This window comes from Dermacentor albipictus, chromosome 4 (assembly GCF_038994185.2).
Source record: "Dermacentor albipictus isolate Rhodes 1998 colony chromosome 4, USDA_Dalb.pri_finalv2, whole genome shotgun sequence".
Lineage (NCBI taxonomy): Eukaryota > Metazoa > Arthropoda > Arachnida > Ixodida > Ixodidae > Dermacentor > Dermacentor albipictus.
The window spans coordinates 136,211,095-136,497,443 of record NC_091824.1 but is presented as its reverse complement, the minus strand read 5'-3'; the positions used below and the strand labels follow the sequence as shown (position 1 = coordinate 136,497,443).

The following is a 286,349-nucleotide window of genomic DNA, read 5'->3' as shown; positions in this document are numbered from 1 at the left end:
ACGCCTATCAGCAGGTCCACCGGAGGCGCACTGCCGTTGGCCATGGTGACCAGCGGGTCCTTGGGCAGAAGGTCGTCCCCGGATATAGGTATAAAGGATGACGCCTTGAGTCCCAGCACCATCCTGACGGCGCCCAGGAGCTTCTGGGTCGTCTGGTTCCGCAGGCAGTCGACCACGTGTGCCATGGGCCTCCGCAGGAGGTGCGGCCCGCAGAGCCTAGCTGCCATCCGCCGCGCTTTCTCTGGTCCAGTAATCTGGTTCTCTTCCACCTTGTAGAAAGGCGTACCGCTCTGCATGATGGCCCGCCGAAAGAGGTGACGCGTGAGCGGAGATAGGACGTGATAACCGACCGAGATCGATCCGGCGCTCTGGCCCATCAACGTTACGCGCTTCGGGTCCCCGCCGAAGGCGCGCACATTGTCCCGCACCCAGAGCAGCGCGAGCCGTTGGTCCCACAGGCCTTGGTTTCCAGGGGCGTCGGGCGTGCCGACGTACAAGAAGCCGAACACGTTCACCCTGTAGTTGGGCACCACGACCACGACGTCGCCCAGCGCGGAGAAGTGTCTGCCGTCGTAGATGTGCAGATTGTTGCCGCCGTTCTGGAAACCCCCGCCGTGGAGGTACACGACGACCGGACGCAGCACGTCGTTGGCGCGGACGCTCGGCGTCCATAGGTTCAGGTGGAGGCAGTCTTCGTCGAAACTCGAGGAGTTGACGTACTCCGTGTTGAACCAGTAGGAATCCTGCGGGCAGGCAGGCCTCAACTCGGTCGCCATGGTGACAGTCTTGGAAGGGGTCCTTCGCACAGGGTGCAGAAACCGGCGCTCTCCTACGGGAGGGTCGGCGTATGGCAAGCCGTAAAAGGCGTGCAGAGTCCTGCCATGCGCCGTGATCTCGACGCCCTGGACGGGGCCTGCGGTCGTCAGCACGACCAGGCTTCCATTGCCTTCTGCTGCCAAGGGCTGCTCCTTGTGTTGCTTTTTGCCATCGGCCGTCAGTAGGACAATTCCCACGATGCCAAGCAGTAGGAATGCGTTTATCGCGAGCACTGCAAAACGAATGTCGAACGCGCATTTCGGTGCTATAAGTACATGATGCAGTTCTTGTTTCTCAAAGCACAAATTCAGACAATATTGGAAAGAAACAACGTTCATGTACCCTGAAATGTTATTTATCAGTTGCACATAGTTATGATTCGTTCAAGTCCAAGATAACCAGCAATTAAACAGCTTTACCCTCTAACAAACGCAAAATCTATGCTATTATTCACCATACTCATCATCATACTCATCATACCGCGTACGTGCGCTCAGTTAGGGCTTGGACAGCACCTAACCAAAATTCGTTTGCACGCTTTAAATAATCACAAATCAGTTCGAAGGGCATATGGCATCGGCCGTGTTACGTTTTTACTGTGGCGACCGGCATACAAATTTTAGTGTACTGTTATGATTACTGGCAAACATACAATATTGCTGTACTCCAAGGTATACACCATACAGGGCCTTCAAAAATGCACCAAGTACCCTTAAAGCCCTGGACCAACAGCTTTATAAAGGTTTAATTGGCCCCGCAGCCAAGCAGAGACATACGATATTAAAGGTATACAAGCCCGAGTTTCAGAGTAGGCCGTGCCCTGTTTATTTAAAAGTGTTTCTCGGACACCTTTTGCACCCCCTCTGCACACCGTTTCTCCTTCGGGTGATGGTGGCTTGCTCATGTGCACTCTAAAAAAAAGATGTTGACCTTTGGACAATAGCCCACAAGGATGTAGACGAGTTCACCTTGAAGATCTGCAAGGTTCATTATTCGCATCTACTGGCCGTTAGCGATCCAGCTAACTCCACAAGAAACACACGTAACGCGAGCGTGCCACAGAACGGCGTTCTCACCTTTGAGAGCACGACAGAAGCATCTCACTCTAAGCTCCATCGTTATGCAGCTGAGTAAGTACCGAGACTCAACGATGTGCAGGTGCGACGCGTCCAGACAGCAAGCGTTTTTCAACTGACAACCCAACATCGGCAGTCCCTGCACGCACACAAAAATTTTGCCGATAACGGCATGACCTAATGGTCGCACCCAAATAAACTCCTGACACGCAGCCGTAGCAATATCGCTGGGACTGCGCCACTGCCTTCCATATGCTAAGACGTATTGGAGTTTAAACTGATTTTGCTTCCGCATTACATGTTAGCATAGCTGCAGAAGTATTGCGCTTGGTGGTACATTTGGTTAAATATGGGCAGGTCAGAAGGTTGGAATCAATTTTTTTTTATAGTGGCAAACGTAGCATGCCACCACGACGGGTAGCCAGAAGAAAGACGACGGCAAGCAGCCTATGAAACCATTATAACAAAGAAGACGAAGAAGATCGCGCGCTACACAGAGAGAAGTAAGTCTAACGGAAGGGGAAATGCGGAGTAGTTGGCAGGGGCAGCGCGCGTATGGCTCGCTATACTCCTTGCAGGGGTAAAGGTATGTGTACTAGTAGACTATAGTGAAGGGTAACGCGAAAAGAGGATGAGGAATCATGATGAGAATAACATAATGAGCTAAACACCTGATCTCCAATGCCGTACATCATCGGTGTCCCTCACACATTCATTCATTCATTCATTCATTCATTCATTCATTCATTCATTCATTCATTCATTCATTCAATTTATGTATTTATTTGAAGATACCTTACAGGCCCCATGAGGAGCATTGAGTAGGGGGAGGGAGGGGTCATCACTGCAAGAAAGTTGTACCGCAAGGATGAGTAGAAATAATCGCTGCAAAACAGGGTTACAAATGGAGAGATGCGGTAGCAAGCAAACATCGGATAAATTTTATCCCGCGCCTAGCCAGCATATCATCACAAAACATCTGATAAATTTTATTACGCCCGTTACTCGCGCACATAATAAAAAAGTGTAGTTTAAAGCATGAAAGAGGGGAAAAAAATCTGTGTGACTTTTCATAGGTATACAGAACATGGCATACAGTATTACACGTTTTTACGACAGAAACTGCATGTGAGTTGCCTAGATTTATCTCTATTCGTTTGTATGACAGTGCTCTCAGGAAGGGAATTCTACAAACGGATGACTTGTGGCAGAGCCGACAGAATGAATGCATCCTTGTTTTCGTAGATGCGATTGAAACTTAACTCATTATTCAGTCATCGTGATATGCAACTTGCACGTTCCAGCAGCAAGGACGATGACTTCATTTGGTGAACATATTTATGTAGCAAGGACAGCAATGCTACGTCACGACGACTACTTGGTGAATAGAACGAAAGATCAACTTTGATTTGAGTTTTGCTTGACTGCTGTTGGATCTGGAGGACGATCCCAATTGCTGTCCCCCAGATCTTGGACCTTGCCGTTGGGTGCGGGAGTTGGCCGAGGTTGAGGAGGACTTTGAGATGAATAACTGGAGGTTCATTTACCTTACAGTGAGAGTGCAAAGAAATTAACGGTCATAAAGTCATTACGGGCCGGCAGCAACTCGGATGCTGCGGCCCGTGGCAAGAAGCTCGAAAGAGATGAATGAAGGAATGCCCCCTTGCTGCTCCCGGTCTCTGGCTTTTAACCCCTTCGGTGTCTCGAAGTCACTTCACGTTCGGCCAATCGGCGAGCCCGCTCAGGTGGCGTCATTTTCGGCCAATGGTAGGCGCCCGTGCGAATGCAAGTCACACCCGGCGCAGAGGGTCGCGCCATTGTCTCCACCTGTCCGAGGGAGTACTTCTCTGCTGTGTTGCCTTCCTGGTCTGCAACTGCCGTCACAAAGGCGGATGGGGGGGGGAGTTGCTGCCAGGAATTCATGGTGCATTACAGCCGTCTTGCTTCGCGGCTTGCAAGCGCACAGCGGCGGCAGGCGGTTTGTTCTCGAGCGACCTTTCAGAGCTGCAAAGCAGCTTTGCTCGGGACCCACGTTACCTGGAACAGTGCCAATCTCCCGCTACACTTTCGGGAAGAGTCAAGCAGTGGGACAACAGCTCCACATGCGGCGCACGAGGTGGGGCACGCCAACTTGTTGGCGTGAGTTGGCGTGGGTGGGTGACGAGGTGGGGCACGCCAATTGCGGGAAATGAATCGACTAGCTCGGTTTTGGATCGCTTCTAACGTGCAGATTAAATATTCGTGATGAGGAGCCCATATCAGGAATGCGAGCAGGAGCTACGGACGGACACAAGCCAGGAAGGCTAAATTGCGATGTTAGACGGGGATTTACGTAGGTTGCGATTAATGTATCCTAGTGTTTTTGAAGCATTAGCGTATGTGGTTGTTGTATGAGAGGCCCAGGAAAGATATGGTGCGATATTAACGCCTAGATATTTGTACATTGAAGCTTACAATACTGGATCAGTATTTATATAACAAGAAAAACTTTATTTAAAGTGTTTGTTTGTGAAAGAGTAAACTGATCACGAATACCAGGTTTTGTCAACTTTTAAATCAGAAATACGCAGAGGAAGTACCCTCTTACGTACATTGGCCAATTTGCAACCATATCCGGCCAGTCGCCTCACTCGACATACAAAGAATTGGTATGTACCATGTCCTCGTACGAAATATGTACTGCAAACATTACATTTCTGTCTTCCGAGTTTACTGAACAAATGGAAATTAACAATTGAAAGTTTAGGTATCATGTCCAAAACTGATATACTACATAGGATGTCCTGAATGTGCTATTCATGTAACATTAGGACATTGTTGCGATGGTTAATGTCATGCAATTATATATTGCTTTGTTGTCTAATGCTTTCTTTTTATATATTTCAGAGTTTTATTTTACGCTTTGCTGTGACGGGCCACATGCGTGTTCCTTTTGTATTGTCGCTCTCCGCTGCTTGTAATTTTGAAGTTTTGTTTTCCGGCTGATGGGGCCAGTCAAGCTGTGAAATGCAGCTTTTTTTTTCCTATCACACCTAACCACGTCCATGTGCACTCTTATATACCTGCCATGTGGTTGAATAAAATCAAACTCAAAGTCATTACTTTGCATTTACATCAATTAAGTGTCATTTGTCATGTGTTGCACCAGTCGATAATGCGTTGAAAGTCACCTTGAAGAATAAGGTAGTCTTCAACGCTGTTAATTGGTCGCTATATTATACAATCATCGGCAAAAATTGGCGTGCAAGAGGAGATGTTATTATGCAGGTCGTTGACATAAATTAGAAAAAGCAATGGTCCTGATACACTGCCCTGCCGTATACACTGGAAGTTATATGAGTGAGGGGTGATGTAAAATTTTTCACAGCGATAAATTGTTGACGATTAGTTAGGAAGTTACGGATCCAAGGTAGCGTTAACTAGTTTAATTTGAGTGCAGTTTATTTATAAATTAAACGGCAGTTTAAATTAAATTAAAATTAAACACGGTCGAAAACTTTAGAAAAGTCGAGAAAGATGCAATTTCTTTTGAAGGTTATGGTCCCTGTGAGAACGTATATCAGTAGTGAACTTTATACTCTGTCTCGCATGATAAGCCTTTCCTGAAGCCGTGTTTGTTAGTAAAGAAATATTTATTCGATTCTAGATGTTCATTTATATGAGATGCTATAATATGCTCGAGCATTTTGCAACATATGCTGGTTAATGACGGTAGTTTTCAGGGGAATTTTTGTTGCTGCTTTTGTACACACGCACCACTTTAGCAATTTACAGATCAGAGTGGAGCTGGCTGGATGATAATGACTGGCGGAAAATATGGTAAAAAATTTTGCTAGATATCGAAGTTGTATTTTTTAAAACCTTAGAGTTAGTATTATCGACGCCTGAAGAGCTAGATGTTTTAAGGTTATTAATGAGACATGCGATACCATCTTCAGTAATATCGATGGGTTCGATGTACTGGCAGTCGAAATCAGTGACTTCATGAATGAGTGAAAGGTCTTCATTTGTGAATTTGGATGAAAAAAAAGAACTTGATAAAGACCGCGAGGCATTTGCTATCAGTAAGCGGAACTTCATTTTCACCATATAACGAAATATGGCGCGAACCGTGATCAGGTAATATTGCCAAAACTATTGGCCCTTGGACTTGAGAAGGGAGGGCAGATCGTGAGAATAGTATCTATCTTTAGCCTGACTTACAGCTGAGCAGTAAGCTTTCAACGTAGGTTAGATATTTCCCAAGCCGTGGGCGAGCCAGTCTGCTTTGCGTTCATGTATAACCGTTTCTTCTTATTTCTAAGCCTTCGAAGGTTCTGGGTGAACCATGGGATCGTTTTATCACCTGATACTGAAGTACTAAAGCGCCAAACAGACGACACAAGAAGAGACACGGATAACATGCACCAACTAGCCCAACAAAAAGTTCTGCTGGATTATCACCTGATATTTTGCTTAGTGGGATGTACACGCGCGGCAACTGCTAGCGGGAACACGGGAGCCCGTGGCATGCTTCGCAGACTGTGCCACAACCGGCGCCTCATAAAGTCTTGCGATCTAGCCGCGACCAAATTGATTGGCGAAAAGTCCAGCGAGTCGTCTGCCGAGACTTCATGAGGCTGCCGCATCTCGTAGCGCTGCCACGCGTTCCCATGTTCTCGCTAGCAGTGGCCGCACCTGTACTTTTCTACTAATGCGTAGAGCTTTTCCATGAAAACAAAGAAAGCCAGTTTTCGTTAATTGATCGAACTTTTCAGAAAACAAAAGTAATAAAGTGTGAGAAAGAAATGTCTCAAGTTCCTCGTTTATTTTGTTGTAGTGACCTTTGTTATAGTCACAGATATCTTTCTTAGTGACGCTTGTAGACTGCAAGGGGACATAAAGAGTAAGTTGAAGCAACTTATGGTCACTAAAGCCTTCTAAATCACTTCACCGAATGTTTCATGGGCGCTAGCAAGTTATAAGATGGCATTGGCGCGGGTGGACTGGGTAACCATATGGAATAAATTATAATCTAACGTTAAAGAAACAAATTCAGTTGACGATCGACAGGATGATGATAGTTCATTCCAATCCATCAGTGGAAAATTGAGGCCTCCAAGGAGATAAAGTGATATTAGGCTGACAGAGGTTAATTGCTTTCGTGATGCTACTGCGCAGTTCAACGAGAAAGCACCGATTCGAATCGGGAGGGCGACGGCAGCCTCCAATTAACACTTTGTGGTTACAGGCTTGGCATTCTACCAATAAGATCTCAATACACGAATTGGTGTTAATAACATGGGATATAGTTGTTCTTTTGACGCCCAAGAATACGCCACCACCTCTTTTTCCGACGCGGTCACACCTGTATAGATTAAAAAAATTATCGCGGGTGAAAATTTCATTATAGGTTATTCCGGGATGTAACGACGTTTCAATGAGAACAACAATGACATAATTGCAATCGTCAAGAAACGTGGCAACATGGTCGCGCTTGGGTAGCAGGCTTCTAATATTTGTGAATGATAGTGATAATGATGGCGTGATTGTAGGTGACTCAGACATTCGGCAGTTGGAATTGCGCGATGTGGTTTGTAGATATATATCTGCTACAAAGAACTACAGCTTTACTGGTGTTGTCAAAAACGTAATTTGCATCCTCAATGCTCGTTCGCTCAATAATAAAGCTAAAACACCTTGCTTTTCCCTTAGCAAATGCAATCAAGTGCCTACTTGCATCTCGAGTAATTGTTGAAAAATTTTCGTGGATAGAGAAGCTAGACCCTTTAAGTTTTCGTGCAGAAGACAGAATGCCATCTGCTCCGACCCGCGGACGTTCCCCTCGCGTCATCAGGCCCGAAACTCTCTGGCTTGCCGCCAGGCAGACAAGACGCCGACTGCATGGGTACATCCAGGTTGTGAATGCGCACTCCTTACATGCGGGGCTACCCAGAGTTGCTCATTCGGGAAACTCGCAAAATGGAGGATGAACATCAGACCAAAGCTGCACCGAGGACGATGATGAGTCTTTCTCACCTATATGTTCCCCCAGTGACAACAATGACATCCACAGGATGTCCTTGGGAAATCTTGAAAGGATATGCGGATATCCCTAGGACGTGCTAAGAAACTCCCGCGGACATCCCTCGCATATCTTTTTGGCCGCAGTTTCTGTATCCCACGGAGGTCCGCAGGAAATCCCTGTGGATTTTCATTGGCCTTGATGAGGACATTGGTCAAATATGAAATGTCCTATAGGATATTTACAGGACTTGAAGAGAACATATTCATCCTTTTTGTCGAGTGGTATGGGATGTCCATGGGAATTTTTACAGGACTCGACAAGGACATAGTTGTAAATGATTCTTGTAGACAAACAGGTATTCTTGCAGGCAGCTTGGATGCATTAAAGGCACCCAAAGCTACCCAGGAAGACCAAGCAGTGTGAGCAGTTAAAAGGAAATAGAAATATTGTTGCCTTGCCTGCACAACTCTAACAATGGGTACAAATATGCCATGTCGGAAGGTTGCTTCAGTCACTAGAAATGCAAGAAAGTTGCATGCAAAACGTGGCAAACATGAGTACATAATTTTTGTAGCAGTCATAATTCTATTCATACGAGTGTAGTGTTGATAGAGTTCCAGTAAATTTCGAGGTATATATACCTCGCTGAACAGAGCTTCAACATCAAATATAATTTTATTTTAGGAATTACAAAATTCTCAGTCAATATGACAGACACGCACACTAATCAAAAGCTCTGCACATAACTTGTGCATACCATGTGCACTTTCATTACGAGTAACTAGTCATTTTGTAAACTGCACAATGATATTTCCACACAAACACATTTCAAAACAGCATATTTATAACAATATTGTGAACAAAACTACCATCTCAAAAACTTACAGAAATAAAATTTTAAGAAAATATGTAAAGCTTTGGCATTCAAAAGGGGTACAAAGGTTGTGCATACATCAGAAAGGCCATTTTTTTATTGGCAGTGATTGACACGCTTGTGATGTAAATAAATGCAATAACAGTTCACAAGAAGCGGAAAGGACTAGTTTCACACATTGCATAGACACTGTTTTCATGTCAAAAGCATCAGGCTAGCTGCTACAAAAAATTTATCTGACTAGGAGTGGGGCGCACACAGTAAAGAGAGGGTCGAAAGACAGGAATTTCTTTCTGGCTAGCAAAAGCAGACCAAAATCTGTGCACACCTTGTAACAGAAGGAAATTTCACGGCATTCGTAATATCAAAATGCGGCAGCTATATTGGTGCTTGTAATATGCCAAGATATAACATTCCTGACGTATTGCAAAAGCCTACCAGGAAATGTGCAAGAAAAGGACAACATCGAAAATACAATGCTAAAAACACGCCAACTGAATAAAAACTGAATTGAATGATCTGAATGAAAAACAATAATAGATACAATTACGAACTTAGCGACAAAGGACTTTCAAATGAGGCCTTTCAGCCAATGGCATCGACCAGTTCCGACAATGTCGCGATTAATCCGCTCGCATGAAATCGCAGGTGACTGCAAGTAGCTTGGTGGCGGTAAATGGGAATAATGCAAAATCTGGTCGACACCATTGATTGGAGGGTCTCCATAGAAGGGTATTTACCACTGCATTCCTGATCAGCATCCTGCATAAAAATAAACAAGGCTTCACAGAAACACTTGCAAGAGCTGGTAGGCTTTTAGTATTCAGGTGAGGTACATTTGCTAGTTTGGGACTGCCATAAAACTTGAGAAACAAGCCGTAACCTGATCCGCTAATAGGAGAACAGGCTAAGGTGAAGTACAAGGGGATGGACACACATTATGCAGTAAAAAATAGTTTTACACTGCCAGTGCTCTTGGTAGTCTGTAAGGAACCACAAGACACCGCTGCAACACAAGGAAACAATTATGCAAAAAAATCAAAAGAAGCAGTTTACCCCATTTTAAAAGTAAACAATAATTACAAAATAATCAGTACAATGTGGGGCACCCAAGAAAATATGCAAAGCAAGATTGTTTGCAAGATACTGTCCACGACTAGTGGCATACAACATGGAAAATAGAGCTAAATTTACAGGTCAGAATCGTCATTGTCCGCTTCTATGTCCAGCAGCCTGTGGGACGTTTCCTCCATGATGCTTGCTTCTCCCAGGTCAGTTGGAAGTGCTGCTTCGTCATTGGTTCTGCAAGTTAACATCAACATCTCCATGAGGCTAGTGCTACAAGTATGTAGTTGTGATTTCCGCAAAGTAAATTTAAAATACAACCTTCGACTTCACATAATAATTATGTCATCCTGTTTTAAATCAGAGAATTTTTGCATTGTTTTCATTCCAATAACAATCCTGAAAGCGGCAAGACTCGCATTTGGCACAAGTCTTCACCATGAGTATACATGCCTGTGAACAATCATTGGCCAATGACATGCTGCCAATGATTTAAACCCTACCGGACATTTTTTTTTACATTTGCACCAAATTAGTCATTCTATACCTGTGCCACTATTTGTCAGGTGAAGAATAGATGGTATAGTGTATCAACTGTCACCTGTTCTGCTAATGGCTTGCGCCGACACTACTCTGTGCCTGAAGACAACGCAGTTGCCCCGCTCTCTTGGTGCTCGTTACACCTGAGCACTATGCAAGATTCCACACCGCGCCTCCGAAGACACATAATAAACGCACCCCCTACAACTGCAATGAATGAGCCTTACTAGCTGTAAACTGGACACATCATCATCACCATCAGCCTGACTATACCCACTGCCGGGCAAAGGCCTCTCCCATGTCTCTCCATTAACCCTGTCTTTTGCCAGCTGCACCCACCCTATGCCTGCGAACTTCTTAATTTCATCCGCTCATCTAACCTTCTGCCGCCTCCTGCTACGCTTGCTTTCTCTTGGGCACAGAGTCCCACAAAACAGAGGATAACACCTGACTCTCCGTTGTTTGTTAAAGCATTAATGGACTGGCAATGAAGAAAAGCAGGCAGTGATACTGGCACCTACAAGCTTTGGTGCCGGCTCACTAGATTTGTATCCATACCTGCCATTATCTGGGTGTTTAACAGCCTTGCGCTCCATTCTTTCTTTTGCGTGTCGCAACCATGACTTTGTCACTTTCTCTATTTCAGCCACTGTTCCATCACAAGTAGTTCTGCTTGTTAGGACATCTGAAAAAATAAATACGCGCTTCAATTTACTGTTACATGACACCCTTCCTGCACAATGATAGCGAATGGCTTGAGAGCACCAGCTTGTTGTGGATATTACCTAAATCATACATAATTTCCACGTCATCCAATTTGTAGCATCAGGACAGAAAATACATTTTTGAAATTAGTACTAGCCTCATTTAACAATGATACATGGAAAAATAAGGCAGAAAAATCTTGTTTAAACTATGTGCATGAAATTCCCGCACTACTATACAAGATTTATTTAGACACTGAGTGAAACAATCATATGATAGTCTGCACAGTTATTTGATACCTCAGGCGTCAGGGAAGACGAGCTAACAGATCACAGTGGTTTACCAAATAGCTGGCTACCTGGTAATAGCGAATAAACAAAGAATGCAATTTTGACCTTTGCACTGTCTTGTGAACCGCCACCAACATTCAGTCCTCCTTTTATCCGTCATGGTATGCGGGCAGAGGCAACTTATTCCTTCTTTTTGGCCCGCTTAAAGCTTTCATATTTTGTTTGCTATGCATTTGCTAAATGTTAAATAAGGTTATCTTTAATAATGCATGTCCTGTAAACTTAAGGCGCCCGTTTCTCACAAATAGAACTAGCAGTTTTCTATCAACCAGTAGTGTGTATAAAAACAGTGGTGCTGTACAGTCATTCTGAATTTATGACACCTTAGTAGTGACAAATTCTTTTACAAATCAACAAATTTATTACATGTATATGGTCATACCTAGCATCACTTCGCAGCATGCTGTCTCCCTGAAGTGGCGCTTGCCTTTTCCTCCCTGCCAACTGTAGTGCATAGCCACGTGATCAGAAAGCAGGTCCTTCAGGACCCTCCTTGTAGCATCTACGATGTCAGTTCCCCCAAGTTTCTTCCATCGTGTCTTCTGCAAAAAAAGTGCATCATAGTGAGTTAACGGAGTTAACAGACAATAAAAAGCCTGTCCAAGAAAAACACTACCAAGCACCCACTGACAAATCTATGTGCCAAGCCTTCCTTTAGTAAATTTCGATTACCCAAGTATTTCTATTATATAATATCTTGCCACACAAGCAGTTTCATTTCTCTAGTCAGATATGAAGTGGTTTTGGCTCGTGCTTACATAATGGCCAGAGCTTGATGCTTTGCCATGCTAGCCACAGCTTTCTAGAGAAATACATTTCCTAAAATAGGAATGATGTCCAAGAGAACATATTCATGTCATCCAGTCATTCGTTTTTAATTTACAACTACTTCCTTCAGGAAAATTAAAACTGCAGATGATAGGATGGAAAATAAAAATAAAAATTGGGAGTCGGGAGTGAATCACACTAATCAGCAAGAGCTGCATTACTGTAATAAGCAGCAAAGCTTGACTAAGTACCTGCACAAGCTGCAACAATGGTGCCGATGTTCTCTGTACTGACGTTCATATCTTGGAGGTAATGGGATTTGGTGCAATGGTTAACTGATGACTGTGACCAGTTTTGTGTTTCTGCAATTAACAACTGCACATTTATGTGACAGCATTTGAAAGTTGGCACAAAAGTGCTAATGAAATGCATTGATGAGACAACCTTGGCAATGCATTCTCTGCACCTTGCCTTTGATTTGGCAGCTTGCACAAGGTTTTGCCTCCAGGCTTGGCAAAATTCCTTTTTCCAGCTTCAGTCATCGCTTTCTTCAGAGTACTATGCAGGTGTTTACCAAATGCATAGCTGTTACTATGCTTTTTTAGTACTTGAAAATCATGCATGTGCACAAAGCATCTCAAGAGCAACTTGGCAGCATATATGATGGCGTTCCCTACCTAACAACGTTTGCATGATACACAAGGTACAGCCTGCATACATGGTGTGGTCACCCAATCAAAGAAATCAGCTGTGCATGGTCATGTAAGAAGTCAAAGCCAACAAAGGTAGTGCAAAATACAAGCGCTCTATATGCCCGTCTCATAATCTTTTTGTGCCACTTCCAGCCACAGACGCAATGCAGCAAGTGCTACAAGTAGCGCTGAGGACGAAGCCAAGTATAGCTTCCCCAAGCAGCTTTCGAAGTAATATTTTTCAACTAGTTAGAAGCTCTCCTCACACTCCCTCAACAGACAGTAGCATGAAGAGTTGTACAGATGTGACCTCGCATGAACACCTTTTGAAAGCAAGCACCACGCAAACATAAATGCTCAGCACTGCCTTTTGCACATGGCATGCAGAATCATGTTATGTAACTAGGAAAGTGTAGTTACCAGTTGCTTTTTCATGGATGCCGAACCTTTCAGCGAATCATCAAATTCCAAAAATGCGTCCAAGTTTTGCGGCACTTCTATGTCATCCACATCATCGTCCAGATTATTCATCCGTGATCTCACCCAGGATGTCAGGAAGTTCAATTGTGACGAATGTTCAAGCTGCCGGTACCGAATGCCATGAAGCAGTCTTAGAAGCTCTGGCTGTAGTGCACCTAGACATTGCAACAACACATTAATATCAGAAAGAAAAAGCTTCAAAATAACAGTTCAATTATCCTGAATATGTGTGCACACTTCTTGCAATGCCTGTCAAGCCCTTGTGATGCACTCTGCATTGATATCCATAGAATACCACCTCTGGACATGCAATAAGTCCAAAACTAATATGCTAGCATTCAAATCAAATGAGCTTGCAATACTAACTTTGGTCACATTTTGGTGCTGGTGTCATGTCCTTCCTTCGCGTAGATTCTTTAGCAACCTACAAACAGAGGAAAACAATACCACTCTTCTGCACAGTCACCTCAACATACATGTAAAGATCATTACAAGCAATTTTAGTAATGTTTATGGCTTTGCAGAGCAAAAAAAAAATTGGGGATCAAAAGCAAAGCAAGCTTAACAGCCGCAGAGACTAGGAATGTTTCCCCATATGTTAGTAGTAGTGAGCCGGTTACTTTTTGAGAGAAAGGCATTAGGAGACAGCTCGTGCAATTAAGATAAGCCCACCTATGAAAATCAGTGAAAAAAGCAACTTTCTTTTTATAGCTACACAGAACTGATGGCAATAACGCATTAAAAAAAATCAGTTCTAAAAATTTCAGCACACTACACAGCAAATTTCACTTGCACAGAAAACGCATGCAATAAAAACTAGGGTAATATGTCATGTTTGAAATGGAAGGTTTGTCTGCAGTACTATTTGCACATGCACTTGAAGACAGAGGTTAATGAAACTACAAAAAGATGACACAGTTCCTAAAGAGTAACACATGCAGTCTATTGAATGCTTACATGCATTCAGTGTGTTAATTCTTAAACACTCCTATATTCATCAAAAGTACTTCATTGCACACTATAGTAGCCCACTGATTTATGCCTCTGGCTTTGCAACTGCCAAATATGGCACTACGTTGTAATTAGCAGTACAAACCTCGTTACTCTGGCTGCTGTGGCGCGATGTCCCAGCAGGAGCAGTGCAGTGACGAGGAGAGGCCTTGCTGCCTGCAGATTGTTGCATAAGAAATGTGTTCATGTTGACCTAAGAAGGTGCACTTAGGATGGCTTACCCTCCCAACCAAAGCACAGTGTTTTAATGGCATTTAGGCTTCGAACACAGTGCAGCCAAGGTTCACTAAATGAAAATTAAATGTTATTACCGGTAGCTGCTGAAATCTGGGTGAGTGGGCCCTTTCTTCTTTTCACTAAAGGTTGCTTCTTTGGCTGCTTTACCTGCAAGCAGACGGCTGTCAGATCATTTGCCCTATGTTGGTCAACTTGGTATACTTAACGAAAGTGAGACTAGGCTGCAGTTTTCATTTATGCAAAATCAAGCACCTAGCTTGGCTCAGTGCAGCAGGCGAAAAAAAGAAGGGGGAATGAATAGTTGTATCAGAGGATGCATTATAGTGAATATAACACAGTAATATACACACCACAAACACGATCTGGTATGTCAGAGATCATGTAGCAACAATGTGAGAAAATACATTTAATGGCTGCGAGCAAATTATGGCAAGAATAAATGTGCATGGTTAACTGTTTTAAGGCTCAATGCAAGCAAATTCTGGTTGGTTTATGTTTTGGTTTATGGCGTTTAACGTCCCAAAGCAACTCAGGCTACGAGAGACGCCGTAGTGGAGGGTTCCGGAAATTTCGACCACCTGGAGTTCTTTAACGTGCACTGACATCGCACAGTACACGTGCACCTTGCGTTTCGCCTCTATCAAAACACGGCCTCCATGGTCGGGATCGAACCCGGCTACTCCGACTCAGTAGTCGAGTGCCGTAACCACTGAGCCACCGCAGCGGGGCTGCAAGCAAATTCTGGTCAATCCTATGCAGGTTATTGTAAACTGTGATTGAGAATGAAATGCCAGAAACAAGATAGTCATAAACTCAGATGACCTAAGTATTACACTGCTGCTGCCTTAATGACTGATGCGATGGTGCTCCTAAACAAGTTGCATTTAAAGACAAAGGTGAAAGATGAAAAGTTGCTAGCATATCAACGATGCATGAAACTTGTTTTGTCTGCTTTCAATAAGCCTGACGTCATGCAAGTAATGGTTCAAGACTGCCAAAGTATTATATATTGGTTGCATTAAGGACTGGCCTTATAATAACGTAAGATTTGCATTATTGAAGCTCACATACTCTTTAGGGAAAAAACATTTTTCCGCAAATACCCAGGTTTTTCTTGTAGTGGCTTTGGTTGCAACAAAGTACTACGCTTTTGAACATGACTTGTTAACAGTGAGTATATTACCAAAATAGTTTATTCAAAACCCTTGCTCAGTGTTGAGTGGTTAAAAGTATTAGGCCATGAAGTACAACTTCTAATGAACGACATTACAGCATTTCAGTACAATTTGCATTTGAATGACCCCAGATGCAAATCAAAGCGAATGAAGTGTTTAGCTAGAGTGGTACCAAGGTAATGTAATATTATATAGTAGAGTTGTTCGCATACAGGTGAATTTGCAGGCCTCAGTGTATCTAGCCAAGCATCCTTTAAATCAGATATACTGAGCACACAGTTGCCCACAGGTGAATATGAAATGAAAAGACAGAGTGGAAAAAGAACACACCCACATAGCTGTCGAGGCACCGGCACTGCAAGGAAGAGACTCCTCTTGTGAATCTGCGCAAATAAATATTGCATAAATTAAAACAGGAGTTCAAATTTGGACCCTGAATTTATTATCCATGAAATGAAACAAACTTTGCCTGCTGCAGTGGCTCATGGATCTGGCTCTCAGCTACCCGTCCCTGTGTACTGTGCATTGTCAGTGCACATTAAACAACCCCAGACGGTTGAAACTTCACGGCAGCCATCCACTAGGGTGCCCATTTATCTCCTCTTTCTTTCACCCCCTTCTTCACAATTTCCCCATGACACAGTCTACATGCTTATGGTTTAGAATGCTAAGGCTTTAGACGGAATGTCCTAGGCAACAACCCAACTCAGCAATGTTGAGTAGTGACCTTGTCTACAATATTTCCAGTTTTGAAAAAGTGGTTGATTAAAAAATTAACTTTAATTACAGGGTTCAGGAATAAAAAGTCAGGAAAATGTAGATCACACTGAGAAACAGCAATCTAAGCTGTTTCCAACCCAATACCATTGAGGCATGTCTTTTCTGACCTGAAAAAAATGTCCGCAAAATGCACTGCAGCTGCCAATGCCACTGTCAAGCGGCTGTTTTTGTATGCTGCAAACAGATGAGTAATGGGAACAATGTTAAAAATATTTTAACGCAACGCTTTTAATGTGATCCCCAACTTTGTATTCATGAAACCAAAGATGGGAAATTTAATTCATCCCGATTAATTTACTTTGCAATACATCTCCCTCTCAACAATTTTCAGTAGGTTGCCGTCACCTAGAACACGTCCTTTCTAAAACCTTGGTTCAGCTTAGTTGAACAGCTAGTGTGCAAAGGTTCACGCAATAATATATTGTGTGTACAAATCTATTACTACATTTTTACATTCTTTTAATTGCCTTAGCTGCACTGAAATTGCAGATCCTTACCACTTAGCAGTTCACAGGCTGCAAAAGGCATTCTGGGAGGTGTTGGTGGAGTTGGAAGACTGTATGGCTCAACAGACTCATCTGAGCTGCTATCGAACTGTCGCTTTTTCTTCCTCCTCCTTGGCTCGTCAGGGTCTGTATCCAAGTTTGACGTGAGCTCTGCTTTGGAGAGCTTATTTCTTGCTTCTTTATAATTATCTAGAAAAAAAAACAGATATCATTATTTATAAAAAAAAGCAAACCTTAAAGTGCTGAACAAACTGGTACAAATTTCCTTAATAAAAATGCACAACTTACCATACATACCAAGAACCACACATGTGGTTTGAATCCATCCTGAACCTGGCTCAGTGCAGCTTCTCACCATCTCTTGCACATTTTTAGCCTTTTGTGGCCACATACACATTCCACCACGTATCCAGCTGCGTCGTACCACAGCAACAGCATCTCCTTCGTCAGGAAACTTGACAATGGCAAAATCTCCATCTTTGAAGAAAACAATAAACATTCTTTACAAATGATATGCGCTCAGTGGCAAGCGAAAGAAATTACACTGATAATTAAAGATGCATAGTAGTCTGATAGCAGTCATTCACATGAAAAGACCTTTCTGAACCAATGAAATGAATGCAATATGGAACAGGGTGTGAAAATTCAACATACAAGCAACTGCAAAAAAAATATAGATTGTGCGGTGGTATATTTAACTAGAACAAGAAACAGAGCCTCGCTTAGGCAAAAGGGGAGAACTACTGGTTATGGTTGCCACATGACACTACAAACATTCACATAGCCTTTGCTGATTTCACACATCATTCCCTGCCCACTTGCTCAAGTCCGTGCAACCAAACTCATAATACAACCACTGTATTCTTAAACTACTTTAATTGCAGTCCAGCAACCCAATCATTTAGTTTCTGTTCGCTTCTTTTTTAATGAAAATAGCTAATCCTTTTACAAGCATAGTTTAGAGTAAGACAACCATATGTACATTATTTATTGGTATAGCAACTGTACAGGCTCACATATATGCCGGGAAAAAAAAACAGCAAGGCATCCCTAGAAAATAATATTTGCCGATAAAAAAAAAACAAGGTGTTGTGGAATAAAAACCAAAATTATCATAGAAAGAGGAAAGCCTAAACCCTATTTATAAGCTTCACTGCCAGGAGAGATTTGCGAGTATTACTGAACATGACTTCGCTGACTTATCTCCCAAAAAGAGGCATATCCAGAAAAGCAAACAATTCTAAGTGAAACACCAAGGCAACATTATTGAACATGTAAAAGAGGAAAAATGGCAAAACCATTGCCAAATGGAAGCTTCACACACTTGCACAATACTTCAGAAAATGGCCACACATGAAGAGGAGAGGGGTTAGAGACAAAGAACACACTGAGAAGTGATGACAAGCAAGGGTAGTCATAAAGGTCACGTTTAACAGAAAACTTATGACCAACAAGAAGCACATCTCTAGAGTGATATTCCACCACAATGTTCACAACATCAATCACTGTTCCATCCAAAAGGAGGCACGTGTTGTTAGGGCATGCCACAGTCAAAGTGAAACATTGGTGTGTTACAAGCTTACGGTACTGTTGGCCCTCCAAATGATCTGTTAAAGGACCGTCATCATGAGGGAAAAGCAATGTTGGCTCTGCCTGCTTCCTTCTTGCCTGTGCACTGCTAGATGCAGCCCTCTCCTCACTAACTCTCCTGCAGAGCTGCTCTAGTGCCTTACCGGGCTTACGGTGAAGCCTCTTTAATCTCTGCATGAAATTCTCAAACGGGAAGGCACTCCAACTGTCTAGATGCCCCAAGTTTCTAACATCTTCTGCGAGGTGTATAAGACCGTGGACATTATGAGACACAAAGTCTATCCCGTATATGCCCTTAAAGGTGGTCACAAAGTGCTGAAGCAACTGTTCACCATAGTCTACAAACTGTACACACAATCTAGGGGAAGCTAGGATTGTAATTGCACAATGTAAAACCATGAAGTTCCCATGCAAATCACTTCGTACAAGGTGATAAAAAGTTACAGGCCCCAGGTAAAGCAAAAGGAGTCGAAACTCTGTTGCCTTCCACCTGTCTAGCTCACTCAGTGGCCTTGGTCTGCGGTTAAACTCACATGGGATACAAGCTGCAAGCTTTTCAATTCTTTTAGAAATCTCATCTTTTACTTGAGCGGCCATTCTGAATGAATGTTGACCTTGAAACCAAAGCCGCAGCAGCTTATGCATAACTCCTATGCACACCAAGTGCATGTAGTCAAGAGGAACCTGTTTAACTAAGTCAAATGAGAGGTTCTCAAGAATTGATGTGCCAATATGGTGGTCCTCATCAGTGTGCTCCCTAAAGCTGACATCTGTTCTAGGGGCCGCATTCAGTTCTGGGAAGCACATTCGGCCATTAACAAACCTGCCCTCTGTTACACACTTTGTACAGCTGCTGTATCCACTGTGTCCTTTTACTGACAGCACAAATGCACGGGCAGGGGCATCACAAACTACAGCAAGGATTTGTACTTCGATGACTCTTCCCCTAAAAAATACCCCTCCTTCTTGTGCTTCACTGAGTTCTGAAACAAACTCCTTCAAGAACTCATTGCTATTTGCAGGTTTGCTGTGCCCAAAGTACACACCAATGGGAAAAGGCTCACTACTTTCAACGTTCTTCAATTGACACAGTATGGGCCAAAACTGCGCCTTGGTGCTCTTAGTGAGAGGCAAGCCATCTATGTTAACAATGAGTTCTAGAAGTTGAGGTATGGTGCACGTTTCCCTCAAAGCATGTTGTATGCCAGCCACGAGACCAAAATGGTAGTACTGTCCGTTTCCGATAGTGACTATTCCTTCAATTCGCCTGGGCGTTCCTAGCAACGACACAGCAGACCTTGGCAGTTCAGTAAATACAGCTGGAGATGAATTTCGGAGGTCTTTCAGAAGCGCTGTGAGGCAGCGGTGTGAAACATTGAATTTAACTGCCCAAGACTTCAAACGGTCTTTAAGGCACTCTGTTTTCCTGTCGCTTACACTACACTCAACCATCACCGGCGGCAGCACACGAGAGCGTTGAAGAGCACCAGGCGATAAACATGCATCGAGTTCATGCTGGGGCGTGCACGCCACTGAAACATGCGCCGAGGACGGCAAAAGGTCTGAGAAAGAATCACGTAACTCAGGTTCTCCGTCTGAGTAGTCTGAATCAATTTCTGCTTCGCACGGCGCCTGCAAGCTCGTGCACAACAGCTGCGATGACGCAGCTTCGAGGCTGGCATCTACAGCGCCTCTAACGCGACGCCGAAATGAACGTCCAGATTGACCCGTGTCGTGTCCTGCGTATCAATCAAGGATGCTCTTGAAAAAGAAGTGGCTTTCAAACCAGAAATAATGTATTAAAAAATCGGTTTTCAAAAAGTGAAAGCTTTCTCTGTCCGATTTGGTATGCCATGCAAGCCGAGATTCACCAGGAAGTGTTTGCAAAAAAAGTCATCTGTAGTGGTCCAGTTTATTTTGGGCGCTCGAAAACTTGGCAAATTGTACACAATTTTGCAGCGCAGCAAGCGAGAGGCATTTATCCTAATTGTGCTCCGCACAAAGTTTACGATTCTACACTTTCATACCTGGCGCCACAGTTCCATGCAACCGTACGGACATAACAGAAATTCAAGCACTTGCCGCGCGTCAATATAATTGGCTATTGGCTTCCGCCCAGCGTTCTCTGCCGCAGTTGAGTTTGCGCGGGAACTCTACAAAGAAACGCCATGCATAGCGAGTCGCGGTGCCGCGGTGATCTTATGCAGCTAAACAACAAATGCATACATGTCATGCTCCTTTGGGACGAATACAACACGCCATACAGGACTAAGACTAAATAACGGCTCCATGGCCACCTTAGGTCCTGCGTGCAAAGGAGGCGTATGAACAAGATGCGAAAAATTACTTGCCTTTGGACGTGCTCATGGCCACGCCACCGCCGTTCGCTTCAAAGCGTCTTGCAATTGCGGCGCGCGTAGACAACGCAGACAAACTAAAAGCCCGCCAAAAGCCGGACACGCCTAAACACACGCAGCCCGCGCTGCCGAAAGGAACAAAGCGGCACACGGCAGGACCGCAGCACGTCAAATGCTTCATATATGCATCAGTTATAATTTGTTTTAACGTAGACATAAATGAAAAAACGCATTTGTTTTTAAATTTGTGTCCAAGTATTTTTTAGTTTGGTATTTATTTTTATTTATTATCCACTGCCGACATCTGAGCGCGGCAAACTTCAAACTTCGAGGAAAAACCTATAAATAGAATGCGTTGCACACGTGCTGAACATGAGGTCGTGTTTAGATGCCAGATTGATCGAAAAGCAAAGAGACGACTCGAACACTCCCCTCAAGGCCGCAGTGTTTATTACATATCTGATGCGGCGAAAATATATTGGGCAGGTTATTTGAGAGACATGCATCCATGTAAAAGGCACCTGATATTAAAAGTGAACATATATCCAGGTAAAGGAAGCTACTGCGAGAGCAGGTCTTACAAAACTTTGCACAAAATTGCGCTAAGAATGCATATCAAGTAAGTGTTCGCATTATAACCCGAGCGGGATATCCAGGGGATATCGTGTCAGGACATCTAAAAGGAGGACTTCCCACGGACATCCTGCGGAAGTACGCAAATGAGCTGGGATATGCGGATACGATTCGGATATCCCTGGGAGCTGGTGTTGTCACTGGGCCACCTACAGCACCAGCCCGACGGTTCATCCCCTATTGTGGGAGTGCGTCGGCTGCCACCAACTCTGCAGCTTTTCTCGCCCCAAAGGTCGAATGCTTGAGAAATTCGGCAGTACCTCGCAAATTCGCCCGCGCCCAAGGCCACCCTGCCATCTCTACGGTTTTTCGCGCGCACCACCGGCGTCGACCACCGAATGTGGTTCTTTTTCTCCCCCTCCTCGCCTTCTTTCGAACAACTTGACCTCCGAGCAATCTTCATCGCAATAAAAGGGACTCAATCAATCAATAACTATTCACATACGCTAAACGCATTCTCATATAACTATATACAAGCTGCATATACAGTCTGCCGAGAGAGTCCTTGCAGAATTTTTGGCAGCAGTTCGAGCCCTCCGCGAATTAAACCCATCTGTAGATTCTGCACTGGTCGTCATTTTAATCTGCTTCGTGTATACCTCCTTCACTGCTTCTGGTGAATCGACGGTTTTGCGAGCGTTCAACTCACTAGTATTTATCACGACTTGTCTGATGTCTGATTGGTTTCGATGCCTAAGCATAACGGCTTTCCAAAATTTGGAGGCCGCTTAAGCTTCGCCTTTAAGAGTGGAACGCGATAGCATTCACAGATCCCCTACTGCTCCTCACGCTTCCCAGCAACTGCAGCTTATGTAACCGTAATGTACGCTGACGGCGAACGCTATGCATGGAGGCAAGCTTTGTGGTAGAAACGCGGCCTCTTGCGTTGGCCGATACTGGAGACAGTGCACATCCATACGTCCGTTATCGGTTCTGGACGTTCGGTTCTTCCCCGGACGTACTGCGGATATTGCTGGCTGACATGCCAGAAAACAGGGGGGGGGGAGGGGGGGGAGGAAAAAAAAGTTAGCAGGCTTTCCTTGGATAATTATTTCAATATGTCAGCAAGGTAATTTAACGGAAAGCCAAAAATAGGTCATTGTCTCTTTGGTTTTGTTTATTACGCTTGCTATGTGGTGACTCGGAAAGTAAAGTTAAAATCGCTGAAACCTGATAGACAGGTTTGGCAGTAAACGCAGCCTGAACGAAGTCACGGTGGGCGTGGACACAAACCGGCTTTTTTTCGTATTATTGGAGGCGCGGGATACTCAGCCGTTGGAATTTCGAATTCTATACCGGAGATAACGCTTATATAAAGGAAAGGTGCTGAAAATGAGTACATTCAACACTTCGGTTGAAACAACCGCTGGTCGAAAACAAAACCGAAACAAGTATATTGTACTACGAGTTAATTATTGCTAAATCTGTGTAAAGCTAAAAAAATTCTGCCATGAAATGGTATCTATTCGTAGCTAAACGTTTTGATAGCTCATTGTGTAGAAATTGAGAACAAACACTACATTCGAACAGTAAGTCGCATTTGCATCGACACATTTCGCGCGCTTTTCTTGGTCCATGTGCCGCAACCGTGCCGCAATATCTGTCATGATATTCCAATGAAACGAAAGATTTGAATTGCAGTCGCAGGGAAGATTACATGACCCGAGACAAGGAACCATGTAAGTCGCTCTTTTTTAAACTTGATCGTAAAGATAAGATTTACTGTTGTGCCTAACTGTGACTGCGCGCCGATATCGAGCTACGCTTGCGCCCGTTGCCGTTGTCTCGAAATGTCGATGGCTAGTGCTCGCTGGTAGGCAGCGTTGTTAGGTTCATTGGCCCATTTTTGACCTGTTCCGCGTTGCTTGTCTTGAGCCAATAGCGTTACACATTTAGGGATTGAGGTGATGCTTGTCAGTTATCTTTTAAAAGTGAACAGCGGCTCATTTGGGCTCACTGTCAGAAGCGGCAAATCACGTCCAGACAAGTTTTAAGGCCTATGTCCGAGCAAACATAGCCTTGCACTGGTCTTGACAGGGGCCTTACTCCCGGTACGCGGTCCATGGCATCATGTCCTGCGTCCACTGCCTCAAGGTGGGCTTGACACTTTCGTTTTTATAGCACTGCTTTTACTTAGCCTTAATGTTTACTCGTTGAAACTTCTGTTTCTCATGCTTTTGTACTTTTTCCCCGCTCCCGTTACTTGTTCCTGTGTCATCGGTTGTCACAGGCAAGTTTTGTGGCATGCATTCAGAGGCTTTGGCGAGGAGTAACGTTCTCCGTACTTATTTGCTTTCACTGGAGTGCGTTTTGTACTTCCGAACGGTAGTTTCGTCCATTATGCGAAGAGTAAGCACTGCCAGCGCGTATGGCAGCGTAATACCGTTGGGGTCGTTTTCTGGCAATTGTCTTTATGGCCAGTGACGCGCATTGATGACATTGCGACTATATTTCAGCACCATGAAGCACGAGTTTGTGGAAGGCTGGGATTTGACGCAAGTGCTGGGTGAAGGAGCGTATGGGGAGTAAGTGTCAACAGTATATGCACTTTCTTCCCATCCAATAGTATACATTGTGCAAGTACTATAACAGCTGTTTGCGCCTGGTTTCAGAGTCAAGCTTCTGGTTAACAGGGCAACACAAGAAGCAGTCGCAGTCAAAGTGTTGAATAACAGTGACCACGCTGAAGCAGCTGAGAACTTTAGAAAAGAGGTAAGAGGGCCACCGGGGGTGGGACTAGTAGGGTTTGTAAGCTTTCAACTCTTGTTATAAACTTGTATATTGTTTGCAGATATGTGTTCATCGAATGCTTAACCATGATAACATTATTAAATATTATGGTCACAGGAAGGATGGGAATCAGCAATATATTTTTCTTGAGTATGCGTCTGGCGGTGAGCTGTTCGATAGAATAGGTGAGTGCATTGAAATTGCAACGAACTTCTTAAGACACGAGTTTGCTTACGTGTGCTACGTACACACAAACATTACTTCCAAAATTCTTTAGTTGAGTCCCTTGTTGCTCCTTATCAATGACCATTGCTGACTATTTTGTTGTTGCATGCAGAGCCGGATTGTGGCATGGACCAAGGAGTTGCTCAAAGATATTTCAAGCAAATAATGTCTGGAGTGGTAAGATGCCTTGCTAGTACATTATCCTAAACATTTTTGATACTGTAACATTCTAATGGGCAGTGTAGAGGTGGATAAAGGCCAATGGTTAGGCAGCTGTTGCGTGCGCTTTGACTTGGTGCATTGCATTTCGATAAAAAAAATTTAATTATGGGGTTTTACGTGCCAAAACCACTTTCCGATCATGAGGCACGCCGTAGTGGAGGACTCCGGAAGTTTCGACCACCTGGGGTTCATTAAAGTGCACCTAAATCTAAGTACACGGGTGTTTTCGCATTTCGCCCCCATCGATATGCGGCCGTCGTGCCTAGGATTAGATACCGCGACCTTGTGCTCAGCAGCCCAACACCATAGCCACTGAGCAACCACGGCGGGTACATTTCGATTTTTATGTACTTAATGTGGGAGATATTCTGTTCGAATCCGGGTGCCACTGGGAACGCGACAGTTTTTCTCATGGGTAAGTGATGTCCCCTGGCCCAAAGTTTGGCTACTTACAGATGTTCTCATTCTGAAAGGAGGCACTCTACAGATTTTGGAGCTTGTTCCAGTATTGCAGCTGGGAGAACATGTTGAGGTAGCTACTTTTCCATGCTCACAAACAAAGGTTAAATCTAATTGCAATACCATGCAAGAGAGTATCGCATTTAGTACCCTGCCTTTGAACCTGGCATGAGACCCCCCCCTTCCCCCCTCTTTTTTTTTAAAGGAGTACTGACACAAAAAAATCCATGTGGTTTTTTTCTGCTTTAATAAGTAGTTAATGACCCAGTAATCACGGCATGAGACCTCATTTACTTCAGAGCGCAACAGGTAATTATCTGCAGTCTTTTTTGTAGCGACCAGTCCAAGTTTCGGTTTCAGAGAGCAACGAACCAGTCCACCGGGAGTGTAAACAAAGTGGTCATGTGTTCGCAAAAAGCCATGACGTATGCTCTGCCGCGCAGCCAGCGTGCGGCGCGCTGGCACGCGAGCTTCGTGTTGCTAGTCGTCTGTTACGCCTGCACGTGGTTTGCCATGTCCTCGCCACCATCATCGTCGTCGTCCTCGTTTTCGTCGTCCAGCGGCGACGATTTCCTGCATGTGGGAGTCGCCGCCGTATTAGACGTGGCCAATCACTTTCAATTTGACCCACTGGAGAGCAGCGACTCGGATATTGCGGCCGGTGATGGCGAGCACGTGTAAAGAGCACGTGTAAAGCCGCATGGCAGCCAACGAAAATTCATGACGTAGCCACATGACGTAGCGTTTTCTTGGCTATTTACAGACCCGGGAGATGTCAATGTCGCAAGGTGCTCTGTTTTACGGTTGGCTGCGCGCACGTACTTTAAAATTGATTTTAAATATGTTCTAAGCGATATTCGCCGCTGATATTTTACACACGATGTGTGTGTGACCCACTAAATCGATCTCACAAGTTATCTCGACTTCAAATTTTTGTGTCAGTACTCCTTTAAAGGGGACACTACAGGATGCACACGATTATGTTTTGCTTCTCTTTGAAATGCTAGTACCACATAGCTGTGCCCCCCACAAGTGCCAATTTCTTTGCAATTTAAGTGCTTCAGTAATAAGTATTAATTTGTCCTTGATCAATAGGTCACACTTATGGAATTTTGAATAGGCTTTTCATGAGTATGCTTGGCCACCCAGAAAAGGCGCCAAGTTTCCACCAGCAACCCATAATATCATATATATTGGTAGCATGTGATCAGTGCTAACTTGTTCTTTGCCATTCAAAAAGGATTTCATTTGAAGGCATCCAAAGGTTCAACATCACTTTTTTTAAACACTTCTGCATTAAAAAGGCCCAAACACTGCAGAATATCGTGAAATCTATTCGCAAGTTCTGTAGACTTGCGCCAACCCAGGGCCACTGGCAAACTGTTTTGAAAGAGTATCTGTGGAACTGCAGCCGCCCGCGGGCAGTGGTAGCACATTTGCTTGCTTTCTTCGTGGTGGCCAGTAGGCTTGATTATCTGTTTTTATACATTGTTTGAGCAAGATGAAATTCAAAAACAATCGCATGAGCTGCATGCCGCAATCCCCCCTACAGAGCTGTGGCAAATGAAGTGAGCCTCCACTCGTTCCCCATAGATGCGACTAAGAAACCTGTGCCAGAAGAAAAAATGGGTGTCAAGTTGCAAATTGACAAGCCGGTCGCAATAACAATGAAAATGTGCAGTGCATATTTCGTCGGCAGTGACTTCTTCTTGAGCCACGTAGTTAAGAAAATGAAAGTTATTTGCCGATGTGCATTCTTTTTTCTATGGAAAAGCAATGTCTTAATTAAAAAAATAGAGCTTGTGGCAGTACATTGCAGCAGCGCGAACGGCGATGTGGCTTTCATCCAGGGTATACGCTGTACGTAGGTGAGCGTCGGAAGTAATTACTAAGGTTTCGCCAGCATCAACTTGTAGTGTGTGGCTGCCACAGTGTCTCGTTTTGCCAGAAATGCATGTTTTCATTCTCGCCTCACCTCGTGCTCCGCAGCGCGGCCAAGCTCGAGCTGTGCACTTCTGGCCAGCGCAACGAGAACACATGAGTATTTAAGATAAAAACTGACATTTTTGTAGCACTTCGTTGCATCTCTAGAGAAATGCCATAGTGGATCTACGTGGGCGGGCATAGCAAGTATTTTACAGTGTTTCACCGGCCGCAGCCCGCAGTGTGGTCACCGTTGTCTTGTTCCGCCAGAAACTTGCGCGTTTGCATTCTGGGCTGCACCCCCTGTGTCAATGCGTGGCCAAGCTTTGCAGCTACAGTGGTCCTGAAAACAAGATTTGTAGAACATAAGACACAGACACTGAATTCGCTACGGGAGTGCAAAAGGTTTCTGTCACGATTCCTCGTGACTAGAACGGTAATAAAACTGCACCAGCGAACAATAAAACAAGCGGCATGGCTTTGGGTACATCTGCATGCGATGTACAAAGAAGACGTCTGAGAAATAACAATTGTGATAACCTTAGTGATATTTTCCCTTTAATTGTCAAATATCAATATCTGCTCAAAACAACTCGATAACTGAAAAGAGCTCGAGAACATCACAGAGCAGTAAAATTTCTCTTTGGTGCGAAGCGGCAGTACGTGAAAGTTAAGCTTTGCGGGTTGTCGCGATTAGCACGAAGAAAAGGAGAAAAGACAAGCTAATGTACCTTGATAAAACCTTCCCAATCATAAATTCCAGCCTGTCCGGCTTCTGCCGGACATGTGACATCTGCAGGCAGAGCCCTTTCACAGTGATAGACGATGAGGTGCAGGCCTTCAGACCGCAACATTTGTATTACACAGTCATCAATGCTTGGTGTTCATGACTTCATTGCCTTCAATGAGACACCGTATCCATGTGTCTGAGGAGACTATGTTGCGCATAATGTCGTTAGCGGCAGTGATTGCGACACGCTCCTCATAGGGATGTTCTTCGGGTGCACGAACTATTCGTGTTTGCGCCATCGATAACGCAGCTGTTTTTAGCGCCGATACCTTTCCTGCTTACATGCTGTGATAACCTTGACGTCACGCTATTTTTCACGGCGAGCATTTTAATCTGTTCCACATTTTGACATCTGCACCGCTGCACTGAACACGTACGTGATCACACACAAAGCAAACAATGGAACGCCCTCTGTATGGGTCTGTCCGAAATCCCCAAGTCCGTTTATGTGTCCGGACGCCGAAAAAACTACTGAAGGTTAGTCATATACAGCTTTCGCTGTAAAAAGATGGACCATTAATTTTGAGCAACCATTAGTAATTTGCTTGGGGAAATTTATTTTCTCAGATTGCACCGGTGACAATCGGTAGTATTAGGAACACCATTGGGACGTGATGTTTAAAAATTTGCACTTTATCAATCGAGAGTTTATCAGCGCTTGTCTCCCTAATCTAAAACTCTCTAATAAAAAGTTGGCATCCTAATGGGCATGTATTGTAGCTGCTGCTTCTATGTTGGCTGAGTACACTCTGGACAGGTCAGCCTTACGTTCAGTGTTGAAAGTCAGAACAGCAAAAAATAAAAATGGCTTGGCACACTAAAATGCAGTTGTATGATTGTGTGCGACATTCGTAAAACCTTAAAGGGGACACTAAAGGCAAATATTCAGTCAAGCTAGAGTGATAGACTAGTGCTCGAGATTCTCAAAGCCGTCAATATTACGAACAGAGCCTTCGCATTAGCAATCGAAAAATGGAGGTAAATGCAGGACATTAGAGACACCCCCAGGGCATTCAAGTACTTGCCCTATGACGAAGGCACTCATTTTAGAAACATCATTGTATTGCATTATAAGATGAAAGAAAATGCTACTTGTCCTGTTTTATTTCATTTTTGGAAGAACTCATTGGCTTTACCCTTGACAACAACGCGGGCGGTCAAAAGGTTTCGTTTTCTCTTGGCTCTGCGCCGCCCGCACGTTTGCGTTTTGATAGATTTGTTATCAAGTAGTGGTGCGTTGGTTTTGCTGCCTCACAACACACTTGCGAACTACAAGTAACAAAGAATTTCACTTTCATGTGATGTGATATCGCGGAATGCCTGAATGGTCCATGCCACTTGACCATAGGCAGCTGCAGCAGCAAATCTACCGTTTGTCTTGGCTCGGATTCTCGATGGTCGCGCATTTGCGTTTTGTGTGAAAAACCATAACACCGTCTGTCGGGCCCCGTTTTACTCACCAATGGCAGCAAAGGGTGGTGATGGTGTATGCAACATCGCCACTGCCCGGTTGGGTGGTGGATGATTTGCATTGCGGTAAAAGTATTCGAACCCTTCAGATGCAATTTTCTTGTACACTATTTTCTTGGCACAAAATAAGCGTTGCGAGGTTCCTGGAATGGTATTTAAACAGTCCACATAGACTTAGTATTTGCCTTTAGCGTGCCTTTAAAGGGACCCTGAAACGATTTTGACGATTTTCTACAAGCGTACTGAGTCGTTAGAGTAGGTCCTTCTGATCATTAGTTGACACATCTAAGTGCTCCGCGTAAAGCCTGTAATTTATTATAAGGTTTCAAAAATGCACATCGCTGCCGATCGCAGCACGCTGCTCAGTGGAATTTTAAGCCGCCCTTACCCATATGACAAAAATCATCCATATGACGTCAGTGGGGCGAGCTATCCGATTGGCTGACCAGGGCGCATGATCAATAAGTTTCCCAACTTTATGGTAAACAAGTGATCTTCGTAATAGTTGGAATGTTAGCTCATTTGTTTTTATAAACAGAAAGTAACATAAAGAGAATACACTAGAACAATTTTTCAGTACAGTTAAGCACTTCCGGCACACAGCAAGTGTCGTCTGCTTGTGTTACAACGTACTCCATTTTGACGAGAGCTCCGCGGTCAAAGTCTGTCTCAGTCTTTTCGCGAGCACTATGATTCGGCTTTGTTGCTTTGTGTTGCTTTGTGCCAAACGTAGCGACTGGCAATATGTCAAGCTGCGGCATCGTGTTCCTCTGCAAGGCAGCATACGAGCGAACTGGCTGCTGCGCATCGGACTGCCGCTATCTGATCGGCACCAGGGTTTGCGCGTTTGTGGCCGTCACTTTACATCGGAAGGTTACTAACGCAATAGCGTTTCGCGAGTCCGGTATTAGGGCAAATGCAAGCGCAAGGGGACAAGCTCTGGCCGTTTGACTGTGCTGTAACGGGATGAGCCATGGGGTGAGCAGAATCGCAAATGTGAATGGTCTGCACGGTGCAGCCACCTGGTGGCACAGAGCTCAACCATACACAGTATCACTAACGAAGTGTATTCTTCTTTGCCGCTGGTGTGTATTTTTCGCAGGAGTGTAATCATCAACACTTTGTTTTTATAAATGTTTAAAATGTTTTACACTTGGTTAGAGCAATATTAGCGCTTTGTTTGGCTGGTTAAGCGCTGCGCCAATAAGTGGCTGGACCGTGCAGACCGATCATGCCGCTCACGTACGTCTACCTTGAAGTTCCTTCATCAGCTTGAGTTTACGCCTCTAGTCATTTGCCAAAATGACCAGCTTGCCTGTGGTTACCGGAATACCAGACACGTTCGGCGCCACCACAGAATGCTCACAACGCACACTGCTTCGATAGCTCTCACTTGGGGTCGACGGCCAAGCGGCTAGCGGAGAGGTTTCACGCAGGCGGGGGCGGGCTCCAAAACAACCGGAAGTGGATGATGTGACGTTGCATCGTGACGCGAAACCAGTGAAGGCGGAGCTTAGCCCCGATCGCTCGGCAAACGAGTTGAGGAGGAAAAGCATGACTAGGGAGGAGGGTAACTTCTAATCGCGTGTAGCTCCATTAATACGTAACGCTTCACTTAAGTTGTGGTGTGAATGTTCTACTTAAGCTGTACCCTACGCATCTACAAAATTTGTCCGAACCATTTCAGGGGCCCTTTAAGATCCAACTCTATTCATAAAGCATTAGATGTAGTCTTGTGGAAAAGCTTTTATCTTGTGTCAAGATATTGACCACGTTGCTTGGTTTCAGGAGTACCTGCATTCAAAAGGCGTTGCACATAGGGATTTGAAGCCTGAGAACATCCTATTAGATGCCAATGGTGAATATTCCTATTGTTTGCCCTTGCTTTTGAAAAATTTTATCAAATTTAGCAGAAAGTATCAAAATTGTTGCACAGTTCGTAGAGTGATAAAGGATAACTTAAGGATTATGCAACCACCGCACCCAAAGGTTGCGTTGAAAACTCTGATAAAAAGGTGTCCCAGTTTTATCCACATGATAAAATGAAGTGAGGGAGCAGTGCCAACAGGTGGCTTTATTAATGTTTATTAATTTCATTGTAGTTTCATTAATTCAATAAATTTGGGTATGAAACTCTGCAATGCAGTTTCAGTGTTGGTAAATTTTTCACATTGTGCTAAAATATTTAATCTTTGTTCACCATTTGTGTGAAGGTTACAGAAGGATAATTTTAAAGCTGTTGTCATGCACATTCAGCGAACTTGCTGAATAATAAGGGGGAGGAAGAGGGTACTTCAGTGATCACTTGGTTGAGTATGTAGGTAATTCAAAACATTGCTTGTTCAAACACTGCATGTACAGACATTTCACTGTTCATAAGGGCTAGGCACCACTCATTTTTACTTCTCAATATAGTAAAAAGAAAGGTTACTTTAAATTCGCTGTTATCAGTGCTCCATGTTTTACAGTGGTGCAGGTTCAGCTAAAAAGAAAAAAAAAAGTTACGCTGTTAGTGCACCATCACTTCCCTACTGGAAACTTTTGGTCTCAGATTGTACTGGAGACAACTAATCTGGAAAATTACCCTATTTCTTGCAGACAACATCAAGATCTCTGACTTTGGCATGGCCACAGTGTTTAGGTTTCGGGGAGAAGAAAGATTACTTGTGAAGAGGTGCGGTACGCTGCCGTACATTGCACCTGAAGTGCTTGTCAAGCAGTACCGTGCAGAGCCTGCCGACATCTGGAGCTGTGGGGTCATCCTAGTCGCACTGCTTGGTGGGGGTGAGTGCCTCGCCCTGCTATATGCTCGTCAACGCTACGCCAAGAGCGCTGATAAAGGGACCCAAAGGCATGCATTGAATCAATCTAGGATGTTGTAGTACCCACTTACAGAAGACCTGAAATATTTGTCATATGCTGTCATACCTAGAGATAACTTAGTTGCTGAGAAAAATTATGACAGAAGGCGGCACCACCATGGCGGGCAATTTAAATTTCCAGCAAAAAGTAGAATTTTTTGCATAGCTGTGCCAGTCAACATTTAGAGATCCTTTTTTAGTTTCGCAACTCCCCTCTCGAGCTGGGCGCGGTCTGTTCCTATGGAGTGAGGGCACTGCAGTCGAGCTTTTCGCCCAGTGGGCGGCGCTGCTCTGCTGACATGTGCAAGCTGGTTGCGGCTATTTGCACTGCGTCTTGTGCTGGTAGCAGATTTTATTTTCTCGCTTTGTGCCTCGTCGCTGACTGCCGAGGTCTTTTGTATCTGGTACAAGTTCTGCGCTCATGGAGATGCGTGCCTGCAATGTGCGGGTCACCAAGTGTTGCTATTCTCTGCATGCTTCGGTCTCTGGGCTCGCTTTTTTTCGCCTCCCGAGATAAACCTTGCTCCTGGTGCCATATTCTATGTCCTGTTATAGAACTTCACGACAACATGCAGACATGTTTCGTGTCTGCTTCCTCCAGCAAGTACACGAAAGGTCCTACAAATGGCGCATAATTCCCCCTGCCGTCAGACCCACATAGTCACTTGAGAAGTGTCAAAGAGCCATTTCCTGGTGGAAAAATGTTTTGGGGGAAATCAAGCAAGCTTTTCGATGTATTGTGCCAGGAAGGTGACACAGTGAAGTCGTATGCCATAAGCGGTGAGGTTGTCGAAAGTGAGCACGGTGCGTGGGCATTCATAAAGTGCAGTTACTTACTTCCAATGGTTCCAGTATGCTTTTGTTTCCACCGAAAAAATCCAAGGTCGTCGAGGTAAAGGGAGCTGGTGCAAAGCCAGAAGTAGTCACATTGCAGCCTGCCTGGAAAATATTGGAAGTATCCTCTTCCTTCTAATGTATGCCTTCAGCTTTAAAAAACACGAAAATAAATAAATAAAAAAAAACTGGTCAAGCTGAGTGTCGCACTCTCACTTCCCTGAAATTCAAAGTCGGCACATTCGAATCTTTTTCATTTTTTAAAGCGCATGCACTTTTCACATGACTGAAATACCAATAAAAGATGACTGTGCACTTAAAGCACAGTGGGAGTGCGAAAAGGCCAAACTTTAATGATATACTTGGGGAGGACCACTGATTGTTGTGTGCTTGTGACGAGTGTTTTTTTTTTATAAAGGTGACAGTTTCCATTCTAAGTACTCTATAACTTGTATGCAAATTGTAAAGGTGGAATGCATTTTCTTTTTCAGTGAACTTTGGAATACTGTTGGTCTATGAGCTAGCTATATGTTTGTAGTTGGATTAAAAATGGTATCTACAAGACATATAAAAAACTTGAAGCGCATTTGGATCATGGGGTTAGGTTTTACGGTATTTTATGATAGTTGAGTGCACCAAGGAGATTTGGCACATGTACCAGTCTTTGAATTTCAACAAAAGCAGAACTCCAGTGCTTGGATATAGTTAGCTGACGTCTGAAATGGGCAATACTGTGTTGCGAGGGGCTATTTTTCTTTTTAACTGAATGTCGCATTTTGAACAGAAAATGGCTGCTTATAAGTGTGCATGTAAGCTGCCAAAATGCTGCATTTGTCAAGGAAATTTGTAAACAGAAGTTCATGAAAAATGTGTGAGCTTGAATCTTTCGAACTGCACTCAAGCTGTTCTGCCCGTGGATAGCGATGATGTAACACTTCTGGTGCACGGCCGATTATGCGCCAATTGATTATAGTTGTATGTAACCTCATGAGTACAAAGGCCCAATTTCAACTGCCTTATGTCAGGGCAAGATGTGTTTATCCACATCACACGGTTCATGCATGGAGCGTCGGAAGATCCCTCCAGGATACTGCTTTCATTTTAGTTAACAGAAGGGGTCTTACAAGGCTCCCTGCTTTTATTCAGACTTAAATGACACACAGCTCGTGTACCTATTCTCCTGCTTAGGTTCTTCGGATATAAGAGAACTAAATGTTGTGGAGCAAGATGGCTCCTTTAGTAGGTGAGCCCCGTGCAAATGCCGAGTGCCACTCAGTGCTGCAGGGGTGAGAATGGCAGCGGGCCACCTGTTGTCCATAGGTGAGATGAGGACTTTGGAAACTAAAAAAAAAATATATGTAAATGTTGGTGCCAGTAATCTCTCGAGGTGATGGATTGCTTTGGGTCAAGGCCCACAGATAGGGATCCACACTTGCCCTGATAGCATTTAAAAAGTGGTGTGAACAAGTAGGACAATAAATCCAGTGTGAAATTTAAACGAAATTGGCAAATTGGATTTTTTGTCATGCAGAAATGACATGCAATTGTTCATTTTTGGTGGTGAATTAAATTATAAACAGTGTCTTATCATCGAAGCTGGCGTTGCATTTTCAAAGTGGCAGTGCCTACCCAGGTCTTTTTTCATATTATAATTCGACTGTGTCTGATTTGCACTTCAGCAGCTGTGCTTTATCTGTACTGGTCACTGATTTACTATACTACTACTAGGATGAACAGAGTTCTAGTAACTTGACTGCATTTATTGCTTACTAATGTGTTATGACATCATGGTCCATGCTTAGTGTTCCAGACAGTTATTGACATTGCTTTACTGTGGAGTGAACACTCTTACTTGTCACCTACTTGCTAAGACTGTTTGATGTTTTATCGTGTTCTTATTATAGAACTGCCTTGGGACAAGCCTTCTGCATGTTGCCCAGAGTATAAAGATTGGAAGGACTGCAAGATTACTGTGCCACCATGGTCAAAACTGGACAATGCAGTTCTTTGTGAGTGATTTGTATAATAAGTCAGCATGACTGCCTTTGCTATTGGCAGCTAATGGCTTTCAGCTCCTTTAAAGTGTTACAGGTCTATTGCATGTTATTACTTTATCAATGCCAATGGTATGTTATGAATATGAGAAACCCATTTATTGTTTCAATACCACGGTTGTGTGCAGAAGACAAGTCCACATACCTGGAGAAAGTCTCATGTTCCTCCCTGTGAAAACCACTTCTTTTTTGTAGCTTAAGAACAGATGTGAACATGTAACACCCCAGTCAGATGGGCAAATTTAGTGTCACTTGCAGGCTGTCAGATGCAAAGGTCTAGTGACACTTGCTGTGAAGTGCACTTGCTAGCGAGTGTGTTCCACGAACCCGCCTCGCTGTGCTGAAGTGCGTAACCTCGATAGCAGTGCTTCAAGAATATATAAGTGCTCGCAGCACAGTCGGCACTAATTCTAAGATAACTCTTTCTTGATTTGAGATGTTAAGAGCGCCTTCACGACATTGGTGAAGCCAAAATAAGTTTGAAACGCTCATTTTCTGTGGAACCCGTCATTTTGGCTCTTTGGATTTTGGTTATGTTCCGTGCTTGTGTTCACTCAATGCAAATAAATCTGTTAATGAGATTATGATTTTTAATTTTTTTATTGCAGGACTTCTTCTAAATAAGGTGTTCATCTTGTAATAAATGAGTAACCGTTCCTAAGACTTGGAATGCTAAGAATCGTATCAAGCTCTACAATTCTAAACTGTCATTGTCATCAATCCCAAAGACAGCTCGTCTATCACCATGCTGCCGAGATGACTCAGCGAAGCAAAATGCACTCGCTCCAAGTGTCACTAAATTTGCCTGTCTGACTTCGGTATAACATTGTGTAGTATCATGTTGACATTGCATCCTGAATTTTCATGTGAACTCGTGGTATTCAAAATGTGGGTGCTTTCAGAGCGCAGCTCTTTGGCACCCGTTCCCGCGTTTCGCGTCGTCGTTGTGCCTCGTCGTAACCAAGCTCATCATCCGCGTGCAGCTAGAGCAGCGCGTGCTCCTTCTGCCATCTCTTCTGCACGACGAGTCTTGTTATCCCCTTGCCCTCCCAAGCTGGGTCACATGTTCTTGCGGTGTGTGCTGCCCAATCTGAAACGCAGAACTGCCTCCGTTCGGCACTGCATGTTCTGCAGTTACCAGGTAACTGCAGTTACCTGAAAGCCAACAGGTAATCCAACAGCCATCAGTTGCCTGAAAGCCAACAGGTAACTGCAGTTACCTGCAGTTACCTTTTGTTCAAACAAGGCAGCAGCTGTGCTCAAAGATCGCATTACCAAGAAGCGTAATTGTCGACCAGTTGTTTTGTCTGTGGCAACGCAGAGTTGTAGCTCAACATTTTCACAAGAGCAAACGACCAGAATATGCTTAACCTTCTGCAGTCCTTAACTTGCACCCACTTTACCACCAGTATGGTCGGCAGACACTATCAGATCCTGACTGGAAGCTTACCACTATCATTGAAAAGAAAGGTGTAGAATCAATGCATTCTACCAGTGGTAACATAGGGAGCAGAAACTTGGAGATTGACAAAGAAGCTAGAGAACAAGTTAGGACCACACAAAGAGCGATGTAATGAATGTTAGGCGTAACGTTGAGACAGGATGAAAGCGGGGTAGATCAGAGAGCAAACAGAGATAGCTGATATACTAATTGACATTAAGAGAAAAAAAAAATGGAGCTGAGCAGGCCACGTAACATGTAGGTAAAATAACCGGTGGACCATTAGGGTTACAGCATGGGTGCCAAGAGAAGAGAAGCACAGCCGAGGATGGCGGAAGACTAGGTGGGGTGATGAAATTAGGAAATTCGCAGGCAAAAGTTAGAATCAGTTGGCGCAGGACAGAGGTAATTGTACGTTGCAGGGAGAGGCCTTCGTCCTGCAGTGGACATAAAATAGGCTGATGATGATGATGATGGTCAGGAGCTATTTCACTAGGTTTAAGCGCAGAGAAAAAGTTGCATGTTCAAACACGTTGTACAATATTTTTCTGTTGTCTGTGGAACTTCGTACTGTGTTCCGAGGTCCTTTCGTGGTACATCGACGCAGTATGGTACCATGCATCCTTTGCTCACTCACTACACTTGTGGATATACTTCTTTATTATGGGTTCAGGGTGTCTACCAACCGGGAAAACCGGGAAAACCGGGAATTCTCAGGGAATTTGAACAGTCTGGAAAAACTCAGGGAAAACTCAGGGAATTCGTGCTTCTGTCAGGGAAAATTAGCTGTAACTTTATTGAAAGGGAACGAAAGTCGTGTTAATGCTGGCTCCAGTAACAGAGGAATCGCAATGAATCGTCATTGACGCCGTGTCATCGGCACGATGTATTGCCCAACGTTACTAGACTAGCTTCAGTTGTAAAACTCCCCGCCCGCGCGCTTACAGCTGCTGTCGCCACTTCTGTGACAGCCGCCAGAGGGCAACGCTGTTCCATCGGGCTCCACTGCAGACGCCTCGTCACAGCCGTGAGCGCGTGCGGACGGGTAGTTTGCGCGTGTTTCACGCTCGCTGGCGTTCTCCCTTGTCCGAATTAGTGATACCACGAGAAAGCGGTATCCACCTACAGAAATAAGATTTATCGCGCCAGTTCGTTAATACTGAATGAAGGGTAAACTGCACGAAAGGAAGAAACGCACACAGCGAAACGCAGAAGCTGCGTTTCTAAATGTGGTGTGTTTCTTCCTGTCGTCTTAACGTTTCGCGTAGTTTAGGCTCACGAGCCTAAATATCTGACCAAAGTGCGTGATTTCTTTTTGTAGCGCTTCTTTGGCGTGGTGAGAAGCTTCGGTGGGGATGGTCATCCTACAATCACGCACTTTGGCCAGATGACCATCCCCACCGAAGCTTCTCACCACGCCAAAGAAGCGCTACAAAAAGAAAGATGAAGTCGGTCTGTGTGCGCACAATCCACACACACAAAAGTCGGATTTTTCATTCCGTGAAGATGCCTAATCAGCGAAGCTGAACCGTGCGGCCCCTGTGTTTATCACTGGGTTAATCCCGAGGGTTCATTAAATTATTACTCAGTTATGAGGTTACACACACAATCGGCTGCGACGGAGAGAACGACGTCACTGACGGTATGCCCGCAGTCCGCAGTTGTCGCTTGCGTTCGATGTCTCGAGTTTGCTAGGCGGCGTAGCTGGCAGCCTTCGCCAGCGATTTGCCGCTTGCGATTCTTCGAAATTAAATTTCTTCAAAAATTAAATATTTCCGTTACGTAAGACTATGAGTGGCTTATACTCCCTTAAGCAATGGCTCATACCCCCGTAAACGCGGTCTCCCCATTACGACGACAGAAGTGAAGTGAAATTCTACGCTGGAAAGATGAACGGCCACGCAGCCAGCTGTGGAAGACGACGACGAACGCGGGAGCAGTGGCACGAGCGCGTGCCGTTGATTTCGCAGAGAGTTCCCGATCGGCACAAAGAATCGCTCCGTTTCACGCCGAGCGAAGCGTCGCATTGCTGGGAGCACAGAGAAAAAAAAAATTGGTGCGCCGAACTGTTGACATCGTTCCGATAGCGGCCTATGCAGCCAGGTACGCAGCACGCCGGCATCGTCTGCTGATATTAAGAAACTCGGCGAAGGCTACAGTTCCACGGATGACATGCTTGCTGAAATTCGCTGTCAACAACGAACCACAGAATACACCAACGCTGCACACCGCGTGCTTAGTCCGGCCCGCCCGCGTAGCCGGGCGCGACTGCAGCGCCACGAAGGCGCGGGCGGGTGGCGGTTCCGCGCAACGGCGCCGAGTTTTAAAACTGAAGCTAGTCTAGTAACGTTGGTATTGTCAGAGTAGTTAACGACCGATTTTTCCAGACGCTTTTTCGGACATGCCCGATAATTTGCACGGCTTTGCGGCACCACCACGTACTCCATATAGTAAATGTACATTGCCCTGACTGCAGGTCTGAAATGGCATTAATCAAAGCCGCCACCGCCACCATTTTGATTATCTCGCCGCCCCGAACTGGCACTATCGCACGCAAATCCGCCGGCAGCCGTGGCCACCACCACGCAACGTTAGGCCTAGCTGCTTCTACGTTCGCTGTTAAGCTTCTTGCCGTGCGGTGCCGTGTTTTTCATTGAAAGAATTCGCCGCTGTCAGCAATGGCACCAACACCGCGTTTGTAATCTTCGCCATTGGCTTCGAAGTTCGCAGATCACACACAGCGCGTTTTGCAATGACAGTTTCCGAAAGTTAGCTTCGCCTCATTACAGCAATGTTAGGCGGTGAAGCTTACAAGCGTGGGAAGGGGCAATTGTCACGGGACACATTATGTATTCCTTAAATATACGCGCGTGCACCCTCATCTCCTGTCACAGTACGAGCACTGATATGCCTAATAAGTGTACTGGCAGGCCTTAAGAACTTTTACGGACGTGCCTGTTCCAATTTTAGCCCTCATAGGCAGTTAGAGACATGCATTCATTTTTTTCGGACTGCCCGATTTTCGGATGTTTTTGCGGCCCCTAGGGAGTCCGAAAAATTGGACGTTGACTGTACAACTGACCAAGAGGATGCTTCAAATGATCCATGGGGTGAACGTGTGGCAGAAGGAGGATGAGAACAGGAAGGACCGACGTCCTGAGGAATTAACGGGAAATGAAGCGTCCCACCACCTCTTTGAAGGAGCTTGAGCTCAAAAAACAAAGCGTTGGCTGATGCCGAGATGCAGGTGTCCTTCATTCAAACCAAAATAAGCTATTTAAAGCAGTGAAACCCTACACTGAGATGTTTTGTACGGGCAGAGAGTATGTCATTGTCAGGACAGTTGAGATTGACTTCCCAGCTGCTGAGAGAGAATCTTAGTTGTGACAAAGTTCAGGCCTCATACCGATGAGCTCGCTATCAGTTGATAGAAATAGCTCATATTCAAAAAATATTTACTTATGTATGCATCTCCTTACACTCGTATTTGAATATGTTCGACCCAATTTGCAATGGGTTTTATCATTTTTTTCACTGTGCATTTTACTAACACCTTCCTTCTGTTTTCTTTTTAAATAAAATAGATATTACTCCTTACTATTCAAACTGGATTAAGTCATTTTTTTTTTTGTTTCAACATGCTTACTAGAGAGTGACAGCATCGGGCAACATGGTGTCAGCCTGTCTTGACATAAAACAAAGTTCTGGCTCATTCAGGGAATTTAGCAAAAGTGCTCAGGGAAAACCTGGAAAACTCAGGGAATTTGGAAATGTCAGCTTGGTAGACACCCTGGGGTTGAGCCCCTACATCACCCAGCCCTTACATTGGCATGTCAGGTGTTGTGCCTTGAGTCCGTTTCATCAGCTTATTTGCATAAGCAGAAAGCTGTGTACGGAAAATTCAAGCCAGAAAAAGATGCTTTCACCACCATTTCACCGATTTTTCACGAAAGCGCGTAGCTTGCACTGTACTGGTCAGTTCTGCCGGCAGCACCCACATTGTTTGCGCTATCTTTCTGATCACTGTCATCAGTGCACTCATCCTTCGAGCTTTCTTTATTGGATGGAGGAGCATCCCGATTTCCCTCTCTGCTGAAATTGTTGCTTTCGATAAAACCAAGAGAAACATTCCCATAAAATGTACTTCTAAAAAATGCCACCTTGCTCCAGCACAAGAAAAACGTCAACAAGCGAATGACACTTTTTCGCCTTTCGTTCACTGTGTATAGGGCTGGCACCTCTAGGGAACATGGTAAAATAAATGTTCTGCATACTTGTGTGCAACTTTTTAAGATTCCACCACATATATCTGAGAAAAAATAATGCATGCAGTCTCACTTTGTAGGCAAATAGGCAGTATTTAGGTAGTCTAGTAAACAATTGTTTTCACTGCTGCAGCAAATGCTTGATATTAGAATTTATGGTATCAATTTGTGGGAGAAGGAATGTGCCTTCTAATGGTATTATTTTCAAGCGTACATCTATTAACAATTCCTTGAAAAAAATTTTCATAACAAAAATTTTCTTACAAAAACGAGAAAACTCTGTAAAAACTTCAATGCTGCTTTGCAACAAGAGAACATAAAGAAATTTCAAAATATACATTTTGGATAAAAAGGCTATGTAGTACAACATTCCTGCAATTGTAAACTTTCTATCTGTAGAAGTTCATTATATACAAAGAAAAATGTTAGCCCTATTGAATATTGTGCTTGTGGGGCAGCCCTTGCAAATTGCCGCACCCTGCAGATAAAAGCTGTGACCTTTAGAATGCACCGGATATCTTTGAATCTGAGCGTAGCAGTGACGAAACGGTTTGGAGTAGGAAACGAAACCTGCCAGCAGATATGTGTTGACGTTCCGGGGCTATTTGACGCGCTTTTGCCGTCCGTGCTGAAGTCTGATGAATCAAAATTATCTTGCAAGTCTGTGCTGCTACCACCATCAAACGATTTTGACGCAGACTTATCGGAATCGGTCAAAATTTGCTGTTTCCGAAGGGCATCTCCGTGCGACTTCGACATCGTTCGAAGGTACGAGAAAATCCCTTCGCAGTGAAAAAACAACACGGAAGCAAAACTAAAAAAAATAGTTCCTCTTTTATGCGCTGGATGGTGCTAGCTGTCTGAAAGCGGCCCGAGCACGGCAAAATTTCACGTTGAAACCATCTATAACAGGCTATCAATGGGCATAGACACCAACAGGAAAGTGTTGAAATGCTTTGGTGGGCACCTCCTGGTACAGCCATTCCCTGACTGTGGGTGGCTCCTGACAACGGACTGCAAAGGGTTAAGCCACTTGTATACAATTCCATGTGCATCCAACTTTATATCGGATAAATATTTTGCGTAATATCTCCCGAGTTGATTTTTAAAGAGATTGGAGGCAGTGTGCATTATAATGCATGATGGGTTGCATGAGGATAAAAGGTTTGAAAGATGTATTACTTCTGTATGGCGTTAGTGAGTACACAAGCTTAGAACTTTTATTTAGCAATTAAAGGTGGCATGTAATGTGTTACATTCTCCAAAGAAAGTACCTGTTTCCTTACATTATCAGAGGAATCTAGTTTTCGTAGTCCATCAATTGCCTAATTTGCTGCCTCACAGGGTGCAACGTTGATGTATTGGCTGGTGAATACAGCTTGATGATTGTTACTCGATGAATGCTGACGGTGTCTTCTGAGACACTGACATGCCCTAGATACAAGGAACACTCATTTGTGTGGGATGGCTGCCTCGAATAGATTCTGGTGTCTAGAAATGCCACCCTTCTTATGATGATAATCATATGTCCTTTATTTCATAACGTTTGAACCTTGTCCACATGTAAAAAAATGCAAGATAAAACATGCGAACTGGAAAAACATACGATATGAATAAGAAGAATCTGTGTAATAGGAGGCGTCGCGCGAATCATTGCAGCACAAGGCACTGATGCATGTGAAGCTGTGATGTTCTGGATTAATAAGGGGAGCTGCAATAACTTAAAGAGGTATTGCTCTCAATTTCTTGTACGGCATCAGAACACAAAACCTTTCATGTCTTGCAGCATGTTCTCCCTTGCAGCATGTTCCCACTTTGTAGTGTGCACAAATTGTTTGAAAGTATTGCTGAGTTTTCTAGCATTCCTGGGTAACAGTATGTGGTTTGCCTTGGTCACAATATCTTGCAGCACTACTTCGAAAAATACTGATGCCAAACCCAGCGAAAAGGTACACAATAGAGCAAATCAAAAACCATCAGTGGATGAAGAAACTTCTCAAGTCGAAAAGTGAGTATTCTTGTGAGCAAATTTTGCCATGCTTAACATGTTTCTGAATAACATCATTTTGTGCCTTTCAGATGCCAATACCAAGTGGCTGGGCAGCAATGTGGATTCATTCACACGCAAGAATAGCTGCTTTGACATTGGCCAGGCAGCTGATGCAAGCAGGTAATTGCCATTTTATATCCTTTACTTTGTGCTGGTTCTGTTCTTGAGGCATTTTTAATTTTACAACTTCAACTTGGTGGGTTTTGCACCCACTCCATAAAGCAACACTCTTTCCCTGGTAGAAGCACGACTTTTCAACTACCTAAGTTGTGATAGCACAGCTTATAGCTCAGATACTTAATGTCTTGTTCAGACGTGCCTTGACTTGAGGCCTTTTCTCTGCTCCAATGAGCAAATAGAAGCGTCACTTGTCAAACGAAGTAGTTGCTGCCGTCTGTTTAGGGGGGACACGGGCTTTGGAGACCAAAAAATCGAAGAGAAAATCAATATTTCCAAAATGGTATTTCCAGAATTTCCAACTATTATTCTATCACTTCGCCAAATTCTGCGCATTCTCAAATAGATATTTTAACCGTAATATAAATTTTTGGCACCAGTATGGGCTAAATATAAGCTAAATTTTCCATAAAAAGTGGTTTTTCCACCGCATGTGACGGGCCCCCGCAGTCGTGTGGTCCCACAGACCCATATATCGTTTGAAAGAGCAGTCTCTCGTCTTCATTTTCCCGCCATCACCCGCTCCATCTGCACATTGGCAGCGAAGAAATTCAGTGACATCTGTGTTACAATTTCATCACTGAACAAGACAAATGACCACAGGAAGATGGAGACTATATACAGTGGTTGAACAAAGGATGTTGCTGGAACCAACATTTCGACAAGTGGACTTGTCCTTGCCAGGAGGACAATGGCACAAAGACAGAAGTCCACTTGTTGAAATGTTAGCTTTAGTGAGACCCCTTGTTCGACCACTACTGATGATTTCATAACCAGGCATCTTGAGCATTTGTAAGTCTTTGAAGTGGAGGGGTGTTTCTCAAGAAACTCCTTAGTGCAAGAACTGCTGAGCAGCACTATTGAAATACAGGGTCATCCGTTGTATTGTGCACCTTATTCTATTTAAGCTAGTGTACTTGCAGCAGTTCTTTGGTTTCATGGAGTAAATATGCCTTATACCATGCCTAATGCAGATATTTATTATGAGATTAGAATTTAAGCTTAGAAGGTGTGTATTCTGTAAAAGTGCATTAGCCTGTACATTGAATAGTTAGGTTGAGAAATGGCCCTCCTTTCCACTCAATCAAGCGGGAGAAGGGCTGCAAGTTGGAAGTGTGTTCGTGAACGTGGTGGTCAGTCTTGCACATAGTATTATGTCTAAACTTTGTAATATCCTTGTGGCCTTCAATACTTAAAACACTGACTTGCAACATCCGCTGCCAAGTTGTGGCAAAAGCTGTTTACTGCTAGCTTAACAGGTATCTCCTAGTGGGCTTGCCTATAATGAAACATATCTGTTATTGCACATTATTACTCCGGTGGCATTAGGTGCAGACATACTAACAGTCGAGAACACAATACAGTAGAACCTCGTTGATATGTTCCCATTGCGAAAGTTCTACCGGTGCCAACGTTCGCAATCAAGAACATAAAGTATGACCCAATAGAGTTACACTCATTCTTAACCGGTTCATATGTTCCCAGAAAAGATTAGTTTTCGGCACCAGTGTTCCGTATGTTGCCAAACTGGGGTCGTATGATACATTTTCCGGCCACTAGATCCCATGTAAACAAGAAAATGCGTGAGGTGTGCGCAATCGAGAGCAGTACATAGCTTCACCGCAATACTTGCCCGCCTGTCTCGTGTGAAAATTCCAGTGCGCACTCTGTTTCTCATTTTGGTACCAGCAAATCTGCGGGGTCCTTGCGCGCGGCATTCACAGCTATCATCACCAATCCTATTGTGTTCACAGCGCGTGGTTCCGTCAAGAGCGTAGCGCACACTGTTAAAGGCGATAACCGAAACACGCCTCCATTCCCTGCTGCAGAGTGCTATCGTATGTTTTCCGTCTGCTAGATCCCGTGTGAACAAAAAAAGGCATGAGGCACGTGTAATTGAGAACAGTATATAGCCGCAAAAGGGTACGCATTTGGGCTGGTTGGTTCATGATTCCGAGCAATAAAAACAGCGCTAAACGCTGTTTTTAGTGAAGGGACACAGACAGCGCCGTTGTCTGTGTCCCTTCACTCGTCCTGTCGTTTAGCGCTGTTTTTATTGCTCGGAGTATATAGCCGCCAGTCTAATGTGAAAGCGACGACGGCTTGCACACTTTCTTATTCCGGTACCAGAAAATCTCCGCATTCACAACAATCAGCGCCGAACCTATTGCGATAAGCATCCTCACTCATCTGTTTTACAGCGCATGGTGTATAGTGCCATTGATAGCATACCGCATGTATTTTGTAAGGGATAGCCCACGTGCGCCACTGTTCCCTGCTGCAGGTGACGCGATGTGGCCATGACGTGTCGCTTCGGCAGAGTATCGCTCACCAGCTATATTTCATTTGTTTCCCCTATCTTAACCCTTTGAGGGTCGATGTTTATTGCCATGTGCGACTGCCCAGAGTCGATTTTTTTTTAATTGGAGATTCCAATTCTGAGGGACGTATTCCAAAAAAAAAATTTACCGTAGTTTTTCTAGGGTGACCGTAAAGTGAGAAAAAAATATTTTGCATTCGTATAGTATATGTACTGTTTATTCATGAATAACAACAATAAAAAAGAAAATAAACTTGTAAGAATTAAAATTTTGATGCATTTTTATACACATAAAGCTTAGAAAATGTGCACACGAGAATATTTCGTGTCAAACATTCTTGCTCATACAATATTTACGTCCATAGCGTAATCGAACTGAGTACAGGTGAGCGCACTCAAGAAAACTGTGGTTGTGTGCCCAACAAAAAAAGAAAAACGTGTGACAAACTTCCGCTAACCTTCATCTTATCGCCAATGAGAGACAATTAGTTTTCGCGAGTCTCCTAAAAAAAGAAAAGGAATGCATGCATGAAGGCATCTTTCCTATGCATACTACTGTGAGCACTAAACGAGCGAGAAACAGTCGGTCGCCCTTTGAGTGATTAGTAACGAGATGGCCATCAGTTTTGCGAACGCAAGAAGCCAAAACCGCCCGCAGAACAAAACCCAAACCACCGCCCGCCTGTACGCCAATGCGTGAGCGGTAGTAATATAGATGCGCCGAAGCAAACTAGCTCTAAAACAAGCCGTGCAACGAAAACACGAGAGGGAGGCACGAGGAAAAAAATTCCCTGTATTCCCACATAGTGGCAACACATGCCAGAAAAGAAAAAGTTAGGAAATTGGGGTGCATTTTAAACGTACAGACAGCTCCGTAAATATATGGCATCGACCATTTTGGACTTGTTCGCGGCGCCGTATATTTATGTCATTGATCCTCAAAGGAACACGCAATAGGAACGCAACAAAACTTGTCTCGGGCCGCCAGAGCACCACCAGTTCGACTGCCAGAACGATCCATGTGAAGCTTTGCATTACATAGATATCAACAATACTTGAGTCTGTCAATTTGTGGGTTAATTCGCATCACATGTTTTCCCTGGTAGTACATTTTTCCCCAAATGTATGAACGAGGTTATACTCTACTTTGGCTCACATCTTTGCAGATTTTCTCTGCATCGCTTTTCTAGTTATGGAGTTCATTTTAGGTACATTTGATTTACCTGTGCCACCTGAACTAGCTCATGAGGTGCTGCACTCTGCCATTCGTTACTCAGTGCAGTAGCTTGGCGGCTATAGTGTTCACTACTAAGCACAAAGTCGCGGGGTTAAGTCCTGGCCGCCGCGGCCACATTTTGGTGGGGGAGAAATGCAAAAACAGCCATGTCCTGTGAATTTGGGGTACGTTAAAGATCCTCTGGTGGTCAGAATTAATCTGGAGTCCCTCACTACAGTGTGCCGTTTAAATCATAGTTTTGGCACCTGAAAGCCCAGACTTCACTTCAATTCTGCCCTTTGTTTCAGTGGTGCAGCAGTGGCACCCTATGACCACGCCATTCGTTTCAAAAGGTTCAGGAAGGGTGCAGGGCCGGTTCACGATTTCGCTACACCCTCTGTACTGTTTGTGCCGACGTGGTGCAGATGTACAGGTCTGCAGCACTGCAGCAGACGACACAGCACACATGCGCAAGCACCGTTAAAACCCTGCTTGTATGCATTTTCTGTCTATGCTAGTGCGGATGTATTTACGCCTCAGAAGCTGATTGGACCAGCAGTTCAGGACCTCTCAAACTTGTGCAATTTGTGCACATTGGTCGGACAAAACACAATGCCTGTACTGCGTCTGTACGTTGGTACTTCTTTCAAGTGTCTAGCTGTGCCTGCACTGCAGAAATTGGAACTGCACAATTTGTAAACTTCTTGCAAACTAGTTCACAGTAATGTGGGCAAATTGAACAAACCTTTTATCTCCTGTGCAATTAATTCCTCTATTAGTCTTGACTTAGTCTACTCTGCAACAATAGTGTAGCTGGTGTCTTCTTCAAAATGCCAACCTCCCCATATCTTTTTTTGTTTCGTTTTACGTAAACTCCTTTCTCTCTGGGTATTCAATACTACAGTCCACTGTTAATTCCACGCTGACCAGACTGATGAAATTGACTGAACTCAACAAGATACAGAAAAAAAATTACAAAACATTGCTGATTCATTTGGCAGTTGGCCCAAATGTAACGCACCCCCGATTCAAATGTGCACCCAATTTCTGTGTCTCCAGAGTAGAAAACTAACATAGAAAGCGCACAAAGGCTTCAAAAAAAAAAAAAAAACACTCATTTGTTTTAGCACGAAAAACAGGCACAGTTTTAATGTATAACACAATGGCTGTCAGTTTCGTAAAGTGAGCTTCGCTGTAGTACTTCTGTGTACTATACTTCTGTAGTACTACGAACGTATTACTACTGTAATACTTCTGTAGTACTACGAACGCCGCAAAGGTGATTTTGGTTTTCAATTTGAGTTTCTGCGTTGACTGTCCCCTAAGCTTCACTGAAATGGATGTTGCCACTAAACGGGTTGCTGTTGGAGTCACCATAGGGGTCGGGCATGTGCATGCTGACTGGTCAAGTTTGAATTATCCGGCGAGTGAAGTTTTAATTATGCGGCAGAGACCACTTTTAGGGGGGATCGAAACAAGTTTGGGCGCATAGAAATGCATATGCACCGCGGGCACCTTCGGTCAAGATCGAAATAAGGAATTCTACAGTATTACACCGAAGAGATTGCTTGTGAACATATGCTGCTGGTAATGCTCGTACAAATTTTCTGGTTTCTGTACTTATCCATGTCCGATGCCTTGCTCATTCTTGCCCTTTTCATGGTTCTCTGCCAGGGATGATGACACCATCACCAGGCTCTCAAGTTCGCAGCCAGATCCATTGCGCAGGGGTGTTGAGCCAAGTCTGGAGTTGGCCTCTGATACGGATGTTGTTGTGCAGCGTGTCAGCTTTTCTCAGCCAGCACACCTTGATGACATGCTACTGAGCACACAGACCCAGGGTACTCAGAGCTCTTCACAGGTGAGCTGGACAATAAATGTGCACCTCAATATATGGTATAGGGCACTAATGAGAAACACTAAAACAGTTTACACTGGTAAATAATTTATTTGAACCTGTTTGATCATTTTTGCATTAAATACCTCAATTAATTAAAAGGGAAAATGAAAGCCAAAGGTCAACATTTGAATTTCACACTGAACTTCCAGTGCAAGCACATTAGTCTGACGTGACAGATTTCCAAGTATTTTGTTGCCCCCATAATTGGGCCATCTTGGTGCAGTAAATGTTCTTGACACTTTCTAAACTCGCTCCTTGGCTCTTTTAGAGTGCAACGCAGCCAACATCTATGAGTTAAAAAAAAAAAAGTTATTATTTCGAGAAAATGGCATCGAAATTTGTTGACATGGCTAGCTGATGCTCGAACTTCAACACGCCATCGCCACCCATCTTTTGTTTTTGTCTTTTGTGGCTTGTCAAGTTTCTTTTCACTGTAAGAGTGGTTTTTTAATTAATTTATTTTTTCCCCTTTAGTGTCCCTTAGTTAAGACAACATTAAAAGTTTTCTATTTGAATCTAATTCTGGTCAACTGCAGTGGGACTTTTCAATTTGGCTGTGTTGGCTATAGATTAGGTAGCGTATACTATTCGAACAATCCTGGCGAATCTACAGGACTGGTAATTGTTCAGACTAGTGCAGTTAATTTTTTTTCTTCTTCTTTCAGACACCTCTTCAGAGGCTAGTGAAGCGAATGACAAGGTTCTTTGTCACCACTGATGCCCAGCAAACCGTTGAGGAGCTAAAATCCCTCTTTGAGCGTCTGGGTTATTCATGGAAGACAAACTCTCCAGGACAGGTGAGCACAATTTTTCTTTTACAGTGACTGGCTGCTTAATGGCATGTTCGAATGTCATGCTAGCCATCGTGTTAGCCCCATTTTTTAGTACAATTAAAGTGGCGTAAGTATTGTGCACAACAATGGCACAATTCATGCTGCAGTTTACCATTTCTGCTGAAATTGTTAAAGTGCCACCTCGATTATACTACTTTGAGGGGATAATATAATAATATAGTTGTATAATCCGGGCGTAGTATAATAACATAAACTAAGAATATAGGCAGTGACGTTCAGTCTTACCTTAAAAAACGGGTACGGACTGCCTGAATAAGCATGCGGCACGACCTTGCACTGTTCCAAGGAAGGCAGATTTAATTTTTAAAAATGACAACAAAGCAGTTAATTAAAGGATTGAGTGAATCTATTCTCACCTCTAAAAAAATCGGTGATCGTATTCTGCACATTTGCCCTGCCGCGACACATCAGCTTCCTCTTCAGAGCTGCGACATCTGGCAGCAAGTCTCTGCGTGTGTAACTCAAACTGCCGACTGTTGCTGTTCTACTCTGCCAGCTGCCTGCTACGTATGGCGTGGCTGCACAGGCCCTATGTATCTTGAAAGTAATCTGTAATGGAGACAGTCCGCTGTGCGCTGTGTTTTCGCTGCTTAGTTTGCGTTGAAGTGAGAGGCACCACAAGGTTAGTTCTCGCAGCTGCTGCTGTGGTTCCCCCCTTCAGCATTTGGCAGTGAATTTTCGCAGTGATTGAGTGAGGTGTGTACAAGTTTGATTCTACCTGTGTGACACCATATTTGTTAATTTAGTAAGTGAATGTTTACAAGTTTATACGGATGATAAAACTACTATCCTTACTTCATATAGCCGTCTAATAATTTATCACAATGATGCTTTGCTTTTACGGTGATACTGCTACTTTTTTCAAGGTGAAAGCCTTGGACTTTATGTTTCAAGGTTGCGTTGTGAGGGACAGAAAATCAGTACTTGTTGCAGTGCTCACGCTTTCGTCGTTGTCTTCCACATCACTGCCACTAATCATGCCAGAAAAGAAAGGCACAGTTAATCGGAGCGCTCGTGCTAGTGCTCGCGCGTTCTTTTCTTCTTCCACATTGCTGCCACATTGATGCCGCTAACAGTGCCAATAAAAAGGCAGTTAATTAAGGTAGCTTTAATTAAGTCACTCGAACCCACAACCTTTAGTGTGAGAAAACAAGTAGCATGAAATAACGCATTTCACTGGGAATCTTAAGTAATTTAATGGAGGTCTCTTGAGTGCGTAGGCCTTCACACTTCTTGGCGCATGCTAAAGTGACTTACTTTTTGTGAGACGGTGCCAGAGAGTCGTCATACGAGGCGGGGTCGGCGTAAAATTGTGTCATGTAATGGAGGTTTTTAATACATTTCCTATGGAGTTTTTGCCGGAACCGAACAAATTCATTTTAGAATGCAGATTGTCACATGTCCGGGGGGATGTGTAATTAAAGTGCCACTGTACCTATCTAGCTGTGACATTGCCTGTGGCAAGATTTTATGCTTTTTGTTCTTTTGTGTTTCAGATCACTGTTACAACGCTAGATAAACGCAAAGCACAGCTAGTGTTTAAAGCAAGCCTGATTGAGATGAGTGCTAAGATCCTTGTGGACTTCAGGCTGTCTCGTGTAAGTACAGCAGCGTGCGCTGTTTGAAGGCACTGTCATATGTTGACACTTTTTCTCTGTTGCTGACCTCGCATCTTTGTGTGCATTGGGTGTGTAATAGCTGTTAAGAGCACAGAAACCTTACTCTGTTCACAACTTTAATACTTCCATCCTAAGTTCTTTCGTTCCTGCGATTTTGTGTACTCAGAAAGAGAAAATGTAATTCACTACAAAACAGGGAAAATGTGTCACCTCTTGGTGTAAACTGTTTTTGACTGTCCATGATTTCAGTAACTTTTTAATACTTCTGCACTTCCACTTGTACATGTGATTGCCAAATTTTTTTACTTCATTGTGCTAAAATTTGTGCTGCTAGCTGTGGGGTTCTTGTTCCCATGTTCCCCCATGCTGTTAAGTTTTTCGAAGGTAAGCATATATTTTCTTGCTGTTAGAATAATTTTTACCTAATTAAAATCTTGATCTTTATAAAGTAGGTCCGGCAGTTGATATGGGAATTGAACCAGATGCCTTCAAAATGTTCTTTTGATGGCAGTATGCCAAAAAGTACACAGTTGAACATGTTTATATTTAACGTAGACATCTTGATTGACTGCCTGTATCGAGCAGCAGTGGTATTCCTTTGAAACTCGTATCAAGCTTTATCACATTCAATGCGTGGAACTATACATGCAGCACCATATCTAGTGCACTGAATTAACAAAGATGCATGCATGTCTTTCAGGGTGATGGCTTGGAGTTCAAGAAGCACTTCGTGATCATCAGGAACCACCTGTCTGAACACATTGCCAAAGGCCCTGTCAGCTGGCCTATAGCAGTGGCCACTAACAGCATTCCCTGACCTAAGTCTTAGTCTAAAGTCATGTTCATGACACTGACCAGCAGAATCTCTTGTGCCAATCATGTTTGCCCAACAATTCCTACGTTCTTACCTGATAGTGTGTACATTTGTAGTGTAAATAGTGCTATGTTAAGGAGCCTTGTATAGTGCCATGCTAATGAACCTTGGCTTTGACATGTCACTAGAAGTTAGGCATGCTACAGACAATAAAAGTGCCTTTTTATCACTAGCAGACTGTTCCAAATTTGCTTTGCTAAGTCATGTGCAGACTGTCCATGATTTTGTATTGTACAGTCTACCCCTGTTTATTCAATCCTGACCGAGCTGACGAAATTGTTTCAATTATCCAGCAGGTCGAATTAAACAAAAGAAAACCTCCAGAACATGCCATTTAGTCACAAGTTAGCTTCACTGCAATACAACTATGTTAATGTTATGCAGTGAAGCATACCAAGCGCGGGGATGGGGGCATGTCATTGTTACGGGATATTAGCACGTGTTTAATTTACACACGCATCTGCGCAATCTCTAGTCACAGTACCAGGGTGTCTACCAACTGGGAATTCTCAGGGATTTTGGATAGTCTGGAAATGGGGAAAACTCAGAATTTGTGCATGTATCAGGGAAAATTAGCTGTAATTTTATTGAAAGGGAACGAAAGTCGCGGTAATGCTGGCTCGAGTAACAGAGGAATCGCAATGAAGTCTTTGACGCCGTATCGTTGGCTGGAGGCGTTGCCAGTGCACAGTCAATGACCAATTTTCCAGATGTCCGATAATTCAAACAACTTCTCGTTACCACCTGACAGTCATTGCATCAGAAGGTCTGAAATTTTCAACGCAAAAACCCTCTGCCGCCCGATTTTCCTGACTTGCCATGACCGCAGGTTCGAAACAGCATTAATCAAAGCCACCACTGCCGCCATTTTGATTACCTCGCCACCTCAAACTGGCACTCTCACACACAGATCCGCTGGCACCCGTAGCCACCACAGCGGCAACGGTATAATTGATGATTGCGTACCATGCTCCGCCACAGTGGCGCCTTTTAATTCTTGGTCGAAATAACAAAAGTTTGGGCCCGTAGACATGTATTGGGCGCCGGCTGGCACATTCGTTGGGTAGAATTCGCTGGAGCCGAATTAACAGAAATCTACTATACTTCGAGAAATTTCACCCACAGTTGTGATGCTATGAGTTCATGTAGTTTTGCATTTAGGTACAAGTAACTGTCATTTTGTGTAATTGCAAGTTTATGCAGAGTGCCTTTTATTTGGCCCTGTCCTGCACCACCTTTCTTTTAATTAAATGGATTGAATTTAGAAGCACTGTGACCATCACATTGCAGTAGCTGCACTGCAAAAATTATGCATTGGAACCTTGAAAAAAGAAAAGTACTAACTGTCCAAACTTACAATCCGAAGGTACTGAAAAATTTGGCATACTGAGCTGTAGCTGGCATCTACATAATCTGAACCATTGCTTGAATCATTGCTGCACGAAATGCCGACACATGCCACGCTGCTAAGGCTCGAGTGGCCTGAGACATGCTTTTCTTATTGTATAATGTTTAACGGGAAACTGAAACAAAACTAAGGCAAGGCCAGAATGTGGTGCTGCCAGAGCGAACCACGAAGCCCACTTCACACTTCCAGCAGCAGGGACCAGCGGCGCATTTGGGTTATCACCTATTAAAAACGTGCAGTAAGCTTCCAACAGCACCATGCCATATGCACCTGCTCTGAAACAAATAGTTGATGGTTATCACAATAGGGTTGGCAACGATGGCTGTGAATGGTGACACGTGACGAGCTGAGAGCTTTGCTCGTACCAGAAGAGGAATTTATGCAACACGGTTGGGCGAGTATTGCGGGGAGCTGCCCTGGTGGGTGCTTACAGCTCTGAAGCGTGTGCCTCGCCCCTATCTTGGTTCACACGCGGTCTAGCGGTCGGAAAATGTATAATGCAATTGCAGTTTGGTGATTTACTGAACGTTAGAGTTGAAAGATAGCGTTTCCTGAGAATGCATAAACTGGTTAAAAAGGAAATACAACTGTATTGGGCAGTTTTTGTTTTCTTAATTGCGAACGTTGGTGCTAGGAAGTCGTGAAATAGGATCAATCGTATCAATGAGGTTCTACTGTACTTAGGTGGCAGTGATATTAGGTCTTTTAATTTATATGCAGTGCTTTGCTGGATTAAACATGCACATTAGCCACACACATAACCAGGCGTTTCCAAACTTTGTTTTCATGGATGTGTACCCGTCTTTGTGTCTCTCAGTGCACATTTATATTGAATCAACACAACTGCTGCACATGATGTATTGCACACAAATAAGAAAAAAGAAACCAGTGCCTATACTACAGAACCTACTTCCTTTCCCTTGAACATTGCCAAACAGGAAGTCTGACTTAGTGCCACTTAAGTCAGTCTCAAGTTGCCTTTTGTGCAGTCAAACGTTAAAACAATGTTGCACAAGTGAAAACTTGCTAAAACTGAGGTTTCTCCGTCTTAACATGGAAAGTGCTAATTTCACATGTTCTGGTAACAGCCGCTGACTAAGGTGTCACTGAACATATGTAAATAAAGATTATGGCAATAATCATGCAAATATAATGCTCAGGCTATTGGTGTATGTAACTAGTACTTAACCAAAGCAATGCCTGCAATGAATGTGGTCTCTGAAGCTTGTGGTGCTGTGTATTATTAAAGGCCAACTGCAATGAAATTTTGGACCATGCAAAAAGCCTAGTTTAAGATAGTGTAGATATAGAGGATCCTCCATGCAAAACTTGCAACTAGCAAGAATAGCAGTCTTTGATACCAAAACTGAAAACAAATGGCGCCATTAATGTGTGCCAAAAGTGATGCATGACCTAAAGTGGCTGGCTTCTTGGCATAAGCTCGGAGATGAGGCAGAGTCCGAAGGCGGTTTGCTGGGACTTGCGTCAAGCAACAACCAGCAGTGACACAAGTCTGCTTAGGTGCTTTTTCAAGGCTGCCAACCAGAAAGTTGTGCAATTGCCAACCCTGCGGCTTTGCCGAAATTGCTTCGGTCGTATACGTATGCTACTAATTTATTTAGAAATTTAGCCAAAGAGAAATTTCGCTGCAGTTGGTTAATGTTAAAGTCCATTGGTTCAAAGACACAAAAAACTGCTATACACTTTCTGAATCAGAATTCAATTTCTGTTAAAGTATTGTGAAGGAGAATTTTATACCTGCATTGTGCACATATTTTGTTATAAGGAATTTTGCAACCTCAACAGGCAAACTTGTTGGTAGCAATGTCAACATACCTGTTGCAACTTTCAAGAAAGGTTTTTACTTTTGGGCATTGACTCAGCAGTACCACAAAGCCCCGCATATAATAGGAGAGATTTGGGTATAGCGAATAGCAAAAAAAAGTTTCATTGAGTATAATACAAGTACGGCCAACTCAGCGAAAACATTTACAATAGACTTTGCGCTTCAATCATCATCTTGCTGGGTTGCGCTGTCTTTCGACAGTTCTTTGAGAACTTTTCCCAGAGGTAGTTCTTGAAAGCACAACACTCGCTTGCTATATCGATGCATCATTGCGGCCAAGCCTGTCTCTAGTTGGCATCTCTTGTATACCGTACTAGCTAGAGGACAATTAAGATGAAGTTAGTCATGCAGAAATAAGGAAACCAAAACTTCAAGCTGGATTAAATTTTGATTTGGACCCACATATTCTATGCTGCGAAAACTTGAGATGCTAATAATAGAAAAAAAATTATCATATTATATGTGGTTCTTACAGTAGCAATATCCGTGCAACAAATCGGAACAGAATTTATGTATGAGGATGAGTCAAACGAAAACTTTAGATTAAAAAGAAAATCTTTCCTTAACCACATTGCCTTAATTGTAGGCCTGTACCTTGTCTCTAATGGTCATCTTTTGCATCTTGTGCTGCCTACATGAGACAAGATAGGCAGTGCAGACCTATTAAGGACCAAATTTTGCACTGAACACTTTCAACACTGAAAAATTTCGTACTGAGCATGGGAACAAAAAGCTAAGAAACATTGCATTCATCACTTGTCTACAACAGCCCATTGAACATCACAAAAAGATTGCTTCCGAATTTTCTTTCAAAGCTAAATCTGAAGCTAAACATTTCGACAGAATTGCCTGTCTGGTTGGGAAATTGATTAGAACTTGAGACTGACTCCAACCAAATAACTGAATTTTATTAGCCCGACGTTTCGGAGCCCATTCGGCTCCTTCTTCAGGGGGTTGTTCTTCGGGGGGTGGCGGTGTGCCGCTTTTAAAGCGTCTTTTTTGAAGAAAGGAGGGGGGGGGAACACGGGAGGTGGGGAGACACTCCACAGACGGAAAGGTGGGGGGGAACAAAAGGAAAGGGGGGGTTTGTGTTGTTGACCGCTTCCAAGGAGCTGCGATGACCGGTGCTGGGTGGAGTGCTCACGAGGGTGCCCTTGATGGGCCGCGGGGGGGGGGGGGGGAGGAGGTTACAGGGTCGCGCCGACGTTCTGTGTTGGTGAAACGAGCGGGAGTCTATCTGGCTGTGCGTCCTTTTCTTCTTTTCGTCATGTCGCCAAGGCCATGGACATAGACCGAGGGTAGGTTGCCCTTCACACGGTTTATGTTATTCTCCGTATTCTGAATGTGCCATGACTCCAGTAGTAGTCTCTTTCGCCAGTTCGTTTCTGTTTGAAGGATTTCAGTTTCCTTGAAAGCAATTTTGTGGTCGGCGACTTCAGAGTGTTCAGCGACGGCGCTGCGAATACGGTTGAATGTCCTTACGTCGTTCTCGTGTTGTCTGATCCTTTCTTTTAGATTTTTGGTTTCCCCGATGTACGACGCCGGACAGTCAGCACAACTGATTTTGTAGACGACGCCTTGAGCTTTTTCTTTTGGTGGACGATCTTTTGGTTTAGGGAGGAGGATATTGAAAGTGTTTATTGGTTTGTGCGCCACTTTGAGGCCTTCTTTTTTTAATATTCGGCTGAGCGCTTCGCTGGTACCTCTGATGTACGGGATGGACACTCGCTTCTGGGGTTGGGGAGAAGTAAACGGCTGAAGGTCCCGCATTTTGTTTCTTCTTTTTTGTTGTCTGGTTGTCTTTCGACACCCCCCCCCCCCCCCTTTGAGTGTAGACGAGATCTGCCGCCTTCTCGAACTGTGCCTGTCCAATACCTATTTCACCTTCCGAGGCAGCTACTACAAACAGGTTAAAGGAACTCCTATGGGGGCCTCAATTTCCGTTGCCATGGCTAACTTGACCATGGAGAGCATCGAGGAGAGAGCTTTAAATACTTTTTTCCCGAAACCAAAAGTCTTCCTCAGGTACGTGGATGATTGTTTTTGCATCGTGAAGACGAGCCAAGTCGAAAACTTGCAGAAACACTTAAACTCCATAGACCCGGATATACAGTTCACATATGAGCGCGAACAGAACGGATCACTCCCATTCTTAGATGTACAAGTTACACGAAAAGACGGCATTCTAAAATTTTCAGTTTACCGAAAACCAACCCACACAGGCCGCTATCTTCATTTCCAATCCGACCATCCGGCAAACCACAAGGCGTCTGTTGTAAATTCTTTATTCAAACGAGCCGAAACTCATTCCTCATCGGAATCGGATCTAAAGAAAGAAAAGAGAACGGTCCTCAACGAACTTAAGAGGAATGGCTACACAGATGACTTCATTCGAAAGACAACCAGACAACAAAAAAGAAGAAACAAAATGCGGGACCTTCAGCCGTTTACTTCTCCCCAACCCCAGAAGCGAGTGTCCATCCCGTACATCAGAGGTACCAGCGAAGCGCTCAGCCGAATATTAAAAAAAGAAGGCCTCAAAGTGGCGCACAAACCAATAAACACTTTCAATATTCTCCTCCCTAAACCAAAAGATCGTCCACCAAAAGAAAAAGCTCAAGGCGTCGTCTACAAAATCAGTTGTGCTGACTGTCCGGCGTCGTACATCGGGAAACCAAAAATCTAAAAGAAAGGATCAGACAACACGAGAACGACGTCAGGACATTCAACCGTATTCGCAGCGCCGTCGCTGAACACTCTGAAGTCGCCGACCACAAAATTGCTTTCAAGGAAACTGAAATCCTTCAAACAGAAACGAACTGGCGAAAGAGACTACTACTGGAGTCATGGCACATTCAGAATACGGAGAATAACATAAACCGTGTGAAGGGCAACCTACCCTCGGAGCCACTGTACCTCGGTCTATGTCCATGGCCTTGGCGACATGACGAAAAGAAGAAAAGGACGCACAGCCAGATAGACTCCCGCTCGTTTCACCAACACAGAACGTCGGCGCGACCCTGTAACCTCCTCCCCCCCCCCCCCCCCCCCGCGGCCCATCAAGGGCACCCTCGTGAGCACTCCACCCAGCACCGGTCATCGCAGCTCCTTGGAAGCGGTCAACAACACAAACCCCCCCTTTCCTTTTGTTCCCCCCCACCTTTCCGTCTGTGGAGTGTCTCCCCACCTCCCGTGTTCCCCCCCCCTCCTTTCTTCAAAAAAGACGCTTTAAAAGCGGCACACCGCCACCCCCCCCCCGAAGAACAACCCCCTGAAGAAGGAGCCGAATGGGCTCCGAAACGTCGGGCTAATAAAATTCAGTTATTTGGTTGGAGTCAGTCTCAAGTTCTAAAGCTAAATCTGCCTTCTGTTTTTTAAAGATACGCACCCATTGTTAAAGGCATACAGTATTTGCAGTTGCCAGTGCCGAAACAAGTCTATCTTTGCACCACTACCTCTTGCGGTACCTGTGGAAGCATGAAAGGGCTCATTTCCACTGGTAGCTGCAGATCTGAGGCTCTGCTATAGAACCACAAAACCCACTCTAACAGCAGACACAACACTGCTACCTTATTTTTTAAATTACTGTGCATGAAAACGACAATTGCACAGGAGAATGAGGGTGTTGTTGGCTGCAAGCAGACCTACAGCCTTGCAAGACATGCCAGCAATTGCCCCGCCCAGGTACCTCTTTCAGGGAAAAAAACTTTTCAATATATATCTCCCAGACGCTCAATGCAAGTTTGACAATGCTTATAAAGTGCCTGAATTCCCATAGAAAATTCATTTGGAAGCATGCGTAACCACTTGTGCAATGCACAGCATATCTCTTCAGCTGCCAGGGCACCCATCTTGCAGACACCGAAATCCAAGCATACCATGCACAATGTGGTATGCTAAAGCATGACTCATGTTTACAGTTGCAATGTCACACAGTGTCACTTGCTTGTCCATCCCAATGTATTTAACGGCTGCAATGGTTTATAATGTCGCAACACAGAGTGACCGACCCGGATGAGCCTCCGCTACTGACCTCCCACCATTTGCAAACTTGTGACTGTGTTCGTAGACTTGCTGTTGCGACCCACATGCATTGCCATACAGGACTATCTTTAGTGGTGAATTTTGAAAGGTTTCACACCTTCATTATGCCTCGTCCGAATAGCAGAACCCTATTCCTCCCTGGTGCAAGTTGTTTAGTGGGGCAGCCATCTCCACACTGTTCTCATGTGTTTGCATCTAAGGTCTCTTTAGAAAAAAAAAAAAAAAAAACTTTGTAATTTTATCTAGGGAACTTATCTGCATATGCAAAATGCTGCAACCTATAACCTTAGTGAAAATCCAGCACACTGTTATGAACATGTTTGCCAACTTACAGGCTACTGGTGCCATCTTTCGCTCTTCTTGTTACAAATTTACTGGTCTTATTTGACTCACCATTGCAGATAGCAACGAAATATAAACTTCGGCCTAGGCATCTTTGCAGGAACACCAACGCAGCAGCAGGCAATGTAAAAATATGTTTTATTTTAAGCATTACTTCAGGACAGGTGTACAATTTGTTGACTACTTTGCTCCCGCCAACAACTTGGAGGACTTCTGCAGCTGCGCAAAGTTGAGCCAGACATCTGCAAAGGAGCATAGCACCAACCAGTGCATTTTTATTAGAAAAGTGTGAACGAAAAAGTTATGGCAGCTGTATACTACAGATCTTCATGAAACACTGAACACTTTGACAAGCATTTCACAGCTGCAGCATTTTGAAGACATCATATTGCAGCTCCAACGTCCACAGTATTGGTTTGAAACTGTTTATCACTCCTAATTCCAATTCCATAGCAGTGCAATGTAACTTTTGGTTGTGCATTGTTTCGCCTAGATCAATGCAAGGCCAATTCAGTGAGAGCCTGTATACTAGTTCAACCTTAACAGGAAGGCCTACCTCTAGATACGCCCCAAGGCCTTCAGCTTCTCTAGTAGCTCATCCACAGTCTCGACCTTGGTACCTGCTTCCCTGGTTGGTGGGTCTTCTACGCTCACAATATCAATACGAGCACCTACGTCCACACCCAGGTCCTTGGGTGTCTTCTTCTCCAAAGGCTTCTTCTTGGCTTTCTGCAGCAGTCAGTCAGAAACCATCGAAACTTGGCATAGAAAAGAATGGTGCACCACTTTAGCTAGTGGATATTTTGACATCCTACACTCCACCAAGGCGTTTATCCAGGATTCTAATTTTGGGGGCTGCTACCAAAATGTAGGGGGGGGGGGTGTATTACATATTACAGGAGACAATAGGCTGCATTCTTTCTTCTTGCTTTTAGTATTTTGTCTGCACTGCCCTTTTAAAAATGCATTTTTATAATTTTTTTTAATGAATACAGATGTTTTAGGCCTTGAGTTGACAAATGGTGACACTGCGTAAGCCTCTCATTGCATTATGTGGCTGTGTAGTCTTACGAACTAATTCACAGGGTGTCTACCATCAGGAAAAACCTGGAATATTCAGGGAATTTGCAAGTTCCAAACAATTCGTGGAAACATTTGCATTTTGACCTCAGTTCCCTAGAATGGGGGAAATTGGTACCTAGAGTAATTATTACGAGAATAGTGATATGGCAGAAGGAAGCTATGCTTTCAACCAAACCTACAGAATTTGCAAATCATAGTGTTCTTGGCTGGTTTTGAGAGTGTGAGCCTGGGCATACTGGTACATAGTTCAGTTGAATCTGATAGTGCATTCCAAATGACTGATGCTCTAATCCAAATTATGGGCTCGCAGTAATGTGGCACACTATAAACAATTCTTTTTATTGCACCCAAACTGCTAGTGTCATAGACGGCCAAGGAATTTCATAAATACAGTCGGGGAAAGCCTGGCAAAATAGGAAAATTTGAAAATGCTAACATAGTACCCAAACGGCTGGAGTAAAAGTCGCAGAGTGAAACGGAAACCTTTTATTTGCTGCAAACTTGGACAATTAAATTTTAATTTGTTTTGCATTCTACAACTGCGAGCAAGAGCATAGTAATGAACACCATAACATACCAGCAACCTACAGGGAATGAAATGACCCAAGCTGGATTTTTATTGTGCTAAAACTGTGTTTCAAGCCAGCCACCAGCACACTCCCAGCAAACAGAAAATTAGCAAGCATGGTATGCTCAGTAACACTAACCATGATGTTGGGGAGGGTGGCATATCGGGGCTCGTTCAGTCGGAGATCTGCGCTGATGACCGCGGGCAGCTTCACCTTGATGTGCTCGAGGCCACCATCAATCTCTCGCGTCACCTTCAGGCTGTCTCCATCTTTCTCTATCTTTGAAGCAAAAGTAGCCTAGATGCACCCATGAGGGAAGAAGTGATGTAGGTCAGGAAGCAACACAGAGCAACAGAAGAAAAAAAGCAATCACCCTCAACTCACACATGTACAATAGGACCTTGTCGATATATTCATGAGAAAATCAAGGAAATAACGTTAGCATATATAAAATGTTTAATTAAAACTGAAGATCTATACACTGAGCATGTCGGCAGGGAAACTGCATACTGGGAATGCATTGACGAAGTTCTGCCATACAGGCAACTTTTCTTTATTCGGCGGTGAGAAGCTAGCAGCAGGGCTACTGAAAATGTCACTCCACAGACCATGACACATTGCACCAGTCTACTCGCAGCATACCCCTTCAAGACAATCCCGAGGGGACTTTTTGGAAGTTATGTGTTCAGTAAATTTGACTTCACGGAAGTACAAATTTATGGAAGACTAAATGAAGGTTGTGAGCCTGTTAAGCCTATCAGAGAATTTGGCCTTAACAAAATTCTATCTTAAAGACAGTCTCCTGTTGTCTTGCCAGATGAAGAATAGAAAAGTCCTAAGTGAAATAGAACATAAATTATATAAAAGTTCTTGGCATACAAGACAGAATGTGTTGCAGTTGTAAAACACAAACTTGCTTTTCTGTAAAGTCAATGCAATTAGCAGTGCTGAGTATATGTCATGAAACTAGCCCTGTCAAGCAAAGCTAAAATTAGCAGAGGGCATTGCAGCAGGAAATTTTATATTTGATTGAAATCCATGTAATGGCCACAATGATAGCATACTGTGTGCTGTACCAGTCTGTCACCCATTAAGCAGCTTGTTATTAGCATCGTTGGATGAGTGGATTTCCACATGACATTCACTATTCGCCTTTTAACCGGAAAAGTGCATCACACATAGTCTCAAATGTGCAGCATATATCAGCATATTAACAGTGGCATCAGTGGATACTGTTTGGTGATTGCACTAGCCTGAAACTAGACAGTGTCTGGTCAAATGTGATGTGAACAATGCAGCCCTCTTGATAATGGTAACACTGGATGGTAGTAGATCACAGATTGTGAGATTTGTTAAAAATTATAGGGTTTTTGTGCCAAAACCATGATTCAATTATGAGGCATGCTGTAGTTGGGGGGGGGGGGGGGGGGGGCTCCGGAATAATTTGGACCACCTGGGGTTCTATAAAGAGACACTAAAGGGTAAATGCTAACTCGATATGGAATGTTTAAATACCATTCCAGAAACATCACAGTGCCTGTTTCATGCCAATACTTAGATTATGAGAAAATTGCATCTGAAGGATCCGAATACCTCTATCGCAATTAAAATCTCGGTAAGTGGTGTCGTTGCATACGCCATCACCACCCTTTGCTCCTGTCAGTGAGAAAAATGGTACCCGACAGACGGTGGTACGATGTTTTGCACAAAACGCCAACGCCTGGACACGCAGAAACCGAGCCTCGACAGAGTGGTGGATTCACTGCTGCAGCTGCTTTTGGTCAAGTGGCGTGAACTGTTTGGGCATCCCGTGACATTACAAAGAAGTGGACTTCCCTGCTACTTGCAGTTTACACAAGTTTCGTGAGCCAGCAAAACCAGTGTGGCACTACATGATAATGAAACTACTGAAATGTGAAAGTGCGCGCTGCGAAAATGAAACTTCTTGACCGCCTGCATCGTTGTCAAGGGTAATGTCAATCAGTTCTTTTTTCTAAACATGAAAGAGAACTGGACAATGAGCATATTATTTCGTCCTATAATGCAATACAATGATGTTTTCATAGCTGGTAGTCAAGTACTAATTACAGAATATAAATGAGGAGTCACTGTGGTCAGACAACTACTTGAATGTCCCGGCGGAGTCTCTAATCGTGTCCTGCATTTACCTCAATTTCTTGGTTTCTAAAGCTCTGTTTGTGGTAATATTCACACTTTAGAGATTCTCGCAGACTAATCTATCACTTTAGCTTGACTTAATATTCGCCTTTAGTGTCCCTCTAACGTGCACCTATATCTAAGTACACAGGTGTTTTTGCATTTCTCCCCAATCGAAATATGGTCGCTGTGGCTGGGATTCGATTCTTCGACCTCGTGCTTAGCAACCTAACACCATAGCCACTAAGCAACCACAGCTGATTGTGATATTTGTCCTTAAAGGCTGCATTTCCTCTGTACCTAACTACTTTCCCATGTCCATCTTGCGACAAACAACCTCACCTGTGGCCAGTCTAAAATTCCAGCTGTCATCTGGGCTGTCTGATTGCTGTCATCATCAATAGCCTGTGAAAAAAAGAACAGCAACATGTACTAAATGTTCTTTTTTCAAGAAAACACTCTAAACTGTTCAGATTGCAACTGTAACAATGACAAAGAGACTTGAAAATTTGACATAATGGCCAATTGGTGGCCGACTACACTAGCTTCAACTGTCACTGTTTCATGTTTGGCAGCGTCACAAGACTGCTAGTGCCAAATAATTTCTACTGCATTGCCAGTGTGCACCAAGCATGACAAATGCACTGGGCTTTAATGATGTACTTATTGCCAGTTGATTGCTTCTGTGGTTTCACAGTATCAGATATGAGGTACAGTGCATACAGACTTCAAATTTTCCAATTTTTTCAAGTATGGCCAATGGAGTTTATCCGACTAGCAGTGTCAGTGCAAAGCATGTTGAACACATTGGAGCAGAAACGAGCCTTCCAGTGGACCTGTGTGTGTGTGTTTTTGCCAGATTTTTTTATTTTCTTGCTTTGTCAAAGATAAGTAGTTATGTTAGCTGGACTTCATTCTGGCAATTCTGGGCTCCAGTTCATCTGCTGCCTCTTGCATACTGTCACTTCTCTAATCCCACAGCTCTCTGAGAGTACATGCAGTACTATCTATTTCAGACATCTGTTGCCAAGTCACTACAATTGGACACAGTAATTGCTGTAACTGTTTTAATATGAAGCCTTAAAACAAAAAGAGCAGTGGTGGTTGAGCAGAAAAGCTTTCGAACTATGATTAATCTTGTATGTTCAGAGAAAACTGGCTTTGAATGTTGTATCATATACAAAATATTTCCTTATAAAATAAGAGAGAAAAACGTCAGTTCCACAGAAAGACCACATAGTCTACACCCCACAAAAGAAAAGTGTTTTGAATAAATCAAGTTAAGAAATCTGCATGCAGCCTTAGAATGAAAAGATAAGGATGCACATACACACATGTATGCACGCACAAGCACAAAAGGCAAGGGAGGACTTCATGCATTACTTCCGGAACTCTTGCCTCTCAGTATTGGTTCAGTGCTTTTGGTTGAGACAAGAGACACTTGATTAAAGTGCCCCTCACCAGAATTGGCCATCTTAAGTGTACACAATGCACACTGACGATTGTGTCTGCAAAGTATTACACCACAGAGCGCTGCTAAAATAGCTGAAATTTCAAACCAAACACCACGTGCCCTTCTTCTCAAGGGAGCCTTGCTCCCAGCTGGAAAGTCGAGATCAGAAGCACAAGTGTACCTATGTAAATCTCATTGCTGAAACTTCACTTGCCATGACACGTGACTTCAAAAACTATTCCAAGGTTACAGGAGTTATTTGTCTGATCTGTTGCTCCGCTAGATGATGTAAAGTTTAGAGAAATAATAAAACCTACGAACTGAATGTCTCTGCAAGTCTGTTTTACTCCGTGCCTTAGAAAGAGGGATGTACTTCTGTCTCATCTGCTTGTTCCCACTTCGTGCAGTCGTGCGCACAGGGAATGAAATTATCTGACATTTTCTATCAGGTTCCAGTGCACAGTTCTGCTCTTTGAACCCCTTGCGTCAGCCTCAGTGCTCACGTGGCACTGACTTATAGAGCTAGTCAGGTGTTGTGGTGCACAGTACACAATACCGTGCACTGCGTGAAGCGGGAGAAACGCAATAGCTCGCATATGAAACCATGGTCGGAAGCGCTGCGCCGCGCTGCAAAAAAGCAAGAGGGAAATGTGTGTGTGTGTGAGTGTGTGTGTGAGTGTGTATGTATGTATGTATGTATGTATGTATGTATGTATGTATGTATGTATGTATGTATGTATGTATGTATGTATGTATGTATGTATATATATATATATATATATATATATATATATATATATATATATATATATATATATATATATATATATATATATATATATATATATATATATATATATATATATATATATACACATACATACATACATACATACATACATACATACATACATACATACATACATACATACATACATACATACATACATATATATATATATAATATGAAGGCAGGGCCCATGATGTATACGTCACACAATCCTTCAGCTCTGGTATAGGAGAAGGCAGGGCAGGAATTTCGCTTACGGAGGCTATATAGGGAAGTAGAGACTGTCTACGTTGGCAGTGACGCTCGCCTCCTAAAATCGTAGGTTTGCAACACTTCAAATACTTTTATCTCTGCTATTAATGCACCAATTTGAAAAACTCTTGCACTAGAACACTTTCCAGTGGACACGTACATATAACCAAGATCTGCTGTGTAGCCTTGTGAAAGATCCTTCACAAGAGACACTTAAAGTGGCCTTGCAGAGTTGTTTCTCCCTATAGCTGCTATTAACTGGCCTTCTGCAAAAGTTCATGGAGCAGACAGCACAAGCAGCACCAAGGGTGGCAATGCTCACCTGCTTCCCCACAATAATGACATCCACCTTGTTGTCAGTAGCCAGCTTGGCCAAGATTTTGGAAACGTGTAGAGGCTGCAGTGTCTCGTACTCTTTGCCTTCTACTTCCACATGGATGGCCTTGTCTGCACCCATGGCCAATGCTGTCCTCAATGTTTCCTGGCAAACAATGTCGACAAAACATATTCGTAATGATGGACAAGAGGAATTTAGAAAAAAAAGATGTAAACTTTCTGGTAGTCACGAGACCAAACAAAAATGTGGTGTGGAAAGACACGATTGAGATCAACATGCCATCTACTCAAGGCTGGAAGTAACTATCTCCGTTTCTATGCCTTCAAGCATATGCAAAACCATTGTGTATGCTACATTAAGGTCCAAAATGAATGTGCACAGAATGTTATGAGGAACTTTGATGGTTACTTATGCACAATAACTTTTGGATTAGTGTTGTGGGCTTAGCGTGACTAGCATAAAAACAATGTGGTTCTGAAGTCACCTGCTTTGATCTAAATTGAGCCTTATTAGCTGCCCTTCATCGCAGCAGCAAAACATAAACGGTGAAATAATTTTTCAATTCGTGAAATAATTTTTCAATTAGTCTTGCCTATTTTCAAGGACCAAGTACAGTACTGGTGATGTTCTGCAAAAGGATAGAAAGTCTCTGTCCGTGTCACTTCGCTTTACAATCCATGATGTTCTGCAATTACTGAGATCAGCCACCTGGCCTGATACTGCCAGACATAGCTAAATACACTGCTGGTGCCATGAACATGCTTTCATTTCTATATACCAATGGTGCTGCAGCATTTGGCACTAGCCATTCAGTAGCCGAGTGGAACTCTACTAAAAGTCTAATTGAGGACATGCACATACCGTGGCTGTAGCTGTTCTGCATGCATCTACGTAAACAGACATAACACTAAACTAAAACTGGCTATTAGTAAACTGCATCTTTGGAAGATCTGATACATGCTTGGAAAGGGGAAGAAAAAAAGAAAACACAAAACAGGGGGGGGGGGGGGGGGGTGACGAGAAAAAACCCAGCATGGTTGCTTTGGATGAAAGGTACCATAAACAGATTATTAAATAGACCCTATTTTTTGTAGTGTCGGGCTATCAGTGTGCAATATGTTACATGCAGCCCAAATAGAACAAAAGAAAACTAGTGGCACATCCATGATGCTTGGCAAGTGCACAGAAAAATATGGGAATCTGTTATGCTGAAATGAAGCCTACACACAAGGAAACAATCCATCTGCAAGATGTATCTACCTTCTCGCATTCACCAGCATGCATGGCAGTGGTGTAATTAATTTCACAGATGCTTAGTTTTGGGGGCCAGAGGACATTTACTGCCTCCTTAAAACGTTATCACACATGGCAATTTTAAGTACTTAAGCCTCAGAGGAGTTCCATTTTGTTCCTTGCCACCTGCGTTTAATTTTGGTGTGAGCGTAACAGAACGCAACAAAACTAATAATGCAACAACATGCTAACTGTACTTCTGCTCTGTCACTCAAACATTGTGGCATTAGTATGTGAACAGAGTTCTAAGTCATGGTAGCTACAGAACCGAATTCAACTAGATTCCAAGGAAGAAAAAGAAGAAACATACCTGACATGCAGCAGGCCCACATGACACAGCGATTATCTCGCTTGCAACTTTCTTCTCCTTCAATCGTACTGCCTCTTCCACAGCAATCTCATCGAAAGGGTTTAGGCTGTGCTTAACACCATCAGTCACAACTCCTGTTTTGTCAGGCTTGACACGTATCTGTACAAAGATGCAGAAAAGAGTCACCACCGCTATCAGCCAATTTAAGCTTACTTTTGAAAGAAGGCCTTTACCAGAGATTGCCCATTACTGCTACTCTGCATCGTCTGACCCCATACTATGCCTGCAAATGTCCTATCATATTGCTTTATCCAATCATCTGCCACAATCGAGCGCATTTCCCTTTCTTTGTCACCCACTGTCATTTTAATGGACCACTGGTAATTGCTTCCATTCAGTGTATGACCTCCCCAACTCCAATCCTTCCTCTTAAATCTCAACCGGAATGTTAGCTACCCATCTGTTCTTCTATCGACACTGCGGTGTCCCGGTCACTTATTTATATGCCCAAGATTTTTGTCACTCACTCACTCACTGAACAGTACTTAGCTTCATTTTAAATTATGGCTGGGTGACTGATTGTTTAATGCTTTAACTGCAATTAATTTTATTGGTCAAAATTATTCTGTTGAGGTCACATGAGCAAAACCAGGGAAATGTCACCACCGACATCTCCACTTCGCTTGCTCTACAGTAAGGAATGGAACCACAGACTGTGTGTTCCAATTTATATGGAACATGTGCGTGTCTCAGGGGTCAGGTCAAAAGTCACCCATGCACGCTGTACTTTAAGCTAGCAAGACAGGTGGTGGATCCAGACTGGGGTTTGCTTTAAATAAAGTTGTTCTCTTTCTCTCTGGTAAAGTGTATACTCTCACTGTAGCTGAACTTAATGATTGTGCCCAAGTGAGTTCAGCATGCTCGAATGCCCACTCAAGCAAGGTATCACCGCCGTGATATAACAGGCAAATGTTGGTTCAAATAGCACTGTTTTTTTTTTCTAAGTAAATGTAAAAAACTTTTCTTGGCTCTAAATGGTTCTATTAAATGGGTTGAAATTTTTAACCAAACACCTGCCATAAATCAAAGTTGAAGGAATACAGGAAATGTATGCCCACTGCAATTAACACTGGCGAACGGAAATAATTGTCCCCTATTGAACCTTAAAAAAAACTTCACCACCAATTGTGTGAGCGACTTAGCAGATTTCAATTACTGCATCCTAAGGAAGATCACATCCATTTAAAGGTAATTTGGAACTTCAACATGTTGTCCAACAACAAAATTAAGTGTGTGGAGGGCTGTTTCATTATATAGTTTTTGACACAAGGTACTTTCCAAAACACTCAACTTAAAATATTTCTTAATATATTTCCAGGTTTCAACATCATTCTGACAGAAGTGTTTTTCTGGAACATTCAACTTTGATTTCTTTATTATATTCACAAGTGTTACCACCCGCCTTTTGCATTAATAGTTGCTTGGTGAGAAACCACTAGGATGAATCAGCTTTTTTTAAACAATATTCGTACTGCAGCAATAGCAATGTCTGTCCTCAGCAGTCGATAGGGCATTTTCGTTTGCTTTTATTTTATGACGAATCCGTGTAAGATGAATTCTGGATTCATACTGAACAAAAATTTGTCACGCGTGGATTCAGATACATCGATATTGTGGATATACCGAACAACCTTCATGCGTACTGCGGATACTGTATACATACGTGTTTGCCGTTTCCAATATGCTACCTATACACAGTTTTTATGAAGCTCTTTTTTGTCGGCAAATGTCTCCGTTTTTTATTCGTCGCCAACTGTAATTTGCTAAGGTCTAGGCGTGGAAAAACATAAAGTATCCTTTACAAATATGACAACTGCATTTGTATTCACGAAGATGCAAATATTCTTTTTTGTCTGCTGCATTGCTGTCGCTCTCGAGTTTTAGAAAGATTAACAGGACCTTTCAAATGACACTACATGCGTTATAATATCGCGGAACGGGTGTCACTTTTATGCTAGGGCCAATGTTACCATAAAGACGCTGTGAAATCTGCAACCGGAAAAAGTCAAATCTGAAGGACATTACAGCTACAAGCCGCGAGGCATATCGGTTGGCGATTATGTATGCCGTACGTATAGGCTGCTTCGTGGATGTTATCGTCAGGACCGTGTGGTCCACATCTATACAGGCAAGCACACGTGGCAAGTACAGCTACATGCGTAAGTTTTATTTCATTGGCGCTTAGCCAAACATCTATAGAATGATTAGTAATCATTCTGAAACTTCATTAAGTGCGCTTGCAAAGTGCAGGCATTACACAAACAGTCTGAATAACGCACAAGAACGCCTAATAATAACAGTGGCTGACTCAACACTAGTGGGAGCTTTAACGCATGGATGCTAACGGAAACGGTGTATACATAAACACGGATACATACTTTAACCGCATAATCAATCACACGCTTGCAGCCGACGAGCACCCTGAGCGCCATGATTTGCAGCAGCCTAAAATCTGAAACCGCAGGTTGCGCCCTCTATCGCTTTAAAATTTCTCAATGCATACGATAATGTGCAAGACGGTTTCGACTGGTTTCGATGTTTCGACCGCTTATATCGCTACCCCCTTCTCAAAAATAATAATAATAAACACAGACGCACGCATATTTCCTCAGCAGTTAAAAAAAAAGCTCGAAAGGCTGTAGAGTATCAAATAAACAGTGCAACATATGAAGAAATGTGCGCGTGTGTACCCTTGTTAGAGCCTAACATGAAATCGGTACTTTGATTAAGTAATTAACATTAATTAATGAATATTTTGCATAAAAGCACTTTATGAAACAAACAGTAGACAACGTGGCTACTTCGCAAACCGTAAACACTTCATCCGTTGCTTCATCACTCAAAGTCAGTGTCTTTGGTGAAAATTTCACAAAGTACGCAGCTCAGTGAAGTAAGAGTGAACGGCACGAAGCCAAATAATAGCGCTAGCGGAAGAAGCGAATCTTAAAAGCATGCTTAAAGAAACAAGCAATCCGCATCGGCGCGGCAGTGTGGTCACGTGGCGAGTTTCCCACCATCCTTTTCGCGCAGACGAAGCCCTAAAGCAGACTACACGGAAAGATTTTGCTTTTGTGCGCTGGGTAATAGCCAGTGCACCGTTTGGTACTTGTATGAAATTTCACGGAATGTTTTCGAGGGTTACTTTTTATCCCTCGTTAATATATAATGTCGTCATGGAGCGTGTGTCAACGAGGCGGTGGTACGACCGCATTGATGATACCGTTATCCTCGGAGCACTGCCTTTCCGGAGCATCACGCCAAAGGTACGGGTTGTCGTTCTCGCCTCGTCGTGTCTGCTTTGCAAAACCTAGACCTACTCCGCAACTGCTGCGTATCAAAGCCAATTGATTAATTTAATTACTTCTTAAGTTAATACCGCAGAGCTGAGTGAATTGGCGCGCCCGCGTGCACTTGTTTCGGAAAGTTCAAAGCTCTGGTTCGGCCGGCAATTCAATACTCTCGTGTTGCCTGCTAACGCGAAACCTTACTATGGTTAGCAGCCTAATTACTCTGCATAATCTTAGGCATGTATGTTCTTTCTTTCTCGTACAGTTACTCGAAGAAGAAAACGTGCGAGGGGTCGTGTCAATGAACGAAGACTTCGAGCTACGATATTGGGTCACGAGCAAGGAAGTAAGTGCGACGTTCTATTGGCGGTCGCTTCAGGCGCAGCGCTGAAGTGGGAGTCTGGCGAAAGCTCTAAAGACTTATTTCGGGTATTTTTATTGTTCAGAGTTCAGAGAGGGAGAGAGCGAAAGCAGAGATGGGAACTATAGGCAAGAGCAGTCACCCGTTCTGGAAAAGAAAACGTCCGCTCGTTGCATATTGTGCAAACTACGAATTTGGCATACTTTAACGCGTTAGTTGTTACCATGTTTGTCACCCGTTCTGGAAAAGAAAACGTCTGCTCGTTGCATATTGTGCAAACTACGAATTTGGCATACTTTAACGCGTTAGTTGTTACCATGTTTGATGTACGTGCTTCATCTAAATAAGCATCCAAATATATAGCATGTTTAGTCTGACTGGGATAAGATGGTGCGACATTTGCTACACAGTATACCGCCAACCAGGAACACTTCATATAAGCAGGACATCCATTTCCAAATAGTGGAGATAGATGATGAAAAGCAAAGAGAAAATATCCAAACTAAAGCACGATTTATTTACTACTACTCAATAAATTATCCAAGTACCATTTGTTTACTCACATATCTTATTTAATTCATTTAGCACTTGCATGTATTTGTTCTGATATAGCTTAATGTTATTATACATCAGATGAACCTGATATGGGAAAGCTTGCCCTGTCCTTTATTCTTCATCTTCTGTCTTTAGTTTTAATAATGTTGCATCATTGAATACCTCCATTTGTGCTTATCTTGAGTGCATAAGACTGTGTTTACGTCAACTAACAACACTCTTGTAGTTAACTAGAAGGGAAACTGAGGGGCTCGATCATTTGTTAGGCACAACCACATGAGGCTAACAGATAATTAAGCCGGCGAAAGCACTGAGGAAATTACCTGTGGTTTTAATTGAAGTGATAAGGTAAACGGAAATTAATATTGATGAAAACACAACTTGCCGCCCCTGGTAGCTCAACCCACACCTTCCACTATGGGTATGAATGCTCTACCACTCGAGCTATGGGGACAGCCATTCTCCCATCTACATTTTGGGGTATTTGTGTATGTGTACAAGGTCTGACCTTAATACTGTCATAAGTTGTTGCTTTTAGCCATGGCATCTGGGTAGAGCATGCTCTGGTGATGCATTTTAAAACAGTTTAGATTAGGGGCAACTCTAAGTTCAGAGCACAAATGTTGAATGCAGAACTTTTTCATTACACTGCCATGGAACTTACATAAATGAAATTGGTAATTGAAATAAGCAATGATTCAATTTGTTTTTGAGAGCATTTAAAATTCTTTCTAATGGACTGAGTTTCCCAGCTCATAAGTTCTGTTTACGGTAATACACCTGACCGCAGGTCAGGTGGTCAGTGACCACCTGACCAAAACACTGTAGTCTTTTGTACCTTGAAATGTAAGCAGTATTGCCGAATGATACCTTGAAGCGATTGAATGACATACAAGACGACGTGAGGCTGTAGTGAATTGCACGTACGACCTGTCCAACTGCTGCTTCAGGAGTGGGAGAAATGTGGCGTCAAGTTCCTCCAGTTGAGCACTACGGACATCTTTGAGACACCCTGTCAAGAAAAGCTCCAACGCGGTGTGCAGTTCATCCAAAGTTTTGAAGGCACGGGCCACTCCGTCTACGTTCATTGCAAGGCTGGCAGGACACGCAGTGCGACACTTGTTGGCTGCTACCTGATGCAGGTTTGTTGTGCACTTATCTTGTTCACCTTGAGAGTGCTTATGGAGTGGAATGACCTGGTATACTCAGACAACTTTCTGTGCCGATAAAGGGATAGCTACGGAGGCAGAGCACATACATGTAAGGGTGCTGCTCAAAAAGACCCACATTCTCATCCATGTTAGTTTAGGCTGAAGAAAGGAAAACATTTACACCTTACTTATTAAAGCAAAATAAGACAAAGTAGACCATGAAGTGTAAAATCTGACTTCTTTTTCTATTTTGCTCTTCAATATTCGGGCAAATGCAAAATCATTGCAGAAGGAAGCTACGCTGATTCAGTATCCATTCCATGGAACCAGAAGTGCTGTAAACGCTGCTGGAATACTTGACACAGTAACACACCTCCAAAAGTTCCTTCGTTGTATGTTCCCCTTCATTGCAATGAAAGTCTCTGTGTAGAGTGAAAACTGCAGAAAACCTACATGGGCTGCATTCTGCTGCCATCCATTGTTTAAATCCTTAGGAAAATGCTGGCTTAGCTCTGCAATCTTAGGTTGATAAATCCTACTTTTTACCTGAAGACATTAACTTTACAGATTGTTCATTAGTTCATTGAGGCAGGCAATTCTGTCAAAATGATTTGCTTCCAGCACTCATTAGGCTTTGAACTGTATGTTTTGTCCTACCTTGTGTGACTATTTTTTTCGGTTGCACACCTGTCCCACCGGGAAGGTGAAATAACTGCTGCCAAGTTGCACCCTTTGATAGACCATGCAGAGTACATGGAGTGCAGTTTCTCTGATGGCACACCTGTGCTCAGTGCATTTGTGTCAGGGCAATAACCAGCTTATGTCCATTGTCAATGCCAGCACTGAAAAAAAAAAAATTATAATATTTGATTTCCATGAAACTGTCGATCTGAAAGTTGCACAACATGTTGTATATTGCAGATTAACCATCACTATATAGCTACCTCTCTACAGGTTGTAAAAATGTTCATACTCTGTTGAAATACAAGTGGGCATTCTATTTACTCTTTATCTAATTGCCTATTTTAACAGTGTACTATGTTGTGCTAGTTGCTGCATAATTTAAGAAAGATGTATGGTGCAAGGTTAAAATTACAGGAGTTTCCTCCCATTTTGTTAATCATAACCTTGCACCACACATCCTTCGTAAGCCTATTTTAAGACATGGTAGGCAATGCATTCAATATTTTATCACCAGCAGTGCGGCTGTATGGCTTTCTGCAGCATTAATTAAATCTTTTTTGACAGTAAATGGCTGTTAAAGTACAGGTTTATTGCAAGATTTTCAGGTTCTCGGTGCATGTTAACCAGTGTTGCATAACCAACATAGTTGTGCTTTGGCCAAAAATCAATGAATCTCTTTGTGGGAGACCCTTACTGTCACTTGTGTTAAAAACTGGAGCAAATTTACAATATGCCTTTATTTGCTTAGCCTGTCTAAGCAAGGTGCCCATATATTAAATGTTTTGTTGACTTAATTCCGATAGCTTAAGTTCAAGCTGTTGCAGTTTCGTGTCGCTGGTGCATATTGCATGCATGCTTAGGTTTGTTCTTAATAAAGAAGTCTTGGCAGCCCAAGCTGATTGCACTTACTGTGGTATTTGCCCTAGCCTGTGCAATTTAACCCTTTCCCTACCATTGACGAGTGTAGCTGGCACATAAATTAGTACCAATATAGCCGATGGGAAGCATATCATTATGAAGCCATGTTTCTGGAAACGTCTGGGAAATTTGGTACATCTTTTGTCATTTCCGGCTGTACGAAGAGGGTGAATGACAGAAACATCACGTAAATGATTGTTAACAGATATTACACTCTTCATGAAACTTTGCTTTGATAAGACAATTCTTGTAGTGAAGGTCATCTGGAAAAAGAGAAAAAGGGGTGAAAAAAAACTTCATTGGGTGAACAGATCATCTGGGTTTGGCGTGCTGCTCTGACTTCAATTGATGACGAGAAAGTAGTGCTTCTAGTGCATGGTGTAACATTAAATTACTAGACTATAGTTGTACATTCTGTAGAAAGGGTAACAGCTTGTCTTTGCATAGAAGTCGTCTACTTTTTATGCTGGATTTCTGACATGCTCTATATGCCATGTGAATGTAATACTCTCGTACATACTGATGCGTTCATTGGACTTCCTTTTTTGTTTGCAGTGTAGAATGATTTGCATTTGATTGTTTATGACCCCTTAAGCTGTGCTGTTACTGAAGAGGAGATGCCTTTTCACTGAATGTGCAAGAGCTAGTTGTCAGTAGTTTTGTCGTTCCCTGTACGAATATGTGTTCAGGAAAAGTAGCCGTGGCTCACCACTTCCTTCTTGACAGCCATGAGGAAATGTGCATATTATGCATGCCGTTTTCCTCCAACAAGCATTGGTGATTTTCTTGCACTATTCCCAGCCTTTCTCATCTGTCATTCTTGTCAGCCGTCTTTGAAACTCTTTTTCTACTTGTTTCTTCCTTTTTTCTTGTTGCTTGTTAAACACACTATTTTGCTGTCTCCTTCAATAGTGCTCTTGTTTCAATATTTCACTTTAATACTGTGATTTTCAGGCACAACAGGCAGTGGATGGAATGCAGGAATGTGCATGGCATAGTGGAAATTGGGACCCATTATGTGTCCAATGAGGCAATGAAAGAAAGAGGTTATATCCACCTTATTGCCATTCTACTTATTGATCAGTCATATATGACTATATGATATGGATGTTTCATATTGCGTGAACACACCAGTTTTCATTATTTTCCATGTGACACTGGCCTTGGTGGCCCAGGCGTCATGATGCTCTGCTGCTATGCATAAGGTTGCAGATTTTATTCCAAACTGTAGCAGGCACATTACAATAGGGGTGGGATAGAAAAATGCCCATCTATTCAAGTACATCAATGAATTCCAAGGAATCAAAATTAATCTGGCGCTCTCAATTATGACATCCCTTGCAGTCCTTCTGTAGATATGGGACGTAAAACAAACAAGGAAAGTGAGAGTGATGTTTGCATGGTTTCCAGTCATTTGTCTGCTCACCCAGTGAAAGCTAAAAAGCTTATGTTCTGCATTTTGGTACATTCGACATTGGTGCACTAGTGTGGGGGTGGGGAGAGGGGAGCTCTTGCAGAAAGTCTAGTGCCATCACGATAAACGAAAATTGGAGAAGTCGTAGTACTACACCATTAATGTTATTTCTAAAATTGCTTTTGTCCTCTCAGAGGTACCAGTGGACGCCACAAAAGACCGTGGATCTCCTGCGTCAGAAACGACCCCACATACTGCTGCACTATGCCCAGTGGGAGGCGCTGCACACTTACTTCAACAAGAATGTTGCTGCCACTCTGGAATCAGGTGACCCTCCAGTCATCGGCAGCAGCCCCGGCTAATGACAAGTTTCACTCGCCGTTGCCACTTGTTGTATCTTTGTGTTTTACAATGTGCCTCTGGGAAACTGTAGGTAGGGCTGGGAGTGTTGCAACGCTGGGGCCAGCTCTGGCAATTCTTGCAGCCCTTGTATTAATATTTCTTTTGCCCAAACGAGGAAGGTGAAGCTCTGGCTTCCGGTGTGCTAGACAATGCTGTTAAAGCCCTCCTCTTCTCTCTAAGGTACCGACTTCCAGTGACAGCTGCAGATATGTGTGGAGCACCTGCAGACATTGCGTTGCTTAATCGGTGTTGGGTGATTGAAGTAATTGCTGTGCTGCCAAGAATCACTTGTTCAACTTGTGAAACCAGCATAAGAAAGATGAGGGCAGCAGTAAAAAATGGCGACAGGACTCGCCGCATTGGCTCAGTGGCTATGGCGCTCTGCTGCTGAGTGCGAGGTTGTGGGTTCAATCCCCAGCTGCGTGCGATTGCATTCCCATGGGGATGAAATTAAAAAGAGAGAAGAAAATCGCTAATATGTTTAGATTTATGTGCATGTTAAAGAACCCCAGGTGACCAAAAGTAATCTGTAGCCCTCCACTATGGCATCCTTCTTAACCTGCAATGCATATTTGGGACGTTAAATCCCAATTTATATTGAGAAAGTGACGGGGAAAATGCTGAACTTGCAACTGTTAGTTTATTCAAAGGAAGCCGCAAGCATAACACTTTATGCATGCATCAGACCACTGCAACCGCATTTGACTTAAAAGTTCAGGTGTTGCTTTAGATACTTGTATTCTTTATCACTAAGAGTAGCAGGTGGAACACTGAAACATTGTCCGCAGCCATAGTTTTTAATAAGGTATGCTTCCAAAAGCTCTTCTTTCACTGCTGTCCTTTCCCTTGTCTCTTTTGTGCTGGTGTCATATCTTCGATAACATGGCCCTTACCAACTGGCTGAGAAACACACTATACTAAGTTGAGAGACATTGTCATTTGAAAGTAGAAGTGAGAGATAAACTATGGAATTGTCAATAAAGCAATCATTGTAAAGTTGGCATGTGGCAAGAGGGAACATCTGTGCTTTCACTGAAACCTTTTGGGAACTTGTACAATTAGTTGTGCAATAGTGATGTGGAACACCATTTGTTGGAGGGTCCTTCATTACAGAATGCAGTCTTTGTTTCCATGAGGAAACTGGACAATCAAGATGGAGTTGTCCACCTCCTCTTGACGTTTTTAACCCTTTGAGGGTCACATGTTCTTGTTGAAAAAGCATCCTCTCAGGTTCACATTTTCTTATTGCATATTTAAATTCTTCAGAGTGACTTAATTTGAGAAGAGAGGGCAGCTTGGTGCAGCATTGTGCACAAGATGGCTAACAGGCTTCAGACTTGTGTCCTGTTTCGTCTCGCTGTTTGCCTCATCTTGTTGACCCGTTCTGCACTGCACTTCTGAACGTGAATGAACTTACCTGAAAGAAGGTACCTGGGCAGAGCAATTGCTGGCATGTCTTGCAAGGCTGTAGATCTGCCTGCAGCCAACAAAATCCTCATTCTCCTGTGCAATTGTTGTTCTCATGCACAATAATTAAAAAAAAAAGGTAGCAGTGCTGTGTCTGCTGTTAGAGTGGGTTTTGTGGTTCTACAGCAGAGCTTCACATCTGCACATACCAGTGGGAATGAGCCCTTTCATGCTTCCACGGGTACCGCACGAGGTAGTGGTGCAAAGATCGACCTGTTTCGGCACTGGCGACTGCAAATATTGTATGGCTTTAACAATGGGTGTATATCTTTAAAAAACAGAAGGCAGATTTAGCTTTGAAAGAAAATTCGGAAGCAAATTTTTTTTGTGTGTGTGATGCTCAATGGGATGTTGTAAACAAGTGATGAATGCAATGTTTCTTGGCTTTCTTTGTTTCCATGCCCAATACAAGATTTTTCCAAGTTGAAAGAAAGTGTGCAGTGCAAAATTCGGACCTTAATAGGTCTGCACTGCCTATCTTGTCTCATGCAGGCAGCACAAGATCCAAGAAATGACCATCAGAGACAAGGTACAGGCCTACAATTAAGGCAATGTGGTTAAGGAACACCATCTGCATTTCTTAATTTAACTGTGTGAGGTCTTGTTTCGCTATAGTGTGACCAGGCAGTCTCATGGATGGTGAAGCTTAGTGAAAGTTGTGTGCAGTATGTGTGTAGTACACATTGCTTTCAACAAAGTGTTTGCTTAACACTGCCAATGCCAGTGCCGCGAGTAGCTCTTGGAAATAGTTTTTTAGGCTGTAGTCTGATGCATTGATATTTGTCCAATTGGTGAGGAAGGCATCAAAGTCTGGCAGAGTTAGTGTATCTCAGGGCCTTCTTTCCGTTGTCCACTTTGTCCCCATTCATGTGACGTCATTTTGTTAAAACAAGCTAGTTTTGTATCTGTAGGGCAGCAGAGCTGCGCTGTGGTTTTTCTTTGTTTTTGCCTGCAGGTGGTTTCATACTTTCTAACATGCAGTGTCCCCCACATGTGTGCTATGTTTTATTTAGTGTGGCACTGCAACTTTTTCTGGTCATTCCTCGAGGGCGAACTGCAATGAAATTTCATTTTGGCTAATATGGCTGTATATAAGTAGTATGTACTACTGATGCAATCTTGGCAAATTTGGAAGGCTGGTGATTGTCTAATTTTGTTAACTGCCTTACCTGTGCTGACAATGCCAGTACCGAATGCTTAGTACTTGACATATTCCAGGAAGTCGCCTCCAAGATTTACAGTGTGCCGCAGGCACCACCCAAGTCTTGGAGGTCATACCAGGGTGTTGCGCTGGTTCTCAACACTCCAGATTCTCTGTCACTTCCAGTAAGCAGTAATTGCGGCATTTTCGTAAGTTTCAGTATCAAAAATGTCTGTTCCTGTAAGCTTTTCGTAGTGTGTCCAATAGTATTCCAAATGCAAATCTCTGTGTGGGGGCTGCTCTATATCTATGCTATCTCAAACTAGGCTCTTTACATGGTCTGATATTTCGTTGCAGTTGGCTTTTAAGATGTGATGTCTAAGAGGTCCTCCGTACAAGAGCCCATTCAAAGTAACGGACAACACCATTGTTTGGTGCTGTTGAGACTTTTCTAATGTGACCAATCTGATGTCATGACACTTGGCCTGCGACGGGGCCAGAAGATATGCCCACTTCATCACTGGCTCTGATATTGTGTGGTACATAGACATGCAGGAAAAGCAGTGAAAGTGAATGATAAGGCCAAGGAATGGGGCTGAATACATGCTGGTTAGGCACTTATTAGTCCAAAAGTTGTTTGTTGTGCTTTTTTTTTTTTCCTTGTTCTCGAAATAGCAGGCAGAACTAGAAGTTAAAGAACAGCTACAGGAGGTCCCGTGCACCTTACACCTGACAGTACAGCATTGTAAGTAGTACAATTAGTGAGGCGAAAATGTCTGGGGAAAAAAAAAATCTGTAAACAATAAAAGGGATCGTATTATGCATGTCTTACACATAGTATGCAACACAGGTGTTCCATGGCACTGTGGTGAGAAAGATGTTGACCACACTTTATTAATGTAAAATGATATGGCCTGAATAACTGTGCTGTAGTTTTTATTTATTTATTTATTTTCATAAAGTGCATGATGTGGAAGCATTTTGAGACAGTGTTACAGATTTTGATGTGTGTCACCTAGCATCTGCAGTGTGAGACAAGTAGCCTTATGAAAGTAACTTATAGTATTAAACATCAGGTGACCTGTTCTGTTGGCATAGATGTGACAAAGGCGACTCAGACTGAAACAAGAAACCTATATTGTCAGAATAGGCAATATGGTGGTGCCATCTGTTTCCATGAGAATCAAATACCCACTGCAAAGGCTATTGGACACCATGGGCTGGTTACGCAGGTTCTCGTCAAATCCGCCTTTCTCATGGCACGACGGCACATGCGTCCTGCACTAGCGGATTAGTCGCGAAACGTTTTGGAAGGGCCGCGTGCATTGCCGCATGCTGGGAAGTCCCCCCCCCCTCCCCTTAAAGAAAAAAAAAAAAAAAAACTCGAATGTGCGTTGCTGCAAACACTTGTGCCATCTACCGCGTTGAACCTCCACTGGTAGCTGAACATCGTTACGGTGCCGAAAATGTGCGTATAGTAAGACTGCAACTCAACTTTAAAACAGAAAGTGGCCAGGGCTTCATTTCAGTGGTTTGGACTGCACTGTGAGCCAGGTAGTTGCTGTCTTTCATTGATGGCTAGCAAATTTAACAAAAACCTGTGTGTTACACTTGGACGGCACTTAAAAACATCACGCTGCTGATGAAGTACTTTTGCAGCATCGGTCCTCACTTGCTGGTCGTGGAAGCGCATGCCTGGCTTCACATATTAAGGCGTGGTAACACTGGGTCGATGCGAGACTGACAAGATACTCACATCAACGTATGACCGACTATTCAGTACAATACGCCGCTGAAAGCATGTTATCATACCGGGCCAACAACAATGCAACTGACGAGCGTGAGTCTTCACACAGCAACGGGCTTTCTTGTCGATGGCACCAACAAAATCAGCAAGCCGACCATCGTTCAACCGTGCCCTGCGCAATAGGCCATCGAACTGACAACGCGACAGCGCCTTCGCTTGTACATATAATTAAGCGCTCTCAAAGTAAGTCGGAACATGCCCTACGAAGTTGAAATGCACAAGCTTGAACTCTCTCAAGCCGTGCACATGAAGTTTCAGCCAATGTCGATCCTATTCAGCCAAGGTTAAGCCTGGCACCGTCATGTTCATGCACCCGCTGCTGGCGGACCTGAACTGAAATGTAAGCAGCTAGGACTGAGGAAATTTCTTTTATAGTTCAGTACTGTCCTTAGCGATTTGAAGTCAACTACACTTCACTTCGAAGGGCATGTACACAATAAGCGGCAACACAGTGCTGTGCCAACACCTGTATGTCACTGTACCATACGGTAGGCTGCCGGTTGCATTCGGTGGGTCTGTATGCATTGTTATGCTGACACATTTGTCACTTTCAGAGATGTAGTTTACCTCTGCGCCAAACAGGAAACAAGAGCTGGTGCATTCGGTATACAGCAGCATAAACAAGCGTCTTGCTCAGTTATACCAACGGTATCAGTGATGGCATCCGTGTTTTCGTGAAAGAACAACAGAGCACTTAATTTATTCAAGCACAGTTTCCTCTAATAATGTTCTATGGCAAGCGCAAACCGTAAGTATGATGGAGTTAGAGAAAAGCGAGCATCAGAAATAAATAAACAACCCGTAACATGTTATCTGGATCACAGCTGCCGTTGTTTAAGTGGTTCGGCCGTACATGTTGACTCGTCTCAGGGTGGAACAACACATAGGCGCTTATATGTATGTTTTGCTACATTTTGACATATCATATCAGCTATGCACCTTTTTCACAATATTTGACGCTAAGAAAGATCTGGGTCTGTAGATGTCGATGTAAACAAGTGCACCACTTTGATAAATCCAGCGCGGAAGGCTGCGCTTGAAGACTTCTTGATTATGCGAAATGTCTAAATAATCTTTAAAAGAATATAAAAAACGAGCTCCAAGTGCAGAAATCAGCGACAACAAACTTTCCAAGGCAGCAGTGTCGGCAAAGGGAATTCGGCATGCCTTTATCGGCTGCACTGTTTGCACAACAGCACACTCAGGCCTGCTCACCCAACAGTCGGTCAGTGCATTATGGCATCCACGAACTACGTTCTGTCCCGCAGAAGCCATTAATAATGATTCACGACTCACGAAATGCACAACTGACGCATACTCAACGTGGGCACATGCACACAAATCAATTAGCAAAAGCCCTTTCACCCTTCCAAAACGTTTCTAGCGACGCGCGGCAGAGGTCAGCACATGAAAATGAAAAAGGTGGATTGGGCACAGACAGTGCTTAGGAGGGAGATAGCCTGAGTGCCAATGGCCTCCCTCCTGCCACACAACAGTTCAGGTGTCCACTTTGAGCAAGACAGTTATTGTGTCTATGCATAGCTGTCACGCCAATGTAGAAACAATGGAAGACTGAGCTCATGACTGAGCTATCTATGTCGTCAGGTGGTGCTAGCATTGGAGCGATTGTACCATCACTTGTTGCTTTGTAACTACAACATGGAGTCCCACCGTCAAGTGTGCTTTGCAGGGAAGACGGAATGTCATGCGACACAAGATAGCCTGGCCTTCCCACATGTCGAACCGACTTGTCCAATTACACACATCCTGACGTAATTCCATTTTATCTAGTTTTCTTAATTGTTTTTAGCTGATGGTGACATTGTATTGAAATAACAATTCAGGATCTAGCGAGTTAGTGCATAGTACGAGGGGTGGGGGGGGGGGGTTGTATTCTGTCCCAGTGGACTTTCCATTTCAGTTGCTGCTGAAGTGCTGATTGGCTAGGATGGGGTGCAAGCGAGAATGAGGCAGCTGCTCCCGTCCTGCTTCCTTTTCGCTTGTACTGCTCCAGCCAGTCAGCAGCAGCCAAAACGGACAGTTCACTAGTTGGGCACTTACAGAACACCCTCCAGGAGTGCTAATTGGTATGATTGTGTATTATGGATTGTGGTGAAATAAGTGAAAGGCTGGACCACCCATGGCAGGATTGCCTATTTCCAATTCGAGACATGGTGCATATACAAACTTCTGCTTGTGATTTTTGAAGCAGAGGTTCTTTACTGTCCATTCAATAGTAGAACTAGTTGTAGCTCCAAGTCTTTCACTCAGGTGCAAGTGGGTGGATACAGTGTACTTCTGTGGTTTATACTCTGTTAGGATTGGTCGCCTGTCAATTGCACTCGGATAACTGGCTCCTCCAATCCTTTCTGTTACAGCTGGCTTGTAAACATTAGTATGTATATGCTGTCATGCTGGAGTGAAACACTAATAGGAAAAAAGTCTGTAAAACACCTGTTACACTTAATTTTGATTGGGAACTGTGATCATGGTGTAAGCAGCCACTTGGTGCACTCTAAGCTGAAAACTTGTCACCTATGTGAATGAATTGCGCCAGTGATTTACTCTAATGCAGAAAAGCTAATGCATCCTGTAGTTTAATATCGGACGTTCATGTTCCATTCTGGTGCAGTAGTAGACCTTTATATCAAAACCGGGTATGGCATGCTGCATGTGACCATTGCTTAGTCCAGCCTCTGTAGTGCGCCTTTGCCTCAGTGCTCAAATTCTGCAACAATACTCACTCTCTCCTTCTCAAGCTTTGAAGTGATGATAGCGCGACATGAACTTGACCAAATAACCTGACAAAATCTCCGGTCCAGTGTTCACTGGCCTGCATGCGTTTTACGAAGAGTCCACAGTGTCCTCATGCTGGTCCGTTTTCCATACCCTTCAGTGACTGCTGAATTATGCACACTTCAGTGTATGTTAAGATAGAGAGTGGTTGATCGTTTATGTGCATTATGCTGTTGACTTATCCATGTCCGCTGACTTCGATGCTGGGCTCTCAAAGCGGAGGCCCACTTCATGTTTTTTCTGTCTGGTAATTTCATGATGCTGGTTCCACTGTACACTTCGTCTGGGACATGTGCAGTTCTCATGTTTGCTAGGCACAGCGTGAACTCGGTGCTCTGCATCGTAGAGACATTCATGCATGATGGTAAATGTGGCTGCAAGTTGCAGTTGCTGTGCTAACAGGTTTGAGTGGTGCTGTGGGATTAACTTGACATGTGCAGGTGTTGCATCATTCTCAGTGTACGCAGTGCATGTGTTGGAATTACTGGCAGCCTTACAAGCATTACAAGCATAGCCTCTGCAAGTCATAAACTCCCCTGTTTGGGTTGTGTGGAGCTATTTATGCTTTACAGCTACCACAAATAGTGACAGCTAAAGAGGACTAAAGGAGCCTGAAGCTGAAACTGTATGCAAATCATAGTCTTCCATTAGCATGTTTTGCACTGACGTTGAGTGTTCGTGTGTGGTGGTTTAGTGATAGGGTACCCTTAGGGGACTTCAAGAGCTAGGTACAAGAGTGTTCGGCATGATTTGCAATGACCAATCTTGATATGTCAGGAAGGTACAAATGGGCGAGTGCAAAACCACAGGAATGCTGCTTTTTTCCCCCCTGTTGTTCTCTGGTCTCCAGCATTCTGTTGCTGGAGCTGCTGTCCGGTTCCATGCCCAACCAAGTGGCAGGCCTTAATCAACTGAAACAGTGGGAATGGCAGGATTGATACAATTATGATGGAACGTTTGGGCACACCATAATGTTGTGGGTGTTGACTGTATAACCTTAAATCTGCTGGGTGGTTGTGTAAGTCGCCACTTTGCATTAAGCCTGTGAAACACTTCAGTGCTGCATAAGGCATCTTATCATAGTTTTACAACCTTGAAAGGCTCACATGCAACCAGAACTATTCTATTATCACTTTATATAGATAGCTCCTCACAGCTGTGGCGATTTCTTGCAGAATGTCATACTGAAGTCTGGGCCCTAGACCTCACCCGTATACACCATCTAAAAGGCTGGCTTGGAAATTTGTTGCTGTCGGCCTGTGCGCCTATCCCTGTCATTGAATTTAACTAGCTCACGTGCACCTGCTGCTTCAGTTGACTAAAGTGTGCTTCTCGGGAACATTTTCTATGGGGATAGGAACCAGAATATGGCCCTTGTATTTTAGCAGTCATTTGAAACGCAGGTCTGCCTAGCTTGAAGTGAACAAGGCTGTGGTGTCTCAAGGTCATGTTGAAGGCCGCACTGTCTTAAACTATTACTGCCACTGAATCTGCTTTCTCCTCACTACATGTCAAACCAATGCTGCAACAGATGTCAACTCGAACCGCTATCGATTTGTGTTAATTCAGACTTCTCACATTTGTGCATTTATTGTTTGAATGATTTGGAGTTCAACAGAGCGTGGTCCAGGTCAGAATTTCTATTGTGTGGATGCATATGCAGGAAAGTGTTTGGCGTTTTATTCTGCAGAACCACTAACATATTTTGTAAACACTTGTGAATCAAGGAAAAACTGCCTGAAACGTCATTGTTATTCGGCAGTCACAGGCTGCTAGCTCTCTGTAGGGCTTCGTCAGCACACAAGAATATATAGGGGCCACTGCATGTTTGATGTGGAAGATGTGGCTTTGGCTCTGTGACTCTTTTTTTCATCTAAGGTTTGTAGCAAGCTGTCTTTTCATCCTTTTCAATTTTCTTTTTCTTAGTATTTCTACATTTCTGAATTAGTATGAATAGTGAACTTCCTTTATGCTTTGTGTGGCATTATTATCTGATGGCTTTTATGTGGTTGGAACTAAAAAAGATATGGACTCTTGGTTTTCCCCTCCATCTTCTTACCCAAGATAGGTCGGGCTTTTTTTTTTGTGTGTGTGTGTGGCAGCTTAGTAACTATGGTGTTGTGTTGCTGAGATTGGAGGTCATGGGTTTGATTTCAGCTGCAGCGGCCACATATCGATGAGGGCAAAATGCAAAAATGCTTGTGTACTTAGATTTAGGTTAATGTTAAGCAACTGCAGGTGGTCAAAATGAATCTGGAGCACCTGCTGCAGAGTTCCTCATAATCAGATCGTGGTTTTGGCACTTAAAAGTACAGAATTATAACTTTTAAATTGAACTACAATATTACGGAGAAAAATAAGAAGTATTTATCTAGGGTTTTATGTCTTGCATGCGGGGAGGGGGCAAAAGATGCAATGTTATGTTGGTCGAGGTATTGCTTTGGAAAGAAACTCGAAGCTCCGTTTAAATTACTGATATAATTTTAAGGTGCATTAAAAACACTATGAACAAGCCATAACTTTGAAGTTGGCAATATTGTGAGTCAACATTGTGAGTCAACATTTAGTGTCTACACAGTAGAAACAGGAAATTCCTTCGGCTGTGCTGAACATTGAGGTGAATGATTTTTTTTCTTCGGTGAGATAGTCACCGATTTCACAGATTCTACTGTGGTAGACCAAAGCAATCTTTTCCAGTAGTTGTGAAGAGTGCTGCATCCAGAGTAGTACTAGTGATGCAACTTCTTTTTCATGCTTCGTTTGCCAAAGGTGAACAAATGTTTGGTAACTTCTTTTTTTTTTTTTTTTTTGTGGCACTTCTTAGCGGGTGGACAGAAGCACACACAACTGCCTGAAATGAGCCCTTGTGGGAGCTTGCGTCACCTTTGGTGGAGCTCCCAAGGCAGAAAGAGAACTTTATTTAATGTGAAATCCCACTCGGGCCCACTGAGTAAAGGGAGGCGTAGTCGTCGGCCAGGCCTGCAAGCTTATAGTACGACTTCTTAATGTCTGGGGTTACGTTTGCTGCAGCAAAGAAAGTGCTCACGGCATGTCAAACCTTCAAACCTTGTTGTTTTCTGTTCTGATGACTGCTCTAATGGTCCCTGTCACGAAAGCCGCTGTGGAGCACTGGTGCAGTTCATGCCCGAGACCACATATTTTTTTTGAGATATTAGAATTGTCAAAGAATTTTATTGTATTCACTACTGCTATCGTCATCACTTATTTTGATCTCATTAAAAGTGCACATATCAGCAACTTTAGATGTAATGGCATTAAGAAATTAAGGTCCTGGACACTTAATGGCATTAAACTTGCACATGTGCTCTGGGTGTAAGTATTGTTTGGTGCGTGCAAATGGGGATTCAGCCTGCCAGAAGTTGCATAACTTATGTGAAGAAACAGATAAGGTTAATCCAAACAGCAGATGTAAAGGTAGGCATGCAGTAAATTCATTAGCAATCACTTGATTTGAGTTTCTAAGTTCTGGGAAATGTCTGAAAAACTTCTAAAGTAGAATGTGTTGCACGTGGCAATATTCTGTTGGGACACCCGTGCTAGTGGAGCGAACTTCGGCTGGATTACCACAATGAGAGAATAGTCTGTCTGCTACATACAGTTGAATAGTGAAAGCTTGAAGTCTTACTGTGTAAACTATTCTCTCGCCAAACTGCGGGGCCTAAACTGTTTGCTCAAAGCTGGGGTAACTTATCCATTATGCACAATTTACCTGTTACATTTTACTGCACCACTTATATGCCTGACCTGTATTGATTGGTTCCTAGCTGGAAAAACTCCATACTGCTTTGTGCATTAACACAAATAGCAGTGTTTGTTTTATGAAAGATGCTTACAATGTGAGGTGTGCATGGCTTAGTTCCTTCCATCTGTCAAAAAGTTGAGACATACAAAAGACTTTTTTTTTTTCATGGGTGTCTTGGTATAGAACAAATCGGGGGATTTATTTTGTTTGTTTGTTTGTTAGATTTTGTTTTACAAATGTGTGTAGCAGCAGTAACTGCAATGATCAACCAGGGTATGCAAGTAAGGCCTTTAACTATCATGTTAAAAAAAAACACTATATGGTCAACTTCCTTCAGCACTTTCCTTGGCAAGATACTGCTGCCATGAGTTTCTGTATGCTGAAGCTTCAGTTTATCTTAAGTATACTAAAAATGCGATAAGCCTTTGTGAGGTGATAGTGTTAATTCCTCACCTGTGCTAGTGACAGCACTAACCTGATGCATGTATGTTAATCCAGTGGTATTAAGAGGTACTGTTGATTTACATGTTATGTCAGTTTTATGTCTAGCTGCTGATAATAAAGGGTGCATGCTGCAAAAGTGACACATTCAAGAGAAGTAAGCAGGTTACTTAGAGGCTAACTGCAATGAAATTTCACTTTGGCTAAATTGGTTATAAAAGAAAAGTTAGAGCAATCTTGGCAGAGTTGCAAGGCTTGTAATTGTCCAATTATTCTTTAACAATGTTTAAATAGCAGTTAAACAAATGAACAAACGACGTGCACACTTTGTTTGCAGATATGACACAAATCCTGGACCTTCAGCAGACTGTGGGTGCCGCCTAATCTCTGTGGTCATGCAGAGGAACTGTACAGATTCTCAATGTTTTTAGTTTTGCATCATTTCTGATAAGCAGTAATGGCACGTTTTCGTTTTCTAGTTTCGATTTAAAATATGTCAATTTTCTGAAGCTTTTCATCATCATCAGCCTATTTTGTGTCCGCTGCAGGACAAAGGCCTCTCCCTACGATTTCCAATTACCCCTGTCCTGCGCCAACTGATTCTAGCTTATGTCTGTGAATTTCCTAATTTCATCACCCCACCTAGGTTTCTGCCGTACTCAAGTGTGCGCACTTCCCTTCTCCTGGCACCCATTCTGTAACTCTAATGGTCCACCGGTAATCCATCCTACGCATTACATGGCCTGCCCAGCTCCATTTTTTTCTCTTAATGTCAATTCGAATATCGGCCTCTATACAGCCTTTATTTTAGGTCATAGTCTAAACTCACAATTTCGCTTAACCAAAACACATGTCCTGGCACTCTTTGGTCTTAAATACCCTTGCACCAATAAACTTCAATCATCATCATCATATCGGCTATCAGCATTTGCTCTCCGATCCACACTGCTCTCTTCCCATCTTCTAGCGTTATGCCTAGCATTTTTCCTTCCACTGCTTTTTGCACGGTCCTCACTTGTTCTCGAGCTTCTTTGTCAACCTCCAAGTTTCTGCCCCATATGTGAGTACCAATAGAATTCATTAATTATATGACAATGATGAATTTTCCTTCTCACCCCTGTGAGTAATTGACATTAGTAAACGCATTTATTCACAGACTCTAGAGGCTGACTGGCGATCTTAAACTCTTGTTCCCTTGCCAGGCTAGTGGACATTCTTTTTGTTCTGCATATTAGTCTTCAACCCCACTCTTACTTTCGCTATTAAGGGCCTCAATCATTTGTTGTAATTTGCCCCCAGTGTTGCTGAACAGGACAATGTCATCTGCAAACCAAAGGCTGCTAGCTTTTCGCTAGCTTTTCGTGACATATCAACCTGTATTTTAAAGATAAAATCTTGCGCAATGGCTGCTCTGTACCTAAACTATATCTGAAACTAGGATTTTTGTGCAATCTAAAATTTCATTGCAGCTGGACTTTAACCATAGAAAACCCAAGTACCATTCCACATAAAGGAAAGCTAGAACAACTTGTTTACCACTATTTCTGGCCATGGAGAGTACATACATTGAAGAAAGAGAGAAAAAGCTACAAAACATTTTGAGTACAAACTTTATTAATAGTAATTAGTCTGAAGTACCACCCACAAGTTAAGTCTCACCCCAGAATATCAAAAATGATACATTTGGCTTTGTGGGTTTAAGGGATACAGGAGTGAAACTTCTGGAAGTTTGACTCATCTGATGTCGAGATCATGTAGGCAGTCCTTCTCAGCCGAAGTACTGATTGGCCAAACCATAGGCTAACTTACCCCGAATGTGTTATTTCAGAGTCGACACCTCCTACCATTCCACTCGGCCTCCCAAGCTCTTGCGAGTTGGTTTCTGCCTTGTGTACTTCAGAAAAGCAGGCATTTAGGCAGCTGTCTTTTTGGGGACGCTCGTTCCAGCATTGCTTGCATTTAGGTATTTGTGGGCTCTATTTCACATGATACGGTATCTAAGGCTTGAAATAAACTCTGGCAGAATTTTTCAAGGTGGCCTGTACAGCTGCAAAGGGCTGCTGATATTAATGGAGCAAGGAGCACATGCATTGTGGAACCAATGCTGTTTTCCTGCAAAAACCTAGCAGGAAACATTGCCAGCCATCACTCCATCTCTATGGATTGCCATAGTCTTTCGAGGTATTTGTGGCACGTCTGACTCCGGTGTCTAGGGACGCATAGTAAGATTTCAATGAATGTAATAGTAGTGCAGATGCTGTTCTTGCCTCTTATCCACCAACTACCACAAACCTGTACGTACAGAACATGTAAAGCACTTCTTTTTCTGTGATACAATGGATAGCAATTCTATTTTAACCACAAAGATGTTCCCAGCCCTGTTAACCCTCTGACGAACTGTGTACAAGCACCAAGTCTTTCTCTTTTTTGCACAAAGAATGGACACAGTTGCCCTGTTGATGTAACTTCTGGAATGAATAAACTTCTTGTGACACTAACCAAATTCTTCTCTTCTTGTCTTTTATAACACTGTGTTTGCATAATATCTGTGCTGAACTTTGTTTGCTGCCATTTCTTTTCCTTTTTTTTATAGATGAATTCAAATGTATCGCATGAATGTGGTCCGACAAGAGCCTGCATGCAAAACTGCAAGCATTGTTGCTTTAGGAACATATTAATATGTGAATGAATACATGCCTTTGTTGCTAAACACACTGTAATTGCCTCTTGGCCTATTTCTGTGGTAATTAAAAACTGTTGGCACCTTGGGAAAAATATTTCTAGTTTTCCAGGACCATTTCAATGTGTTGACAGCTGCCCATTAATGCTTGTTACATGGAATGGTTATCACAGCTAGCACTTTTCTGCTTCCATTTCTCTGTCCCTGTGTTTTCGTGCTCACTATCCATATTCAAAAATGGGATATGGACAAGCCGCACTTTTACTTTGGACCAAGATAAATTTCATGTTGGATATGAGTAATTCAATGCTGAAGCATATTTTCTCAGGAGAAAAAATTCCCGATTAGCTTTTTAGTAAAAATTCAGATGCCTCTCTCCAACTTTGGTCATCATAAGCACGATAAAAAAAACTTGCTGGAGGGGGTCGTGCTTGGACTCGAGAAAACAAGCAGTACTAGCAAGTACTTCCAGCTGGCAATAGACTGCAAAGGCTGTCATGCCAGTTAGGAGTGTGCTAAATTAAAACTTCCATCTGGATGCCAATCGAAAAAAACAAAACAAACTAGTTAGTAGGTTGCACTAAAGCCCCTGCATCCACGCGCCACCGTGTATGGAGGGGCTTTAGGTTGCACCAGCTGGCAGACAACCAATTTTCTTTTAGAGAAAACTTTCTCGCAAGCTGGGAGGCGCCATTTCTAGCTCGACTTCGAAATACATTTTGGAAGCTGGGCTCTGCAAGTATGTTATTTTGCATTTAATAAAAGCAAATGGTAAGGCAATGTTTATAGAAGAAACATGTTAATGCCGTTAAATAGAGGCTTCACCTGTTTTCTTTTAACATGCTTTTAAATGTATGCTTAGACTTGGTACAGAATGTATCAAAGGCCACATGCTCGCACTTTAGGATAGGCGGTGTCCACAGTGCATTCATGATGTCACTAAGACACCAATGGCCCGATGACATGTTGCCTTTGCCCAAATTCTACTGTGTGTTTTGGGTCCGCTTGCACCCAGCCACAACTCTTATGCAAATAATTTAATGTAGCAGAACAAACTCTGCTTTTGTGTGTTGGTTAGAAAGATGGCGAGTGGACGACGATACCGTATGCCAAAACCAAGCCCTCGGAGATTGCACTGCCTCATGCGCTCTGTAGACAACGGCATTCTGCTATCTTCGGGTCTATGAAAACCACTTCCACTAGCAGTGCCAAGTTGGAAAGTGGCTAGTATATTGGAATGCCTTTCTATCGCTTCTGGCCACATTGTAACACCATGCCCACACCAGGCCGGAGCTCACGGTCACCCCAACATTTTTTCCCCCCCCAGTTGTTTTTACTTTATCAGCCCTAAGCCCGAATTGCACGAAGGAGCTGAAAGTGCTTTGGTGTGGTTTGCATAGACTGTAGTGAGGAAAGAACATATGAATAGTCACACTAGCTACTTCTGAAAGGGTTCAAGTTTACTTCTGTGACAAAACTGTACAGTTGGCAGCAATATGTAACAAAATTCCCACTAAAATAGCTCGCAGGTGTAACATTAGTGTGACCATCAATGCCCAAGCCAAAATGTTGCTCATCATCCTGATTGCCTTTATTTGTTGAAGAAAGCTTGACTACTGTTCCTGCCTAGTTGGTCACATGGTCCAGAGTATCTTCTGTGGTGAAACAGTACAGCTGGCAGCCATATGTACCAAAATTCCTACCACAGTAGCTGGCAGGCGTAACATTGGTGTAACCATGAATGCACAAGCCAAAACGTTGCTTAACATCCCGACTGCCTTTATTTGTCGAAGAAGACTTAACTGCTGTTCCTGCCTAGTTGATCACACGGTCCAGAGCATCTGAATGGCTTTGACAATACCCACGTCTGTGAAGTTGAAGTAAAAAAGGCCCGTGAGTGCAGCGATGCTGAGAGCATAAACAGCTCCAACTGCAACTTTGGGGATGAAGTTGCCAAACAGAGCAGGTCGAATATAGTCCACCGCGATTGTTTCAACGCCCCTGCAAAGCATAACGCCACTTGCTTAGATGCTGCAAAGAAGATGACCTCAATAAATTAGCCTTAGCCTTGAAAGTAGCTGCAATATCTAGAAGTACGTAAAAAAGATTTTAAAAGCTGCAGTATACCGTTACCTGAGCCAGAGTAGGCGGAATCGGATCTGTACAAATGTGTAGCACTCCATAAGACTACTGATGAACAGAAAAAAAGTTATACACATCGGCAAGCCGTTGTAAGCTCGTCGCTATATCTCTGAGAAACTTGCCGATGAAGGCTTCGGTGTCTGGCACCGCAATTAAGCGCCAGTACAAACCGTCAATCTACGGCGCATGTGATATACCGAATTGGTACATACCAGTGCATGTGCACGGTGGCGGATATTGCAAGGAGGCAATCCATCACTGGATTGGGGAACATGAAAGCCCCAGGAACGATAGCGAGCATTGACACGGCGAGAATACGCTCCGCCTTCCAGATGTTCACATAGTTCGCTGCGTGGTAGAATGAGGCAATTAATGCACACGAAGAGGCCACAATTGTCGGTAGTGCTTACCGTCTGCGGAAGCCAGCCGTACCGCTGTAACCCGAGGATTATATGGAGCAAGTTTATGAGACACTGACGAAACCACGGGCAGCTGCTTCTTGGCCACGGTTGAAAAGAAGGCTCGTGCTTGAAAAGTACCGAAAGATGTTCCTGGAATATAGTGAGAATGTATCCGGGGATGCCGGTGAGCAGTCGCAAAGTGAAATGATTGCTTTCTGGACCACCACTGAAGACAGCGTAGATGCGTACTTCCCTGCGGAACTTAAGAAATTTAGTTTAGGCGTTTCTTACCTCGGCACATAGTGAGGCGCAGCATGTTTGCAGCCATGTTCAGCTACACAGTTGTCACTGATCGGTCTGTGCTACGAGTCGTTCCCGGATGGATTTGATCGTAGAGGTCGGACAGACTGGGACAGACCCGACATGCATACGGATTGAAGTGTGACCTGGATTGGCCGGATATTTAATAAAATAGTTGCTTTGAGCAATAACAAGTATAATGTCAGTTGTTGTCAATATTAAACAAATACACGTATAAGCAATTAACGTAATTTAAGTACAAAAACGTGCATTGTAATTAACATTTCTATCTGTCAACCGCCCATTTTATTATCATCATCATCATAAACAAGATGTCATGTTGACGCGTTCGTGTCTCGTCGCGGTAGGCTCTCTCGGTTCAAAAATACTGTATTACTCTGCGATTACTGCTTTTCTGCTGTACGGTGGTGCATCTGCATGGACCCAGGAGGACCTTGAGCTGTTTGACGTTGTGGAAGAGGTCAACGAAAACTTCTACACTTTCCTCGGGCTATCCCCAGATGTCGACACGGCGGCAATCAAGAAAGCGTACAGGAAACTGTCTCTTCAGTACCATCCTGACAAAAACAAGGAGCCGGGCTCGGAAGAGAAGTTCCGTAAGATCGTCGCCGTCGTAGAGATACTAAAGGATGAAGAGAAGAGGAAAAAATACGATGGGGTACTCGAACATGGCCTGCCCGACTGGAGGCAGCCCGTGTACTACTACAGGCGAGTGCGCAAGATGGGTGTCGCTGAGCTGTCATTCTTCCTCGTTGTGCTTCTCACTCTGGGCCAGCACGTTTTGGCGTGGGCGGCCTACTGGGAGCGCAAGTACGAGCTGGAGGAGACCGTGCTGGCCAAGTTCAAGCGAAAAGAACGCAAGTCGAAGAAGCTGACGCCTGTCGAGGACGAGATTCGCGCGTCGTACCTCGATAGTCTTGGCAAGCCGCGCTACCACGACCTTCTGATTGTACGTTTCGTGGTGTTTCTCGGCTGGGCCGTGTGGAATTCGCCGACACTTGTGCGCGAGTGTCTTGGAAAGATCCAAGAGCACCGCAGCCGAGCCGCGCTCGAGGAAGAGAAAACGAGCGACGACGAGTCGTGCGACGAGACATCCGAGCGTGAGCGCAAGCCTCGGAGGCGAGCGCGAGTCATCCCCGAGGCCGGAGAGATGCCTGTCGCGGCTGGCTCTGCGATTCCCGTGCTCGACACCTTCGCGCCACTTCCCAAGGACGGCGGCAGTGACCGGGGCGCCGTACGGAAGACGCCCTGGGGCGAGGAAGACACCGTAGCTCTCATCAGGGCTATGAAAAAGTACCCGACGGGAACCGTAGACCGGTGGCTGAAGATTGCAGACCTGTTGAATCGCAGCCAGGATGAAGTCATGTCGGTAATGAAGCAGCTTCGAAACTCACCTGCCGCCAACGCGTTGCCACACTCTCAAGGTGTGACAGGAGAAGACTACCACTGTTTGGACGAAAACACGACCCGGACGGACGGCGAGCTTAGTCTACCGCCGCCTACGCGTGCAGAGAAGCAGCCCAGGATAGCGCTACCGGTTGCACAAAGGGTAGCTGACTGGAGCCAGGAACAGCAGAAGTGCATGGAGGCCGCGCTGCAGATGTACCCAAAAGGAACGGAAGACCGTTGGGAAAGAATAGCCGAAGCTGTGCCCGGCAAGTCAAAGGAGGAGTGCATGCTCAGGTTCAAGTTTCTGGTTGAACAACTGAAGCGAAGAAAGGTTGAGGAGAAGTCAAAAATGAGTTGACAGAGACAGTGCACTTGCTTGTTTAATGTTGATGATGAAATATATTTATTTTGAAATAGTTTGCTCCCAGTGTGAAAAAATAATTTGCACTGTTATGTGCATTATCATGATGTAGTCTTGCGTGGCTTGTAAGTTGGTTGTGTTTATGTGGAGTTTCAGGTTGGCTGCACTAGCATCATTTCTGTAGTAATTCTTCTGCACTGCCTAGGAGTTGCTGTGAAAATGCTAGGAGACAGTGCCTTACATCTCCACATTGTTTGCATGATCACTAATACTTTATATCCGCTTGCTTTGCCAGCACAGAAACCAAGCAACTGCTTTTAAAAGTGCAGATCTGAAATATGTGTTACTTTAGGTTGTGCTGTGGTATGGTTACCAGCAAATTTTAGGTTAGAAAACACTTCTGCTGCACCTTATACACTTCACAAGGGAAGGAAAAAGGCAGTAGCAGTCACATAAAGTTTACTGGCTGAAAATTTAATGGCTTGTTACCTATTGGCAAGGAGCATCTATTGGTTTACTATACTTGCAATTTCTCCTGCTGCCACTCCATGTTCTTTAGCCAAGAACTACGATAGTCAGTGCAACCATGGTGACAACATCCGAGACACGATTTCCTGCTCCGCGTAACTTGAACAAAGAATATTTTCAGCGATCTTGAACAGTTGCACTGCTTAGTCCCAAAACAATGGCGCTTGTTTAGGATGGAGGAGTGGGATATCTGCTGAGGACATTGTAACTGTCAAAAACAATATGTACACCTGAACTATTTCATGGCAGAGGGGAAGTCATTGGCACTTTGAATTCTCAAGTGGTCTTCTTCCCCAGCACTCACTGAACGCAATGGTTTGTCCACTTAGGTGATCAAATGAGAACTGGCATATATAGCATGACAAAGCCAATGCAAGGTTAGACCAAGGCTCGGTTCACAGAGTGTCCCTATGTTTTCGGACAAAGTCCCGGAGGATTCTCTGGGACTGTGAGGAGGACACCCCGATCTCCTGGCTTCTCTCTCACCTTCATCATGGCAAGAAGTACTGCTTAGCTCCAGCCTGGACGTGCAACTCCGAGCCGTGGAGCGAGCCGAAGAGGTTGCCATCACGCATTGCCTGGCGGCCATCTGGCCCTCCTGAAAAGCCCATGAATCGGCTCCCCACTCTGACAGATAAAGTTGTCTCTCTCTATGTCTTTGGCAGTGATGGAGGACAAGTGTGTCAAATGAACAGGCCGTAAAGCCTAAGGACAGTCATAATACTACCAGTTACTATTATGGCTGGGATGAAGTGGTACTGCCTAGCCAAATTCGTTTCACGCCAGGCACTGCCACACAGCATTCAAGGCTTCGGAGTAGCAGAGGTCCATGAGCATAAAATGACATAACACGATCACTTAATCCAGAGGCATTGTTGCAAAACCACCTTGGGAAATAACAGATTTATTCTCTCTGCTAAATATGTACAGGACATGGATAACAAAACCAAGGGATGATAGACGCTTTCAAAAACTTAACAGAACATAACATGAGCTAGCATCACTGGATTCTTTTTGCTCTCCATTCTAGGATTTTCTTCTTGAGGCTTTCATTAGGTGTCACCATCTCCATTGTCAGAGGGGATCGGTTGAACGGATCAGTCTGATCACTGAAAGAAAAACAAAAGTGGAGGGGATATAGTCATGTAGCACACAGCCCCAACCACATGCATGCAATTTTTGAGCGACAGCGATGAGTGACGGGTTTTGCAGTTGTGGAGGGTGATCCGTCACTGTCACTTGTTTTGTTGCCATTATTTTGCCAGACAGAAAATTCTGCTGGGGACAGTACGATTGCGCAACAACACTGCAGCAACCAGTTCACCTGCAATTCACTGTGATAGTAAAATTGGCCATTGCTTCATCTCATCTCAAGCTGAGGTCAAGGAATTGGTGTTGTCATTATTGAAATCAGCTGTCTGTTTTGACACTGTTTGGCCTTGAATGCCACTGAGAACTGTGAAAGCGTATTAAAGGTAGCTTTTAAAGGGCCCCTCACCAGGTCTGGCCATTTGAGCTGACAAGCGCAGAGCATACATTGCGCGATAACGATCGTGTTTGCAAAGTATTGCATCGCTGCGTGCTGCAGAAAGGTCTAAAAATTCAATCTGAAAACAGTTTTTTCTTTCCCTCGCGGCGATCGCGCTCCAAGCCGGACGACGACGTACACGTGTCCCTGCACCTACGTATTCGTGTTCACAGTGTGATGTCAATCATCGAGGCATGTGACTTTGAGAATTATTCAAGGCAACATCTGTTATTTGTGTGATCTGTTGCTTGAATTGACGAATTGAAGTTCAGATAAATAATAAAACACACAAACGGAATGTCTGCGTGTTTTTTGTTTTACTTCGCACCGAAGCAAGAGAGATGTACTTCCGCTTAGTCTGCTTGTTCCCACCGTAGCGCAGTCGCGTGCGCAGGTACCGAAACTATGCCATTTTCTACCATGTTCAAGTGCGCGATCATGCTCTGCAATCTGCTTGTGTCTGCCTCAGTATTCGTGTAGCTCTGAATTATACCACTAGACATGTGTTCTCATGCGCAGCGCGCAACATAGTGCGTGGCACGAAATGAGACAATCGCAGGAGCTCGTGCGTGATGCTGTCAGCAAAAGTGCGCAGCGCCACCCACACACACACAAAAAAAAAGAAGGCGAGGCGCGTGACGTATGCGTCACGCGGTCCTCAAGGTCCGGTATTAGAGAACGGAGGGAAGAAATTTCGCTTATGGAGGCTTGCGGGGCCTGGTGAGGGGCCCTTTAATACAGTTTGGTTAAAACATTAGCCTCAAGGTACATTTGCAATTTCTTTATGTGCACACGAATGTATTTATTAGTTTACAATGTAAATTTGTCGCTACTTTTTTTTTTTGTTTTTTTCCAGTGTTGAGTCCGTGTTTGCTCTGTGCTGCGACGCAACAATCCCCCTGTCGTGTTGCTTGAATGTTGCGTGCATGTGGTTGCAACTTAAGGGCACTGAAAAATGAGTTCTTTTTCTTTCTTTTTTCTTTCTTGGTTGTATTCCAAACTGATCCCTATTGTTACAATGTCTGAATTCATTGTTGCATTGTCTTGTCATGCAAGTGATGTGTGTCCATATCAAAACAAAGGAGATGAAGGAAACGAATACAGTGGCATCCATTTGTCTGCTCACTTTTGTGCACCTCTTTGGCAACATAAAATATTTAGTATATATGCGATGTATGGAAGTTACGTCTACACAGGAGAATTGTGTAGCAAAGCCCTATTTTGCATTCACATTGGTGCACTGTCGGTCGGCAGAGGCAGTGTGCACAGATCCGCGATGTCAAAATGAGAGGGATGCTATTCACCTGAGGAGGTGCCTTGCTATGGTGGAACGGTCAATTGTAATGCCCGAGCTTGGCAGCACCACTGGGTCGGTCATGATTGTGCTCATGATGGGGTCCAGGAACTCCTCGGGAGCATCTCCAGTGGCTTCATCTTCCTGCTTCTGTTGGGAGGCCGCCTTCTGCAAGTTTGCACACACATGGCACAGCCATGTCGTTAAATTACGCTTCAGCAAAAATAATGAGCATGAATTTATCACATTTCAGAGATAATAGCAAAAGCTCTTGCATGGGAACAAATGAATTGCTTGCTGCCGTCTAACAAAAGCACGACTAAGCATTTGAGGAGCAGAACTTGTCAATGGTCATTTTTACGAGAAACGGGTGGACAAACCGAGCTTGTCCAATACACTGAAGGAATTCATCGCAGTACGCTTGATTTTCTATTTCGATAGCACTCGGACAAATATGCAAACAACCATATTTATGTTTGTGAACAGAGACCTCTGACGTGCAGGATGAAAGGTGCAAGCACCTTTGATATGTTGTGTTGTCCTGTGATATTATCCCCTGCTCAAGAAAGCAAGAAAAGAAAAAGCAAACAAACACATGCTGCTTTGTGGTTTTGTGAGTTTTTGAAGTGAAGAAGAAGGAGCCTTTTATGAATCCTTGAAAGACATGCCCAAAATATTTGTAGAATAGAACTCAGTTATACATCAAAAGCTTGTTGATTCACAAATCGTTAATTTGAAATTTCTGATAATTCAGAGTAGCCACTGCAGTCCTTCCAACAATGCATTGAAAGTAATATGTAACGCATCTCACTAATTCACACTGAAATCCACACCACCACTGATAATTTGAACTCCATGCCATCGTGGCTGGGACACTGGCATCACTGTGCAGCTTGGCTCTTTCTATCTGTGGCCCTTTCTTTAGGCCTGACTGGAGAGACGTGTTTCGCGTGGCCAGGCGTTATTGCAGGTCGGCTCTTTTCATCTCTTAAGCCTTTCAAGATGCAAAAGTGGATGCAGTGCCGCGTGTCGTCTTCTTTTTTTTTTCCATGTTGTATCTTGGAGGCTACGTCTTTCTTTACAAGGTGTTCTTCCGTGAAGCGGCACCAGGTAGTGCTGTAACGTTTATCGGTGCTCGCAGTATTAAAAAGCATAGCCTTTGAGATTCGTGGCTATTACTCAAAGGAAAGCATCGCTGGGACGTGTGTTTGGATGCCACCGATACGTATAGTGGAACTCGGTAGGGTGCAGCCACTGCAGCTACGAAAGTACAACGGAGACCAGCATTGCAGCAGGTTATGGCATGTTTCGTTCGTGAGTGCAGCTCTTGTTCCTGCTGCGAATGCTGGTGGCGCAAGGGCGCATTTATAGTCCGATGTTTTCGGCATGCATAGCTTGCGTCCAATCATGCTATGTCGCTAGCGCTGCGCCAGCCAAAAAACCGTCCCCTCTAGACTTCGACGCACGTGCCGTCGGCTGCTGTCTTAGGAGCATGTGCAGAACGATCCCCAACCCGCGCGCCGCTTTTAACAACTGTTTGCATATGTCGACGAAGCGGCGTGGGTGACCTTTTTCTCTGCGCCTTGCATTGTGGGTCGGCGCAGTTGGAGCGACGAACGCGCAGATGGAGCAAGAGCCATCTTGACGTTGGGCACATCAGTCCATATTGGCCGCGCTAGTGCTTTGAATTATAGACGTTCTCGCCGTGACATTGTGTGTGCGTGTGTGCGCTCAGCTACATCTGACTTACATACATGCCTTAACCGAGCGATTTTTTTTTGTGACTTCTTTCATTAGTTCAAATTTTCTATAATTTGAATTTTCGTAGCATCCCCGCGGAATTCGAACTAACCAGCTTTTACTGTAACTAGGTCAGACCAGACATGAAAATGACGCCATTATATGCAATATTCGTTATAAGCATATTTGTTGCACGCTGATGTTAAGAAACACTGTAGATTTCCTTCGTTATATTTGTGTCTATTCTTTCGAGGTCTGACTGTGCATGTTCTCATGAGTGCAAAATGATAAGCAATGCATGCAGAGTGCTTGTGTGCACACACCTTGATCTTCTCGGCCAGCTCTCCCACAGCCACAGAGAGGGCTCCTTGCCTGATTTTCATGAGAACCTTCTGTGCCTGTGGAAACAAGTCGGGACTGGGGAGGGCAAATGCAAGGGGAAAAAAAAAAAATACTTGTTTCACTCCTCCCATTTGCCACACTTATTCACAATAATTAATAAAATTAGGAAACACCATGCATAAATTTATCCAAGATCTCAAGGCAGCCCCAAGAGAGAAAAAAAAGAACTTGATAGAAAGGCAGAGGTGACGACGTAACGAAAGAAGAAAAAAATCTGTTGTTCTACGAGCCAAACCACAATTTTATTATGAGGCATGCCACAGAGGGGGACTCTGGATTAGTTTTAGCCACTTGTGGCTCTTTGACGTGCACCTAAATTGAAGTACAAGCATTTTTCCATCCGGCCCCCATTGAAATTTAGCCACCGCAATCGGGATTTAACCTGTGACTAATGCAGTGCCGTAGCCACAGGGCTACCGTGTCTTCTCTTAGGTAAGGCTACAGCTTAGCGCTTGAGTGATGTTCAAAGGCATGAGTCGAAGATATGCCGCGTGATTATCCAAGTAGGGCATAAGTAGAAGGGGAATGTGAGCGAATGTCTGCCCACAAGCCAGACTTGGCATATTTGTCTCTTGATCAAATTTTCAAGATGAGCAAAGTAGCTGCTATGTATGCACTTGCTGAGGACATGCCATGCGCTGTTTCAATATTAGATGGCAGATATCGCACTCCAGGCAATCCATATGCTGAACTAAGTGCATACAACCAGCTCCTTAAACAATTTTTTATATTTTTTTCATAGTCGAGAAAAGCAATAACCTTTGCAGCACTACTATTCACCATGTTTTTCCTAAAGTGGTACAACATCTGGCTTTGATGACACAGTGCCACATGATGTTGAAAATGTACGTAGAATGTTCTGCATCAGCCTTGTCCTTTGTCTTTTTTTTTTCCACATTGTTTTGCAGTAAAATGCAGTCTAGCAGCTGGAATGTGGCAGAATGAAGGAGATTGCTTTCGATGCATATCACCATGTAGCTGGAATTGTTCGGTGACTTCGCTGTGTAGCTGCAGTTTTCATGTTTTTGCCAATCCGGAGAAACACTGCAACTTCTGCGCAATCATTCATGACAATTTTTTGGCAGCGCTCAGACAACTTTTATGTTCAGGTGCATAGGAAGCCTTGCGGCTGTTTTTAAGCAAGCAAAAATAGCCTTTTACACTGGGCATCACAGCAGAGCTAGAATGTTACTGATGTTCGAAATTTGGAAAAATAAGATAGAAAGAACTAATGACAAGAAAAACTGCCATGCACCAATCAAATAAAAAAGAAAGTGAAATGGAGGCTATCTGTTTTGAACTATTGAAAACTATTCTAATTAATTTTGGAATAATTGGTTGATTATTAAAAGCTAAAATGAAGGTCAAATTTCCATTTCTTCAATTTTCACACCAAAACTCAAATGCCAGTACGTCAGGTGATGTCACGGATCTCAAATATTGTTTAGTTCTTTTTTCCCACATTTGGGCGGCATTGGCTCGGTAATGTTCCCGAAACTTCCAACGATGAATTCTTGGTTCATTTATAATCCTATGTAATGCATTTTTTGACGATTTGTAATGATTTTTTGCGTTAGCAGACGGCCTCACCAAGGCAAGCTGGAGTGGGAATTTCAAGGTGGCATCGTCATTCCTCTTTGCAACTTTTCTGGCTTACCAAGCATCTTCTCGTAGCAAGAGTGGTGCTTTTGGTATTTTAGAAGGGCAATTTAAAAATACAGAAGAAAATGATTCTTTTTAGTGTCCCTTTAACAATCACACTTCCAGAGGGTCAGAGGGACACTGAACAGAAAAAATAAGTCAAGCTGTATTCATAAATTACCATTCCACAATACAGTACTAACAAAGCTATTTTATCATGAGAGAAGGCGTGATAGGCCAAGAAAAACTGATAAACAAAAGAGAGATGGTGCTGCTGCATTGAAATTACCACACCAGCTTGCAGCGATTTCTTGGGTTTTGATGGCATCTGCTTAGGCCTAGTTTGAACGATGCTGTATTCTAAAGGAGACAAAAGGAGAACTGGAATGAATTTCGAGAACTTCCACTTCGCCACTATGGCCCAAATACAAAAGAATACTTCGAAAATACATGCCATCACACTGATAATCAGGCGACGAAGTCTCAGCGCAGAATTGAAAAAAATGGAAGCTTGGCATCAGTTTTTTCTTCTAGTAATCAACCACTTACTGCAAAACTAACAAAAATTGAGTTTTTATAGAATGTCAGTTTTAACTGATTTAGTGTTTACTCTGGCATTGCAATGACTCCATACATAATTATTTTTTTTGGCTGTGCAGATAGACCAAGCATAACTAAAAAGCTTCGAGGTGCCTAAATTTAACCAGAACTAGCCCTCTGGCTGCTGGGTGTCTTGCCCACCTGTATGACCGGCCATCCCTGGACACTGCAACGCAAAATGCCTGAGCCGTTTGGGAATCCGCCGAGCCTAGATTTGTGTAGATTTTGCAGATGTTTTGGACCAGCTCCTGCGGTTTGAACTCGTACTCGCTGAAGTCCTTCACTTTGAGGTTCTTCTTTTGTGGCCCAACCTGCAATATTAAAAGGTGCAAGCAACGTTTTTACATTCTTTCCTTGTGCATGGACTATATACAGTGACCACGGGCTATTCCAAGAAAATTTTTATGGTAATGGCCATAATTGGCCGTTAACCCAATGCGGACTGAGGTCAACAAAATGTGGCAATTCCAGCATTCTGTACAGGGTCCTGAATATTTCACTGGGCGTGTTCGAAAAAAGATTTTGCACTCACCGCTGCACTGTTCTTGCTCAAAATTTTCAGAACGATCACATTTTGCCGTTGAGTTCGTTTAGTATAACACTTGGCACAGTTACTTGCCTGGTTTTCAAGGAAAAAATTCAAATTTGCCTGCGCTTGTGGGGATGCGAGCTGCAGCTGCGACGGCGCAAGCATAAACTTGTGTCGCCACCTCCCGTCAGCTGCAGAACGCAGCGTTTCAGGGTGGGCGGCGGTGTGTTGCCCGCTCCTGGAACAGGCGGCAGCCCTCCCTGAAACACTGCTTTCTGCAGGTGATGGCACGCAGATGTAGGATTGGACAGAGGGTGAGCGATTCTCTAGAACATAACTAAACTTTTTGTGGCAAAAAATTTCGCTTTAGAATATGACTTTATGGTAGTGCGGGCCTCGCTGCCACGGAGCCACACCTCGAGGCAAAATAAACACACAACTTGCACCCAGACTTGAATGTTAAATTAAAGAAAAAATTCTTGGTGCAGGTTATATGTGCAAAAATATGGTATCCACGACAGCTCAGCTAAATCATAATTTAGCCATCATGAGAAAGATGGGTAGTACATATATTTGCCTACTGAACTTCATCCTGCTAGCTTCAAGTGACTTTCTGACATTGCGAATTCAAGCTTTTCAACAAAATACTACTGTGTTAGAAATGCAACAGTTTGTAATGATTATGTATGCGCAGACTTATTGCCTTCATGCGTTTAGAAAATATATAATTGCCTGGAACGTACAGCACCACCACTAGTCCCTCAGAGGTAATGTACTAGGATGACCGCAATTGGAGACACCTTACAGTGAGCGTGTGCAATGATTCAGACTCTGACCGCACGACTGTGTGCTAATATGAGTACCGAGTGAAGCAGAAATAGCGATATTTTGGTTTGGGATGACGCTGGCATGGTCATCGGCCATGTCACTGTTGCTCCACGAAACCGGAACTAGCAAAGCCTAGTCGATCTGGTAGTCGCTGATGAGAATTTGGCGCATGCATTAACTGCACTTTCGTCTGCCTGTAGCAACAGCATGAGAATGGTCAAGATATGGGCCACTATTTTGTATGAACGTCTTCCGCTCGATTCTATGCCACTCTAAACGTCCATTGTTCATGGCCACTGATCCTGTCGATAATGCATGCGGAGCATCGCTTCGACCACTGACTAAGAACGAAATGTGTGAAGAGGAATAGCACGGAAGGCATTGCTAGAAAATCGTGGCCATGGAATGTTTAGGCCAGAGGCAAGTGTATGTGCGTGCAGCAACTTGAGCAGTCTTCTTTTACGAGCACTTTACAAAGATACTTTCGTTTGAGATATTTCGCGTGACCAGCTGCAGACACATCAACCGGCAGCACCATTTCCACACAGTGATAAGATATCATGCCTGCTACTGTTCCATAAATGAAAACGCTCGTAGACAATAACGAATCTTGAACTAGTCACGTGAAAAATAGCGTGCTTGACATTATGCCAAGAATGCCATCATTCCTCGAAAGTGACAATCCGAGTATACTGCACACCTTTGTCACTTGTGGTTAATAAAGTCACTTATTTTTTGCTGATTCCGGTATTTTGGACTTTCGATATCAGTTGGTGACTGTAGGGGGCATAGAAATTGCGACTCCCAGTGATGGGTCCCTCGGAGTAACATTTGTGAATCTCAAAGGCCATGCTTTTGTCAAGCAAACATGCAAGAACTACAAACATGTTGTGGCCAACATGTTTTTGACACTGCATATAAATAAATCCAAATGAATACTCGAAGTTACAAGCATGAATATAGGACAAATCCACATACTACCCATCATTTCCATGGTAGCTGAATGCTTGCAGTGCGAGGACTTACTCTAGTAAATTTAGTGGGAAACAGTCGTGACTTCTGCAGTGGGTGACACTTACGAGGTGCAGGAGGAAGTAGTTGAGCATGGTCGCAATGCGGTCTACCATGGTGGGATGGCAGAAGATGGACGTCACCTCGGCTGTGAGCCTTGCCAATGTGCGGATGGTCTCAGTGCCCATGACATTGTGGAAGTGGGCCAGCATGCCAAGGTGCTGCAGGTTGGCCTCCGCTGCTTGTCCAGGCTGCTGCAGCTCCCGCAGCCGGCTCATGTACTGCAGCAACGTGTTCAACAAATTGCTCATCCAAAGTAAATAGTAACACAACAGCAGTGCTGGAAAATTAATGAGAAAGCCACTAAATATAGAGAGCTTTTAGTTACCTTAGTGACAACTTTGCCTTTTTGGGGTCCTAGCGAATTTCTTAGTGACTCCTTTCATGACGTAAACAGCCATTAAATAGCCCTGGTAAAACTGCTCAAAAGTATTTGGCTAAGTTTAATGCCTTGCTCCCATTTATTTTATCCCTCATGGGAAATACTATACATCTCTATTTACTGCAACTACTGCTAAAGACATGCCAAAAAGCTTATTAGTGAGCCATCTAGGTACTACATAAAAGCTGCTTTTCCAGGAAAACCACCTTCTTGAGATCTGATAGTGTTTTGGAAAATAGGGGGTCATTTGTTTTCCCTTCTTGTGCTTCGACCTGCCACCGTAAACATAAGGCTACAGTTATAAAAAAATAAGACGCCCAGGAACAACTGAAATAAGCAAAATTCCAAACAAGTCATCATCACCATTGAGAGACTTTTTCGCTAGTATGTTTTTGGACCCTAACCTGGTGACTCTGTCTGAAAAAGAAATAGTTACCAACACTTCAAAACAGGTTCTACCATAAGCTTGACTGATCGATAGATAGACAAATCAGGTTTATTATCTCAAAGCAACACCTGAGTTTTGAGAGATACAAATTTTTACTGCTCGGGGTTCTTTAAGACGCACCAAAATTTTCTGCAGGCAATGAAACATTTACATTACACATCTATTCAAGCACAGTGGTGCAGAACCACACAATACAAATGGAAACTCAGAATGCCGGCAATACAGCTGGGTAATAGCACTAATGGCATCAAGTGGAGTTATCCTGGCACACATGGTGCCCCAACATTTTACAGCTTGAAAAATATGGCATTCCAAAAGTGACATTAGGATAACAGCTCATTCGTAGAACCCATGCAAGATGCATAGAAAAACATGTTATTCAGTACTTTTTTCATGCTTGTTAGCTTACATGCTCTTTTTATTCTCACTATACAGGAAATGAAAAATAAGACATCAAATATAAGCTGTCCATATATCTTAAGCAAATCTACAATTAAGTTACCTTCCTGTTTAACTAAATAGTACAAGGAGGCAGTTATCTCGCAGAACATTTAGGCAATGGTCACTACATGTTCCTCTGTACACAGCTCTGTAGGAAATAGCTTATACCCACACTTCATTGTACTATGTTATACGTAAGAGGTGCAGATGTAAATTACTCACTGAAAGGGCTTCATCTAAAAGGAAGATAGCGTCGTTGATGAGCAAGTTGATGAATCTCAGAAAAAGGGGAGGCGTGGAGCACTCAATGTTTGCTTCTGCTTCAGCAGCCAGACTCTGTAGATTTAGACAAATAACAAGATAAAATAGAACAACCACACACAACATTAGAGATGCATGTTCAAGAACTATATATAGTTGCCTGTTCAACAGATGGGTTTTAAGAATGGCACATGGGTGATGGCTTCCTAAGAGCGATATTGTTATCAAAATGGGTAACTGACACCTACATTCAACAAGCACGGGGATTTCATAACCGAGTTTACATGAAGCGAAAATAGAGGAAACATGAAATTACTTTGTGATGTAACTCTCAAGTGAGAAATGTTTTGGTAACTTCGTAACAAAGACAATGTTTCGTGGTGCATTTTCATTTGTTATTGGAAGCTTTCTCACTAAATCCTTCATCTGGTATCTGATGTATAATTGCAGCTGAAATAAGCCACCAATCCATCAGCACAATGAGCACACAAGCAATCCACTATAGTAGTAAAATTCGAATGTTTGATTAATAGGACACGTTATCATTCAACCTAAACTGATCTTAGAACTGCTGTCCATGATATTTATCCACTTGCACAAGGGTAGCAATATCTCCTGCCATTCTGCATCCAGTTGCTTTACATTCGCTGATAGAAGTCTTTTGAATTGCATGAAATTGCTTGAATAACAGTGCAGCAAACTTAAATGATCATCCACAATGACTCCATCTAAAATCATCATTATTTGTTTAGTTTAATTTCATTGATTCATTTCCACAGACAAAACACGCGACTATTGCATCTGATAGGTGACGGTAATTTCCTTCTCGCATGCAGTTTATTTCTACACACAGCCAATGAAAAAGTTGACAATGCTCAGCATGACTATCTTTTATGGGTAATATATACTCAGTTACATGTAGCATCATTATAAGTGGTTTGCACTGCTGCACCAAGTCACCACTAAAAACACATTTTGCTGACTTGTTGTTCAACATGTAAGAGGTGATGGAGAGATAAAAGCCTTGCATGATGTTGGACGAGGTTACAATTTAGAAGTACAGGCCACAGAGGAAGACAGGCTGCAACACTGACTTCGTTACCTCACAATGCATGTAGCATGTCCAACACCTGTCTTAACGTCATGATGTATCTACTTTTTGCTTTGCCCTTCAGCGTCACTCCAGTGTACCGTTGTAATGCTCTCTCTCCTCTTTCTTGACTAGCTGTTCGCAAAAAATTTTCTTTCCACCGCAAAGACAAGGCAGGAAGTAAAAGTGGCAAGAGCATGTGAAGGAAAATGCAGTTGCCTTTGCAAGACACACTATGTAATTGAAGTGCATTAATAGTGTCGTATGCTCATTCGTACATTTGACAGGACATAGCATTGGCATAGTTGCAGAAGCAAACATCTGCTAGACATGGCGCTAAATTTCGATGCCACCCAAGTACTGTATTGGGCTACAAAGCTCGACTCAGCAGGGCATTAGCTGGTGCATCAATCAGGAACTTCCCACCTTATGCTGCTCCATAACACATGCCTTGTTACAAAAGACATCCAGAAAATAAGGAGCTGCAGCAACAGAAAGGCAGAAGCCAACTGACCTTCATTTTGTTTCTGTGACCGGGTATGTTCCAAAGATGCTCCAAAATGGTGTACATTGGACGCCGGTAGTGAAATTTCTGTTCAAATGTCACACTCTGTCCAGTCATCTCAATGCTCACAAAAACATGAAGGAGTGTTGGCGACAGTTCCATTGCAAAACGATGCTGCAAGAAGAGCCGTTTCCTGTTGCTCCTGAGTGAATAAGAGAAAACAACATTTCATGCACCGAGTTGACTCAACTCGTAAAGAGTTTGCCATAATGAAACCAAGTGCTTTGAACACACTTTTTCCTAGTAAGGAAACTCAAAGCTTCATAGAGAAATTGAGGGTGTGTGGCCTACAGCATCCAAAAGGCAGTAATTGGAAGATGTGATGGACTAAAATGGCAGCGAATTTGTCAAAAGATGAATCGAACAAATATATTACGGCACTTGAAATTTCAGTTTTGGTTATATGCTTGCTCTACAAAGTAGCACTGTGAATAAGTCTTAATAATACAGAATGTCTGAAGAAATATAATTGGAATATGCAAAGCGCTGTTTCCATACAATGAGCACACTGACATGGTAGTGCCAACCCAACGTTCATTTGCATAACGGTATCCATACCCAGATGGTAATGGTTTACCCCTGGCTTGCTGCTTTCTCAAAATTTATGAGTTGGCCCTTACACAAGAACACATGGTAGCACTGGCCATTCAGATTATAAAAACAGGAAAGACAAACATAAGAAAACAATAGCTTTAGTACAAAACCGAATGAGATGTATTATATACCCTGCTTTTAACCCAGACAAGGTCACTGCAGGCTCATTATACATACTACTACTACTGCCAATGAACTGGCTCTGTGCAAAGAATGTATCACAATGCCAAACAACCTTGCTATTGTAAGGACTGCTTCAGCAGGTTATTATCAGCCAAGTGCAGGTCCATTATGGGATCAATGGGATATCTGACTATACCTGTACCCCGTGTAAACTGAACCTGCTTTTTGCCAGCAAGATTCCTTATCACTGCACTTAATCTTCTGCTACCCTCAAGTGTGTTTCTTCCATTGGCATCTATTTCAGCACTTCAATAGGCCGCCTGTTATCTGTTCTATTATATCACCTGCCCGATTCCACTTTTTCCTCTCTGTAGTATCACTTACCCATTCGTGATCTTTAATTTTTACTGCTACTTCTTGCTAATTTGGCATTACGCCTAACGCTTTCTCTGACACTGTTCAGTGCATGGTCCCTAACGTCCACTACTTAACATGCACTTACAAGGGCACAATGCCAGTGAAGGAGTCATCTTCGGAGGAGGTCATGAGCACCTCGAGCATCTCGGCTAGCCGTGCTCGCAGGTGAGGGTTGTTCATGCGCTGTGGGCTGCCCATGAACACCAGCACCAGTGTCATAAGGTGTTCCAAGTCCTTCCCTACAAACTGAGAGACAATCACGGCAGGGCTGAGATTGTGCAATTAGGCAAGGGCAAGCTGAACATTCCTACTGATGTCAATGGGACTACTACATGCTCACTTATGTGCAGGTTGAGGTCCAACCCAACGTATTAGTGAACTGCCGCATGTGTCAAAGCAAGCATTTTGATGCCTGCAAAACAGGCTGCAATACCGATGCATAGGTGTTCACAGTTAACGAATGTAAGGGGTCTTTAGGCACAAAAAGAAAGCAGAAAAGATTAGCACTGAGCATGGAAAAGACTGCTGTTTACAGTAAAATCTGATGGAAAACACAGGTCCACTATGCTGCCTGATATAACATAGTGCCACAAGAATCTTTCAGTCTCAATCATTCACTTTTGCTGTGTACCATTTGCTAAAAATCGAAAATGCGAAAACAATGACGTTAGATTAACCAACCGCTGACCTTGTTCGTTGCTATCGCTGTGGCTCAGTTTTCTTTTCTTTACTTTCTTTGAGGGTGAGGGCACCTGTTCACCCAATAAGCTGCTTGCAATTTATTTTCCGCTTGCCTTTTTCACTGCCTACAAGTGAACCATCCCAGCTATGTGACAATAGACCGTTGTAGAACCAACCTCTAGACTGCGTTCGCTGAACCTCTTGACAAATACGATGCAGTCACAAATGTTCTCCACCACAAACTCGGGCACGAGAGCCAGGCGGCCGCTACCATGCTCGGGAAAGGGCAACACCAGCGGTTGGTATGAGTTCAAGTCCGGATCAGTGGCTACATGACAGAGCCAGGTTGCTGATGCCACATGGAACCGCAGCATCTGCTCGAGGGAGGCTGGTTCCAGCAGAGCCGCCTTCAGCGACAGGAAACGTGTCATGCCTGAACAAAGAGAAGGCCGAGCTGCATTTTTTTCAACAACTATGGGTGTATTTGAGTTGGCTTCAGCACGTAAGGCTTTCTAGCTCTACGTCTAAAAAAAAAACAACTTTCTGTAGGCACACACACACTCGAGAGTGTGCCATTTGGGGTGCAATTCTGTAGAAAAACTATTATAATGAGTTATTTAGGGCGTGAGGCCTGACAATATCTTTTGTTGGGTTTAGAGGTACTGGACTTTCATATAACAGAAAAAAAAAATGAATAGTCAAAAATATTATGTCAGTACACCTTTAAGGTTTTGCACCTCAGTGTCTTTTGGCATAAGTATCAGTGTATCAGTGCACTTTCGAGTTCCCACCTTGAGACAGCTGGAGCTGAAGATTGAAAGAATACTCTATCAGCTGAAGAGTACTTCAAACAGCTAAAGTGTTGAAAGAAAACTATTGGTCCAAACTGTTTTACTTTTTCTCTTAAGCATCCCTTTAAATAAAAGTGGAAGGGCAGTTAGGCAGAAGAGTCACTTGAGCAATTTCAAAAGAAGACATCTGCAAGCACCTTTTTCCATGTTTTCCTGCAGCCTACGGCCCACCTCTGAAGACTCGCCCCCTTGTGCACGCGTCTCCTCATACACCCTGTAAGGAGTGGTAACAAAAAACAAAGCAAGACATTATCCATCATAGCGTATGAAAATGGCTTGAATTCAAGTAACTCGCATATTACCAAACATCCATCAAGCCAGAAAATGCAATGAAGGGGCACTTATTATATGTAGCATCGCTGCACAGATCAGAACATATGTCTGGAACCCAGAAGCTGTGAAGAAACAGGCTTTCTTGCTGCCTAAGCATGCAGAAAGCTGTTCTGATGGAAGCAGGTCAGCATTTCAAGAACATGCTAAGGAAATGCTGTACATCATAAAATGTATAGGAGCATGGCCCCTCAATGTCAATCAATCAATCAATCAATCAATCAATCAATCAATCAATCAATCAATCAATCAATCAATCAATGTCTACAGAAGTTTCTTATGCTTAAATAATGAAAGCAGCATGCATATTAGTATGGGTGCGTCTGCTTCCGCCACTTCAAGGCAACTGAATGGCACTTTTTGACAAGGTAACGACTCAGGATCTATGCTAGCAAGTGAACACTCCAGCAAAAGAGAAAGCAGCAAGCCCCCTGCTCTATCAAACAGGTGCTAAAGCAGAAGCAAAGGCATGCGCATACATCTATTTCTGACCACTTTTTGTTGACCACACCACCTGTACGGGGCTGCTGTTTCTGGTGACTAGATTAGGTACGTTCTTCCTTGACCTCACCTTACCACCTATTCTCGAGCTGATCTCATTTCTTCTTGGTGCTAGAGCACTCCCCCCCCCCCTTATTGTCAGTGCATTCTTTCCTTACTGTTCCCGTATATTCTCATTATGTGTATAAGCCATTTCAATTTTTTTCCTCCTGAACATTTGCAGCAATAGTGACCGACTGTTCCTCGAATGCAGTGCTAGCCCTGAACTTACCTTTTCTTGGCACTACAGCCACCCATCTTGACATTCAAATTTCAGCCCATAAAGCCCCCAAAACCTCACGAAGAAATCCACTTTTCGAACCCTCAGTACACAGAGTTGGACAAAATAAGTCAGGTTGCAAAAACTGCATCAAGCAATAAAACATTAACCTGCTAGTCATGTTACTATTTTATTCTGCTACTGGGCAAAAGGTCATAGGCTCAATTCCTGGTAGCTGTGGTCATATTCCATTGGGGATTTTAATTCAAAAGCACTCATGTACAGTGCTCACGGAATGAAATAGGACACAGAGCATTTAGTAGAACCCTACATATGTGCAAAGTACATGAAAGCACCATGTCATGTCGCTAAGAATTTGGTCACCAAAGGTGACGAGAACTCCGATGCAGGTGTACGCGCCAGAATTGCGTCTATGTGACACGAACTGCAGCCGGTGGAAACGAAAGTATGCGAATTACCTAGCCCTAAATTGACCCGTTTCATTCCGTGAGCACTGTACATTAGCTTCAAGGTCACAGGTTCAATAGCTGGTAGCTGCAGTCATATTCCATTGGAAGTTTTAATTAGAAAGTACCCATGTGTATTTAGCTTCGAGCGCACATTAATTAAAAACAGATGGTCAATGTTAGCCCCAGGCCTTCCAATGACAAATCTCATGGTGTTCTTTTGGGACATGGAACCCCATCAATTAGTCATGTTTTCAAACTGGACCACCAATGTACCAAATAAAACAAAATAAGTAAAGTGAGTTTTGTGCACAGTACCTGCGAACGCGGTTGAGGTCCTGGCTCAGCCTGGCAAGCCGTTCATGCACCACACGAAAGCCGAGACTAAGCACCCGATGGCAGGCGAAGAAACACTCAGTCGGGAAGTTGAAGCTGGTAACAGGGGGCTGGGCAGGGTCACCTTCTTCCCGAGGCACAAGGCATGTTTCTTTGGTAAGCCCTGCATCATCCAGGCTGCTGTTATAACACTGCAAGCTTCTGTAAAAGTTCTTCGGCATATAACAATTTAATCATCATTTGCAAGACAAGAGATATGGTGTACAGTTGGCATCAAAATTTTATGGACTGCAGGACCTTATGAAATGTTGACTTTCCAAGCAGCCTGGTAGTAGTTACATAGCCAGTAAAGCTGTACAACAGTGTGTTGCTTGCATACACTATATTTGCGAGCAACATTCTTGAGCCAATAAAAGGAAAGCTATGGAGACAAAGAACAGACAAGTAAGAAGGCTCCTGAACATAGTCCAACATTTTCATGCACATTAGTTTAAGTGGGGAAGAGGAAAAAAATTAAAAAATCTTTTACAACAGAAAAAAAAAGAATAGACCACAGGGTATTAAATTTAACTTGCTCTTTTGCTTTTCTCTTCTAGGTTTAGGCAAATAGGAGGTTCCTTCACGTGGAAGCTAAGCTGATTGAGTTCTTTTAAGAAACCAGAAGCTCAGTAAAATATAAACCCCATGTAAGTGATTTTGCACACGACAGTAACAAGCGACGCAATGGATGACTTTGAGTGACAGCTCTCCATAGTTGCTGGAATCGGGGCAGCAAATAGGCACCGAAAGTGGCGTGATGCTTGATCTCATAATTTCAGTTGATTTCGTTTGCTGTGCAGTGCAGCATAAAATATTTCTGAAGGTCTTGCAGCAGGTTCTTTATCTTTTCACATAAAAGAATTCGGTTGCTTACTCATTCTGTATGACAACTGGTATAGTACTTGACTGATGTACATTCTATTCCGGCCTTGCGCTATTGGCTAGTCACACATAGCACTTCCAGACGACAAGCAAAAATTCTGTATTTCCATAACCGAGTGACAAGAACGAAACATCTGCTTGTGCAATGGTCTGTTTCATCGCTCAAAGGCATTGCTCTAGTACAGGCTGGAAATCCATTTACCGGGCCCCATGTACAGACTGTGAAAATGTTCAGCTTTCTTGCAGATCTCAGTCTGTAAACTTTCGATGCCAACTGTACTTACCGGCTCAGTGAAACCAACACACAGCTGAGTTTATGGAATAAGTCACAATCAGCAGAGCAGGAGCTTCCTAAGTGGAACAAAAGGAAACATATGCTGTCCTGTTCTTGCAGCAATCACCTGCACACATTACATTAAGGCAGCAATTTCTGGCATGTTGGAAATGTGGCAAAGACATCGGCAACATGATTATTGTAACAGGAATGTGTAACAGTTTAGTGTTTGACAAATACTTGCATGAATGCTTCATACTGTCACACTACTGAACTGTCGTTTGAAGTACTTAGTAGGTTTTTGCAGTTATGACGCTGACATTCTGAAATATTAAGGTAGTCAATGTCAATTAATGGCCCTTACTACTTTATACTGGATAAATACTTGTTAGAATACCAAACAAAAGAGAACATGGAAAGTACATCAACAGCAACGGTATCATAAGCACTACAAAGGAAGCACATTTGAGAATGACATTGTGTATTTGCTAATACGTACTACAGTGAAACCTCGTTAAACCGTAGTCGGCCGGAGCTCGGGAAAAGTACGTACTAAACGGTAGTACTGTTTAAGCGAAATAGCATGAGATCGCCCACTTACCTGTCGAAAACGGCACTCAGAGAGAGTGCGATGAAAGGGGAAAAAACATGCAGTATTTATTCACTTCGCGGGACGTAAGTGTTATTTTCGTTTGATGTCGCGGCGGCCTAGCACGACGACAGCGGCCTCAAACTTACTCAAGCTGCGTGCCAGCTTCTCAGCCAGCCCTCCTTCTCTCGGCAAACACTCGCACGATAGATTCCTAGTTGGCGTTAAGTATTCTCCGTGCACGCGCGCAGTAGTGCTGCATACGTCCCGGGGCGCCTTTTTCATTGCCGGGTGCCGGAGTTCGGAAAACTTTTCGTTTGGAATAGTTACGTTATCGCGCCCCTGTTCTCCTTGCGACGATCGCATTCACGAGGCTGACGTAACGCGCAGCTTCTGCCACTGTCGGGCCTGAATAGCCCGTGCTGTCGCTTTCCGTGTCGTCCTCATCACTGTCGCTAGTTGACACTTCGGCAACAACAGCGGCAACGATGGTGAAAAGTCGAACCTCGTAGCCGACATCTCTTCGCGGTCGCAGCAGCGCTGCCGAGCAACTTCGCATTCTAAATGCCACACACTGTAGTCAACAGCAGATCCATGTCGCGGGCCAGCGCCGACTTCTTCGTGTCACGTTCGGTAGCACGGACGGTGTCTAATTTTTCTTCTATGCTGAGCACCCGGCGTCTTTTTTATCCTAGCTTCGGCATGACGCGAGTCGTCGCTCGCACGACGCCACAACGCTCTCTGGCACGGCGTCCATGCGGCGTCGAAATGATGTTGATGTTGATGCGACTTCACGTGCAAACGCACAGGGCGCTTGGAGGCCGTTGTACCGATCTCCGAGGCTTGTTGTTCTGCCGAGCCGCCCGATGGAGACGACGCACCGCCGTGTTTGCGCGACGAAAAGTGGAAATGCTACGTTTTAACCGATGCGTACGCAATAAGCTGGTACGGTTTATGCGGATACAAAATACATTATGTTCAATGGCCGCCGAGCCGGGGAATTGACTTTACTACTTTTAAACCGAAACTACTGTTTAAGCGGGTACGGTTTAACGAGGTTTTACTGTACCAGCCATTTTAGCCCTTTAACCACCAAGCCCGCACTATTCCAGTCAGGATTCTAGTATGTGGAGGTCCCAGTTCATGCTTTTGAAGTGCAAGAGCTTACCACGAAGGTGTAGGCTAAGGCTTGAAGCTTGTTCCTCTGACTGCGGTTCGACAGAGCAGTACCGGTAATCGACCTTGAGAAGCTTGGGCGAGCAAGGCTCGGAAAAAGGCCGCGCTAGCCTCAGCAGCACAGCGCCCAGGTTCAGGGCAAAGCCGTCACCTCTCTGCATCGTCAGGAACAGTTCCGACACCTGACTGTTCCACAGCTTGCCTCGGTCTGTGTGCAGGAGGTAGTTGGGATCAAAATGTCAGATGGCAGACATACGTGGCAACACACTTAGGCACAAGTCTGCCACCTTTGAACATGATCGATTGATTAATTGGTTCATGAGGTTTAACATCTGAAAACGACACTACGGCCATGAGAGACGCCATTGCAGATGGCTCCAGATTAATTTTGACACCTAGGTTTTCCTAATGTGAACCTAACTATAACTACATGAGCATTTTTGCCTTTCAATCCCATTGAAGTGCAGCCACTATGGCCAGGAATCGAACATGCGACCCCAAGGTCAGCAGCAGGCTGTCATAGCTACTGCACCACCACTGCGGGTTGAACATAAAAGCTTCATACTAAGACTACTATAGGGAAATATGGCACTAGCCGTTGCATGCAGTTGTAAGAATGGGTTTGCAAGTTTCGCAATGCATGGGAAGATGTGCCAGTGCATGGTTAAAAAAAATGGTGGGGTTTTACGTGCCAAAACTACTTTCTGATTATGAGGCACGCTGTAGTGGAGGACTCCGGAAATTTCGGCCACCTGGGGATCTTTAACGTGCACCTAAATCTAAGTACACGAGTGTTTTCGCATTTCGCCCCCATCGAAATGCAGCTGCCATGGCCAGGATTCGATCCTGCGACCTCTTGCTCAGCAGCCCAACACCATAGCCACTGAGCAACCACGGCGAGTGCCAGTGCATGGTGTTGCTAAGCGTCATCCATCTGGATTTCAACAACCTTGTGCATATTTGTGAACTTTCTTGAAGCTCATTTTTTATTGCAAAAGCATTGTGCGGCAATCATTAGTCTCATTTAGGCTGTAATTATGATTCAGTGCTTCTAAGACATAACAAAGAAGAGTAACTGCTTAGAATATCAAATAAATCAGTATGCATGGTGAGCATTACTAACCAAATATCAGCTAGATTTAGCGACACATATAGCTCAAACTGTGTAATTTATGCACCAGAAATTATATAATGAAGCAAGCAAAATTTAAAGCACTTAACTGCTAGCATTTAGCACAAGTGAACTACAAAGGCAAATAAAAGATGTTGCAAAGTACAATGGATCCATGACAAGTAGGCAAAACTCTGTATTACTAGTACTAAGTAGGACGCCCATGATGGATGAATGATTATAGTGCCAGAGCTCCCTTCTTTCAACAATTGTAGTATAAAGCGTTATGCTTCTAAAAACTAACAAATTGACATTCAGTTTTATGTCACAAATATAACTTCGTGGTACATCAGGAAAAATGACACTTCTTACTCCCTCAAACTTGCACATTCATCCACCTTTGATAAAACAGATGATAAGTCAGACCTTCCCCTTTTTGTTTCAAACTGAAAGAGAATTTCTATTTAAATAAAGAATAGCCATCCACAGTTCTAGACCCCTTTGATACACCTAGTAATTTGCTGCGTCAGGCTTTGTTAACTATAGGTTAAACTTCAGGTATGGTGACAAAGTGATTACTACGGCCTATACGGTACACAGGCTTCCAGCAAAAGCAAGCATGCTAAGCAGGAATGTATGTCTAGATATAAAATGGTGAGCTGGGCCATCTGGGAAGCAATGATAATTCAAAGTGTGGAAAAGATGAGGGTAGAGACAAAACAACACACTAACAAGCACTGAAAAGTATGTGTCTTTCTAATGCTGTTATTTTATTCCTTCTTCACGCTGCAAATATACAGCATGTGCCATGACTCAACACAAGGTGGACTTTTCCTGGAAAAATTCACTAAGTTAAGGCATACCCACTAGAATCGAGTACAAAACCAAAACTGCAATAGGTGGAGTTGAAATATCACCTTCCAATCTTGAAGGCCATACTGCAAGGTCTATAAGGAGTTCAATAAATGCATACTATTCCACAAACGGAACCAAACGTGATGTCTTCTGGGCAGTTGATAGTGAAAAGGAGGCCTTGAATAGTGACAAGTACTGCACGGTCTAATGTGGCTCGGATGGAAAACATCTTTTTCCAAGTGCCAACAAACTGCTAGTTCTCTCTCTTACCATGAATATCTGGAAGGGAATAACCAACAGCTCCGCATTCTTTTAAATATAAAAATTAACATAAAAAATATAGAAATATAAATATACTGAATAATAAAGAAACAATAATTAATTCTGCATTTTATCAAATATAAGTACTGGGGTATGCATTTAAATCATGGGAATCGCATTTTCCCTCTCTAGCCATCAAAAATTGGCTGCATATTACAACAGAGGGTGTGTTAGAATAGAGTAAATGTGGTGTGCGTCATATGTTTCTATGTGTTAACCTGGATCAAAAAATTTAGTGCAAGTACAGCACTCAAGGAATGAAATGAGTCAAACAGCCACGACAGTTGGGTCTGTGGTGAACTATATACCCGCTTGCCAGCAAATGGAAGCAGTAATTCTGTTCCGCAAATGCTCTTGCTCTAGCAATGTACCACAACAAAACATCCTCCTTCCAGAGGCATCAATGGGCAGCACTGCATATGATGGAGGCCACATGCTCCACCTGTAGTGTTTTATTGTGCAAGTCATTAGCAAATTTTACCCTTAAATGTAATTTTGCAGCAATGCACTTCAAGACGAAGCAACAGCAAAAGTGGGGATGGCTGGACATATGAAAAGCAATTGTTTCTACCTTTTACCTTGCACTAAAAATTGTCTCAAGTAGCTTTAATTGTGAATTTTAATTGCCTGGGTTTTTTTACATACTCTTCAAGCTAAGTACATGGGCATTTTTGCAGTTTGTCCACACCCAAGTGCGGTCGCTGTGTCCGGGAATCAAGCCTGCAGCCTTGTGATCAGCACCATAGCCACTGCACCATCGTGGCAGGTGGTTTCCATGCCTCGAGCAATGACCATTAAAGGTATGGGTTAAATACGGGGGCAGGCTACATGTGCAGAAATATGGTACTACGAGCACCAGTTTGGAGAACTGAACAGAAACTTGTGAAGCATTTATAAAATACTGGCCCATACTGTATATTCTTTAGTGTAGCAGAAAGCATGATCAAAGAGCATGGGTATGGCCTTTGCAAATTGTGCGTTTCAATAAGTAGATAGTAAACTGTTGGTATTCACCTGCACAGGACTCGATGCAATGACCAAGCCACGTCAGCGTCTTGTTGCGGGTCTCTGCAGACAGTCTCAATAGGGTGTAGAAGATGTTGTGCATATCCGCAGCGAGCCCTTTCAGTGGCTGCAAGCATAAAATTTGTTGCCATAGCCTCTTTGACACCTCTTGATGACAGAGACACAAAAACACAAAAAAATACAAGATTTGTCGTAACTGCTATTTCTCTAAGTACTGTACAAAAAAAAAATGTGGCTTTGCTCAGTTGCATGTCAAAACAACACTAGTTTTTTTGCAGGCTCTTACGAGTGATTGACACACCGTAAGGCATCCTAGAAATCTCACTGGGAAAAAAAATAGTTGCTTAGGAAGATCAGAAGGTATTACCTGAGAACTTTAGGGTACAAGTCAAACACTCTACTTCGGAGATGTGAGTTACCATAGAGCATCGCATGAAACTACTTGCAGTTTGTGCAACAGAATTTTACCCCCATGAAGCTTGGTGCCACCACGTGATAGGATAACAACTCTGTTGCTGACGCACATGTTGCGAGTGCTGCTGTAGTCTCCAACAAATGCAAATGTATAAAAACGATGCTCTTTCTACAAGGGGTTGTTAGCATGGTCTCCAGTACAAATTCTTTTCGTGTCTAAAATGGTACGGTCATGGAGTTTACGAACTGTGAAAAAAGACATGGAGCACAAACAAAAGGGAAGAATCGCAAGATGGTGGTTCTCCAGAGTGGTTAGCAACTATGTCACTTCTTCGCATTTGGGGTGAAACTGCTGACATTTTGTTTCTAGCATGAAGGCAGCCACGAAGCCTTGCTCAGGCTCGATATTCTAGTTTGATATTCATTTTTCTCTTGTACGGAGTCATTGCCAAACAACAGAATGATCAAGACAGGTGTGTGCAGGCAAAAGTTAAAATGCTGTTTCCCACCTCAGAAAAGATTCAAGCATCTCTGCACAATGCCATAAAAAGTGCAGTGGACCATTCAGGCATGCATAGTGGTGCCTGAAGAAATTACTTCTTTTGGCTCTTTTTTGTTTGTTTAAGCTATAATTTTTTTAGTCGAGCCTATTCTAAGGTTTCAATTTTCCCGCAAAAGCATTATTCTATGCACAAAACACTTGACACCAAGAACGTCCCAACTATGCCATATAAAAAGGACTATTTACCAGCCAGAGGTTACTTTCTGTGATGGAATGCTCCTGCATGGTGGACTGAGAAGGTGTCTCAAAGAATTCAAAGGGGTCTGTTTCCCTGCGTGGCAGGCACGACACGCAGAGCGGTGAGCCCAGCAAGCTTTCTTGGAAGCTCCGAAGGTCGCCTGTGCCCGACGGGGTACTGAAGTCCAGCATTGCCTGTGAAATGTTGAGTAGAGCCCACTTCAAAGGAATGCACCAAGCCAACAAAGAATTCGGTACTGGGAAGGATGAGAATGCACTTGTAACGCTTATGATCATTATTATAATTAGTAGAAAGGCCTTTCTTATTGCTATCCAACAATTACACCAGCGGTCTGAAGTCTAAAGCTAAACCTCCTAAACCAAAAAGCAAACATTTTAGTTCGGCAATAGCTATCTCGTACAACCTTAAAACGCTGCAAACCAGTTACTGAAACCAAAAAATTAGGAAACTATAAGCAACATGCCAAATTCAGCTTCTGATTTCTATCATTTGAATATTCACAATAAAATGAAAAAAGAAAGAAACCCACAACCAAGGAACTGAAGCAATCACTACAGTGCAATAACATTGACTAAGACAATAAATGCTGCTTTTTCATAAACCACAATTTTTATTTCTGCTAGATTAATGCTGTTTAAAACAGTTCAACCGTTATTTCCAAGGTAGCTATTTTTGTTTTTTGTTATTCAATTACAATTTAATACACAGCCTTGTAAAGTTCATCAAACATAATCAACAATACCCAACCAGAAGTGCGTCTGGCACACATGACTAACGGCATACCTCTATATTTACAAACAGTGACCATGTCAATTCAGTGGACAGCCAACGTGCTAAGCGGGAAAGAGTTACGTGCACTGACTGCCACATCGTCTTATTAAAACTCAATGAACCCTCTAGAGCGTGTTTTTTCCTCCTCCCGTTATCTTTAAAGGCAAGCGGCAGTGCTGGACACATGCCAGTTCTGATCAGTGACCTTCAAGGCCATTGACACTCAGCGAGCTGCAGAAGTGAGCCGAATAAGAATGTTAACAATCTAAGGCAAAGAGCTGATCTAAATCACTCATATTTTTGCTGATAGTGCTGGCATATAGGGAAAAACGAGAGGCCAGACGTTTTACTGATAAGGCCCAGCATGGCGACGACAATATCAGATGACCAAACAAGTGAGATCAAAACTGTGAGAGCAAAACTGTGAGAGCAAAACAAGTGAGAGCAAAACAAGTGAGAGCAAAATCCATGCAACAAGCTTGCTTTACTGTTGTAAAATGGACTGCTAACAAGACACGGTTTGATCATGCTGAAGCAGCTAAACACTCACCAGTCATTAGGCACTACGGCATTTCAGTAATACACCGATTTAATTTAGAACATACCTGCTAGACCTAAAGGAATAAAGCACTGTTCTGTAAACTGCATGAGGTAACACTGAATGACAACATGTAACAAGTCATCAATGGCAGAAAATGAAAATAGCTTATTACTTTGTTACACAGATGCTACTGCTGTACATGACTGCACATTCAAAAAGGCCGCAGTTAAACAAAATACATTTTCTCTTAAGAACTAGCATTTTTGATTCAAGGCCTCCATCTCACTGTTGTTGATTTGCTCAGTATTCCACAGAGTGTTGCAAAGGAAAGGTGAGTTGGCTTGGATGCCTGACTGAAGCACACAACATTAAACATGGACACCAGAATGAACAAAAGATGTGACAGGACATGCACGGTACTCTCAAATGAACCTCTCACCCTAGGCAATGGTTTAAGCATGTAGATTAGAAGAGGAAAAGTAACAAATTCATATAAACTAATAGTTAAAAAAGCCAATCAGCTACCATCATCTTCAACGTAAGGTTTAGTGGAGAGCACAGCATATGCTTTGGCAGTTTTCATTCTTTATGGTATATGTCGTTAGGTATATTTTAATTGCACATCCTACACTTTTACTACAGTAGCGTAATAGTCCTAGAAAAAATAGTCCTTTAGCTGTGGATCAGGAGCCTCAGCACACGTGTAGAAAAAGCAAATGAGTTCTATCTTCAGGCAGCTCTGACTAACTATATATATATATATAGTGCATTAAAAGCTAGATATGCCCCAGTAACAAAGATTGCTGAATAGCTGCAGCAAAACTCACTGTTGCCATGGACGTGGACTGGGTGAAGTACTTGAGTATGTTGAGCAGCACAAAGAGATCACGACTGGCGATGGACACCCTTGCAAAGCGTGCCCGGAGGATGTCGAATGAGTGCGACAGCACCTCCAGGAGAGACACCTGTTCCTCCCCGGCGTCAAAGCGCTGCTTTATGCAGTCGGCACACTTCCGCAGAAAGCTCTCCAGATGTTCCTGGTGCCCTGAAAAATTAGAGCCGCATTTGTGTTTGTTAAATTTTAGTAATGAAAGTCCATGAAAAAGAAAGCACTCTTGTATTTTAAATCAGTTCACACTTAACCAGTCCTAAAGGGAGCTATTGGATGCACCTTTTGTTTTTATTCAAAAACCTTTACAGTTTACTGTATGTTGCTATGATGACATCGCATCAGATATATAGAGAGCCCCACATAACCTTAGCCACACATTAAAAATATGCAAATGTGACGTAGCTGGACAGAGCCAAGGTAGTGTTGTTTGCCATCGCCTAGAGATACTCAGATTACTTTTTGCATATATACTGATTACATAATTAGTCTTAACTAATGAATAAACTTTTCGAATATTATAATTAGATGAAAAGTGTCAATGAGAAAATTGTAGAGCAGCATAAAAAATTCTCGATACAGCTTTCTGTTACATGCAGCATAAAAATGTTTTTCTGAGCATGAGAGAAGCCTGTGAATGCAGGGCTTGCAAGCGGTCAGTCGTGTAGAAACCTGTCATACAACTTCTCCTTTTGCTCAGAATATGCATGGGGGGTCTGACCTTGGAGTCATTCCTTCATATCTACAATGAAGCACTTGGCAACTGGCTGCCTCCTACCAGTGGCAAGTGGCCTCTTCGGCCACGTTCATATCCCATTTTCTTGTTATTTCTACATTTTAAGTATAAGGAGAGTTAATTTTCCCCATGATTTCCTGGGCTTAATAGTCTGTTTGCTTCATGCAGTTGTAAGTAACGAGTCCCTCGATTCTGCTTATCTTTTGTGCTCAGAGTTCTGTAAGGATGCCACATTTACCTCTGCTAGAAAAATACAAAATGTGCTATAAGTGTGCCTGGCAGGGCTTTGGCTGCTCTTTACTTAAAAGAAAATAAACAATATAGATAACACACATTTAAAAAGCTTTTCAACTTAAAAAAGTTATGCACAAGAATGATAGGTGCATAAGTGCTCGTGAGGCACCATTAGAAGTAGATCTGCCTTTTTCTTCCGATGTCAGATGACAAGGTGTCCGTGACCAGCTTCTCTACCTTGATCTATCGTGGACAGATATAGTGGTCCGCGACCAACTTCTTTACCTTGATCTATCTTGGACAGAGATAGAGGTCCGCGACCAGCTTCACTACCTTGATCTATCGTGGACAGAGATAGTGGTCCGTGACCAGCTTCTTTACCTTGATCTATCGTGGACAGAGATAGAGGTCCGCGACCAGCTTCCTTACCTTGATACTAGTGACCACAAAGGTTTAAGTCTTTGTTAGCCACATTAGTTTTAGCTCACTTGTATTTTATGCTATAAGGACAACTACTGATCATGAAGGGTGAAGTCTTCAATTAGTATGGCACATTTGAGCTGCGCCATAAAAGTACAAGCTAGCCACCTAGTCAGCCTGCATTTTCTTAACCCCAAATACTGCAGCATATCCATTCTTGTAGAAGGCAATTATGACTAGCTGGCAACACATTTTCCCAAAGTTATTGTACTCGTGTATTGTATGTGACGTGAAGGTGTAATGACAGCTTTTGCTCTCACATTATTATGTGTAAACCAATTCACATACAAACTAAAGGAAACCTTTCAACCTACATTTAGTTAAAAAAGAAAAAAATCATCCAGCTACTTGCCTGAGCTATCATGGTACTCTTCCAAAAGGTAGAACACTTGCTCTTGTATCTTTTTGCCAGGGTAAATGTCACAGTGGCAAAGGCATGTTGAAGCTTGGCATACAATTGTTTTCTCGATGGTTCTGAAATCTTCATTCTGTAAGCAAATATTAAAAACTAGGTTGGCCAAATGATTTGGAACTATAATGAGCAATGTGTCACTTTAAATGCATCATAAGCCGCTCTTGTGAGAAAGACTGAAACAACAAACATTAGACAAAGTGCAAATAATACCGCAAAAATTAGATCTGCTCAATAAGAAACAAAATGAAAAAAATGTTCTTGGCTAACAGGCATGTATCCAAAATAAAAAAGCATTTAAACTGGAAGTTGGTTATGACGGCAGCTAAAGCCATGCTGAAATGAATACGCTGCTGCAAAAGACAAAGAAGTGGACCTGGAAGACAAACACATTGGTACTAGCACTTTTTGCCATTCATTATATTGTGCCTATCGTTGCATTTTCATTTTTATCACATTCAAACAAGCCTAAGTTATTACATTTAGCACCAGTGTAACATGTTCACACAGTGGTCATAGAAGGCCGTTGAAATTGCCGAGCTTGTTCACGGAGATCTAAAAAAAAATAAGTAACCAGCGTACAAGCGAGCAAATTACTTGTTCTACAAAGTCCTCATTGACATTATTTCACACCTGTGTATGACTGTGAGTGCTAGTCAAATGGTACAACCCTGAGTATTTCAACATAATGTGTTTGCATAAGCTGTATCCTACAGGTATAGTATTTACAAACAGCATTAACAAAGAATTGTACATAGTATTCAGATCCACCATGACATGCATGTGCAGCACAGTTGCTATTAAACAAAAACAGAACAAAAAACACACACCTTGAGTTTGGACACTGCTTTTTGTAGCCTGAAATAGCATTGGTACAGGTAGAAGAAAACCCTGTGCTCTGATGCATCAGCAGTTTCACTCGCAATTGTGCTTTTGCGTACGATGTGGTGCTGGGGATCGTCTAGGACAAGCCTCTCGAACACCACCTGGAAAAGGTCAGTTCATAGCACATAAACCTCCTGTCATACGAAACTTTGTTAGAAATTTTACTCATGAAACCATGGCATGACCACCACGCAGGAAAAGAATGCAAGGACTTCTTCTTTTGGCAGATTTATTAGCAAAACGAAACTATTGTGGGGAGTCATATAGGACGACACTGTCACTATACCGGCTAGTACAAAACATACCGACACACTACTGTGGGCAGAGTTGCACGAGTAAAATGATGGGCTTGTCATATTTGTGCAAGGATGATTGCTCTTTTCACTTGCCAAGGTTAGGGTTGGTGCAGATGGTGAAGAAGTAAAATTTTAATATAATTTCCTGACATTTTCAATGTTAGACTTCAATGGGGCTGTTGTAAGGTTACGGCCATTACACAAGCATATACAGGAGCACTATATTGCCAGGGGAGTGCCACAGAGCTCAAACAAGGCTCTGGTCACACATAGTAGCCCGTATGCTTTTGATAGACAATGCATTTGTAAGAAGTGCAGTAGTTGTACAAGAGCTGTTGATTGATAACCATTGCCACAAGTTTTACCAACATTGTAGTGAGCAGGAGGAATGAAATTATGAATGCAGTATTAAAGAAAAAACTTGAATGGTTGGCAAGTAAACAACTTGCTGATAGTACTAGGAGAACAAAAATTAACTGCTACTTTTTGTTCTCAGTTTGTGCATGTTTTATTGGTCACAATGTGCCATATATTAAAAAAAAAATTCAAGGGGCACTTAGTTATCACTGGATGAATGCGAAAGCATTGCGGCCATGTCAGCAGAAGCACGGCGACATCCGGTGGTGCCACTGGCAAAGTCACGTGACTCGAGTGGCCATGTCAACAGAAGTGCGGCGACATGCGGTGGCGCCACTGACGGTTTCATGTGACTCAAGTGGCCATGCCAGTGAAAGCACCATGACGTGACCAACAGTGTTCATCACAACGTGTGCACAACGCAAGGTCGTAAAATGGACTCCCAACAAATGTTGTGGGCTCATATTCCTTAATTACCTTGGCCTTCATTAACACTGAAGGTCATGGGTTCGACTCCCACCAAAGGTTGTGGGTTCGTATTCCTTCATTAACACTAAAGGTCGTGGACATGACTCCCACCAAAGGTCGTGGCTATGAGTGCCTTAATAACTCTGTCTTAATTACATGTGCACTAATTAACTCTGTCGTCATTTACACCAAAGGCCATGAGTTTGACTCCCACCTAAGGTCATGGGTTCGAGTGCCTTAATTAACGCTATCTTAACCGTGCCTTAATTAACATCACCTTAAATGACACCAAAGGTCGTGGGATCTATTCCCATCAAAATTGAAGGGTTCACAGCATATTTGTACCATCATGTGATCATGCCAACAATGCCAGGTTTTCTACCTCATGAGCCATTTAATGCTATCGCATTAATAACCTTACTGCCATATGCACTAGCTTCATTATTATAATGATTAAAGGAGCATTGCAACACTTTTTAGAACATATAAGGAACTGTTTGCAATACGTAGACAATACAGCAATGAACACGCGAGCCAAATATTATTCCACTGTGTGTAGCAAGGAGGCCACAATCTCTTATAAAAGATGTCTGGCTCACTTCTGTGGCTTTCAAAGCACCCTTTATTATGCCCCATTTATGATGTCATAGACACATGCGACAGCACACAGCCATTGAGTGATTGCTCATGAGTCACTTCTGAGAGAAAATGTGCACATGCATGCGCACCCTTCCAATCTTCTAGCAAACAGGAAAGCAGCGGCTGTTAATGCATCCCGTTTGTCCTGTCAATGCTCCTCCGTTGCCCCAGGGCACTCTCACAGACGCCAACATTGAAAGGTTATCATTAGTGCATTGCAGAGAGAAGAAAAAGTAAGGAAGGAGCAACAGGCAGAGCACTGCTATCAGCACTGCCCCAGCTGAGAAGAAACACCATGCTGAAAAGAAATGAGGAATGTAAACACTGCACCCTTTATATTTGCGTTATGATTGGGTCCTTTTAAAAAAATTTTAAGATGTTATATACATAATATATTAATAGAAAGGCATCACACTCAATTCAATGCATTCTCATTTTTGAGAGAAAGGAGTTGCAGGGCAAACTCCCATGTGCACCTGGAACATCTACCTAAGCGCCTACAGTGGCAGCAACACAAATACACATGACTGGTACAAATCACCAATTCTTACCTCGTCAAGAATATCAAGTTCAAGGCACTTCTTGGAATCCCTAAATGTCTCTAGGAGAACGCAGCAGAGACCCTTGCTAGGCCTGGAACCGATGTCACCTGAAATAAGTTTGTGTGAATATGCTAAGCAAAGCACAATCTTTATAGTTTACAAGCATAACCATAATTGTAATTATTTGCAATTGTAAATGCAACTGTAATATCTAATTAGTGGGTTTCGTTTTTGCTTGGTACATGACATGCAAGGACCTTGGCCCATGCATGTTGCATGCTGCAAATTCAGCAACCACTCAGCAGACATCGCAGTGCAAGTGGACACGTCTTAAGAGGCATTGAGCCTTCCTATTTGCCAAGGAGTCCTGCAGCTTCCACAGTGCTGCGAATGACTTGTGACATGGAATGCAGGTGTATAGTGTGGCAACATCAAATAAAAAAAAATTGACTCGCTATTCCAGCCTTGCAAAAGTGGATGTCCAGCGAAGCTGTTCAAATCCACCACTGCAACTGCTGAGGGAGGTATGCAATGCTTTATTGCTTTAGAGCAATAGGACTAATGGTAATTTTTACAGCACACTGCCACTGCTCGTATTGCCGTTTCTTTTCCCTTTGCCTCTCCTCGGGAGTCTTAACTATGCGTCGCCTACCTATAGCAGCGCTGCAACAACAATGAAATCAGTTGCTAGGCTGGGTCTTTCATATATGAAAGGCTGGCGATGTCACTCCTCACATGACAAGCTGCCGTTGCCGTGGCAGGTTGCACAACAGTAATCTTTACCGAGAAATGTATGCAGGACACACTACATGCTTCACATTAACAGGTGCACCTTATCATCAAAGACGTGTTTTGGATGCTTGTTTTGTGCTTGTACTTCACTGGAATGAATGCAGTGTTGTATGCTGTATGCATGATGCTAAATAATGTATGCACTTATTGCTTCAATTGCTGAAGGTATTTTTTTTCTACGAGCATGCGCCGAGAAAAATTCCGACCAACTAGAGGCTAAAAGCTTCACTGTAAAGTGTATTTCTCATTTCGCACACAAGTGGCTTTTCACTTTTGCTAATCATATTGTTTTTTTTTTCTTTCATAACCATGCTTGCTAAGCTGCTGGCAGGTGTATGATTAAATAAACAGCTTTCATGTAGATTTTGGTTACTGTGGAAATCCATGGTTAACTGTAAGCAACATGGTATGTGTCAAGTGAGACAATAACAAATGCAATCTGGCACCGTGAGCAGCCTAAAGACATGTACAAAACTTTGCCTAAGTGGCCACAAGCAAGTTTTGACTTTTGTACTCAGATAAGGACCTAATAAAGATCGTCAATGAAGACTAGGCAGCTCATCACAGACATACAAAAGAGGGTATGTACAAGCTCTGACTTGGGAAATATCATGTTTCGAAAAAGTGCCATACCTTCAACAGCTTAAATTGTTCAACATCAAAACATTTGATGGAGTGAATATCCTAGCCATATCTAGGCTGAGAGAATAAATGAGTGCATTGGGAATATGTCACAAAAAAAAAAAAGTTCCTTACCTTTTGTGGGTCACAAACATGGCGCAAGTAGAAGCTAGCCTCATATAAAGTGGAAGTGGTGTGTGTATACACGTGTCAAACAAGACTTGATAGGTCGCCAAATTCATGAGCAGCTTTAGGGCAGGCTTATTTATTGATAAATACAGAGTGATAAATGATAGTTGTGCTCACGGGTTGGTCACGATTAAACGCGTGATAATCCCATTTATATTCGCACCAAACGTAAACTCTGGTTTATGAAGCTGGAATGGAGAAAACCGCGCTGTTATATGACAAAATATGAATTACAACACTTGCGTCATAAAAACGCTTTGTAGTTGCTGTGCAAGCGGCGCACAGCAAAACAAACTGCGCAGCAAATCTCGTTTTTCATGTTACTCGCCATATCGTAATGCGTCACAAACGCGAGGAGTATCCTGAACTGAAACGCCTTCCGGGCCGCGCTGTTTTGCAACTTGACTGAATAATGTTAAATGAATCGTGCGTTACACAATTTATTCTGCCCGCCATAGCTTTCTTCGCAGGTGTTATTGGTCAATGCTCAGCACGCGTCGCAAGCATTCTGCCACGCGTCGCAAGCATTCTGCCGTCGAGGGTTGTTTAAAGCACAGCATCTCATTTAGCCATATCCACTGGCGTGCTTTCGCGATTAAAATCTGGTTCCGTTTCGCAATGGACCTGCTGACGCTGAAGGCAAGCGACAACCGCGCAGTCTGACGCCTGCACCGCGGCTAGTTCCGATACGATCGCGCACTTCCGCAACGCTCCCGTACAAGAAAAAAAGAAAGGAGAAGGGCAAATACAATGTTGAGCTTAAATACGTGGGCTCCATACCTGACACGACGACCCTGAATATATCCTCGAGTGCGGCCGACAACAATTGCTGTTCGTCGGGCACGATGCCGCTGGTTACGTGGCTTCCCGAAGTGATAATTTCAGGTGGCGAGCTCTCGCTGGACTCCATCCGACGAGTAGCGAGGTCCTTCTCGGTGACTGCAAGTGGGAAATCCCGGGAAGACACCTCGGCGGAGTTCTGGACAAAGGCCTGCACGTCCACCATGGACGGGAAGAGGGCCGCGAACGGGTTCCGAGCCATGTCCGAGTCCGACATGGTGCTGCGGGAACGCAGGAACGGTCAAGGAAGGCGGCTCGACGGCAATTCCGTACAACCAGCGCGGCTACTTTCACTCCTACACTTTCTCCCAACGAGGCCACTGAACTCAATGACCTAGAAGCAACTGGGAAATCCTGCGCGCACAGGTGTTGTTTTGAGAGGAGTCTAGCGACCGCCGGCGTATTGTAGGACACTGGGGCCAAGGTAGGAAGTGAATGAGCGAATATGGGTCAGGCACTGCCGCCTTGCGTCGGCGGCAGATTTGGTCTTCCGTGCCTCGGTAGCTGATCTCGCACAGTGAAATTCGTGTGCGCACTACTCGCGATATCTGCAAACAGCAGCTCAAGCTGCGTTCTACATATTCGTGGTAGTTCTAAAGAAACAGACGATGCGTTAAGCGGCGATCGGTGCCTCTCTCGCTGACGTGTACTTACTTAGTTTGTCAGTAGAGGTTACAGAAACTCCCGCTAAAGTCTCCCAAGGACAGACGATGAAACAGGTGTTTACGCACCAGCTCAACTGCCAAATCCTACCCCACTGCCATTCCTGTGAATCCGCGAACTGGTGGCGAGGAGAAGCAACAGAGTGAAAGTATAGTGCCTAGAATATACTGGCTAGTGTGCCGTCCACCAGCTCTTTTAAATGGGCGAGCGTGGCGCCGCCTGCAATGAATGCCCACGATGGCCGGCAGAGGTCGCTGCCACACGGGTGGGTGCAGACTGCGTGTGTCGTCTGCTTCGCATATCAGTTTCGCAGCTGTTGCGTCGGTTTCCGTGTTTGCGTTTTCAGTGTTATAGCAGCGTTGCGTGTTTGTCCTTGGTGTTGTCAAAGAGTGAGTGCGTGGCTGTTATGTTCGTGTGCCTGTCATTGCGAGATCTATGCGGCGGTGGTGAAAAAATGCCGAAGCTATAGAAACAGTGCGAGGAGAGGACCTGCTTTGTGCCGTTGTGTAGAAGCAGTTACCGCTCGAACAAAGGGCGTGTATCCTTGTTCACTCTACCATCTGATACGAAGCGGCAGCAGAATGGGCAAGAATGATCAGGAGAACGGACAGAAGGCCGGCACCAACTGCTGCGGTTTGTGAAAAACATTTCGAAAACAGCATAGCCGAGCGCGCGTTCTCTATCACCGTGAATGATGTTGTCCACGAGATTCCCCGCGATAACACACGCCCACGGTGGAAGTATTCTTCCATCGTATGCTAAGCATTATGCTAAGCATTCAGCTTACTTTTCCTGAGTACCAGAAAAAAAAACAAGAAAAAATGAGCAGTAGTGCTTTGATCTACTATACTGCAGGTTATGTTGCACGAAAGATCACTGCCCAAAATTCTTGACCACATCGTGCAGGCTTCTTTTACGTAAGTAAAGCTGAAGCTATAACGACGCTGCTTCATTATTGTACTTCCCATTAATTTTGACAATGGAGGCCTTTGCTTGTCTATCTTAGCCAGACGTTGTCAACCGCTGTGAAGGCCGTGGAAGATGCTTTTACTGTGTTCTTCAGCAGAAACAAGGTACCAGTAGCGAGTCTAGCTGATTTTTCAGGTCAGCTGCAGACAGCTGGCATTTTCCCAACTAGGGTGACCAGAGCGTGAAAAACCAGCTTTGAAAGCACTTGCAAAGTTCTTTATTTTCTTGAGGTTTTGGTTTTTTTTTTTTGTAAAAGGCATCAACAAAGAGAGGGAAGCGCAAAGGCAACGGCAGAATAAGCTCCTTAAACTACGTCACTGCGCGATCTATTATCTTCATGTATGTGTACATTATTTCATCTAGGGCTGTCTTATATGCCTCCGTTTGACTGTTCTTACGCATGACTAAAATCTTTGTTACGCTTAAATGAAAGATCTGTTTCCTATTTTTGTTCACGTATATCAAACATAAAAATAAATCTGCACGTATTTACCAGGTATTAAAAAATGTATAGTACACAGAACACCACGTGCAATCCATTTTACAGGCATTTTTTTTTTTGCTTGTTATACCCGTGCCACACGGGCACATAAAATGGCATTCAGGAGTTAAGGCCTTAAGTTCCCGAATGACATTTTTTTCGGCAGAGCTGCCACACGACCAAATTTAATGACATTTGACCCGATGATGTCGATGACAGCGTCTTCTGAAGTGCGCAATATTAGGGTATAAATTTATAAAATAGATATGCATTTACAAGGTTAAACTGCCGTAATAAACAGTGAAATATAAAACTAAGCATACTATGGCACAGTTAGTTTGAGTTTCTTGCTTTTTTTTTAGAATCGGCCATAGCAACTGTGGCCAATGTATGTCAAATCCGAAGCCCAGAGACAAAATGGCGCCTGCCGCAGCGAGACCGATGCAACGCCGACCTGAGGAAGTTCGTCGAGCAAAACTTCTGACAGCTGCGTTGATATGCCTCCGCGCGAAAGATCGCGCACAACATCGCAGGCTGCAAGAGCAAAGAGAAGCTCTAAGACGTCAGATCCGCGACGTAGAGCTTCAGATGTTTTCGAACACCTTCAACGTGGTTGCCGTCGCTACCATTTTGAGCGCAACAGCCAGAGCTCGATGGCGCTTTCCTCGCAGCCAGCGGTGGTTTGAGGACACCTTGCCTAATTTGGGAGAAGCGCACTTCAAGAAGTGTTTCCGCGTTTCTCCAGCCACGTTCAGGTACATCGTGGAGTCTTGTCGCAGTGACCTGCAACGTGTAGATACAGTAATGACCGAGGCCATTTCTGTAGAGAAGAGAGTCGCCGTCGCGCTCTACCGCTTGTGTTCAACTGCGGAAGACAGAACGATTTCAGAGTTATTTTCTCTTGGCCGTTCTACAGTGAACAAAATATACAAGGAGTTTTGTGAAGCTGTTCTGCGAAACCTCGAGGAAGCCTGGATCAAGATGCCTGCACCCGCAGATATTGAGGACCACATGAGGGAGTTCTTTGCTATGACCGAGTTCCCACAAGGCGTTGGTGCGCTTGACGGATGTCATTTTCCGGTGTCACCACCGAAAGAACATGCTTCAGATTACCACAACTACAAGGGGTGGTGAGTTGAGATTTTTTAGACTATGCCCTCATACTTTCAAAGCAATAACTTCTCTCAGCGGTTGTTTACTATTGCATAGTTTCTTGACTATGTAGAATTTGGTTTCTTTGAAGTGCGAACATATTTTCGAATGCTTGGATTTTTTTTGCATTTGATCGCTGTTTGAACATTCATTTTGTTCTTCCTGCAGGTACAGTATGATCCTGCTGGCAGTGGTCGACCACCGGTACCGGTTTTGCTATACCAATGTCGGCTCTCCTGGGCGGTGCCATGACGCATTTGTTTACGGCAGGTCGGCGCTTCGGAAGCTAGTTGAAAGTGATGCATTTCAACATCCAACAGCTGCCATCGAAGGTGTTCATGTACCTCCTATTATTTTATGCGATCAAGCGTTTTCCCTGACCTGTAACCTTCAGAAGCCGTACGCAAATGCATTGCCCAACACGCCTGAATATGCATTTAATTACAACTTGTCAAAATCAAGAAGAATTGTAGAAAATGCTTTCGGCCGAATGAAAGCCAGATTTCGCTTTGTAATGAAGCGCATGGAGTGCAGTCTTGATACTGCCAGATTGGTAATAAGGGCGTGTTGTGTTTTGCACAATGTATGCGAGAGTTTTAAAGAAAGAGTAGAACAGCAGTGGGAGCAAGAAGTAGCTATGTGGGATGCCACCCATGAACAGCCTTCTCACAGCTCGGAATCATGTGCCAGTAATGGCCAAGCTGTAAGGGTGGCACTCGCACAGCACTTTTTTTCAAAAAGCCAGCAGCCCGCCCATCTAGGCTAGACCGGCTTTTAGGACACTTGACTTGTATCTGCATAGGCAGCCATTTATAGCACATCTTTATTGCTTTTTCTTAAATTTCCTTAGATGTACAAACACAGATTTGAAACAGAACTGCTTGTTAGCCTAGTTGGTGCTTGCTAAAAGACTGTTTTTGCCGCAATTGAACACACACGCATTGGTTCGTGTATTGCGCCGCTGCGGTGCAACATATTCTTATCTAGTGTTGGCCGCCTGCTCCAAGAGGCTTTGAAACGGGACAGCACTTTAAACATCTTAAAAGTTTTTAGATACATGGACGACTTTTTAATCCTTTTTAACAGACAAGGCTCATTGAAGCGCTGCGATGATATTTTAAACATGTTTATGGACAATGGTAAAAGGCTTTCGTTTACGCATGAAGTACCACAGCGTAACACCCTGCAATATTTAGATTTAAATCCTTTCATGACGGACAAGCTTGCTGGCAATATTTCCCACGTGCCAAGGAAGGGTTGCTGCTGTATAATTCATGCCATTCCAAAATTGTCAAGCGTGGAATTGCTATGCTCTGCCTAGAGTCTGCCCTCGAAAAATCGTGTACACACACGATGCAGGCCTCGTTCAATAATCAGATTAAGCGACTCGTTGGTGACCTCAGTCACCGAAAGTCTTTTACGGAAGGTTTAAGGTACCAGCGCCACAAGGGAGAAAGAAAGAGCCAGAGCCGCGAGACCTGCAGTGATTCCTTACGTTCCTCAGTTATGTTATGTTCCTTAGATTCCTTAGTTATGTTATGTTGATGTTATAACCTCAAGAAGGTGGCAAGCAGGTATGGTGTACCCATTGCCTTTTCTGCCCCCGTCAAACTGGGTCGACTCTGTTCGAAAAACACACACGAGGAGACCGGTTTGCAAGGCTGTGGCAAGAAGCATAGCACGTCCTACGAGAGATGCGCTACAGGCGGAGTGTATGAAATTCCCCTTCAGTGCGGCTAGTCCTATATAGGACAGACTGGACGCTGCACAAATGAACGAGCCAGGGAACACGAACTAAATCTAATGAAAGATGGCGTGGCACATTTGCCATCCGCTCACATGCTGTTTGAAATCTACTTCTGCCAAGACCCTAATCTCAGAAAACCATGGTTTGCACATTTGCCTGCGCACTGCAAGGCCTGCATGTGCAAACCACGGTTTCCTGAGATAATGATTCCTGGCAGAAGCAGAGTTCAAACAGCATGTGAGCTGATGGAAGCTTACTATATAAAAGAGAAAGGTGCAAATTGCATTAGCGATGCATCTATTGTGCTCTATAAATCGGAAACTAGATTGTTTGACCACTGTTAAAAGTGCCGCCCGTGTTGTCTTTATCCGTCTTCCTTTTATGCCTGTTCAATTGCTGCAAAAAACATGTCTTTTAACAGATTTAAAAGTCTGTACATGACTGGTTCTATTTTAACGAAGTGGTCAGGTCATACCATTGCTTCCGCTACGTTGTACATGAACACAGTATGTTGTTTTGGCCTCCTTTGTTGTAAAAGCAAATAAAGGATTTCCCGTTTTGTGCAGAATACTTTGGCAAGGCTGTCGGGCAAACTTCCATTCCTTTTTGGCTGTAATTTGATTTCAGCCACCACTGTGCATACCTCGCAATTGCAGAACTTGTATGCACAAGAGCTTGTTGTAGGCAATTATGAAACCACATATTCTTATAGGAACGTGTGAACTCCTGTACTGATGTTTTATTTTTGAACATGTCAATTTCATTGCATGTAACATTTGCATTGTCTTTCATTCTGGGTCATGCGACTATTGAATGTACTGCTTCATTGTGAGAGGTCATGACTGACAAGTGAAATAAACAAAATTCAGTGGCTTTAACTATGCACTTTATTGACCTAATAAACATTTTCTGCAACACCTTCGGGCCGCGGAGGTATTAAAATACAAAGGTGGAGGTATAAAAAACAAAGCACACACACAGAATATTTCAATGGGAAAAAAAATCTTTCAACACATCAATTAGTTGTGTGTCCCGCTTTGCTGCTTCTTCTTGCAACTTGAGCTGCTTTTTATAGAGTTCAAGCTCCTGCATTTTTAAGTCGTACCAGCTTGTTCGAAACTTCTTTTGTTCCTGGACGACTTCCCCCAGCACGCCGTCCCTACATCTTTTTTTTTGGCCTGCAGCAGATCTGGGAGGGGTACAGCGGCTGGGGGTGGGCTGGTTGGAGCATGTCTGCTCTGTGGACAGCTGGCCAACCCTATCATCCATCTCTGTTGGCACTGCCTCATAGAGAATGCATGATGGTGGGGTGTTTTCATCATTCCCTGGCGGTTCTAGGCTGTCTGATGGAGTGCTATATGTCCATATCTCGCATGGCTCCTCACATGGCTCCCCTGTTTCCATGCTTCGAACAATCTGTAAAAAGGTTGCAAAAGCATTGCTGACATGAAGAGATCCAATCACAGATACTGAATGTATACTTTATGGTCGTAAGAACCCAGCTGCCACTTTGAACAGTTCGATTCAATTCAACCTAGGGTGTTGAAAGATCCGTGCATGCTTACCTCGGAGACTGTGGGCTCTCCACAGCTGCTTTCCACCGCGAGACTGGCATCATTAGCAGGCAATGTTCCTAAGAACTTGTGAATTTTCCAGTAAAATTTCCACGGAACGCCTCCGGAACCTGTTGTGCGGTTCTTCGTGTGCCATCTAGTATGTAAAAAAATGAAAAAAACATTCATAAAAAATGACAGAAGCCGTAAAACATGCATGTGCACACTGACATTGCAAAATTTTAGCTATCATAGGGCATTATATGGGCGCTGACGCTTTCGAACTATTCATTGAAAACAGCGGACGCACACGACAAAAGTTTCGTGACTAGGTCGCTTGCATTACATGCGCATTACCGAAACCCATTGCGCTGACGGGAACATAACTGCACTACTGTTGCCCACATAATAGACGAGCACTGTTTTCATTTCGCTGCTTCAGAACACTCCGAACACAAGTCCGAATTCGTTGCTGCTCTAAGAACATATTTGGTAGTATTTCATATCCGCCGTGTAGACGTGTACGGGCTTTCCGAAATATTTACTGTTTCCCTGAATGCACCACATTTCAGCGAACATCCCCTGAACAGGCTACATCCTCCTCGCATAGACGCACACACACCTGTGCCTCGTGCATTACGCAACTCCCATTGCTACATAAGCGTGGAAGAACAAGACACATACCTGTATTTGTTCCGCAGGTTTTCCATTTTAGAATGCACTTGCGCTCGCGTCTTCACAATGCCGCAGCTCGCCAACGCGGTCGTAATCGCTTGGTATATTTTTCCATTTCTCTTCTGGCCGCGAAGACCGCCCAGGTTCTCCTCCCACAGCCTTATCAGCACATCTGTCTCCTCGTCAGTCCAAGCGGCGCGGGAAACGGGACGTTCCATTTTAATTTGTCACGTGGAGTCCGTAAACACAGAGTTCACAGAGGACTGCACGTGAACGGCGTGCGAATGACGAAAGGCCCCCGTGCGCCCGTGCCACAACAAAAACAACCCATCCTCACGTGACTCGTTTGCTTCACAGGTTGCCAACCCTTTATGCAGCTTCGCTAGCTGCAACGATCCTTGCGTTCTCAAAGATTGCTTACAATAAATCAAAAGGTTTCTTCTCGTAAAAGTGCTGATTGTACTTGAAAGCTATGTATAAATATTGTATTACAGGTTTGAACGTTTCAAATACGTTACTTACACTAAGAAATGCGTACTCTCGACGCCGTGGCTTGCGAAGCTATGGCGTGGAGAGTACGCATTTTTCAGTCGAATGAGTTCTGGCGAACGCATTAAATAACAAATGGCATTAAGGCGAATGACATTTGATTTGCTCGTGTGGCACCACGCAAATGACATTAAACATTAAGGCATTAGGAAGTTAATGTCATTTTCTGTGCGGGTCCAATGGGAATTATGAGGAGATGGGTACATGGTTTACAAACAATCAAAAAACATTCAAACCTATGAGGACAACAATAATAGGCAGAAATAGCAGCAAATAAAATAAAAAGAAAGAACAGACAAATTCAAGTCATTTCAAAAGATGATCGGTTACAGCGGTTTTGAATGGTTATGCATTATTATAACATCAATAGAACAGTAACGTAACCTTAGAATTCCTTTACTTTATTAGAATGAAAAATGTTACCTAAAACTTACCCTTAAAAATTACGCTGCCATCATCGCTAGAATAAAAAAACAAGTGTCCTTAGCTATCGCCGAAGAGACACGTACGAAGGCGATCGCTTTGTAAAGCCTACTCTCACCCTAATCCTCCTTCATCCACCCTAATCCTCCGTAATTAATACAGCTTGATCCCTCTAATTCAGCCTAATCCCTCTTAATCCCATCACAATTATCAATAATTAAATTTGCGAATCATTTAGCATCTCTTATATACGGCTGGACATGCTTTGGTTCGTTTCTGGCCTTCCTTGGATCGTGTGATATGTTCTGTACCTCGCAACATGGCCTTAGAAAATGGAGATCAATGCATTTGCCTTAAAAATTACGTTTTCCAGCATAGAAACACATCAGGTTCCCACCTCGAAACCCAGCTGAGCACACGCTTTTCATGCAAGCGACAAGCACTAGAGAAGCCTGTTGTAATCAAAACAAACCCTGATTTATAAATCAGCTGCCCACATTTGAAATGTGCTGCTGCTACAGCTTAATAAAAACAAAAAGCGCAGCAGCCCGCTTGCCGATGCTGCGGAAACACGGCGGGCTACGAAGATCGGATTGTGCCGCGGCACCCACCTGCACTGCAGCGCCCCTAGCGGCAGCCGCCGGCATTCATTGCATTTGGTGCCACCCGGGAGGCCGCGGACGGCACACTAGCCAGTATATTCTAGGCACTATAGTGAAAGCTAGTGAAAGAGAGAGTTGGATGAATCAGCCGCCACTCGTGTAAATGCGTGTGAAACGGTTTCGTATTTCGTACTCTCAGGTCGGTCTCTCTTTCTCTGCGCATTTGTACACCTTGCACTTCCAAAAACAATAACGCAACAATTAATATATTTATGTTTAGTAATTAACTTTTTTATTGGATTTTATTTATCTAGACTCATTTTGTTGTTCGTCATGCAAGGTGATTTTTGCGTCTTTGCTAAGATGTTATAATTCTATAATGCAATGTCAGTTTGTAATTTAATATTTAAAGGCGGTTGTTGCGTCTTACTAAACACAAAAACAAAAATGTTCTTGCTCAATCTTTTATTTATTTTTAAATAACATCCAATTTGTGGCGTTCTCTATAAATCAGTGTAAATGCAATATGACCGGTAGGAGCCCTCCTGAGTGAAGAGAATTGCGAGTTCAAGATGGCGGAGTATCTGGCTTCGATTTTCGGCACTGAAAAAGATAAGTAAGTTACTAATTTTATGCCCTTGCTTGCCTGCTTTGCAAGCACAGCTCGCCTTTTTTAACCAAGCAACACGCCAGTGTCCATGCTTAGTGATACTGTTGTTATTTATTGGAGAACATAGGCAAACAAACTGTCTACGTTTCAGCAATGCCTCTGTTCATGGCTTCATCTAGCACTTTCATTTTTCTTGACGGTAATGCTCGCAAATCTGCACAGCATTATGAATATTTACTTTTTTTGCATTTGTTAAAAAGCACAATGGGTCGCGCTCTAGTTTGCTTACCGCATTGTTTGCTCATGACAGTATATCGCCTACTGTGTATATGCTCGTTGCGTGAATAAACCTACTTGTCGCTTTCGTTAACTTGTTCGACGCTTTCTTTTTGTAGAGTCAACTGCTCCTTCTACTTCAAGATTGGAGCCTGTCGTCATGGCGACAGATGTTCGAGGATTCACAACAAACCTACATTTAGTCAGGTAAGTTTCCTACACTGTCGCGGATGCCGGTGACGCACCGCCTTTGCGAATCAAGCGCGGAGGCACTCGGTTTATCGACGGCTAATCTTCTCCTTTGTCGCAGACTGTTCTGCTGCAAAACCTGTACCACAATCCTCAGAACTCGGCGCAGACAGCTGATGGATCTCATTGTAAGTGTCATTTACTCTACAAATACATCGCAAGGCGCTTTGCGTATTTAACTAAACAGCCTGGGCCAGTCGGCACGCACCCGCCATAAATGCAGGCGCCTCGGTGACGTCAGTGCAGTCGTTGTGCACTTCGATACCGTTTCACTATCGCTTACTGAAATGGGATGTGGTAGTGTATGCATCTTTCATAAAATGTAAATTCTAATGATTCTTGCACTTTCCAACGCATGTTGTATGTCTTGCTTCCGTGGGTTTTGAAAATGAGAATATGCTGGCTGTGTAACACAGTTGCAGCCAGCCTTACACCCTTGCAATATCTTAATAGTGAGCGAGTGTCGACCGCATGGCATGCAAGCACCTTATAATGGTGAGATTGGCGGCGGTATGCACAAGTGTGCAAATGCACAGCTCGAATGCTGTCTGCTACGCACGTGCCTTGCCTTTTGTTATATGCGAGGCCCCATTGCACACCACCACAAATAGCCAGGCCACGTAGCTACAGGTATTTGCAGTCACCGCTTCTTCCTCTTTATTTATTAAGACAATATGTCACACGTGCTCATGAACTTCCTTTTTCTATCTTGATATCCTGGCATATACATGGGTTCCAGTAATACAAAGAAGAAAAAAATAACAGCATTGTACAGATAATCCTAGCAGGGCTTGTGTCCTCCCGATGTGAACACTGTAACAGATAATGCTCACACTGGAGTGTGCTTTCTGTGCTTGTGCTTGCTGTTGCAACTGTAAGGTGACATGCTGCACAATTGACGCTATAAATGTGCCTAGCTGTTTGCGTTCACATATTCAGAAAGAGTGGTTTGGATCGGAGACAAACGGGTATAGCTGATATTCTAACTGACGTTAAGAGGAAAAAATAGAGCTGGGGAGGTCACGTAATGTGGAGGTTATATAATTGGTAAACCATTAGGGTTATAGTATAGGTGCTAAGAGGAAGGAAGTGCAGTCTAGCAGAGGACTAGGTGAGGCAATGAAATTGGGAAATTCCACTCTTCCTCGATTGCTTGCCCGGCCTCCTGGTTACATGTGTAAAACACAGTGGCATAGTGCTGCACTGGCCGCCGTGGCAGCATCATATTAAAGCCACATGGGCTGCAGCAGTACCCTATGGCGGGAAGTGACTGCACTAGGTGGGAACTGGAAAAAGGAAGCGATGAGCAATAGAAACCTGTCTCGAACCCGGTGGCATGTTCTGGACAAGGCTGCTCACCTTTGTACATGAATACAATATACAGGAGGGATCATCTGTAATTTTCAAGGTATTAATACAAAGCATGTTGACATTACACCATGTTAAGTTGGAATTTACGTCGCATCCAAAAAAATGTGAAGTGGTCAGTGTTAAAAAAAAAGCAGTTTAGTATGCATGTATGGTAATGTAGCGCTTTGAAACACAGTGATGTTAGCACTCATGGCTGAGAGTAGACATTCAAAGTAGGAGCAACCCAAACTTGGGTTTCTAGTAGCAAATGCATTTTACTGTACATGTTAATTCATTGCCTCAAGTTCACCAAAAGAGATGCTCCAAATTAATAAACTCAAAGGACTTTATTACATCAATGAAAATTGGTACATAAAATGGTGCAGCAAGTTTGTAAGTGCGAGCTGTGTGCAGTACTCTTAATGAAATTCAAGTTGGCATGGCGAAAGGATCTTAAATTTCAAGGTGTGTACTGTTAAGTAAGCTTCATTTAGTTTCCAGTAAACATGCGGGATTGAGGCAGTATACGTGTGAGCAAATAAGCGCCCACTCATGGTAGAACATTTCCCGACTTGCAATTCTGAGTATTAGAAAAAAAAACGTGATCCCTTCTTGCTTCTTAGTCTATATTAGGTTGAAGATTGTTTCGCGTCAAATTTTCTGCAAATAGTGTTTCACGCCAACACGTTTGTTTCATTCCAGTGGCCAACATGACTGAAGAAGAAATGCAAGAGCACTTTGACAACTTTTTTGAAGATGTCTTTGTTGAGCTGGAAGACAAGGTATGCCATATTCTGTGGCGTGCATTTCCATTCATTTTTGGTGGTTGTGTTGCTTTTGTAAATTTGAACTGAAAAGTGCTCGTGCTCAAACTGTGAGCCTATGCTTGGACTAGCTGTCGAAGGTTCCTTCAATATATGATCTGCTGCCTAGTCATAATTTAAAGAATAGAAAAACAAGGGAAGCTCAGAAAGAAGACTATTTACAACTATGATCAGTAGTGCTCACATATACATGATACAAAAGCAAAGAACTGTCCATATTAAAGTTCTTGCTCTGTGTATACATAAGTGCGTTCTGCCGATTACTGGTGCTGCTTGTTTTTTACTATTTGGTGCTCTGGCCTTCATTTTATTTATTTGTTTGTCGTTACAGTATGGAGAGATTGAAGAGATGAATGTGTGTGATAACCTTGGTGACCATCTTGTGGGCAACGTTTATGTCAAGGTGAGTGAAGTCTGTTTATTGTGTCTGTGTAGTCCAATCAAACCTATTTACAACAAATCGCAGAATGCACAAAAGTTAGTCATGAAATATCCCTTATCTCAATATACAGTTAAACCTCAATTTAACAAAGTATATTCAACTTTTTATCACTTCTTGTCCATAGAACACTATGTATTTTGAACTTCAATATAATGTTCATTTATGCACTAGTTCAGTATAACGACATTCACTGTTGCTGCGGTGGTATGCTGAGGCAATAAATGGAAATTGCCACAGACGCAGATGATCACTATGAGCCACTGTCAAAGAACGCCATCAGCCGTGCCAGCTGAGTGGACACAAAAGTGTCGCAGGCTTTGCTTCACACCGCCGACGCGATAATATTGTCGACACAGCATGAGACCATATCTCTGGTCGCCAACTCTCAAGTTCAAGAAAATGAAATTCTTTTTTTTTTTCCATTTTCCAGATAATCAGAAAATGTGAATGCCCCTTCCATGCAAGGTGATTGTGGTTACAGCTTAAAAATCCAAATTTATATAAAGTCGCTGACCGATTTTCCGGACCTGGCAGGGCCTGAAAAATATTTGGAAAGATAGAACAGTCCTAAAAACTCGCTCAGCCAAAAATATAAAATTTATTAGGTTTAGAGCGGCTTAAAAAACTCTAATGACGCCGTGCCTCATACTATGTTTCGAGGTGATCAGATCCCGCATTAAGTGATTATGACGATAGGGCTGACCGAAAAAAGGAAACAAAAAAAAGTGCCGTCCCCTAGAGCATTTCTTCAGCAAAGGAGCAGCGGGCATGGCCTCCGTTACTGGAGGATGTCGTGTGTTCTCTATTGAAAGCACGCACGTCCCAATCTGGGAGGCTAGAGAGTGGGCCACTAGAAGCCAAGCCAGCAGAAAATCCAACATGGTGGCTTGTTACGAGCGATTTAGTATGGTGCCTAGAATATACTGGCTAATGTGCCGAAAACATGTACTCACATGGTCACCACGGTGATGCCTTCTCCCAGCCACCGCGCGGCGGTGCTGCCAATCCCTAAGGTGTAAAGCCTGTGAACTAAGGTGCAGCTGCGTGCATTTGCAGCATAGGCCTATACGGTAGCACAGGTGCACTGCGTGTTTCACCGCAAAAACTGTCTTTCTGCTTGCCTTGGCAGCCCTTTGTCTAAATGCTTTACTGGTGGGAGACATAAACTTACCGGCCTAGCCCTATGAAAAAAATACTGAACCCAACAGCACTACAAAGCCCGCGAAACTTGAACACCTACTACCACTAGGCTACTACCACCGGGCTGTCGTTAAATAAGATTACATTTGGAGCATTCACCGAAAGACACAACTTGAAACAAACACTGAAGGTTTGTTTACATGTTGATCACAATAAGTCATTGTGGATGAACGTGCCTTAGGGCAATTTGGATTGCGGTCCAGTCACTGCAATCATGCTTGTCAATCACGGGTGTAGCGCACACAGTCCTTGCTGATTGAACTCAATCACTTGTATCCTGGCTACCGTTGTTAATGGCCAGTGGCATTTAATTCTTAATGGCATGAGTGACGCTGGTATTATAAAAGCATTTTTTTTTCTTTTAGGACATTATGCGTTTTGTTCGCTTTCTTGTTAAATACCAAGGGATCTCAGTGCTGCAGTCCAGTGATGAAGATAGCAATATGGGTCTCATATTCTGGATAGGTATATCGACGTGTTGATCGATGTAACACTGCGCTTGCCAATTCAAAATGTTAATATATCAGTAAGTAGATACTAAATAGTGTAGCATACTATACGCAAAAAGAAAGCAAGGACATCTTTGCTCTTTCCCAACGTGTCACTGTCTTCGATGACCGTATCTGGTAATTAACACAAGTCAGAATAAGACTCATTATTCATGCATTTTATTTAGAAGGCACAACCTGCGTTACGTAGAAATATTGCTTGTGCGTCTACCTCAACTTGCATTTCCTTTTGTGAGACTGAAGCAAACGAAAACACCAATTATATATATACACGGCAATTTTTTACTTACAAAGTCTGCAATATAGAACAAAAACTGTCCAAGATGCCAAAGTAATAATAATAAACATACCCTCTCAGCGAGCATATTGATGATGCCATTCACCATAATTCTGTAAGTTCTTTCTATGCAAATCTCCTAAAAGTGCTTCTCACAGACAACACGTTGGAGTCAACTTGCATTCCCGCTTTTGATTATCTGCTACAATTCTGCAAGCTGTGCTGGGTCCGACGGCACGCTGAACATAGGTACCTTGTCCGGGTTCCACCGGTAGCCACTGCGACTCTGAAACCTGGTTCCTTATTCTATGCCCTGGCACAGGGGCACGAAAGATGTTTTCTCCGTGCCCTGATGCTTCGCATAACTTGAAGTTCAGCGCAAGCGACCACATACAACAGCAGAAGGGGACAAAAAGACAGCGCTGTCTCTTCAACCCCTTCTGTTGTTCTATGTGCTCTCTTGTGCCCAACCTCACATTATGCAGTGCCAACTAAACTAGCCCATCAGTCTGTTCTTTTGATGCTTTGCGTTTAGCATGATTAATAGAAGCAACTTCCACTCACGTGAGCCCAAGTTGCACCACATAATACTGGAGAATACTGCACACTTGAATGGAACGCTTCGCACGGGGCAAATGGCAATGCACGGCTAACTGCAGTGCCCCTGGCAGTCAAAGTTGGAAAGCAGCCCTCCTGAAAGCAGTTGAAAGCAGCAGTTGAAAGCAGCACCTCCTCCCATTGGGAGAGCCCTCCGGTCGCCACACTAGCGAGTATATTCTTGGCACTGTAGATTTAGTTTGGAAAATCTAACTTTGGAGCCTAAATTCATCCGAAAAACCGGTCGTAAAAAGGCATTAGCTCTGTGGGAACCTTGACGGTCATTTATGAAGTCTGGAATATCCATCAAGACTAAATTTTTGGAGTCTGAAAAATCTGTTGGCGATTGTATACAGTGCCAGTTTTACCTACTTTGTTATACCAAGGTATAATTGTATTTGACACAGTGCATTATGGATTTTCGTTCATATGTTGTGTGCTCATTATCTGTGGGCTCATCAGAATAGAAAATCCAGGGAAAAGTGCCCAAGTAATTACTCAAAATAAACCCGCATGTTTATCGTGCAATGATTGCTGTTAAGTGCACCCACTATAGTGGCAACGATATCATGCTACTAACCTTTCGAGGGTCAGACGTAAATATAAGGCACCATCTGTATGGTTGAGAAACGGCAATTTTTCGTATCTGTTGCCCAGCAAGTGCTGCCACTCTGTGGGGATACAACAAATATATGTATATATATATTTTTTTCGCTCCGTAGTCTCTTCGTTAATTCAAAGCCATCCTTATGCTGGCGTTTCAGCAACCACTTTCATGGGCGTGCGGTGGTTAGTGTTGGTTTCATCTTGCAGGCTGTTTCCGTTCTTTGCGCTCACGCAAACTGATGTCTGTCTCGTTTCTAATCTCTGAAAGGGTCAGTGCTAGATGCTTGCTCGTTTATAGCTAACGATTTCACTGTATACTTATGATGCTGCCATGCTTATGTTTCTTTTCTCAAGGCTCGCGAAACTGATTGCCTCTTGTTGGCATTGCGATGAAAGATTATTACGACTTTCCAACCCTTTTGGTTTTTCTGACGGGCGCACAACCATAGTTTTCTTGCATGCGCTCACGTACACAGTTCGACTATGCTGTGAATGTGCGTGCTAGTTTTTCTTCTGCAATTGCGTCAAGTGGTGATTCCTCCGATGCGGTCTGCTGCCCAAGTGCCTAATCAGACTATATCTATTTAAGCATGTCTATCTTTTTATTCTTATTATAAATATTTATGCAAGCCAATCTGTATTCATAAATACACAATGCATGTTTATCTACAGAAAATATTTTTTGTCACAATAATGCCTACTCTAAAAAAATTGTAGTAAAATGTGTGTGAAGATCTTAAATCTGCAATAAAAAATATTGAACCCGATGTGTTGCATTTGGCAAAGAGAAATTGACCCTCAAAGGGCTAAGCTCTTCAGTGAAACCACTCTGGCAACTTCAAAAATAGGTTATTGTTGCACTAGTCAAAGCTTCTGCTTTCCCTATTTGCCTAGTTTCGCAGGGAAGAAGATGCTGAGAAGGCTGTGGCAGACCTGAACAATCGGTGGTTTGCTGGTCACCCAATCTATTCAGAGCTGTCACCAGTCACTGACTTTCGTGAGGCCTGCTGTCGCCAGTATGAGATGGGGTAAGTGACCTGTTACATGCTGAGCTCGCTTACAACAAACTGTAAAATGTGCAGTGTTTTTACATACTCAGGGCTCCTTATAGCTGAGCTCGTACATAATGACCTTAGTAATTGTTTGTTGTATGCTTGTTTGTCTATAAGAATGTCAAAATGAGAAATCAGAATGCGCACACTTGCAGGTTTTCCCCTGTTCTCACATCTCATAATATTGAAAGATTGATGGCGCTATACTTTTGGCTGCAGTTAAGAGGTGTCGTGAAAATTTTAAAGTTGGTACTGTAATCTCATCTTAGCAAATAAACTTGCAGAAACATCTAGTGCTGCCAAAAATAGAGATAGCTCACTGCACCTTGCACTTCCTTGCTTTCGTTTAACTCTTTCGTGGATTACTATTTTTTAGAAAAACTGTAACATAGCAGCGGCAGCGTAGCTGCCGTCATGTAAGAAAGGAGACGTTGACGACCCAGTGGTTAGCCGAGAACAACGCACAGGTGTTTAATGCACGTATATATAAAGCAAAAGGGGAAAGGGAAAAGGAGGAGCTAACATAGAAAAAGAACTTGGCGCCTGCGCATTGACAGCGCGCACATGACGCGGCGGTTTGCTACCATATTTTACAACATTTCTTCCCTCTTAAAAACGCTGCACTGGTTTGCGGGATCTTGTGGAGCGTCGAACAGGTTGCATGGGTACTTGGTCTGCCCCGGATGCCACGAGTGGTGGAACAGGTATCTGGTGGTCCAGGTCTCGAAACGCTTCTTGGGGTGAAGATTCTCCCGCGTCTTCGGGGCTCGCGGATGGCTCTTGGCAGAGTGGCGGTGCGCTCTGAGTACGGTCTCTGCTGATCAAGCCTGGGTCGGTTCCTGGTGGTTCATCTGGAGACGATTCAGTGCGGGTGCGCACTTGGTCGATGTGACGCCGCACGATTGCTTGAGGAGTCTCCACTGTGATCATCCGTCCTCCCGATGTCTCTGTTACCCGTCCTGGTATCCATTTACCATTTGACCCGTAGTTGCGGACATGTACACTACAGTCCGTTGGAGGCAACCACTCGTCGTTTTCCTTTTTAGAATTAGACACAGTCGCCGCAGGGAAGCAGGTGTCCAGGCGCGATCGTATCTGGTACCCCAGCAGCATTTCCAATGGCGACTTTCCGGTTTTCTGGGGAGTCCTTCTGTAATTAAGCAAAAAACGTGTAAGGTTATGCTCCAGCTTTCCGCGTCGCATCTTCCGGAGACCATCCTTGATTGTCCGTACTGCCCTCTCCGCCACTCCGTTTGATTGCGGGTGATAGGGTGCGGTTCTTAGGTGTGTAACGTTGTTCCTGTCAGCAAACGTTGCAAATTCCTGGCTGGTGAACTGAGTTCCATTGTCGGATACGAGGGTTCTTGGTACCCCGAAATGGCTAAATATATCCCGTAGGCAGTCAATGGTGGTTGTCGAAGTAGCCTGGTTCAGCGGCACTGCTTCTATCCACTTAGTGTGGGAATATACTACCACGAGAACCATTTTACCTTCTATTGGTCCTGCAAAGTCGACGTGAACCCGCGACCATCTCTCCTGCGTTTGAGGCCAACTTAACGGCGGGGCCGCTGGTGGCATAGGCAAATTGGCAATGCAGTTCTCGCATTGAGCTGCCGTGCGCTCTACTTCGCGGTCTATTCCTGGCCACCAAAACAAGGACCGCGCAACTGTTTTCATTGCCGAGGACCCCTGATGCGTTTCATGCAATAATTGTAGCAAGCGCTTACGCGCTGCGACAGGTATGACGACACGGTGTCCCCAATAGACGAGATCGTGTGCCAGAGATAGCTCTAACTTGCGATCAGCAAAGGGAGCCAAGGAAGGGTCAAGTCGTTCTGCGCCTTTCGGCCACCCGTGTAACACGTTTTGCTTTACGCGAGCTAAGGTTGAGTCATTGGCGGTCAGCTCCTTCAGCTCACGTGTTGTGACTATCCCTTCATCCAGACTTTTCAAACAAAATACGTACTCTTCATGGTCAGGTTCCGTGACGAGATCGGAGCCCTGCAGAGGCAGTCTGCTCAGTGCATCCGCATTCAGTAGCAGCCTTCCCGGAGCATATTCGAGCTTGTAACGGTAGCCTCCCAGGTAGAGGGCCCAGCGTTGGATGCGAGCTGCAGCCATGGCAGGCGTCTGGCGGTCGGGCCTCAGCAGTCCTAGAAGTGGCTGGTGGTCGCTAACGAGAATGAACTCTCGACCTAAAAGGTAATCCCGGAACTTAGTCACCCCAAAAACAAGTGCCAGTGCTTCACGTTCTAATTAAGAATAATTTCTTTCGGCTTTTGTCAGGGTTCGGGAACGGAACCCGACTGGTCTGTTGGTGCTTCCAATTGTGTGAAAAAGAACAGCGCCTATACCACGAGCGGATGCGTCACATTCCAACTTCAGTTTCCTCGATGGATCAAAATGCACAAGTACCTCGGCGTCCTTAAGATGCTGCTTTGCCTTCCGAAATGCAGATTCCTGTGATAACTTCCACTGCCAGCGTGCGTTTTTTTCTAGCAACTGGTACAATGGGAACAGTGTATCGGACATATTCGGCAAAAACTTTGAATAGAACGAGATCATACCAAGGAACGAACGCAGCTCACTTAGGTTTTGGGGACTAGGGGCATTCATGATAGCATCTACATTTTTCTCAGTTGGGTGAAGGCCGGTACGATCAATACGATGCCCAAGATAAGAGACAGATGGCTGGCTAAATTTACACTTATCGTATCTGAGCTTCACACCGTGTTCTCTGAACCGTTCTAACACCATTTGCAATCGAGCTCCGCAGTCTTCAACCCTTTCCGCGACTAGAACGTCATCCAAGTAAGCCTGAACGCCAGGTAACCCAGATAGTATGGTATCAAGTTTTCTTTGGAAAATTGCGGGAGCCGAGGAAATGCCGAACGGTAGCCTATTGTAACAAAACAGGCCTTTGTGAGTGTTGATAACGCAAAGCTTCCGAGAGTCCTCGTCCAAAAGCACCTGGTTATAAGCATCCCGCAAGTCGAGCGTACTGAACAACTGGCCTCCTCCTAATGACGCAAAGATATCTTGAATTACCGGAAGTGGGTACTGCTCCGTGGCGCAAGCAGGATTTAGAGTAGCTTTAAAATCACCGCAAATTCTGACCGACCCATCTTTCTTCAGAACGGATACAATGGGCGTTGCCCAATTCGAATGCTTGACTGGCGATATTACACCCAGCGACACTAACCGGTCAAGTTCTTGCGATACCTTGTCACGTAGAGCATATGGAATAGGTCTCGCCTTACAGAATTTGGGAACAGCGTCGCCCTTCAGCAGGAGGCTGGCTGGTGGTCCCTTGATCAACCCCAAGGTTTCTGAGAAAACGTCCTGGTATGTGTCGCAGATGGCATGGATCCTGTGACAGTCCACTTGATCCGCCGTGGCCTCGCCTTCACCCGTCACTTGTAGTACCGGAACGCCCGCTTGTTCCAGGAGCATTAGCAGATCTCGGCCGCACAGGCTTGGTCCGGGGCAGTCTAGCACTACAAGGGCACAGTTAACGGAAATATCGCGGTATTTCACACAAAGTTGAAGCTCGCCCACCACCGGTAATCTTTCATTGTAGCAGGATAGCTTCACGTGTGAAGGTTTCAAGCTTGGCCAGCATTTGTGATGTTTATCAAAAAGCTGTCGCGATATTACGCACACCGGGGAACCAGTATCTACTTCCATGGATAAATCCACGCCTCCCCAACTAAACGTACGCCTAATTGGTGGCTGAAGAGCATTCTTTCGTGCTGACGCCAACGTCCAGATATGCGCACTATCGCTGTTGTCCTCTTCTGAAACGGCCTCTTCCACCGCCAAGGCTTTCGCGTGATGGACTCTCCGATTGCTGGGAACACCGTTACCATTGCGGCTGCGACACATTTTTGCCAAGTGACCCCTCTGACCACAAGAGTAACATAGGGCTTTAGCCCATCGACAGCTGTTGCTGTCGTGTCTAAAACTGCCACACCTTCCGCACTCCAGTCGCCCTGCGCTTTCCGTGCTTGATCTCGATTGTAGCTTGCGATGCGCTTCCACTTTAAGCACAGGCGGTACGTCTACGGACATTGTCCTGGCGTCTTTTTCGGCAGTTTCAGCGGCTATTGCTATCGACTCTGCTTCCTCCAGCGTTAATTCCTTCTTTGACAGAAGTTGCTTTTGCACGGCCTTTGAACGCATGCCACAGACAATTCTGTCACGAAGTAGCCTGCTCAGCGAGTCGCCAAAATTACAATTGTCTGCTATGCGCCGAATTGCAACGAAAAAATCATGAATGGATTCATTCTCCTGCTGACAGCGGTTGAAAAACTGGAAACTTTCAGCGATTTCGTTGCGTTTTGGGTCATAGTGGTCATTTAACACCCTGACTACTTCGTCATAGCATAGGGCATTGGGCTTTGCCGGTGCTATCCTTCCCATTAGGATTTGGATCGTCGACGTGCTAAGTGCAGCCACTAGAAGTGCCCTCTTCTTAGTAGAATCCGAAATGGCATTAGCTTCAAAATACGCTTCCACTTTGATGAGGTAAGGCTTCCACTTATCTGCGACGTCGTCGAAGTTCGGAAGCATGTGGGAGGCCATCGTGGTCAGCGGTACGGCTGTCTGCGGGTACTTAGCGTCGGGTTCTACCTTGACTGCGTGGGTGTCTTCCTGGCTCGTCGCCACTGTAACATAGCAGCGGCAGCGTAGCTGCCGTCATGTAAGAAAGGAGACGTTGACGACCCAGTGGTTAGCCGAGAACAACGCACAGGTGTTTAATGCACGTATATATAAAGCAAAAGGGGAAAGGGAAAAGGAGGAGCAACATAGAAAAAGAACTTGGCGCCTGCGCATTGACAGCGCGCACATGACGCGGCGGTTTGCTACCATATTTTACAACAAAAACAATATTGTTGCCACATACCATGCTTTAGCATAAAGTTTGCATTAATTATTTGTCAAAATATAATTGGTGTTTCTAAAGACCTAAGTTGCAAGGCAGAAAGCTTTAACAGATAATAGACAAAACTTTGTGAAACCTTTACTGTAATGTTCCAAGAACACTTTTCTATTAAAAAGACTAGCACTCATTTATTTCGATACAATTGCAAAAAGGTTTTAAAAATTGTGAAGATGCCCAGTTCCTTATATAGGCCAAGTGGAAGACGTTTTTGAATGCGCTTCAGAGGAATAAAGCTGCTCAGGGTTGGAACTTAAGCTTACCAGCGGACAGCCGCCGATTTCTTCTTCCAGTCATCACTATGCAGCACTGCAAGATTGTGAATCCAGCAACGTAATGTTGGTCTTTTGACTTACTGCTGGAGCTCTGATCACAAAGTTTCTGTGTTGATGTGCCGTAATCATGAGCGGTGTGCTTTCTTTCGAATACAATGAAGGCAAAGGCCATGCAAACTGTCGCCACACTGCACACGCTTCAGTTTACCACAAGTTGCGCCTAAAATCACAATTCTGCCACAGAAACAAAATTAAAACTGATTCTGAAAGCCCTTTTCCTGGACTACCAGCTGGGTAGTGATATGTATCAGAGCGCAGCTCTTAGGCGCTTGTTCCTGCCGCAAGCATCAGCGTCACCAGCACAGCAAAGAATGAAAGTGAACGCAGAACGCAGCAGGAAATGAAAGATGCCGACAGCAAATAGTGAGGAGGGAAGCGGAGGAGGGCATGGCAATAGTGGGAGAAGAAAAGTGTAGTGCCACGCAAGAAGGGTATTTGCAGCAACAATGGCTACGAGATGCACCAGAGTAGCGCACGCCGTCTGTGTGGAAACAAAGTGCTGCATGAGCAGATGTCTGTCTGCAGCAGCTGCTGTTAACCTCACCCACGCGCCACCTCTCGCGATCTCCCAATTAGCGAGGCAGTCACGCCACACGTTGATCCATTTACAACGTGGCGCATGAGACAGATTGTCCGCACCAACCAATATGTTGCGAAATGAAAACACCTATACAGCTGCGCTCAAATTTCGCATTAGGGAGTATTGTAAATGTTTGTGAATTTTTTTTAAGACAGCTTGAACATGCTGAAATCGGCACTTAAAATCATAGATCACTGGTGATCAATTTGAATATGCATGGCAATGGAAGAGTTAATCACTGCACATGCTTGGTTGAAGGTAGACGCAGGTAGCTTTCATAAAACAATGTCACACATGAAACAAGGGACACTGCATATTGTACTAGGGCAAATGGCATGATGTGACATCGCAACTGCAGCCCTCTAACAGGCATAGTGCAAGACTCGTGAACACGGCTCTGCTCAACACATGCAGTTCATTTTGTGGGGCATCGAAGCAGCTGGCACAGTTCTGTGTTACACTCTTAAAGACTCTACTCTCTTCGAGGTGCAATTTTGTCACAGAAAAATCAGTATCAGTAATGTGCACCTTTCTTTCCTTTTGACAATCAATATTTACTATTTTCTGGTCAGGAACAAACACCTTGCGCCTCTCATCATTTGTTTGCATTCCTGACAGCAAAGTAGCATGCATGCAGCATCGGGAAAGAAGGCATGATTGATAATGATTTAATGTGTGGCAAATTGCACCTTAAACAGTGTATGATTTTTAAAAGTGCAGCATGGCCACTTCATTACTGCACCTTGTGTTGAATCCTGAGAAAACTCAGGTTCTTTGGATTTTCTTTCTCAAGCATTCAGCAGTATTGATGACAACTGCTGACAACATAATTTCAAGTCATGGGAAGAACCCTCAACAGTTGTCACTTTGAAAGTCGGTATGTAATGTAAGCCACAGCCATCTTCAGCCCTCAGCCACAAGGTTGGTGCGGCCCATTTGTTGAGCTTATGTATCAGTGAAAGTGCACCTATGCATATAAGCCGTATGAGAACTGGAGCCAGTCTCTGGCATTCCCCTGGTTAGATCGAGATCACAAATGCCATTGCGGCCATGGTGACTACATTTCAATAGAGGTGAAATGCGAAAATGCTTGTGTACTTAGATTTAAGCACACATTAAAGAACCCTAAGTGGTCAAAATTAATCTGGAGTCTCCCATTACTGGGTGCCTTGTAATAACATTGTGCTTCTGTCGCATAAAACCCCAGAACTTGTTATTATTATTGCTATTATTATAGTCAGTGGCAAGTCAAGAATGCAGGAGAGGCTCCTTTCAGGCAAGTGTGCAGCACACGCCATTTATCCCTCAACACTTCGAGAAATAGTTCCGTTGCAAATACCGTCAGCACAAAGAGGAGGAGCTGTAGCTGTTCAGCAGCAGTGGGCACACCAGGTCATGTACCACATTTACAAGGAGACCAAATCACTCAGTGGTGGAACAGCTGCGCCAGTTGCGCCAAACTACGCCGAGCAAACCTTTGGGCCATCCTGGACCAAAACGACAGTTTAGTGGAAAATTTCACTGAGCCTGCACCAAAGCATGCATAAAAGCGAAACCCTCCTTTCATCGATGCTTCGCAGCTAGCAAAGCCAGCAGCATGCTATCATCAATATATAAGGAAGCAGACCGGTATCCGTCCAAGGAGTTTTTCACTCTATATTGAGAAACTATGGGCTCATCAGAGTTGTCTGGTTAGTCATTCGTGCATTTTTCTGACGGATGTACAATGTAGTGCCGCTGTACCATCTTGCTGGCACTTTATTTCGGTCTTCATCGTACCTGTGTGGCACCGCGGAGTTTGCCGAAGGAGGATGTCATATTCTAGGATTAACAGTAAACTTTCTCAATGTTAATGGGTGATAGCGGAGCTTTGCAAAAGAGCCACTGAGATCATAATCGTCCATGGTGCATAATTAAAGGGCACTAAAGGCAAATATTAAGTCAAGCTAAAGTGATATATTAGTGCTCGAGAATCTCTAAGACATCAATATTATTGTGAACAGAGCCTTAATAGTCGAGGAATTGAAGTAAATACAGGACATTAGAGACACTCCCGGGACATTCATGTGCTTACCTAATGATGAAAGCACTCAGTTGAATTCTGTCACTAGTACTCAACCACTCATTGCACAAAACATCCTTGTATTATATTATAATACGAAATAATATGCTACTTGTCCAGTTCTATTTCATTTTTAGAAAGAACTCATTGAAATTACCCTTGATAATGACGTGGGCTGTCGGGAGGTTTCGTTTTTACTCGACTCCGCACCGCCCACGCTTTCGCGTTTCAGTAGTTTCGTAACCGTGTAGCGCTGCGTTGTGCTGGTTTTTCTGGCTTGCGAAACTCGCACAAATTTGAAGTAGCAGAGAATTCAACTTCCATGTGATGTTGCGGGATGCCCGAAGGGTCTGCGCCGCTTGACCAAAAAGCAGCTGCAGCGGCGAATCCACCGCTCCGTCTTGGCTTGGTACCGCCGCCTGTTGGGCGCTGTTTTACTCACCGACGGCAGCAAAGGGTGCTGATGGCGTATGCAACGTCACCACTCCCCCGTTTGGGTGGCAGGAGACTTGAATTTCAAAAAAGGTATTCGGACGCTTCAGATGCAATTTTCTCATAAACTAAGTCTTTTATTGGCACGAAACAAGCGTTGCAAGGTTTCTGGGATGGTATTTAAACAGTCCACATCGACTTAGTATTTGCGCTTAGTGTCCCTTTAAGAATGGCATTAGCAAATGTGGTACATGGTGAGAGCCGCCACTTCGATGGGTGCCACCATGTACGTTGGTGCAATGCTTTTGCATCGAGTTTGTGTTGCTGTTCTATTTCAGTGAAATAGCGTCGCTGACGCACACACAAAACTATTTGCATCTCACCCAGTGTGCAGTGGCGCTGACTCTATATTTTGCGGCCGCTTTTTGAAAATTCCCTAATGTGCATAGCATGACATGAGTATATTGCATGATGTCATGTTCAGTGTAGGCGCGTGCACTCAATCAGTCTTGTGGTGAGCCTTTGCCCACAAGCCATGACTTTCGCACTGTTTTGCATCCTAAATAATAAACACGCATTTGTTGATGATCTGTCTGTGGTGCTTTCTCTGCACCATATCAACGAACCCGGCAGTAGCACCCTTTGTGCATTGCGATGTGGAGTAGCGTCGAGTCCTTTCCTGACCACGCTTGTAGGGTAAGCCTCGCACAAACCCATCTCCACAACATATTGACTCTATCAATGAATATTTCCACGGTATTTGGTAAGCACACGTGCATTGGACTGTGTGCCAAAAGTCCTCGCTACTGCACCAAACCAGCTTTTTGCCTGCACCAGGACCAGCGCCGAAAGGTGAACTGGCTGTTCCACCACTGAATCGCCAAGTTTAGGGTCAAATAAGAGAGGACAAACAGGTTGCTTGTACTGTTCATTTGTTATATGTTTGAAAAGGGAGTAAGAAGAAGGATTACATTTACCTCGGGTGCAACTACTTCCTCGCTGACAACTCTTCCTTCCACCCCATTAGCTTTGTGTGGGTGCAAGCACCACTGCCAAGATTTACCAGGAAGTGCTGGATCGACCGGTTGATCCATTCCCTTCATAGATTTGCTACTCACTTCTGACACAAAATAAGCTCTGCAGCAGAGCTAGAACTTGTTCCGTGCTACAAGGAAGCACCCAAGACAGTGAAGACGGGGAGATGTATGCATGTACTATAAGGAAGGAGCAGAAAACCTGGACAACAGATTTACTGGCACATGTTCCCTTTTGAGGGTTGCTTGCCGCTACATTCTTAGCCTGCCACTGACTGTAGCTCAGTGTCAAGCCAAAGACAAGGAGGGCTCATCACTTGCTGAGGCAGCCAGTTTCTGGCAGGAATTGAAAGCAGGCAGGTTTCAGAGGTTGCAATACGCATTCCAAACATATTGTTATAAACTTTGTTATAGGTAGGTTTCACTGCACATGCTTAGGTGGCTGACACGGTCAAGCTGATAGAATAGGCTGGTTTGGCCCTGTTTTCTGCAGTTATGCCTTGTCTGTTTTCCATATAAAGCTGTCGTCCCAAGCCCCTTGTCTTCATTGTGCCTAGCAGTGAAGTGACAGATGAATCACTGCAAATTTTCAGCTGTAGCTTTTATTGTATGCTTTTTATTGCAAGCTGGTAGCCTCTGGGGACAGAACTTGAGGCTGGTTGAATGTAGTCTGCTGTGTCATCTTGTACGTCAGCATGTGTGAAGCGCAGTGGCTGTTCGTGTTGCATTGTGTATACTTTCTTTTTGTGTATAGCTGCTTTGCACAGAAAACATAACCAAGGTCACATTTAATGACTCTGGCAAAGGCTGTATTGGCTAGTAGTGTATTGTCTAGGATCGGGGCTGTGTCGGAAGATTGTCTTGAGCGTATACAGGGTGTTTCACTTAACTTTAGCCAGAGTTCAAAAATATGCCAATGCACTGTAAGACCACGCAAACAAATGCATGTTGCTCACTTTTGTATGTAGTGGTCACACTGTATGTTGTATTTTGCTGAATTGGATAATTAGTCAAGATTAGTTGACCAACTTCACAAGCATCGAAGCTATGAAAAAAATTCCAATTAGAAAGTTACAGATCGGTTTGCAAAACGTCCAAATAAACAGTTTCTGTTTTTCAGCTTACTGCAGATGTCTGCGAAATACAAAAAGACCATGTGACATACCCGCTTGCACGTCGTGATTCCACTGCTCCCAAGCGTTCCGCACGCAAACGAACATAGCATTTAGCCGGATGTGCGTCTGCTATGTCTGCTTATTGCTGTCATGCACCGCCACGAGGCAAGCACTCGGCTGGCGTAAATCGCACAGTCAACGCCTTCGTCACTGCCCTGTTGCCTTTTAAGCGGCGGCATGCCCTGCTAGATGCTATGTTCGTTTGTACGCGGACAGTTTGGGAGCACTGAAATCATGGCACGCAAGCGGGTATGTCACATATCTTTTGGTATCGTATTTACTCGCATAATGATCGTACTCGCGTAATGATCGCATCCCTGAATTTTCTCGTCAAAATAAACATTTTTTTCCTTTCTCGTATAATGATCGCACCCCGAACTTGTTGCAACAATATGTCGTGTGCAAAGTCTAGCTAATGATGATCGCATTTACCATCTGTCGAATGCTGTCAAATGCTACGCGAACGACTCTTGAAGACATACCAAGTGGTCTGCACGCACCAAACATTCTTACGCAGATGCCCAATTTAATTCCTTTCATCGTTTTCCGCACTCCCATGAAAAAAAAAAAAGCTACAACCAAACTTTCCTTGATTTTATTACTTGTAGGCTTCATAATGGTTTAGGCCAACAACAACAAAAAATTCAGCTTTCGTTTCTTCTTGTCTGCACTCGTGAGCACGCAACAAATCGCAAGTGGCAACTATAGTGGCCACGTTTACACTAATACGCTAGAAGTGGACCCTATTCATATGCTGACGCTTGTAACACAGCTAAGATATTCGCGCACCCTTAGTGGAAATATGCCGTATTAGGATAGTAGTGAATACAGATGCCGCAGTTTTTTGCAACATGCCGGCCATGTGTTTCAATGTCACTGGCAGCTACACGTGCCCATCTCTGTTTCTGTCCCCTCAAAGTGAACATGGCTACGGTATTTTCACAAACTTGCCGATATTAACGGTATTATTCATTACTGATACGGAATAAATTATTTCAATGCGCGTAATGTACTCACGCCGACAAAAATCACGTTCGGCTTGCTTCGCCGGCCGCCATATTTGTTTTGTTGTCCCGCACTGTTACAGCAGCAACCGCCTGCTTGTAGACCTGTTGTCGTCCCGCAGCAAACGCGGGATGGAAAAAAATATTTTCGCGGGAAATTTAACCCGCGTAATGATCTCACCCTTGAATTTGCGTCAATTATTTTTTGACAAAAAAGTGTGATCATTATGCGAGTAAATACGGTATGTCGCGGGCATCCACAGTAAGCTGAAGAACACTAATACCGAATAGATAGAAAGTTGGAAATTGTCTAATCGGACGTTTGGAATTTTTCGCCTAACTTTGTTGCTTGAGAAGTTGGTTAATTAATCTTGATTAATTATCTATTCAAGCAAAATACAAAAGATAGTGTAACACTACATACAAAAGTGAGCAACATCCATTTGGTAACATCATCTTAGAGTGCATCAGCATATTTTTAAACTCTGGCTAAAGTTAGCTGAAACACCCTGTATATTCATTGCCCAGCTGTGTCCTTGTGCAGCTGAAGAAAGCGGCACATTCAGCATTGATAAAGAACGTTTTATGAGAGATACTGATTCAAAATTTACGGGTAAGCACATTTCAGACTCCTTTACTCAGGTTTTTACAGCTTTTGCTACAAGACGTGTGCTCAGCCCTGCAAATTAGTACACCGAATTTCAGTGACACCTAATCTACCTAGCTGCCCAACTTGGCCTCATTGCTTTCTTGTCATTGCCAGCCTTGGTCATTAACTAATTAGTGGCTGCAGTTGTTTCTATGAGAATTCATTAACATAAGATAAATGCCTTTGGGGATTAGCAGTTGAGTGTTTTTCAGGTAAGTAGCCACAGTCCTAGCATATGTATTGCACAGGACAGCACAAAAATACTTTGTGATCATGCGTTTCTAATGCATGGAACTTCTTACTTTTAAATGCAGTGTTACATAGCATGATACATGGCATATGTTGCCATGTGTCGTTCACCTTGTGCAGCGGAGATAAAAATCTGTGAGGTTTAAGTGTTTCATTGAGGAGTCTCCAGTTTGTTCATCTCTGATGTGCAGTCCAAGACATCCTCACAAATTCTGAGGTTTATTTCCAGTTGAGGAAACGGTTCTAGCTTTGCTTTCTTTAGCTTGGTCTTTACACTAACATAACATGTTTTATTCTCATAAAATACCAAGCACTAGAAAAATTGCCACAAAACCAGCTTGTCTTTAGAATGTGAGCTGAAAGTGTGGTCTATAATTTGCCAAGTGTTTTTCTGTTTTTCAAGAAGTCCAGCTACCTTCTGTTGCTGTCAGGCTTGTGAATCGTCCACTTCCAATCGACAGAGAAGTATTCATTCAAGCTCAAAACACAATATGAGTAGTGTAACAACTGAACCTGTGACTCTTACACACCTTCATATTAGCGATAACTGCAGCTGTTCCTATCCATACATCATTTTGTATTGTTATCCTGCTTGATATGTCCTGGTGGTCTCATGCTTTCAAAGGTTTTATTCAAAGGATTTTTGTGTTTCCTGATACGTGGCATGTTGACGTATAGATGTGATGCCACTGGTCGAGCTGAGATGTAATGCAAATAGCAGGATTGGGGAATTGGTGGATTGGTCTTCTGTCAGGTTTCTTTCACGCATCGTTCGCTGATAGTAGGGTCTATCAATGAACTTTCATGCCATTTTCTGTAGCATGCCTGGCTAAGGCAACCCTTTTCGGTTATTTCCTGCGTGCACACCCTAACCCCTTACCTACCTTAAACCTTAGTATTTCTCCACTTTTTTTTTGTGACTGCTACTGAACACAAGTGTCATTGTGAAGAATTATGCTCATTTGTAGATGGTTCCGAAAGCAATAAAACTTGTGCTAGGAATTAATTCTGAGACAGGGGGAAATCACATCGTTGTTAGCTGCTTCCCATACTGTAAATTTTGTACAAAAATGGTCTGAAATATAGACTGTGAGGACTTTCTTCACAGTCTGAGCAGGTATTAGAGTACAATTTGATTGATGTTGTATGACAATTGGGAATAGCCTCATGAGCATGCTGGCAATTGCTTCACCTGACCGATGTATTCAGGATTGAGCATACTTCACCAATATGGTTTGAGTGTCCTGGAGGAGACGAAGTAGCCAACTAAACATCACTTGTTGCAGGCAGTAATATCTTTGAAAAGAAGAGCAGATTAGAGCTCTTTACACATGACATTGACTGCTTTACTGAATCGGTTCAGTATGTGCTTCAGAAACCACTACAGCAGATGGTGTATAACTCTCATGAGCAGGGAACAGAGATAAGCATCTTGACCAGTCCTGAAGAGCCTTGCTGGGGCTATTGTGGTATCCCTATGATAGAGCTGCCATAGTAGTTTTCAGTTATAGAGCTGTTTGATTGTGTGATGGACTGTCACTGTGTGTCATTCTGGGTCATTTTAAAAATATTTGGGCTTCCAACATAAGTGGCTCTATCCAATATGGCAATTGGTTTACTACATCATGTGCACTGAAGTCTGTTTTTTAGTGTTCTAGTGTGCACTTATTAAAAGTAAGCTTGCTTCAAAGAAAGTTGAAGTACACGACTAGTTTTGAAGCAAAGCCAGGTGGTTGTTGCCAAAACTTTTCACAGTGTGTTATAATGAGAGAGGCATTTAAAAAGAATAATTTCTAGGAATTTTATGTTTGTTGCATCTGTCAACCTGATAGCAAAAAGATAGTAGTTTGAGAATGCTTTTCTGAAGCCAACATAGTAGGTGAAGGGTTAAAAAATCGCTCGTAGCATTTTCTGATCAGCTGCAGTAGCAGCTTTCATCATTTACGACCGTTTCCCCCCTTTTCTCAGACAATGCTAGTTTCAGTCAGCCGCACATTCCCTGGCATTATTAGCCGTATGTTTAGATTCCTTGCCGCTCGTGCATTGGCAGTGAAAGTTTCTGCTAGAATCAAGTCATATCTGGAATGATGTGCAGATAATTTTTTATTTACAATAAATTCGAGAACATGGAAGCCATTAAAAAAAGCTCGCTGCCCCGTTTCAAAGCTCTGAGGAGTAACCCTGTGCTCTGTCTTTTTAGCTTGAAAGCAAAGACTTGGCGTTCCACGGCAGCTACTGAGTAAGTGGCATTTCCTTGGGTGGGTGCGTCAGGTTGTTGCGGCAGTTGTAGCCGTGGTCAGCTTCAGCTCTTCACATGTGGGGTCACCAAGAAAAACTCTCAGCAATTGCAGCATTGCACCTTTGCCTGCTAGGTTTTGCCAGAAACTCCTTGCGGTTGCTAAGAAAAGCTGGCTTTAATTAATGAAGTTATGGCTGCCCTGGCTTGTCTTTTTCCTGCAGCATTTTGTTCCAGCTTTCTTTTTCCTAGGTGAAAGAGCACTGGGATCCCTCTAGGTGCCTGCTAGTGAAAACCGTCAGTTTCATTTCAGCTTGCGAGTGCCGCATGCGACTAATTTCTTTTTTTTTTTCCCCCTTTGCTGCACTGTATAGCACAGTCATCAGTTGGCGCGGAAAGCACCAAAACATACCACCATCTCTGACGTCGTCTTTTCCATTTCAGTCTTCGTCTTGAGGTCATCTCTAAATTTAGTTGGTCAACGTTTTAGCTCTCCCCCGATACATTCCCTCCCCTCCTGTATCCAGCTTTGTTTTTCAGCTCCAGCTGCAACATGAAAGTTGTTGGCTTTGCTTTTCAGCTCTGGGACCTTCTTTTTCAGCTCTCTCATTTTTATTTCCTTGCGGTCAAGATTTCTTTATTCAGGGGTAGCCACAGAGCAAAGGCGATTTCGCTACCTGTCATCCGTCCATTGTTGAGCCGATAATGACATTTGTTTCGTCTTTTATGTATAGTAGTGTCTCTTGACAGCATAAAACCATTTGACATGACAAAATTTTTAAGGTAATCTATGTAATGTTGGCTGTAGGGGTACCTGGCAATGCAGTGTGGGCTCTGGAAGCCCAACGCCCGTGCTATTATGCAGTTATGAAGTGCCCGTATATACTTAACAACTTTTTAGACGTGCTTAGTCTGCTTGCAGAGAAATGCAATTCATAGTGTCCTTACATTGTAAACAAACGGAAGTGTTATTTAAAGTGTTTTACTATTTCCTGAAGTGTGCAAGCAGTACAAAGTGTGCTTTCCGTCATGTAGTATAAAAATGAAATCAGTATCAAATAATGGCTCGTAACATGCTTTATTACATGACATAACATAAAGGCATAACAAGCAGGAAAGCTACCCAACATACGGGCTTTGCTGTAGCAATTGATACATTTTCACAGGGATTCTTGTAAGGAAGGGCTTCTAAGGCCTAGTGCTTTATTTTGGGGGTGGTGTTGCCGGATTTGCTTGTTTAAGGCACCAGCTGCATTGCACATTACACTCAAGCACTTCTTAGTTTTGAATTGAAACTTTTATAGCGCGGTCCAATGTTTTTGTGACGAGGGTGATATATCTAAAGCAATCAGTGCAAGTTCACTGCTCCAGACTTCTTACAAAACTTACCTTAATAGTTAGCCACCAAGGTATAACTGTTAGAAGAGGTCCTGCAACACTTTCTTTAACATTGTAAATAAGCTTGTCTAGTAGGTTTACAATGCTCTTAGGGAGCAAATATTACTCTACGCAACAAGGAGCATAAAACATCACCAAAAAGACTGCCTGCCTTTTCCTCTTACTTCTTAAAATCGTTGCCATTTTTTTTTTTGTCTACTGTGGTACACAAATACACGTAGTGGATATTATCTCTACTATACCCGCCATGGTTGCTTAGTGGCTATGGTGTTGGGCTGCTAAGCACAAGGCCGCGAGATCGAATCCTGGCCACGGCGGCTGCATTTTCAAGGGGGTCGAAGTTTGAAAACACCCGTGTACTTAGATTGAGGTGCACTTTAAAGAATTCCAGGTGGTCCAAATGTCTGGGTCTCCCCACTGTGGCGTGCCTCGTAATCAGATCGTGATTTTGGCATGTAAAACCCTATAATTTAATTTTTAATTTTAGGGTATGTTTATACCATAAAATTTGTGAACATGTCTGAGCAGCATGTCTATACTTAATAGCACCCACTAGAAATGCCCATGTGTGTGCAATTTCCTCTGTATTTCTTTGCTACACTCTTCATGCTGTGTTGTTCCAAATGTGCTTTTCTAAGCAACTGCAAGGGTGTTTCATCTATTATATTGATGCCACTCAGGTTTTTGCTGACTGGCTCATTGCTTCAAATATTAGATTGTTTTAGAAGTAACAGTTTTAACAAGAACAGTGTGTGCATATACATTAGCCTGCTCCAGCATATTGAAACTAACTCATTTTTCTTCTTCTGAAGAAGAAATTTTGTGAGTAGTGCTGTTATGTTGTCCTAATATAGCAGCTTTGAGATTGTTTATGAATGTTGTCCGCTGTTATGGCTGAAAACCGTAGCTGTTTGAGTGTCCAGAGATTTTACCACAATGCACAAGTGCAACTGTTGATTGTATCCCTGTGTCTTACTATCTCCACATTGATGTAAGCTAATTGCATAGGTACTGTAAAAAGACGCATGTGATTATTGACAATTATTTTAATAACTAAGGGGGAAGGCTAATGTTCAAAGTGATACTTGGGCTGCCACCCTGACTGAGCTGAAGGTTCTTCATTTGTGCGTAATGTTTGCATTAGGTAGTACACGTAATACCACATCAGCAGGAACCACAAGTTTCTTAACAAAATTTGCTGTAGCTTCATTTCACTGCAAGCTCATATAGTAATATTACACCCTAATTCTTTCAGTTGTAGAAAACAATGGTTATGTGTCCATAAAACCTCCACAACATAACATTGGTGTCAGTCAGGAAGACGTTTACAACCTGTTACTAAGAAGGTGAGGCTTGAATGCAGTTTCGATATACTACCTAAAGGAGTAGAAACAAACATTTTTATTGCGTCTTCCACCTTGACGTAGCCCACATTCACAGGACACGATTCATAACTCACTCGTAAATGGAGGTTCCATAGTCTGACTATGGGGCCTCCTTATGTATACTATGCACATGTAATTATCTGTATTTTTACTAATAAATAAATTATAAAAATAAACTGTCAGCAGTGTGGCATTGCAAAGTGTGTGCTAGCACACTGTGCGAGGAATGCACAGTTTGCTTTTGTCACCTGCCCTGCACATCAAGTGCGCACGTTGTTGCTTGCAGTGAATGTGGATTACATGTTGAAACATCTGCTTAACACCATGTAATTGACACTAGGCCTTCTACCATTCTCAGACATACTTTATGAGCTTGGCACCACAGTTTCTGGAAACAGCATACTGTAAGAAATGTTCAGTATCCTGAATGTCTGACTCATTGTCTTATTTAGTCATGGTGCTCCACGTCCTGCAGTTAGCTAAATTTTATTTACCTTTCCAAAGAGAAAAGTTATAAAATGCTTGAAGCTGTGCAGTCCCTACTTGAGCATTAAGTGCTTTCTTTTGCCTGTAAGAAAGCCACTTTTGTTGGAGGTGGATCCCACTAGACTGTCTGGAATCCTGTGTTTCGGCTTAAACGCTTACTTACATTTTGCCGAAGTGCATTTCTACAGTGGTGGCCCGAGTACTTCAATAGTGGCATGCGTAGCTATTGGTGTGTCGAGCATTGCCTGGCCTTGTGTCTGGGGCTGGGGGGGGGACGTGCATTTTCATCCGGGACTGCCTTCTTTTCCATGTTGTATCTAGGGAGTGCACTCGCAGTGGCTTTTGCAACTTCATGCACCTCAAGCCCATCTCGAGAGAGCTGCGTAGGGAACTGTACGGCCGCAAGCGCCGCAGGAGGTGAGCCATGTCCTTTGTGTGCAGCTGGAAAGCATGGATCAGTTGCTCGATTCGTTAGTGAGAGAATGCATTTCTTTTTTGAGTTTTGCACAACTAAGCAATTAGCAACAGCAATCATTTTTTTATTCATTGCAAAATTTAGGGTGGGGAGGCATATAAGGCAAAAACATCAAAGCAGACTTGCAAGGTCTCTATGTTTCGTTGCTTACACTTACATGCCAAACAAGCACAGGGTTTTACTTGAATATACATGATGTTTCTAGATTTTTGGCTGCAAAATAGTGTTCTGATAATGTTACAGTGTGCTACGCCCTATCCAGTTATTATTTTCTTTATTATTATGATTGAAGAGGTTGTAATATCTGCAAAATGTACAAAAACCTTTTCGACATGTAAAACACAAATTGCAATCAGTGCTACGAAGGCCAATGCATGAAAAAAAGAAAAGAATGTCTACACAAAAAGCATGAAGCTTTTCTTTTTTCTTTCTTCAATGTAAAGTGAGGCTGCCTGTGATTCATCAAACTAATAATGTTTTTAAAAAAAGCTAGTGCTCCAAGAACCTTGGTTATATATACTTGCTTAGAAATTACTTGCTTGCTTAGACATTACTTGCTTGAGAAATCGAAACACATATTCAAGAAGTTAAAGAAAGTAAAATCACGAATTTACTTTTTTACAGCGCATATTGCAATTTACTAATTGTAGCCACTGAGTTTGCAAGGTGTGTCCACTTGGAATGAATTTCCAGGTTGGCACCAGTTTGGAGATCTACACCATCAAACTCGCCATAAGAATGCACTGTTGTTCCACTTAATGTTTTTAACAAAGCTGTTTCTTATGCATTGAAGCACAAAAGTAACTGGAACACCCATGTATTTCGTCCTACACGTTAAGAAATATGTTGAAACTGGTATCATCCTGGAGATTCATTTCATGTATCTATCTCTTGCAAACTCACTGGCTGTATAAAAGGAAAAAATTGTCATCCACCTGAATGTAGCACAAAGTTATAAAGAAAACCCATATAGGTTTCCTTTGTAGCTTAAGAGGGGACGTGGCAATGAAAACTTTTTTATTTATTTACGGGGATAAATTGATAAAATTTGGCATGCAGGTATGATTTATTATGCTGTCATAACTGAAATCAGTTTTGTACTATCTCTTATAGTTTTCGAGTTACAACACTTGACAGCCTCTAATGGTCATCCCCAAATTACACATAAGTTCACCGAGATTTTCACATGAGCATGTTCACAAAGGCCCATTCTGTGCATTAAAACTATTGGTTTATTTTTTAAATGCTAAAATGAGCAAAAAGAAAAGAAATTTTAGCTTTCTTTTGCATATTTATTGTCTTATTAATGACTTTTGCAAAAACCCCACTATAAGTATTTTTATGAAGTGCAGATAAAAATGGACAGCTTTGTTGCACTCATCATTGTTTCGATATTTTGTGCTCATTCATTGTGAAATGGCACTGGGATGACTAGAAGCAACTGCATAAAAAATGAAAGCTGAGAAAACGAAGCTCAAAGTTTCATTTGTTGTAAACATTAAAATTTTTTACCTTGAACACCTAAAGCCCGCTTGGGATGTAGTGCTTTGCCTGTGAGGACACATATTCTGTACGTTTCATGTAGTAGTTTTTCACTTCCTTGCAGCAGTTTCGTGCGCCTTAGTAGCCTTTTTGATGCATTGTGCATTCATGCGTCGTACAGATGTGGATGATAGCGCTTTCAAAACGTCCGCTCTTGTCTCCTCTCCATGCGCAACTTGTTCATTAGTGAGAGTTGGAGCTGAAATCCGCAGCTAAACATTCTATGCGAAAACTTCTGCTCTCGCTGATGTCATGTTGCCATCACGACCACATGCGGATGCACCGTCACCATGACCCACAGTCGCATTGTCAGCACTACACGTGGACTTGTTTCTAAGCAGCTATGAGGAACATTCTACATTTACAGTCTGTGCCAATGAAGGAAACACGCAGTCAGAACGCATGTGACAGCATCCTGAAGATAATCCCACAGTCTCATTCGCCTTTGTTTAGGCTGGGCAGCAAGAACACAGCAATTTTATTTACTGCAGTACTTGTAATGAGGCATAAGATATACCGCACAATGTTAAATCAACGTTTTGACAAACGCAGTCATTGCAAGTATATTGAACCTTGGCATAACAAACAGATATAACGAGTTATCGGATGCAACGAAGTAAATTTAAGAATTTGGTTGAATGTGCTTTATTTCAATGGGTTAACCTATGGCTATAATGAAATAGAAAGTACAAGGTCCAATGCAATATAGAATATAGCGAAGTGAATATTTGCTCACTTGCAGTTCAAAACATGTTTCTTGGTAGGCAGGCATTCTGGAGCAGCATTCTCGATCGGTCATTTTTGTGGATATGATCAGGGTGTCGAACCAAACCAACTGAACACCGTACCCAAACTACAATTTTCGGTGGAACCCAAACCCAAATCGATATTTTTGGAATGTGCCTGAACCGAAACCCAAGCCATAAATAACAGCAGTTACTGGTTCGGCACAAAACAGTTCAAGTAATAAGCCGACAACAGGTGCTCAATAGTTTGCATGATTCTTTGAATAACTACTTCTTCAATTTGCACACCCTACTAGCAGATTGTTACAACTCAAGAGTTGCCTTGTGTGCTAGAATCACGATAGACAATGGGTATGTGGTGGTTACTACGGCCACCTCAGCAGGGGCGCTTGCACTCCTGAAATTGGCTGTGCCAGTTGTGTTCTGTTGGCAAGAGGTTGTTTCAGGACTCTGTGAAATAAGCATCTTTCATGGCGCTCCCAATTCAGCCAAACCGGTTCGCAAACCATTATAAATTTTGATTTCTTCAAACCAGAACTAAAATGGAGCGCATTGAGCCTGAACCCAAACTGCGAATTTTCTTTTTCACTTCGACACCCTGGATACAATCACTTTCACCTTATTGGGCAAGAAGCGCTATCCACCCATCGACACTGACACTTCCGGTGCCAAGTCCCGAAATCTGTTGCAAGTAGTCATATCACCGACCGACATGCGCTGCATATTATTGCTTGTGTCGTGCGAAGCAGAGCTCCAGCCACGACCAGTCTGGAGCGAGTGCCTGGCATCTGACCAGACGTATGCTGTGGACTGGACATGTGACCATGGCGGTGTTCGTGCGCAATTGATCAGTGTCAGTTTTGCTGGGCTCAGCTGCGCAGCAACAAGTAGCAAATAACTGTGGTGCAGCGACTTGTCAGTCATGTCGGACAGCACGCGTCGCACAGTGCGAGGAAAATTCTGTCCCCTGTCCACGCCGATGAGTCAGTTGCTAGCCGCATGAAATGTTGTGAAAGTGATTTTATCTCCGAAAGTGAATGGCCGACAGTATTGCCCTTGATGGGTGGCTTGCAATTCTGACACATGGTGTCATGAATGCATTTCTCTAACATTGTGCTTTTATAATGAATGTTGCATACAACAAAGTAATTGTAGCGGTTGCTGGAACTTCATTATAACAAAGTTCAGCTATAGTAAATTACGGTGATAAACCAATTGGTGCAGTAACCCATGCAGAAGCCCTGCCTGTATATCTTTCCTTCATTGCCACAGAAAATTGTGGATGTAGCATTAACTTCAAAGTTGGTTTGGCCACTTTTCATGAAAGCGATTGTGTTGGGCAGGTCTCGGTCCGGATCACGAAGTCCCAAGGGACCCCGGCGCCGCAGTCGAAGCCGTGAACGCAGGCGTCGCAGCCGCAGCCGTGAGCGCAGGTCCCGATCCCGAGACAAGAAGGACCGAGAGGAGCGTGCTGGTCGCTTCTGAACCTCCATACATTTCTCTGAAAGGGCATCTGTGTGCCCCTCTTTTCTCTCAAGTTCATTTCCTTTTCCTGCTTTTTCATTCACTGTCCGCATTTGATTTCTGACCCCCTTTTATTTCTCTCCCTTCATCTCACTTAGCAGCCTGGTAAACATTGATGTACTTTTTCCCTCCCCTATCCACCTCTGGCAGAGAGAGCTTGAATAAAACATGCTGTCAAGGTCGTACCTCTTAGCCTTGGTGTTTGCACTTTCGCAAAATTGACATCAGCCTACACATATTCAGTCTACTGCAGGACAGAGGCCTCTCCTCTTCAAGCTTCAGTTGCCCCATCTGTCAGTTTCTACTCTTAGCAGCCCTTTGTCACCCTCGACTATGTTTCACTTCCCATGGCACCTGTATTGTTACACTATATATAGACCATCTGCTATCTCTTTCATGCATTACAGGACGTGCTTAACTCCACCTCCTATTCTCAGTTGTAATATTAGCTGCCCAGCAACCTGTGTTAACTTAAATAACTCAAGAAAGCAGTTGCTGAGGAATACTATATTGAGTCTGACAGCCACTTCAGGGAAAGCAAATTTGTTTTCGCTATCAGCAGTATTGTGCACTGGCAGAATTTTTTATATTATGCATAGTTTCTTAAATGAAGCACTTCAGTACAGTAATACAGTATAAAGCCTCAATTTTTCGAGATTTCAACAAATGATTGATTATGTCACCTGTCAATGTGACCAGTTCGAAATGCATGTTGTGAGGTGAAGCTCTGCTTCAGAAGAGTTAGATGCACTACATAAAACAGAAGTCACATGGTGCTTTACACTGCCACTTATGCATGCCATGACTCTGCTGCCAAAAGCAGGGTCCATTGAGCATCGGAACATGTGTGCCTTATTTTTAAACGTAACTTCAATGAAATATAAACAATTCTCGCAAACTTCTTTACGTGGCTACGTTTCCGTGCTTCATAAGAATAAGCAACTCTTAGTCCACTTTCATGTTCAGTTATTATAGGGAACACTTCCCCCAATTGCTTACTTTTTCTGTGTTCAGCTACATTCTGCTGTCTGCGCAAATAGTATTTAAAGCTACCACAGAAATAGGGTCTCACTTGAATAAATTTCCTCCTTTTGCAGCACAAAAATGACAGTCATCAGTGAATTTATAAAATCTGACTAATTTTGAAGGGGCATCCGCTGCTACAGATCCTGCTCTTTAAAAAATTGTGCAGTAGCATCTGGTGCTGTTTTACTCTCCAATCCTGTATAATCCATGTTGGAAGCTAAATGTACTATGTTCTAGCATGCTACCATTTGTGGCAGATGTGGCGAGAGGTTAACTGTACTCCATGTCTTGGAGTATCGGAAAGCGAAGCTGAATTAAAAGCACTTTTCTGTAGCTTACTATAAGCATATTCCTCTCCATCCAACCATGTTTCTTAATTTGGAACCATTTCACGAAACCAATGCTGTTCTAAATTTTTTAAGTAATATTGTGCTACATGTAGTTATACCTTAAAGGGCCCCTGAAACGGTTCGAACAAATTTTGTAGACTCATAGGGTAGAGCTAAAGTTAATCATTCGCACCACAATTTGTGTGAAACGTCTTATACTAAAAGAGCTACGGACGATTACAAGTTACCCTCCTCCATAGTCGTGCATTTTCACCTTAACTGCTTCGCCCAGCGACCGGGGCTAAGCTCCGCCTTCACTTGCTCTGCGTCATCATGGCACGTGTCGTCAACTTTCGGTTCTCTAGGAGCGCATGCGCGAAACCTTTCCAAACTCTCCGCCAGCTGCTTGGTAGTCAACCCCAAGCGGGAGCAATCGAAGCAGCATGCTTTAGGAGCATTCTGTTGCAGGGATCGCAGGCGAACTGTGCATTTCGACGAATTCCTGAAGACACAAACTCAAGCTGATGAAGGAACTTTAACGTAGACATACGTGAGCGTCCTGATCAGTCTGCACGGTCCAGCCGACCGTTGGCGCAGAGCTTAACCATCCAAACAAAGCGCTAATATTGCTCTAACCAAGTGTAAAACATCTTAAACATTTACAAAAACGTGTTTACGATGACACTCCTGCAAAAAATTCACGCCAGCAGCAAAGAAGAATACTTTTCGTTACTGCTACTGTGTGTGGTTGAGCTCTGTGTCACCAGGAGGCTGCACCATGCAGACCATTCACATTTGCGCTTCTGTTCATCCCTTGTAACGACACAGTCGAAAGGCCAGGCCCTGTCCCCTTGCGCTTGCGTTTACACTAATACCAGACTCGCAAAACGCTATTGCATTAGTAATATTCCGGTGTAAAGTGACTGCCTCAAACGCGCAAATCCTGGCGCCGTAGGATAGCAGCAGTCCGTTGCACTGCAGCCAGTCCGCTCGTCTTCTGCCTTGCAGAGAAACACGATGTCGCAGCTTGACATATTGCCAATCGCTGTCTTTGCTGTCCACAACACAACAAAGTCGAATCATAGTGCTCATGAAAAGACTGAGACCGACTGACCGCGGAGCTCTCGTCAAAATGGAGCACGTTGTAACACAAGCAGACGACGCTTTCTGTGTGCCGGAAGTGCTTAATTGTAGTGAGAAATTGTTCTTGTGCGTTCTCTTTCTGTTAATTTCTTTTTATAGAAACAAATTAACATTCCAACTATTATGAACATCATTCGTTCACCATAAAGGTGGAAAAATTTAGGATGATGCGCCCTGGGCATCCAATCAGATAGCTCGCCATAGTGACGTCAATTGGGTGATTTATGTCATGTGGGTAGGGGCAGCTGAAAATTCTGCTGAGCAGTGTGCTGGGATCGGCAGCGATGTAAATTTTTAAAACCTTATAGTAAATTATACGCTTTACGCGGAACACTTCGATGTGTCAATGATCAAAAGGACCTAGCCTAATGACTCAGTGCGTTTGTACAAAATCGTCAAAATCGTTTCAGGGTCCCTTTAAGATTTGTAGAAAATGCTTCCAGGCCTTTGCGTTTAACTCGGCATCTAGGAACCTGGAAAAGTCTGGGAAATCGAGCACCTGGACCTTCAACTTCCACGTTATGTCGCGGAATGCTGCGCTGGTTTTGATGGATCACGAAACTCGCACAAACTGCAAGTAGCAGAGAATTCGACTTCCATATTATGTCGTGGGATGCCCGAACGGCCTACGCATGGGCCTACCTCTTGACCAAAAAGTGGCTGGTAATTAAACAGTCCATGGCGATTTATTATATGCCTTTAGTGTCCCTTTAACAGTTAGAGCTATTGTCACTGGTTGCCAAATTTATTGAGGAAGCCCCGTTGTGCAACTTGAAGTGATATTTTGCTTGATGAGTGGTCTTTGTTTACAGTTGAACCATTCTTTGGATTTTATCACAAGATTATGCTAGAGCCCAACCATAACGAGGGTCGAAATTCCACATGGCCTGCAATGTTTCACTTGATCTCGTTGGATGCCATCTGCTCGTTTGGCATTGCAAGTGAGTCTAGCCACATAATGTTAGGTGCATTTGCCCACAGAAATTTCAGATTTTAGAAGCAAAAAGCTTGTGTTGTAGTCTTGGTGCCCAGCTCAGGTATACAGGCCGGGAATAGACATTTTTGGCAGGTGGTGAGGTGTCTTGGATGCATTCACTGTACCCTAAGCACTGCGTAGACAGATGGTGCTGTTTGTGGAGTCGCCACAGGGTTCACCATTGGGGTTAGGTGCATGCATGCTGACCAACCAAAGTTGGAATTGCCCGGCAAAAGCCAATTTCAGGATCAAAGTGACTAAAGTTTGGGCCCATAGAGATATATCGGTGCCGGCCAGGACCTTCGGTTGGGATCTGATATTAAAAAAAAAAATTTTTCAAATTAATGGAAGTATGCTTAGATTTTTTCTCCTGCCAGTGTAAGCCTAAAATTTTCCCTGGAGTTTTATTTCTTTCATACTGCCCAATTTTCCAGATGTGAGAATTCTGTTAAGAAAACTATTGCTGTCTTATGTTTTTTTTTTAGTCATGGAATTTAAACTTCAAAAGTCACGAAAAACCTGAGAAAGTCAGGAAACATTGAAGTAGAAAATTGCTGAATAGTAGGCAGTAGTGCTAAACAGGCATGTAACTTTTTTAGTATGTAATTCTAAAGAATGTTTTATGTTCATAGCATGCCTCACTAGTTAGCATTATTTCAATATCTATGTATTTTCCACACTTTACAGTCACTGTTTTTAGGTCTCTGTACAGCCACGTTACATCTGCCATTTGCTGTTGACCGTATCACTGACTACATTATACCATTGCTTGGCGCTCTGGCCATCATTGGCCCTCACACCGTAAAACCCCCATCTATCATCATAAATACCATGTTTTCAAGTGGTTTGCACATTTAGAGCAGTTGAAATAATGGAACACACAGGCAATTCTTATACTGAGTTCTCAACAAAATACTTTTATTGCAATTTCAATAAATCTGGGTGCCACAGTGCTTGCATGCTACATGTGTCTGAAGCGAGATGTGGGAAAGATTTAACCTGCATACTATGGAATGCTGTCAGACGACGACAGTTAACAAAGCAACTGTGGCTAAAATGTTGTGCGCTATTTTATCATGTGTATAATATATAATTACAGACACCCTGAAAGCTGTTTCTTGTAGGTATCAGTAACGTGTGTATTGCTGTGCTCTTGCAACTGGGTTCATGACGTCTCAGCAAAATCGTGAAGCCCACACACCATGTTGGCGGGAACGGCCTTGTCTGGAAAACAATATATATGTAACCTATTAGAAAACATCACATTTTAAGTGCAAACTCCCTTAAGATATTGTACTAGTTATGTTGGTAGAGGATAATGCCTCTGTCAAGAGTTTGTCAATGTCTTTGCTCAGAGTTGTTATGCTATATGAGCAGCTACACTAAAGCACTGGTGATCAAAATCGATAGATTTCAATTGCTAGTGCTACGACAACTTTATTCATGGCCATGAAGGCAGAGTTATGTAATTGGGCGCGCATGTTTTATGAGCCCTGCTAGAGAAGCCTGCAAATTTATGAAAATGCGGAGAATAGGCAACAATTGTTTTATTTCTTAGCAAGTTGTAGAGAGATGTAAATTTTGTTTATTGGACATACAATGGAGCTGCACATTTATGTAGCTAAAAAAATGGTATTTTATGTGCTATTCGGTTTTTCAGTTCAAATCAGAAATTCGACAACCTTCAAAAAGAAATGACTGTCAAAGAGATCAAGCAAATGCCATGAGGCATATATACCAGGTTAATTGTGGCTGTTTTTGTAGAAGTGAATAAGTTGCATTAAAAATAAAAGTCCTTTTTGCAAGGACAGTGTCTTGTAGACTATCAAAGCTAAAAAAAACTGTGACCAAGAAATGATGCACGTGATCATTATGAGAATAGTTCGGCACAAGCATGCGGCTTATGGGAGAGACTGACTTTTTTTGTTCTGCACTTATGAAAGTACATATAAAGGGTTGTGTAAAGACATGAGCACATGGTAGGTACAAAACGAGTTCGCAGTGGTCTTTCATACCTATCATCTTGGGATAGCTGAGGTTGAGATTGTTCATAATATCAACAAACTCTTCCTTAGATTTTGTCAGTCGAGGGTTGTACTTGAGCTCTTCTCCAACTGTAGTGGCAGTCTGACCTGGAATTGAAGTCAAAATGTACACTACAGCACTGGCATGGAGGGAGAATTGCCCCCTTGTGCACATGCCTACAATGTCAAGGGAGATTCAAACATAACCCAAGAACATTGGAAGGTATCTTGGCTGATACTTTCATTATAAATACTTTAGATTAATCAGGTGCAGAGTTTAAGGATTAACTGCCACAAGGCCGAAACACATGCTGTTGTTTGTCTACAAGTGTTTACATGGCCCCGTTGACTCGCGGATGGTGCCTGCACAACCGCTATGATAACACAAATTGTGCAATGTTGAGAAGCTGTGTCTCAAAGACTTGTGAGGTGAGTGGGAATTGTTGGTGAGGTCAACAGCTTTAGATCCTGTAGCACTGTTGGCAGACTTGTCTCTGTTAATTTAGGTAAGTGCTTATTCACCAAGTGAATTTAGATTATTGTTGAAAGACTAGCCCATTGTTCAATGGTGTATTATTACCTAGGCATGAATGGACACAATAAATAATAAAAGAAAGGGTGGGTAACTGAATGACAGGGTCAAGCGAAGGGAACTGGCCAAGGCAGTGACTATGCATAGAGATGTAATGCACCTGGCAAAGGAAAGCAATGCTTCAGCAATTTTGCACATGACACGATGACTATATGCAAGTATCCTCATGGTTTTGATATCCTGCAGTGACACCTAGCTTGCATTCAACACAATGGAGACAGTATGAGCACTTACCTTTGTAGTCATGGGCAGGGTACAAGTTGTAGTCTATAGGCAAGCTGAGTATCTGTGAATGTACCGAGTCATAAAGGCGCTCTGGGTTTCCTGTGAAATAAGGTTTAGTTTTTACTAAGCAAGTAGTGTCATGGCACAGGCAATATGTTTGCATGCAACAACTTGCGCAGTAGCAGACAATACAGTGACCAATAACAACCAAAGAAAGCATGAAGTGCGAAGGCCGCTCTAATATATCACGTAATCGTAAGACAATCACAACACTAACATATAGACTTCTGACCTTCATGCATGCCAACATAAGAGATGCAGTACAGTCAACTCCTTGCAACTATCTTAGACATGCTGCACACTTTCCTCACAACCTATCAAAGGGCTCCTCAGTCTTGCTGATCGTGGCATGGCATGCATCCTGTTCTGTGTGTTTTTACATCTTACGTTCATCATCAGCCTATTTATGTCCACTGCAGCACAAAGGCCTCCCCCATCAATCTCCAATTACCTTCGTCTTGTGCCAGCTGGCTCCATTCCTAATTTCATTACACCATCTAGTTTTCTGCCGTCCTTGTCTGTGCTTCCTTTCCCTCAACAACTGCTCTGTAACTACAAGGGCGAATCAAAGTCTGCCCCTATTTTTTTAGCCAAATTATGGCTGTAAATGTGAAGTCAACATGTCCATTTCCAGCAGTGTTGAAGATGCGGTTGTGCTTCACATGTCCATGACGCATGAGCAACAAAGTGTGATTCGTTTTCTATGGAGCAAGAGACGAACACCCATCGAAATCCACAGAGAAATGCAGCCCACGTACGGGGGGAGGTGTCTCGCTTTGAGAAGTTCGAGGTGGTGGTGGCACGAGTTCACAAAAGGCCGTGAAGTCTTGCATGACAATGAGCATTTGGGGAGAGCGCTTGCGTCGCTGGCTGACGATAACATGGCACAGGGGCACCTCAAATTTAGAGCTGCAATGGGACAAATGTCTGAAACGGTGTGGGGACTATGTAGGAACATAGCGTAAGGTACACAGAATAGTATGTATATTTGTAATTACCTGTATGTACCTTATTTTACTTAATTAAAAATTGGGGCAAAGACTTTCTATTCTAATTCACCATTGTGTAATAAACAATCATTTACCTGCGCTGTGCATTAGTGCATGGCTTGCTGAACTCCATTTGTTCCTGTTAACGCCAACTTGAATGTTAGCTACCCCCATTTGCTCTCCAATCCACACGGCTGTCTTCCTGTATCAACGTTATGCCATCATCTCTTGTTCCAACATTCGTTGTGCAGTCCTTAGCTTCTTCTCAAGTTTCTGCCCCATATTTTAGTACAGGTAGAATGCTATGATTGAACAATTGAATGTATAGTTAAGAAAAGCAAATTAGGCATATAGTTAAGGCCTTAACTACTGAATGCCATTATCTGTGCCCATGTGACACGGGTATAAGTTTCACTTTTTTCTTTGTTATATCAGAGCCAGGTGGAAAACTAGGGGCCATGTAAAAAGTTGAGCGTCTTCTGCAAGCTGTTAATTTTTTTTTTTGTTACACATAATAATACATTCCTGAAATAAAGGCATAATTTTCTTACGTCCTTGCTACTCAAGACACAATACTTTAGATTTTCTTACTCAATCAGTTTGGTAAGTACAAAGTTGCCTCAGTATGATTTCAATATATTTGGGCGTATTTATGTGTCATGTAAAATGATAAAATTAAGTCGGCACACACACCTTCTTGAAAGTCTGTTCTTCCACAACCACGAATGAGCAGTGCATCACCTGTGAAGGCTTTTCTTTGGTCGTGCCACACATAGGTCATGCAGCCTGAAAACAACCATCCGATATGAGAAAATAAGCCTCATGTGCCTTCATGCTGTCTGCTAGAACTTGACAGAAAAATTTGTTCTCATTTGAAGCATTTGGCGAGCTTTCTTGCACAGCGAAGGTCACGCTAAGGTATTACAGGCATGAATTATTTATACGTAGGCTTCCAAACCAATTGAAAGTATGTATGCATTGTGCGTCTCAAAGGCACGAGAGGGGTCGTAGCTGAGATGCCATACATTTTTCTGGCTGTCGCATCAATTTACACTTTATATTCTTCAGCCATGTTCCTCTTGCTTACACACACACACACACACTTTTCAGAGTTCATTTCACCCACAGGGGTGGCCTGGTGGCTTTAGCACTGTGCTGCTAAGCCCAAAGGCGCAGGATTGAATCCCAGCCACATTGGCCACATTTCGATGGGGGCGAAATGCAAAAACGCCCGTGTACTGTGCATTTGGTGCATGTTAAAGAACCCCAGGTGGTCAAAATTATTCCGCAGCCCCCCACTAGCTACAGCATGCCTTATAACAATATCGTGGTTTTGACACGTAAAACACAAGAATTTAATTCAGGGTCCATTTTCTTAAAAAGAACTGTTCTCTGTGCTGTGGTGCGACAAAGTAAAGCAATTATACATGAGAAAAATTTTCAAAGAGTATGCGCTGAATGAAGGACAGAGGGGGGGATATTGTGTAAGATTGTGCACGTTCATGTGAATATCTTTCAATGACATGTTCATAGTTGCTTATAGTAAATGCACTGACAAGTTGAACTCTGTCATCAAGCGCTCATGCAACATGTTCGTTCCCTCGGTAAGACGTGTACAAATGCAGAGTTTAAGCACTTTTGCTTCGTCTTGGTTAAGCTTTCATCTTTTCACATGTGAAAAGACAAATTTTAAGCCTCTGCAGAGAATGCCCATTATAACGAAGTCATTTTGATGACAAAAGTTTAATTGCCATGTTGCATCAAGGGGTGGGTCATTATAAGGAAGTCATTTTGATGACAAAAGTTTAATGGCCATGTTGCATCAAGGGGTGGGTCAAACTTGAGCACACTTATTGTTACCGCTTGTTCATGTAGAAGTGATAATTTTTTTTACTTTACTCTTGGTATTTCAATGTTATAAAATCAGTCATTAAAATGACTGAGAATTTAACATTTACATGAATTATACCTTATATGGACTACTGACATGTGCAAGGCAATACATACCATTTGTATGGCCAGGAGTGGCCCTCGCTTCCAGCTTAACGCAGCCAACTCCAAACATATCTCCTGGATTGAGGTAATCGTCGGCTTTTGCGTTGGATGCAGCAGAGATGATGCTGCGGCAGTTATCCAGAATATCTTTCAGTTTCCCAGAGCCAGTTATGTGGTCAGCATGAACATGAGTATTCACTGCAAGGAAAGGTTACAATATAAGCTCATGTAGGCAGCTAATAACCAGCAACGATGAGTATCTTAAGTGCTCTGAAAGGTATCCTATGCTTGTATGTAATATTTCTCCCTAACATTTTTTGAAGGAACACTGTATAATCTACATTCCATGAAGTGGCTGATAATTGATTAAATTACTATGATACTGGTGCAGACTGCACTATAGTATATCGGAATTGGTACCTGAAAATAATGTTTCGTCTTCTCCTTCCTGTGAAAAAGTATCATTTTTATTAATGTGCTCCATTTGTCTGTGTACAGTGCACTCTTAGCGGTACAGAAGCACCACATAGTATCGCAAGTTGAGTGCATCATGTTAATCATTTTCATTAGACACATATACAGCTATACATGCTAAAAAGCTTTCCCCGCCCACCGTCACTTACTTCAAACACAGAGGATGAACAGTGGTGTAACTGTAGAGTATGTCTAAAGTGTAGACATATAGTGGATTAGTTTTATATTGATTTATATTTATTTTAAACCTCGCACTGTCGGTGAGCCCGCACCTGCATATGCTAAGCGAAGACCGAGTTCGTTGATCAGCTTGGCATCTCTCTCCACCTGCTCGAGTACCGGGTCGATCAGGAGGGCTTCCTTCGTGTTCAGGTCGGCCAAAAGGTAGCTGTAGGTGCAGCTCTTCTGGTCGAAGAGCTACAAGGACACACGAAACCATTAGCATTTGTGCCAAGGCGAAACGACGCGCAATGCGATAGCGGCGCTGCTTGTGCAACTCTGCCTAATATAGCGGACCAGAACTTAGAACAAGAAAAGGGATGTACCAAACGGAGAACTTTGAAGCAATTAGAAAGTTTGTTGTTCTAACGTACGCAGGGTCAGTAGCGCGACATCAGGCTTTTCGCGTATGATGCCTTCAAACAGCACCGCTTTTCTTTTCCTTTGTTTTCGTATGAGTCAGTGCAAGTAGAGAAGGAAAAAAATTCCAACTATTCGGCCACTGCGAAGCCAACTTTAGAGGGCACACGTGAGAGTTATGTTACTTTTATCGTAAACTAATGTGCCGTTATCATAAAACAACGCTAACATCCGTTAGACAGAGTGGCCGAAAAGAAACCGAAATGAAGGTCGTCACGCTTGCGCAATGTGGCAATATGCACTCTCGCATTCAAACGTGGCGACGATGCGCATGATCGCGAGCAAGGTTTTGACTAGTGTTGTAGAAGTCGCGGGCGCTTTTTTGGTTGCTGAGTGCACGTCGAACAAACTTTCTGGCACCTACGGCGCTCTAACTTCAATATAACATCACTGATTTCCCCGGGGGAGCGGTACAGTCCGTAGTAGAGACCGCGCCTGCTTTCCTGGAGAGGTATCTTCACATCGTGCCAGGCTTTTCGTATGCTGCTCTCTGCGACCTTTAGAAAGCATTTTTAATGATCCACTTTGAGTTAAATAAACGTCCTTCTGCAAAACATATGGAAGAACCACTAGGCGTGAGCCACCGAGTTAGCGAAACGGAAGCAAAGCACCTATCTTTAGCGACATACCTTTAGACACAGCGTTATCATAATCTCAGGTGTTTTCCTGAGGCCTCCGTTTGTCGTTTACATGTGCCCTCCTGGAGAATCGTAGCGACGAGAAAAGCACCTCGCAAAGAAAAAAGTGCCCTGCGACTTCTACAACACCACTCAGAACCTTGCACCGAAAGCAACAACAGCTGACCGTAAATGCGGCGCACATGCCGCGCATGTCGGAATCCAGGAAAACTATGTAAGCTCAACAATCTTGTTTCGTCCGAACAACTACTGAAAGCTTATCCAACTGATAAACACGCAAAAGCAGCAATGTACCGAACTTTCACACGATGTTCTGCTAAATAAACACAAACTTACCTGCCTGAACAGGACGTTGCTTTTCATGCTCGCGCTAGCTGAGAGCAGTCGCACGAATCGATGCACCACGTTAGCCACCGTAACCACGTTCACGGTAAGAACCTTCGCGCACCGGTCTCGCGAGTGTCCAGGTAAAGACGGTCGAAGAGTGGGCGAGTGTGCTACTACCTGTCGAAGTTTCTCCACAAGTAAAGTCCGGCACCTCAATGACATCGCAGACTTTCTTGGTTTTTACTCTTAAACGCCGACGCGCTTGTGTAAATGCTTACAAGATGGAGCCACCAGTTCCAAAAAAAAAAGGAGAGGGGGTTGCTAGACGAGGCGTTTATTTGAGGAATCGCCAGCCGTTTGTGCGCAGGCGCGAGCACAAGCGGATGCGAGAGAGAAAATCTGGGGGCTTTTGCGCCTTGAATTCCTCACATGGCGTCCTTCCTTTCTTTAGATCACTATTATCATCATCACTTTGCCTAGATAGCACGGAGAAGTTACTTCGCTCGTCTTGCACACGTTTCTCCCTAGCCGTGCCGGCACTGCAGGTGCGAGGGAGAAAATCTGGGGTCTTTTGCTCCTTGATTTCTGACTTTGCCTAGGCACTGCGAAGGAGGCTCTTTATGCTCGCGCGGTGAGGCAGTGGTCCCAGATGCCCCATTTGGTGATCGCTGTGTCTGGAGGTACGTCGGACAGACTTTCTCGCGCTTGCGGCGCTGGTGCTGAGTCAGTCATGCCGGATTAAACCGTTCTTGCCCCTTACGACGCTATATATTTAAAAAATGGCTGTGGCTTAGGTAAGGTTAAGCCCAGGATGCGAAGCATACTAGCCTTTATTTTAGTTGTTGAACCACTGTTTAGCTTGGTGAACTGCTGTTGCTTGGCTATATTTGGTTCGGCTAGACGAAGGAACAACTCATGCGTTACTCTGCTTCGCCTTGGACGCCCCGCATTGGACGCGGTGAGCGTCGAGCAACGCAGCGTTCGGCGCGGCAACGAAATGTGCGCCTGAGCAAGCGACGCACGCCTGAGCCTTAGAAACAGCTCGTTTCTAAGGCAACACCGCATTCACTAGAGGCGCTTTTGTACCGCTTTGAAGCATCGTACTCGTGGCTCAGTGGTAGCGTCTCCGTCTCACACTCCGGAGACCCTGGTTCGATTCCCACCCAGCCCATCCAACGCCTCCTATAGCTATATGCCTGGAACGTCGCTCTCTTTTCCATTCCTGCATCTACGCGCCACCGCCAGCCAAGCTAAGTACCGCCAACCTAACCTCCTCCTCCACGCTTCTCTCCTCTCACCCCCTTAGCTTCCGGCGTGAAGCGGAACTTACGTAGCTTCAACTTCCTGTTCCGAGTGGAAGTGACGCTATGTTTTTAGCGTTGTTTACTTTCGAGTCGATAGAGAGGCTTTAATTGCACCAGCTGCGGTTGAAACTGTGAATGCGATTCCATCCAAGAACCACCGCCTATTGTAATCGGCGATCTGGTCGTGTTCGCTGCTTCGCGTCAACCTGCGACGGGTTATGCCACGAGAGACAACGTACAGTGGAATGTAGTGCCTGGGCGCTTGGAGACCGCTCCCGTTTTTCGTGCATTTGGAAAACAGCGGCCGCAAACTACTACTTCAGCGGAATACGACAGCTTGTCCCCTTTTAATTCTTGTTGTTTTGAAGCATACATCCCCTCCAGCCAGCACGTATGGAGGGACTTTAGTGAAGGAGTTCGCGACGCCAATTTGTACGGCAGACGCATAGAGTTTATGCTGTTGATTCTGAGGTTGAACTTGTCTCGTACGATCGAAGGTATAGCGAACGTCCCAAGTGCGTGCACTACGTGAAGGACTGCAATGACGTGAAGCTATGAAATATAACAAGTCCAAATTTGCGTGGAGGGCATTCAGTGACATGGTGAAAACAAGTGTGCTTTTCTTGTGCGATATGAGCGGAGGTGTGCAGTGAATTGGTGCGTGTGCGCGTGTTGTAACGCGTGCAAAGGTGGACGGCGAATTGTGTGGACGACGCGAGCAGATGCGCACTGCGAATTGTGTGTTGTGACGCGAGCATCTGCTCGCGTGTACGGCGAATTATGTTCGTGTGTTGTGGCGTGAGCAAAGGTGTACGGCGAATTGTGTGTTGCAACGTGAAATTACGATGGCTATTTTTTTTTTATTGCGAGTGTTCAGGAGGTGAACGCGGCAGTATTTCGGGCGGTAGGTGTGTCATACTTCTGTTGTCGCGCTTGTATCCGTCCCTGGCCTAAGCGCTAAAGCACTTCCATCTACGCGCCACCGAAGTTTTATGCCGGCAGAAGCGAGGATGGAGGGGCTTTGTTTAGCCTTACTTACTCAACTTTACTCAAAGCGTCCAAATTTTGATGTACGTCAGTTTAGTTATTGGTCAAAAAGACACCTACTTGTTTGGTGAAGTGGAGCAGCGTTGATTTGCTGAATGCTTTCAGAGTTATTCAAGCTTTGTGAAGTAAATGTGAAATTGGCTTACACCTACTGCTATTGTATGAACAAATACTGTGCGTTGCATGTACCACTCTGTCAACACTTCATATGCCTACATTTTGTATATATTCTGTTCGTAAAGGCCAACTGTCCTCCACCTTGCAGTAAAAAGAAAGTTCATACAGGTCGTTATCGCCGAGAGGCGCCGGGGCGGGTGATTTCCAACGTGCCGGACACATGCAGCAGCCGATGATGCAGCCACAGTCCATGGCTCTCCGCACTTTGTCAGCGAAAGAGGACGACAGGCAAAGCGTGTGGGCGCAGCGTACGCAAACAAGCGCGTAGATGCACGCGAATGACGCTTGGTGGAATGGCTAGCGCGAGCAACTCAGATTCGCACCGGTTGCTTAGCACGGGCGCCTCACCATCGTCTGCAATGGGAGCGAAAATTCTCGCAGCGCAACTCCAGGAAGCGGAAACGCCGGAACCGGAAATACCGGAAGCGGAAATGCCGGAACCGGATTTGGTGTGAGGGGAAAAGGCGGCGCACACAAAGGTTGGCGCTACTTAAGAGAGCGGCGGTGGCGCGTAGATGGAGGGGCTTTATTTTCCATAGGGAGCTCTCTGCCGAGTTTTGCGACCATGCGCCGCAGGACGGCGCGCGCCACCGTACCGGTCCCCATGGCAACCACTGCCGCCGCCGCCGAAAGCTCACGACGCGCCAGCCACTTGGCTGCCGACGTCGCTCCCGGCTGGCTCCCGGTAGCCGCGCCACCGGCGTGTTTACAAGGGCTGGCCGCAAGAGGCGCTCGCCACCGTACCAAAAGGAGGAGAGTACAGGCGAGGGAAGGGCAGCGCGTTTGCGGCTCACGTTCCAGGCATTGTATATTATAGGAGGCGTTGGCCCATCTTGCAAGAGTTGAGCCAAAGCCACTTCTCCTCTGTAGTGACGTCACGGTGTCACGTGGTATTCAAGGCGACACCGCCGCGCCTGAGGAGCTGGGTTGAGCTCTCGTAATATGCTTATGCTTCGCATAAAAAAAAAAGAAAGAAATCACTGATTTTTCCGGGGGTGCAGTATGGGCCGAAGTAGATCTAGGCCCGGCCTGCTCTCCCGGTGCAGTATCTTCGCTCTCAACCCGCCGTGGTTGCTCAGTGGCTATGGTGTTGGGCTGCTGAGCACGAGGTCGCGGGATCGAATGGCGGCCGCATTTCCATGGGGGCGAAATGCGAAAACACCCGTGTACTTAGATTTAGGTGCACGTTAAAGAACCCCAGGTGGTCGAAATTTCCGGAGTCCCCCACTACGGCGTGCCTCATAATTAGAAAGTGGTTTTGGCACGTAAAGCCCCATACTTTATTTTTTTATCTTCGCTCTTGGCAGGCTTTTCGTATGCTGCTGTCCGCGACTGTTCAGAATTTTTAGTCCTCTTTGTGTGAAATAAACGCACAGCGCCTCATCAACCGCGGTTGAACGCCAGCGCCTGGTGTCACGCCGTGAGAATTATTGGCTTTGCGTCTCGCCCACGTTGTTAGGTAAGATTAGCTTAGGTTCTTAGGTTAGGTTAGCGTAAATTTAAGGCGTTACGGTGGCGCTGCGTATTCTCACAGCGGTTACGCCGCGCAGATTTTTGTCTTTGCGTCCCGGCGAGCGACGTTAGCTTAGGTTAACGTTAGATTACGTTTCTTTAGGTTAGGTAAAAGGCGTCAGTGTGGCGCGGCGTATTCACACCATTTACGCCGTGACGATTATTCTCTTTTCGTCTCGGCCACGTTTGGTTACGTTACCGTTAGGTTATGTTTGGTTAGGTTAGCGTATGAGGCGTTAGGGTAGCGCGACGTATTCTCGTAGCGGTTGCAGGGGCGTCGAGCGTCACCGGCGACCTTTCAGCCGCTTGCGTTCAACCGCGGTTGCTTAGGCGCGCCTTCTAGATTTTCAATATATGCAGCCCGGGCTTACGGTCCCCACTGCTCCCACGGAAACATCTGTGGTGTTATTTTCATGGTACATCGTCGTAAGGCGCGAGAAAGGTATGATCCGGCACGACTGACTTTGCACGAGCACCGCAGGTGCGAGACAGTCTGTCCGACACAGCGGTCGCCGAATGGGGCGTCAGTACCGGCTGCTTCACCTATATATTTTACCGCGCCGGCAGCCAGCGTACGAGCGTAAACAAACTCGACCCCACTCAGCAATGTCGGCACTCCTAGAGACAAACGCATACAACACGCGCTAAGAAACCTCCTCCGTAGTGCCTCGGGAGAGTCAAATATTGAAGAAGCAAGAGCCCCCACATTTTCTCTCTTGCGCCCACTCTTACTCGCGCCTGCGCACAAACATCTGGCGATCCCTCAAATGACCGTCTCGTGGGTGCTAATTGGAGGTTTTAAAAAATGTCTCCACCGAGTTGGAGTACACTTAATAAAAATGGTAGGTGACCCTAATCATTGACTTAGGTGTCTCTTTGTGGCACTGGCAGTTCGGCGTTGGTGTTCTTTAGTTAACTTTAGGCAAACGCAACGCACGAACCGCACTCAGTAGCAATCGTTTTCTATTAATTATCCGGTTTAATAGGCCACCACCTTAAGTGTGACGTCATTAGTGACGTCACTACATCCGCTTTCTGCTTCCTTGTTTCTAGGAATTTCGAAAAAGTCGTGCTCACGTGGCGGGTGTTACGTCTCAACACCACAAGGGTGTTAATTGAACGTTTGCCACGTGTCAAACCACCGCACCTCCTATTCAGACGATAACGCAGCGTGGATATTGACAGTAGCGCTCACCCCACTATTACCTAGAAACCTGAGCAAAGGATGAAAAGGAGGGAACCACGACAACGAAATGAGAGACGCAGTTAAATAGACGAGTCAACCCACTACTCATCCCTCGGCCCTTAGCCAGTGTGTAAACGCAGCGTGTAAACCGACTGTTGCAGGTTTCCACGAAAGGCCCTCACCTCGCCCTTTACCTGGCAGCCTGAGCGAAGAAGAAAGGGGGGTGGACAACGACGAACGAACTAGGTGTCGCCAGTTGATTTCTTTCCACAGATTCCAAACCAGTTCCGGAGGCGGAGTTACTGCGGGTTATTGCGAGCATGGGTGTGGTATCGCAACGGAGTCGACGATGGTGATTTGCTGCTGGATAGTCTTCAGATTCCCTAGTAGACTCGCGTAGTGAAAACGACGGGATTAGAAGCAGAGACTTTTCGAGAGTGAGGACATAGGGTCCTGATGAACTGAGATGTTAACTGCTCCTGCATGGAGCGGGCTTCCTCACTGGAGCCGTGTAACTAGGCTAAATAAACCCTTTTGCGTTCATTTTCAACTTGACGTAATAGTCGATGGGCTTGGTGGATTCCATGCCCTGAACGCCATCCTAGCCGCAATAAACTGATTGTCAGTAGTGAGATCAAGAAGAAAGTCCTTACGATCTGGAATCGGCGGACCTGTGTACGTGGCTCCGGGCGACAAGAACTTCGCAAGATCGAGGGAAACTAGGGACGGAAGGGCGACTTCTGCGGATCCGGGATCAGCAGACCTCTTCGTGGCTCAGAGAGGCACAACCGTCGCAGTTACGGCGTGGAGTTTTGAACGACTCGAGGAATTTGGAAGGAAGAGATCAAGAAGGCAGTCCTCACGATCTGGGATCCGCGGACCTGTGCACATGGCCCCGGGAGACACGAAGTTCAAAGATCGAAGGAAACCACGACGGAAGAGCGACTTCTGCGGATCCGGGATCAGCAGACCCCCTCTTCGTCACTCAGGGAGACACAACCGTCGCAGTAACTGCGTGGAGTCTTGGACGACTCGAGGAAACTGGAACGAAGAGCAGCTGAAGGCAGCTCCACCATCTGGGATCAGCGACCTGCGAACATGGCTCCGGGAGACACGACCTTCGCAAGCTCGACGTTGGTGAGTGCTTGAGCGATTCGTTTTGCCGGACAATAAGGACAGGTTTCTATCGGGCAATTAGCTGTGGATGATCGCCACCGGGTGTGCGGGCAATGCAGGGGAAGTTGCAGTCAGCTCTCGAAAAGCAGCAGAGCTCGGTATGGAGGTTAACCATAGGTTGAGAAGCCCGAAATTCGTACGGCGATTGACAAAGTGCGTTTGGATGAGGGCGAGCTTAGAGAGGCCTGGGAAAAGATATGGCTAGAAAAGGAAGAAAATGAGAGCGAGGGGAGAGAAAGGGAGGAAGAGAAGGAGCGCGAGAGGAAACGAAGACAGGAAGAAACTGAGCTTGAGAGGGAACGAAGGCATCATAAAAATGAGCTCACGGAAATCAGACTAGGCATTGCGAGGTTATGGCGCAGGGCGCCGTCGCAAACAGAAAGCTTGAAAATGACGAGTTTGCTTCAGTAAACTCGTCATACAGAACAGGCGCACAAAATAGGCGTACGAAACAGGCGATGACATCGGTCTCGACCAGATTAATTTCGAGTGGATTTGCGAGAGGCGATCATTTCACCAGGAAACGTGGCCGGAGCGGTTGTTTGAGTTGATGGCGGGAGAATTCGCGCTGCAGGTCGCATTCCGACTGAGTGAGGCCAAAGCAGGCAAGTACAGTCTAGTGAAGGCGGGTTTTCTCCCCAGATACGAGCTCTCCGCAGAGGAATTTCGGGAGAAACCGATTTCCTCGATCAAAATTCAGAAAGAGGAGCAGGTGCTGTGTTGCGACGTGGAACACAGGGCAGAGAAGGAGGTTGAAGTAACTAGCTCGGGAGACGTGATTCAGCCGTATGAGGAAATCTTTCCGATTTCCCCTTCAGGAAGAGAGTCAGGCGCTGAACTGCGATGAAGAACTCAGTACGAAGGAGGAAGATGAAACAGCTAGCTAGCTCTGAAGACATAGTCAAGTCGGAGGAAGACATCTTTCTGAATTCCCCGACTGAAATTTAAGAAGTTGGTCAGGCCGAGGAGCCGCCAACGGAAAGAAAAGAAAGGCACTCGGAATGGCGCATCGGAAACAGTGCCAAGAGAAATAGGCGTCGCAAATTCAGAATAGCTGTAAAGAAGACAACGCGGCCGAGTAAAACCAAAGCCACTAAACCCTCTGGCGATCGCAGAGAAAGGTTAAGAAAGGCGCATTTGTCAGTTGCAATGTTCCGAGTCAGAGCGGGTCCGAGTCGTCAGACGAGGTTGAAAAGAAAGCGACGTTCGTAGCGGAGGAGGAGAAAAAGCCAGGACGCAATTGTGTTTCGCTCGCTTAGCTCTTTTTGAGGTGTAGCCTGTGATACGATCTCGACCGGGTGAAGTGGGTCTTCAGCGCAAGAATCAGGAAACGGCGACGAATGTGATGATGAAAAAAAAGTAGAAAATATTTTATTCACTTCATTGGCACATGGATGCGACTCTCATCTGAGTCTCGAGCAGTTCTGATAAACACGGGTGCTGGGACGGCCTTAAATAACTTTTGGCGCAGGAATGCGCCAGAGGTTATCGACGTCTTCGTGGGGAGCCTGTGGAAGTCGGTTCTACCGTCGACCGTGCCCTTCGGGTTTTCTTTCCTTAGTCGGTCTGTTTGTGTCAGCTCGGGCAAAAAAGGATTGACGCTGTTTCGGAGAAGAGGGCAATTATGTCGACATGGTGACGCCTGCTTGAACGCTTCTCACATTTTACAGGTCAATCATACGGGGGCTAAGACGGCCTTAATTACCCCTTTCGGTCTCGTGGTTGTGGGCCGATCCCGGCGATAGTACAATGCCAGACCGACCCGCGGCGGAGGTGAAGCAGGCGTTAAACACTCCCCATACGTGGGCCGATCCCGAAGACAGCGCATTGCCGGGCCGACCCGCGGCGGAGGTGAAGCAGGCGTTACGCTCTACCCATACCTGGGCCGATCCCGAATATATCGCAATGCCTGGCAGATCCGCGGCGGAGGTGAAGCAGGGGAGACACACGGTCCGATTTGGTGTCCGATCCGGCGTCCGACGCGCCGCAACGGCAGCCGGAATCGAGGTGTTTTGCCGTGCCGGAGCGCCGGATCGGACGTCCGGCGTGCGACAAACCGGGCAGATTTTCATCGTCCGACGCGTCCGACAACCGCACCGTCGTCTGGCCGCAGCCAATGACAGCGCGGCTGGCATGTGACGTTCCCTCCACGGAGGCGGCGCTGGCTGGCCGGTTTCTCGCAGTGTTTTTTTTTTTTCCTTGCCTGCTGCAGTTTGTTTCCGACACGAAATAGTTACCAGTTCAGTAAAATTATCTCGACGTGTGCCTGTTATTCAAAGCAACGCCTAGTACACTAGGACTAGGCTACTGGCGAGATCAGGAGACGCGACGCGAGGGCATTTCACGGGCAGACAGCACACACCGACCGTCTGAGCGAGGCTGCTCGCTTTGCTTGCACGTTTGCCCTTCGCAACGACTGCGTCGAGTAAACCAATTGTATTTAATTACGGGCGACCTACGTGTACAGTGTTAATTGTTTTGGCAAACATAAGCGCTCTTCGACGAGCTCGGGTTGGATCGTAAGCGCCGTCGACCGCGGCGTCTGCCTAGCTAGGCCTACCGGTCCTATCGCTGGCTGTTAGCGGAGTCGTCAGTGGACGACGGGCCGTCGTGAAGTGTTCTGTCACTCGCAGGGGCATAACGTTATTGGAAGTGTTCTTGTAAAGCGACGCAGTGTTGTGCAGAGTTGTTTATATTGCGTTTCTCGACGTGGATATGAACTCAAGCTGGGGAGCTGGATGTGGGCGGAGCTTACGCGCCGCTCAATCTTTCGGATGCACGCACCGTGCACTCTAAAAATTTTCACACCCTTATGGGTGTAATGCGGGTGTATTCCATCTTTTCACCCTTGTAAACACCCTTGAAACACCCTTTTTTAACGAAAAAGGGTGTTCAACAAGAAAACACCCTTGGAACACCCCAGTCTTTCTAATTTACACCCTAATTATAAGGGAGTAAGTGAACAAGCTTACAGTATATGATGAATGAACATTGCCAGTTAAGGCGTTGATATTGGCTGTACATGAAACGCGCGCTACCTGCGCTTGAATCAGGTAGCTGGAATGATTAGATCGGGGCACCTAGGCAGCAGCGCACTGGCTCCGAACAGTGGTCAAAAATGAAGTTTCCCACGAATGTTGATATTGAACGGATGACACTAACGCGCAGACTTTGCATAGCCAGATATCTGCAAAAGGCTTCATATGATCAATAGCAAAATATTTACAATGCTATCACTGAATACTTAAAGGTGTGCAACCAGTTAGACTGGGAATGGTTAGGAGTGAGGGCTAACGGTAAATAGCTCACCAACTTACGGTTCGTAGATGACATTGGCATACTCAGCAACACTGCAGACTATTTGCAACAAACGTTTGAGGAACATGTCGAAGAAAGTGTAAGTCTGACTGAGAGTTAGTATGCAGAAGAGAAAAGTAATGTTCCGCAATATAATATATGGGGTTTTACGTGCCAAAACCACTTTCTGATTATGAGGCACGCCGTAGTGGGGGACTCCGGAAATTTTGAGCACCTGGGGTTCTTTAACGTGCACCTAAATCTAAGTACACGGGTGTTTTCGCATTTCGCCCCCATCGAAATGCGGCCGCCGTGGCCGGGATTCGATCCCGCGACCTCGTGCTCAGCAGCCTAACACCATAGCCACTGTGCAACCACGGCGGGTAATGTTCCGTAGCGTGGCGAGAGAACGAATGTCATGGTCGTTCGTTCAATACGTTTATTGAGCTTAATTACTCGCAGGGGCCTCTGATCAAGGAAATTAACAAAAATAAAACATTGGCTGGAGAGCTTACGGCAGGCATTACTAAATCATGACCAGGGAGCTTACTGCTAACCATTGCTTTCTACCGTTACTAACGTATGGGGCCGAAACTTGGAAATTACCAAAGAAGCTTGGGAAGACGTTGAGGACCGCGCAACGAACGATGGAATGAAAATTATTAGGCATGATGATAATAGACTGGAAGACAGCGATGTGGATTAGAGAGCGAACGGGAATAGCTGATATACTGGTTGACATTATGAGGAAGAAGTCGTGCTGGGCAGACATTGCAATGGGTAAGGGAGAGAACTGCTGGTCTATTGGAGTTGCAAAATGGGTGCTAAGGGAAGGAAAGCACAGTCGAGGACGGCAGAGAATAATGTGGACGTGATGGAATTGGGAAACTTGAAAACACGTGGAACCAGTTAGCACAAGACAGGGGTATTGGAGATCGCTGGAGAAGCTTTCGTCCTGCGATGGACGTCAAAATAAGCTGATGATGATGATGATGTGACGACATCCATGCTAGCTTCGCGGCATGTCTTTCATGTTATGTCATGCATGCGTGTCATGCACGTTCTGATAGCTCGATTTCCGTCGATTGCGGGGGGGGGGGGGGGGCGCTAGTAGCGGCGTAGCCAAGTGGGGCACACCGGGCACTTGTAACGCTCACTAAAAGTAAAATTTTTGCTGCTATGGCAATGGCCCCGCTCCTTCCCCCTCCACGGTCAATTGGGACCCCCCCCCCCCCTCACACGAAAAAATTTTCTGGTTACGCCACTGTGGGGAGGGGGGTGTAAGATTGCTCTAGACCCCTCCCCCTAACTTGTCAACGGAAACGGGGGACGGGAGGGCAGCTGCCGCCGGGCCGCAAACCTTAGGCAGCCCAATTAACGGCTGCATTTCCCTTTGGACGTGAATACTGCATTAATGCCATTACACTGTAGGATTCGTGGTGGTTCGAGGGCATGCGACAATTAAAAAAAACTCATACAGCCATCAGAAAGTCTTAGCTTGAGCAGATCTTTGGGAGCTGGGCAAGACTCCCACAAAAGAAAAAAAGCTTGGCACCCCTCTTACAGGCATTGTCAACTCTGGGTCCCACCGCTGACTGTACATTTCCGGTAAAAAAAATCACCCATGAACTCCTCTCGGATTTGTCTAAGTGTGCGTAAGCATTGCGACTCTTCCTCATCTACACGCAGTCCATGTCGTTATCAATGTTATGAGACTTGATCCGACAAGTATAAGCGCCAGCGCTGCGGCGACACGGGCTGCTCTGGTCGGCAGCGCAAGCAAAGTACTGCAGGTGGCGGGGCCAGGAGCGCTGGTGACGTTCCGTTCGTTTTGAGCCGTTATCGCTCTTTAGCCCTCCTCATCCGCGACGAACCATTATCAACCGTTCTCCGGCGGCGGCTGCTTGTGGCACGGCCGCGCGAACCGTATCTTGAAAGCGAACTGCATTGTGGACAGAGTGTGCCCACTGCTGAAAACTTCACGCGCTGTGTTTTCACCGTTTACTTCGCTTTGAAAACAGACGCGCGCACACCTATCTTGAAAGTGATCTGCGAAAAGCGCATAGTGCGGCATAAGCTGAAAGCTTCGTGAGCGCAGTGTTCTCGCCGCTTCGGTCGCGTTGAAGCGAGAGCTAGCACGAAGGTGAATTCACTCGCTGCTGCGGGTTCTATGTTGAAAGATATCGTGCTGTACGGACTGACGGACGGATGGTTTTTCTTGTTGGGGAAATACAGAAATGCTTACGTTATAAAAAAAATTGCAGGGTTTGCGAATTTCGCGATAAGAACCAACACCAACCTACTCCCCCGCTGAGCGATGCCGTCTTGATCACCCCCTCCCAACCCCGGGAAAAGGGACACTACCTTTCTATCTCAGTTGAAGAAAGGATGATGAAACGTTAACAACGACCATAACGGCATCTCCTAACGAGTTGTCTTATGGCCTCTGAGATTTGCGCGCGAAGCTGGCGCGCGCGAACTTGAGAGGCCATAATTGGCCGCCTAATAGCATAAAAAGACAAAGACAATGCCAAACGACACAGCTAAAATTCAAACAAAGAACTGATCTTAGCTATACTGTTTGGGGAAAAGAAATACAAAATTAGACAGCCGCAACACACGCCACTAAAGCCGCCACCGCCGGCGTAACGAGGAACCAACAGTTGGCAACATTCATTCGCGCGTCATTGCTTCGCTTCGTCTCCGCAACAAGAGCCGCCATCTTCTCGCGCCTAACGTTTCGTATGGTTTTGTTCTCTGCAATCCGCGCACACAGCGCATCGGTGGCTGCACGTCTGCTCGGCGTCGCAATGCGGCCTGCGTCATTTTCTGGTGCTCGCGCAATCGGTGTGCAACATGTCGCAAGTGAAATGTTTGATAGAAGTGCCTCACGTCCAAGTCAAGCTGCCGTACGGGTGCATGGCTGTGCGCCCCGTTCTCGAAAGCGTCGACGGGTTTCCGGCATGCGGATTTCAGGTACGTGCAAATGCGTTTCGCCCTCCTATTGAGCTCCGGAGCAAAGCGTGAAATATTTCATGTGAAAGATGCAGTGCCCGTCATCATGGTGTGAATTTCGAGCGGCAAACGAGAACTTTGGCGCTTAGAGCACACCGCGGCTGCTAAGTCAGCGTGGAAATTGTTTTTCGTTACCGCAATGTGTTGCTTTCAGTCTAACCTGCGGCTTGTGGACAGCTAGCCCATCGACTTTTGCTTGTGGCTGCGATAGGTATGTAAATGGAAGCGGTAATAATTTTCGAGCGCAGAGAGTTGTTTCGCTCGATGTTGGTCGTGTTCATGGCGTTGTGAAGGCTAGAAAACTGGCTTGATCGTGCTTAGTTCTGACTCGAAGAGGCGTAACGTTGGCGCTGGATGTGTTTGTTTTCCGTGCCGCGAGTACCAGTTTAATGCTTTTTGTTGCATGAGAGTGGTTGCTGCTACATGCCCTCTGGCCAGAACACACTAAAAGCAATTTCCTCACTTATATGTATGCAATGTGACGTAACAAAATTTCCAGCGTTTTATTTGGAGCGTAAATATCCAGTATAGTTTAGTAAGAAACTCGCATTCTGTCTTAGCTTAGTAGACGTGAAACAAGTGAAACTCTCATTTCTTATTGAATTGTTCGCCCACACCGCACCACCCGCAGATGCGTCATCGGGTAATTGACAGTAGCTTCGCTACGTGAGTTGTTTTATGCGCCAATATTGCCCGGTTAAGTATCCTGTTAATTTATGCCGACGCTCGTTCATTTTGCTTTTAAGCGGGTACTATCCCCGAGTACCGGACGATGCCAAACTTGTGAGGTGTAGCAAACGCGGGAAATGCAAAGTGGCGTGGCTGCAAGTTCCTGTTTTTACGTTTCTTCCATTCAAAGCCAACAGGCACAGTATCACTGATTTATTTTCCATTTCTGCTGTACTTGATCAATGTAATGTGACAACTGCATTTGTTTTTTAATGTTCTCCATTGACTGTGTATTGAGCTTGGCTGCCGCCCTCTCTTCAGAGGATGCCGCTGTGATAGCTCTTTCGTATAGCACATGCCTCTAGGCCCTTGTGTTTCAAGGGTTCTGGCGAGGCAGCAGTGCTCCAAGTAATTTTACCATCCTATATATTTTCTATTTTGCATCATTCTTCCACGATGGATTTTAATGTTCATATTATTCGTCATTAGTCATGGCCATAATTTTATAGCACGTAGATTTTACGCACTTTACAGCGACAATTTTAGGCCAGTTTACAGCCAAGTCACATCTTCCATAATACATCAACATTACCACTTGTCATGGTGCTCTTTGGCCAAACCTGGCCCTTGCGCCATAAACTACCACACATCATCATCATCAGCTTGGCTGCCAGAAAATGCTTGAATTTCTTTCAGTATCCAAGTGACGAAATATTTCACTGACGGCAGTGTGTGAAACACGCAAGATGACAAAACTGACAGCAAAATGATTAGATATTTCTTTTATAGCGTTTGGACTCGACTTGTGGTGAGGATGTCGATCGACCTTGGGCCTGGTGACAGCACACCCGACATCGCCAAAGTTCAGCCTATCAGTTGAGTGCCCCCGAATGGACCATCAACATCGGAAAATGAAGCAGAGCCAGGTAGGGGCAATTTTTACTTTGGAACAGAACACTGACAGCTGCCTCCTTTTTTTAAGAACTAAATAACATATTTACAAACCAATCCTTTCTCTTTGTGCAGCCTACATAGAATTGTTTTTTGCTTGTTATACAGACCTTCAGAAAGCAGTTCTTCTGAACCATTTTTGCATTCACAAATAGATAAAGAGGAGTGCACTTTCTGAAGAAATTGATGCACTGAAATGTGCGTTCGACACACAGTGAGATGCAAAATAACCAACAACTTTAAAGCGGTAAAAAAAAAGTTTGAAACATGTTCTAACATCATAACCCGCCTTGGCATACGGATCTAAATATAACAGCAACAGAGGTGCATGCAGAGAAGTGTTTGTAAATGTTTGCAAGATATGTACATTGTCTAAGAAATTGTTTTTATTTACTTGGAGCTTCTTGGTGCCATGGCAGTGCAGTAAAAGCTCAAAATGATGCCCCTGCTCCTAATAAAGCACCTTTAGATTTTAAAATAAAATTATGGGCTTTTACATTCCGAAACCTAAAGTTTTGAGAACCTGGCTTCTTTTATGTACACCTGAATCTAAGTGCATAAGCGTTATTGCATTTTACCTTAATTGGAGGGCAGCTGCCATGGCCTAGATTGAAGCTGGGACCAGCATGACTGAGCAGCATGGCATCATAGTAAGTGGGCTATAACACCAGGTCAAAATGAGAAATACTGCTTAGAACTACCGACTTCTTGGCTCACAAGCACTTTGCACTAAGTTAAAGGAGTATGCAGTACTGACAGCGACTGTTTATGTACCAATTTCTTTTTAGGCTGATTCCATTATTAGGGTGCGAAGCTTCAATTAGTCAAAACCAGTTTAAATTACAGAACCAGCTCAAAACACACACCATGTATAGCTGGATTTGGACATGCAAATGGAGTCAATTCATGTCGCCGAAAATGGAAGTGGCAGTCACACTATTTGATGCATTTTGCCTAATACATAGTCAATAATAAATAATCAATTCCTAAAATATTCTTTTCAAAAAGTTTTTTTCAAGCATGAAAGGAAGAGCCAAATGGTGTTCAGGTGCACAAGCGGCTAGTTGCACAGTACTTCATGCATGTGTTCACTGGCTTCTTTCAAGCTTGAAAAAAAAATTTGTTGCACCTACTGAGCAGTAGAAAGCTGGATTGGGAATTTTTCAGGATGCTCTACAATTTTCGCACTGACACTTTTGCTTTGAATAAAATATTTGATCAGTTAAATAATTGTTAATAACTAATTACCTAATTACGAAAAATGCAAGAATTGGTTTCACTTCCTCAAAACGATGGCAAACGACATTACCTTGGTGCTGTCTAGCTACGTGGCACTTATACATATTTAAAGCTTGGGCATGTCATACAGACCACCTGGTAATTACAACGCATATATAGAAGTGGCTAAGTTGTGTGAGCCAGCCATGTCTAGCGAATCATGAGAAACAGCCATGTTTCTTTGACTTAAGGGCATGATAAGATTTACATGCTCGACACCTTGTATCAGTGTGCTCTAGGCCTGTGCGTAGTTTAGCTGCTACATAAACAATATTTCTCCCCGTGTAAGCTAATATGCATCTTTCAAGTATATTGCCACGTGTTTTCCAAAATAAACCATCTTGGTGCTTCCTTCATTATGTCTTCATCTGTTGCTGTGCTAATTTTGTAACATGCAACTGCACAAATTTTCATCTAGTTTTCATATTTCCTCGTTGTTTGGTGGCTTTATTTCTGAACAAGTTGTTTTCGTTAAGCCCTGTTGCACACAGTACACAGCATTTCTGCCTAGAGTGGGAATTGTTTTTTTTTTCATATGGACATTAATACACCTTGCCTGGGCAATGTAAGGCATCCTACATAACACGGCCCTGCAATAATGTTTTATATTGCATTCCAGCATCATGCAAAACTGTTTACTTACCAGATTAGAATATGTATAAGTGTTGGAAGTAACAGAACTGGAAGAAGCCAGCAGATAATGAGGCGAAGGAAAGCATACAGGAACATGTTTTAAGTTTTTTATATGAAGTATAGAAATGATAAATTCTAGGTAAGTGAAAGTGGATTAAAAGATATCCACCTGTTTGTGGGGAACGGACCCATAACCTTCACATTACGCATGTGATATACTAACCACTGTGGTACTACGGCCGTGTTCGAGCGTCGACAATCTGAGGGGCCATTGTGGACGGTTGAATGCTGCCTCGGTGGTACAGTGCTTAGTGCATCGCATGCCTAATGCAAAGGCTGTAGGTTCGTTCTCCTCCCATGCCTGGTTGTTTTTTTTTACCATTTTCCTTTCCCTTTATCATTCGCACATTTAAATAGAAAATTACAAGTAAGTTTCCACGTGCCTACCCTGGCATCTTCCAGCTGTGATTCAGAAAAATTTTGACCCTCAGTATCCTTTCTTCTCGTTTGGAAGAACAGGAGCTTCATTTAAAAAAATAATGAATTCACCTTGTTCAGCATCTCAATGTGGTCTCAAATCTTATCACAGCATGTGTATTACTAATTGAAGTTTTTGTTAAGATGATGATATAGCATGGGACCTAATTAGTAGCCTTTGTGTACAGATATATGAATAGTCTAATAAATAGGAGGACTTTAAGAAGCACTTCTAACATGGTCTGAGCATGTGTTTAAAAAAACTAATCTAGCATGATTTCAGGCATAACTGTTGCCCCTGAAAAATATTTGGATCATCTGCATTGGCATTGTTTTTAGAGAGCACCAATACTGCTTTGATAGAAGTAGCCTCGTGGAACATGAAGCATCGCTTCTTGCTGAGTCAAGGAAACATTATCTGCATATCTGAGGTGCATGTGTCATATGCTCGAATGCTGTTTAAAGGCTGCTAATAAGAGAATTACTTAACTTGCCTTCCAGAGATTGCTTCAGTAGTCTATGCTACTCGATCATAAACAATTTACCATAGTGAATATTCATCGCAGTTGGGTTTGCAATGTTTATGCAAAATACCACATTTGCCTGCTAGACATGTGACTGCACTAAAACTTGGAGTTAATGACCAGTAAGATTTATGGGACAGCAAAATTAGTTTATGACTCCTGTTTCTGCCATAGTTTCTTACAGTAATTACTAGAGGGAACTCTGGTGCTGGAGTCGTACCACAATGGGAATGATGGGAAGCACATGGATTTGTCTGATATTCGTGCTTGTGAATTCAGACGTTCTTGTGGCTTCGTATATTATACGCTATATAAATCTTATTGTCGTAAATTTAAGCGCAGTCTATACTCTTCGAAGTGCAGAAGACGCCGCCAACACGCACAATTGCTATTAATTGCAACGATTGAGCTTGTCCAGGTAGCCAAATCGAAGGGCACCAAGCGTCTCAAGGCACTAGTATGCCCGCGATAAATTCATCAGGGCGTTGCACTCGCTTGTCGTTACATGCCTCCGTCGCTTAATGGTTTCAATATCAAACTTCTGTTCTAGAGTTCCTGTGTTTGAATCCTGTCGTCGGACGGTTTTAATGTTTATTTATTTATTACACAGTATATTGTTGAAAATGACTAGAATACAAAGTCACAAACCCGTTTGAAGCCAAACAGACGAACTTTAGGCAAATCCATGTACTTCCCATAATTTCCATGCTGGTACAGCCGTTCTTGTTTGATCTCCTGTGGACACTAACGTCAGAGTTCCCTCTAGTAATTATTGTATGAAACTCTGATTTCTGCGCCTCGCTCGTGCAGAAGCGGCACCACACCTGCTGCGTAAACATGCACTACCTTTCGGCCGAGTGCAGGGAATGCTGTGAACTCGCCATGTACATAGCCTGCACTAAGTAAAACAAATCACAACGTGCAGTTGCTACCACGTTGAACTGGTGGAATGAGTAGTGAAATGCAGTACCTCCTGAACTAGTTCAGAAAGTGCAGGTTAATCAAGTGGAGATTATATAGCAACAGAAGTTGAGTGATTCTGCATTACATTCACGAAATATACTTCATGATACTTTTCCATTTATTTCCTCAGTTATTAAGAATCCCTTTTGCATTGTTGGACAAAACTACAGAATGCCAACATATTTTCCAGCATTCACTGGTAGCAAACATGTCAAAACATGTTCTAGTGTCTGGATTGCCGCTTTAGCTGTTAACCCCGAAGTTAATTCCGGAAAATGTACCAAATGTTTTACGTACTCAATTTTCGGTGTCATTCTCCTTCTAAAAATATATTACTTCATTGGTCTCTGGTTAGAAATAACACAAAAATAAGAGCTGCTCTTGAGGGCAGCTTTCCCTCAATGCCGACTGTAACTCATCTTTGACAACAAGAGCAGCATAACGTCGGGCAGAAAGAGTGCAACTAGTCATTGGCGATATTGGTACTACCTCCAGTCACTAGTACAGCTTGTGATCAATGGTTAAAGGTTGCGACTTTGTTGCTGTCCAATTTTAATTCTGCAGCTGTTACACTTGGGTGTAGCATGTGTACGTACGTGTGCATGCATTAAAATGACTTCACGCTAGAGCGAAGCAACTAGTGCAGAGAGGCATTAGTCATCTTTATATATTTGCTTTGTAAAGATGCACTAACTTTATCTTTTGCAATATAGACTTGGCGCTCATTGGCCAAAGATGCCCTTGTGCTACTAAAACCTACCAATTAATTCGCTTTTTGCAGTAGCACATGCTTATTCCTTTTTCAGGATCGGTCTGTGAGTTCTAATTTGTTTTTCTTGAACTGTGCAATTCCCACTCACAGGACTGCATGTCATCTAAGGTGTTCCTTTTTCAATCAAGAATGTTGAGGTTGTGTTTGTGAAACTCGATTTCTTGCCTCAGACGAGCTTGTACAAACTGACCAAGCTGATAATTCTACCTGCTTATATAATAAATGTGTTGCCGTTATGAACCCTCATAATGAATGACTTACAGTATAAAAATTTTATCTAATAAAACAATTTAATGAAAATTTTCATGTTTTTCGCGTTCGTGTTCACTTCTCTACTCTCGTGTCCTGTCTGCATGCCTCACCTCTTTTTTGCATATTAAATATCGTATAAACTTAACCATGCTTTTTTACCACAATGCAGGGGGATAAGGTTCCGGTAACACTTCATTCAGTATGGTGGCCCAGACGTGTATGCAAGCAACCTCCTTCATGTGGACCAAGAACTACTCTGCAGTGTCTCACAGACTTCCATGCGAAGCCCTCAACATTCTCATCTCAGTGGAATGGCTGCTCATCTATCTGTGTGTCCATCACCAAGATGGCCAGTTGTAAAGCTCCTGTACCCGTTTAAGACAGCTTAATGATTTTTTTTATTTAGTTTTCATGGTTGGCCGTAGAATCTTAACATTTTTGATGTTTCTAACGTTTTTACCTGGCCCAAAGTGGTGCAATAACTTTAAACCAGTGTAATGTATTTAAGTGATGCTCACTCTAATGCCTATCTGGTTTTGTTTATGTTTAAGAAATTTGAATGTCTGATGAGGTAACAGCATTTAAACTTGTCATCGTGGCTCTTTTCAGTGAGCTGCTAGGAAATAAGATGCAAAACTTATCACACGCCAGTTGTAGCATTTTTGTTTTCAAGACTAAAGTATACATGTTTCAAAATATGGAAAGTGGGGAAAAAAGCCTCAAGAACATAATCATCCTAGGATTGTCATGTCCTTACAACTCTGCAGTGACTAATGCCTCATACATCTTGGGAGCACATTGGTCGCAATGCCTACAGGTATACTTGATAAGAGAATAGCTCGCACTCAGATTTGCCACGCAGTTGATGGCTGATAGCTTTTGTTTGTCGTCTTCATGTTACTACTATGTATTCAATATTCATTTACATGTGCTGCGGTTTTTTGCAGTCACACACACACACACACACACACATATATATATATATATATATATATATATATATATATATATATATATATTCTTCGTTTTAATAAAAATTTAGTTGAGAGTTAGCGCTCATCCTGTCTGCTTCTAGTCTGTGTCCGTGTCACTTCGCGCTACAATCCAAGATCAGGTTACTGTACCAACTTGCCCAACTTTTTGTCCTTGTGTTAAAGACACACTCAGACTTGTTCTTACTTATGTGACCGGTTATTTTTGTGCTTTATAAAAAGATGCAGTGCTTTTCAAATGAAAACATGTGATAGTTCGTAGTGAGGTTATTTAAAAAAACTGTTCTGCTTAAAATTTAATTGAGCAAGCCTGTGCCATTATTCGGTGCTTATGTCTTTGTATTGGTATGGTTTTACTCATCTTCCTTTTTACTTTTAAAATGTGCAAACATTATTATGTAACCATTTCTCTTGAATGAAATAAATATTTCTGACATTTCGTCACAAATTTTACAATGATTTTGTTCAATTAGGTAACCTTAGACTAGCTGATTGTTATTCTGGTAGCTTAACTTACAATGCCTGTAGAATATTCAATGCAAGCACATGGTGAAAATACACTAAGTTATTGGGTATAAGCAGGTCACTGTCAGTAAATGGAGCATACGTATATTTCAGAAAATAGTGCATGCTTACATATTGAACAGCATGCACAGCTACACATGCTGTTTTGTTTGTAAATGCTGAAAGATTATTCGACATGGAAGCACTTTGTTCTTAAGCTTTCAGTGCTACCTTTAAGTCATATATGTGAAGGTACTAGTAGAAGCATCCCGTGGAGATAAATAACAACTTTGATGAATAGAGGTATAAAATATGTGCTTAAAACTGCAAAAAACTGCTTGACAGGCAAACGTATGCTTCTGTAGTACTGCACTTGTTACCGTCGCCAATAGATGCATTGCTTACGCTCTATTGCAGTCAATATGAGCTACAGCAGCGAGCTGTGGTGTCTTTCCCTCCTGGTCGAGCTGGTGTTGCGAAAATTTTTGACCAAGAAAAGGAGGTTTTTAATCATTTCTGAAATGCATGTAACTATGCTTTTGGCTGTGTGCTGTTTCCACGGAGTTATAAGTACTGGTGCACCAAGGTGCGGGAGATCCTGTGTCCTTAGTGCAGCGCGCATTGTTATTGCGCTCTGCATCCTGCCGGCAGTGTACTATCACTGCAGAGGACGATTACGAAAGCATGGCGTGTGTGCCTTGCTGCAATGGCGAAACCTTAAATTGTTTTCCTGAAAGGGCCGCACGTTATTCTACCACATGACGGACCAGAAGCGCAATATGACGACGCCTCACAGATTCTGGCTCATACTGAACAAGGTAGTACCATAGGTAAGGCTAGGTAGCATTCACAACAGCTAGTCTGCCCATTAACTACATGGCTGTAGTGAACGCTAAAATACTTGCAGGGATAACACCCTTTTGGAAGGGTGTTGTCACATGCTACACCCATATTGAAAGGGTGGTTGTCTGTGTTACACCCCATATAGAAAGGGTGTTGTTTGCTTTTACACCCATAGGTGAGGTGACGTCATATTAACACCCCTTCTTTTGTGGGGTGTTAATGTGCACCCTTTGCTTGGGGTGTAGCAATACACCCAAAAAGGGTGTCACCCATGGGACAAGCCATTTACACCCTTAAGGGTGTTAAAATTTTTAGTGTGTGTGTCCCGAATCATCGTATGCCGCATGCCGGAGCATGCGGCGCCGCTCGTCGGATCGGACGCCGAATCGTACCGTGTGTCTCCTGCTCCCCATACGTGGGCCGATCACTATAGATATCGCAATGCAGGGCCGGGCCGCGGCGGAGGTGAAGCAGGCGTTAAGCACTCCCCATACGTGGGCCGATCCAAGATATCGCAATGCCGGGTCGACCCGCGGCGGAGGAAGCAGGCGTTAAGCACTTCGCATACGTGGGCCGATCCCGAAGACAGCGCAATGCCGGGCCGACCCGCGGCGGAGGTGCAGTTCACCATTAAGGGGCCCACCTACACAGCTTCGCTGGTCATCCTTCACAGTGTGGAAGGGCACTGAGCTTTTATTTTCGATATTTTTCTGATTTATTTTGGATTTCCTCCCCGGTCATCTCAGGAAGTGAACCGGAAGTGCTGCGCAAGAAACGAGACTGCCACTCGATGCCCGTGCCACTAAAGAAGTTTGCATCCTTTGGTGCTTGTGTCCCACAACGATAATGGTCATCTATCTTGCCCGCATTTCCTTTCTTTAAAGTAGCGAGCCCGGTAGTTCTAGGTCACGCACGACATGCGCGTTATCAGCGTGACATCGCATACTCGAAAGGTAGCAAGCGCGGAGTTTTCCAGAAAAGAAACGCAAACAAGACCGACGACGATTATCGTTGCGTGACAAGCACGAAATGGTCCAAACTTTTTTTTTCTAAGAGTCTTGGGTGTATAATATTAATTTTCTAGTGCGGGTGCGGAACGTGCAACACCTACAGGTGGCGCAACAAATCAATGCACCAGCGCCACGAACGGCCACTTCAGTTTCCACCCGCGTGCTACGAACTGCCGTCTCTCCGTGAAGTGCGTGTGCGCGATGGAAACATGTGTGATAAAACGGGTAGGTTTCAAGAAAGTTAACAGCGCAGTATTTTTTAGGGCCTCAAACAAAGAGAAGGGACATAAATTATACCGAAGCAATCATGTTGCCGACGTGACAGAAGAAAGCGCGGACGTGCAACTGAGTGTTTTGAAACGACGATGCGTGCGACAGGCCGATGCACGCCTGGAGGTATGCGCCGTCACAATCGCGGTTAGTACGCATTCTTATTTTTTCTTCTTATTACTGAGTAAACCATGACACCTGCGTCCGAGATGTGGTGTAGCGTGGTGTTAAAAGTATCTGACGACTGACTGCGACAGCTGCAAGTAAAACCTACGATCTCCGAACGGTGTTGCAATTAATGATACCGCAGCAGTTGCGCCAAGCTTTCTGTGCTGTAGTTTAATTCCGTTTGTGGACGTTGCTCGGGCAGCGTGAGTGCTTGAGTAATAAAAGTGAAGCATGCTGTTTCAATTTCAATTCAATTCAATTCACTTTATTTTCAACACCACAATGTTGAGGACCGCGAACAAAAAGCCTTTTATGGCTTGACAAGGTCCGCAGCCCCTTTTAACAAGCAGTGACAGCGCATAGGGTTAGGTATTAGGTTAGGTTAGGTCAGCCGATTTTCGGTTTCGGTTTTGGCCTGGCCCCGTGAAGCATCATCTGTGCATGACGAACGCATTCGACACGCATCTGGCTGTGTAGCAGCTGAAGCTGTAACGTTACGCCGATATTTTTTTGCACACGGCTACCATTGCGTTGATGTTACGTGCCAGCTTTGGACGTGGTACCTAAGCCGCCACGTAGAGCAACATCAGCGTTGCGCGCGTTCGTGTGCACACGCAGAGCTGTCAAGGGTCCAGAGCAGTAGTGGTGGAGTAAATGCTAAAATCCGCGCGGTCCCTGATGCGTTTTGCCACGCTTCCGGGGCTCCTTCCTTACTGTTCACCTTTACGAACCGTGCGGTCTGCTAATACGTAGCGCGTAGCATACTTTAAAGCGAAGCTTTACTGGCCGCAGACTTGCGATTTCGCCGTGGCGGTGCTCAGAGGAGGCACATGACGTCACAACGCGCGCCTCGCTGCGGATATTTCTCTCTCTCTCTCGTTCCCAAGTCACTACTGCGCATGCGCCACTAGTAGCACCGAGCCACAGGTGTTCCGCTGCTGGGCAGTGCTGCGCCTTTCCGCCGCCGCCGCCGTTTGGTATGACGTCACACCGCGTTCCTCGTCGTTGCGCTCGCCTCCGCTCGTTTCGCCAGCTGCGTCGCATGCCTGATGGCATGTCTGAGGATTGAAAAGGAGGGCTCGCGTGCGCCGCAACCACAGTTGAGGCGGCAGTATGGACGGCGACAATTTGATGAGCAGGATGAGGTCTGGAATCGACATCGGAACGAGATGAAGAGGAAACGAATCGCCCAGGAAACAGACGAACAGTGCGCCGAACGACTGGCTAAACGCCGCAACATAGCTAGACAACCAGACTAACCTGGACTTGCAATCAAAATTGACCAAGGCTAACCACTGCCTTAGCTTTCGCTACGTATATCCTGACATCAGGCACGTACCCAGGATTTTTTTTCGGGGGGGGGGGGCCCACCACCTCCATCATCATCATCATCATCATCATCATCATCATCATCATCATCCTGTTTTATGTTCACTGCAGGACGAAGGCTTCTCCCAGCGATCTCTAATTACCCCTGTCCTGCGCCAACCGATTCCAACTAGCGCCCGCGAATTTCCTAATTTCATCGCTCCACCTAGTGTTTTGTCGTCCTAGATTGCGTTTCCCTTCTTTTGGTACCCATTCTGTAACCTTAATGGTCCAACGGTTATCTAACCGGCGCATTACATGACCTGCCCAGCTACATTTTTTCCTCTTGATGTCAATTAGAATATCGTCTATGCCCGTTCGCTCTCTGATCCAAACCACTCTCTTAATGTTATGCCTAGCAATCTTCGTTCGATCGCTCTTTGCGTGGTCCTTAACTTGGTCTCAAGTCTCTGCCCCATATGCACTGGCAAAAGGCACTGGAAATGCACAGTGCAATATGTCCAGTGCATTGGCACTGGACATATTGCACTGGCAAAATGCACTGATTGCACACCTTACTTTTCAATAATAATGGTAAGCTTCCAGTCAGGAGCTGGCAATGTCTGCCGTATGCGATCCAACCTAATTTTATTCTGTGAATTTCCTTCTCATGATTAGGGTTCCCTCTGATTAATTGACCTAGGTAAACGTACTCCTTCACAGTCTCTAGTGGCCGACTGGCCATCCTGATCTCTTGTTCCTTTTCCCGGCTATTTATCATTATCTTCATCTTCTGCATAATAATATTCAACCCCACTCTTACACTCTCTCTGTTAAGGTCTCCAATCATTTGTTGTAACTCGTCTGCATTGTTGTTCAATAGAACAATGTCATCGGCAAACCGAAGGTTGCTGAGATATTTGCCGTCGATCTTTACTCCTAAGCCTTCCCAGTTTAATAGCTTGAATTCTTCTAAGCACGCAGAAAATAGCTTTGGAGAAATTGTGTCTCACTGTCTGACTCCTTTCTCTATAGTATAAACTTTTTTAAAAACAGGGTTCTCCCTGCTTTTCTTGTGTAGAATTAAGGTAGCTGTAGAACCTCTGTAGATATTCTAACGCGAAAGACGAGTCAGTAAGACGAGAAACTATTTACAGACTATATTTACAACAACGGTTGCAGCGCTGACCGGTTAGATTCACAGCACGAGCCCAGTTCGTTCTTCCTCCTCTTTTCTGGAGTGATGGCGCCTACGCGCCTCGTTCAAACAAACAAATACCTCACGCATGTAGCAATATTTTCCAAGCTTTTTACGTAAGCGTTCTGTACTCCTTGATTACGCAGTGCCTCTACGATTGCTGGTATTTCTACTGAATCAAATGCCTTTTCGTAATCTATATAAGCCACATAGAGAGGCTCATTGCACTCTGCAGATTTCGCGACAACCTGATTGATGACATGGATGCGATCTATTGTAAAGTATCTCTTCCTGAAGCCAGCCTGTTCCCTTGGTTGACAAAATCCAGTGTTAACCTTATTCTATTGAAGATTATTTTGGTAAATATTTTATATAATAATGGGAGCAAGCTAATGGTCCCATAATTGTTCAATTCTTTAACGTCTCCTTTTTTGTGGATTAGTATAATGTGTGCATTCTTCCAGTTTTCTGGGACCCTTGCAGTCGATAGACACTTTGTATAAAGAGCCGCCAGTTTTCCAAGCATTATGTCTCCTCCATCTTTGATTAAATCGACTGTTATTCCACCTTATCCTCCCGCTCTTCATCGTTTCATGTCTTGCAGGGCCCTTCTGACCTCATCGCTAGTTATAGGACAGTTTCTGTATCCTGTTCATTGCTGTTTCTAAGTGAACTATCGTGACTTCTCTGGGTACTGTATACAGGTCAGCTTAGAATTTTTCCGCTGCTTTTACTATATCTTCGAGATTGCTGATGATGTTATCCTTCTTATCTTTTAGTGCATACATCAAGGTTTGTCCTATGCCAGGTTTTTTTTTTTTTTACTGATTTTAGGCTGCGTTCATTTTTTACGGCTTCTTCAGTCTTTCTCATGTTATAGTTTCGAATATAAGTTATTTTCGCCTTGTTGATCAGTTTTGACAGTTCCGCGAATTGCGTAACGCTGTGCGGCCGCCAGTCCCGTACAACCGCGTACAGCGCAGGACTCTGCGATTCTAGACGTACTGCGCTCACTGCGAAAGGTTAGAAAAACGCCCACGTAAGCACAGCAGAGAAGTGGCTACGTGAGGTGGTTCGACCGATAACTGTAGACGTATCCAGCTTTTCTGGACACAAGGGTTTAGTTCGCGTGAATGCCACCACGTGGCGTACTGACCTTAAACTTTTCAAACTTCCCGCGGTGACGCGTGATGACGTCAACCAAACAAAAATAAAAAAAAGTAAAAGCTATCCCTGTGCATTGAACTTCGCCACAATGCTTGTCCCGCCAGCGTTATCAGTGTTCTTGATCAAGCGTATTCGCTCGTCGCCTGGAAATTGCTCGTCATCCAGCGTTTACTCGCGACGAGCAATTGTTGATTCTGGGCTTTTGATTCGGTTCCTTTTTTTTTCTTCTCTTTTCCTTTTCTTTTTCTTTTTTTTCATTATACGGAGTAAAGAAGCTAGCCTAACCGTCAGAAGCACTTCGGGGCAGCCTTTCTTCAATCGGCATACATTGTTAACGTCCGAACATCGCACCGCGCCTACTAGAGACGCCGTCGTGGATGGATTTTGATTTTCCCTTATCGAATTTGTTAAGGTGCACACAATTATTTCACTAGCGACTTTGCAATGCGCACTCATGGGCTATCGCCGCAGCTGCAAATCTAGATGTGCTTAAGTATTAAGACATATACATGGATATGTCGGTTTTTCATCTTGACCCAAAAGTCACGAAAGAAGAGTTGAGCAAACTGTCCCTGTGTCGTCGCAGGGTGTGAGAGGGGGCTAGTTGGTATTCCATGCTAAAGTGACTAGCGCAAGACACTAAAGAGGCGACAAGGATAAGCGCAAACTTCCAACTGGGCGCTTGTCCTTGTAGCGTCTCTCTCTTGTCCACTCTTGCGCTAGTCACTTCAGTCTGTGTCGTCATCCGTTAGCATGCTATGGCCGAAGCTGCTCGCAATATTACGTCACATTTACTGGCCACCAGGCCAGGTACATCCTTGGGTACGACATATACAGTACTTGCAGTTAGTTTCCAAAGTAGTCTCCTTTGGCGGCTATCCACGTGCGTGAAGCAAGAACGCTATTTAAAATTATTGTGCAGTAATATAGGCGGGATTTGTAGGTTCTCCACATTCTCTACTATGTTGCCGTTCCGCCTTTATTATATAGCCGCAATGTAGACTAGCAGCTATCGAACGCCATAAAGGCTATCCACATATTCAACCCTTAATGACCATCGGTTATCTTCCCTCCTCATTACATGTCCTGCCCATGCCAATTTCTTTTTCTTGATTTCAACTAAGATGTCATTAACTCGCGTTTGTTCCCTCACCCAATCTGCTCTTTTCTTATCCCTTAACGTTACACCCGTCATTCTTCTTTCAATAGCTCGTTGCCTCGTCCATAATTTAAGTAGAATCCTTTTCGTAAGGCTCCAAGTTTCTGCCCCGTAGGTGAGTACTGGTAAGACACAGCTATTATACACAGACTGGATTCCAAGGGAAGGGAAGCGTAGCAGGGGGCGGCAGAAGGTTAGGTGGGCGGATGAGATTAAGAAGTTTGCAGGGACGACATGGCCACAATTAGTAGGTGACCGGGGTTGTTGGAGAAGCATGGGAGAGGTCTTTGCCCTGCAGTGGGCGTAACCAGGCTGATGATGATGATGATGATGATGATGATGACATATTCAAGGACCTCACGCGCAACTCCTGAAACTTAATTGTATTCAAGAGTTGTGCTACTGCCCAGGACATCCTTAACGAATGTTACATAACGCATTATGAGGTTTTACTTGCCAAAACCACAATTTCATTATGAGGCATGCCGTAGTGGAGGATTCGGGAATAATTTAGACCACTTGGGATTGTTAACGTGTGCCTAACCCTAAGTACGCGGGTTTTCGCATTTCACACCCATTGAAATACAGCTGCCGTGGTTGGGATTCGATCCCGAGACCTCGTGATTAGCAGCCGAACCCAATAAAAGCTAAGCGACTACGGAGGGAAAGGAATGTTGGCAGTAGGAGGAAGGTGAAGGCCGGCACGTGAGAGGATTTGTTCTTATCCTCATTGCTGGAGAGTCGGTACCATCTGTCCAAGAATGACACCGTAGAATGCACTGTATTCAATGTGATGGAGTCCGCGTCCAATATTTCAGACCCGAATAATACTGTAATTACTGACGACCAGGCATCTCGCTAATACGTGCAGTCGTTTGACAGCTGCCGAGCGCTGGCGTCGGCCACAGGACCTACTTGACCTTTGTTCAATACTTGCCGACATTCTCGCCTTACTTCGCACCATTGCGTTTCAGCTGAACTGCTTCAACAGCCGATTTATTTGTGCCAGAATTTGGCCACCCTGTCAACGTTATGGTTTCTTATTTTTAAGTCATCTTTTATATTTAGGCTAAGGCTGTCGTGAAATTTCCAGCGGTTTCACTTTTCCCAAAATGCCCGCATTTTTGTCGGCCTCTGTTAATATTTTGGAGGATTTTTAATAGACGTGGAAACCATTGCATGGCCCCCTGACCAAGCTGCTCAAAAAGTCATTTTATATCCCTGAGGTCATGCGCAAGTTTCCACCTACTTGCCGTTCATCAACCTCCTGATTTCCCTGTCACCTGTATTCCATTTTGACAACTGCATTCCCACGGAAGTTGGCGACGATATGTCCATGGGATTAAAGCCATTTAAATCAATTCTACTGTGGATACGACAGCCGCTTATGCTCACTGTGGATGGAAATGTTGCGCTAATGAGCGCCATTCTGAAGCATCTAAATTGATAGTCACAAAATTATGCGGATCCCACGTATGTGCGAATCGATGTAAGCAAAGCTTTCTGTGTTTGTTGTCATTGTTAAACGTAATCTCCACGGAGTAGTCAGGCACCCTCTAATGAAATGCTGTCAATGTTTGCCTGATTACGCCCATCATTGTGATGCAAATAAACGTAACTCCAACTCATTTTCTCAGAAATAAACGCTGAACGAAACGCTGACGTCATCCTGAACAAGATCAACAAGCGCCCTAGTGCTCGATCTTATGATGCCCCTATTCGTAAGCTTATATTCATGATTTAGTTATTCGGGGGGGGGGGTGGAGGGCGAGAGCGATGTCTTCTTATACCGTAGAAACATCCCTCGGACGTCTCTGATGTGCTCGTTCTAATTCTCAAGTACCCAATGCAAACTGTAATCGCTGCAACTTCATGATGTCCTGGTGGCAGGCCACCATGGCATGTCGCGCAAGTATGACCGCGCTGATTCATTTGGGTTGGTATATACTATTTGGCGCGTCATACTTCGCCACATGCATTTTTCAAGCAGAGCTTGAAAAGGGCGGCCAACTCACTACGTCCCTTTCCTCTGTTTACTTCCGCAAAGTGTGTGTCTATCGCTGTGGTTACCAAATACGCCCAGCGGTATGCTACTACTCAAGCCTTCTGTCGGCTGAGCAACTGAAGTCGCAGGCTTTCTTCAACACGGCGTCGACGTTCAATATGGCTATCCTCAATTACTTTTCGCGGACTTCGCTCACCGCCTTCTCTCCAATGAAATCTCCTATACTACTCGCTCCTGCTAGACACAACACAAACACGCAACGACCTTAATGAAGTATCTATAACACGCTAGTTGACATGCTGTCGACGTATATTTCCGCTGAGCACCGGGATTGGAGGGTGGTCATGTCTATGGTGACATTATCGGTCTACAGCTTCGCTCAACAGCACCGCTCGTTACTCATCAGTTTTTCTTTTTTTTTTTGCCGACAAGAGTATAGCGTATCTCCTCTGAATATACTTTCGGCTTTAAGTGGGACCTTGCACGCCCGCTTATTCTGTCACGTTGACGGCGACCGTTGTCGTCAGGCTGCCGCCTAATTCTGAGCGTCGCAGTCACCAGAGTGCACAGAAAGCTGTCTTCCCAAACAAACCACCGAGATTCGAGCCCATCTCCCAAATGCAGCATCTTGCATTTGGGAGATGGGCACTCTAACCATTACGCTACCACCTGCCTCCACCAATTTCCATTTATCTGCCTTCCCACTTCTCGTTTTTGCCGCAGACGCAGGAAGAACGGATGCAGAAACGAAAAAAAAAGTAAAGATTGCTTGAGCCGCCAGTGACGCATGACTTTAACTTTGGCAGGTTACCCTCATTGGAGCGCATGTAGGCTTGCGGCTTCGTGCAGATGGTGGGTCGCCTTAGCTTTATTGTTAATTTACTTTCACCAACTCTTTTCAGCTAGAACTGAAACGACAAAAATGAGACCTACCGTTGAATATTTTTCTTGTTTTCTAGGTTTAAAGCAAAAATGCTCATTAACACTAATAGTGATTTTTTTTAAGAAATGGCATAAGGATACTATATTTCAAGGTGATGTTTTGTCAATACGGCCCGGCACCACGTATCGACGAAAGGGCATCACAGTGCCGATGCACGCGGCAGGTTACTGAATGAAGAAAACAGGAAACGACTGTTTTTCAGTTCTCGCAACATATTGTACACAGAACACAAGGCACCCACCACCATGACATTCTTTTTTTTTATGCGAAGCATATTACGAGAGCTCAACCCAGCTCCTCAGGCGCGGCGGTGTCGCCTTCAATACCACGTGACACCGTGACGTCACGACAGAGGAGAAACGGGGCTCCAACTCGCGCCGTCGCTCGCGGCGTCTCCCCCCGCATGGGACGCGGTGAGCGTCGAGCAACGCAGCGTTCGGCGCGACAACGAAATGTGCGCCTGAGCAAGCGCCGCACGCCTGAGCCGACGCCGACGACACCGGCTTTTCTGCGACACGAGCTCCTTAACGCTGTCGCGTTAAAATAAAGGCTGGTATGCTTCGCATCCTGGGCTTAACCTTAGCTAAGCCACAGCCATTTTTTTACAACAGCGACACACAATGCCGGACTGATATACTTCCTAAAGGGGTCTCATTTGATTTTTCATCGCAGTACCGCAAGCACAGTTGCGTCGCGCGTGCTTGCAGCCACGTACTGTAGCCGTGCTCCTTTTCCTCTAACAATATGGCCGCCGGCGGCTTCAAGCGCTCCCGTAGGTGGCGGATTGGACTGTCACTCGAGAAGTTTAAATACATAACCTCTTTGCATAGAAACGACGGCATGATTGTTAACATCGTTGCTCTCCAGACTGATCTTGATGAGCTAACTCATTGGTGCGGTAGGGCAAATGGTAATTAACGTAGACACAACTATACATCTCAAGTTTACTTCCGCTGCTAAGACGATTCCTAATGCCCACACAGTTAATAATACTATCATTCAAACTTCAGCGTCGGTAAAATACCTCGGTGTAAATTTTAGCTCTTATTTATCCTGGAGCACTCATATTGAACTGATTACTACCAAAGACTTAAAAAAACTTGGTCTTCTTAAACGCCGACTATGCCAAGCCAACCAGGATACAAAACTACACGCATTCAACAGGCTAATCAAGCCTGTGATAGAATACGCACCCGTGATCTGAAACCCTCATTATACCTATCTTTTTAACATGTTGGAATGTATCCAAAACAAGGCTGCTCTATTCATCCTTTTCCGTTACTCTCGGTATCAAAGTGTAACAGTACTGAAAATATCGCTCCGTCTCCCGCCTCTGGTCATGCGCAGAAAACTCAGCCGTTTATCTTTTTTCCATACTCTCTACCACAGCAACACACCATACGCAAGTTCACATCTTCTCCCGGTGCCGCACACACCGGCTCGTGTAGATCACATGAAGAAGACTAAACCCATTTTCGCTCAGACAGAACGATACAAATACTCACCTCTGGTCCTGGCTATTGAAGAGTGGGATTCGCTTCCTTCTAGCATTGCGGCTATCGCTGGAACATCATCATTTCAAACAGCTCTTTGGTCCCCCCCCCCCCATACTTAGAAAATTCCACTAGAATGATGTGCGTTTTTTTTCTTTTTTTTTCAGTGTGTGCGTGTGGGCCGTAACGTTCTGTGGAATGTTAGATGACATGTTTTGTAACTTCTGAAAGTGCGATTTTTGTTTTGTGGGATTTGCTACATGTGCATTTTTTCAGTACCTGTTCCTAGCATTTCTTCCCCTGTCAACTTGTACCTGGCTTATTAACTTGTTTATTCCTGTCTTCATCCGTTTATATTCTGTGTTGTATATTGTTAAGTTTTCTTTGATGAATCCCCCCCTACGTAACGCCCGCATTGGGCCTTTAGGGTATTGAAATAAAACAAATATTGCTGGCTTGGATATGTTTGGCACGAGGCCCAAGTCGGTACCGTGTCTTCTAACACGTTCTTTTGTTTTCGTCTCTGTCTTGAAAGGACGCGCACCGTAACATGCTGCAATGGTGATTGCGTTGCGCGTATGTAAGGTGAGAAACGCGGTTCTAAAATGTCTGTTCACTAACTTGTGCAGTAAGCCCATGTTTATAGTATTCGCGCAATAGTAAGAGTCACGAGTATGGCAACCGTAACCGCAAGCGCCACGTTATAGTCGTAACTTGTCGCGACAGCGTAGTTGAAATCCACTGACCCTGCCACTAAGAAATACGTGGCGAGGTATGGCTGCCCAGTTGAAAAAGACAACAGGAATTCCTGTCGCAACTACAGAAATTTCTGTTGTACAACAGGATTTTTCTGTAGTAACTACAGATTCCTGATGGAGCGACAGACTTTTCTGATGTACAACAGACATTTGTTGTTGCTACTACAGAAGTACAGTCTGTCGTATGTCTGTTGTTACAACAGAAAGCTGAAGCTCTACAACAGATTTTTGTAGTACTACAGAAAAATTTGTCATCACTACAGGCACCCTGTTGTCCCAACAGAAATACTCCTGAAGTAACCCGAAAAACTTCTGTAGTGCTACAGAGAGCTGTTGAAATACTACAGAAACCTATTGTGGCAACAGGCCCCCAATTGTCACAACAGAAGTGTTCCTGATGTAATGCGACCAACTTCTGTTGTACTACAGAAAAATGTTGTTGTACGACAGAAACCTATCATTGCAACAGGCCCCCAGTTGTCATAACAGAAGTGTTCCTGAAGTAATGGACAAACTTCTGTTGTACTACAGAGAACTGTTCCACAACGGAAACCTATCGCCGCAACATATACCCAATGATGACAACAGAAGTGCACTGAAATTGTGTGATGCGACAAGCTTCTGTAGTGCCCGGTTGAAAAAGACAAAAGGAATTCCTGTCGCAACTACAGAAATTCTGTTGTACGACAGAAGTTGTTGACATTTCTTTATTGGGAGACATTTCTGACGTTACGACAGAAATTCTGATTTCGCAACAGAAGCATTCTGTCGCGACAACAAGAGTTATGAAGTCGGAACAACAGCTTTATATCCTGACAGCGACTCCGACGTTATGACACCAATTCTGACGTCGCAGCAGAAACATTCGGTCGCGACGGCCAAGAGTTCCGTAGTCACAACAGAAGCGCTTCCCGTCGCGGTCCTTTAAAATTGTATGTTTTTGCATCGGTTGTGTACACTGTACCTTTCTCCTGCGCGGTATTCAATCGCGCTTCTCTGAAGCCGGCAATGCTGACACCGATGGCACCGACACCGGTATTAAAGTCGACGTGGCGAATAGTTATAATTGTGCCGTGACGACGCGGCACCAGCAACGCCCTACCGGCCTTCTCAAAATCGGCCGCTGATCAAAATCATACCATCTGCGGGAATGGCTGCGTATCCGTTTTTTTTTTTGGTAAGATGTGGCACACAGGCCTGTGGACTTACATGTGCTGTTACAGTGACACATTAGTTAATTTCCCAGGAATATTTCACAAGCTTATGCGAAGCGGACAAGAAGATTTCGGTTGTTCCACAAAGTTGCGTGAAAAGCTGTCTCGCTCGGGTCTCATTAATCTGGTACAGTGCTGCCGTGAGAAGCCAGTATGCTGTCAGAAAGAACTCTCATCCACGAATGTTCATTAGCTGTTTTGCATTCAACACACGAATTATATGCGCGCTCAAAAGTGTAAAGAACGAGAGACAACTGTCGAAACTAGCAGTAATAACCCTAAAAGTCAACGTTGTCTATTTCCGAATTTCTTATTTAATATGGATATCGTACATCAAAATCGATGTTCTAGCACTGCACGATGTACTTGTCGATGGTACGAACACTCTTGCTCTTCTAGAGATGCGGCACTTGATGCGGTGGAGTGATAGCGGATCTTGGCTCTCAAAATGCAAATGTAAACATCAGCGCACCAGCACGTCGTACTATTCACATGGCCAAAACGTACACTCGAAGAGCATGTCAGGGGTGGCGCAGTGACAAGCGTGCCGGAAATTCGGAGTCCCTAGGACACGCTCATGTTGTTCCGCCGGACCGCACTAGCGGCGATGGCGGCGTCTAGCCTCGTGCTAGACGCGAGAGGTAAGCACCATATTGCCGGTCTCTTCCCCTATTGGTAAAATGGCTCCAACGTGTCCGCTGAAAGTCGCCACTCTAAACGTTCGAGGACTGGCAGGGAAAAGAAAGCAAGGCCAGCTTTACCGGCTTATAACGGAGCACGACATTGATGTGCTAGCCGTGCAGGAGACGAAAGTCGATGGTGAAGAGGAGACCGGCGTTATGGTGCAGCGTTTCACGTCTAGGTTTTCCGCTGTAGTCAGTCATGCGGTGGGTACATCCGCTGGCTGTGTCCTTTTTGTTAAGAAGTTACCGGGGCTAGAGGTGCATGCAATTTATTCGTGTGTGTCGGGCCGGTGTGTTGTCGTTGATTTTTCGTTCAACAACAACGAGTGGCGTATTGTATGCATGTACGCGCCCAATAAGGTGGATGAAAGGGCTCAGTTTTTTCACCAAATTGAAGAGCGTCTATGCAAGGGAAGACAGCTCATAGTAATGGGCGATTTCAACTGTGTCCTCAGTGCGCGGGATAAAGCAAGCATTCGTGGGTTTAGAGACAAAAGCACAGAAGTGTTGTCGGGAATCATAGAGAACTGGGACCTTGAGGATGTGGCAGAGTGCCTCGAAGGAGCGCGTGCTGTGAAGTACACGCGGTTTGAGGGCTCTAGTCACGCACGGCTCGACCGCATTTATGCGTCTGTTGACATCCTTCCGGAATGTAACAGTTACCAAGTAGTTCCAGTGTCGTTTTCTGACCATTGTTTAGTTCAGTGCTGCATAGGAATTCCAACGCGAGGTAACGCTTTCTCATGGGAAACGTGGAAATTAAATAATAAGCTTCTTCAAGATGAACCGTTTAACCGAGCAGTAAGAGAAGAAATAAGGAAAATAGACCCCAGTAAAAACCTTCACGTATGGCAACAGTGGGAGCTGAGTAAGGAAACCCTAAAAATAAAGGCAATAGAGAGGGCTACCTGTATTCGTTACGCGGAGAAACAAAAAGAGACTGAGTTAAAGGCACTTCTTCATAAACTGCTGAGGCAGGAATCTCAGGCACAGGGCAAGTGGATAGAAGACATCAGAAAAGTGAAACAACAGCTAGAGCAACTTGAAGAGCAACGCTATCGGGGAGCACTGGTGAGGGCAAGGGCTGAAGACACAGCTGCTGGCGAAGCGCCGTCGAAACGAGAGCTAGGCTTAGAAAAAGCACGCGCTGAAAGGAATCACATCTACGGAATAGAATGGGGCGGGACTTTATCAACAGACCTAGACGACATCAAAGCTGCTTTTCATGAGCATTACCAGGCGCTATTCTCGTACCACAATGTAGACGCTACCACATTTGGGAATGAGTTTTTGCGTGCTATACCCAGACTGGACGACGAAAGAAAACAGAGATTGGAACTAGCGATAACAGAAAGCGAAGTTGAACAGGCCATAGACAACTTAAACCTGGGAAAATCGCCTGGACCAGACGGCTTCAGCGCCGGGTTTTATAAAGAATTCAAGCACGGAATTAGCCCTGTCTTGAATGTAATCTTTAATGAGGCTTACAAATTGAAAACATTGCCTCCGTCCTATGGGTCGTCCCACACCGTACTCATTCCTAAAACTGATGATGCAGCGAAATTAAGATCTGTTACGTCGTATCGTCCCATAGCACTCACCAATATCGAGTATAAAATCTTTATGAAGATATTGGCTCGTAGATTGCAGTCAGTGATACAGGACATTGTCGGGCCTCACCAGACATGTGGGATTAAAGGTCGGACTATTGTTACCAATATTCACAAAGCTCGCAGTGTCCTTGAGTGCTGTGATGATAGTAATGGTCGGACTGCCATTTTACAGATTGACCTCGAGAAGGCCTTTGATTGCGTGGCTCATGAAATCTTGTTTGCCGTCTTAGACCATGCCAATCTCGGAACTGTAATCTGCGAGGGGGTCGCCCTGGCGTACCGTAACTGCACGACCAGATTGATCGTGAATAAGAGTTTGGGGGCTCCCATCAGCCTGCGACGTTCTGTGCGCCAGGGCTGCCCCCTCAGCCCTCTGTTGTTTTGTATCTATATTGAAACCCTGTGCATGAGATTGATTGAAAACAATAGAATTACAGGATTTAGGCTCCAAGCAGTTGAAGTGAAGCTGTTGGCTTATGCAGATGATGTCGCTGTTTTTGCGGAGGATCAGCGGAGCATAATTGAGGCTGTCAAATGTGTCCGTAAATTTAGCTACGTCACTGGTAGTGGAGTTAACTGGTCGAAGTGCCTCGGGCTCTGGCATGGATCGTGGCCAACGAAGCCAGATCATTTTGCCAACGTGCATTGGGTGACGACCCCAGGCAAGTACTTGGGCGTCCCGCTAGATGCCTATCGCGATAGTGAGCAGTACTGGAAAGGGCAGGTCAAAGACACACGGGAGAGAGCTGAGAAATGGAAAGGCACTAACCTCTCTATTTTTGCCAGAGCCACTGTTTGTAACCTTTTCTTTATCAGCAAGCTTTGGTACGTAATGCAAGTATTGCACTGTTCACGGTCAAATGTTCAGAAGCTACACAGGATTTTCGCAGTCTTTGTCTGGGCGTCGGAATGGGAGCGCTGCAGCCGGACCAACTTGTTCCGCCGGGTAAAAGACGGGGGGCTGGGATTGGGCCATCTCTTTCTACGGCAGTTGGTAAACCGGTTTTTGTTCTTTAGGGACGCAACCGACCCTTTCTTGCGCACGGTATGTCAAATGAGGCTGAGTAGACGGCTGCCAGAGTATGTGGTTTCAACCGAAGAGTTTTCGGGTGGGATTCGAGGGTTCTACAAAGAAGTTGTATCGAGTGTCCGATTTCTTTCAGTGCGCTTCTCGAATGATTACCTGTCCGGTGTGAACAAAAAGAAACTGTATTGTGCTTTGTGCGACGTCCTTTTCCCGGTATCATTGTACAGGTCCTTGTACGGTGGAGGCCCAAGCAGCGATGTTTTAAAGCGAGTAAAGAAAATGCAGGTCCCGCCTGGAACCAAAACCTTCTTTTTCAAATTACACACGGGAACGTTACCAGTTAAGAAGTTTTTGGAGAGAAAAGGGGTATATTTACCGTGGGGAACGCACTGTTTAATCTGCAAGCAGCCAGAGACAATAGATCATGTTTTCTTAAACTGTTGGGAAGGCGTGTTCTTCTGGGATGTTTTGCAGAGGACACTAAAGAAAGAATTTCCATTGGACCCGTATGGCATCCGCTACTTAAGCATAGACAATGAGGATGGGGTGCCTTTTGATTTAATTATGCTCTTGGGCCTCCATTGTATTTGGCGCGCGAGAATGGCAGGATACCATGTCGATAAAGATGCGCAGCCTGCACGTATGTATTTCAGAGAAAACACGCACTGGTTTGTCGCTAGCCATAAAGCGGCAGGGGAACCACCGGAGTGGCTCCCAAGAGTAGAGCCGTTGGTTAATTTGCGTGAATTTTGATTATACTCAGCCAGTACGATACTGGTTGAATATGTGCACAACACCAGATGTATGTTGTACTTTGTTTTTTGTTACGGTGATTGTCTTTTCCTCTTGTAAATAGTTATGTACCGAAAATCAGGCAATAAAGAAAAAAAAAATCAGGGGTGGCGCAGTGGTAAGATGCCGGGCTAGGAATCGAGAGGTCGCATGTTCGAATCCTAGGCAAGGACGTTTTTTTTTAAATTTTTTTTTTACTTTTATGTTTTTTTTCTAACAAATTTACATAATCTTACGGACGTCTCTGTCAATTTTTAATTAAATATTGATCAAGAACTACGGAACTTTCTACTACAGGACGTCACACTACAGACAACAGAACTACAGGCAACAGAACTACAGGCAACAGAACTACAGGCAACAGAACTACAGGCAACAGAACTACAGGCAACAGAACTAAAGACAACAGAACTACAGAAACAACGTCCCAAAATACAACAGACTGGTAAAATTTCCTGTTGTGTTTTTCAACTGGGTGATGAATAATTAATTGCGAAGATTGGTTTTCAGTAAACGTTTGTTACCAAGAACGGCGGGTGCTCATACTACCGCAAATGACGGATGCTTGGCGGTGACTCCAATCATTTACTCGCCACATCACAGATCTACACTTGAATTCAACTGGTTTCACCAACTCTTGCTTATATTCTCTCGCCCTTAAACTGCGCCCTCGCCTGCCACCAGGCCTCCAGCTTTTCCTCTTTGTCCCCCGCTTCTTTCCCAATCTGCTGAGACGTGCTTCCACTGATGCTTGGTCTTCTTTTTTCTCAATAAATGAAGGCATTCATTCATGTTTTCCTATGTTACTGCAGAAAATAGCGTGTCTTTTTCTACATAACCACCCTGTCTCTCACCTGGACTCTCCAATCGCAGAACAAAGTTGCGGTGTTGCAAATGACTGGGCGTCACATACACAATTTTCTAGGAATGGCCAGTAGCACGGCGGGCAATTTTTGGTGGGTGACGAGACAGTATATAGAACACCTTCTCTGCAATATCCCCACTCAGTGCTCTGCTTCGTGAGCTACTATTAGCAGCTACTACGAAGTACGAAATGAAAGAAACCTAGCTGGGCTGGTCACGGACAGGTCTTTTTGGATTCGTGATGCGTCGATATAAAATATATATATTTCGTATATAAGCCTAAATGACAGCGATATAAGCGAGGTGAGCAACGCTAGCACGTTGGTTTTGACTAACGATGCTCTTCATGCAGCACTTTCGTCTTATGCGTGTTTGCGAACGGGAATGAAAGACAGGAGGGTAATACGGCTTCCTGAAATTAAACATTCGGAATAACTCTTTGTTGGACGGTTAGACATATGTTGAGGGCCCCCGATACGAACCACCTGCAAGTCTGTATCAGCTTGCAAAGAGGAACTCAGATTAAACGTTGCCAAGAGGATAGGCTTTTAATTATCATAAAGATATCTTTATTGAAATTCCTTACCATGAGGTGAAAGCCGACTAACAAGCATTTATATTTTCTGTGTTATTAAAACGTCCTGTTAATAAAAGGTTGCTGTGCTTTACAGCCTCCTAAATTAGGTTATAAAAAATAAATTGATGCGGTAAGTGTGTAAACGCAGACGCAAGAAAAGGCCTAGTCCGTTTCCAAGTGTTCACTCAATGAAGATGGAGCGCCTCTATACTCTCACATTGTAGGGATGTCAAGAACAAAACACTTCCAAAGAGTGAGTCATGAATATAACTCATTATAAAGTGAGCTTGCTCTGGAAAAGAAAACGCTCAAAGCGCAACGATGGCTGCGTGCAAAGTGCTTCCTCTGATTCCGATCTACGGATCAAGGCGTTAGTTCGTCATACTGAAATGGTCGTACATTGCAGCGCAATCTCGGGTCCTCAAATGTGACGGCGAATGTAGGCCAGTATTCGCTTCACGCGCGCAATCTGATAAGATAACGCTCTTTCGCTATTGAATCCGTGACAACATACTGGACACATGCAGGCCATCTTGAGCTAACTGATAACTTTGGAACTGTGGTTAGACGCTAAAAAAAAAGCACCCCCCCCCCCCCCTAAAAAAGGAATACAGTTGCTTTCAATATTAGCTGAAAAATAGTGCTTGTCGTTTGAAAAGGGCCTCCAACACTGCACAGCGGCGCCGACATACAGGAAATTCAAGCGCGAACTATCAAACCAGCGTATCGTGGTTCAATGTATCCCAATAGTCCAGGGGCCAATTCCACCACGGCTACTGTGTCGGAGCTCGTATTTCATGTCAGCATTATTTGTCACAAAATCACAGTATTTTTTCTTTAGATCTTATCATTACACAGCTAAAATACATCCAGCGAAAGCCTCATCTTAATATTTCAGTACTTTTCGTTCTAACGTGCACATCCGTGATGATCCATATGTTACAAAGTACTGAAAATGTACCCAATGCTTTCCTCCAGGCAGCAGTTTTTATTCCTTATGATGCCAGGAAACCGAGCCTGATGCCACCAACGCTCAGACACTTAATCAGGAGCGCACACAATGTTCTCGCACACCTTGTGGGATGTACCGTAGCGCTGAGGTGCTTCTTGTATAATATATCAGAATCGGTTGTAAAGGCAGTCGTGCAAGTTTGGGCACATGTGCTTAAGCTCATGAAGTTGATTTGTGCGAAGATAACCTGTCCAAGCTTTCACACTTACTTTATAAGAAGTCTACAACACCATCAATATGCCGGCTGCTTTTAACTGCACGAAACAAAACTATTGAAATGATACAAACAATGTTAACATCATTTTATCATTCGAGTGTTCAGATTGGTAATCTCTAGATGCGGAGTAAGTTGAGAAGTTGTTTGCGTAATCAACAAAGCTACGTTAATTAAATTTTCAGTAATGGTTCTTACGTGGCTAAAGAAAATGAGCAGTTTGGAGCCCGTCCTCGAGATTATGCAGCCAATCGAAAAACTTTCGACTAAACATACTTCTGTAAGAGCCATGCAAACAAACATTTTCCAAGTAAACACTCTTGGAAGGCGTAACTGACGCAGAAAAGGAACGTCTGTAAAGCCACAGAAAGAACAGCAGTTCACGACGGGACACAAAGGAGGAACAACACACAAACTGCGCTAACAACTTCAAGCGCTGTTTATGTGATAATGAAGCAGCTAGACCTTCAGTCGTTCCTTCCAAACCTGTAAAGTCAACCTGACCACATTTAGCCTTTCGGTATGCTGTCATCAATAGTATGGCCCCGCGAACATATTCCCCGTGGCCTTATCGTCGCCTTCCATTTTTATTCATGCTGTTTTCTCGAAAGCAAGCAGTTTAAAGTTTTGGTGTCAACGCGGCAGTGTACGTGTGCCGCCGAAAGCTTGCTTGGTCGCAGAAGCGATGCATGACGGAATGATGGTGCAGATTTAGCGCGCCGCTGGCATCAAGACAATGCGCGGCCGCCAAGGGAAGGAAGATAACGAAAGTGAACAGCTTGGTAGCTGCTCATAGAGCCGTGCCGATGGGGACGGTGCCATCCTGACGAAATCTGAGCCGGCGATATTGATAGATGCAGCGTTTTTGTTTTCTTTAATTCTTCTTCTTTTTTTTTTTACAGCGAAGTCGTTAAGAGGAAGCTTTAACACGGGCCCTACTCTGACTCGGCCTATTCAAATAGATATAAAACGCCGAACCCCTTTCCTTAGATAACCCCTGGACCGATTTTAACGAAATTTGTTGGATTCGGGAGAGAAAGGTAAATTCTAGTGACTATTGGAAGCGGAATTTCTATTTAGGGCCTGAATTTTGGTAAAAGATATTAAACAATTCGAAAGTGCGAAAAGTACACAAGCACGAAGTTTACAAATTAATAACTCCAGATCAAGAACTGATATCGCGGTTCTGTAAACAGCATCCATTAGACAATTCCAATATGCCGATTTATATCTTACGTGAAGTCGTTACGTTGTGAACAAGGGTTGTAGAAAAGCTGTATTTCCGTATTACTAAATTTTTTAAGATTCATGCGTAATATATCAATTTTGTCTGCTTTAGATGTGCTGTGAGATGCAATGTACATAATTTTGATATCAGTTTTCTTTGCCGAAAGAGAGTTGTAAACTTGATGGTTTCGTTTTTTTTTTAAATTTGCAATTTTGAACAATTTTGAATAAACAAATGATGACCTAATTCAAGAATTCGAAACCAACAGACACTAGATTTTGAGTTCTTGTTTTAAATGCAACAAACCTTGTCAAATTAGATGCAGTGGCTGTCGAGAAAAACGAATTGTCCTTTTACATTTATTAAGATAGGACCACCAGAGCTAAAGCTTCCTGTTAAGGGCTACTTTCTCCACTATCGCGTCCGCGTGTAGAGCCAAACGCTGAAGGTAGCGTAATACCGGCCCGACCCGCAGCGGTGGTGAAGCATGCGTTCAGCGCTCCCCATATGTGGGCTGATCCCGAATGTAATGCCATGCCGGGGAGACCCGCGGCGGAGATGAAGCAGGCGTTAAGCACTCCCCATATGTGGGCCGATCTCGAAGACAGTGCAATGCGGGGCCAACATACGGTGGAGGTGCAGTTCATCATTAAGGGACCCACATACACAGCTTTGCAGGTCTTGTTTCTTCACAGAGTGGAAGGGCACTGAGATTTTTTAGTTATCCGCGTTTATCCTGCATGCGTCTGCGATGAAAACAAGAAGCAGATATGCCTGGAAAATCTAAGGTGGTGGAAGCAGGTGGTAACGGAGAGGTTAGCATACTCAGCCCCTGCACGTACTTATATCTGCATTGACATAGGTTCGTGGTAGTGATAGCGACCAAAGCTCTACTTTTTGTGCGTACTCTAGTCATTGTGAAACTAAGGATGTGCTTAGCATGCCCAGTCACTGAATGCTAATTGCAGCAGTTACGAGTGGTGGAATCCCGCTGGGGCTGATTGTGAAGAAAGCTTCCTTTCTCTGTCCACTCTCGTGATGGTGAAGCTAAAAATGAGGAGGAGGCCTGACGGACACAACGTTGATCGTCACCATAACAGAATGGATGGACGACCTGCGGAAAGGACAAGGCACACCAAGTTTTTAGCACTTAATTTGTCCTACAGTAAAGCGCTACAATGGCTAGTATGCCCTCATGGGAATGGTAGACCGAACTGCTTCTCACTGCTAACACTGGACTGATACTAAGAAAATACTCCGTCCGCAGGCACCACGCTACACTGAAATTAGCAAAACAATGTCAGTTTATAAACTGATATTGCCAATTATCTGGTGTCCTTCTTGTGTGTGTGGAGGGCATAAAGGTCCTGGCAATGAAATGGTAGTATTTTCGTTTTGCTGCAGTTGCACACAAATGAAATTCTTTGAAGTAATGCGACAGCGATCTACCGGCGGAGAAGACCAATCCACAATATAAAAATAATTGCTGGTTTCAGATCTTCCAATTTACTTTGCGCTTAGCTACCATCTGTTATATTTTTCTTTTTGTGCTCTTATAAAGAAGAAAACTCCACATTACTACAATATCAACAACCGTACACAAAATAGACTGGCTTTGAAGCTGTGACCACGCACCGCACTTTTCTGCATTTAGCACATGTAGTATTGGGCAACACGTTTGAGCTAAATGATTAGGTTTTCGGTCAAAGCACTGTGACAGGCGGGAGAAACTCGTTGTCATGCCCGGTCGAAACAATACCATCTGAAATCTTATTTACTTATATTCATTTTTGAAAAATCACTATAACCGTTTATACATTTGCTTCGTTTGAGTTATATTCTAGCTTGCCTCGTCAATCTCAAAAATCTATTCTCTTTTCGGGAGACGGCCTTCGTGAAAAACGACGCAACATGACAGTAAAACATCCAGCAAGGCTCTATCCAATGATTGGCGAAATAGTGCGCTGAGAGCGTGTCGACTAGCGTGGGAGTGAAAGTTGAATTATGATAGTTGTCAGCTTGTTTTGCCTCTAGCACGAGCGAGTAGTGTTAGCAATGACATTGGTGCAAAAATGGTCAGCTCAGTCTGCGATTTGTTCATGTGATCTCCGCATTGAACGTCGCAGTTGTCACTTCTGTACTTCTGTGAGTACTACTGTGACATTATCAGCCCAGTGGGCTGGGAAGGCTCGATGGTAGCTCACCTTGAGGAGTATTAGGTAACAATTATTAATATACATACTTTGCGATGATGAAAAAGATGCAGAAACACCACTGGTGTTGTCTAACTATTCATAAACAGGCCCCCAAATTGCAATTGGCCCACCCCCAAACATTAGATAGGCCCACCCCCAAATTTCAAGTTGGCACACCCTTAAATTAAAATTGGCCCACCCCCCGATTTTAAGTCGGCCACGCCCGATTTTTTTTCGCCCAGCCTTAAACTTGGAGTTGGCCCATCCCCAATTTCAACTGGGCCACCCCTAATTTTCAAGTTGGTCCATCCACGAATTTTCATAAATCGTTCCCCAAAATTCCAGTCGACGCACCCCAAAATTTAGGTTGGCCCACCCCCATATCGCCCCCAAGTTCAGATTGAGCGACCCCGAGATTGCCCCCAGATTTAGGTAGGACCAACCCCATATCACCCCCAAATACAGATTGGCCCGCCTCCACAACACCGCCAAATTTATATTGGCCCACTCCAATACCACCTGCAAATCTAGGTTGACCCACCCCCATATCAGCCCCAAACTAATGCTGGCCCACCCCTCGATCACCTCAAATTTAGGATGGCCCACCGCAAATCATACCCCAATATAGGTTAGTCCACCCATCACCTACCCCCCCCCCCCCCCAATTCAGCTTGGCCCAGCCAAACATCACCCCCATGGTTAGGTTAGCGCGTCCCCATGTTACCTTCAAATTTAGGTTCGCCAACCCCCATATCATCCTCAAATCCAGGTTGGCCCACCCCCCTATCAGCCCCAAACTTAGCCTGGCCCACCCGTCTATCACCTCAAATTTAGGATGGCCCACCGCAAATCACTCCCAAATTTAGGTTAGCCCCCCTACCCCCCCCCCCCCTCCATTCAGCTTGGCCCAGCCCCGTATCACGCCCATGGTTAGGGTGGCCCACCCCCCATATCACCCCCAAATTTAGGTTCTCCCACCCCCATATCATTCCCAAATCCAGGCTGACCCACCTCCATATTCCCCCAAACTTAGGCTTACCCACCCCTATATCACCTCAAACTTAGGTTGGGCCACCCCCATATCAGCCTCAAATTCAGCTTCGCTTACTACCATTTCACCCCAAATTTAGGTAGGGCCACTCCCATATCACTGCTAAATTCACCTTGGCCCAAATTTATGCTGATGCCACTTCCAATTTCAAGTTGGTCACCCCAACACTTTATATGACGACCTATATATTTATATGGGAAATGCGTCAAGCTTTTGGCGTTACAGGCACGATATTGCACGATTTTGCTACCAAATTGCAGGGGTACTCGACAAAGAATGCTGCCCATTAAAAGCAAATGCACCGAACGAAGGACATTTACTCAAATGGTTTTTTACGGCCACACCTACGGATTGATACCACTTGGCTGTAGGGAACACATTAACAGTAGCTACTAATCCAGACGCTGCACATCTCCTAGTTGGAACATTTCTTATTTGGATGAATATTTAGAAATAATTAACGTTCTGGCAGCGACTCAGCCTAGCAGACCCTTTGTTCCACAGGAATGTTGCATAGGCATGGCACTGGCGACCGGGTAACATTGTGGCACAGCTGGACGTCATTCGCTCGGAGTGTGTGCCATTAAGGACAGCCGAAAGTCGAAGAAAACGGACCTTCCAGAAGAACGCAATAAGAATAGCCATCTTGTTCTTGCAGGTTCCACGCTACAAAGCACGAAAGTTTTTTTTTTCGTAACACAAAGCCATGCGCAAGCTTCTAGTTATGTATTCTAATGAATAAAACCTTCATAAAAGCGATGAATTAACAAATGAACACGATACTGCTACGTTTTATGAAGGAAAAACAGAAAGCATAATATTTCAAGAGCACCACTGGAAAACCAGAACCGAAAGCAATTCTTGAGTTTTGTGTTTATGCCATTTGGTAGGAGACTATAATCCCTATGCGGCTTTCAAATAATGCGCTGCTGAGAAACCAAAACCGAAACCGAAAGCAAATCTTGGGTTTTGTGATTCTGCCATCTAGTGACAGACTACAAAACTAGGTCGTATGCTGCTTAAAAAAAAAGAAAACCGCTGTGAAGGGGGAATCGAACCGCGGCCGCCGTGATGCGGGACGAAAGGTGCTCGGTATTCTACCACTCGGCCACGGTTACCGAGGCTTCGCCGAGGGGTACGCTCATGTTGTTATAGATACCAAGGCAATTTTCACGACAGTGTTACAAAAATCGCTTTCGGGAACAGTCTTACGCCATATGTGGAGAGTCGAGAGAGGCATCAATCGAAAGCTGAGTCTCCGGACTACTTACGCTCCACTGCGTATTACGATAGACTGGATAGTTTTATTACAGTCATCATTCTTGCCTCAAAAATCGAGCACAAATTTTCGTCGTTTCCATAGGCTTCCATTGCTAAAACTTTAACTGCTGTGGGAACAAAATTTTTACGTGCCATAGAGTGATCACTGCATTTGGCTCGTGTGGACTGTCTTCCAGAACACGTTTGTCACCTGCGTTTTTCAATAATCGGCCTGCAGCTTTTGTTATTCGCGAAAAACCCGCTCGTTCCATTGAAAACGCGCTAGCTTCGTGCCGGGCCCGCTTGGGGCGCTAGTTGGTACGTGTCCAGAAAAGCTGGATATGAGCGTCATTCAAGACAAGTAATTGTTCTTCACTTCCGGCGGCGTTTTCTCTACTTCTTTTTTAAATAAAAAGATGTTGATCCATATTCTCATAAACAGCGCTTAACTTTATTATTCGCTTTTGCTTGCAGTTTGGTTGTTGCCTTGGCTCTCTCCCTTAGTAGATCGCTTAATTTCTCAACTCCCTTCGATTTTTGTTTCCAGTTGCCAATATTGCACGAAAACTGCTATACAGTTAGGGAAAAACAGACGAGGTAACGGGCGACAGTCATGTTGTTTATGGGTTTAAGGGTTATTGCAGGGTTCCATGATGGACGCTCTTTCACATTATTTTATTTCCCACCTTAGCTCACCCATATCACGTGTATATGGTTCCGGGCATCTGCCAGCGTCGCGGCGAGCCGTAACTCAAGGAAACAAAGAAGCAAAGGGATAAGTTGAACGCAATTGGCAGTTTCTCCGGCCGCAACTCGTTCCATGAGAGTACAGACCAGCTGAGTAACAGCCGCATCCCTCTCTTGGTCCCAGAATCAGCCTAAACAAAGAAGGTTGAACTAACAAAGCAACAGCTATGCGCGTGACGGTTGAACAGATGGTGACAACTGAACGCATCTCGAGTTAATCGCGTGGGTGCGGAATCTACGAGAAAACTGTCCTTCACATTACAAGAGATGCCGTTAACTACCGCCATCTAAAAGGAGTGAAAAGGGCAGCATAATGCTGACCGATGAACAGCTGCGAAGTCTCAACAGTGATCTGGCGGCGCTTTAGGAATGTGTGAGGAGTGGTGGCGTGGGTGGGGAGGGGGGGGGGGGGGCTATGCCACTTGATTTCGGGGGGGGGCCCGGGCCCCCCCGGGCCCCCCCCTGGGTACGTGCCTGCCTGACATATATAGCCGAGCTAAGCCACTGCCATTTTTTCCCCTGAATCGCGCCCAACTGACTGATATACCACTTTTTGTGTGCTTCAGAGACCACCGGAAATGCTGGATTCGCCGTGTACGCCATCTGAAGTAAGTGATCGCGGACATCTACAAACTACATGCTGTTGCTAGTTCGCTGTACATTTACGCTGCACGCAAGTTAATCGATATATTTACAGTGCAGACGGAACCGAATGGCAGCCGGCAGAGTGGTCACGAGTCTGCAGTGTACATTTAGTAGGCGGAAAACCATCGACGAGTCCAGCGTCTCCCGCGTACGCTCCTGCTGTTTTTCCCCCGACCTACCGCAAGACTGCACGTGTGTTGTTACACATAGACCAATGACTACATATGGGTACCCTAGTGAAAACTGACTAGTTCACAGGAGCATGGTCGCGCCGGAAAACTGAAAACTTCGTTCCAGGTGGGCAGCTCTTGTAGCTACTAGCACAGTTTACGACCCAGAAATTCATACGCGACATTGCAAAGCTCCACTAGCAACCTGACACGGCTCTACTCATGGGCCGGCTGCTGCACTGAGCACGCGAGACGCGTTCGCCTGCTCCCGCACTGCGGCGCCACCGGCTCATTGCACGTTCCCCATTCGGATTCGAGAGCAGTCCTACAAAGTATGTGGTACAGGCACAAGTGACGCGATCGCAAATGCCAATTACAGAATTAAAAGGGCATATGTCCGCACAATCTTATGCAGTCAAATGCGAGTGTGAACCATGACAAACAGACGTGAAAACAACGTTAAATATAAATATTTAATAAGATATGTCATTGCGTCTTTCGGGGAGGTACTTGCGTGCTGAATTTCACCTGACTTGTAGCTTCTTAGCGGAGTCCACTACTGAGGATGTTCCTTAGAATAGAGCCACGTAGGCTCACTTACTGGAGGAAGCGTAATCCAGTCCGCATATCAGGTTGGCTGGAACTGCTTTGTCTGGAAATAGAGCGATCAACTAGTCATAACACTAGCAACAGCTGACAAATTTATTGCGGGCTTGGTGAAGGTAAAAAATAATTTTTCGATTTGCTAAGTGACCCAATGATGAAGTTACAACAGTGAAATAAGTTACTCAATGATCAAACGGGAAAAATTGACATGAGGTCAATTAGACGGGTCACCTTCTAGGTGGAACGCAAGGAGTAGAAACACAACCAACGCTTGCGGTGTCTGCATGTCTCTACTTCCTGCGGAGTGGAATTTCAAGATTAAAGGTCGTTACGCCTAAACAGCGCTGTAGTCGCGTGTCGGCCTGCCAGAGGTGAACGCCCTCTCTGTAGTCTGGATGTCTCGGACGCCCTGGCGCACACGTTATACAAATCCTAGGCTATTAATTCACCGACACGAGATGCGGAGATGCGACACACACACACACACACGCACAGGCACGCACGCACAAGGTGTATGTGCCCAGCCCCCGTTCCTTCCCTCCCCAAATTTCTGTGAACCAGGATACCTGCCATAAGACGACGTGTGACAACTCTCTTCACCGGTTGGCTTCTACATTTCGAAGTTTAGATCACTGTGCATCTGCAAGTAGGCATAAATGTAAGTATAACAATGAATACCTTTGGGCTAGGTTTTAAGCTGGGAATAAAACTGACTGCTGTACTAAATCTGTCCGTCGAGCGATTATATTTCGCGCATGTAATTAGCATATTTTGTTTATTAGACGTTGATAATATTTCTTCATTCTTTTAATCTCATTCGCTATAACATATCGATACGTTTGCTTATCTTTTTTCTTTTATTGTAGAGCCTAAACTCAGTTTACTACTTTCAGTCACCACAATTTTACTTATACAGATGGTGTCACTCGTCTGCCGTACTTTGTCTTCACGTTGAATAAGTCTAGGTGGTCAAAGTTTATCCGGAGCACTCGACTAAGGCGTCCTTTATAACCCGCTGTGCAGCTTCTGGCCGTCAAACACCACAATTTATAGTGGAGCGTCGGCACAAAGCCAAGGAAGGTTTATCATCGCTGAAGCCAACTGCAGATGCAGCTGCCACGCCACTGTGCAAGGAAGCCAGATGGGAGCAGGAATTGAAAGCATGGTGCGTGTACGTCTGAATGATGTGCAGATTAGGGGCATGCTTGATTCATTGGCTTTAACGCTTCAAAGCAACAGTGCGGCTATATGAGAGACGCCGTTGATATGGGCACCGGATTAATTTTGACCACCTATAGGGTTATTTAGCGTACACCCAAATCTAAGTACACAGGTGTTCTGGCATTTCAACCCCCCACCCCCCTCGTGCCAGTCGATCAGGGCATTAAACCCTGCCACTTCATTTACTGATACATATAGCAAAAGTCAGTGAAATATACAACCAGTTTCATACCTATCATCTTGGGATAGCTCAGGTTGAGGTTTTTCATTATTTCCACAAACTCAGCCTTGGTTTTCGTAAGCCGAGGATTGTGTTTGAGCTCTTCGGCCACTGTAGTAACGGTCATACCTGCATACAGACCAAAGAGACAATGTTTCGACTCTCGAGTATACTTAAAAACAGTGCACAGCTGAATGGACGTAGCTTAGTCTTACCGCGTTGCATTCGTTACTTACAGAAGCCGAAGTGATCATATGAAGAGAAACGATGTGTAGAAATGCCTTCAAGTTCACGCGATGTTTTACAACACCTCTCTTTAAGATTTTTATTCCTGCGTGAATTACGAACGTTTCAGGTCTTTGTATTGGCTGACCGAAATGCCCTTCTTTCCTTTAACTTAAAACGCGCTGAAATAAAAGCGCATCATTTTTCTACAGACTATATACTAAACAACGTACGATACATACGCGCGCGCATCACTTCCTACGTATGTCTTAAGCGTATTTAAAGTGACTATAATTCCATAGTCATGGACTCTAGACGTAAGGTTGTAATGAAAAAAAAAAGAAAAAAATAATAATTGAAGAATGAGGCACTTGCGCCATTAAATTTCGGACTGACGTACAGTTTCAGTGGATTTTCACCAGCGGTATGCGTCAGCGCTGCTTCTCAGACGTACAGCAATGCCTCTTTTCTGCAGATTCTAAAAACATATTATTTATTTATTTAACTGCAGTCACCGGTGTGTACGATTTAAAAAATGCCGAGGAAAACGGACTCATTTTATATGGATGAAGCTTGTTTGGTATGATAACGCTGGCAAGTGTTAGTTCTATTGGCGACCCTTTCAGAGCACACGTCAATGCTGGGAAATAAGAGATCCCCCTGGAAACTTTTCTCATGTGTAACTGAACGATGCTTTTGGTCGGTAACAGGTATTGGCACAGCTGCTTATGTGAATGCACAATATTCTGTGATAGGTATATTGACTATGGCGCTAACAGGGCAGTCGTTGGTGTATACCTTTGTAGTCATGAGCAGGATACAAATTGTAGTCGCCTGGCAGACTGAGTATCTGGGAATGCACCGAATCGAAGAGACGCTCTGGGCTCCCTGTGGACGAAATGGAAAGCATCCTGGTACACAGGGTGTCCCAACTATCGTGCAACCAGATTTTAAAATATGCAAATGCCACGTAGCTGGACAGAACAAAGGTAATGTTGTTTGCCGTCGCTTGAAGATACTGGTAATACTTATTTTGCATCACACCAAAGTAAACAATTAACATCAATTAATTAATTACTTAATTAATTAACACTATATAATTACTTGAAGCCTCAGGTACTAGATGAAAAGTGCCAATGTGAAAATTGTAGAGTAAGGCGAAAAACTCCCGATACAGCTTTCTGTTTCTCAATATGTGCTACACAAAAGCGTTTTTCCGAGCGTGAAAGAAGCCCGCGAATACACGCAAAATTACCGCGCAACTGGCCGCTCAAGGCACTTTGCGTATATACAGGGTGTTTTATCTAACTTGGGCCAAGTATTTAAAAAGGAAACACAGGCAGTACGAGTGTAGAACTGCCGCAGTATTGTGCTGAGTCTTGTGGAGCACCTCATTATATTTTTGAACTGCCAAGCTGGGTAATAAACAAAGTTTGCTTAATTAACTTTTCAAATATTAACTCTAGCGAAAGATCTTCATTGCAAAAGTTGTAGCGCTTGTTCTGAAACATCGGATTATTTCCTCTATGCTAAGATTACTTCCCAGTTTAATTTTTTTCTAGCCTTTCTTTGTGCGAAAAAAAAAAAAAACACGTGACTGCCGGCTAACGCGCCGCGCTTTTAGTGCCCTCAGATGTATGTTAAACGAATTAGCAATGGCTGCTCCGCGCACAGAGATCGATTCACCAGGCTGTCGGTGACTGCGATTGACTGCGATGGGCCGGAGGCAGTATGGTTTTTATCTGTCACACTGTCAGCCTCACTCCCCTTCATCGTGTTCTTTCATTGGCCCGAAAAGAAAAAGAAATGCCTGCACTGCGTCAAATACTGCCTCCGGTCCCATATCGCATACCCACGTGGCCGCCGCTTTTTCTTTGAAAAATTTCTTTCTTAAACCGGTACGCCCCTTTTGTGACTTAACGTCCATGGGTAAAGCATATTTATAAGGCTGACCTATCATCGCGGGTGCTTGCAGTTACTGTACCAGGTCCTGCCACATGCGCTAGAAATAATCATTATCATAATCATCATCAAGAGAAGTCCGCAAGCTATGCGATGGGTCCAAAGGAGCCGAAATAATGCATTTAGAAACATGCACTTTAATCTGGATAACGGAAAAATTTCAGCGAAATAAATGTAACAATTAAATAAAGCGAAACGAGAAACACGGCTGCCCGGTGGCCCCTTTACATCTCCGGGTGCACGCGTAGCCGTTGCAGAATATCAATGTGATGAGGTTAAAGTTTATTATAGTCATACCTTCCTGAAAATCCGTTCGTCCACAGCCGCGAATAAGCAATGCGTCACCAGTGAAGGCTTTCCTTTGATCATGCCACACGTACGTCATGCAACCTGAAAATGAACAGTCTTCTTTAAGAAATAACATAAATAGACGGCAACGGCTAGTATCTCGCACTCATTTGGATATACAAGCATTCAGATACGTATGGACCCTCCTGTGAATGAATTGGCAGCGCTGACCAATGTACGGTAAGGTCGACGACAAAATATTCTAAAGTCACGAGCTGCCACGCGCGTGACCACAGATGTAACACCGCCGTGCATTTGTTTTGGAGCCGCTGTGGCCATCCCTGGCTCTTTGAACCTCTGGTAGCTACCGCAAGAGCATCTCTCCACTTTTCAGAGTTGTGGCTTCGGGGATGCAAAAGAAATTTCGCCGCACACGACCAGGATTCATTTGCTGTCACAAGCGTTTCGGCGTGCTCAAATTTTACTGTTTGGCCCACTGACTCCTTCCCTTAAGAGCGCTGAGCTAGCTGAAGGCACGCAGGCTTATCTCAACGTTGCGGAAGAGTGCAAGAAGCTGATATCGCGAAACATGCCCTCTAGATGAACGAAGGTCAAGACATGCGAGCGGGAAGACCCAACCAACCGAGAACAAGAAAATGGCGAGCAGACAATGCGAGATTCAAGCACGCAGCGTTGTTTGACGTACGCATTGAGATTAGCTGATGACTAAAGAGCAAGACTAAATCAGTTTCTGGACATGGTGAAGTATATGTTGCAAAACTCAGTTTCCATTTACATGACGGGAAGCGATGCATCGCTAGCAAAGAATTGAAGCTAATATTTTCATTCTTCAATTTCTCGCACTAACCGTAGGCTAGCACGTCAGTGTGACGTCACGGATTTCAAAGCGTTTTTTCGCACATCTAGATCGTTCTCGCGTAGAAAAAGTAAAATACAGACTGGGTTGAATGCTCGGTTTCATTAGAATTAAATGGATTCAATATTTATTAATGCGTTAGCATGATGAGTGTCAAAGTAAAAAGTGTGGGAAGTGTGGGAAGCCGATCACGTGGTAGAGATAGAGAGGGGATGTGAGAGGGTACGGAATGTGGTCTAGAGTTCTACCGTCAGTTAGACTTCGCTCCCCGAAGAGCCAGGACATGTGTCCAGTGAGCCCTTGAGCAACATCTTGCAACGTGATGAACGCGGTTTAAACCATGGAGCCGGGCCCTCGATATGGTGCGACTTAATGCTAATGCATTTTTCCCCTCGCATTTTACCGCTAAATCGCCACTGAATTTTTTTATAAGCGATTAACGAGACCCGAGCAGACGTTATCCAAATTGATGACGTCACGGAGAGCTGGCGCGGGAACTTCAAGTAGGTGCCATCGCCGCTCATCTTTCGTTCTCGCGCTTTTTCGCGTCTAACAGGCCTTCGCTGACACGAAGACTGAACTATTACTGTTGGGAGGCCAACTGCAAAATAAATTTCATATTGGCTGAAACGCTTATGGGTCGTGTATACTGTTGAAGTGATCTTGAAAAACAACAGAGCGGGCAATTGTCTATACTTTTTTTTTATGAACAGCCTTTAAAAGCACCTAAGCAGATGACGCGTGCACTATGGTTGGTTAGTGGATGTGACGCAAATATTCAGTGATGTTGCAGCACAGATGAATAAGGTATTTAAAATACAAAAGGCTGCTGCCAGTACCTTCTTTCCAAAGTTACGCGAAGAACTTGATATTTTTTTTTAGATTCTACGTATATAAGAGGCACGAGCACGTACCGTTTGTGTGACCAGGTGTGGCCCTGGCTTCCAGCTTAATGCTTCCAACTCCGATCGCGTCTCCTGGATTGAGGTGCTCATCTGCCCGTGCCCTTGATGCGGTTGCAATGACGCTGCGACAACTTTTGAACAGCCCCTTCAGCTTCCCGGAACCAGTGATGTGGTCAGCGTGCGCGTGAGTGTTCACTGCATGCGGAACATGGTTGGCGACGTGCGTCATGTTAGTCGTGTAGACCTCTTTGCGATTTCTTTTTCTATTCTATTTGGCTTTTTTTCCAATCTCTAAAGAGGCCGGGTTACTTAGGTTTTATATGTTCCGACGAGTCATCGGTCCTTTTCAGGCATTTGCGAAGCATCGTTACGTTTTACAGGCATGGCCAACATCTTGAATGTAACGGACAAGAGCAATAGGCATGTCATCGTAATGCACAATGATGCTAGACACCATGGGCACCAAGTACATTCATATACAAATATTGTCAGCCAAAAGCCCAATAAAAACAGCAGTCACAGAGACCAGACGTTTCTTACCACAGAAGACATGGAAAGCAGTACTGACGTGACAAGCGCCACATTGACCCTTTTCGCGGAGCAGTTTGTTCTAAAGAAACGAGATGGCGCTTTCGGCGGCGCGCTGCACGTAGCCTCAGCGACAACGCACGAATACGAAACCACTACCGCTTCCACCTTGCTTCTGTGCGATCAGCTGTCGGAAATGCAACTGAGTTTTCGCTAACACACTGTGCTCCAATCATTCTGGATTGAATCATGTGTATTGAAGACGTGTTAGTTGGCTGCAAAAACAATGACTGGCATATTAAGGAATGGAATGAATCTGTGTGGCCAAGTTCGCGGACCGCTGCTGCATCTGTCCGTACGTGTTACCGGTACTTCGAGAGGTACGGCTTTCCTCGAGGATACAGAAATTTGCCCATCCGCCAGCGTTGTATCGCTAGCCTTCGGAAATGTTTCAGCCCCGGAACGTCGGCAAGAGTGAGTACCGCTCGTTAAACAATGACAGAGGGAGTAGCGCCGCTTCCTGTCATAGTAAGTTTCGCGCACAGCATCTACACACATTTACCCCAACTGGCACAGAAACTTACGCCCACCCTATCGCTAACGTGTCAATGAGTGAATGGGCGCACGTTTGAATATATGCGCACCATATATACGCACAAAAATAGCGGACTACACCGATAGCGTGCGATTGGTCAAAGCTGAATGTTTCGCGACGGTCCACAATAGTAAGCAAGTTACTAGCGATAATACGTATGTATTACAACCTTGTAGTTGATCAATTAGTTGATCTCAAACTAATTGGCCACAATTAGTACATGACCGGGGTAGTTGGAGAAGTATGGGAGAGGCCTTTGCCCTGCAGTGGGCGTAACCAGGCTGATGATGATGATGATGGTTATGGTGATGATTGCGACCTACAAAACAGCTACGTTTCAAGCTTTGCGCGCAGCAAGAACAAATCTATCGGAAGTGAGGACACCCGCGAGTGATTAGGCAGAAAATAATCAGATAGTGGCCGCACCGAGGAAGTCAGAAATATGACAAGCCGCTGCTTCAACGTATTTGCCAAATAAAGAACGAAGAGCAAAACGCACTAATCCTGATTCATGAGCGCAAAGTTTGGATAGCTTGGAATACATACTTGGCACCGCTTTTAGAACAAGCACAATATACGCTGCTCGCGCCGTTTGGACATAGCTTAATCAGCTCTGAAATCGCTTTTTCATGTTCTCCGAAGCTGTGGCTAAAGCTTCGTGTCGTCCGCCATGTCACCATCTACGATATCTTCCGACACAGAGGTTTGCTAAGCCGCACCGGCGTCATACAAATCCATTGTAAACGGGGAGGCAGTTGAGGCAAGCAATGGACGTGCCACCACGTGATCAAACATGGCAGCACACACGGGATCGCCGCGAAAAGGGTCAATACACAGATATGTTCTTTTACTTCTGAGGCTTCTTTGCGGCTTGAAGCCGTGGATGAAATGACCATCCGTGCAATTCGAACAGCTACGGAGTTATGTTGCACAGCAAGGTCGCAGTACCGAATCCCACGAAGTCGAGGCTGGAGTTAGTTTGAGCCACTTCGCAAACTTTTGTTTAGTATTCATAACTGCTACAAATTGAATAAATGTTTCGTGTTTCTTTACGGAAATATCAATAGATGACTACGTAGCAGTAAATACATTTGTGCCCATTACAACAGTTGAGCTCAGTGTCCTGTGATAGGCTCACTACACGGTTTGGTAAGGTCTACCTGATCCGCACAAAATGGTTCCGCTTTTTTAAACGGGATATGTGCCATTCGTCTATGTTCTACTTCTTCCCTATACTATGCGTATACCTGCATAAATAAGGCGAAGTTCGAGTTCCTTGATGAGCTTGGCATCTCTCTCCACCTGCTCCAATACTGGGTCGATCAAGAGCGCTTCCTTCGTGTCCAGGTCAGCCAGTAGGTAGGTGTAGGTCCAGCTCTTCTCGTCAAATAGCTATACAGGTACAAGTAACTCGGTTATCATCCTAGTTACAAGGCAGAGAGCATACGCATATACGATTTTACGTGAGTGCTCGTAGCTTTCCAGAAGAAGAAAAAAATGGTGAAGTACAAATATGCCACCACAGCGCAAAATTTTTGTCCTCGAGGCTGTATGAAAAAGCATTCCGAGTATTCGACCCCTTCCTGAACAGTAAGAGCTCATACCATCGTTTTCAATAATTATACCCCCCTTAGAGTGTTGTTACTTGAGTTCTGTTCAAGCAAGTGTTCACCGCGGAATATTTCTTAGGTTACAAAGGAAAACGGGTAATTTTTAAACCGACCGGCCACATGAATGTCATATTAAAACATGGCGCGCTTCAGCGTTTAAGTGCGTTGTTGGCAGCTGTCACGGTAGCACGCCGCAGCTGTTGATCTCAAACCATCGCGCTTTCTCCTCTTCCGTTTTGTTAGCCCGTGTTTAAGTCTTCAGGGTTGAGAGTATTGTTCTGGACAACAGGAGTAATACTCCAAAGGTTGTTCTTAGTTTCGTAAAAAAAATTTCAAGCACATATATATAGTGGTTACACCGTTTGTTAATTCGTTATAACGTATATATAGACTGCCTGCCACGCAGGATGCACGAAATCTGGACCGGGGTATTTATTATTTGCGATTCTATTCTATACTCGTGGACAACTTTTGTGGCTATGAAGGGAAAGCTACGGGTTGCATGGCTGCTGCACATGTGTTACGGCGCCAAGTAGTCCGACAGCGTCTGACAGCGCTTTTGGTTGCTCGGAACAGGCGATGAATCGACGCAGCTTCACGTGCGACGGTTTCGCGTTTCCCCAGACGGGGAAGGGAAAAGCCGCAAAATAACTAAACTTTTACATTCAGGGATGTGTTTTATCTTATTTAACTGTTCCTTATAAGGTATTTATGTTTTCTCTTCGCCAGCTTAAACTAACGTGGAGGAAAGCAGGGGACTCTTTTCAGAAGCGCTCTCACTTGTGCGCGCTTTGCCTCCATAGCTTTCCCTTCATAGCCACAGAAAGTTGTCCGCGATTATAATGCCGATCTTTCTGTTTTAACGCGACAGCATGCGACAGCGTTAAGGAGCCCTTGTCGCAGAAAATACGATGTCCCGCGTACGGCGTTAGACGTCGCCTCGATAATTTCGAACGAAATTCCGAACCATGCATACCGAACCACTTCTCTACAACCAAAGTTTCTCATACCTTGTCTTTCATTCTTTACAAAATTATTCCTCGGAATTTCGAGAACGGCAGCCCACAAACAAATGTAATGGAAAAAAAAAACACCGCCAGCGCATGTCCTTTATGTTAGTTCTTCTCAGACTAAGATATTAAAATTGCGAAACAATAACAGGACATTGACCCACGCAAGAGGCCGCGTATCTACCAGAAGCTCGCCTTCGTGCATAGCGTTTGCAGCATGCAGCGTTTCCCGGAAAACGTTACGGTTACATAAGCTGCAGTTGCCGGGACGCATAAAAAGCAGTAAGGATCTTTGAACGATATCGCGTTCCACTCTTAAAGGCTAAGCTTAAGCGTCCTCCAAATTTTTTTGTCGGTGGTCCGAGCGGCGCTCCACCCACGTTATCAGCGGGATCGGCTAGCCGTATACGGTGCATGGATAATAAGAAAGGAATAGAATTGGGCAAACGCAATCCTTACATTATACCGGCCACGCTCGATGCCAGGTACGAATGTCTGATTAGTGTAGCATATACTATTTGTTCTCTTCGGGGTGCGAGATAAGATTAGCGAGAAATGCGAAGATATGGCACGTCGGTAGAACCCGCAAGTTACGCTCCTTGCGGCTGCGTTGGTAATTCGTTGGCAATTCACGACAGGCGCTTACGGCGTAGAGAACAGGTGCAAGACGTGTCGACTGCATCGCCTCTACTCCGTTAGCTTGCACTGTAAAAGCTTACCTCAAGTGACCAATGAAGAATTTCTGAATTAAGGAGCGCCGCGATAGTTATGCCTATTTATTGACGAATTTTACAGTGTTATTGCATTGTTATCTGTAAGAAGACTTAAAGGCGGCTCACCTGTCTGAAGAGGACATTACTTCTCATACTTGTGCTAGCCGACAGGAGTCGTACGAATCTTGCCACGTTTTCGGAAGGACCCGCTGATCGTAGCCGCCCGTGACACAACGGTCGAAGATTTGGTGATTGCCACGCTGTTCGTAGGAGCTTCATTGACATTAAGCTGCCGTATAATTACAAACCACAAGGTTGATTATTCTGCCTTAGAACTCGTTCCGCTTCTTCTTCCTCTGCAGCTACTGTTACTCTGAGAATTGCTACTGGCCAGCGGCCGTGAATGTACTTACCACGCGCAGTTGTACACGCCTTTCTTTGTTCTCCGCGTGAGTGGAACAAAGCCAGTAGTTTAGTTATTTAAAGGTTCCAGAGGTGGCGCCAGCTCCCGCTGATCTGGTCGGTAAAACAAGCAAGCGTCAGCGATAGATGCTTGCTGCGCTCTTTGTTCTCTTTATATATTTCTTTGCTTTCCGTATCAGCTATCGCATTGCAGTGTGCAGCGTGGTGGGAAATCCCGGAATAACTTGGAGTGGCTGTTGTGCGTGTTGGAAGGAACAATATATACATACGTTCCTCCCCATTAACGGCAGTGGAGAAAAGTGAATTAAAGTTTAATGTGCAGTACAGAACTAGCATGGAATGGGCATTTCCTCTTTGCGGACAGACGCACGCACGCCTACCCCCCGCCTACCCTCCCCCCCCCCCCCACACACATATAAACACTTTCCTGTTTACTTTCGAAAGTTATTAAGATTTGTGGCGCCAGCATGTCCGTCTTTTCGATGTTATCTGTAGTAAAAATGTGTTTTCATCGTAATAAACGCCAATGTTTAAACATTGTCATACGTTAGACTGCAGTCGTCACGGACAAGCAAAACAAAAGTAAGAACCTGCGTGAGGCTAGTTCTGGAAACGTTGCAGCGGAAGAGTTGCCATGAAATGCGGAAATCAGTAAACTAATGTTAACCACAATCAGTAGCTTATTTGTCACCCGCATAATAAAAAAACACTAAAAAGAAGAAAAGCACCATACCATACCCAGATTGGAGTTTTTACGCTTGCCCTCAGCGCACTCCCACCTGCTACTATTCCATTGAATCGGTGTAAAATACAGCTTCCATTTAGTTGAACGTTTTTGCGATATATAACAGGAGTACCAATTCACTCCGACACAAAGAACTTTTCTGCGAAGCACAAAGGGAATGTTGTTATTTCCATTAGGGAGCATTTGCAGTGAAAGTGAGGTGGCTGTTTAACAGGTCTGAGTATTTATTTGCGGAACCGCTGTTATATACATTCTATACCCTTCCGAGGGTTTGTCAGGGCTCAATGAGAGAATTTTTTTGTACAAATTTCAGAGTTTATTTGCGGATCTGACGGGCATTCTGGTTTACTCCTTCAAGGCGTCGTTGTAACAATAGACGGGATAAATTAATAAATCTGAAATAAGCCCCTACGATGATTGTGCTTGCCATGCATTCATGCACTTAATACTCAAATTCAGCCTCGCTAGAATGCAAACAATTATTGTCACTGCTGTCGACGCCAGGAAGCGCCTTTTGAGAGCAGTTTAATTATGGGATTTTACGTGCCAAAACCACTTTCTGATTATGAGGCACGCCGTAGTGGGGGACTCCGGAAATTTGGACCACCTGGGTTTCTTTAACGTGCACCTAAATCTTAGTACATGGGTTTTTCGTATTTCGCCACCATCGAAATGCGGCCGCCGTGGCCGGGATTCGATCCCGCGACCTCGTGCTCAGCAGCCCGACACCATAGCCACTGAGCAACCACGGCGGGTGAAAGAGAAATATTGCATAATGTTTGCATATATATATATATATATATAGAGAGAGAGAGAGAGAGAGAGAGAATACATCGCACGCGCACTGATATAAAGAACATTTATTATATACACTACATGCGACAAATATAATGAAGTCTTGCTGTTCACTTTCTAGCAATAAGCATTTTCTCATGAGTAGAAAAATTGTAAAACATCCAAATTCGGATTAAAAAAAAGCACACTGAACGATCGAAGTAACGATTTTCTACATGTCCGAACACAACAAAATTAATAAAATGAAAAAATTAAGGTGCTTATTTAATAAATCTAAAATCATCACACATGACCAGCACAGGCAGCCAGGTGGCTTGACTGTTACATTGTACAGACTAGCCTTAGCACATTTGCCCATGACTGCATATGAAGATACCAAGACTAAGCCACCTAAATTTAACTGTAGATTGTGTATTGAGGCCGATCAATGGTATTCTACATGGGCTAGGTCAATAAACATAATGAATAACGTAAGTGCTAAGTTAAAAGAAATTGAACTCATCGCATACATCAGCTAAATAATTTGGCCAAGCCATTAGACTCTTCACATTGCAGCGAACTACCTGTATACCATTACTTATGGCTACAACAGTTGCGAAACTTCCGAGATTTGATTATCTAGATATAGATATGTATGCGTAATCGCGTGTAAGTTATTTTCTGCGTGGCCTATATAAAGGAACAAGTAAGAACGAAAGGGGGAAAAAAAACAATGTTTTCGAGCTATAACTTAGAACAAACCCTTGGACTATAGACGCTCTTGAAGCCAAGCTCTCTCAAGGTTCACTTATGCCAATAATACGACCACCAACACATCATTAAAATCATTACTTTGTAGTTTGTTCGTCATTTTTATCAATCTGAATTTTAACACTTTTACAGCGCAAAACTAACATACTACCTGAGCTATAGTAGCTATCTTCGTCAAGTGTGCGTTGCAGAAAAGACAGCCTGACAGTTTCCAGAAGGGTAACTGCAATATGTATTAGAAATTTGCACAAAACGCCAATAACTTGTGTAATAAGGAGTGAAATGTGTGTGAAGCAACCAAGAGAAGCAAGAGCCCAACATTTGATCATAGCCACCGATTTTCGTCGCATATTATCCGAGCAGTGAATTTTCATTGGGTCAAGCGCAAAAATATTTAGCCTCCACGGGAACACGAGGCAAATTGAAGCAGAAATGAGCAACCTTTCCTGAACATCGCAGCCAAAAGTATCCACTTTAGGCCAAATAAGTCATCGTCCCTCATATTTATTATACATGAAATTTCGTTGTAGTGATGCTCATTGTAGAGGCGTTCGACTGTACTTCATATCTCCATGCGTACGCCTCCTAGAAATCTAAACCGAAACTACACAGCCGAGAAGCTAGTATAGTATGTTATTTATGTGGCTCAAAAGTGTGCCAGTATATCTTTCAAGAGTTGCAAGGTCTAGGATTTTCAGTTAACGTAAAAAAAATGAGTAGTTGGAATAGTCATGTCAGTAGTCCTTTAATCATCCTCATGTTTCCGCGGCAAATGGCAAATCATGTTTGTTTAATCAACACATCAGGTAAATACTTCAACGAATACGTTAACTGATGGCCTAGCGCAAGTTTGCAGTTGATAGCCTGCAGGGCTTTTCAAATGAGGCTTCTTTTCGTATCAGCATATGCATGCAGTAAAACTTTGATTTGGGCGAGTTGGTTCATGGCTATTCAAAAGGCGTATCACAACTAGAACGGAGACAAAGAAACGCAAACCCGCCGTGGTTGCTCAGTGGCTACGGTGTTGGGCTGCTGAGCACGCGGTCGCGGGATCGAATCCCGGCCACGGCGGCCGCATTTCGAAGGGGGCGAATTGCGAAAACACCCGTGTACTTAGATTTAGGGGCACGTTAAAGAACCCCAGGTGGTCGAAATTTCCGGAGTCCTCCACTACGGCGTTCCTCATCATCAGAAAGTGGTTTTGGCATGTAAAACCCCATAATTTAATTTTAATGATAGAAACACAAACCACATCACCAAGCGCTGACTAACGACTGGTTTTTATTTGCACGGAAACCGGCCTATATATGCGCAAAAGGCTTGCCACGTAATACCGCAGTTAGCACAAATACGCTCACATATCGCGCTTCTCCGTCCCACTCGCGCTGCGCCTTTTTAATCTGCATACAGACAGATTACGGCTCGGATACTTCATTTTGTTGTCTGGTTATCGCACTACGGCTGCATCACGCTCAAGTGTCAGTGGAACTACCAGCACAAACAACATTTGTTCGCGAGGTTCGTCACCGATGCTGCAGCCTGCAGATGTGATCGCAAAGTGACGCGAAAGACAGAGAAGCGAAATTTATTCGTGTTGTTGAACGAACACATAAGAGCGTTGCAACAAAGGCATGGCGACGCGCGCTGGTTTTAAAATACGCGCCGCAGTGGCGTTCACTCTCCTTCGTTGGAGCATGCATAGGTGGCGCGCTCGCATCACTATACTGTCTCAGCTTCTGTGAAATAGTCGAGAGAATCGCAATACTGGAGCCCATGTTTCGTGCTACTTCATCGTTATTGCCATTATTCAATTGCAGTCACTTGTTGTTGGCAATTAGCTTCATCAACGCTAGAAATGTGAAATTACTCGACCTTTTACCTGTCATTTACTTTTAACTGCAATTTCTTATATTTATTTATATATCACATACATACATACATACATACATACATACATACATACATACATACATACATACATACATACATACATACATACATACATACATACATACATACATACATACATACATACATACATACATACATACATACATACATTTCATGTCCTCCCGTTGATTCATTCAACAATTACAATTAGTAGCTGCCAAATTTTCTAAGTTCATCTTCAAAAATAGGTAACTCAGTAAACTACGCAGGACATCGGAAAACAAGTCCATGCTTCTCTCATAAATGAAGACCAATTATTTGTAGGAAAGGTGTCGAATTCATAGAAATCAAGAAATCAACTTCGATCATAAACTGCTTTACAATTTTTAATGTGAGGTTTTCAAAGCTTTCGATCTTTTGTGTACAAATTAAGAATGATTATTTTCGAGGCTAAGGGATATCATTCATGAAGTTATACAAGTGCTTAGGGCGAACAGCTTTAACCACTGGTTACAACGAAACGGTGGAACTAAATGGTGCAGAGGAAACGTGGAAGTTGTTAAACGTTTTTTTCACACGTAGCTCAAAAGTCACCTAACTTGACTGTCCCAAACAGAAAATTTGGGACAGCGCTGCTTAGTCATGGTCTTCGTGAGCCCTTACTGCATATAATACTCGCTACTGATTTGCAGCGCTCAGTACGTGTTTTGACAAATGCGGCTTCGCTGCAGCACAGAATCGTCATTGGGGAAAAGTTAACTAAAGGCGACTATGCAAAAGCATTAATCCTGTAGTCCAGTAACACAGATTAGCAATAGTGAAGCATTGTTATGGTGCTAGCGTTAAGATAAAGCCAGTCAGAAAAAGAAAGCGAGCCGCATATGCTCTTGCCTTCTGGGCGCTCATATTCTTTTTGCCCCGTGTCGCTTCTATGCTACAACTGCGAGGAGCCAATTGGATGGGAAAGCGTTACAAAGAATAGGGAAAAATAAGGGCATTTAGAGCTACCGCACGAGCCGTGGCCACAGTCAGTCAGGGAATTGAAGTCCATCAGTGCCAATGAGAAAGGCAACGAGAACGCCAAGTCTGGAATCCGATTTTCTCTCTCTCTCTAGCTTCTTTTGTTTTGTTTTTCTCCTTATGTGGCGCTCACGCGCGCACACACTTCTGCGCCGCTCATATAATGTCAAGGTTCCTGCTGGCCTTGCCATTTCCACACGACGCCCTTGCTATTCTTCCGTTGTTGTTTCTCTTCGCGTCTTCCAGGGTTCGAGTCTTCGTGACAATGTCGTCCGTTTATTGGGGTTTCTCTATACGTAGCAGGCGCATAAACGCCATGACCATGACAGTAAAAAAAAGTTATGTTCATGCAGCCATAGCGTGTGAGGCCATGGAATGGTTCTGTGTTAGTGAACAGTATAGACGACATCGTTCTCAAGTCCCTAGACAATCTTCAGTAAATAATGATGAACAGCTTTGTCCACGAAAATGAAATGCGTTAGAAAAGAAAATTGCGCACCTCATGCGTAAAAGAGTGACCAATACAACACGGGTATGAAAATGTGCAGTGGTGCACAATGATGTCGCCTGGGACCAGTATCAGGGTGGAGCATTTACTCCCAGGAGAAATAAAGTAGCACCTAACGCCGTGCGTCGTTGTAGGGGTGAGAAGATGGTAACACCAGGCACGCGTGGGAAATTGTACGCAACCATTGGTGGAATGCGTATAGACTAGGTTGGGGGCGATGTTGAACGAGCGCGCGCTTCCGTGCCTTTCATCCCGTCACAACACGCGAGAGAGCGTTCTTTTCAACCCTTTGTTGCAGGAAGCCTGACGTCGCCTGCCTCCGTCTTGTCCGACCGTGATTAGTTCGCTGCGCGTATGATGATCGTAGTGACCATGAGGGCGCCGCTGCAGCTCTGCCATAGGTAAAGCGTCGCACGACACAATGGACTTCCGGGGTGTAAGCAGTGTACGGCTTCAAAACCACCTCCGCCATCAGCAACAACAACAGCAACGACGAGAAATAAATAAATAAATAGACGTAGCAGATACGGGCTGGACGCACCCAAACGAATTACTTCTTGCTTGTTTCTTCGCTGTCTGTCTGGCTGTCTGTTTGTGTAGGCTGAAGGACTTGCACGTGATGGCGACCTTGGAGGCATCAATCACTCTTAGATGGAGGCTGCTTGTTTGCCTGGTACCTATATGGCCACTGTGTATACGGGAAGCGTCTTTTTTGGCCGTAACATAAAAGCGCGCAGCGCGCCGGCGTTATTTATAAACGACACAGACTTACCATTTTCTTTGGACTCCACCCTTCAGTTTTCTCACGTGCTTGCCTCGTCTAAGCTGAGCAGACTTGTTCACTTCGCACTTGACTTTTTTTTCATTCTTTTCCTTTTCAGCCCCATAATTCACGCGTCTTGACTCCTCGTCACTTTGATTTTGTTGCATTTTTAGGAACTCTTGTTTTGCTCTTTACTTTGTGGCCTGACTCAGAGACCTGTTTTTAGAGCCCGGCTTATTTTTACTCGCGCGCGTCGTCCAGGTCGGTGCATTTTGCTGCTTGCATTTCGTCGCCATGCCTAAGCGGTAATATCATCACCGAACGCTTCTGAAGGGCAATAAACTCTCAAGACTCACTGCGCCGTGTTCCTTGTACGTGTTACGTGTGGAGCGCACTTCGGTGCAAATCACTTGTCTCTAATTTTGCACAACTGCAAACAGTATACAAGAAACGAAGGCCATTCAGACAATTAGGATTTCTGTGCATCATCATCGAGCGTGCTAAAAACTGACGGTACAGAAGAAAACATAGCACCGAAAGCCAATTTGGAGCGAGTCACTGTAAGGATTCACGAGACGTATGTGTTGCGTGCAGAGAGCGAAAGATTTCAAACATAGTAAAGCCGTATTGAGACGCTGGCACCTCTTGAAGGTGACACAAGCTGCTCCATTTACTTTTGCGAAGTAGAAGGCAGTAGAAGTAGCAAATCGCACGAAAGAGATGCCCCCTGAATAACTGCGATTGTTCGCATTCATAGTCGTGCCGTGGCGACTTTTGGTGTCATAATTATTCAGTGCCTGCAGTTTTATTTTTGACATAGTATTGTTCGGCAGAGAAGGTTTAGCAACACCGATTGATCACGAAGAAAGAGGACGTAAGATAAGCAGCGTAACATATAGAAACGTTTGTACGTTTGTGTCGCTGCTCGTTGACCTGACAGATTCGATCCCGTCGCGTAAACCATGGCTCGGGCTAGGCTCCTGTGCTCGTCGAACGTCCGCGTTGCCGTGGAACGACCTCCATCGGGCCTCTTGTTTTCACGGCCAAGGCCGTTTCGGTCGACCTGTGCGACTCAGGACTCCTGCCAAGCATCGTCACGTGGTCTGCGCAATGGACTACTAATCTTGGCGTGCGCCAATTTGACGGGCCTCCCATGTGCAGGCGCGCTTACAGTGAAGGAAGACGTCAAGTTATCCAATCACCGCCCATCCCTTCCCCGCAACTATCAGCGAGGTCCATAGATATTCGACATTGTTGCCCTCTTTATTTTTAAATAACCAGTCGACAAGCAGCATGCTTTTAAACAAACCCGAAAGACCGAGGTCACCGTGACCGAGTTGTATGCTTTGTTCCCGACAAAGAGTATGCCATACCACTGGTCTGACTGAACATGTAACACAGAACAAGAGAAATGCGTGCGCGTGCATGCATACACACGCGCACGCACACAAACACAGAGATGGAACGCTCGCTCTATCATCACTGTTTCAAACAAGACAATAACAATAATAAAAAAAAAACAGGCCCAGTCAATACATCGTTCTGCTCGTCCCTCTCATTGCGTGTGGTGACGCAAAGCTCGGGTACTGACGTTACTGCACACTTTTTGTGCCCTCGGGTGCAGACCGCTCGATAGGCCGCTGCCTCCTCAAGGCCGTCCCGCGCCGGAAGCATTGTCCGACAAGGAAGCGGCGACGGCGGCCAAGCGCATCGACCGCGGCCTCCCTCGCCTCCACCACCTACCACTACCACATGACTACCACGCTCGCGTCGATTGCGTGCCGCGCAGGCAACGCGCCCTCGCTAGCGGAGGCGTACGCGCTCGGCGGTAGATGTCGCTCCTGAGCGCGGCGCTGTACGACGCTGCTCGCCTCCGGCCATGTCGTGCAGTGGCGCCATCTGTCGCCAGAGTCATGCGGACCGTTCGATATTGAGGCTGCGCGTCTGGGGCGGTGCCCTACGCGTCGCCACACCGTCCTACTACGCAATTCCCGCCTGCGGGTGCGACTTGAGCGTCGCCTTCATCGCCTCTGTGGCTGCCAACTATCTGTCATTTAGTTACTTCAGCACGTTGGCACTGTGGTCGACAGTTCGGCGGCCACGTGCCTGGTCGGGGAGATAACTTTGACTTGAATCACCTTAACTAAATTCTTTAACGTTAATATATTCAAGGTTAATGTCAAATATAACTGACGCTGGCCCTTTAGGTTGAAGCACGTGATAATTTTTTCTTTATATTGGCGTGGGCGGTGATGTCGTTCTGCGACAAGAGCGAGAGAACGAAGCTCACACATTAACTCGCTCACTCATTCAGTCACAACATAGCATGTTTAAAGGGACACTAAAGTGAAAAGTGATTTCTTCTGCATCAGTAAATCACCGTTCTACAACACCAAAAACACCACTTTTACAACGATAAGACGTTTGGTAAGCCAGAAAAAGCGCAAGAACCAAATACGGGTGGCGACGCCTACGTACGTTCCCGCACCTGGGGGCTGTGACGTCATGGATTTTGATGGCATCTTCTAGGACCTACTAATTATATATAGCGGTACAGATTGACTACATTGTGTTCTAAAGGAACCAAATATTAAACATGCCAAGTTTCGGGAACTTTTATTCAGCCAACGCGGCCCAAATGCGAAAACAAACTTTGGAATCCCTGACGTCACGCTGACGTACCGGCGCTGGCGTTTCGGCGCGAAATTCAAATACTGATACTTGTACCTTCATTTTCTCATCTAATATTCAAACTATTTTCTTGAAATGACTGCCTGCAGGGTGCTCAAACAATGCTTTATTAGTCTAAACTGATTTATTGTTTCCCTTTAGTGTCCCTTTAAGGATAACACACAAAAGAAGACAACGAAGAGGCACCAGGGGAATTAAACAGTGGCTTTAAACATGTGGTGGGAATGAGGGATCAAAGCCACGCGGCCTTTCTCGGTACAGCACGTCATGCTATAAAACATTCGCTGGTACCTTCTACGAGCAAAATAAAAGAACGCAGTATTTAGTGCGCTGGCACACCCACAACATTCTACTTGGGCGGTATGCAAGGCAGATAAGACTCGGGAAACGTCCTGATGGGAGCAGCGGATGCACGTTTACGCTCGACTGGGTAAGTTATGACTTCCGTCACGTTTTCGCCGTATCGTAGGTAAATGCGTGACGCATTTCAGCCTTTATGTGTGTTTCCGCAATTAATCACATCAGTCTATTTGGCAGTAAAAAAAGAAAGGGGGTATGTGGGGTATGCTTTTTTGTCGCCTGTTCCGGTGTATCACAGTGTGTTCTCAAGGAAAAAATGATAAAAATAACCAACTTTTGCAGTTATAACAGTAAAACGTTACCTCGTAAGCGGTGATCCCTTTTAGAGTGAGTTTACGGGTGTCACACGTCGCACTTTTGATCGCGATCAAGGCCGACCCTGATCGAATTTCACGGTCGTGCTTGGGTCCTTTGCGCAAGCAGCCCGAGGGAGCCAATATCACAGTCGTTAATTTCAATCCGGATCGGGCTTAATCGCAATCAAAAGTGGTCGTGTGACGCCAGGTATCAGAGATAAACTTCCGAAAGAACGCCTGGCTTGAAAGTCACGGGTAGGTGGAGTTGGAAAATGCCGCGCGGACAACAAATCAGCTCCTCGACACAGCACCGTCAAAGGTCAGACGACACACGTTCGCCACGCATCGCGACCTAAAAAGGTTTCGGTATTCGTGTCGGCGCTGTTTTGGCTTTTCACCTCCAGGTCATGGCGCCTATCACGGTGTTTGCGTACTCTATAACGTAAGACTAAGGAAACGGCAGAGTCCGGCAGATATTACGATACAATGAGGGAAAGATTCAAAGAACCGGTAACTCATTAATTCATTACTGCTTAGAATGAAATAGCGCTGGATTGCTGCACAGGTGCGTGACTATTTTACACAGATACGGATAAGGGTGGTCTCGAAGGATTTCCTGCTTAATTGAGAAATAGAAAATTCGAAATAAATCCATCTGTACAGAGAAATGCTATTCGCACGAATTCCAGCTGTTGACAGGTGCTATACGTAAAGTAAGCAAAGCGTGACAACAGGAAACAACACAAAAAAAAGAATAGAAAACTTGCGCGAACGTTTTCATGCATTCTAGGCAGTGCCCGTCGAGAGTCATCATATCTCAATAACTACGCCACACGGTATGCGTAAGTTTTCCATTTGATGAAAATGATATGATTTGTGCATACACAATTAATGGCAATACATACGCGTGGTTTAGCTTTCAGCAGACGATTGGCAGCTGGTTTCTCTTTGTACGTTTCATGAAATGGTTTCTACCCTTACAAGTAACGATGTTTATTGTGACTAAAACCAACATATGCAAAGAAGGCACTCAAAACAGGATACACGTCCATCTGTGCTGCTATTGCGCGTTCTCAGCGATCGCAGTGCCTCTCTAGCACATGTTTTCTGATGCCTGTGCCGCCGTACGCCTGAACAAATGGGGAAAATGAAGCAATCGCTCTCTCGGCCTAGCTTCCGAGCTGCGCCACGAATAGCAGCCGACCGTTGTAAGCAGCCAAAACACAATGAAGGGACGAGGAGGATAACGCAGGTAGGTTGCGAGCATGACCTTGCAGAAGTCGACCGCCTTTATATCTGGTGTGTTCTTATTAAACACAAGCGGCGCCCTCACTAATGAGTGCGTAACATGGTAGGGGGCGTGGCAGAGTGCGAACTTCACAAACCTCCTTTACAAGAATAAAAATTAGGTGTGCGGATTGTCTAGTCTTTAAGTAGACTAGACAATCCTTGCTTTCTTATAGACTCGTGCATTTGGCGATAGAAGGTATGCGGAAAGTTTGTAGACAAAAGCCGTTGACGAGTAACTATTTCCTTTAGTGTGGTTGTGCTTAAGCAAAGTCTGTATAGTTATTAACCAACAAAATATGTAGCACCGTGTTTCTACAGGCTGTCTGTACGCACTCTATTTACTCAGTAGAAAAAAAAAAGTTTGTAAACTTCCTAACTGCTTGTCTATATAAATTTTTGTAGGCAGCTGAACACACCAAAGATAACCCAGCGTACAAGAATCGCGCAAAAGCAAGAAACCAAATTACGGTCGACTAGCTGATCCCAGCTTCCCTATATACTCTTAAATATTACACTTTGTTCATGGCCACGTTCCATTAAGTTCTCTAACGAAACCGCACATGTCGCGCAAAGTTCTTTAATGTTCTCACGGCACTTGCGTCGCAGAGCAAGGAGGCTGGCAGGCGAGCCATTGTATTCCCCTATGCTCGTTTTGCGTCCCGCCAAGACGCCACATGCAATCGCAGCGAGTGTGCACACATGTGCGCCCTACAAAACACAGCTGCAACTAAACGAGTGAAAGGCACAAAAACAGCTTTGCGCAAAGCGCGGCTGTGCAAACCGGTTGAAACTGGTTTCTCTCTCTCGCTCTCGCTCGCTGTCTGTCTTCCTTCTTCCCAGGTAATGCACTACTGCCTATTTCTAGGACAGCGTTTTGCCATCGCACGAAGAATTCCGCGACGTGTTTTAAACATGTGGTATGAGCGCGCGTCAGGTGCGCGCATTCCGTGCCAAAACAAACACATTAATGCGCGTACATTTCACATCCGCGCGCAATCTTGGGTCGCCAGTGTCTTACGAGGACGAAGTTACTCACACTCGCGTAGGAAGTGAGTCTGAAGTTGGACACCGCAGTTAATCAGAAGAAGAGCGGAAGTCAACGTCGCTTGTCACGGCCATGATAAATCTGAGTCACATGCGGCTTTAGAGAGTTATCTCTTCGGCGGTCTCCAATATGTGTTCCGTGGCGGGGAGGCAGTCCCGCTATCGTTTACATCTCGCAGGATGCGAATCTCGGCCCCCCAAAATCAACGAACCGGGCCTGCGGGGTAATATTTTTCATCCGGAGCAGTGGTGAGAGACTCGGCTCGCCAGCTATAGGACCGAGTCTCCCTTTATATTGCAACTCAATGTGGGTTCGTCACCGTCGCTTGATTCACTAAAACGCACTAAACCTTATTTCTCCTTTAGTGCGTTTGAGCGATTTGAGTCACAGAGACCTGTAGCTGGTTGCTGATAAATAAATTTTCCGTGGCTGAGTTTACTCACCGAATAATGGCGTTTAGGAAGTTGAGATTTCAGTGCACGTGTAGCTGGCTGAAGAAAATGGCAGTAAGAAAGAGAGAGAGCATAAATGAATGACAGGATGGTTAACCAAGACTGAGTCCGCCCTGCTGGCTACCCTGCACTGGTGGAAGGGGAACCGGGAGGAAAATATTTAGAGAAGGAGATAAAGTTGGGAGCTGTGCACTGGAATCGCCATCGTATTGTGATTCCAAGCACTTTCAAAGACCATGCTCAGTCCGGCTTACATTAGGAATTGTAGCAGCGCTTTATCGCCTTCTGCAGCTGTGATATGGGATCCCAAAGCGAACTTTATTTGCGCGAAAAAAAATGAGTCTGCAGTGCGCCTTCATCTGATCACAAATACTCTTTTCAGACTTGCATATTACATTATGAGGGTACCTATATAAGTTCGTAAGTTTTATGCTCCCTTCAACTGATTTTGGTAAAATTTACAAATTTGTGTAGTTGGCCAGATGTCGAGGGGGACATTAGGAGCTTCGAGCTGCTACGCAAATTGCAAGGTCTCTTTCCCCTCGATCACTTAGGAAGTTATAACTTTGATCCTTTTTTTTTCTGTCATGGCCATCAACGTGTTCCTCACTGTCATGACCATATACTGTGTGTCCCAGCTAACGTTATCGCAGCTGTACAACGAAAAAAAAAGAAAGATTTAAAAAACACGGTGCAAGATGCAATTATAAAAGCTACGGTGTTCGGTCGTCAGACCGATAATTGTATCTTGCACCATGTACTTTATATCTTCTTTTTTTCGTCGAATAGCCTGGCTAACGTTAGCTGAGACACACCGTATAACATCAACGTGCTGCTCAACGTATCCCTCGCTACAGTTACAAACATCTCCAGCTTTCTATTAAAATCAGCATTCGGTTCCAATTTGGCACTTCTTTTGTTGCCAGCACGTGCACTCCTTTGCCCTCTGGAACGCGTCACGAACTTCGGAATATGCAGAGCTCTCCAGAACACACGCTGGTTAAACGGCTTAAGCACTTTCCACAGATTCCTTAGTATATACGGTGTGTGCCCGGATTGTTTGTGGTGTGGGAATTCTGGGGACGGTAAAACGGTGGACGAGCTCGAGCTACGGACGCTCATAGATATTTATCCGGCCCTGTGTGAGTGACGTCTGTGATTGTGCTGCGCTTTCACTGTTGTCTCACGTAGCTACTTCTGTGGCTGTGACGGTTGCCTGGCGCCTGTGGCTAAGCCATAAGCTCTTTCGCGTAATGGATTTTGAAATCATGGCCTGAGGTGCACAGACAGTTATTTTTCTGCTGACACAAGGTACTGGATGTTGTGCCGTTACAGTAGCCTGCCGCACCACTTCTGCCTATCGCGCTGTGTTGTTCAAAGCCTTGCGTGTTGTCCGCACGAACTTAAGCTAGAGCCGGCTCCATTTTGAGCTTCCTTCCCTGCGGTACTTCCTTCATTCTTGTCCGTCCCTTGCCTTCTATTTTCTTAGAAGTCGCTGCTCCACGTTTTGCGACCGTGATTGTGCAACGCGGAAACAGATGCACCCTTGAGCACGAGCAATTGTTCGCAAGCAACCTTATGAATGCGCAGGCGGCATCGATATGAAAGAGGACACATAATTTGCGTTTCTCGCGGACATTTGGGAAACATACTTATTAATCAGCGCGAGAACAGCGGGAGAGTTAGAAGGACACAGGACAGCGCTCGTCCTGTCTCTCTCTGTGTCCTCCGTTGTTTTTTTTTTGCGCTAATTAATAAGTATGCATCCTTTCCAACTCGCCCATCTTTCTACCTTGCTGCCATTTGGGAAAGTACCACAAGGCACATTCTGAACAGGAGAAAGCGTCGGCAAGTATTAGCAATTGGGGTCTGAACGCTCGCTTTTGCAGTAATCGTTGTATACCGAACAGGTGCCTCGTTTCACAGTGGAGCGTCATGTATGTTTCAGCCAGGGCTTGTCATGACGAAAGTGAAGATCGATAACGAAAACAAACGTTCTTAAACGCCCATGAAAAGGACCACGGACAAGAAGACCTGAACTTGGTCAGCGATCGAAACTTCATCACCATCATGTCACCTGACCAGACCAATCTTCGTCAAACCCTCGAGTGCATTTCTTTCACGCTGTGCTCATCATCCACATTGGCTCACATTATCCCTGTCCTCGCTCTATTTCAGTCAATGCGCGAGCTGCTCGCGCCACGAAAACACAGCAGACGCGGTCGCGTTCCCGCGTCGCAAACGCGACCGCGTGCTCGCCACGTTCGCGAACGTTCCAGTACGTTCGGCGGACACCAGGCGACGCTGCAGTTCGACTTTGGAGCTCGAGGTGCGCGCATAGACGTTCTCTGGTGCGCGTGCCACATGCCACGTCCTCCCGCTAGCGTCGTTGTCAGCGGCGCCGTTCTGTCGCGACACGCGCCGGCTGCACAGCGCCGCCAAGTCCCATGACCGAAGTGTCGCGAGCGCGCCCGAGCGCGCGCGCCAGCGCTATTTTAGAGCGCCTGGCGTCGCTGCTGCAGCGGGTTTTTGCGCCCAACGCCAGCTATCGCCGGTTCCTGCAGGCGTTTCAGGCGCCGACGCCAGCGACGCCGTCACGTGGCCACAGTCAGAACGCAGAAAGAAAGAAAAACGCCATTCAACGCCGCAAATATTAGCGCGGGTCGCCGGGCTGCGACTGGTTTCCTGGTCGAGCGTGCCAGTGTATGAGACGGAAAGGGCTAATGATTTGTTGCTGCAAGTGCCACGGCCAGGGCACGGCTGCAGTGTCGAGGAGCTGTGTGGCAAACTAATGCGAAAGTACACGACCCACTATGAGTTCGGTATGTTTCCACTCTTGGCGCATCACAGGCAAAACAGTCCACATATTCTCTTGAGACGAGTAAATCTAGAACATAACCTGCCGAATCTGTGTTTGCCGAGTCCATAAGCAGGGCTGCTTTCCTTCAGGTCATATACTATTGAACATACGGTAAGAGAGAGGAAAAAAAAAACAACAGGATGCAACTAAGTCATTGTCTGAATTGCATAGTGCTCATAGGTAGGCAGTACTGAAACCATGGAAAATCCGTGTCGTGCATTGTAGCGCCAGTTTCACTGCTGCAAATGGCCTTTCCGCCGTTCGATTACAATTACTCGCAGTTCGCGAAAGCATTCTCAGCAAACATGGTATATAATTACAAGTGTGCAAATAGTAATTTTTGAGACCGAGTCGAATACGAATGCAGTAGTGCCAGAAGCGAATCGAATTCTATCGAATATTTTTCGTCTAGTATGCAATTAATGAACAACCGTTATCGCAGTTATTAATTCTTAAGGTTAGCAAGTTTCTGTCATTACATATTTAAAACAGGGTTGAAGTGCCTCAGACAGGCTGGCCAACGTTTCGATAGGTGGACCTATCTTCGTCAAAGGCGGCCTCGTCATCCTCGGCGTGTAACACGCCGAGGATGACGAGGCCGCCTTTGACGAAGATAGGTCCACCTATCGAAACGTTGGCCAGCCTGTCTGAGGCACTTCAACCCTGTTTTAAAAAAGTTTATACCACAGTGTGCCATTCCATCTGCCAGCCCCTTTCTTGTTTTTGGACTGTCATTACATAGTACGTTATGAAGCGTTATTTATTAAAATCAAGAACGGAGCGTTAGAATCAAACTAGTTTCTTCGCATGCACAGGGCTCTTAAGAGAGTGAGAATTATCACTGTACAGCCTGCAAATTATAGCTATAGTTGAGTGACGCAGCCTGCTTCACTATACGAAAGTTCTCATGTTTCATGTCTATCCTGTGCCCAAGAGGGTGAAAACCTCCCCTACTTTTACTCCAGTTTTATGCTTATTTGCGTGCAGTTGACGTTCTGAAGTATTTCGAAATGTATTCGAAAAATATTCGCACTTACGAATAGTGACTATTCTATTCGAAGACCGAATAGAACGGGACGCTATTTGATTCGTTACCCGAAAGCTGCCAATATTCGCACACCCCTACTGAAATAATAACACATCTCCTCTCTCTCTCTCTCTCTCTCTCTCTCTCTCTCTCTCTCAGATCTAATCCAAAAGTGATTTGCTTCTTTCCCGTGCTTGTGCTCAGAGTTCCATGTTTGCTGCCGTCGGCGATGACCTTCGTCTGCGTTCATGCAGGAGCACAATGTACGTCTTTGCGGCAATGTTTTCGACTCCAGCGTGACGTCGACGCTCCGTCGTGACGCTATACGATTTTCTCGCTGCGGCAGTTGGTGAGAAGTCCACGGGCGAATAATTATGAGACGCTGCACGAAGATTCAGAGGGTAAAAACATGCGCGAGCTGGCACAAATTAATACAACAACACTCATATTATCAGATACGTCAGCGTACGAAATTATTCCGCGAAGAGGAAAGAGAAACGTACAAAGTCCTTGTGTATATACGTAAGTTCAAGTCTTAATTGCGGGCCGTTGAAGAAGGGAATTATATGTCGGGGGAAATAGAGAACAGCGGACGTATAGCCTGGATTTTGCAAGCGACAAATGAAACTATCAGCCATACCACAGTGAGGAAGTTTCTGGTGCGGCACCATGTTTACTATGCGTATCAGAACTACGCACACGGATCGGCGTGCGTGAAGACAGCTGCGCAGCTGCATTCTGCATATATTCCGTTAGTGTGTCACGAGCTGACCGGGTGACGCTTATTTTTGTCCACAACTGTAGAAATTGCTGCAGTTGCCGCTGCTCTGCGAAAACCGAAGATCTATTCTGCACAAGGTGCCGTGATACTCACGCGCTCAAACGCATCCCTACAGCGACTATATCGTGGCCTGCTTCGTGACAAGTTTACGAAACAACCTCTAGTGCTGGTTGAAGACCTCATCAGGAGCATAAGTTCTAACCTGAAATTTCCATGGCTTGAAGTTCATGAGAAAGCTGACGATATGGCACGCGAAGTGCTCTCCTGTTCTGCAAGTCTGAGAGCCCCGAAGAATTTGCAACGTACAAGTAATGCAATCCGCGACCATTTTTGGACGCTCCACAAAACTCCACATGAACCCTGTGTTGTCAAATGATTTACTCGGAGACTACCCTCCAGTATCGAGTTTGGACTGGCTCCGCATACTCAGAGGCGTGGTTATTCAAGATACGCTTCCCCGCTTTGTGCTTTATGTGGTGAGGTTGGTCACGTGCAACACTTCGTCTAGTGGTGCGCTCAGTTCGAAGAGGAGAAAGAAAAGGGTTACTTCACGCTGTACAGAAGAGGGGTCTTCCACACGCGGACTCTCAAGACGTAGTGTTGCCGGAAGGGCCGGGAGGAATAAAAAGGTTCTACGCTTGTTCATCGCTTCCTCCGAGACACCGAGTTGAACCTTTGGTGAAACACTCGTGCTCTAGTAGTGTAAGAGATGTTCAAGCGGAACAATTTCCAGCCAAACACGCCAAGCTTACCCCGCCTGTTCCAACACCACTGCCTACATCAGTTCTCGTCGGATAATCGAAGTTGAGCCACATTGAACTCTGTCAGTCGTTCTTGAGATGGAGATTACGTGGACACGCCGTGGGCTCAAGTGGCGGAATAGTTCAGGAGCACGATTTGACAGTTGCACATATATCTCGTTATAGGCTGTTAACTCTTATTTCTTCTCATTTTCAACACAGCACTTATAGAAAAAAAAAAGGAATAAACAGTCATATGTATGATGATGGTTATAATGCGCAGGTAAGGAAGAAGTGCATAATAAATGCCCAAAATATTGTGTGCCAGACTTCTTTGCTTTCTTTGGCCCCATTGTTCGAAAAATAAAGAGCCTTTTGATAGCCACTTACCACATTATTATAGCACCAAAAGGGCAAACGCGAATCTGCATGAACGTGCTCTATCACACGACATTAACTTCCAGGGTTCGTGTGTCGCTCACTAAGCTTACCATAGCAACACTTACGTAGACAACATCCGAGTCTGCTCGTGCAAATATTTATTCGCTTTTACACTCAGAACATGTCGGCAGCTACTTGCAAGGCGGTGAGGTGAACAGAATAACGCGTAAAAGGACTAGAAGGCACCTAAAAAAAATGAATCCATTGTTCCCGACGTTTAGGCTGTTTCAAGGTGCAGTGCTTTTTGCCAAAATGTCGCTTTTTGCCAAAATGTTAGCTGCAGTCACCGGAAATGGCTCTCACGGACTGGTAGTCGGAAACAATGCCACATTGATTCATTGTAAATAGCGTAACGATTACGCAGCGATGCCGACGTGATGAGCTGGTTGCAATCTCTCAACGCAAAGAAGTGGAACGGTTAATTGCCTCACAATAACGCGACATGGCGCATACCAACAGCACATCCAGAACGGACGGGTGTCCTTTGCCGTCGAACAATCAGTGTTCGCACTGCTTTCCGTTACTTTCGCTTTTTAGGTGTGTGATACTGTTGGTACATACAAGCGCACGCTCACTCATAAGCGGTACGCATGTCAAAGAGACGGATGTAGCTTGAAGGAGACTAATTTCACGGCCAACACCTCACCATGTGACTTTTCAGTGTGCAGCGGAATGTTTGCACAACTTCTTTGTGAACGTCTTAGTTTTAACGAGCAACAAACACTGCTCTCCTCAAATTAAAGTCAGCTGGATAATCGTACGCTAACACAAATCAGAATCATTCGACACCGGCTTGCACAGACATCAGCGCGAGCGACTGTAAAGCGAGGCCGAGCGACGTAACACAGACCGGAATCCGTGACAGACTTTGCCTGCGTGACACTCTCCACTGCGTGACACTGTATGCCTCCTTATTAGAGGTGGGGGAATATTAACTTTTTCGAATGCGAATCGAATACGAATATAGTCAAACGCGACGCACATATTTAGTGCAGGAATATTTATTTTGGTGTAATTAGGTGCCACGTCTGTGCTGACTAGCGCAAAAAAGAAACAGCTAACTATCAGGGACAAAAGATCACTTGTGACCACAATATCAGTAAGTGTCATTTAAGAGAGCATGACGAATAGTTTGTGAACATCTTTAGAGCCTGTTTGCAGACAAGATTACCTAGAATGAATGGCTGCTGTGTGACAATATTCCCCAAAAACCCTAAATAAATGGTTACCGAAAAACGATCAGAAGGTGCGGAAAAAGGGAAAAAACAATAATAAAAAGAAGGCTGAGGAAGTATTTGCGTGCCGTCAACACGCGTAAAAGCGTCCATTGCAAGGCAAACGTCACATATTGTAGCGAAAAAAATAAAATTGCTTCTTGACTAGGAGGAGGAGGAGGCAAAGGAGAGGAAAGACAGGGAGGTTAGCCAGTGTAAGTACCGGCTGGCTACCCTGTGCTGGGGAAAGGGGTAAAGGGAATAAAAGGAGAAAGTAGAAGAAAAGAAAAAAAAAATAAAAAGAAAAAATTCACACAGTAACGCGAAACTACGCTCTACAACGTTCAAAGGCGGTCGCACAATTCACATGACCTTAAAAACTTCAACAAAGCCCTTAAGGCCTTGAATGCCGAAGCCCGTCTGGACCAATGTCCTAGAGCTTTTTCCTCTGTAAAGGGGCGATTGTCCAGTTTTGCGAGAGCGGTCACGAGCACTGTTCTTCGCACTGCGTAACGGGGACAGTCACAAAGGAGGTGTTCAATCGTCTCCTCGCAGCCGCAGGTGTCACAAGTAGGGCTGTCGGCCATTCCAATGCGGAATGAATATGAGTTCGTGAATGCCACGCCGAGCCACAGGCGGCACAGAAGTGTTGCTTCCGCTCGTGGCAACCCCGGTGGTAGGCGGAGTTGCAGACGTGGATCCAATTTGTGGAGACGTGCGTTCGTAAATTCACTGGTGTTCCACAGATTCTGTGTAAGCTCACGGGCGAGGGAGCGAAGACTTGTTGCTGCATCTGTTCTTGACAGCGGTATGGGTATAATCTGGGCGCCATCATGAACCGACCGGGCAGCGTCATCCGCACTGTCATTTACTGAAATTCCACAGTGACCCGGTATCCACTGGTAGATGATGTTGTGTCCCTTGTTGATTGCGTGATGGTGGAGTAGTCGGATGTCTACGACTAGTTGCTCATTTGGTCCATGGTTGAAAGGGGACATCAGACACTGAAGAGCTGCCTTTGAGTCACATAAGATGGACCATGAATGTGATGATTTCTGAGCAATGAACTCCAGAGCAGCACGGATAGCTGCGAGTTCTGCAGCCGTCGATGATGTAATGTGAGATGTCTTGAACTTGAGGGTGACGCACTTTGTGGGAATCACCACTGCTCCAGCTGAACTATTAGAGGATACAGAACCGTCTGTGTAAACATGGATGCGTCCTCTGTGCTGTTCATGTAGCACTGAAAGCACGGTTTGTCTGAGGGCAAAAGTTGACATCTCTGTTTTCCTTTTGATACCGGGAATAACAAGAAGAGCCTGGAGTGGATGGAGGCACCACAGCGGTTGAGATGGTCGTGCTGCAGGCGTGAAGTTTGATGGTAAAATTCCATGGTTGGTAGCAATAATCTTGCTAAACGCTGAACGAGGTCGAGCGGCAGGAAGGGAGGCGAGATGATGCGATGGAAGTCGGCCGAAGTGCCTGATATGCATCCTTAAAGTGTCGACTTGAAGATACGTGTTGATGGGGTGGTCATGCGCGATGGCTATTGTTGCTGCCGTGGACGCACATCTGGGAAGACCAAGGCAAATTCGCAGAGCTTGAGCTTGTACAGATTGGAGGGCACGGAGGTTGGTCTTGCCGGTCCCACCCAGTACAGGTAAGCTATAGCGCAGGAGACCTAGGAACAGTGCGTTATAGAGTTGGAGCATCGCACTCACAGACGCACCCCATGACTTTCCCGCAAGAAATCTGAGCACGTGGGTTATCATGACTAATTTCCTTTTTAGGTAGGAGATATGAGGACTCCAGGAAAGGTCTCGGTCCATTATCACTCCTAGAAAGCGGTGCGTCTTCTCGTAGGCAATTGGCTGTCCATTAATTCTGATAACGTATGGTTTCATTGCTTTACGCGTGAAAGCGACTATAGAGCACTTCTCGCAGGACAGCTCCAGACCTCGTGCTCGAAGATAACCTGATGTTAGTGTGGCCGCTTTTTGAAGTCTGGCGCGCACCTGAGGACGCGTCGCTCCTGATGACCAAATGCATATATCGTCTGCATAGATCGACACATGGACGGATTCCGGAAGGGTATGAACCAGGTCGATGAGCACCAGGTTAAATAGAGTGGGGCTCAAGACTCCGCCTTGTGGTACGCCTCGGTAGGTGTTGCGTTGTGATGACGGACCGTCCTCTGTTTGCACAAAGAATGACCTGTCCTTCAAGAAGCTGGATATCCACCGAAAAACAAGGCCGCCTAGGCCGACATCACCCAAGGCGTCCAGGATGGCTTGATGGGTTACGTTGTCATATGCGCCTTTAACATCTAGGAACATCGCCGCTGACAGTCTCCTGAGGCTTTTTTCGTGCTGAACAGACGAGACAAGATCTATGACGTTGTCTATAGAAGAGCGTCCGCGTCGAAAGCCTGCCATAGCGTCAGGATATAACTTGTAATGTTCTAGATACCACTCTAGACGCGTCAGCACCATCCTCTCCATCACCTTGCCTAGACAACTGGCCAGAGCAATGGGACGATAAGACGCCACGTCTAGGGGTGATTTACCTGGCTTGAGCAAAGGCACAAGGCGGCTGGACTTCCATGCAGCTGGAACTTCGCCTTCACGCCATGAATTATTGTACACGTCTAGAAGTGCATGCCGGGCTGTGTGACCAAGGTTTCCAAGAGCTGCGTATGTCACCCCGTCAGGCCCAGGCGACGAGGAACGTCTGCACGCTGCCAACGCCGCCTGCAACTCCTCGATGGAAAACAGATTGTCCATACGAGAATCCCGCGAGATTGGAACATCACGGAGATCACGTGTAGCGAACGATGGCGGTAGACCAGCGACCTTGAAACAGAAGTCGTCCGCTACGTCGATCTCCCTGCGACCTTGGTAGAGAGCCAGGCATTTGAAAGGGTGGCGTTGTTGCGGTGATGTTCGAAGACCACGCACTAAATGGATGACTAGAAGCAATAATCACAAGCTGCCATGTCGGCTTCCGCCGCCAAACCGAAAACAAACCTTGCATTATTCATTCTGTTTCTGCATTAATACGAAAACTTTTGGCGTTGTCTTACTTCAGATACCTTGCGATAATTTGCTTGACAGACTGAGAAAAGTAAGAAGACATTAACAGTAGCTTGTTGGGCGAAATATTGGGTTAATTTCGAATATTCGAAAATACCAAACAGTTCGTCTTCCACTACGAATGCAAATAGTTAGCATGTAACATTCGATTTATATTACAACCCTCGAATATTCACCGATCCCAACTATGTATCTTTATATGCAAGTACCTCAGGGATCGCACAACATGCACTTGCATCATGAAACAGCCTGTGCGTCGCGCACAGGGACTGCGGACTTTTACGCGAGACATGCACTGGTCTCAGTGAGATGCTTTAACATGCAATGTAGCTTGCGTGTGTTGTGTTCTTCGTGTGCATTACGTGTCAGTCGTATATTCCGGGTGCATCATTTCATTTACGATCGCGTTCAGCCGCAATAGCATGGCGTAGGCGTGCCGCCAGGCGAACCTCTCCAATTTTCATTACAGAGCTTCTCTCTCTGTGCATGCGACTGTGTGGCACTTGAACGGCTTGCGTGTGGCAGCGCTTACACAGATCTTCGTGAACAGTTTCTCCGTCCCTTCCGTTGTTATTCGCTCTCGTACGAGAAAATAGCCAAGCAGAGCTTTCCTCCAGTTAACCCTACTGCATTTCCTTGCATTTTACGTATGTTTCTATGATCTCTGTGAGTGCTCTCGTTTCAACCCGCGAAGAGCAGTCCTCTCAGCCACCCTAGACAAACTGGACAAGCGCCCACTAACAGAAAACAAGATCCTTGGATACTGGCCTACGCGAACATCAGCGCGATCGGCTATGAAGGCGCTGCTGCGGTATTTAAAAGACACTGGACTTTCTGACAGATTGTGACTTCACTGTGTGACGTAGGATTTTACGGTGCACTGCATAACACTAGGAACGCCTTTGCGGGCTGCGTGACAGTGCCCACAGAAACAGTTTGTGTGTACGTGCGCGTGTGTGTAGTTTCCTTTTTTTTTAAATCCTCCTCCCTCTCACCTATCGCATCCCCTTTCCCCTCCCCCAGTACAGGGTAGCCAACCGGAGATAATCTCTGGTTAACCTCCCTGTCTTTCCTTTGCCTTTCTCTCTCTCTCTCTACTTATGTTTCTCTCTTTCCTGGCCTTGAAACTTTGGTTCAACGTCAGGTCACCGGCCGCGGGCGCGAATTCCCCGCCATCCCAGTCTAGAGAAACATCAAAACAATGTTCATCCGCGCGGTTTTTTTGCCCACGCCGGTAGCGTCGGCGCTTGCCTCGCGGTGCCGGTCGGGCTACGCGGCGCGTGCACGCGCCAGCGCGGCGGCGTCCCACAGTGCGCGGAAACTTTCCAGAGGAAGCCGCCGGGGCGTGCCGAGTGCGCTTGACTCAGGCCGGCATCACGAGCAGTGAGCGACGTCGGCGGCGAGGCGGTCGGGTGGCGGGCCTCTCGCGTTGCCATCTCCGGTTGCCTGCGCTCGCCCGGCACGCGTGCACTCGGGTACAGACACTGCATGCCGCACCTGTGTGCACGGCGCCAGGAATCTTTGCGCCGCAGTGGCGGGACGGTCACCGCCTCCGCGTTATTAAACGGACAATCGATTAAGCGCACTGCAGAATCAATTTAGATTGTAGAGAGAAGTAGAAACCCGCGCTGGTCGACGTCAATCCGCCGAGTGCGGCGTCGCTAATAGCCCGGAGAAAGCTTTGAGACTTGAAAGACAGCCATTCAATCGCACTAATCCAACTAACAAGAAGAGTGAGCGAGTAATTAACTTACAAAAGGACACAGAGGTCGGCTTGATCTAAAGCTTGCCCAGACCTGCTTACGCTGGGGGATGGGGACGGTGAAGAAACGCAACGCCCAGTTGAAGAAGAGCTATAGAGAAGGAATTGCATACACTACACGAGTCCACCACGTCGCGGCATCCCTAAGGTCACGCGTGTAGCCGAGAGGCTTGTAAAATGCTAGAGTCGTTCTTAAAATCACCAACGAGGCAGTCAACCAGTCAAAGGCGGTATTTGCTTAGTTCTGCTTGGAAGCCTTCAATGTTACGCACACATCCGAATGCCGGATGCTTGCGTACTTATTTGCAATAGAAAATAAAGAAAAGGAGGGTTGCTTCTAATGCATACGAGTAAGAGGATGAAAAAATACTCATAAACAAGAAGTTGCCACCTTGATATACGGTTACGTATACGTATCAGACACAAAACACTGCGTTGTCGTTATTGCGTTGCTGGAGAAACGCTTAAAACGTGATTGTGTATCGCACATATATAGTTTAGCGCGAAATTTATAAAGCACGCAAAAGAAACGGATAATAGGCTACCTAGATCTCACCGAACGCACCATCATGGCCGAGACTATTCGATTGTTGAGCACTTAGAGAAACTGGCGACCGAAGCTAAAAGGGACACTAAAGAGAAAAATGATTTCTTCTGCATCAGTAAATTACCTTTCTACGACACCAAAAACACGACTCTTACCACGATGAGACGCTTGGCAAGCCAGAAAAAGCGCACAAACGAAAGAAGGGTGATGATGCCTCTTTCAGGTTCCCACACCTGGTCGCTGTGACGTCATGGATTTTGATGGCATCTTGTAGGGCCTACGAATTATATATAGCGGTACAGATCGACTACATTGTGTTCTAAAGGAACAAAATATTCAACATGGCAAGTTTTGAGAATCTTTACTCAGCCAACGCGGCCCAAATGCGAAAACATACTTTGGAATCCCTGACGTCACACTGACGTACCGGCGTCGTGGTTTCGGCTCAAAATTCAAATACTGATACTTCGACCTTCGTTATCTCATCTAATAATCAAACTACTACTTTGAAATGACTGCCTGCAGGGTTTTAAAACAATGCTTTATTAGTCTAAACTGATTTATTGTTTCGCTTTAGTGTCCCTTTAAGATTTCTACCTCTTGTAGAACCGCCCTGACATCACATTTGACGAAGCGCGCTTTCTTAGAAGCCGTACAATGATGCGCTTTTCGCTGGGAACCTTTTCTTTTTCTACGCACTAAAGGACGAGTGAAAAAAGGGGAATTTCACAAAAATATTTGATAGTGCGCATCAACCAAAAAAAGCTCGTGTCCAAAAGACTGACATGCTGCAATTGACGCTGCGAATCGAATTTAGCCGCTTTGAGCACATTTCTTTAAATACAGAATTGCGAACCCTCCAGGAGGACCTAGCTCTCATACCATGCACTGAGCAACAAGCGCGGAAGCATGTTTGTATAGCAAATGATATATCGCCGAACAGATTCATATCTTTCCTAAGCGACTCATTATGAAGGCGTTCGGTCGGACTACCCGACCACCTGTAGCTATTTTTAATGCGTCTTGTTTAGTGTAATTATCTACTGACGCACGTTTCTTTCCAGGAAAGGGAAATGATGTGGTTGGAAGTGTCCTGCTTCCAACCGCTCTTCGTGTTCCTGTCCTTTGGTTGAACGTAGTACATTTCTGCTTGGCAGGGAGTCGTTATCGCGGCATACGCCCGTTCCATCATTCTGCCTGCAACGCGGAACCAACGACAACGGTATCGCAGTAGAAACGGAACACCGAGCCAGCCGTATACTTGGCTGCACATACACTGAGCGGCGTGTTTAGCAACATTGTACAGCACTGTTTGGAAACACTCGGTGTCCGTCACATGCGTACGTATTGTACGACGGGCTTTCATAATAGATCCTGCTAGAAAAACTCTACAGCTTCCTTTGTGTCACAAGTAGGACGCGCGACTGTAAAGTTTTATGTAGGTCAGTGGCAAGAGAGAGAGAGAGAGAGGAATATAGGAAGGCAAGGATGTTAAGTCTGGTTGGCTACCCTACGCTGGTGGAAGGGAGACCTTCAGCTCAGAAGGCAGTGAAGGCACTTTTGTGCTATCTCAGAAAGGTCTGGCTTGCGCCAGTGGCTTTAACTCAAGGTCAGTCGCAAAAAAAAGAAGAGAAAAGGGGAACAAAGAGAAACGAACCCTGTTTTCTTAAAGAAGGAGAGCGCAGAAATATGTTGACTGCCTGAAGAATGCTAAGAATGCGACAAATTTAAGCACAGAAAACGTCAATTACATCTTCCGTGAATTATATGTTCCTGAACTATCCAGCTTCACGTTTACCAATAACAGAAAAAATATAACGTCCCAGCTCGTCCGTCAGATGCCGCAGCAGGTGGCGACTTCGAAAAAGAAAACGAGCTTGCGACGCACCGCACACAATGGAAGATTGATTGCCTCTTCTGATCTCCAGGAGCGCGCAAGGCGCCGTTACCGCGGCGAGCACACGGACGAACCTTTCTTACACGACGGCGAGCCGCAGCCTGTCGCATCCAGTGGCAGCCGGCAGCTGCTTGTCGCGGCGCGCATTCCTAATGCGTCACACAATTCAAGTTCATCCTGGGCACGCCCCCACGTCCTTGATGCGTGACTTGGCGCACGTATGGTACAGCATGCATGCATACGCTCCGTCGGCACGTATGCGAAAGCGCTGTGCGCGTACGGATCATTAGGATACGTCATTAGTTTATTGACGGGTGTTTCTTAATTGATTGCGTCAGTATACTTCGAATAAGTATACACTTCAGAACATTTCTGTCGTCGCTCATTTAGAATGCTTTTCAGCTGGAGAACTGGAACACTTGAAACTGCTCTTAAAGTGCATGTATGTGATAAGCACACATGAATAATGAATGGTCGAAGGAAGAGAAGTACTCAGGGAAGCGATTCTCCTGTGTCCTCGTCTGTCGCCCGTTGTTCGTACGTGCTGTGTAGCATCCGTAAACGTGCCAAACCGATTAGCCGGCGGGCATATCCTTTATGAAGCCTAAAAGTATATACCGTCGCAGCAAGGGTTGTCACACGTCTCGAATGCATATGTATCCTGGGTCAGTGCGAAACCTTGCAAGAGCACTTTTAAACTGGGTGTGTAGGTCGGGTTACCTGCCGTCCATGTGTAGAAGTATAGGAAATATGCATCCAGCCACTCAATTTCAATTGCGAAGGGAACGGTTATGAATTCTCCAGTGAAAAAAGAGGTAGTCGCACACATGTAGCCTATATACAACGCCGATTACTTCTCCTGAATTGGTGTCTGGGGAAACAAAAATTAAATTATGGGATTTTACATTCCGAAACCTCGATTTGATTATGGGGCACGCCGAATGGGGGGGGGGGGGGGGAGGGGGGACTCCGGCATAATTTGGACCACAAGAGGTTCTTTAACGTGCACTTAGATCTATGTACACGGGTGTTTCCGCCACCATCGAAATGCAACCACCGTGGCCAGGGTTCGATCCCGCGACCTCGTGCTTAGCAGCCCAACACCATAGTCACTAAGCAAGCACGGCGAGTGGGCAAATAACAGTCAAGATAAGGGTAGAGCATATAGGTACGCCCGTGAACTGTAATCAGTTTGTCTGATTTTCATGAATCAAAGTTATTCCTTAATCACGATGGAAGGCGTCCGGCACAGTCCAAGATTATGGGACATATGCGAAATATGGTACGCAGGCTTCCCAAACCGCTTACGTTGCCCTATAGATAAAATGGCCGACGTCAAATGGTCGATATTTAAGCAAAGGTCGCATGAAAAACTTGCATGTTCCGCAAAGAAAAGAAGGCATAGGATAGGTAACGGAATTAGCACTTAACTCGTGTAACTCGTGTACTCACGCTGCCTTTACCTATACAGAGCAAGGTCGTGGCTCTGTGTGTAAAACAAGCAAAGGTCCGTGGTGAAGCGGCAAGATTTCGCCCACCTAGGCTGCTCGCGTGCCGTAATCGCTATCCGCGGTCGTTGTTGAATTACGCCATACAGAAGTCAATCGATGCAGCAGAACAACACATGCATTTAACCTCTGAAATAGCTGAAGATAAACTGCAACCCAACGTGGTATCAGGTCCAGAAATTCGGAGGCCGAATTCTCGCAGCTTTTCCTCGGAGCTGTTTGCCATTCGTCGGCCACCTTCGCCAACAGTATGTCTAAAATCACGATTTGCTTGCGCTTGTTCTCACAAACAGTTTGAGTGTTGGGTCTACATAATATTTTGCGAATGAGGCCCTGATTCCCTAATGTGGCCACTGAATCCAGAATATGAGTTTGTCTATGCTGCTGCCAATCACACATGCATATATATGGACCTTTCTCTTATAAGAACTGCAAGGTTTTACCATGGATATCCGCAAAACGCAAATACCAATTGTGTATAGATATTCGTAATTAAGTAGCGACTAAGTATTACATTAGACGCCCCTGAAATGTAAAAAAAAAAAACGATTCAGCGAGAAAACGCACATGCACACGCACACACACACACACACACACACACACACACACACACACACACACACAAGCGCGCGCGCGCGTCACTGCGTTGTGCGCACATTCTCCCATAGTCTAGAGCGCAGCACGAACGAGTCTCCAGCACCAGCCACTTCAGCTCCGCACTATTGTGAAACAAGCTAGTGGTTTCGAAATGCAGGGGTGTGCGCGGTCGATACACAGCCGCAAACCACAGTGGCTTCTGTGAAAGCAACGCTCCTAAAGGAAGCTTGAGAAACTCGAGCAGATTCGAGCCGTCTGGTAATCATTTACGTTCAGACATGTTATGCTCAAGAACGAGTAGGAGGGAGCGGCAGGAGAGGATAAAGTCGGTGTAACGATTTGCAGTATACAGAGGCTGCGTCTCACACATTCAGTGCCTGTATACCCCGTATCTCGGTCTGAGAGAGAGAGAGAGAGACTCATTCCAGCTGCCGGCGTCCGAGTGCTTGGATCAGTGTGATTCGACCCTTTTCCTGTTAGTTGTGTTTTTACAGCGACCTTAATCCAACCGCGCAAATTAAGCTCGAGTAGATCGATCTGTCGGTTCTGGTTGGGCTGTAATCCCGTCCCGGAAAGGTGCAAGGGATCAGGAAAAACAAGGGAAAGTAAAACAGTAAGTAAAACTGCGCACGGCATGGAAATATACACCGGCGCCACATGTGTCCAACTTAGGCGTGCTCGTGTTCAGCAACCAAAAACGCAAGGCGACTGGGAATGCGAAGACCGATGACGTATTTCTGCGCCGGTCCGAACGTCCTGCTCGACAATACTACTTTTCTTTCTTTTTTTTTTTTTGCTGCGCTTAGCTGTCGGTGAGCCCGAGAAGCTGAGGGATTTGAAAAGGGCACGCGCATTTGTGACTTTCGTGTTTTTATGTGCGGCAATATTCCCACGCTGCAGGCATTGCTTACGCTTTGAAGTGTACCGTCGCGACTGTCGAGTTTTCGTGGTCGCGTCATCGCCGCCCATTTTTCATGCGCACTTATCGGCGGGAGGTTGTGGTGATGCGATGTGGTGTAGTACAGCCTATAGCGAGTTATACTGAAACGTGAGCGCTGCTTTCAGGCGGTGCTTAACCCATTTTTTTTTACCAGGACATCGTAAGGTACAGTGCCGAGTCCTGCATTTTTCTCAGTGGTCTCGAGCCGGTTTTTGTGGTCTCCCAAGCTTTCGCTGTCTGAACACCCTTAGATATGTCGGTTTTGCATCTCTCGCAGTCTCGTTAAGCAGCACTCGTCACGAATCGCGAACCTTGCATTTGCATAAGCCGCCTCTTGGGGTGCATCCTAAGCGCAAATGGTTGAATCATTCAAGAGGAAAGAAAATGGAAGCCGAATTATTAACGTCAAGAGAGAGAGAGAGAGAGAGAGAGAGTATGAGGATACGAAGGTAAGGAGGTTAATGGTAAATGCGACCGGTTCGCTACGCTACATAATCAAAAGGGCACGAGGGAATAGAAAGACGAGAAAAATAATTATGGGGTTTTACGTGCCAGAACCACGATTTGGTTATGAGGCACGCCGTAGTGGGGTATTCAGGAAATTTGGTCCTCCTGGAGTTATTTAACGTGCACCTAAATATATGTACACGGGTGTTTTAATTCGCATGAAAGATGAGAAAGAGAAAAGCTCTCCGAACACATCCGTTTTCGAGGAAGACGTCACGTGGTCGAAGGCGATCACACAGGCTGCAGTTGGTGTTTATAAAAGAACGCAATATATAGCGCTTTCACAGCCTTGTGCGCTGGGCAACGACTGCCCCGGTCAGTGCCACCGCCTCCTGTCGGCGTAGACTAAGGCCGGTCAACCGCTCGTGCCAATGGCGATGGAGAGCGATTTTGTTTGCGCATAAAACTGAGGGCAGTCACGCCATACGGGATCGATGATCTAGACGCAATCGCAGACAGCGCATGCCAACAGTATGAACCGTTTTGATGAGAACGGAGTAGGCTTTCGTAAGTGCAACTCCGAGCCCCGGCCTACGCGCGGGAGCTGCCTTACGTCGAGCGAGTCCGGCGAGAAAATACGGGTCTCGGCTCGATGGTTTACGAGGCTACGCTAAGCCTCGTAACGCTAAAGCTACGCTACGCTACGCTACGCTACGCTAAAGGTTAAGCTATACAGTTGCATCGTGACATTTACTTTGTTCTTCACGTTCTTATTCATGCTTCATTCTGGTTCCGGCTACGCGAGATGGTTATTTTGCTGAAGTAGCATATCAACGTTGTGAAGAAGCTGTGCCATGTCCACTTTCCATAAAATACGCCACCTCACCCTCCTCTCTCTCTCTCTAATATCTCGAGATACATGGTTTACCTTAGCAAAAGAGCAGTATAATGTAGCAAAGTTTCAGAAGAAAGAGAAGGGGGGAAAATGTCTACAGGTACGTTAGTTCTGATCTTTCTTTCTTTCTTTCTTTCTTTCTTTCTTTCTTTCTTTCTTTCTTTCTTTCTTTCTTTCTTTCTTTCTTTCTTTCTTTTGTCACATTACGGTGTGAAAGGAGGCGAGAGGAAAAGCCGTTCGCTGACGGCTTGAAGGGCTCTTCCCCTCCTTTCGTACAGTGGCAGAAGCCGGAAAACTGGCACACAAAGCGGTGTATCAACGAACAACAAAAAATAAAGGAATATATCTCGTACAAAAGTAAAATACACTGCCTCAACAATGGCAGTAAACGATTACGCTGTACATTTTCTTGAATGAAATAAACATAATCTTTTTCTAGGCGAACATGGACATACTTATTCCTTCAACCCACACCGAAATAATATTGTTCCATTCGCTTAGTTTGCTTTTTGAGGAATGGATGCCTCTTTCACGCAAGTTATTCAATTCTCGCACAAGGGTATTGTTAAGCATTTGCATATTATAGTTTGTGCGACGCTAAGAACTTTCCACTTTTATATTTTTCTTGTAACATACACTTATTCGTTAAGGCAAAGGTTTGGTATCTCAACAAAAATGGAACATGATGCAACAAATGCAATGCTCACGCAATAATTTAACATGATATGAATCACTTATTGTAGTTTTTTAAAATTTAATAAAAGGCACGCTTGTGGGTCTAAGAAAGACGATGCAAGGTGCGACATTTTAGTAACTGGGCATGTTAAGCTTCAGATTTGTGTTATCACTCGCTTCAAACCTCTGTTGCAATTCCACCGTTAGAAAAAAGAACTCATGGAATTCACGCGCATTTATAATATAAAAATAAAATACTGGTGTAAAAGTGTTTCATTCATCCATTCACATAACATGCATACCACGGACTGCCAAAGCAGCCAGGTTACTTGGGGGCAGTTCAAGACAAAAGCATGCGGTCCTGTAAAGCACACGAATAGCGGTATAGTTACGTAAGCGTAGCTTGAATCGCTGTTTTTGCGTTCCTGCAGGTGAAACCGTATAAAGTTTCAATAAACCCTGCAGTGATGCCATTTATACATCCTTTCAACGAGCCTGAAATGATTCTTCCAATTTATAGTTCATCACCTTGGGTGACGAAACAGTGAAATTTGCTACCGCCCATCACAATAATTCTTGTCATTGTAGGTCTTTCGATGCCTTAATGAAAGAGCAACGAAAACGCAAATAGCACGCCTTCCTGCGCTTCCATCCCGGGCGCCATTTTTGCACTGGTCGCCCTGTCATGTGACCGGAAGTCGCTACGAGTTTAACCGGGCGAGAGCGCGCTTTTTAGTTACAAGATACTGTATCGGGTGATATTGTTGTGGCAGACAGCGCAAATACATTTCTTCAGCTGGGTCACTCTGAGAGGCTGATATTTCTTTCGCGAGAAATCAGAATGTACGCTCGACTAATTGGCAAACTTTGCGTAAAATAACATTTGAACTAATTGCTTTACGGCACGCAAAGCAATTTACGACCGGCAGCCGGTGAGTTCGCAAGGCACGTCGACTTGGAACGAATTCTGGTAATTACACCGAAAAGGGTTGTTGTTGAAAATGGAAATGGAATGACGTTGCATTTTTGCTGCAAGTTTAATGGCAGTTATCTCAAAACTGGCACTAGTTTGAAAAGTCATTCAAAGTGGATGTGCCTGGAGAACTGCACTGGCTTCAATTCCTATATTCGAATGTATAACCTAAAGCAATTATTTACAACATTTTAAGTAACATTTCGTTAAACAGTAAATTATTTTTTGAAATTTCTTCTGCAATCTTGTCCGCCTCTTCGAGTAATCTAGCTCAGTGAAAAATGCCCTAATAATATTATATAAATAAAACCCATTTTCGTACTTGCTACTTTTATGCTAACCATGTTAATCTTGTTTCTTGTTTTGTTTTATTATTTACTCGTTATAGCTAATGCTGTATAGATGTATAGGACCCATTTCTCGACCTGCTACTTTTATAGTAACCACGTTAATCATACTTGATTCGTTAAGTTTCATATATATATATATATATTGAAAGGAGGTTAGACAAAAGTCAACCAAACGTGCTCTCTTTATGGCGGTATAGAATATCGATATCAGACTGACTGACTATAAGTGTGTGCATTCGTGTAATAGCTTTGTGAATGTCGCAGACCGTACTGAGGAGTGGAGAAGAAAATAACGATAATATACCAGACTACTTTTAGAGTTTCCGGCATTTTTTGAAATATAGCCTGCATCATATATAGAACGAACCTACTCCTTTTTTTATTTATTTGATATAGCCTTGGGGCCGAAGCATTACAGAGGACAGCGGGAAAACATGAAATACAAGGATATATATATATATATATATATATATATATATATATATATATATATATATATATACATATATATATATATATATATATATATATATATATATATATATATATATATATATATATATATATATATATATATATATATATATATATATATATATATATACGTTTACAAAGTTATTGTACAAACGCACACACTTATAGTGAGTCAGTCTGATAACGATATTCTATACTGCTATAAAACGAGCGCGTTTGGTTGACCTAATTAAGTTCGTTTCGAAGAATTGGTTTATACCGTGCAACCTCTCATAACTTGCTCGTTGGTGTCGAACTTCTCAAATATCATCGAAAGATATAGCTGGATTTTCCTGAACTCCAACAAAACACCAGCTACAGCATAGTCATTAACCTTCCAGGAAAATAGGACGCGTCTGCCAATCTACGAAAAACCGCGACGTGTGAATGCCCGATATTCAATTTCTCGTGCCCTCAATCCGCGAGCAACGCTTTGCAGGGGAGAAGACAGCACGGAGAAAGAAAAAAAAAACATAGCCCGAGAGGAAGCAGTACTCGCTTGCTAATGCAGCTTCCTGGCTATCCGCTTACGTGTGCTCTTAAATTGAAAGCGAATGCTGATGCGTCCTCTTTGTTTCTTTTATTTTTGTTTGTATTTTCTGTAGTTCCAATCGATGGAGCGTTCTTCATTGAAGCCGAGGCCAAACATAGTCAGCTATAACGAACGTAAGAGAGCAGCAATCAGAGAAAAAAAAAACAAAACACGAGAGAAAGAAAGAAAGAAAGAAAGAAAGAAAGAAAGAAAGAAAGAAAGAAAGAAAGAAAGAAAGAAAGAAAGAAAGAAAGAAAGAAAGAAAGAAAGTTAGAGCAACGTCAAAGCCAGCTAGGCTGCTAGATGAATTTTTTTTTTTATCTCCATCTGGATTTGTGGTGCGAACGGAGAAGTAGGCTCATTTCTTGGCAGAGAACGTGAAAGCCAAAGCTGCGCTCTCAAATTTCGCGAGCGAACAGCGGCCACGGTTACGTCACGCATATCGCGGAAATGTACCGCACATTTGAGTCCCGTACTTAGTGCAGGAAAAATGTTTGCACAAGTTGTCAGGTACGGCTTGCCTTGTCTTAATAGTGCAATTTAGTCATTTTATTTTTCCAAGAGATAAAATCATAACCATCGCTTTGGCAAATCTCTCCAAAGCAGGATCTGCGTGCCAAATCCCCAGGTTGCATTCTTTTCCGCAGAATTAGTCAACATGCCGACATATCAACCGGCGTCTTTAGCGAAGGTCTTGCGTTGTCGTAGGATTATAGTGACCACGTGGCTATAATAGGCGTGTCGGGCATCTCCTCTGCAAGTGCTTGCGGGCAATCCGGGGGCGTATTCGCGAATCACACTTCATTTGCTGCCACTAAAAATGACACTGGAGAGTCATGACAGTGAACATCTTAGTTAGGGGAGACCGCTGGCCAAATGCAAACAGTCGTTAGGAACCAACCCATTTAAACGCATTGTACAAGTGTGCCGTGATGCTCTTCCGTGCTGCGCGTTTATGTGCGCGAAAAATAGGGACCATTGACATAAACACGCGTATTTTCGGCGATCGGCATGTAGGGCGTTTTTCTTTTCTTTTTAGCTGCGCCAAATTTTAACGTAACTAACATAACAGCAGAATTAACATAACGCCACAATTACATAACTAACATTGCCATTAACATAATGTCAGTAATTAGCTTATTTATTCATTACTTCACGACACATATTTAAATCTAGGAATCATGGCTAGTGAGTTCACAAGGCATATCCGCTTCGAGCGAATTCACAGGATGGCACCTACCCATCGCGAGAAATGCGACGTAAAACTTGTGGTAAGAATGTACTGATGTACCGCTTACGTTTTAAAGAAAACGTTGTTTTGTGCATTGAAGCACAAAAGTTGTTGGAATTCCAATGTATTTCGTCGGACGCTTTCAATCTCGAAACAGATGTAGTCCTGAGGATTCATTCCAAGTGGACATCATATGCTACTAGATGCTGCTAATATGTGCCGTAAAGTAATTATTTAGAGGTTAACTAGTATAATTAATCGTAATCAATCAATTACGCATTTTGATGATTTATAATAGAAATAATGGCCGCCTCATCGATTACTTTAGCTCAAGGATTAGAATTGTGCTATCCGCCATAGGCAATATATTTTTTTTTAATTTGGTGCAGCTAAAAAAAAGAGAAATATAGAAAAAGAGAACCTGATGTTTGTTTTTCCACGAAGTTCCACGATGTGGAACTTCGTGGAAACATTTCTGCAGCGTTGATGGGACGCATCCATAGAAAGCATGGATGAATACTCACGTGACTGCTTCGCTTGCTAACGAACCCGAATCCTATGCCTACGTACGTAGTCAAGTTATAAGCGGCACTCTCACAATGTTCTCACATTGATTTCACTTTCCCAGCCTGCAAGCCCAACCGCGTAGCAAACGCAACGAATAATAATAATAAGAACAAAAAGCCCAACCGCACATAATATATATATATATATTGGAACTTGTTCAGCTCTTATAGTCGAGAAGATTGTTAATACTCTCCCGTCACGATGTCTGCCATAAAGCCGGCGTTTCTGTGTGCGAACAAAGGACTGAGAAGCTGCTGTGTGCATTCTCGCTGGCACCCAGTCCATAGCGGACAGTGGGCAACGAACGCAGTTCTCAGCTGCTAACGACTGCGCGCATGAAGCGTAAAATCATCACAATGCTTGTCACTTTTATGACACTTTCGAACGCGCATGAAAACAGCGAGGACAGCTCCTCTGCATCCTGAACATGCCATTTTCTCTCCATTCTTTTGCTATGCTTTTTTTTTTCTCGAAAAAGTCAGTAAACAAGTAGAGCATACTTTTAACACGCTCTCTTTCTGTACGTTACTTAAAGGAACGTACAGAAAGAGAACATACTTAAAAGGAAGAGGTCCGGACAACGACCAAGATGGTTTAAAAAATATATTTACGTTCACAGTCTGATTGGGAACATGGCTCCCGTGGGGGCGCCGAAACGTGAATATATACTTTAAACCATTTTGGTCGGTGTCCGGACGTCTTCCTTTTAAGTGTGCATAATCCCCACCAGACCGTGCTTCCGTCATACTCTCGACTTCAGAAAGAGGACATGTTAAAAAGTAGCTTGAGTATCAAAAAGATTGTGTACCCAGTTATGAAATTCGTTTGCTGCCAAAGCCAAACCAGAGTTCGACAACTCATTTCCACTGTGAGATTCCGCGCCCACGTAACGGGACCAACTTGGCAACGCCAATCGGCACCGCCGCTGGCTGCTGCGCACGCTGCGCCGGAGTATAAAGTGGCCTTAATCGCCGGTGATTTTTTTTTCAGTGCTTCGCTATTAAATGATACCAGGGCTGAAGTAGGTAACTGGTACACGCGGTAGAGAACTATACCGCACTCCGGGTAATAAGCGGCCGTTTTAAGAGCCAGACACGACGACGCTGCGGCGTATGCCGAGACCGAAAGGCTTGCGTTTCGCGACGAGTATTAAGCGGCGAGCAGAAGGCAAAACAAACGGAAGGTCAAGGTCACACGGGAAAATAAAGAAAGCGGGCCGCGTCGGCCCCGGTCCGCGTCACGCGTGTGCCTTGCCGTCATCTCGACGGGACGCGCGCATCATTTGTGTGCACAGCGCAGTCCAAGGAAGCCACGGCTAAGTGGTGCGCGCGCATCCGGCAGGCTCGCGTGCGGTGTTTACTTGGCGCCGGAGCAAAACACTTTAGCGCCCGTTGGCACAACAAATGTGAGCCAGACGGTAGGAGGGGGGCTGCGGGGAGTGGTCGCGAGATAAAAAGATGCGACGAGAACGTGCAGAACAACGAAGACGATGCCGCGGCGTCCTGATATGAAGATCTGAGGTGCGCGCTATTTTTGAGGCCACGGCGCCCGTCTGCCCTCACCGCCGCGTCGGTTGAGAGTGAGCGGTGGTTCGGCCTTTTGGCAACCGCCCTCGGGTCAAGGCGTCGCGGGTTCTGGCACGGGACTTCGCCAGATGACAGCGGCGACTCGCGCACAGCCACATTTTGGGCTTGGCGCGCTTTTGTCGAGCATCCATTCGTTCCTTGGGCGGTGAACGCAAAAAAAGCTGTGTGTGCCTCACCGTTGGTGGGTGGCGGGCCAGGTCAAGGAAGGAACGGTGAATTTTCTGGTTGGGAGCGTGCCGCAATCGGTGTTGCACGCGGAGCTGTAGTTGCCTGAACCGCAGGCGGTATACGGCCATGGCGTGAAACAATGTTTAAAGAGAAAAGTTATTGGAAGCTAGCAAGTCAACGAACAGTTCTCGAATTCTCCCAGCGTTTGCTTGGCTTGAAAGGGACGTCAAACTATAGTTGGAAATTGCAGTAGAAATCGAAACTATAGCTCTCGCGTGGATGTGCAAATCTATGAGGATGCATAAGTCTTCTTGCCTCTTTTTTTCTTTTCCCGCCCTACTTAGGGCCTTTCTGTCACCGATCTAATTCCCTATGCAGAGTAGCATCTAAGCGCGTACATATATGCCGGCAGTCTTCTTTAAAGATATTTCTCGCCCTCTCTCTAGATGACGTCCGCGCAACCTGTGACATCACCGGCCATAGAAGCGGGAACCATGAACAGAAGTTTCAATTCCATCCGAATAAATTACTCGCCATGAACAAAGAAGGAGAGTGCATGAAAGGGAAGGCCTTTGACTGCGCAGTAGTCATTACCCACGTACCAGCGGACAACGCACTTAGTCATAAAGACAGAAAATAAAAACTTCTGAAGCCGTCGCCTGTAGCTTCACGAATGACGGCATGTCAACGAGCGCCGGACGATGCCCGGTGCGGATAACGAAAAAATAAAGGAAGAAAGGTTTACTGCACCGCGTCGGGGAGGAGGAAGTTTGATGGACTCGCACATTTACGTGATCTTGTCGCTTATTCTGCCGCAGACCCATTTCGCTGTTCTTCATCAGTTTCCCTTCTGCCTGTACGTCCTGATGTTCTCATGTTTACCTCGGCTTCGATACCGTGTTGCAGACTTTTCTGAAGGCAACCACCTTGCTGGTGTACTTGTTCAATAATGTTTCCCTTTTCCCGCCTTTCTTGTTTGTATCTCTTCCGCGGTGTCCGATATATAAAGGGCAATCACAAGTATATATTAATAATATATAAAGAGCACTCTAAAGCAGTCTAAACTGCTAATCTTCCGAAAGTAGATTTTATTTAATTTCGTGAGGAAATGGATCATTACATATAGGGAAAATAAAGCCAAGCTTTTCCTTTTTGTATTTTGTGCCGGAGCATCAGCGGTGGTACCTCACTGTGACGTCCCATGTTTTAATGTATTTTTTCGAAGGTGCAGTAACTTTTGCGTGACTTCCGGGGCTTGCTTATTTGAGTCTTTGGCTTATTTAGTATACAATCTAATCCTTGAACGATCAGCAATTAAAGCTGTGCCCGAATATAGGCGCGGTCAAAATCTGTGGCGTCACGGCAAGCTCGTGCGGAAACTTCAGGGCGGCGTCGCCACACTTCTTTCTTTCTTGGTGTCGCTTTTTTTCCTGTAACCAAGCCTCTTTTGGAAAAAAATAGCATCCATTTGTTATTGCAGAAGCTTAATTTACTATAATATAGCTTAACATTCCTTTTTAGCGTCCCTTTAAGTCCTGATGCACAATTATCTTCAAGTCTGCTCTAATTGATAATCTTGCGTAAAAATTGATTATGTATCATATCACTTTTTACGTCAACCCACTCCTGTCTGTGCCGCCTTAGTGGCCCTGATTGTTCCAGCCCTGCCGGTCGTATTTAGATTGAGGCGAAATGCAAGCAAGCTTGTATATTTAGATTAAGTGCGCATTAGAGAACACCAGGGGTTCAAAATTAATCAGGAGACCACCACTACGGCGTCGCTCATAGCCCCAGCGTTGCTTTGGGATGTGAAGCAGAATCAATCAATCAATCCAATCAATCAATCAATCAATCAATCAATCAATCAATCAATCAATCAATCAATCAATCAATCAATCAATCAATCAACCAACCAATCAATCAATCAATCAATCAATCAATCAATGCTGAATTCAAAATGTTGCGCTCGGGTGGAGCGATTGCCGGAAGCATTTACAACGATAGATACGCCAGCAGCCATCGACCCGTTCGCATCATGTTTTAGCCGGCGGCATGGTCCCACGTTACTGGCCATGCATGGCAAAGCGTGACCCACCCGCATTACTCTTCACTTGGCCCGTGCCTTCCGTGCCTCGTAGGGTCTGTACATTCGAGATGCGTCGTTGTTTTCTACCACGACAAGGACCATTTATTATGATGTCGCAAGAGGGGGGAAGGAAGCTCTCAAAGGGGAGCTCGACCCGCGAGGGACACGTGACACTGCCGGTGAGGCGCAGCTGTCTCGCCACGCAATTAGCGTCCTGAAGCGTGATGTACAAGTTGTTCTGGTTCGCAAGAGCGCCATTTCGACAGTATTTTGCAACTCGGGGTTTCTAGCAACCCTTCTTAAAGCGTGTGCTGCTGTAACCATTCGTTCGCGCGCGTATTTTTGCAATTGCGCAATTTTCTGTGTAATTCGATGCCAAAACCACGATTTGATTATGAGGCACGCCGTATTTGTGGACGACAGATGAATTTTGACCACCAGGGGACCTTCAACGTGCCCCCTGTGCACGGGACAGGGGCATTTTTGCATTTCGCCTCCATCGAAATGCGACCGCCGCGACCGGGATTCGATCCTGAGACCTGGTTCTAGCAGCGCAACACCATAACCACTGAGCCACCGCGGCGTGTAGAGTTCCTTGTCTCGAGGCGACACAAAATCCACGCCGCGGAACTCGTGGACCGCTGGCGTTCAGCGCTCAGCGCCAACAGATGACAAGGAAGTGTACGGTGCCCTGTATCTGCCTTTTGAACGTCGCTATTGGAAATGTCGAATAAAACTTCATTGTAGTATAAGTTACAGCTTGAGTGATATAGTGGGCAAACATTAGGAAGAGCTCGGAAGCAATATTTTTTGTAACTTGTTTGGGCAGTAACTAGCGTATGTAATGCGGTACTGTAATAAGGGTTGGGGGGTCCGAGGCCGCATTTTTTAACGTTTTGACTGGTTGTACGGATGATCTCGTTTGCTCTCGCAATCTGGTTTGTTTACATCAAGTATGATTTATTACATGTGCTGTACACTATATTGTACTTTTCGTTCATACCACGGTTGTAAGCGTGCCTACGGGTGAATAAATTTCCTTGTCAGCAACTTGCCCGGATAACGGATCTGGCGTTTGGCTTCAAGATCACTTGAAGGTCGCCGACAACGGGAGCTAAAAGCATTTCATGCTTAAAATTGGCAGAACGTCATCTCACGTTCATCTCACGTTCACGTTCATCTCCGACATCTCACGATGGCTAACGATAATGCGTTTAGCATCGGATCTACATAGCGACAGAACGTATTGCTACCGTTGAAAGTAGTTATGTATGAAGCTTGTGCTGCAGCGGAGACTGCTCTTTCGCGCTTCCCTCGTATAGTATTCGGCACCACCTTCTCTTACCCCAAACTCGCCGGCAGTCTTACAACACGTTATTGCGTTTCCCTCGTCCGACTGCCAAGAGATACCTGATGCGGGGAACAGGTCAAGGTTGAACCTTAGTTAAGCGCCCAGCGAGAAAACGCAACGAAAGGAAGATTGACACGCACAGAACAAAGAAACGTTAAGCAAACGCACAGGTGGGAAATTAAGCGACTGGCGCCGCGGCGGCGAGGCTCGGTGTTCTGGCGCTGGGCCCGGCGACCTAGGGTCGCGCGGCGGCTCCGCCAGAGTGATCTCAGTGCTTCCTCCTCTAAAGTCCCTTATCCTCCTCTCCCGGCCAAGGACGATCGCAGGGCTGCGACAGGGAACCGCATACACTGGCCGCGATGCGGGAAGCGACCGCAAATAGACGCACGGCGCTGCGTTCCTGGGGGCCAGCCTTAATTGCGCCCGGGTTCACGCACCGCGCACGTGAAGAGTGCGTGATCTCTTGCCGCGCGGGCCAACGGTTGTCGCTTGTTTCGCTGACCCCTTGCCTGAATGCATGGGCTCCGACGTGCTCGACGAGCTGCGCCCACTACGAGAGTATGTATGGCACATACTACGGCGTGCCCTTGTCGACGACGCTCCCCCTCGTCGTGATTGCATTTGGCTTTTCGTTCCAGTCCGCCTCGGGCCTTTGCGAGAGCTGCAGTGGTCAGGCTCGGTGCTAAAATTACTTCGGCTCGTCGCGGAGGTTAGCGCGCTTAAAATCTGTGCCGTTCGTGTTGGCGCATTTGGGTCGGCAAAGAAGAGAGGCCGCACGCACAAGCTGTAATGCTTGGCCGCGTATGCCGTGTATAGTAACTATAATGAATGAGGCTTCGGTACATCGTTGGTGGAACGCCAGGTCGTCGAGATTAATAGGAACTGCTCGTGGTAATGTTTGCTTTCTTTTTGGCTTCATTCCTAAGTCACATCGAGCAGAAAACAGGGAACCCTCGATGACCATTTATGCGCCCTATGCAGCATGTTCCAGGTCTTTATAAAGTGTTGTAAACAGGGATCTGCTGCTTAGTTACTTATTCGGCTGACATAGAACGCTTAAATGTCTGGCAGATAGTGGCGAGTGGCCGCCATCTTGAAAACAAGAGCCCGCTACAGTACGAGTGCTGAGGCACTAAGTTGACCAACTTCCGGAGCGTTTAAAGCTCGGGGCGGTTATTTTGGTTCTGCTTACGTAACGGCATGCGTCATACAGTATACACTTACGCAAGTGTTCTTCATTATGCGGGATGGTGAAACGCGAAGGATCTAATTAAGATCCTCCGTGCATCACTCTTACTCGAGACTTCAAGTGGAGCACCGTAAAGAAGAAAACCCAGTGTTAAGACACAAAGACATATTTAAATTACTTTTTTTACTGTCTGTAATTAATATTATTTAAATCTTGCTAATACAGACCATTAAGCTTGCGGGAAGAAAGGAATTCTGCTGTTTCCATTGCGAACCTTGGCCTATCCTCCCAAGGCAACGACAACAACAACACGTTCTCGTAATCACGCTATAATTAATATACGCAATGCAATATCAACGAATCGATCATTGTGTCCTTTCACACTTGAGGCTCGCTTTCACGAAGCTGCTCGTCCACAAGTTGGAATGGCTACGTGTAACAACTTGCCCTAGCCAGTCATGATGTCGAAGGCATGGTGACTTAACTTCAAGGGGGTTCTTGCGAATGGAAGCCTCCAGACTGGCTACGCCTTGTGTTTCGCGTCAGCACTAAGATGGCTCTCACAATGACACTAGCACTAGAGCACAAGCACTGAATCCGTAGCACCAACACAGGTGCAGTGAGTAAGCAAGAGGACTAAGCAGGAGAATAATGAAAATTCAAAAACCGAACACTATGCGTACGATACTAACGATTTACGCAATGTTTTGTTCATTAATTCTCCGTTGAGCAAGGGACTGTTGTGCTTTCACCATGCAAAGGAGAAAGAAGCATTCACTTGAGGTGCCCATAATGCGAACCATGTCCGACGAATCAACCGCAAGTCGATCAATTTTGGTCGTTGGTCCGGTAACGCTGAGTCTGTATAGACCCAATGTCGTTTATCTGATTGAGACGCACGGAGAAAGAAACGAAATGCACTTAAGTACATGATTAATGATTCAGCTGACGTTATAGAAGGAGTGGGCGCGTCCGTTCTCGCAATATAAACGATGCCTGGTACTGCACGCTTGTGTGCCTTCACTAGCTGCATCAGACCTTCACCTCGACCTTTATGCGTTCATTATCCCAGCAGGCCGCCGCGCTTAGGTATTCGGGAGCCGAGAAATAATAAATGCCTAAAAAAAATGTTTTCTATGCGCGTGTTTTACTTATAGAGCAATAGTTGCATGAAGAAGACTTCATGGGGGGTTTTTTTCGCTGTTAGACGAGCGTAACAAATAGCTTCGCACGATTTACGCAGAAAAGCAACTAAAGAAATCGACTGCCATGACGACCTGGACAACCTATGCATTGTTAGGATAGGCCTGCAGGGGTACTGCCCTCAAAGCTATTTAAGCCCGCTGCAGGTGCGTTGATAGATCCGGGGTGGTGGCGCCCTTCAGAGAACCAGCGAGGACAGCGCTAACCAACCATGAACTTCAGAGAACTGCGAACAACCGGCAGCCACGCGGCAAGGGTCAGCTCAGGGGAGTTCTCGAGGGAAGGTAATTGGCGGAAATTCCCCATGCGCTTTTCGAGACACCAGACAATGGAAAGCGGCGGAGGCTAATGTACAATTAGTACATGACCGGGGTAGTTGGAGAAGTATGGGAGAGGCCTTTGCCTTGCAGTGGACGTAATCAGACTGATGATGATTATGATGATGATGGAGGCCACTGTGCGAGGTCCGCTCTGGAATTTAGAGGCGCCGGCGGCTGGGGTCGGGCGTGACCACCTGGCTACGGGGACGCAGGACAATGGACACCACGACGACTGCGCTGCAAAGGTCGTCTGCCCGCGGAGGGGGCACTGAAACGTGTGTGCGTGTGTGTGTTTGTAAAACGTCCCGCAGAGAGGCGGCTTGTTTACGATGGCGTCGAACGTTTTGCCTCACCTAGGGATCTAGGGAACACGAAGTGGATACAATCAGCTGTTGTCGGCGGCTAGAGCGTGCTCGTCGTCGTGCTCTGTGCACGCCAATGTACTCGTGAGCTGTGTGCTCGTTTGCTGTATGCTTCGTCTTGCGGGCTCCATTTGGGAGTCACGCTAGACTGTGTAAATGTATCCCATGTTTAACTGTAAATAATGTAAATAAATCCTGCTCGCCTAGTCCTGTCGCCTCAAGTTCCTCCGATCGTCCTACAAACCCGACTCCGAACCCCTACAGCATTCCGAGTCGCCGCTAGAGCCCTTTAGTCAATCGATGTGGCCGCACATAGGGATATTGGAACAAATACTTATTATTGTCAGATATATGGATGGACGGACGGACGGACGGACGGTCCTCTTTTATATCACCGAAGAGAGACAAGAAAATAAAGAGTGTGATTTGGCGGTTTGAACATCACCCATGCCGTCCGTCTTCCCCCTTTCTGTCCCGTTTCTCCAGGTCGCTAAACGGTAGGTGGCTAAACGAATGTGTCTCTGGTTAACCTACGTACATTAATTAATCTTTTCTGCCACGACAATAATTTATTTGCGAGGCTTCAGCATGAGAAAACGAGCTGCTCACTTATCGACTATTTAAATTCTTAAAATGCTCTGCAACTGCAGGTAAGACTTCCATGTACTTTAGGAAAAATGGCATGCGAACCCAAAAACAATAGAAGATCGAAGCACGGACTGAAGTAAGTTGCTGCAAGTACAGTCCTGCAAGCATTTTTTTTTTCAATAAACGGCTTCAGGTGGTTGACACGTCCGAAGAGGTCCTGTGACGGAGCTTGCTGGATCACTGCTGTTATCCGTATGGGCAGCATGGAAAGAAAAGAAGACGAAGAAAGCTACAGTTCTACTCAAAGCGTTCAGGCAATGCGTTCGAGGTCTTTATCGGAAGCACAGGCCGTGTTTCGATATTGTTCTCGATCTACTATTATACCCGGTTATGAAAAGCGAAAGCCAACAAAGCTGTCCCAAAGCCTTTGCTCTGTGTGGCCGCAGGAATTCTCAGGAAATCGTCTTTCCAAACAAGTATATTCGATGTCGCGCACATAACAAAACGTTCGAGAGTGAACCGTTTTGCTCGGGTTTGCGTAATCTTGCTAACCTCGCTTACTTATTTTGTAGCAATTGTAAAAAAAGATACGTCACGTACGTGTTATGGTTCAAGCTCCGAGAAATTTGGTACTTCCCCTAAAAGGCATCCCTTTCAAATATAAAGGCTTTACTTCGATGGCTTAGTGACGTTTATCGGAGCTGTGGTTATCTGTAACGTTTATTTTATGCAAGCAATAAGCAGAACGGTGCCGGAGTAGTCGTAGGTTAAGAGACGAGACTCTTAAAGTATGCGCACGCCAGATATTACATAATGAGCAACGCGCGAGTTAGGAACATGAATTGTGTTTCTTAGAATCCA

General features: G+C 44.5%; 12 protein-coding genes and 4 long non-coding RNA genes across 27 annotated transcripts in view; 8 read left to right on the top strand and 8 right to left on the bottom strand.

Moving 5' to 3' along the window:
• Nucleotides 1-2,116, bottom strand: part of LOC135898370 (acetylcholinesterase-1-like) — a 6,718-nt gene extending 4,602 nt beyond the window's left edge. The window contains exons 1-2 of the mRNA XM_065427257.1: nucleotides 1,893-2,116; nucleotides 1-1,048 (exon numbers count right to left, since the gene is read on the bottom strand). The exon at nucleotides 1-1,048 is cut by the window's left edge and continues 172 nt beyond it. Of these exons, the coding sequence (XP_065283329.1) occupies nucleotides 1-1,048; nucleotides 1,893-2,022 (1,178 nt within the window). The 5' untranslated portion in view covers nucleotides 2,023-2,116. The remainder of the gene's footprint in view (nucleotides 1,049-1,892) is intronic.
• Nucleotides 2,117-8,555: 6,439 nt separating this feature from the next.
• On the bottom strand, nucleotides 8,556-21,129 carry LOC135898371 (uncharacterized). Of its 2 annotated transcripts, XM_065427258.2 has the most exons (11): nucleotides 21,024-21,129; nucleotides 17,371-17,559; nucleotides 17,074-17,271; nucleotides 16,127-16,179; nucleotides 14,696-14,768; nucleotides 14,470-14,540; nucleotides 13,740-13,797; nucleotides 13,314-13,528; nucleotides 11,816-11,975; nucleotides 10,937-11,063; nucleotides 8,556-10,075 (listed from the first exon to the last, which is right to left on the bottom strand). In XM_065427258.2, the coding sequence occupies exons 1-11, from the start codon at nucleotides 21,037-21,039 to the stop codon at nucleotides 9,964-9,966; spliced, it is 1,272 nt and encodes a 423-aa protein (XP_065283330.1). In that variant the 5' UTR covers nucleotides 21,040-21,129; the 3' UTR covers nucleotides 8,556-9,963. The 2 variants fall into 2 exon arrangements, with proteins under 2 accessions (XP_065283330.1, XP_065283331.1); XM_065427259.2 differs by lacking the exon at nucleotides 21,024-21,129 and having other exon boundaries at nucleotides 17,371-17,874.
• Nucleotides 21,130-23,198: 2,069 nt separating this feature from the next.
• grp (serine/threonine-protein kinase grp) lies at nucleotides 23,199-52,118 on the top strand. Of its 2 annotated transcripts, XM_065427260.2 has the most exons (15): nucleotides 23,199-23,341; nucleotides 23,700-23,756; nucleotides 24,119-24,187; nucleotides 24,275-24,374; nucleotides 24,454-24,577; nucleotides 24,730-24,794; nucleotides 31,270-31,339; nucleotides 32,080-32,265; nucleotides 35,081-35,185; nucleotides 42,846-42,944; nucleotides 43,016-43,106; nucleotides 48,374-48,560; nucleotides 49,265-49,396; nucleotides 50,950-51,051; nucleotides 51,773-52,118. In XM_065427260.2, coding segments are annotated over exons 1-15 (1,506 nt in total). In that variant the 5' UTR covers nucleotides 23,199-23,339; the 3' UTR covers nucleotides 51,890-52,118. The 2 variants fall into 2 exon arrangements, with proteins under 2 accessions (XP_065283332.1, XP_065283333.1); XM_065427261.2 differs by lacking the exon at nucleotides 23,700-23,756 and having other exon boundaries at nucleotides 23,222-23,341.
• A 7,589-nt stretch (nucleotides 52,119-59,707) lies between these two features.
• On the bottom strand, nucleotides 59,708-70,425 carry Etfb (Electron transfer flavoprotein beta subunit). The gene is made up of 7 exons (XM_065427205.1): nucleotides 70,269-70,425; nucleotides 67,831-67,989; nucleotides 66,213-66,371; nucleotides 63,738-63,800; nucleotides 61,377-61,535; nucleotides 60,143-60,315; nucleotides 59,708-59,828 (listed from the first exon to the last, which is right to left on the bottom strand). Exons 1-6 carry the CDS (start codon nucleotides 70,320-70,322, stop codon nucleotides 60,145-60,147), a joined length of 765 nt encoding a protein of 254 aa, XP_065283277.1. The 5' UTR covers nucleotides 70,323-70,425; the 3' UTR covers nucleotides 59,708-59,828; nucleotides 60,143-60,144.
• A 406-nt stretch (nucleotides 70,426-70,831) lies between these two features.
• Nucleotides 70,832-90,580, top strand: PTPMT1 (protein tyrosine phosphatase, mitochondrial 1). 7 transcript variants are annotated; one of them, XM_070537608.1, is made up of 6 exons: nucleotides 70,832-71,153; nucleotides 71,443-71,523; nucleotides 73,044-73,235; nucleotides 76,455-76,587; nucleotides 79,348-79,455; nucleotides 86,698-88,611. In XM_070537608.1, exons 1-6 carry the CDS (start codon nucleotides 70,842-70,844, stop codon nucleotides 86,877-86,879), a joined length of 1,008 nt encoding a protein of 335 aa, XP_070393709.1. In that variant the 5' UTR covers nucleotides 70,832-70,841; the 3' UTR covers nucleotides 86,880-88,611. The 7 variants fall into 7 exon arrangements, with proteins under 7 accessions (XP_070393709.1, XP_065283334.2, XP_070393710.1 ...); XM_065427262.2 differs by lacking the exon at nucleotides 86,698-88,611 and adding an exon at nucleotides 89,906-90,580 and having other exon boundaries at nucleotides 70,836-71,153; XM_070537609.1 differs by lacking the exon at nucleotides 86,698-88,611 and adding an exon at nucleotides 85,049-85,913 and having other exon boundaries at nucleotides 70,843-71,153.
• A 1,939-nt stretch (nucleotides 90,581-92,519) lies between these two features.
• SdhD (succinate dehydrogenase, subunit D) lies at nucleotides 92,520-93,750 on the bottom strand. The gene is made up of 4 exons (XM_065427269.1): nucleotides 93,592-93,750; nucleotides 93,310-93,450; nucleotides 93,112-93,247; nucleotides 92,520-92,758 (listed from the first exon to the last, which is right to left on the bottom strand). Exons 1-4 carry the CDS (start codon nucleotides 93,626-93,628, stop codon nucleotides 92,581-92,583), a joined length of 492 nt encoding a protein of 163 aa, XP_065283341.1. The 5' UTR covers nucleotides 93,629-93,750; the 3' UTR covers nucleotides 92,520-92,580.
• Nucleotides 93,751-93,919: 169 nt separating this feature from the next.
• Nucleotides 93,920-95,426, top strand: LOC135898376 (uncharacterized protein F54F2.9). The gene has a single exon (XM_065427268.2). It carries the CDS (start codon nucleotides 93,938-93,940, stop codon nucleotides 95,366-95,368), a length of 1,431 nt encoding a protein of 476 aa, XP_065283340.1. The 5' UTR covers nucleotides 93,920-93,937; the 3' UTR covers nucleotides 95,369-95,426.
• A 1,361-nt stretch (nucleotides 95,427-96,787) lies between these two features.
• On the bottom strand, nucleotides 96,788-131,231 carry Ube4A (Ubiquitination factor E4A). Its single transcript, XM_065427267.1, has 20 exons — nucleotides 131,073-131,231; nucleotides 130,359-130,639; nucleotides 127,986-128,083; nucleotides 125,620-125,775; nucleotides 124,730-124,865; nucleotides 122,866-123,083; nucleotides 120,714-120,899; nucleotides 119,540-119,657; nucleotides 116,231-116,446; nucleotides 113,261-113,441; nucleotides 111,523-111,599; nucleotides 110,711-110,967; nucleotides 109,939-110,099; nucleotides 108,669-108,861; nucleotides 107,026-107,139; nucleotides 105,541-105,753; nucleotides 103,246-103,415; nucleotides 100,785-100,878; nucleotides 98,732-98,889; nucleotides 96,788-97,008 (listed from the first exon to the last, which is right to left on the bottom strand). The coding sequence occupies exons 2-20, from the start codon at nucleotides 130,633-130,635 to the stop codon at nucleotides 96,900-96,902; spliced, it is 3,132 nt and encodes a 1,043-aa protein (XP_065283339.1). The 5' UTR covers nucleotides 130,636-130,639; nucleotides 131,073-131,231; the 3' UTR covers nucleotides 96,788-96,899.
• A 1,427-nt stretch (nucleotides 131,232-132,658) lies between these two features.
• On the top strand, nucleotides 132,659-136,308 carry LOC135898380 (uncharacterized). Its single transcript, XR_010563316.2, has 2 exons — nucleotides 132,659-133,661; nucleotides 133,852-136,308. It is a non-coding gene; the product is annotated as an uncharacterized lncRNA (long non-coding RNA).
• Nucleotides 136,295-138,104, bottom strand: LOC135898379 (myb/SANT-like DNA-binding domain-containing protein 1). Its single transcript, XM_065427270.2, has 3 exons — nucleotides 137,668-138,104; nucleotides 136,996-137,140; nucleotides 136,295-136,846 (listed from the first exon to the last, which is right to left on the bottom strand). The coding sequence occupies exons 1-3, from the start codon at nucleotides 137,874-137,876 to the stop codon at nucleotides 136,418-136,420; spliced, it is 783 nt and encodes a 260-aa protein (XP_065283342.1). The 5' UTR covers nucleotides 137,877-138,104; the 3' UTR covers nucleotides 136,295-136,417.
• Nucleotides 138,105-139,728: 1,624 nt separating this feature from the next.
• Nucleotides 139,729-169,663, top strand: U2af38 (U2 small nuclear riboprotein auxiliary factor 38). 2 transcript variants are annotated; one of them, XM_065427271.1, is made up of 9 exons: nucleotides 139,729-139,848; nucleotides 140,238-140,325; nucleotides 140,429-140,495; nucleotides 142,420-142,499; nucleotides 142,873-142,944; nucleotides 147,067-147,200; nucleotides 161,887-161,925; nucleotides 165,513-165,608; nucleotides 169,298-169,663. In XM_065427271.1, the coding sequence occupies exons 1-9, from the start codon at nucleotides 139,805-139,807 to the stop codon at nucleotides 169,437-169,439; spliced, it is 762 nt and encodes a 253-aa protein (XP_065283343.1). In that variant the 5' UTR covers nucleotides 139,729-139,804; the 3' UTR covers nucleotides 169,440-169,663. The 2 variants fall into 2 exon arrangements, with proteins under 2 accessions (XP_065283343.1, XP_065283344.1); XM_065427272.1 differs by lacking the exon at nucleotides 161,887-161,925.
• A 4,177-nt stretch (nucleotides 169,664-173,840) lies between these two features.
• LOC135898382 (uncharacterized) lies at nucleotides 173,841-181,177 on the bottom strand. 2 transcript variants are annotated; one of them, XM_065427273.2, is made up of 7 exons: nucleotides 180,925-181,177; nucleotides 179,584-179,728; nucleotides 178,850-179,035; nucleotides 177,536-177,628; nucleotides 175,803-175,892; nucleotides 174,968-175,084; nucleotides 173,841-174,176 (listed from the first exon to the last, which is right to left on the bottom strand). In XM_065427273.2, exons 1-7 carry the CDS (start codon nucleotides 181,135-181,137, stop codon nucleotides 174,118-174,120), a joined length of 903 nt encoding a protein of 300 aa, XP_065283345.1. In that variant the 5' UTR covers nucleotides 181,138-181,177; the 3' UTR covers nucleotides 173,841-174,117. The 2 variants fall into 2 exon arrangements, with proteins under 2 accessions (XP_065283345.1, XP_065283346.1); XM_065427274.2 differs by lacking the exon at nucleotides 180,925-181,177 and adding an exon at nucleotides 180,580-180,720.
• Nucleotides 181,178-193,328: 12,151 nt separating this feature from the next.
• On the top strand, nucleotides 193,329-201,106 carry LOC135908346 (uncharacterized). The gene is made up of 3 exons (XR_010566293.2): nucleotides 193,329-193,590; nucleotides 195,088-195,224; nucleotides 200,318-201,106. It is a non-coding gene; the product is annotated as an uncharacterized lncRNA (long non-coding RNA).
• A 2,625-nt stretch (nucleotides 201,107-203,731) lies between these two features.
• On the top strand, nucleotides 203,732-229,383 carry LOC135898327 (uncharacterized). Its single transcript, XR_010563304.2, has 3 exons — nucleotides 203,732-203,914; nucleotides 229,010-229,051; nucleotides 229,141-229,383. It is a non-coding gene; the product is annotated as an uncharacterized lncRNA (long non-coding RNA).
• Nucleotides 229,384-229,755: 372 nt separating this feature from the next.
• LOC135898326 (persulfide dioxygenase ETHE1, mitochondrial-like) lies at nucleotides 229,756-240,455 on the bottom strand. 2 transcript variants are annotated; one of them, XM_065427206.1, is made up of 7 exons: nucleotides 240,145-240,455; nucleotides 237,933-238,077; nucleotides 235,572-235,757; nucleotides 233,790-233,882; nucleotides 232,329-232,418; nucleotides 231,318-231,434; nucleotides 229,756-229,910 (listed from the first exon to the last, which is right to left on the bottom strand). In XM_065427206.1, exons 1-7 carry the CDS (start codon nucleotides 240,301-240,303, stop codon nucleotides 229,852-229,854), a joined length of 849 nt encoding a protein of 282 aa, XP_065283278.1. In that variant the 5' UTR covers nucleotides 240,304-240,455; the 3' UTR covers nucleotides 229,756-229,851. The 2 variants fall into 2 exon arrangements, with proteins under 2 accessions (XP_065283278.1, XP_065283279.1); XM_065427207.2 differs by lacking the exon at nucleotides 229,756-229,910 and adding an exon at nucleotides 230,452-230,504.
• A 37,684-nt stretch (nucleotides 240,456-278,139) lies between these two features.
• LOC139059705 (uncharacterized) lies at nucleotides 278,140-279,045 on the top strand. Its single transcript, XR_011514315.1, has 2 exons — nucleotides 278,140-278,433; nucleotides 278,836-279,045. It is a non-coding gene; the product is annotated as an uncharacterized lncRNA (long non-coding RNA).
• The last annotated feature ends 7,304 nt before the right edge of the window (nucleotides 279,046-286,349 follow it).

What these genes read in the sequence shown, in the direction of transcription:
- LOC135898371 (XM_065427259.2), bottom strand. Translation starts at nt 17,581, where the DNA reads ATGTTTATTGTTTTCTTCAAAGATGGAGATTTTGCCATTGTCAAGTTT. An exon ending in TGTGGTTCTTGGTATGTATG is followed by an intron (nt 17,272 to 17,370) that starts GTAAGTTGTGCA and finishes TTTTTTTTCTAG; the next exon opens with ATAATTATAAAGAAGCAAGA. An exon ending in AGCACCAAAATGTGACCAAA is followed by an intron (nt 13,529 to 13,739) that starts GTTAGTATTGCA and finishes TGCAATGTCTAG; the next exon opens with GTGCACTACAGCCAGAGCTT.
- grp (XM_065427260.2), top strand. An exon ending in GGTGAAGGAGCGTATGGGGA is followed by an intron (nt 24,188 to 24,274) that starts GTAAGTGTCAAC and finishes GCCTGGTTTCAG; the next exon opens with AGTCAAGCTTCTGGTTAACA. An exon ending in GTACTCAGAGCTCTTCACAG is followed by an intron (nt 48,561 to 49,264) that starts GTGAGCTGGACA and finishes TTCTTCTTTCAG; the next exon opens with ACACCTCTTCAGAGGCTAGT.
- Etfb (XM_065427205.1), bottom strand. Translation starts at nt 70,322, where the DNA reads ATGGCGCTCAGGGTGCTCGTCGGCTGCAAGCGTGTGATTGATTATGCG. An exon ending in TGATTGATTATGCGGTTAAA is followed by an intron (nt 67,990 to 70,268) that starts GTATGTATCCGT and finishes ATCTTTGTACAG; the next exon opens with ATACGTGTCAAGCCTGACAA. An exon ending in TCATTATTGTGGGGAAGCAG is followed by an intron (nt 63,801 to 66,212) that starts GTGAGCATTGCC and finishes TTTTTTTCACAG; the next exon opens with GCTATTGATGATGACAGCAA.
- PTPMT1 (XM_070537608.1), top strand. Translation starts at nt 70,842, where the DNA reads ATGCTTAAAGAAACAAGCAATCCGCATCGGCGCGGCAGTGTGGTCACG. An exon ending in TGCTGCCACTCTGGAATCAG is followed by an intron (nt 76,588 to 79,347) that starts GTGACCCTCCAG and finishes GACATATTCCAG; the next exon opens with GAAGTCGCCTCCAAGATTTA. An exon ending in CAGATTCTCTGTCACTTCCA is followed by an intron (nt 79,456 to 86,697) that starts GTAAGCAGTAAT and finishes GGCACTTCTTAG; the next exon opens with CGGGTGGACAGAAGCACACA.
- SdhD (XM_065427269.1), bottom strand. Translation starts at nt 93,628, where the DNA reads ATGGCTGCAAACATGCTGCGCCTCACTATGTGCCGAG. An exon ending in GCGCCTCACTATGTGCCGAG is followed by an intron (nt 93,451 to 93,591) that starts GTAAGAAACGCC and finishes ACTATATTCCAG; the next exon opens with GAACATCTTTCGGTACTTTT. An exon ending in GCCACCGTGCACATGCACTG is followed by an intron (nt 92,759 to 93,111) that starts GTATGTACCAAT and finishes TATGCTTTGCAG; the next exon opens with GGGCGTTGAAACAATCGCGG.
- LOC135898376 (XM_065427268.2), top strand. Translation starts at nt 93,938, where the DNA reads ATGTTGACGCGTTCGTGTCTCGTCGCGGTAGGCTCTCTCGGTTCAAAA.
- Ube4A (XM_065427267.1), bottom strand. Translation starts at nt 130,635, where the DNA reads ATGTCGGACTCGGACATGGCTCGGAACCCGTTCGCGGCCCTCTTCCCG. An exon ending in ATTCAGGGTCGTCGTGTCAG is followed by an intron (nt 128,084 to 130,358) that starts GTATGGAGCCCA and finishes AACTTATTTCAG; the next exon opens with GTGACATCGGTTCCAGGCCT. An exon ending in AAGCAGTGTCCAAACTCAAG is followed by an intron (nt 124,866 to 125,619) that starts GTGTGTGTTTTT and finishes ATTTGCTTACAG; the next exon opens with AATGAAGATTTCAGAACCAT.
- LOC135898379 (XM_065427270.2), bottom strand. Translation starts at nt 137,876, where the DNA reads ATGGAACGTCCCGTTTCCCGCGCCGCTTGGACTGACGAGGAGACAGAT. An exon ending in AACCTGCGGAACAAATACAG is followed by an intron (nt 137,141 to 137,667) that starts GTATGTGTCTTG and finishes TTTACATACTAG; the next exon opens with ATGGCACACGAAGAACCGCA. An exon ending in GAGAGCCCACAGTCTCCGAG is followed by an intron (nt 136,847 to 136,995) that starts GTAAGCATGCAC and finishes ACCTTTTTACAG; the next exon opens with ATTGTTCGAAGCATGGAAAC.
- U2af38 (XM_065427271.1), top strand. Translation starts at nt 139,805, where the DNA reads ATGGCGGAGTATCTGGCTTCGATTTTCGGCACTGAAAAAGATAA. An exon ending in GACAGCTGATGGATCTCATT is followed by an intron (nt 140,496 to 142,419) that starts GTAAGTGTCATT and finishes GTTTCATTCCAG; the next exon opens with TGGCCAACATGACTGAAGAA. An exon ending in GGCCGCAAGCGCCGCAGGAG is followed by an intron (nt 165,609 to 169,297) that starts GTGAGCCATGTC and finishes TGTGTTGGGCAG; the next exon opens with GTCTCGGTCCGGATCACGAA.
- LOC135898382 (XM_065427273.2), bottom strand. Translation starts at nt 181,137, where the DNA reads ATGTCATTGAGGTGCCGGACTTTACTTGTGGAGAAACTTCGACAGGTA. An exon ending in TCTTCGCTTAGCATATGCAG is followed by an intron (nt 179,036 to 179,583) that starts GTGCGGGCTCAC and finishes CTTTCCTTGCAG; the next exon opens with TGAATACTCATGTTCATGCT. An exon ending in CCCTGCCCATGACTACAAAG is followed by an intron (nt 175,085 to 175,802) that starts GTAAGTGCTCAT and finishes CTTCAATTCCAG; the next exon opens with GTCAGACTGCCACTACAGTT.
- LOC135898326 (XM_065427206.1), bottom strand. Translation starts at nt 240,303, where the DNA reads ATGTCAATGAAGCTCCTACGAACAGCGTGGCAATCACCAAATCTTCGA. An exon ending in CACACCTGGTCACACAAACG is followed by an intron (nt 233,883 to 235,571) that starts GTACGTGCTCGT and finishes GTTCATTTTCAG; the next exon opens with GTTGCATGACGTACGTGTGG. An exon ending in GAGCTATCCCAAGATGATAG is followed by an intron (nt 229,911 to 231,317) that starts GTATGAAACTGG and finishes CTCTATTTCCAG; the next exon opens with ACAAAGCAGTTCCAGCCAAC.